At 29.6% G+C, this 226,348-nt stretch overlaps 12 protein-coding genes and 1 long non-coding RNA gene across 18 annotated transcripts; 7 read left to right on the plus strand and 6 right to left on the minus strand.

The window, feature by feature from the left end:
• Positions 1–2,442: 2,442 nt before the first annotated feature.
• On the minus strand, positions 2,443–6,462 carry LOC123262890 (putative DENN domain-containing protein 10 B). Of its 2 annotated transcripts, XM_044725375.1 has the most exons (6): positions 6,229–6,462; positions 6,058–6,167; positions 5,506–5,587; positions 5,391–5,421; positions 4,552–4,983; positions 2,443–2,879 (listed from the first exon to the last, which is right to left on the minus strand). In XM_044725375.1, exons 2-6 carry the CDS (start codon positions 6,095–6,097, stop codon positions 2,490–2,492), a joined length of 975 nt encoding a protein of 324 aa, XP_044581310.1. In that variant the 5' UTR covers positions 6,098–6,167; positions 6,229–6,462; the 3' UTR covers positions 2,443–2,489. The 2 variants fall into 2 exon arrangements, with proteins under 2 accessions (XP_044581310.1, XP_044581308.1); XM_044725373.1 differs by having other exon boundaries at positions 5,391–5,587.
• A 2,989-nt stretch (positions 6,463–9,451) lies between these two features.
• Positions 9,452–17,053, plus strand: LOC123262879 (eukaryotic translation initiation factor 3 subunit A). Its single transcript, XM_044725357.1, has 4 exons — positions 9,452–9,604; positions 9,681–9,765; positions 12,152–15,203; positions 16,671–17,053. The coding sequence occupies exons 2-4, from the start codon at positions 9,717–9,719 to the stop codon at positions 16,768–16,770; spliced, it is 3,201 nt and encodes a 1,066-aa protein (XP_044581292.1). The 5' UTR covers positions 9,452–9,604; positions 9,681–9,716; the 3' UTR covers positions 16,771–17,053.
• Positions 17,054–28,116: 11,063 nt separating this feature from the next.
• Positions 28,117–31,303, plus strand: LOC123263910. The gene is made up of 4 exons (XM_044726955.1): positions 28,117–28,312; positions 28,421–28,585; positions 28,742–29,936; positions 31,148–31,303. The coding sequence occupies exons 1-4, from the start codon at positions 28,176–28,178 to the stop codon at positions 31,301–31,303; spliced, it is 1,653 nt and encodes a 550-aa protein (XP_044582890.1). The 5' UTR covers positions 28,117–28,175.
• A 39-nt stretch (positions 31,304–31,342) lies between these two features.
• LOC123263911 lies at positions 31,343–31,833 on the minus strand. The gene is made up of 2 exons (XM_044726956.1): positions 31,623–31,833; positions 31,343–31,534 (listed from the first exon to the last, which is right to left on the minus strand). The coding sequence occupies exons 1-2, from the start codon at positions 31,830–31,832 to the stop codon at positions 31,343–31,345; spliced, it is 402 nt and encodes a 133-aa protein (XP_044582891.1). The 5' UTR covers position 31,833.
• Positions 31,834–33,787: 1,954 nt separating this feature from the next.
• On the plus strand, positions 33,788–36,139 carry LOC123262894 (apolipoprotein D-like). Its single transcript, XM_044725379.1, has 4 exons — positions 33,788–33,948; positions 34,023–34,150; positions 35,676–35,852; positions 35,920–36,139. The coding sequence occupies exons 1-4, from the start codon at positions 33,841–33,843 to the stop codon at positions 36,050–36,052; spliced, it is 546 nt and encodes a 181-aa protein (XP_044581314.1). The 5' UTR covers positions 33,788–33,840; the 3' UTR covers positions 36,053–36,139.
• A 12,575-nt stretch (positions 36,140–48,714) lies between these two features.
• On the plus strand, positions 48,715–50,468 carry LOC123262893. The gene is made up of 4 exons (XM_044725378.1): positions 48,715–48,901; positions 49,804–49,937; positions 50,037–50,213; positions 50,286–50,468. Exons 1-4 carry the CDS (start codon positions 48,788–48,790, stop codon positions 50,416–50,418), a joined length of 558 nt encoding a protein of 185 aa, XP_044581313.1. The 5' UTR covers positions 48,715–48,787; the 3' UTR covers positions 50,419–50,468.
• Positions 50,469–52,824: 2,356 nt separating this feature from the next.
• LOC123262896 lies at positions 52,825–59,706 on the minus strand. Of its 2 annotated transcripts, none has more exons than XM_044725381.1 (5): positions 59,491–59,706; positions 56,280–56,456; positions 56,100–56,214; positions 55,898–56,025; positions 52,825–52,842 (listed from the first exon to the last, which is right to left on the minus strand). In XM_044725381.1, coding segments are annotated over exons 1-5 (483 nt in total). In that variant the 5' UTR covers positions 59,552–59,706; the 3' UTR covers positions 52,825–52,840. The 2 variants fall into 2 exon arrangements, with proteins under 2 accessions (XP_044581316.1, XP_044581318.1); XM_044725383.1 differs by lacking the exon at positions 52,825–52,842 and adding an exon at positions 53,202–53,221.
• A 5,006-nt stretch (positions 59,707–64,712) lies between these two features.
• Positions 64,713–123,183, plus strand: LOC123262884 (protein neuralized). 3 transcript variants are annotated; one of them, XM_044725366.1, is made up of 4 exons: positions 64,713–64,836; positions 118,652–118,818; positions 119,208–119,785; positions 121,841–123,183. In XM_044725366.1, the coding sequence occupies exons 1-4, from the start codon at positions 64,803–64,805 to the stop codon at positions 123,009–123,011; spliced, it is 1,950 nt and encodes a 649-aa protein (XP_044581301.1). In that variant the 5' UTR covers positions 64,713–64,802; the 3' UTR covers positions 123,012–123,183. The 3 variants fall into 3 exon arrangements, with proteins under 3 accessions (XP_044581301.1, XP_044581299.1, XP_044581300.1); XM_044725364.1 differs by lacking the exon at positions 64,713–64,836 and adding an exon at positions 105,412–106,086; XM_044725365.1 differs by lacking the exon at positions 64,713–64,836 and adding an exon at positions 114,011–114,186.
• Positions 123,184–131,301: 8,118 nt separating this feature from the next.
• LOC123262885 lies at positions 131,302–138,342 on the plus strand. The gene is made up of 11 exons (XM_044725367.1): positions 131,302–131,440; positions 131,571–131,788; positions 133,781–133,876; positions 133,957–134,053; positions 134,124–134,232; positions 134,308–134,428; positions 134,506–134,675; positions 137,392–137,432; positions 137,511–137,646; positions 137,988–138,122; positions 138,220–138,342. Exons 1-11 carry the CDS (start codon positions 131,320–131,322, stop codon positions 138,284–138,286), a joined length of 1,311 nt encoding a protein of 436 aa, XP_044581302.1. The 5' UTR covers positions 131,302–131,319; the 3' UTR covers positions 138,287–138,342.
• Positions 138,343–140,293: 1,951 nt separating this feature from the next.
• LOC123262882 (probable 2-oxoglutarate dehydrogenase E1 component DHKTD1 homolog, mitochondrial) lies at positions 140,294–153,501 on the minus strand. The gene is made up of 9 exons (XM_044725360.1): positions 153,224–153,501; positions 152,863–153,152; positions 149,523–150,092; positions 148,436–148,815; positions 146,649–146,916; positions 146,236–146,443; positions 145,746–146,158; positions 140,546–140,941; positions 140,294–140,469 (listed from the first exon to the last, which is right to left on the minus strand). Exons 1-9 carry the CDS (start codon positions 153,351–153,353, stop codon positions 140,362–140,364), a joined length of 2,763 nt encoding a protein of 920 aa, XP_044581295.1. The 5' UTR covers positions 153,354–153,501; the 3' UTR covers positions 140,294–140,361.
• Positions 153,502–153,788: 287 nt separating this feature from the next.
• Positions 153,789–179,207, minus strand: LOC123262883 (nose resistant to fluoxetine protein 6-like). 2 transcript variants are annotated; one of them, XM_044725363.1, is made up of 12 exons: positions 178,708–179,207; positions 175,317–175,573; positions 171,384–171,598; positions 169,994–170,279; positions 169,773–169,933; positions 164,041–164,209; positions 163,759–163,955; positions 162,455–162,593; positions 160,594–160,786; positions 160,369–160,511; positions 157,466–157,648; positions 153,789–154,135 (listed from the first exon to the last, which is right to left on the minus strand). In XM_044725363.1, the coding sequence occupies exons 1-11, from the start codon at positions 179,078–179,080 to the stop codon at positions 157,502–157,504; spliced, it is 2,280 nt and encodes a 759-aa protein (XP_044581298.1). In that variant the 5' UTR covers positions 179,081–179,207; the 3' UTR covers positions 153,789–154,135; positions 157,466–157,501. The 2 variants fall into 2 exon arrangements, with proteins under 2 accessions (XP_044581298.1, XP_044581297.1); XM_044725362.1 differs by having other exon boundaries at positions 153,789–154,131; positions 157,462–157,648.
• A 12,175-nt stretch (positions 179,208–191,382) lies between these two features.
• Positions 191,383–194,280, minus strand: LOC123262895 (transmembrane protein 208). The gene is made up of 5 exons (XM_044725380.1): positions 194,052–194,280; positions 193,822–193,980; positions 191,896–192,029; positions 191,706–191,790; positions 191,383–191,617 (listed from the first exon to the last, which is right to left on the minus strand). Exons 1-5 carry the CDS (start codon positions 194,055–194,057, stop codon positions 191,486–191,488), a joined length of 516 nt encoding a protein of 171 aa, XP_044581315.1. The 5' UTR covers positions 194,058–194,280; the 3' UTR covers positions 191,383–191,485.
• Positions 194,281–211,817: 17,537 nt separating this feature from the next.
• Positions 211,818–212,343, plus strand: LOC123262897. The gene is made up of 2 exons (XR_006509055.1): positions 211,818–212,053; positions 212,094–212,343. It is a non-coding gene; the product is annotated as an uncharacterized LOC123262897 (long non-coding RNA).
• The last annotated feature ends 14,005 nt before the right edge of the window (positions 212,344–226,348 follow it).

Raw genomic sequence — 226,348 nt, forward strand, 5'->3', positions numbered from 1 at the left:
TTCCTCTTTCGTTGGTAAAGGTTCCGTCTTTCCTTAGCTAGGACTCTGAGCGGCAAAGTTCCGGAAATGACACACACTGCTTCCTCTGATATTGTTCGAAAGGCGCTTGCAACTCGTAGGGCACTCATACGATATATTGGTCCAGCTTTTCTCCATGAATCTTTCACCTCTAGTGCGTCAGCCCAAATGGATATGTGTGTGTGTGTGTGTATGAAAGTATGTGAACCACTTATAACTTTTGAACGGCTTGACCGATTTCATCGCGGTTGGTGCCATTCGAAAGGGCTTGACCAAACTAAGATTTTGAAAACTATTTGGACCGATTCAGATCAATAGATTTTGAGAAATCTTCAAAAAACTGAAAAAAAAATTTTTTTCTAATGTGGTTTTTTTGGAATAACTTTTAAACGGATTGATGGTTTAATTCCAAAAACTAATTAGCTCTTAACCTCAAAAAACCACGTCGATCGCCACCGGTCAAAATCGGTTGATTCGTTCGAGAGATATCGTGAACGAAAGAAAACCGAAAAAAGTGTTTTTTCGGAATAACTCCGAAATTTTCAGCGCGATCAATTCAAAATTTCAGATTCTTTGTGAGGCTTGAAAAACTTCGTCGAATGCTGCCAACCGCGTGAAAATCGGTTTATTCATTCAAAAGTTATTGTGGTTTAAAAATTTTAAAAAATAGTGTCATCAAATCCCTATCAGACTTTTGAGCTCGAAGAGCTTTAAAGCATAGGAAAGCAATCTCTTTGAGCTTGGAGAGCTCAAAATAACCCATAAATTGTATTTTTGAGCTCGAAGAGCTCAAAAACGTCATTGGTGCAATTTTAAGCGCCTAAGTATGGAATTAGCGAGAAGTTGCAGAGATGGCCTTCAGTGTCAACCGTTTTCCGAATTTTTAACTTCCCGCTAAGAAAATCGAAGATTTTCAAAAATCGGGAAGTTATTGTTTTCACCCCGTTTTGCAAAAATCGAGTTTTCATCAGATCTCGACGTTTGAAGGTCACAGGAAGCTTCCCTGACTATCCCCGTGAGGTTGTCACGGTGTCTGTATGTATGTGTGTCTGTGTGTGTGTGTGTGTGTGTGTGTGTGTGTGTGTGTGTGTGTGTGTGAAAGTATGTGAACCGCTTATAACTTTTGAACGGCTTGACCGATTTCATTGTGGTTGGTGCCATTCAAAAGAGCTTGACCAAACTTAGATTTTGAAAACTATTTGGACCGATTCAGATCGATAGATTTTGAGAAATCTTCAAAAAACTGAAAAAAAAATTTTTTCAAATGTGGTTTTTTTGGAATAACTTTTAAACGGCTTTATGGTTCAATTCTAAAAACTAATCAGCTCTTACCCTCGAAAAACCACGTCGATCGCCACCAGTCCGGTCAAAATCGGTTGATTCGTTCGAGAGATATCGTGAACGAAAGAAAACCGAAAAAAGTGTTTATTCGGAATAACTCCGAAATTCCTAGCGCGATCAATTCAAAATTTTAGATTCTTTGTGAGGCTTGAAAAACTGCGTCGAATGCTGCCAACCGCGTGAAAATCGGTTTATTCATTCAAAAGTTATTGCGGTTTAAAAATTCAAAAAATAGTGTCTTATCAAATCTCTATCAGACTTTTGAGCTCGAAGAGCTCAAAAGCATAGGAAAGCAATCTCTTTGAGCTCGGACAGCTCAAAATAACCCATAAATTGTATTTTTAAGCTCGAAGAGCTCAAAAACATCATTGGTGCAATTTTAAGCGCCTAAGTATGGAATTAGCGGGAAGTTGCAGGGATGGCCTTCAGGGTCAACCGTTTTCCTAATTTTTTTTAAAACAAATTATTTATTTACAATACATACGTTGAATATTTATTGAATCCACCTTTTGGGTATGTAAATTTTATTATTTATATGAACAATATTACTTATTTTACATATTTCAAATGATGTTATTGGGAAGCAAGTAAAATTATCGAAATTACTAATAATTTCAAATGCTTCAAAGTGGTCATCGAAGTCACAAATAACTTGATTTTTAATGATAAATATCTCAATATCATTAGGCATCATCACTATAATATTATGGAAATGGTTCCTATAATATTATAGAAACTATTCCTATATATTATGGGAACCATTCCTATATATTATGGGAATCATGCTGATATTACAGTTATAATTGTAGGTATCGTTCCTATAATTATAGGAACCGTTCCCATAATTATAGTAACATTTCCCAAAAGTTATGGGTACATTTCCCATAATTTAAGTAATCGCTCCCAAAGTGGTATAGGAAAACATTTCATTAAAATTATAGGAATGATTTCCATATTTTTCTCTCCGTGTACGCATTATTTTTTTATAGACATTCTTTACACTAGGAGGGTACTTGGATCTCCTTAAGAAATAAAAAATTTTTAATTCTTTGTACTTAAACATTTATTAAAAATCATATATCAAATATGTGCAACAATAAATAAAATTTACAATCTTTTTTATTAATTTACTACAGCGAATTGTTGAAAAATTGTTCAGCAGTCGCCAAGTTGACAAGAAAATTCTCAACAGCAATTGGAAAACTGCGGTTGCGAATAGTTTGCACGGTTAATATTTTCTTGCCACTGTCATCGACAGTGGCGATATTCTTTAATTGGTTCAACAAATCCTGAGTTTTGTCCGCTATTTCATTTGTTATCTGCAATTCACTGGTAGTTTTTTCGCAGAGCTGAATCATAAACAACGCTATTTCTTTATGAGTTTTTGTCATAATAAAGCTTTCTTTAGCATGTGGCGCTATCGTTATTTCACGGGCTGGTATATTTACCAGTAAATCATAAAGTTCTGGTTTCAGCGCTACTGCACTGTCGCGACAGCCGGCAATGTAGTATGCGTTGCTCTGAAAAAGCGTTATTTTTATTAGCACACTCTGGAAATATAGTATTTTTCCTGTGAAAATTAAGTGAACCAACATCTAAAAATTTTTAGAATTTTTTTTTTTGTAAAAAACTTCAAAAACTATAAGTGCAATTTTTAAAAATTGTTTTTTAACTCTAATTTAGTAAATGAAAAAAAATTAAAAAATTAAAATTGATTTAGCAAATATTTAATAATTTTTTTAATAAATAAATTTTGGCTAAAAAAATTGACATGTAGAAATTTTAAAAAATTTTAAATTTAATTTTTAGACAATATTTTCTTGGAATAAATTTGTTAGTTAGAAAAATTAAAAAAATGGTCAATTTTAAGGAGGTTTGAGTGAATCCAATGTAAAAAATAATTTCCAACTTTGAGCTTTGAAATTAAGAATACGTATAAATAAATACGTCATTTACCTAATCCAAAAATTTTAAAAAGATTCACCGTTTAGTTACTTAGATATTAAATTTCAAAAATCACATTTTTTATCTCCTTAAACACGGGCTCTTATCGCGGACAAACTTTAGTCGAGACTTTAATTATTTTTTTCAATATTAACCTCCCAACTTTAACGAATAAAAAACTATACACAAGAAACTTGGATTATTGTAAAATATAAAAAAAATTTAATAATAATACATTACCGATGTAATTTTTGAAATATTTAAAGTTTAATTTAATGTTTTTGACTCGTTTATCGTCAGCTATTTATTCGAATAAAGATATGGCAACGTCGCGTCAACAGCTGAGAAAAAAGAAAAGGATAGAAATATAGTTACAGAGAGAGAAATATTTAACTCACACACTCATCCACGTCTCTGTAATGGGTATAATCAAACGCGCTGTTGCCAAATCTGTTTATTTAATCCGGCAATTAATAAATACGAAAGTCATTTTATTACTTTATTTTATTAAACAAGTAAAAATCATCAATTATTAAATTGTTCAAATTATTTTAAATTAAATCAGAGAATTTTGACGAATACTGGGAAGACTGAAAGTAAAAAAAAATTTAAACATTATTATGACTTAAAAATTGTGCTCAAACTTCCTTGAGGGGATTCGAGCAAATCTAATGTGAAAAATAATTTCCAACTGAGCTTCGAAATTAAGTATACGTATAAATAAATACGTCATTTATCTAATCCAAAAATTTAAAAAGGATTCACCGTTTAGTTACTTAGATATTAAATTTCAAAAATCACATTTTTTATCTCCTTATACACGGGCTTTTGTGGCGGACAAACTTTAGTCGAGACTTTAATTATTTTTTTCAATACCCTCACGGTTTTGGAAATACCGTAAAGATTCGGTATTTATACGATATAAATGCTGTATTTTTACCGTAATACTTCAGTTATTTTAGCCAGTTTTTTTGTCGAATTATTACGAAAAAACTACAAAATAAATTTAGAATATTTACGGCAATACAATAGAAAAATTACGGTATATTAACAGCATTTAAACCGTAAATGTACCGCATATTTACTGTATATCTGCGGTACTATTGCAGCAAAATTATTTTGACTCATAAGTTACGCTCGAACCTCCTTAATGATTTAACAGTATTATTTTTTCCAAGTAAATTTTTAGCTGAAGTAAAATCCCTACAGCAATACGGACTTGTATTTTTACTAACTAAAGTTAAATACCTTCAAATCCTGAATTTCATCTGCATTTAAATCGATCCACGGTATCAAATTGTCCGTAACATCCCGATGCTTCATAAGCGCGGGAAATGTCCTGATCCACTTGAACAATTGTTCCAAGCTGTGATGGTAGACAACAATGCGCTTTTTTAACAACAACGCGTTGTAAATTAATATTGTTTCTAGTTCAAATGTTTTTATCAAATCACGGATATTTGTATCTGAATTAAGATGCGAAAGATTGTAATCATCGGAATTGTAGATACCATTTTCTTCGGTTGTGCATGATCCGTTGGTGAATACAGACAAATATAGTTTAAGTATTTCTACGGGATTCCCAGTTTTGCAGTACATTTTACTTAATACGCGACAAAGTACTTCATATTTTTGCGGGTTATAATCTTTTGTGAAAAGTATTAATGCAAATTGTTTTACCTGTTTATAACAAAAAATTATAAAAAAAAATTTAATATTTTTTTTAATTAAAAATATGTATATTGTTAATTATTATCTGTTTAATAATTAATTAATTTGTATTTCAAAAAATTAAGAATTAATTTTATTTTATTACAGAAAGTGAAATTAAATAAAATAAATTACCGCAAAATAAAAATAAACTCTGCATAAAAATTAATCAAGTTGGATAAAAATTAAATAATTTATACCCTATCATATTTAAGTTTGATCAATTAATAAATTTAATTTTTTTTATTTAAAGATGTATACAAATTATATTTAAAATTATCTTTAAAAATAGTTAATAAATTTTTTTAAAATAATTAATTAATAACTTAAAATTTTATAATTCTAATCAAGGATTCATTAATAATTGTTGTACTTACTCGTGGTAATTTGTCAGTATCGAAAACTTCGCTGGAATTTATATAAAACCATTCATTATTGTAATGCGAAAACACAAATGACTGAGTACTACAGTGCTCTGACTGAAAATTGTACTTGCGGGTTATAATTGTCTTCTGATCATCTGTTACCGAAGGATATGCCCATGTCCATAAAGTGTCGCCGTTTAGATCTTTTTCTGGTAAATAATTAATTTTATAATTATTATTAATGATAAATTAAAAAAATATCTTATAATTTTTGTAGTTTTTTTTTTAAACAAAAATTTATAACATAATTTTAAAAGAAAAAAATTTTACTCATAGGAATTAAAAAAAAATTTTTAATACAATTTTTAAAAATTCAGCAAAAAAATTCCACATGTAAAAATTTCAAATAAAAAATTTCAAATGTAAATTTTTGTAAGTATATTTTTTATCATAATTAATTATAAAAATATTCAAACTAGTAAATATCTGACAGTTTTTTCCATTTTCCCAATAATTCCATAAAAAAAAAAACATTTTTAAAAAATTAGCGCGTAATTTTTTTTTTTTTTTTTATTTTTTTTGATAATAATTTCATGATTAATTATTTATTGTTAATACAAAATACAATTATGAATTGCTATAATTTCAAATTAAAAAAAAAAATTCATATTATTCTTACCAATAATACTGCAAGATATAAGATGAGTCGGTGGTGCCATTTAAAAAAAAAAAAATAAAATTTAAAAATTTTTTAAAACAGCGAATCAGCTGCACTTTATCTCAGTTCCTCTGAAAAATTATAAAAATTAGATTTTTACAACAATAATTTAAAATTAATTAATTTTGGTACCTGGAAAATTTTATATTTAAATACTTAACGATATTTTTTTATTGAAAATTAACTAAAGAGATTAATTTTAAAAAGTTAAAATATTTTTGATATATCTGTTGTTTACGTTTGGTAAGTAGTGTCGGTAAAATTTATCCGTAGACTGTGCAAAAAGTTGTTGAGGTTTTACACAAGAAGCATCGCTACTTCAGGTCAAGTCGATCAATAGTGTCATCTAGAAGAAATAAATTTAACTGAAAATGATTCCTAGAATTTGTTAGTAGCAAATTGATCTGAGTGCCAAGTTGACGTCAATCCAAATTACACGGCAAAAAAATAAGGGTAAAAAAATTTTTTTTTCAATTGCGCATTTCATAAGTCATATTAATGCTAAATAATAATACTGAAAAATTAGGAGTAAAAACACCGGAGATAAAAAGCTATATTAATCTTTTAATAAACTTTTATTTACTTGCGACAAAATGTATCGGTAGTTTTTCCACGATTTTAAAAATAATTCTTTATTTCAATTTGAAATAATTCTTTATTTTAATTTAAAACAATTTAAACAATTTAATAATTGATGATTTTTAATTATTTAATAAAATGACTTTCGTATTTATTAATTGCTGGATTAAATAAACAGATTTGGCAACAGCGCGATTGATTTTACCCATTACATAGACGTAGATGAATGTGTGAGTTAAATATTTCTTTCTCTGTAACTATATTTCTATCCTTTTCTTTTTTCTTAGCTGTTGACGCGACGTTGCCAAATCTTTATTCGAATAAATAGCTGACGATAAACGAGTCAAAAACATTAAATTAAACTTTAAATATTTCAAAAATTAAATCGGTAATGTATTATTATTAAATTTTTTTTATGTTTTACAATAATCCAAGTTTCTTGTGTATAGTTTTTTATTCGTTAAAGTTGGGAGGTTACTACCCTCGCGGTTTTTGAAATACCGTAAATTTTCGGTATTAATGCGTTTACCATAAATTTACCGTTATAATTGTGAAATAATACGGTATTTTTGTGGTTATTTCGGCCAGTTTTTTTACTATAGTTATACAGCATTTTTACCGTACTTTTGCTGCAAATTTTAGAAATAATACGATAAAATTACCGTAAAACTCTAGAACTTTTACCGTAAAAAATTTATGTATTAACTATAATATTACTATAATTTTACAATAATAAAATGGTATTTCTACAGTAAAAATACCAAAGATATACTGCAATTTAACCGCGTTTATACTGATATAATTAAAGATATAATGCGTTCTACGGTAAGATGGACGGTTGTGTTCATTACTCGGTGAGTCTTTATTAGGTGACTGAGTAAATAGATACGGATAGTGTCTCTGATAGCTCAATTGCTAGAGCCTTCGGCGCGTAACTAGATGACCCGGGTTCGGATCCCGGTCTGGACTAAAAAAAATGATAATAATAATAAAATCAGAGAAATTAATTTATCAACCTCTTAAAAATTATTCATGATAATTTATAATGTTATAAAAAAAATTTTAAGCTATCGAAAAATAGTAGTAAAGCAGCATATTTTTGGTATTTTGCTGGTAATAGAAAGTAGGGATCTTCTCTTCCGGTTTTTTGCTGCAATAGTACCGCAGATATACAGTAAATATGCGGTACATTTACGGTTTAAATGCTGTTAATATACCGTAATTTTTCTATTGTATTGCCGTAAATTTTCTGAATTTATTTCGTAGTTTTTTCGTAATAATTCGACAAAAAAACTGGCTAAAATAACTGAAGTATTACGGTAAAAATACAGCATTTATATCGTATAAATACCGAATCTTTACGGTATTTCCAAAACCGTGAGGGTATTGAAAAAAATAATTAAAGTCTCGACTAAAGTTTGTCCGCCACAAAAGCCCGTGTATAAGGAGATAAAAAATGTGATTTTTGAAATTTAATATCTAAGTAACTAAACGGTGAATCCTTTTTAAATTTTTGGATTAGATAAATGACGTATTTATTTATACGTATACTTAATTTCAAAGCTCAGTTGGAAATTATTTTTCATATTAGATTTGCTCGAATCCCCTCAAGGAAGTTTGAGCACAATTTTTAAGTCATAATAATGTTAAAACTTTTTTTTACTTTCAGTCTTCCCAATATTCGTCAAAATTCTCTGATTTAATTTAAAATAATTTGAACAATTTAATAATTGATGATTTTTACTTGTTTAATAAAATAAAGTAATAAAATGACTTTCGTATTTATTAATTGCCGGATTAAATAAACAGATTTGGCAACAGCGCGTTTGATTATACCAATTATAGAGACGTGGATGAGTGTGTGAGTTAAATATTTCTCTCTCTGTAACTATATTTCTATCCTTTTCTTTTTTCTCAGCTTTTGACGCGACGTTGCCAAATTTTTATTCGAATAAATAGCTGACGATAAACGAGTCAAAAACTTTAAATTAAACTTTAAATATTTCTAAAATTATATCGGTAATGTATTATTATTAAATTTTTTTTATATTTTACAATAATCCAAGTTTCTTGTGTATAGTTTTTCATTCGTTAAAGTTGGGAGGTTAATATTGAAAAAAATAATTAAAGTCTCGACTAAAGTTTGTCCGCCATAAAAGCCCGTGTATAAGGAGACTAGAATTTAATTTGCGCGCGCAAGCGCGCGCCTCATATTTATTTTCATAATATATTTATGTGTCGTTTATGTATATTATATTCCTTTTTAACCAATCAGAATGAGAATAAATATTTTCAACCAATCACATTACGAATAAATTGGTTTCACATACATTTCATCTCAATTTTATTATGGGATAAAAAATGTGATTTTTAAAATTTAATATCTAAGTAACTAAACGGTGAACCTTTTTTATATTTCGGGATTAGATAAGTAATGTATTTATTTATACGTATACTTAATTTCAAAGCTCAAAGTTGTAAATTATTTTTCACATTAGATTCGCTCGAACCTCTTAGAAACATTTTTAAATTTAACAGCGGGCGGCTAACTTCAATATTAACCTAGCGTCATCTATCAGTGAGAAATCGAACCCTGACGTCAATGTCACTCCTGACTCGTCTTTTCCGTGAAACTAGACACATTTCTGTCTCACTTCCTCCACTGTAAATTTTACTAACTAAATGCGAGACAGGTAATAACTTATTTAGAAAATTTTTCAAATAAAATTTCTAAATTTAAAAAAATAAATGATAAAAAAAATTGAAAATTAATAAAAAACAATAATTATATTAAAAAAAATTACAGTATACTTATAAGTATGTATCGAAAATAAAGGATAGTCTATCTGAACTCGGTGGTGCCTTCTATCAATGGCTGCCACTTATCCGGTAACACGCGGTTAGCTGTCTCTTGAATTTTTCCACAGTGGTAGGAAAAGTTTAACCACATCAATAAATATACATTAAATAATTAAAAATAACAATTGTTATTATTGTTCTTCCAGTTGCTGATTAATGGTGATTAAAGTGAATTAACAACAATGGCTAGATACGGACAACGTCCTGAAAATGCACTTAAACGTGCCAATGGTGAGTTTTTTTTTTATCAATATGCGGCTTTTTTAACACACTTGTTCATGTGTTACAACATGGCAGTAATTTCTTTTTCACTCGAAATTTTTGGAGCTCATATTTTCTATTTTCCACTCATATATTTTTTTTTATTGTCTAATAATTATTTTACTCGGTGATTATTTTTTTTTTTTTTTAATTAGACAATAATTTTTTGGCAGTAATTGTTGAAAAAATTATATAATCTTTTTCTAATAATTTTATTATTATTATTATTAATTTTTTTTTTCACACTATTAAAAAGCTTTTTTTTTACTCCAATTTTTCTATCAATTTTATTTTTTTTTTTATTACTGTCAAACTTTTGTAAAATTTTAAAATGTCAAAAATTTTAAGGAGATAATTTTTATAAATTAATTAGTTTTTATAATTAATTAAAAAAATATTTTATTAGAATGTTTCTTAATTTTATTCCTTTTAATTTTGATTAAATAATTATTTATTTATTTTCTTTCACTAAAACTTGAAAAAAAAATTTTTTAGGTTATCTTTTTGTCAATTAATAATCATGAAATAATAAATTATTTTTAATGAAAAAAATTAATAAATTTGTGATTAAGAAAAAAAATATTCAATATAAATTTTTTAATAATTAATTAAAATTTTTTTTAATTTAAAAAAAAAATATTTTCTAAAATTTGTAAAATTCTTAGATTGTAAATATTTTTATTTTGTCATTGATTTTAAAAAATCAATAAATTATCCGGTTCGATATCATAAACTTGTGCGTAAAAAAATTGTTAATCATAATTAAAATATTTAAAAAATTTCTATACGATTTATTAAAAAATATTACAAATTCTTAAATATTTTTCAATAATTTTTTTGCTTTTTTAATTTAATGTCACAAAAAAAATTAATAATTCTTATCAACTTAACATTAAAAATTTTTATCAAACTTCGTGTCAATATCTAAATTATTTCTTTTAATAATATCCAAAAAAACAATTATTTTTCTTAATTATTATTCAATAATTTTTTTCTAAATAATTAACAATTTAAGAAATTTAATTTTATTAGAGTTTAAAAAATTTTTTATTAATTAATTTCATATAATATTCAATATCAGTATGAAAATTTATTCACATTAACTTACTATTATAAAAATCAATTTATTCAAATCTGAATTTGCTTTTTAGATTCTTAGAAAACCTCAAAAAAATTTTTATTTCACAGTCCAAATTTAGAATTGATATAATTAATTTTAAATCCCGACAGAGTTAAATTATCATCACCGAAACATTTACAATTAAAAAAATTTTTTATTCACAAATTTGATTTTAATTTTATCATCATTAACTCTCAATATAAAACTAACTATTATATTTTTGACAATAATTTCCAAGTTTAATTAAAAGTACTAATTATTGACGCTATATTTTATTACAATATATTATTTAGAAAATTACTACCTCAATCTTTTACAATTGATTAAAAAAAAAAGGCTAAATGGGCTAAAAGAGCTTATAACTAAGGATTAATAGGGATTTGTGTTGAAAGGACGTATAAAAAAAATTTTTTTTTGCCCTTTCAGCTTTAAAAAAAGTACTACTTAAAGGTAAAAGGGTGTAAAAAAAAATTGTAGTTTTGATACCAAATGTTTAATAATAGTTTCACAAGACAAGTTATACTAAAATAACAGCCTCATATACAAAGTTTGATATAAACAAATAGAAAATAAATCAATCAAAAAAAAATTACGTCAAAATTAAGTAATACAAAAAATCACAATGACAGATAACATTGAAATATTTTGAAATTTCCCGCTTTAATCGCCCCATTGAATATAACTTCTGGTGCCGTTCACACAACAGCTGTTTCATCATGATCAAGAATCCAGATCCAAATTTTATAATAACTATTTCTTAAAATAAAAAGCGAGAAAATAATCACGCGTAATTTATTGTTTTCTGGATATATTTTCTTTTTTAACTTTAAAAAATTGTATAGTTGAAGTTTTACGCCGCTACTATCACAGAAAATTTTTTTTCACATTTTTAGACTACGAATATCTTCTTTTGTAAACTGGCCGAAAAAAAAATTATACACCCTTTCACCTTTAAATCACCAAAATTTCGAATTCTTAAAAGTAAAATGGCGTATAATTAAAGACATACGCCCTTTTACCTTTGTAATTTTTTTTTCAATTTTAAGCGTAGAATGTGTCTACTACTCGTTTGGCAATAAAAAAAAAACATGCGCCCTTTTACCTTTGCAAAGGTAAAAGGGCGCATAAATTGTTATAAGCCCTTTTATCTTTAGATACGCGATATATTTTTAAGTCAACAATTGGTACTTAATAAATAAAACAAAATCAATCCACTCAATCCTGAATTTTTTCCAGAATTCATTGAAGTGGGCAAACCAGCTCGTGCTTTAGATACCCTCCAAGAAGTATTCCGCAATAAAAAATGGACCTACAGTTGGTCGGAATCGGTCTTGGAACCGATAATGTTCAAGTACCTCGACCTCTGTGTCGAGTTAAAAAAGTCTCATATCGCGAAAGAAGGTCTCTTCCAGTACCGTAATATGTTCCAATCAGTGAACGTAGGTAGCTTAGAAAACGTGATCCGGGGATACTTACGAATGGCGGAAGAAAAGACCGAAGCCGCCCGTAAACAAAGTCAGCAAGCCGTAATAGACATAGATGACTTAGACAACTTAGCAACCCCCGAGAGTATATTGCTCTCCGCAGTAAGCGGCGAAGACGCCCAAGACCGTAGTGACCGTACAATTTTAACACCTTGGGTAAAATTCCTCTGGGAGTCTTACTGTCAATGTCTCGAATTATTACGAACAAATGCCCATGTGGAGACACTTTACCACGACATTGCCCGAATGGCTTTCCAGTTTTGCCTGGAGTACAACCGCAAAACCGAGTTCCGAAAGCTTTGCGAAAAGTTGCGCAAGCATCTCGAAGAAATCTGCAAGCTTCCCCAATTGGTTTCTAACGTTTCAATGAACAAAGCTGAGACTCAGCAATTGAATTTAGAAACACGTTTAATCCAACTTGACTCTGCCATTCAAATGGAACTTTGGCAAGAAGCTTACAAAGCTACCGAGGACATTCACGGTCTGATGAACCTGTCCAAAAAGCTTCCCGTTCCCAAAACAATGGCGAACTACTATCAAAAACTGGCCATGGTCTTCTGGAAGGCCGGAAATTACTTATTCCACGCAGCTGCGTTGTTCAAACTGTTACAACTTTCCCGCGAAATGAAGAAAAACATGTCTGCAGAAGAGCAGCAAAGAATGGCAAACCGAGTATTGTTAGCGACCTTATCAATCCCCTTACCCTCAGCCCACCCCGAATTCGATAGATTCATAGAAACTGACAAAAGTCCCCTAGAAAAAGCCCAAAAACTAGCAATTCTTCTAGGACTTTCCCAACCCCCAACTCGCGCTTCCCTCCTGCGCGATATCGTTCGTATGAACGTCGTAAATCTAGCGTCCCCTAAGCTTCAAGACCTGTACTCTTGGTTAGAAGTAGATTTCCACCCTCTAGAATTGTGCTCCCGTGTCCATTCCGTAATCCAAACACTCCAAGTTGATGAATCTAGCCCATTAGCACAGTACGTCCCAGCGTTGCAAGATGTCACTTTAGTGCGTCTAATCCACCAGGTATCCCAAGTTTACCAAACAATCCAATTCGCGCGTTTGATTGAACTTGCCAAGTTCACAACTGACTTTCACCTAGAAAGACTGTTGGTAGATTGCGTGCGTTATAATGACATGCAAATAAGAATTGACCATGGCAAGCGTTGCATTCATTTTGGCGTAGACTTGAGCGAAGCTCAGCGTGAAGACCATCCAGATGGTCCTGTTTTGCAAGCTATGCCTTCCGAGCAAATTCGTTGCCAATTGGTTAACATAGCTACCGTTTTACATCGTGCTATTAACATTATTTTCCCGACTAAGCGCAAGCAAGAAAGAGAAAAAATACGCGCTTCTATGGTTGCGCTTTATCATGAGACTAAAAATAAAGAACATCAACGTGTTCTAGATCGTCAGCATATTATAGAACAGCGCAAAGAGTATATTGAGCGGGTTAATACTATGCGTGAAGAGGAAGAAATGCGTAGGCAGGAGGAATTGCACAGACAGCAACAAGTTGCTGAGCACAAACGTTTAGAGCAAGAACGCGAAGAACGCGAGCGTAAGCGCCAACAAAGTGAGATTCAGCAGATCAAAGATCGCCATTTGAAGGAAAAAATGCAACAGATCTCACAGACTAGTCATGGTCAGAAAGTTCTTAAGAAATTGGACGAAGATGAGATCAAGAAGTTGGATGCTGAGCAAATTGCTGCTCGCGAAGCTGAAGAGCTTCAGAAGGAAAGACGCGAGTTGCAGCAAAAGTTGAAGTCGCAGGAGAAAAAGGTTGATTACCTTGAGCGTGCTAAGAGAATTGAGGAAATTCCGTTGTTGAAAAAAGCTGTTGAGGATAAGCAGGAACTTGCTAAGCAGCAGTGGGAACAGCAGGAACAGGAACGGATTCTTGCTGCTATTGAGGAACGCAACCAAGCTGTTGCGACTCGTGAGCGCATGTCTAGGATGAAAGAGGACGCTGATACGTTCTTGGATAAGATTTTGGCGGAGCGCAAGAGCGCTTATTTGGAAAGATTGCAGGAGTTTGAGGTTAAGTTCAATGAGGAGCGTGCTAAGCGGTTGCTAGAGCGGAAAATTGCTAGGAAAGCTGAACGCAAGGCCAAGTGGGAGCAGGAGCGCGCTGAAGCTGCTGAAAGGAAGCTTCAGGAGGAGCTGAGGATCAAGCAGGAGGAAGAGCGCAAGCGGATTGAAGAGGAACGTGCTGTTAGGGAGGAAGAGGAGAGAATTAAGCGCGCTGCTGAAGCTGCTAAAGAAGCTGAGCGGCTGGCTAAATTGGCAAAGCAAGCGGAGATTATGCGCGCTAGGGAAGAAGAGGTTGAACGGAAGCTTGCTGAAGAGCGGAGTAAGGTTACTGAGTCTGACACTTGGCGTCGTGGCGCTGGGGGGTATAAAGAGCGCAGGGAAGAGTCACGGCCTTCGGGAGTTGAGCGCAATGATCGCGAAGCTAAGTCTGAGGTTTCTTCTTGGAGAAATGAACCTAGGGACGAGGTGAAGTTTTCTAAGGATAAGGATAGGGATTCTAAGGAGGTTAGGGACGGAAGAGACAATAGAGACACTCGCGGAAGTAAGTTTGATAAACCTAGGGAAGGTATGGGTGCTTCCAGTTGGAGACGTGGAGGAGCTGATGATAAGAGGGATGACAAATTTGAACGCGGACCAAGGCGCATGGATGTTACTAGACCTCCGAGGGATCGCGATGATGATAGGCCGAGATACCAGAAGTCTTCTGGGTCTAATGACTGGCGCACTAAAAACACTGATGATTCTAGAGACATGCCGAAGCGTGATGAGTAAGTTTGACTTTTTTTTTTTAAAGACTTGTTATTGTTTTATTACAGCTTATATTGTTAAAAATATCATCAGAGGATAAAATACAATGTCTTTTCTTAATTATTGATATTTTTAAAGATATAAGCTCATCTTGATGGTATGCTCATCAAGACCTTTTATTTGAGTACCCACATGATTTTTTCATATATTTTATATTATATTTGTGATATATATAGAATATATGAAAAATTCATGTGGGTATTTAAATAAAAGGTCTCCATGAGTGTAACAAGAGAATAAGCTTATACACGCAAAATAAAAATTGGGGCTGCCACATGATACATTCCTGTGGCAGCCCCAATTTTTTTTTTGCGTGTATTGTTAAAAATATCATCAGTGGACAAAATATAATGTCTTTAATTGAATTATTGATATTTTTAATGATATAAGCTCATCCTGATGTTACGTTCATCGAGACCTTTCATTTAAGTACGCACATGATAATTTCATATATTTTATACATATGATATTTATGATATATATGAAATATATAAAATATATAAAAAATTCATGTGGGTATTCAAATGAAAGAGCTCTATAAGTATATTATCAGAATGAGCTTATATTGTTAAAAATGTCATCAGTAAACAAACTACAATGTAATTTCTTATTTATTGATATTTTTAAAGATATAAGCTCATCCTGATATAACGCTCATCAAGACCTTTCATTTGAATGCGCACATGATTTTTTCATATATTTTATATATATTATATTTATCATATATATGAAATATATAAAAAATTCATTTGGGTATTCAAATTAAAGGTCTCGATGAATATAACGTCAGGATGAGCTTATATCGTTAAAAATATAATCAGTGGACAAAATACAATGTCTTTTCTTAATTATTGACATTTTTAAAGTCATAAGCTCATCCTGATGTTAAGCTCATCGAGAGCTTTCATTTGAGTATGCACATGATTTTTTTCATATATTTTATATATATCATATTTCTCATATTTGTGAAATATATAAAATATATAAAAAATTCATGTGGGTATTCAAATGAAAGGTCTCGATGAGTATGACAATAGAATGAGCTTACATCGTTAAAAATATCATCAGTGGATAAAATAAAATTTTTTTTCTGAATTATTGACATTTTTTTAAATATAAGCTCATCTTGATGTGACGCTCATTAATTGAGACCTTTCATTTGAGTATGTACACGATTTTTTTCATATATTTAATATATATGATATTTCTCATATTTGTGAAATATATAAAAAATTGATGTGAGTACTCAAATGAAAGGTCTTGATGAATATAACGTCAGGATGAGCTTATACCGTCAAAAATATCATCAGTTGACGAAAAACAATGTAATTTTTCAATCATTGACATTTTTAAAGATACTTAAAGATTTTTAAACTTTTTTTATTAATAAAGTTGATATACTAATGTAATTTTTTTTTTTATTACAGAAAAGATGAACGCGAGCGCAAAGAAGATAAATACAAGCGTGAAGAAAAGAGCGACAACCAAGAAGATGAAGGATGGTCGAAAGTAAGCAGCAAACGTTAAAAATGGATCGATTAAAAAATTATAATCTTTCGGATTGTCACTTTTGCAAAATGGTTTCTTGCAAGCCTCATTTTTATTAGCAAAAAATTGAAAATTCAAAAAAATAACAAATGAATTACGAGATGTAACTCTGATTTATTGATAATTAAAATTAAGATTTTTCACATAAATATTTTTTTTAAAGTGCTAATTAAACATATTTAAGTGGCTTCAATTTTCTCAGGTTTTTTAAAATTTGTACTATGAATATTTTCAATTTTGTCCTTTCTAGTTTGATTTTATGGTTAACAGAGGGAACAATAGAAGTTATTTTTTAATCATTGATTAAGAATTTTTTTGCTTACTTGGATTGTTTTATTTTTATTTTTTTTTATTCTAATTTTTCAATTAAAAAATGAGGATTTTTGATGAAAAAATAAGAGAAAATTGGAGCTCTTTATAAGATTGTAATATTTTTTTTTTTATTTGTTAGTACATATTGATTATGATGATTAAATAAAAAGCTATTACGGAGAAATGTGTTTAATTTATTTAAAAAAAAAATTTCAATATAAATTTTTTAATAATTAATTAAAAATTTTTTTTAATTGTTTAAGAAGAATATTTTCTAAAATTTGTAAAATTCTTAGATTGTAAATTTTTTTATTTTGTCATTAATTTTAAAAAATCAATAAATTATCCGGTTCGATATCATAAACTTGTGCGTAAAAAAATTGTTAATCATAATTAAAATATTTAAAAAATTTCTATACGATTTATTAAAAAATATTACAAATTCTTAAATATTTTTCAATAATTTTTTTGCTTTTTTAATTTAATGTCACAAAAAAAATTAATAATTCTTATCAACTTAACATTAAAAATTTTTATCAAACTTCGTGTCAATATCTAAATTATTTCTTTTAATAATATCCAAAAAAACAATTATTTTTCTTAATTATTATTCAATATTTTTTTCTAAATAATTAACAATTTAAAAAATTTAATTTTATTAGAGTTTAAAAAATTTTTTATTATTTAATTTCATATAATATTCAATATCAGTATAAAAATTTATTCACATTAACTTACTATTAAAAATAAATAACTTTTTTTAAAAAAACAATCCATTAAAATAAACTAATAATTATTTCAATCAATTTAAAGTATTAATTCCTAATAAATTTCTCAGGTAAATTAATTAACAATTTATTTTTCAAAGCTCGATTATAAAAATCAATTTATTCAAATCTGAATTTGCTTTTTAGATTCTTAAAAAACCTCAAAAAAATTTTTATTTCACAGTCCAAATTTAGAATTGATATAATTAATTTTAAATCCCGACAGAGTTAAATTATCATCACCGAAACATTTACAATTAAAAAAATTTTTTATTCACAAATTTGATTTTAATTTTATCATCATTAACTCTCAATATAAAACTAACTATTATATTTTTGACAATAATTTCCAAGTTTAATTAAAAGTACTAATTATTGACGCTATATTTTATTACAATGTATTACTTAAAAAATTACTATCTCAATCTTTCACAATTTTATGAGAATATCAACATGATTTTATAAGAATCAAAGTATTTGAGACTAGAAAAAATTGTTAAAAAATATTGAAGCATTCCATGCGAAATGGGAAAATGACTAAAATTTTAAAATTTCTCTAATTTATTTCAATTTAGCCCTAATTTATTATTAAAAGTTTATATTTTACTAATTTGTAAAAAAATTTTTTTTCATCAATAAGAAAATCGATTTTTCTCTCCTAGTAACTTTTCAGCCGTACTAACTTGTATCCGGGTCAAATGTTGTTTTAATAGTTTTAAAAACAAATTCATTTTATGTTTGTTATTAACTGACATATTTATTATTATAGTTTCAAGAACAAATTTTGTTTATGTTTGTTATTAATTAACACCTAAGTTTATCAAGATCGTGTTGTCAGCATGCTAAATCCTTTATTTGTGTTTTTTAATTAGTTTTTTTTTAATTTTCCTAAATAATTTATAGTTAAATATATAAACAATAATGTTTCTAAGGTTGAAATAATATAAAAGTCTTTTTAATAAACAACTTGATGTACAAATTTTGTGCTTGTCCCACCAGTCATAAATGCCTGTTCCACCAGTTACAATAAAAAAAAAAGGCCATTCGGCAGCCGAAATGGAAGTAGATTTTTCAAATAAAGAAAATTGATTTTTAATAAAATAATATAATAACATCAATAATGTATAACTTATTTATGAATTAAAAACAAAATTCAATAATAAATTTAAAACTATTTAGAACAAATTTTGGAAAAAAAATTAACTTTTGAAGAAAAAGTTTCTCAAAGAATTGCAAAGATTATAAAATTTGAATTATAAATGACTAAATTTTAAATAACTGCTTAGGAACAACAATTTGTAAATCAATCAGATGTTTGAAACCGGATAAAATTTTAATTGAAGAAAACAATATATAGAACTAATTTGTGACATATTTACTGACGAATTACTTGAAAACTTTACACGAAAGACTAATCATTACCGTAATTATTAAATTTACATCATGATTAAGCTATGATGCAGACAATAATTCTAAAACGGCTGCAACAGTAAAACTGTTTCATTAAACGAATTCTAAAAGGAGTAATATTGAGACTATTACCACTTTTGAGTAGTGGAAATTGAAGCTTATTAAAAGAGCTTTACGATGCATTTTACCGAATTTTGATATCTTCTCTCGATCAGTAATTATATCAAGTTGAAGTAGTAAAAACATAAATTTTTACGATTTTTAAAATTTCAAAATCCTGTCATTTCCAAATTACTCGCCCGATTAAGCTCATCTTCGAACTTAACCTTGGTCTTGATCGATAGATAAAGCATGTTGAGTTTGAGAAGAATCAGTTATAAATTAAAAACGCTATCGTGCTGACAAGCCGCGTTATATCGTATAAATATATATATATATATATATATATATATATATATATATATATATATATATATATATATATATATATATATATATATATATAAATTCATACATATATAAACTTTTGAACTATATACATTTTCTGACTCAGCTCGACAAACTGAGTCAGAAAACGACTAAATTTTTTCAAAGTTGCGCCATGAGGACGGCTGCAATAGTTAGATTTTTATAAAATCTACTAAAAATTAGGAAAACGGTTGACCCTAAAGGCCATCCCTGCAACTTCCCGCTAATTCCGTTAATACCTGGCCGCTTTTTTGAGCTCTTCGAGCTCAAAAGTACAATCTGTGTGTTGTTTTAAGCTCTCCGAGCTCAAAAAGATACCTTTTCTATGCTTTTGAGCTCTTTGAGCTCAAAAGTCTGATAGAAGTTTCATATAACACTATTTTTTGAATGTTCATACCGCAATAACTTTTGAATGAATGAACCGATTTTTACGCGGTTGGCGGCATTCTACGTAGTTTTTTAAGCCTTATAAATAATTTCTAAGTTTCAATTGGTCAAACTAGAAATTTCGGAGTAACTCTGAAAAAACACTTTTTTCGGTTTTCTTTCGTTCACGATATCTCTCGAACGAATTAACCGATTTTGACCGGATTGGCGGCGGTCGACGTGGTTTTTCAAGGTTGAGAGCTGATTAGTTAGCTGAAAAAAATTTTGAAACGTACTTGGTGTGCGTCGTTGTGTATTTCAATTTTTTTAAAGTCCTAGTAAATAGATTTTACGAATTTCATTAAAAGTAAAATATTTTGCAACCGCGCACACTAAATACGTTCCAAATTTTTTTTTTTAATTTTTAAATTTATAACACAATTTTTTTTATTTTCCGAAAATCATAAACAATCACATCGGTTACTTGGATTTTTTAATTTTTTTATTTTATATATTTTTGTAAAGAAAAAAACAAATTTTTTTTTCTTAATAGTCTTATGAACGTGGACTTGGCGCGATTTTTTACAGTGAAACTGTTTTTGTTCGAATTCTGGAATTCCCTACCACATAGTTTTTGAGAAATCATTGATAAACTAGTAAAGTAAACAAATAAAGTCATGCGTGGAAGTAAGTGAGCAATAGCCCGTAAGAGAGGCAACACTAGCGCGTGACCAAGACAGCAGTAGCATAAACCATAGGTTGGGAAAGAACTACCTTAAAGTTTTAATTTTGAGAATGGGACAGCCCAGGAGACTGTTATTTCGGTGGTTTACGAATTTATAGAAAAAAAACCAAAATTTATTTCATTTTAGTTTTCAATGCTCCAAATAGAAATGTTTTTTTACTTTCGTAATAAATTTTTTTTAGTAACAAAATAACAATTTTTCTAATAAAAAAATTGAGAATCACCCATATAAGTAAAAATAATGATTAAGGTGTCCTAAAAAAAAAAAAATTTGACAATATTGATTTGAAACACGATAAAAAAATTCAAATATTCATGATCACTCTTATAGTGTCAGTAATGAGGGCTTTTACCTTTTATTTCTTAATACTCCGACTACACTGATAGAAGGATTTGTTTATAGTTAAAAATATTTGTTAATATTTAACAAATCATTTATTAGAGACCACTTTTTAGTCCTTAACAAATATTTCTTAGTATTTAAAAAGATTTATTAATATTTAATAAATGAATAACTGATTTATTAAATACAAACAAATCATTTTAAATACTAAGAAATATTTGTTTGATACTAAAAAATGGTCTCTAATAAATGATTTGTTAACTATTAAAAAATATTTTTTTAATACAAATAAATCCTTCTATCAGTGTATCATTACTTATTGACGTCAGATGCCATAATTTAACATTCTATTCCCCACAATAATACTTTCATATCGTCTTGCTTACGTCAATCCCCACTATTCGATGCGGGAATTCCCATGCATTGCGTAGTAGCGACTGCTCAAATATCTGAGGTGCTCTTTAATATTTTCAGTCTTCTTGAAATTGTTACACGTGTTGTATCTTATAAAATAAAATTTTTATTTTATAAGGACTTTTTTATATAAAGAAACTTGTGCTAAGTCTTATAAAGAAGACTAATAAGTTATCGTAGCTGTTAATTAGAGAATGAAAATAAGTTTTACCGCTGCATTGATAGTGTTTTTATTAATTTCAAGTAAGTTTACAATTAATCCCGGAAAAAATTTTAAAGTTATAAAAAATTCATATTATTTCATTAAAATTATAAAATAAAAATAATAATAATATTTTTTTTTTTGTAACAAAAAATGAAGCGAACATTCTGGGGGTGCTTATTGTTTTTCAGGAAAATTGTGGGTGTGATACAATTATTATTATTATAATTTTTATTTTATAAAAATTTTAATGAAATAATATGAATTTTTCAGAACTTTGAAATTTTTTCCGATTACCGTTTACAATTTTTTAATTTTTTTTAAACTAATTTTCACCTTAAAAAAAATGTTTTTTAATAAAAATTTTTTTTCAGACCTCGATTGGGTGGCTGGTAAAGGAAGAGGTAGAGGTAGATCAGGTAAAGGCGGTTTGAGCAGTCTTGGAACATTTTTCCGCTGGATTGGTAAGTATTAAAAAAAATTTTTTTAATTAAATTTTATTTTTTTCAAATTTAAGAATTACATTGAATTTTTTAGGAGGAGGATTTTCAAGCGCGGCGCACACTTCTAGATCTTACTCACGTTTCTCGGGAAGATATGGGAGGGGAAGAAATTCTTCAGCTGTTTCTACAATAATTTCAAAACAATCGAACTATACAATCGCAGGATTATTAGTGTGCATTTTTTGGATACTTTAGTTTTTAATTTAAAATTAAAAAAATTTATAAATTATATTTATTTATAGATAAATAGTTAATAAAGTTACTTAGGAAAATTTAATTTTGTGTTTTATTACTTATGAGTCATTACAAAAAAATAGGATTCTATTAATAAGTTATTTGCTTTGAGATTGATGGTCTTATCTAAATAATCCAATAATGATAAAATGATAAGTTGGTTCATTTGTTAGTTTTAATCAGTAACAAAAATTAATTAAATACATATTTTTTTTTTTTTTTCAAATATTTTATAAAAATTTGAAAAAGCCCATTTGAAAGATCGATGAAAAATTTTTTTTTGGGGTCTACACGATTTTTTAAAACAGTGTTTCGTGTTAAAGCGAATAGAAAAAATTGAGGGTCGAGCTCAAAATACCGACCAAGCCCGAATTACTTACCATGTGTAATCCCGACTAGAAATTTCAGTGAGGCAGTGATTTGGCGCAAGTAAGGCATGCCGAATCCCAAACTTGCAGTAAGTGAGGCATCCAAACCAGGCCGAAGTTTGGGATGTAACGCAGTTGCGAGGCTCAGCCTAACTTGGCTTCCTGATTAGGTTGCAGTTTGGAAACCAAATTCGCAACGAAGAATCCAAATCTAATTCTTTCTTGATTTTTAGTTTTTTTATTATCAAGCGAAAATTAATAATAACAAATGCTTATTTTTTTATCTTCTTTTACTATTTTAAGTATAAATATTAAATTTAGGACTGAATTTTTTTAATATTTCATAAATAAAAAAAAAAATTCTTTGTTGCTTTAATTTAATAATATTTTTATTATTTAATTTTATTTTTTCTGTAATTTTTTTTTGTTTTTGGAGCGTTTTTTAATGTGAAGAGGTTTTTTTGATTAGTAGATTTGATAAGTCAAGGGGGAAGGAGATGATGGAGGAGTTAGATACACTAATCACACATAACACTTAACTTTACTTCACACTCGCCTTAATAGTAATTATAGACTCGAACACGGTACCCGACGCACGAGGGCCCTATACCATACCGCGACGCTACGCCGATGATGAGCGACCTCTTACTTCAAGATACTTATAAGGACAACCAATGTCCGGCTTGCCTAATTTAAAACAAATAAGATTCGAATTGGGCTAGCCTAAGTTCGGAAAGCCAAGTTCGCTCCAAACTAGCAAAACTCAGGTTATCGTTACTTGAAACCAGTTCGGCGTTCCCATGATATATCAGACTTCAGGAATCCATGAAACTTTCCTAGTTACGTTCAAATATGGCAAAATAATTTTTTATTCTTTCAGTTGAATAATGAAATATTTAAAAAAATGACTCAAATAAATTGATTTATCTGAGACAAATAATTCTTTTTTTCTGTGCACCACCGTCCATCTTACGGTAGAAAGCATTATATCTTTAATTATATCAGTATAAGCGCGGAAAAATTGCAGTATATCTTCGGTATTTTTACTGTAGAAATACCATTTTATTATTGTAAAATTATTGCACGCCTCATAGCGCGAAGCGCGTGAGGTTGTGCTTTATACTCGACTCGTCAAGGTCAAGCAATTTTGTGATCTTTATATGTCTCTATCACAACCATATTACACTTATACAATAATATAAGTAGATGTACACCGAGAAAACACTTAAATTAAACCATCTTTTACTTTCTAAAATCATTTCATATAGCTATTTTGAAAAAAAAAAAACGTTTTGAAAAAAATTTTACGTGGACGTCCGGATATCACCCCATTTTGGATGTACCAACGATTACTCTCAAACAAATTGATATTCAAGACCGGACTTTTTTTATTAGTTTTAGAATGCGATGAACTGGGTCCGTATTTCATATCAGTAGCCTAGTTTACGTATTTTTTTTTTTAAATTGAATTTTTATTAAAATTCATTACGATACAATCGTACAAAGACAAACAAATTTTTCTTATTTGTCACGTGAAAACTATGGCGCCACTTGATCAAGCTAGATTTTTTTAGATTGCGTGCGCCTATGACAAAAAAAAGGGCGCTGATATTTAAAAAAAAAAAAAAATACTCTGTAAGAAATTACTTAATTATAATTTTTTTTTTTTTTAATTAATTACACAATTTTTTTTTCTTAAAAAATGGATGAGCGTTATGAGGCGTGCACTTTTGGATTTTCCAAACTTTAGTAATATTATAGTTAATACATAGATTTTTTACGGTAAAAGTTCTAGAGTTTTACGGTAATTTTATCGTATTATTTCTGAACTTTGCAGCAAAAGTACGGTAAAAATGCTGTATAACTAGAGTAAAAAAATTGGCCAAAATAAACACAGAAATACCGTATTATTTCAGAATTATAACAGTAAATTTATGGTAAACGCATTAATACCGAAAATTTACGGTATTTCAAAAACCGCGAGGGATAAGGGCGTACTACGTATCCCGAAAAAAATACCCTTGAAAAGGCATAAGGGCGTATAAAAAATTTTTTTTCCGGCAGTCGAGGTAGTTATGCTTGAAATGTTTTAGATGTTTTAAGCACAACTACGTCGATTCCCGAAAAAAATTTTTTGGTACGCCCTTATGGCACCCGGGTGCCATAAGGGCGTATAATAGGCTGATACGCCCTTATGGCATTTGTAACGCGATATATTTTTGTTCTTTCTTATTTTTCATAATAAAGTACTGGAACCATGATGGCAGTTGAGAGCGAAATAATTTCAAACCAACCAAGGAACGGGATGAATTCTATTACCCATGTTCCACTCATTGGAGAACTGAATTCTCATCAGTAAGGTAAAAGCCCCAATAGATGATCACGTACCAGTATATGATCACTCCATGTATTTATATATCTATATTCACAAATATAGGTATACAAATACATGGAGTGATCATATACTGGTACATGATCATCTATTGGGGCTTTTACCTTACCAGGATATAGAAGTTGTGCCTGACAGTTACGAAATATCTTGAAATTACAAGAGTCAAGGATCGAACAAGTAAGTTATTATAAAAAGTATATTATTAGTCTTAGTCGTTAAAATTGACTAATATTTTGTATTTGTTCTTTTAGCGTACAGACTTTTGGTATCTATACTCGCAGTCCAAATCCATCAGTAAATGTTATTAGAAGAGCACGACAATTAGCCCTAGAAAAGGGTCTCGCAATATCAAATTTTGTAAAATTTGATAATAATTGTTATTTAGATAGATGTGTATGCTTATAAGTGTTGTAAATTTACGGAGGACTTAAAAATTTTTGTTCCCAAAAGAAATTATAATAAATACATTGAATCTCTAGCTGGTATTTTAAATACTATTTTACTATCATCTTTTTTTTCCCTAAATAATAATTAAAAAAAGTTTAGAAAATCCAAAAGTGCACGACTCATAATGCTCATTTAATTAGGAAATATTAAAAAAAAAAAAAAAAAAAAAAAAAAAGATAAGTCGTTCAAAATTAGTTGCCGAAAAAACAGCTGTACTAGGAAGATAGTGCACAGGCACCCCTGGTGGAATAAATGAACATAATATGCATAGATATATCACCATCCATGTAAATTTTACATGGGTATATATAGATATACAGTAGGGTGAGCCAAAAAAACTAACCTATCGAATTTAAATTTAAAATTTTCTTTTTTTAAATTCTTTAGGAGAATTGTAGGTCACCGAATGCGAATGGTTAGGTAATTCAGTATCATTAATGTACAATTAACGAAATAAAAAAGCCAGAAGACTGTATATTAGGGTAAGCCAAAAAAACTAACCTATCGAATTTATGGGTTAAATGAACCTATATATCGAAAAAAAAACTTCCCTGCAAGGCAGGATTTTTAGCTCAATTTTGAAAGGTGTCGGTGAGCATTCAAAGTTTCCCATTTAAATAACACGTAAAAAAATCTTTTTTCATTAAAAATAATATAACTTTTGAACCGCTTGAGATAAAAATTTTTTGACGGCGGATTCTTGAAGGGCATTAAATTTCCTACAAAATCGTGCCTGGTTTCATTTTTTAAAGTCAAAAATTCATATATTTACTGGTCATGAAAATTGAGCAAAAAATCAAAATAAGCAATTTTAGGCATTTATTGTTAGAAATTTTTATATTTAAGGAAGTAAATTACTTTGAAACGAGATAAGTAGGAGGGGGGGGGGGATATACAAGTATTATTTGTGTAAAAGCGTGGTTTAAAGCTCCGTGTCCGATAAGCGCTCCAGCTCAAGACTTAGATTTCTTGAAAAAGTTCATTAACTATAAAAATATTAATAAAAAAATTTCGAATGCTACTGTATCAACATTTTTGCGACATTTATGGTATCTGACAGAAAAAATTGCTGCTATGTCATTTTTCGAGTTTAGTATTAGTTTATAAGTTGAAAAAAAATTGTGAACGCGATTAAAAAGGAAGAGAACACAATTTATGAAGAAAGAATAATATTATCTAAAAATTACCTCGACACGATTTCTTCCAAGGACATCAGTGATTTTATCACAAATTTTGTTCTCTTCCTTTTTAATCGCGTTTACAATTTTTTTTTTCAACTTATAAACTAATACTAAACTCGAAAAATTACATAGCAGCAAGTTTTTCTGTCAGATACCATAAATGTCGCGAAAATTTTGATACAGTAGAAATTTTTTTATTAATATTTTTATAATTAACTTTTTCAAGAAATCTAAGTCTTGAGCTGGAGCGCTTATCGGACAAGGAGCTTTAAACCAAGCTTTTACACAAATAATACTTGTATACCCTCCCCCCCCCCCAACTTATCTCGTTTCAAAGTAATTTATTTCCTTAAATATAAAAATTTCTAACAATAAATGCCTAAAATTGCTTATTTTGATTTTTTGCTCAATTTTCATGACCAGTAAATATATGAATATTTGACTTTAAAAAGTGAAACCAGGCACGATTTTGTAGGAAATTTAATGCCCTTCAAGAATCCGCCATCAAAAAATTTTTATCTCAAGCGGTTCAAAAGTTATATTATTTTTAATGAAAAAAGATTTTTTTACGTGTTATTTAAATGGGAAACTTTGAATGCTCACCGACACTTTTCAAAATTGAGCTAAAAATCCTGCTTTGCAGGGAAGTTTTTTTTTCGATATATAAGTTCATTTTAACCCATAAATTCGATAGGTTAGTTTTTTTGGCTCACCCTAATATACAGTCTTCTGGCTTTTTTATTTTGTTAATTGTACATTAATGATACTGAATTACCTAACCATTCGCATTCGGTGACCTACAATTCTCCTAAAGAATTAAAAAAAAAAAAAATTTAACTTAATTGATGCATTTTTTTGCAAAATATAGTGTTTTCAGAGTTTCATACATGACGGACAGGAAAATTTTTTGACCAATTTTGATGTTTTTTTCCGTTTCTAGTGCACTGAATCAATTTTTGAAGTGTCAAATTAATCTCCATTAAATTATCTTGACAATAGTATGCAAAATATCTTGATTTCGTGAACTAACAAAACTATAATAATGAAAATAGTTGCCAAATTGAGGCGAAAAAAATTTTTCGATCGTATTCGCTGGGTGCGTAAGGCATAGTGGGGGACACAAAAGTGATGTCAGCGCTCGCTGCGGACAATACAGAACTACGGGTGGCTCTTTATTATCTATGACCATAACAATAACACGTGTGTCAGTTTAATTAAATAAATAAAATAAAATGGGTCATCAAAGTTGTTGTGTAGTCGATTGCAAAAATACTAGTAGGAATAGTAATTGTAAATTTTATAAGTTTCCGGTTGCCAAGTGGAAATTAAATCAGCGAAAAAAATGGATAACTGCTGTTAAAAGGCAAAAGTAAGTATTACTATAACCTACAACCGTATTCTATAGAATAATGTCATATACATGTGTATGTCGTGTAAGAAAACGGAGTAATAATTTAATTAATATTTTTTTGTAAAGTATTGATGGATCGTTATGGTCTCCAAAACCTATGGATGTTATATGCAGTGAACACTTCATTGGTGGTGAAAAATCAGATGTTGAATCAAGTCCTAATTACGCTCCAACTATTTTTCCATCAGTTTATAGAAGACGTAAAGTCAACGAATCCACAGTTTTGAGTAGGTACGTAAAAAAATTAAGTTTTGATTAAAATATTTAGATTAATAGAAATAATCGACTAAAAAATGTAGACATATTATTTGATATAGTTAATGATTTAGCAATACCTCTTTTATTTAATTTAATTTTTATTTATATTATCGTAATTTATTTATTTAGACACAAACGCTTCATGGACAGGAGAATAATAAAAAAGTCAACGGCTGAGATAGATCCGGTGATGAATATTACAGAACCGTCTGAAATAACTGATCAACCTAATACATCCATGAATCAAACGATGGATCAAGCCTGTGAAGCGAATATATATTTTACCTCCAATGTATCATCAAAAACATTTATTTGTAATCGTTATGTAAGCAGTAACAAATGTGATGCTGAGACACAAACAGATATTCTAGAATCGTCGACGTCAAATATCATTACAAATAAAAAATTAGTTAACAAGGAGTGTGGTACACCTCATAGAACGTTTGCTGACCAAGAAACTCAAATAACCAACACGTTTCAAGGATTTTCATCAGTTCAAAAAAAAGAGCAACTCATTGATCTTGCTGGTGTAACATTTGATAATTTTAATTTTTTATTAGACAGAACAAAGCCGCCTAAAAAATGTACCGTTGCTTACAAAGATAGACTGTTTATATTTTTAATGAAATTAAAAACAGGACTTACTTTTTCGGCTCTTGGCGTACTATTTAACGTTCATAAAACAACGGTTTCAAGAATTTTTTTCGATATATTGGAACAATTAGTTAGTACGACCGCTAATTTAGTATTTTGGCCGGATATTGATGTTGTTCAAGCAACGATGCCTGAGTGTTTTCATCCTAATTACAGTGATACTCGGGTTATCATTGATTGTACTGAATTTAATATTGAAATTCCTGCTAATGTTGATCATCGGGTTTATTGTTACTCACATTATAAAAAAAACTTTACTGCGAAGGTTCTCATAGGTATTACTCCGGGAGGATTTATTTGCTTGAAATCAAAAGTAGCTGGTGGTCGTAAATCTGACTCTCAAATGACAATTGAATCAGGTTTATTAGACCTTCTCGAAGATGGTGACATTGTTTTGGCAGATAAAGGTTTTCCGGAAATTAAAACAGTTATCGATGCAAGTGGAAAAAAATTAAAAATCGTTATGCCACCTTTTTTAGAGAAAAAATCTGAATTTACAATACAAGAGACTCAACAAACTTACAGCATAGCAAAAGTAAGAATTCATGTTGAACGGATAATGCAACGATTAAGACTTTATCAAGTATTAAATAAATTTCCTGAAAATATATTTCATTGTGTAGATGACATCATACATATATGCTGTGTTTTGGTAAATTTACAACCACCTGTAATTTCCAACAAAAAAAATGAAGAATATAATTAATTGTACAAAATAATTGATGTTTTTTAATGAATTGATTAATTTATTTATTTTTTTGTTCCATGTACTAACATTGCAATTGAATAAAATATTTAAATAAATATTCTTAAACGTACAATAAACATTAATGAATAATTTTAAACTTTAAGTAACACGTAATAAAGCTTTGCTTTTTATATAATATTAATATTTATATATATTGAATAATATTAAGTATAACATCTTATTAATTAAAATATAATCATTCCGATGGATTAATAATGTTTTTTCCGGTAAAAACCCGCACTGGAGAGATCTCATTACCATTATTGTTATCAACGGAAATTTCATTTTCAGCACAACTGTCAGTATTAGATGTATCAATGTTTTCATCATTTTCTGTGTTTGATTCTTTAGTCATTTCCATATAAAGAGCTGGTAAATAATGTTGAAAATAAAAAGTTTCACTTTTTGAAATTACTTTCTTCAAGAAATCCTCATCACGAAGCACTTGTATTAAACAGCAACCATCTGGTATTGGTGAATATATAAAAAGATCACAAACATTCATCCCACTCACATACAATTGTATTTGAACTTGAGTATAGTAACAATCAGACTTTTTTAGTTCCCAGGTGCCATTAATAAGTTCTAAATATTTGACATTGCACGAATTATCAGATATATTTATCACAAGTTTATCCTTACATAAAATGGGACATTTAAACTCAACTAGTTTAGAGATACATCCATCCTCTACAACTACTCCATCAAGGCTCGCGCAAAGCCAAGGCTGAAATTTGCAAACTATGATACCAACACGTTTTACAATATAGTTATTAACTCTTTCATATTCTTCTCTTGCAAGAGATTCATTATTTAATCCATACCTAGTAGAAACGCAATCAATTTTTTTTGGATGTAATATCTCTGACACTAGACTTTCAATAGTTTTAGTTGTTCTTACTTTAATACTGTGCACGTTTTTACTAGCAGACAATCTTAGTTGTCTAGCGGCGTACCATTCAGCACAAGTAGATTGTCCCAAAGTTTCACAGCATAATTTGATAATATCTTTTTCGGACATTTCAATTTTTTCTAGATAAAATTTTTTTAACTTAGGGTCTAAATTACAATTCGTTTTATATTGCGTATTTTCATCACAATAAATTAGAAAAGTAATTGCACATTGTTCACAGTCTTCTTTTTCTAAATTAATTTCAACTTGTTGTAATAATGAGTCCATGACTCTTTTGACCGTATGTATATTAGTATTTTCAGCTTTTGCTACCATCACTTGTTTTAAAGGAGATTCCTCTGACAGTTTAGAAATGTCTATTTCCGGAGCCTCATAACATTTTCCTCTTTTTCGGGGAAACATTTCTTCAAATTGTTTACCCTTTGCATATTTGTTTTTTTGCAAACTGTCGGGCACTAGGTTTGCCCCAAACTTGTTCATGACTCGTTTTTGATGCACTCTCTTCATTATTAATGTAATAAATCAATGCTGCGACATGTTTGCATTTCTTGCTCTGATTGTAAACACAATCACACTTGACATCTGTCACAAATCGTGTCTCATTAATCTGAAATATTAAAACAATTAAAATAAAGTTTATAACAATACAAACAATGATAATTGTTGTATGTAAGTAATATAAAAATTGTTATTACATTCAATGATGTTGTGTAAGGCGTTGAATTGACTGATGCTTGTCGAATGACGCGCGATTTAATTAAATAACTTTGGTTTAATTTTCGATGTTCTTCAACATCTCTCACGTGCTCAGCCAAAACTAAATTTTTACCCTTTATCAGAGTCTGTGGTTGAAAAATAATATTATGTGTGATAGATTGAAAACCCGTTCTTAACACTAATTCCATTTTTTATCTGCAAAATTAAATAAAAAAAATTAAAATTTAAGATACATTCGTAAAAATATAATTAGGTTAAATAGAGCTATTTGTTATTTTATATATTATTTTAGAGTTTTTTATAATATTAATAATGATTTTTTATTCTATATTAATTTACAATAAACATCTTGACAGATGTCTTAACCTAATTCACTTATTGAGACTTGTTTTAGTTGTTGTATTTATTTTACTTACTGTTTTTAGCTGACCCACGGAAAAATTTTTAATTTAATATTCACTCTGTGTAATATATCACATTTCACATTGAAAATAAATTTTTTTCAATTTGATTTTATTTTTTCAATAACTATTTGACATCCAATACATGTTTATTTTCTCAAAAGAGCCACCGTAAGTTGTATCGTTAGATGGCGCTGGAGTCACGCACCCAGCGAATAACACTCTCTGATGCTTCGCATCATAAGTCGTGCAATAATAATTAATAGTTCAAAAATTATAAATGGAAATGATAACTTAAATGTTAGTAGTTATTAAACGCATAGTCAATCTCCACTAACTGCGAAAAGGAGAAGGGGAACTAGACCGCTCTAGACTCGGGAGTGGGGAGCGCTTGTTTGTCATTCAAGCGTTGACTGACGTCCAGTCAACATCTATAAAATCTGTATTCTCGTTAATAATTCGGCCATTTTATTTAAAATTCCAGGTAAAGAAGGTTGTGGATATTTCTGAAGACTTCTCGCAATTATTTATCATAATGGTCGTTTTTTTAATTTCCCGCTAAGAAAATTGAAAATTTTCAAAAATCGGGAAATTATTGGTTTTACCCCGTTTTTTGAAAATCGAGTTTCCATCAGATCTCGACGTTTTGAGGTCCTAGGAAGCTTTCCTGACTATTCCCGCGAGGGTGTCACTATGTCTGTATGTATGTGTGTGTGTGTGTGTGTGTGTGTGTGTGTGTGTGTGTAAGTATGTAAACCTTTTATAACTTTTGAACGGTTGAACCGATTTCATCGCGGTTGGTGCCATTCGAAAGGGCTTCGCCAAACTTAGATTTTCTGTTAATTTGAACCGATTCAGACCGATAGATTTTGAGAAATTTGGAGAAATCTAAAAAAAAGTAGGAAAAAAAATTTTTTCTGAAGTGGTTTTTTTGGGATAACTTTTAAACGGCTCAACCGATCGATTCCAAAAACTAATCAGCTCTCAACCTTGAAAAACCACGTCGATCGCCGCCAATTCGGTCAAAATCGGTTGATTCGTTCGAGAGATATCGCGAACGAAAGAAAACCGAAAAAAGTGTTTTTTTAGAGTTACTCCGAAATTTCTAGTTTGACCAATTGAAACTTAGAAATTATCTATAAGGCTTAAAAAACTACGTAGAATGCCGCCAACGCGTAAAAATCGGTTCATTCATTCAAAAGTTATTGCGGTATAAACATTCAAAAAATAGTGTTTTATTAAACTTCTATCAGACTTTTGAGCTCAAAGAGCTCAAAAGCATAAAAAAGGTATCTTTTTGAGCTCGGAGAGCTTAAAACAATACACAGATTGTACTTTTGAGCTCGAAGAGCTCAAAAAAGCGGCCAGGTATTAACGGAATTAGCGGGAAGTTGCAGGGATGGCCTTTAGGGTCAACCGTTTTCCTAATTTTTTTTTTTTAATTTAATGAACATAAATTTTTGTGTGACCTTTACTGATATTAAAAATTCCATGTAAGTGGTCCAATGCCTGTAATTTTATTTGAAAATTTCGCGATAAAACAAATAATTACTGTGTTACTATTTTTTTCCTTATTTTGAGAAAAAATCAGACTCAAACATTGACTTAAAATTTCCCAGACTTTACTCACCTGTTGATGTAATCATTGATTAAAATTTTTAATGTTTGCACGAAAGTATTACAATATACCAAAAATATCAGAGACTCGTTATCGGGAAATCGTATAAAAAGCACGCAGAAACAACAAATTTTATCAGAGAAGAATATATTACCGAAGAATAATTATTTTTTTACAATGTTGTTCATCACTGTAATATCTCTGCTAGTAGCTGGAACTTCCGCTGGAACTTTGCAACCAGGTCCGTGTCCTAATATCACTGGAGTTAATTTTGATATGAATCGAGTAAGCATTTAAGTTGTCTTTTATTACTTTAAAATTGTCTCTATCGATAAGTATTAATTTAAGTTTTTGTATAGTTCGTAGGAAAATGGCGCGAGTACGCATCTACAGATGATGTATACCATAATACTCTGCGGTGCGTAACGCATTTTTGGGATCCTCCAGTTAACGGTGTGTCAAATGTATTTTCTACTGGAATTACAAGGTAGTTAATCAAATGTTCTACTTGTCTATTTCCTTTTACACAGAAAAAAAGGTTCATTTGAGCCAAGAAAATATTTTTCTTCCTAATTATTTTCTTGAGCGAAACAAAAATTTTTTTTTGACAAGAAATTCAACTTATTCCAACAAAATTAATTCTCTTGCTTTAAGAAATACGTATCTTGATCCAAGAAAATTTATTTAAGTCAAGAAAATCTTGTTGTTTTGAGAAAATTCAGTCTCTTGCTCCAAAAAATTTAGTTCTGTAATGTATAATTGCACGGTAAAATAATATAAAATGGGTATCAAATATTCAAGAGAAAAATTTCCTCAAGGTGAGAAAATTTTTTTCTCAGCTGAAGTAGGTGGCGCTGCTTCCCTAAAGTATCTAAAAATCTTGATCAAATATGAAAATTTATTGTATCAAGTATTTATGATAATTTGAATAAAGAAAAAATTACTTCCAGCAAGAATAGAATTTAAAGATATAGAAAAATTTTTACTTCGGCCAACACACCTCGGTCTTCCTTCAGGCACCCGAAAATTTTCTTGAGCCAAGAATTTTTTTTTCCAGGAAAGAAATTTGTCTTTCTGTACACAGAAAAAACGGTTCACTTGAGCCAAGAAAATATTTTTCTTCCTAATTAGTTTGTTGAGTGAAAAAAAATTTTTTTTGACACAAGAAATTTCACTCATTCCAACAAAATTAATTCTCTTTCTTTAAGAAATAAGTATCTTGATCCAAGAAAATTTATTTAAGTCAAGAGAATCTGGTTGTTTTGGGAAAATTCTGCCTCTTGCTCCAAAAAATTTAGTTCTTGATACACGGAAAAAAGAAAACTCGAAAAATTACAGTATACAATGCAACGTCGCGCTTCGTGATGAAAACTGGAAAAATTACAGTTTCTAATGTAATTATTACAGATTTTATAAAAATTACATTGTAGAATGTAATATTTACATTGAAAGCTCTGAATATTAAATTAAAAAATTGAATTTAGAAAAATGTTATTTCAAACTGTAATTTTTCTAGCGCTGCTTCCCTAAAGTATCTAAAAATCTTGATCAAGTATAGAAATTTATTGTATCAAGTATTTATGATAATTTGAATTGAGAAAAAATAACTTCCACCAAGAAAAGAATTTCAAGAAATAGTATATTTCTTACCTAGGGCAGGAAAATAAGAAATGTCTCAGATCACATGTAATTGTTGACTGAGGCGAAGCCGAGGTCGACAAACATGTGATCTGAGGCTTTCTTATTTCCTGCCCGTGGTGAGAATACTATTTTTCTCCTCGACGGAGGCGGAAAGCGGCATTTTCATTTAGCGCAGCGGGCAGAAAATTGACGCTTTCCGCCCGGAGGGGAGAAAAAATTTTTTCATCGGCCAACACAACTTCGATCTTCCTTCAAGCATTCGAAAATTTACTTGAGCCAAGAATTTTGTTCTCCAGTCAAGAAATTTTTCTTTCTGTCCAATCATAAAAGTAAAATTGTTCCTTTTTTTTTTTCAAATTTTAATAATGAAGTACCGGTCTGCTAGATGAAGTTGAGAGTCAAGCTTACCTGAGCAAGCCAGACAATGGTATACATATGACCACCGTAATACCGATGATTGGAACTCAGAGCATTGAATTCTGGGACTTGGAAGATATCTATGATAATGATTCGATATGTTGGTCTTGTAAAGAAGTGGGATCTTACAAGTAAGTCTTTTACTTTAATGAAGATACTATTGGTAGTAATAATTATTGAACTTTACAATTTTTTTAGTCTGCAGACAATTACTATATGGACTCGCAGGAATATTCCAAGAGGAGATGTCATTGGAAGAGCGCGACAATTAGCCGGTCAAAGAGGTTTAGCAGCAGCCCATTTCGGGTTTTACTTTAACCCTTGTAATTAATTCATTTATGTGTTCAAATATTCGATAAAGGACTTATTGATAATTTTGTAACATGTTAAACGATAAATAATAATTACCTTGAATCTTTAACTTTGGTATTTTAATTAACCTTCTGCTTATTTAAATAAGCAGTATTGATAGTTTAGAAATTGTAAATTGTAGTAATAACACTGAAGTTAGCAGTCACGGAACGCTGAGTGAGATCCCCACTCGCTGGAAGGCGGAGAGGGGGGACTAGGCCGCTCTAGACTCGAGAGTGGGGAGCGCTCGACAGTCATTCAAGCGTCGACTGAAGTCCAGTCAACATCTATTATTTAATTAACCTTCCGCTTAAATTTTAAGAATTTTTCTGTACGTATTTGAACAGCATGTAAAAAAATTTCAAATTTTTATTTTAAAGTTACCGAAGAGCACTTTCATATTTTTACGATAAGATTATGATTAATTATAGGTAAGAACTTTCGAGCAGTGAAAAAGAAATAAGGGGCATTCCATAGTGACTGGTCGGACATTTGACTCTGGAATTCGATCAATTATAAGCTATAATTATGTGACTGAAACTTATACTATCGTAAAATTTATCTTATAATATAGAAGAATAACTAACTAACAACATTCCTTTGTTAAAAACCTTGATTACTTTTTAAGTTTCTCGTAATTATCATTCGACTGAGTGTGACTGGTGGGACTAAGAAAAATCCTTCTATCTTACCAAAGGTATACTTAAAGTCCAATTTCAGTTCGACCACTAAACTTTTTAAAAATACTTCCCTCTCAATACAAAATTTATCCTACAAACATTCAATATTATGAAGAATTAGACTGATTACCTACGTAGAAACAATTTAAAAAAATTTTTTTATTGTGACTGGTGGGACAGGCATTTGTGACTGGTGGGACAAGTACAAAATTTGTACATCAAGTTGTTTATTAAAAAAACTTGTATATTATTTCAACCTTAGAAAAATTGTTGTTTATATATTTAACTATAAATTATTTAGGATAATTAAAAAAAACTAATTAAAAAACACAAATAAAGGATTTAGCATGCTGACAACACGATCTTGATAAACTTAGGTGTTAATTAATAACGAACATAAAAAAATTTGCTCTTAAAACTATAATAATAAATATGTTAGTTAATAACAAACATAAAATGAATTTGTTCTTAAAACTATTAAAATAACATTCGACCCGAATACAAGTTAGTACGGCTGAAAAGTTACTAGGAGAGAAAAATCGATTTTCTTATTGATTAAAAAAAATTTTTTTACAAATTAGTAAAATATAAACTTTTAATAATAAATTAGGGCAAAATTAGAATGAATTAGAGAAATTTTAAAATTTTAATCATTTTCCCATTACGCATGGAATGCCCCATGATCTTTATTTCAGAACATAATTATGTTATAAGGAAAAGATCTAAAGGTCATGCGCCCTTTGTCGGAGGTTTTCAATATTATTTTGATCAAAAAAATACATATGGCCACGCCAGATCGTATATGAAAATATTTTAAGAGAAAATGAATAAATGGCTTATCAGTAAACAGACTATAGAGATTTCCTAATATTTTAAATACATCGCGTGCCTAGAGGTAAAAGGGCGTATAGCTAAGGGTTAATAGGGATTTGTGCAGAAAGGGCGTATAAAAAATTTTTTTTTGACATAAGGCTTGAAATTGTCTGAAACGTAAAAATCTATGAAAAAAAAAGTTCGTATCCTAAAGCTGAAAGGGCGTCTCTCAAGACATTCGCCCTTTCAGATTTAAGAAAAGTACTACTTAAAGGTAAAAGGGCGCATAAAAAAAAATTGTAGTTTTGATACCAAATGTTAAATAATAGTTTCACAAGACAAGTTATAATAAAATAACAGCCCCATATACAAAGTTTGATATAAACAAATAGAAAATAAATCAATCAAAAACAAATTACGTAAAAATTAAGTAATAAAAAAAATCACAATGACAGATAACATTCAAATATTTTGAAATTTCCCGCTTTAATCGCCCTATTGAATATAAATATTGGTGCCGTTCACAGAATAGCTGTTTCATCATGATCAAGAATCCAGATCCAAATTTGATAATAACTATTTCTTAAAATAAAAAGCGAGAAAATAATCACACGTACTTTATTGTTTTTTGGATATATTTTCTTTTTTAACTTCAAAAAATTGTACAGTTGAGGTTTTACGCCGCTACTACCACAGAAAGTTTTTTTTTCACATTTTTAAAATACGAATATGTTCTTTTGTAAACTGGCCGAAAAAAAAATTATACACCTTTCCACCTTTAGATCACCAAAATTTCGAATTCTTAAATATAAAAGGGCGTATAATTAAAGACATACCCCCTTTTAGCTTTGTAATTTTTTTGTTCAATTTTAAGCGTAAAATGTGTCTACTAACTCGATTGGCAAAAAAAATAAAATAATTACTCTTTTGTTTTTCTGAATTGTTTTCGAATTCCAAAAAATTGAAATATTTTAATCGTTAAAATTTATAAAATAATTTTTTTATTCCAAACAAATAAGTATATCTTGAAAAAGTAAGACTCTGATAAGTCTAAAATTAACTCAAAAATAGATATGTAAATTAAGGCTATTGGTTACCGAAGTGAAAATTTTGAAGGTTACTCTGAAAGATTATCAATTTAAAAATTTTCCTTATTTTCTCAAAAAATAACTGACCAAGTCAAATAACTTTCCAGACTTTACATAACAGCAATATTTGGTTACCGAGCTTATCAATTGAAAATCTGATATTTGCACAAAATTTTTTCAACAAATCTGAAAATCAGTATCGTGTTATCGCTGAAAACAAACATTGCGAAAAATGAATAAAAGCGCGCGCAAATATTCTATTGCACCAGTAAAAATTATATTTTACTGACGCGTTATTTCTTCGAAAATGTTGATCGCCGCTGTGGTATCTTTGTTGATCGTCGGATCTTATGCTCAATACGATTCAAGAGGAGCGTGTGTCAACTACCGTCCGGTCGATTACGATTCTTATAAAGTGAGTATTATTCAGTTGTACCAAAACTTTCTCACTGATCTTTGCATCATGAGTAGTAGAACTTTACTTTGATCAATTTACATACACAGTAAAAAAGTTTCACTTGAGCCAAGAAAATATTTTTCTTCCTAATTATTTTCTTGAGCGAAAAAAAAATTTTTTTTGACACAAGAAATTTCACTTATTCCAACAAAATTAATTCTCTTGTTTTAAGAAATATGTATCTTGATCCAAGAAAATTCATTTAAGTCAAGAAAATCTTGTTTTGAGAAAATTCAGCCTCTTGCTCCAAAAAATTTAGTTCTTGATAGAAGTAAATTTTCTTGTCTTGAGAAAATTTCTCTCTTGTTCCAAAAAATTAAATATAAAGATAGAAGTAAATTTGCATTAATATTTTTATTGATTAACATGCACTGAGAGAAAAATATGGTCAACTGAACTAGGAAAATCTAGTTAAATAGCATCACCACTATTTAATTGCAGTTCTTGTACCTAACATTATTTATTATATTGAACCTCAGTAGATAGTTACTTAAACTATTTTCAGTTAAATATCAGCTTAATAGCCATCTTGATTAAGTTTAACTCAGAAAACAGAAAAAATAATTCATATAGCTTGGACCGGGAATCGAACTCGGATCTTTTGGTTACGCGCTAAGGGCTCTTCCAGTTTAGCTATCTGAGACGTCGTCCGTAAAAACCTTTCAGTCACCTAATAACTTTTTGTTTAACGCGATAGCAAAAACATATTTATTAAAATATAATCGATATAACTATTTATCAATAGTTACTTGAACTAATGCATAGTTTGAGCAATTACAAAAAAAAAGTTCAGAAAACTATATTTTCATAATTGTGATGTTATAATTCAGTTAACTATGCACTTTTCTCTCAGTGTGTCAAATGGGAAAATCAAATAATATTTCATCATTTTTTTCATTCAATATGTATAATTGCACGGTAAAATAATATAAAATGGATATCAAATATTCAAGAGAAAAATTTTCTCAAGGTGAGAAAATTTTTTTCTCAGCTGAAGTAGATGGCACTGCTTCCCTAAAGTATCTAAAAATCTTGATCAAATATAAAAATTTATTGTATCAAGTATTTATGATAATTTGAATAAAGAAAAAATTACTTCCAGCAAGAATAGAGTTTAAAGATATAGAAAAATTTTTACTTCAGCCAACACACCTCGGTCTTCCTTCAGGCACCCGAAAATTTTCTTGAGCCAAGAATTTTGTTTTCCAGGAAAGAAATTTGTCTTTCTGTACACAGAAAAAACGGTTCACTTGAGCCAAGAAAATATTTTTCTTCCTAATTAGTTTGTAGAGTGAAAAAAAATTTTTTTTGACACAAGAAATTTCACTCATTCCAACAAAGTTAATTCTCTTTATTTAAGAAATAAGTATCTTGATCCAAGAAAATTTATTTAAGTTAAGAGAATCTGGTTGTTTTGAGAAAATTCTGCCTCTTGCTCCAAAAAATTTAGTTCTTGATACACGGAAAAAATAAAACACGAAAAATTACAGTATATAATGCAACGTCGCGCTTCGTGATGAAAACTGGAAAAATTACAGTTTCTAATGTAATTATTACATATTTTATAAAAATTACATTGTAGAATGTAATATTTACATTGAAAGCTCTGAATATTAAATTAAAAAATTGAATTTAGAAAAATGATATTTCAAACTGTAATTTTTCTAGTTTTGATTACGACGGGACCGATTTTACATTTTATACTGTAATTTTTCGAGTTTTCTTTTTTCTGTGTAGAAGTAAATTTTCTTGTTTTGAGAAAATTTCTCTCTTGCTCCAAAAAATTAAATATAAAGATAGAAGTAAATTTGCATTAATATTTTTATTGATTAACATGTCAAATGGAAGATCAAATAATATTTCATCATTTTTTTCATTCAATATGTATAATTACACGGTAAAATAATATAAAATGGGTATCAAATATTCAAGAGAAAAATTTTCTCAAGGTGAGAAAATTTTTTTCTCAGCTGAAGTAGGTGGCGCTGCTTCCCTAAAGTATCTAAAAATCTTGATCAAATATAAAAATTTATTGTATCAAGTATTTATGATAATTTGAATAAAGAAAAAATTACTTCCAGCAAGAATAGAATTTAAAGAAAATTTTTCACTTCGGCCAACACAACTTCGGTCTTCCTTCAGGCACCCGAAAATTTTCTTGAGCCAAGAATTTTGTTCTCCAGTCAAGAAATTTTTCTTTAAGGAACTACCTTAAAGCACATTCGAATTTACCAACTTTTTTTTACAGGGTGCTGGAATATGGTGGGAGTACGCAGCTACCTACGATCATTATGGCGGTAATGTGAGGTGCATACGTGAAGATTGGTATGCACCGGAAGGTAATACGACTAGAGTGGTGACTTACGGAATTGGTGTAAAGTAACTATTGTAATATTTTATTCTATCTAAGCAATTTTCGAAGACAAATCATACAATATAAATTTGTTTTTATTTTCTACAATAAAGAACCGGCAACGAAATGGTAATTGAAGGCAATTACAGTAAAGACAGAAACACTAGAAAGTTTCACGTTGTTAGCGCCGTGCCACTCGTTGGAATACAAACTATTGACTTCTTTGATATGGAAGATATCTACAACGATTATATAATAACTACATACTGTAGAACCGAAGGTTCGAGAAGGTAAGTTGCTTCTCAAACTGCAAACAAAATATTTATTTAGTAGCAATAATTCACGATTATATTCTAACAATTAACTACTTTTTGTACGTTCAGTGTGCCAGTTGTCCTTATCCTGACTCGTTCACCGAATACAAGAATAAATGTGATTGAAAGAGCCCAACAAGTTGCCAGACAGAGGGGTCTATCAGTAGGCAAGTTTATTCGCTTTGATAACAATTGTAACTAAACTGTTTCTATGTACCGATATTCAGTTAAGAATTTATTGTGAATTCTTTTACATTCGTTGTAAAATCAATAAAAATAAATCCATTGAATCTCTAGATTTGGTATTTTAAATATGTTAGTTTCTTCTTTTCCTTATACAAGTAGTAATTATGGATAGTTTAGAAATTGTAAATTGTAGTATTAACACTGAAGTTACAGTCAACGCTCTCTGTATTGGACCTCTCTGTATTTGAACGCGCTCTGTATTTGACCACATTCTTCCTCTGTATTTGACGATTTTACACAGCTATTATGGACAAGGACGAGTCAAATACAGAGAATGGTCCTGTAAGGGCGAGTCAAATACAGAGAGCGTTGACTGTAGTAGTCACGGAACGCTGAGTGAGATCCCTACTCGCTGGAAGGCGGAGAGGGGGGACCAGGCTGCTCTAGACTCGAGAGTGGGGAGCGCTCGACGGTCATTCAAGCGTCGGCTGAAGTCCAGTCAACATCTATTATATTATAAACCTTCCGCTTAAATTTTGAGAATTTATTTGTACATATTTGAACTGCAGGTAAAAAAATATCAAATTTTTATTTTAAACTTACCAAAGAGCACTTTCATACCCTTCAAATTCTCTTTTTCATACTTTCAAATTTTTTACGAAAAAATAAATAAATGGCGCATCAGGAAACGCGCTTAAAATTTTTTCAGTATTTTAACTACATTTTTAAGCTACCCTAGTAGAAAATAAGTTTAACTAGACTTAAGCTAGGAACTGGCTAGTATAATATCCAGTATAGAGCAGGCCATAAAAGTTGCTCTTCCTGGAGTAAATTGCTGCCAGGAAGAGCGTACTTTTGGCTAGGAGAGCAAGAAAAACATTTATGTGGTAGCAATAGTTTACGATTATATTTTAACTATTAACTACTTTTTTTACGTTCAGTTTGCCAATTGTCTCCATCCTTACTCGCACATCGAATCCAAGAACAAATGTGATTGCAAGAACCCAACAATTAGCCAGACAGAGGGGTCTCTCAGTAGGCAAGTTTATTCGCTTTGATACCAATTTTTACTAAGCTGTTTCTACGTACCGATATTCAGTAAAGAATTTATAGTGAATTCTTTTACATTTGTTGTACAATTAATAAAAATAATTCCATTGAATCTCTTACTTTGGTATTTTAAATATGTTATTTTCTTCTTTTTCTTATCCAAGTAATAATTATTGATAGCTTAAAAATTGTAAATTGTAGTAATAACACTGAAGTTAGTAGTTACGGAACGCACAGTGAAATCCCCACTCGCTGGAAGGCGGAGAAGGGGGACTAGGCCGCTCTAGACTCGAGAGTGGGGAGCGCTTGAGTGTCATTTAAGTGTCAGCTGAAGTCCAGGCAACATTTATAAAATCTGTATTTTCGCAAATAATTAGGTGATTTTATTCAAAATTCCACGCAAAGAAAGGTGCCTGTATTTAACTGTAGATCTCTCGATCATTTTTTATAATACCTCGACATTTTTTCGAGTCTATTGAACCGAATTTATTGTGCTGGTGATCACATAGCCCGCAGACGTGCGTCTGAATGTTAGTATGGAATTATATATATTTTCATGCTTATCATTTTTTTAACCAATTACATTCTGAATGAATTGGATTCACATATATTTTATCTCAATTTTATTTTAGGATTATTTGTAACAGTAAAATTAATTGAAAAATTATACTGTGGTAATATCAATTACGCATACATTAAGCAAATATCAATTTTTCTTTTCAAAATTTTTTTATTTAGATAAAACTTTGCAACATACTTATTTTTAAACTTTGAATACTTTATTTGCCCTCGATATTAGATTACTGAAATTATCAGCCGGAATAATTTATATTTGCACAGAATTATTCCGAAGCAATCAAAGACTCGTTATCGATTAAATCAAGTATCGCAAAAATTGAATATAAAAGATGTGTATAAATACAAAATAGTATCAGAAATATAGAAATATTTTTTACTAAAGCGTTACTTTGTAACGTCCACGTTTTCAAAATAAAACTATCAAATTAATCCCTGGCTCGACATTTGCTCGCCGGAGTCCAGGGTCTTAAACGGGGATCACATTATAAATAACAAAATATAAACAAAACACTTCATTTTAAATAAATCAAAGAAAAATTAAACCTCTTTATTGGCCTGATCATGTTAATAAACGATATAAACAATATAAGCAAATTAAACAATCTAAACAATACATTAAAACACACTTTTTGCACATATTCGCGGTTCAAAATCAAGAAACAATATAAACAGTATAAGCAATATACACTAATACAATAGAAACTTTCTATCCAAACATACACGACGGTATTCACGGTTCAAACTCAAAAACGCGATCTACAAAACTCTAACTAGTTTTCCAATAACACCCCCCCCCCCTCAGGGCGACGAGCCTTCATCCCTGAGGGTCCCAAACTTTACCCTGAGAGGAAGTGGAGAGTATCCTCCTCGCTCTCACCTACACGGCTTATGATTACTTACCGTACCTCAGCTGAAGGCCTCGGCACGGGGAGTCGCACTCATCCGGTCGGTCCCTGAAACTTACCTGTGTCTTGGTTAGACTCCAGGTAGAGTATCATCCTCTCGAATTACTTGGTGAAGAGTATTCAACCGAGTAATTCTCCTGAGAAAGAATTGCTTGTCGAAATTATTTTCAAAACGGAACTTAACATATTTTTGAATCATCACTACAAACGAAACATCTTCGCCATCTATCGAGGCTCGCGCAAGCTCAACGATCGTCAAAATAATTCTAAGTTTTTATTCTACAAATAATTTTTCACAAAATTATTTTCTATTTTAATCGCCATTTCTTTCATTATCCATCCATTCGTTTCGTCAAATTCACAATTCTTTATTATTTTAATCGTAATTTCTTTCATTCTCTATCCATTCGTCGCTTTCCCATACTAAATCTTGCTTGGGACTTATAAAATTTTCGCTTACCTAAATTATTTCTCACAAAATAATAATCGTCATGTCTTTCATTATATATCCATTCGTCGCTTTCCCATACTAAATCTTGTTCGGAACTTAGAATAATTTTCCCAGTCTTTTAATTTCTTTTACAATTAATTTCTTTTGCTCACTTAATTCGTTCGGCTTCATAATAATTTCTTAATTTAATCATACCTTCGGTAACAATAATATAATATTATTAACTAAATAAATACAATAATTAAATAATAATTGCCGCAATAATCATAATAATTGTTTCTATTAATATTTAAATAATTAATAAAAATAAACCAAAATACTCAAATACAAAAAGTAAAATCTGGGTCATAACTTTTTTCTTTAATAAAATGATTTTTGTTAACATTGCTGTTGTATTTTTATTGGTTGTCGTATTTTCCGCGCAAACTAATCAACCGCGTTCATGTCTCAATATCACTGGAGCCGATTACGATTTTTATCAAGTAAGTAATATTCTACTTAAAGTAGTTTCTCCGTCCAACTACGCAGATAAAAAACTACATTTAAGAAAAATATTCTTGACCCAAGAAAATTATTTTGAAGAGAACTAGTTATCTTACTTCAAGAAATTCTTGTCTTGAATTCATGTTTCTTGGATTGAGAGATCTAATCAATCCAATCGATAACATTTTTACTGGGTTCAAGACTATATTATCTTCGATTGATACAAGTTAAAGTAGTTTCTCCGTCCAACTACGCAGATAAAAAACTACATTTAAGAAAAATATTCTTGACCCAAGAAAATTATTTTGAAGAGAACTAGTTATCTTACTTCAAGAAATTCTTGTCTTGAATTCATGTTTCTTGGATTGAGAGATCTAATCAATCCGATCGATAACATTTTTACTGGGTTCAAGACTATATTATCTTCGATTGATACAAGTGAATTCTTTATTCAAAAACGATTCTCTTCAATAAAGAATAATTTTATTTCATTTCAAGAATTATTGATTGTTGATTCAAGAACAAATTTTTTTATTTATAATGTTATAAGTTTAAGTCGGAAAAAAACTTTGAAGTAAAAAAATTTGTATTTCTTTTCATGCCGAAAAATATTTATTAATACAGAGGATAGCAAAAATACAAAAATTTATATGCTTAAAACAAGTAAAATAATATCTTAATTTTCGAGTCGCGCCATACTTGGAACAAGTCGGTAATATCTTAAACCAATGTTACCGTCTGTCTTAATCCAAGAGAAAGAAATTCTTGGGCGAGGTTGTATATATTTTATTTTAAAACAACCAAGTTTCTTGATTTAAGAATCAATTTCTTAAGTTAAGAGAATTAAACTACTTAAAACAAAAATGACACTTTGAAGGAAAAATTTTTCTTGAATCAAGTCATTTTTTCTATCAGTGTACCTTTCGACAGATTATCTTAATTTTTTTTCTGCGTTTTAACAACAACGTTTATTAATAAATTTTGAATTCCCGATTATGCTCAAACTCTTCTGCTTACTGAATAATTATATGAATACTGTGAACAAATTTTTTTAGGGTAGTGGGTTACGGTACGTATACGCGAGTACCAACGATCCGTTTGAAGATGCTCTTAGGTGTTTAACCCACTATTGATATTACCCTACTGCTAATAAGATCACAAGAGTGATGGTTTCTGGTATTTTTAAAAGGTATTATAATCACTTAAACATATCTTTTCTGTCTAAGTTATCTTCAATAAACTTTAACCTAAACTTATATACTTTTAACTTCCCGCTAAGAAAATTGAAAATTTTCAAAAATCGGGAAGTTATTGGTTTTACCCCGTTTTTCGAAAATCGAGTTTTCATCAAATCTCGACGTTTTGAGGTCCTAGGAAGCTTTCCTGACTATTCCCGCGAGGGTGTCACTATGTCTGTATGTATGTGTGTGTGTGTGTAAGTATGTAAACCTCTTATAACTTTTGAACGGTTTAACCGATTTCATCGCGGTTGGTGCCATTCGAAAGGGCTTCGCCAAACTTAGATTTCCTGTTAATTTGAACCGATTCAGACCGATAGATTTTGAGAAATTTGGAGAAATCTAAAAAAAAGTAGGAAAAAAAATTTTTTCTGAAGTGGTTTTTTTGAGATAACTTTTAAACGGCTCAACCGATCGATTCCAAAAACTAATCAAGGCGTTGTTTGCTCGGTGAAACCAAATCAGCTTTCAACCTTGAAAAACCACGTCGACCGTCGCCAATCCGGTCAAAATCGGTTGATTCGTTCGAGAGATATCGTGAACGAAAGAAAACCGAAAAAAGTGTTTTTTCAGAGTTACTCCGAAATTTCTAGTTTGACCAATTGAAACTTAAAAATTATTTATAAGGCTTAAAAAACTACGTAGAATGCCGCCAACCGTGTAAAAATCGGTTCATTCATTCAAAAGTTATTTCGGTATGAACATTCAAAAAATAGTGTTCTATGAAACTTCTATCAGACTTTTGAGCTCAAAGAGCTCAAAAGCATAGAAAAGGTATCTTTTTGAGCTCGGAGAGCTTAAAACAATCCACAGATTGTACTTTTGAGCTCGAAGAGCTCAAAAAAGCGGCCAGGTATTAACGGAATTAGCGGGAAGTTGCAGGGATGGCCTTTAAGGTCAACCGTTTTCCTAATTTTTTTTTTATTCTATAGTTGAGAACCGGCACTCTATCTCAAATTGAAACTGTATACACTCAGAACAAACCGGATAATCAGATACATGCTAAAGGTTGGGATCCACTTCGTGGAGTAACTAATGTAATGATCTAAGTAAGTAAGTGAGTAACTAAACTAATGATCCACTTAGTGGAGTAACTAATGATTGATGGGATTTGTAAGATGAGTTTGACAATTATATTATAACCTTGTGTGAGCCAGGGCTCGACCATGTAAGTTACTTAACAAAATCTATAAAAATGTTATTATTATTTTATTTTGATCAGTGTGCCAACTTTCACCATACTTACTCGCGAACCGTACCCAACAACAGATGTGATTGGAAGAGCTCGAGAAGTAATCTCTGGATTGGGTGTCGCAGAACCCAATTTTTTTATATATGATACGAATTGCGCGTAAAGTGTTGCTATGTATCGATATTGAGACAAGAATTTATTGTAATTCTTTTTCCACAATTAATTTTAATAAATACATTTAATCACTAGTTTTGGTATTTTGATCGACATTTGACTATCTATTTTATTTATCCAAGTAATAGGTATTAACAGGCTAATAAAATAGAAGTAATAACATTAAAGTAGTCACGGAACGCAGAGCTAGACCCCCCTCTACTAGTTAGGAGCTGTAGAAAGGGAACTAGACCGCTTTAGACTTGAGAGTGGGGAGCGCTTGTTTATCATTCAAGCGTCAACTGTAGTCCAGTTAACATCTAAAAAATCTGTTCTCTTGTTAATAATTCAGTGATTTCACCTAAATTGAATACTCAAAATATGCAAGTGATGACATGGCTCGTCATTTTAATTATAACATTTTAATTATAACCGTAGAATTAACTTAAAAATTATGCTGTGGTAATATAAATTATGTAAACATTAAACGAATATCAATATCAGCTTTCAAAATTTTTCGTTATTTTAATAAAACTGTGTAACATACTTATTTTTAGACTTTGCATACTTTATTTGCCCACGATATTAGGTGACTGAAGTTATCAACCGGAATAATTTATATTTGCACAAAATCATTTCAAAACAATCCAAGACTCGTTATCGATAAAAACAAGTTTCGTAAAAATTGAATATAAAAAGTGCGTATCAATTCAAAATAGTATTTGAAATATATAGATATCTTTTACTGAAGCGTTACTTTTTTCTTCATTAAAATGTTTTTTGTTAACATTGCCGTTGTATTTTTATTGTTTGGCGTATCTTCCGCGCAAGTTGATCAACCGATTAAGTGCCTTAATATCACTGGGGCCGATTACGATTTTTATCAAGTAAGTATTATTCTGTTCAAAGTAAATTTTCTCTGTCCAATTACTTTTCGACAAACTTTGTTAATTTTTTTTTCACGTTTTAAGAAAATAACGCTTACTCATAAATCTCGAAGTTTAAGAATTTTCTACACAGAAAAAAAGGTTTACTTGAGCCAAGAAAATATTTTTCTTCCTGATTATTTTTTTGAACGAAAAAAAAATTTTTTTTTGACAAGAAATTCAACTTATTCCAACAAAATTAATTATCTCACTTTAAGAAATACGTATCTTGATCCAAGAAAATTTATTTAAGTCAAGAAAATCTTGTTGTTTTGAAAAAATTCAACCTCTTGCGCCAAAAAATTTAGTTCTTGATAGAAGTAAATTTTCTTGTCTTGAGAAAATTTCTCTCTTGCTCCAAAAAATTAAATATAAAGATAGAAGTAAATTTTCATTAATATTTTTAATGATTAACATGTCAAATTGGAAGATCAAATAATATTTCATCATTTTTTTTCATTCAATATGTATAATTGCACGCTAAAATAATATAAAATGGGTATCAAATATTCAAGAGAAAAATTTCCTCAAGGTAAGAAAATTTTTTTCTTAGCTGAAGTAGGTGGCGCTGCTTCCCTAAAGTATCTAAAAATCTTGATCAAATATAAAAATTTATTGTATCAAGTATTTATAATAATTTGAATAAAGAAAAAATTACTTCCAGCAAGAATAGAATTTAAAAAAAATTTTTCACTTCGGCCAACACAACTTCGGTCTTCCTTCAGGCACCCGAAAATTTTCTTCAGCCAAGAATTTTGTTTTCCAATCAAGAAATTTTTCTTTCTGTGTACTGTTTAAATAGCAAGACTCAAACTCTTCTGCTTACCGAACAATTATACGATTAACATGAACAAACTTTTTAGGGTGTTGGGTTATGGTACATATACGCGAGTACCTACGATCCGTTCGAAGATGCTTTTAGGTGTTTAACTCACTATTGGTTTTACCCTGCTGCTGATAACGTAGCAAGAGTGGTCGTTTCCGGTATTTTTAAAAGGTATTATATTTGAACATATGTTCTCTGTCTAAGTTATCATTAACAAACTTTAAACTAAACTTATCAATTTTTTTGTTTATTGTGTATTCTATAATTGAGAACCGGCCTCTTATCTCAAATTGAAGTTGTGTATACTTTGTACAAACCCGATAATCGGTTACATAGTAAAAGCTTGGATCCACTTCGTGGAGTACTAAGTCATGATCTCTATGATTTGGAAGATGTGTACGAAGATTATATTATAACCAGTTCTTGTATGAGACAGGGCTCGAGCATGTAAGTTACTCAACAGAATATAGAAAAATTTTATTATTATTAATGTTGTTATTATTATTTTATTTTGATCAGTGTGCCAACTTTCACCATACTGACTCGCGAACCGTATCCAACAACAGATGTGATTAGAAGAGCTCGAGAAGTAATCACTGGATTGGGTCTCGCAGAACCCAATTTTTTTATATATGATACAAATTGCGAGTAAAGTGTTGCTATGTATCGATATTAAGACAAGAATTTATTGTAATTTTTTTTTTGCACAATTTTAATAAATACATTTAATCTATAGTTTTGGTACTTTGATTGACATTTGACTATTCATTTTATTTATCCAAGTATATAATAGGTACTAGCAACCTTGCAGTCACTATGTGACTGCCGTGACTTGTGAACTACAAATAAATAAAATTTTGCTTTATTAAATAATGATTCTTGTTAAAATGCACTGTACTTCCCGTGTAAAAATGATATGATATCATTATGACGCTCATAATGAATATCATAATGAATCTCATATTTTGACACTAATATGAGATTCATATAAAAGCCATATCAATACATTTGAAACCTGTAATTAGTAAAATACTTATGGAAACGAATTTTTTTTTAACTAGATTATTTTATTTTTATTTATCTTGTTGGAGAAAGAAAATTTCTAATAATTTGATTATGTTTTATTATAAAATTTGATCTACACGGATCGGTCACATGGGGATTCGTGACCAATCCATAGTGACAAACGCATAATTTCATACTGAAGTCATAATAGTATCTACGTAAACTCATGATGGAATCAGGCTGAACTTTCAAATTCATAATGATATTGTAATAATATTATTTCCTTTTATTCATAATTCAAGAAAAAAATTTTTTATTACTGTTGGAAATTCGTTAGGATAGTATCACCATGATGATATTAACATAATTTCATTATGAAATCATAATGATATTGAATTGAATTCAAAATTTAATGATGATCATATCTGCATAAAATCATAATGATATTGTTAGACTTTTTAAATCGTGATATAAAGTTATTGAGTCATAACTATATACAAGAAATAATGCAAAATAATTAAATTAAAGAAATTTTTAGGACGATATAAATTGTTTTCAAAATAAAAAATAATTATCTTAAGACGAAAAAATTTTTTCAGTTAAAAATTTTTTTTAAATCAAGATAGTCAATGTTTTTCTAAATATTCTTCCAAGTTAAGAAAGTCAAGGAGGAAAGTTAAGTAATTCAATAGTATAGTGCATGATAAAAATACTGTTTTTCTCAATTGTTATACATTTCCTCTGATTAACAGAAAAAATAAAAATTTTACTAATCTACTTAAAAAAGATTCGTTCTCACAGGTATTTTACTTATTACGGGTTTACAAAGTATTGATATGGCTCTTATATGAATCTCATATTAGTGCCAAAATATGAGATTCATTATGAGCTTCATAAGGATATCATATAATTTTTACACGGGATTTCTTTAATATTGACGATTTTAAAGATATAAGCTCATCCCGATGTTATACTCATCAAGAGCTTTCATTTGAGTACCCACATGCATTTTTGATATATTTTTCATATATACATATATAGAACATCTACTAGTTATTTGACCTAGACGGCATGAAAAAAACACTCATTATATATATATATACAATTCGGTCATGAAAACACCTTTAGTAAATTGTAATATTCACTCGGATTTCGGTTAATTTTTATAGTTTCAAACAGTAAAGCGGACATCGGGGTGGCAAAAATATAAATATTACAGAACTTAATGTAGATAGTATAAAAGCCACAATTTATAATTTAATATCCAAAATAAGTGATTAGTAGCTGTCACTGTAGTAAATAACGACTCTTCCATCTAAAAAAATTACAATTTCAAGCACTAAAAATTGCCATTTCAATATATATTTCATATTATGAGGAGAAGGAAAACTCAGATGAAAGAGAAGGGGGTCTCACTCTGGGAGAATTTAACATTTCAAACAGTAAAAATTATACTTTTAAAATATCCACAGATTCGGTAGAATCTGGCGCCAAGTTCCGTTCAAATCCGTTGTAAATAGAGCGCCAGACTACCGAGTGTGTTTACTGTAAGCAGAACGGTATTTCGAGGTTGCAAAATTTTATTTAATTCTACGGTACTTCTTGTTCCTAAATTTTATATTATAACAGTAATTCATACTTTATTTTTATTCAATTATAACAATTAATCTACTTGAAATTATTAAATTTTATCAGCACAAACTATAGCAAGCTCAAAAATTTCGATCCTGACTTTTTTTCGATGTAAAAAGTGACATGCCACAGACAAAGTAATTCGAGAATGCATGGTAATCCTCCAATAGATGGGAAACTACAGTTAAAAAAATAAATTTCACAGCTTGCATCTACACCCGCCAGGGTGCGCTGCAATTATTTTTACATAAACTGTAGCTTCAAGGGGATAGTTTGCTATAAAAAATGCAGCCAACTTGAGATTTAAGTTGGTACCAATTGCAAATTTTTATTATAATTACAAAAAATACTGAAATCCGAACAAAACAGTTTCACTGTAAAAAAATCGCGCCAAGTCCACGTTCATAAGACTATTAAGAAAAAAAAAATTTTTTTTTTTCTTTACAAAAAGATATAAAATAGAAAAATTAAAAAATCCAAGTAACCGATATGATTGTATATGATTTTCGGAAATTAAAAAAAATTTTGTTGTAAATTTAAAAATTAAGAAAAAAATTTTGAAACGTACTTAGTGTGCGTCATTGTGTATTTCAATTTTTTTAAAGTCCTAGTAAATAGATTTTACGAATTTCATGAAAAGTAAAATATTTTGGAACCACGCACACTAAATACGTTCCAAAATTTTTTTCTTAATTTTTAAATTTACAACAAAATTTTTTTTAATTTCCGAAAATCATATACAATCATATCGGTTACTTGGATTTTTTAATTTTTCTATTTTATATCTTTTTGTAAAGAAAAAAAAAAATTTTTTTTTTCTTAATAGTCTTATGAACGTGGGCTTGGCGCGATTTTTTTACAGTAAAACTGTTTTTGTTCGGATATATTTTACCAGTCCTAGCAAGTCAATAATTACAGTTTGATTTTTAGCGTTGCGTTTAAAATTTACCATTTTACTTTGTAAATATTGACGTTGCTTGTATTAGAAATTTACTAACTTTATTTTATACTTTTTACATATCATAAGATCATTTTTTAGGTACGAAATGATAAATATCAGTCTGAATTCTTAATTATTATACTTTAACATTTTAGACATTTACATAGTGATTATTACTGTTTGAAATAATATTTTCTTCCATGTAAAGAGTAAATTGTAACGTTTAAATGGTAAATATTATAAAGTGAATAGTAAAATCACGATTTTACTGTTTGAAATGGTAATTTTTAGCACTTGATCATTACTTATTATAAATCGACTGTTATTTATTACAGTTTACTTTTTTCCGTGTAGGAGTCTGGTATGAGTACGCGGCTTCTCTTGACAATAGATACAAGGGCGGTTTGAAGTGTATATCTCTTAATATGTTACCACCAAAGAATAACGCATCAACAATCATTACTACAGCTGCTTCTAATACGTAATTTTTTTTTTTTTTTTTTAATTACTGCAGTTAAATATTTTTCTCATTGAACACTAAAGAGCATAATTATATTTTCCAGAACTGAGAATGTTCTACAAATCGAGAGTCAATATACTTTAAACACTACAGACAACTCAATAAACGCCGTTAGTCACGTTCCGCTTTTTGGAGAAATTTTTGACTCTTTCAGGACTTTCGAAATTGTATATAACAGTCACTCAATAGCATGGGTTTGCCAAGAGATAGGAAATAATCAGTAAATATATGCACCTTTGATTTTAATTTGATAATATTTTGCACGCCTCATAAGCGAAGCGTTAAAAAACCACGTCGATCGCCACCATGCCGGTCAAAATCGGTTGATTCGTTCGTGAGTTATCGTTGACGAAAGAAAACCGGAAAAAGTGTTTTTTCGGAATTATTCCGAAATTCCTAGTTCGATCAAATTAAGCTTAAAGATTCTTCATGAAGCTTAAAAAACTGCGTCGAATGTCACCAACTGCGTAAAAATCGATTCATTCATTCAAAAGCTATTGCAGTTTGAAAATTTGAAAAATAGTGTTTTATCAAACGTCTATCTGACTTTTGAGCTCGAAAAGCTCAAAAGCATGAAAAAACTCTTTATTTAAGCTCGGAGAGCTCAAAATAACACACAAATTGTATTTTTTAGCTTGAAGAGCTCAAAAACATCATAAGTACAATTTTAAGCGCTTAGGTATGGAATTAGCGAAAAGTTGCAGGGATGGCCTTCAGGGTCAACTGTTTTTATAATTTTTTAACTTCCCGCTAAGAAAATTGAAAATTTTCAAAAATCGGGAAGTTATTGTTTTCACTCCGTTTTTCGAAAATCGAGTTTTCATCAGATCTCGATGTTTTCAGGTCTTAGGAAGCTTTCATGACTATTTCCGCGGTCACCGTGTCTGTATATATGTATGTTTGCATGTGTGTGTGTGTGTGTGTGTGTGTGTGTGTGTGTGTGTGTGTGTGTGTGTGTGTGTGTGTGTGTGTGTGTGTGTATGTAAATCTCTCATAACTTTTGAACGGATCATTCGATTCAATCGAAATAAGCGGCGTTCTGAAGAGTTCCGTTGTCCCTCGAATTCTGATACTAATATACAAAATTTGAGTCGATCAATTTTGAGAAATCTCAAAAATAAAATTTCCAAAAATTCGTTTTTTTGAAATATCTTTTAAACGGCTGAACCGATCAATTCCAAAAACTAGTTAGCTCTTAACCTCAAAAAACCACGTCTATTGCCACCAGCCCGGTCAAAATTGGTTGATTGGTTTGTGAGATATTGTTGTCGAAAAAAATGTTTTTTTCAGAATTTTTATGAAATTTTTAGTCTGACCAGTTTACGCTTAAAGATTTTTCAAAGAACTCAAAAAACTGCGCTGAATGATGTAAACCGCGAGAAAATCGATTTATTCATTCAAAAGTTATTGCGGTTTGAAAATTCAAAAAATAGTGTTCTATAAAACTTCCATTAGCCTTGTGAGCGCGAAGAGTTCAAAATCACAGAATAGCAATTTATTTGAGCTAAAAATTATATTCTTGAGCTCGAAGAGCTTAAAAAATAAGTGAATTGTTGAGCACTTAGGTATGGAGGTAGCGGGAAGTTGCAGGGATGGCCTTTAGGGTCAACCGTTTTCCTAATTTTTTTTGTTCGTTATATAAGCTGATAATTATCTTAATATTATATTCAGATAAGTCATAAAATAACTGAATGAAAACAGTATTATCAGCGGTAAGCCCCCGCTATAATTGCTACAATGCCTGAATTACCGATTAACGATTTTTCAAATCGTCTGTTGGTAAGACCAAGAGCTGTACGCACCATAAGTAGATAAAAAAAATTCAAAAATTTGCGATTGAAGGAAATAAAAATTTTATCTGTTTGACAAAATTAATCTAATAAAAAAAAAGTATTTAAAAATAAATGGCAATTTAAAAACAACTTTAATTGTGAATTTCAAAAAAGTTTATTCCAGGCAGTGCTTGATCATTTGTTATAACAATAATTATTATAATTCATAGCGTAAAATGAAGTAATTAAAGATAATGTGAACAATATAATAATGAAAAAACTTGTAATGTTATAACTGTTAGATAATAAGTAAGATATTTTCCTGTAATTGAGAAAGACGAATTACACGCATCTACATCGTTACAAGATTGCACGCACCCTCGAACGTACCTGAAATAAAAATTAAAAAAAATCAAACTATAGTTATAAATTCTCAAAAAATTCTCGAAAAAAATAAAACATACTTATCATCAAAGAAAAATCCTCCACAATGTGACATTCTGACCAATTCTGAATCGGTTGTCAGAGTCCCGCTGTCCAACGCACATGTTCTGACTGTCAACGACACCCCAGTGTCATCTGCGATTAAAAGAATATGGTTATTAATGTAATTTAGATTAATTTTAATAGATAAAAAAAAATACAGTAAAATCCAGCAAGTTTAACACAAGAAGTTGCCGGAAAAAGACCATCACGTCCTTTTCGCCCGCTCAAACAAGGAGATTCTAAGTATCCAATAGTTCCGTTGTTGTGAAAAGGATCGTCACATTCTTTATTGTTTCCACCGATTGATACGCATTTGAAGCAATCTATTGCAGAAGCTGTTGAGAAAATAATTCATTAAAAATTTTTTGCACCAGAAAGGAAAATTTCTTGATTGGAGAACAAAATTCTTGGCTCAAGAAAATTTGTCGGGCCTGAAGGAAAACTGAAGCTGTGTTGGCCGAAGTAAAAATTTTTCTTTAAATTCTATTCTTGGTGGAAGTCATTTTTTCTTAAATCAAATTATCATAAATACTTGATACAATAAATTTTTATACTTGATCAAGATTTTTAGATACTTTAGAGAAGCATCGCCACTTACTTCAGCTGAGAAAAAAATTTTCTCACCTTGAGAAAATTTTTCTCGAGAATATTTGATACCCATTTTATATTCCCATAGAGGAAAGTACCACGGGGCCTAGCTTGGCCCAGCCTTGGCTCAACTATGTAAAACTCTGGGCCAAGCTTGTAAGCCAGGCTTGGCCCAGTCCTGGTTGAAGTCTGGGATGATAACGATAGGCCAAGCCTGGTTACCAAGGCTGAGCCATAGTTAATTTTCAAGTCTGGCCCATGCCATTTGATAAAAAATGATAAAAAAGAATTATTGGAATGTTATTTTTTTATTTTATTTTGTAAGTAAAGTAAATTCAAACCTAACTGTTGCTAATTATAAAAAATAAAGTGTGAAAATCGTATCCGTTCTTCTAATCGAGATTCGAACCCGAGCCGCGCGCTTGCCAGACCGATAACTAACCCTTACACCGTACGACCGATAAGTTGATGCACATCTTATTATTCTGATAAGCTAAATCTATATAGTGACGAAGTGTGACGGTTTATTATTTATATAATTTATGTTATTTAATATTGTGTTTTGATAAAAATTAACTATTTTTTACAAATGTTTATTATAGTTAAAAAAAATGAAAGAGTCAAGTTGTTATATTACTTTAAACTTTGTACATCGTTCTGTATATTTTTAATATCTTATGATAAATTTTCATGTTTAAAATTATCAATATTAAAAATTCAACCGTAAATTATTATATTTTAATTTTTTTAAGACTACATCAATTTTGACGATATGCAATTGTCTTGGTTAAATAATAAATTTTAAATTTTAGAATTTGTTAGCAAATATTCGTTAAACAATAAATGTTTACTGTTTAAAATTCTATTACTTAATGATTTATTAAGTTTGAATTTCCCATTGAATGGCTAAGGCTAGGTTACCCAATTCTGGCTCAAGTCTTGGTTGCTATTCAACGCCCATGGCTACAAAGAAAAAAAAATTTACTTAAATCAAGTAAATAATTTTTAAGAATTTCATCTTCTTGATTTGAGTAGAAAAATTCTTAAACTAAGAAATTTTTCTCGATTTAAGTAAATTTTATTTAATTAAAGAATTTTTCGTTTTGATTGAAGACAATTAAACTCTACAAAGTTATTTTCTTGATTCAAGAATTTTTCTCTTGAATTAAGTTAATTTTTTTTTTCAGTGTAGGTTTCCCAATCTTGGCTAACCCTCGGGTAATCATTGTGGCCGTGACTGGGTGACCCAGTTCTGGCCCAGGCTCGGGTAATAATTGGGCCGACCAAGGCGTGGTTGCCCAGTCTTGGCCCAAGCTTGGGTCACCGATGAATCACCAAGGCTAGGTTAGCCAGTCTTGGCACAAGCTTGGATAATTATTGGCTTGGCCGAGGCTGGGTTAACCAGTTTTGGCCCACGCTTGGGTCGCCAATGAATGGCCAAGGCTGAGTTAGCCAGTCTTGGCCTAAGATTGGGTAATCATTGGCATGGCCGAGGCTGGGTTAAACAGCCTGGCCCACGCATGGGCCAATACAGGTACGCCGAAGCTAGGTTTCCTAGTACTGGCCCAAGCCTGGCCCCTTTGTCAACTCTGGGGGTTTCCTGCATGGGTTATTTTAGCGTGCAATTATACATATTGAATGAAAAAAAATGATGAAATATTATTTGATCTTGCCATTTGACATGTTAATCAATAAAAATATTAATAAAAATTTACTTCTATCTTTATATTTAATTTTTTGGAGGAAGAGAGAAATTTTCTCAAGACAAGAAAATTTACTTCTATCAAGAACTAAATTTTTTGGAGCAAGCGGCTGAATTTTTTTAAAACAACAAGATTTTCTTGACTTAAGGGGTTATACGCAGTTGCAAAGCAAAAAAAACAACATTTTTTTATGAATTTTTTCTAGACACAGTTTTTAATTATCAATTACAAGTGATGGTTATTTAAATAGAGCCTACTTTCAAGAATACAATAGCGCGTCAATCATGTAAAAATATAAATGTGCACCTCTCCTGTAGAAGATGTTCTGAACGACCTCTAAAAAAAAGGCGCTTGGCGGTGATCTCCATTTCGGTGATTTGGATTATCTGAAATCAAAAAATATGGTGAATTCTTTTACAGGATAGATTAATGCAGGTATTAGACGAAGGAATAAGATTTAAAAAAATTATTACTATTTTTTTTTTAACAATTTAGAAAATTGTTTTTCAACAAAAACGAAAAATTTTTTACAAATAGACGCCATTTTGTCAAAAATCAAAATTTTTCTTATTCCTTCGTCCAATACCTGCATTAATCTATCCTGTAAAAGAATTCACCATATTTTTTGATTTCAGATAATCCAAACCACCGAAATGGAGATCGACGCCAAGCGCCTTTTTTTTAGAGGTCGTTCAGAACATCTTCTACAGGAGCGGTGCACATTTATATTTTTACACGATTGACGGGCTATTGTATTCTTGAAAGTAGGCTCTATTTAAATAACCATCACTTGTAATTGATAATTAAAAACTGTGTCTAGAAAAAATTCATAAAAAAATGTTGTTTTTTTAGCTTTGCAACTGCGTATAACCCCTTAAATAAATTTTCTTGAATCAAGATACGTATCTTTTAAAGCAAGAGAATTAATTTTGTTGGAATAAGTGAAAATTCTTGTGTCAAAAAAAATATTTTTTTCGCTCAAGAAAATAATTAGGAAGAAAAATATCTTCTTGGCTCGAGTAAACCTTTTTTTCTGTGTAGAGCTAATTTAATTTTATTTGACATTTTAAATACTTACTTTGATGTAAACATACAAAAACGGTAAACGAAAAATAAATAAACTTCACAATGCAGGTCATTATTTCAATGTGATGAATTTTTGTGATTTCAGACAATCATTAGAGGTAATTTCAAACATTTTTATTAATTTTTGTGAGTGAATTATCAATTTGATACTTAAAACAGGCAGTGCAATAAACTTTCATGATATGCAAATTTTACTTTGTTGTGATTACTTGTTGCCGTGGTAACAGTTGCTGAAGAATGTTCGCAAATGTAGGTGAATTTTATAATAGTATATTCTATATTATGTATAGAAGGGGTATTGATAAAATTATAATAAATGACCCGGAAAAAAATTTTTTTATTAAATTATGAATATTTGTGTTTTATAAAATTTTGTGTAATTTCATGAAACGTCACAAAATTTTATAATAATTTATTTAATTTCATGAAATATTTATAGAAAAATTTTAATGCTTACATTTAATGAAATTTATAAAAAAAAATTTTTCCGGATTTGTTACGACTGAAAAAAAAATTTATATTAAGATAAAAACAACTAAGAACCTTGCAGTCACTATGTGACTGCCGTGACTTGTAAACTATAAAAAAATAAAATTTTGCTATATTACATAATGACTTTTGTTAAAATGCACTGCATTTTCTTAAATATTGACGTTTTTAAAGATATAAGCTCATCCCGATGTTACACTCATCAAGAGCTTTTATTTGAGTACCCACATGCATTTTCATATATTCATATTTATAAATATACAAAATATATGAAAAATTGATGTGGGTACTCAAATAAAAGGTCTCGATGAGTGTAATGTCGAGGTGAGCTTATATCTTTAAAAATTTCAATAGTCAGCAAGATACAAGGTCAAAAAATTAGGATTTTACTTCGTTAAATAATGACTTTTGTTAAATTGCCCTGTATTTTCTTAAATATTGACGTCCTTACAGATATAAGCTCATCCCAAAGTTATACTCATCAAGAGCTTTCATTTGAGTACTCACATGCATTTTGATATATTTTTCATAAATATATATATATATATATATATATATATATATATATATATATATATATATATATATATATATATATATAATATATATATAAATATATGAAAAATTGATGTGGGTACTCAAATGAAAGGTCTCGATTAGTGTAATGTCGGGATGAGCTTATATCTTTAAAAATGTCAATATTTCATGAAATACAAGTTTAAAAATTAAAATTTTGCTTCATTGAATAATGACTTTTGTTAAATTGCAATGTACATTTTTAAATATTGACGTTTTTACAGATATAAGCTCATCGCTATGTTACACACATCAAGAGCTTTTATTTGAGTACCTACATACATTTTGATATATTTTTCATATATTCATACATATAAATATATAAAATATATGAAAAATTGATGTGGGTACTCAAATGAAAGGTCTCGATTAATGTAATGGGATGAGCTTATATCTTTAAAAATGTCAATATTTCATGAGATACAAGTTCAAAAATTAAAATTTTGCTTTATTGAATAATGACTTTTGTTAAATTGCAATGTACATTTTTAAATATTGACGTTTTTACAGATATAAGCTCATCCCGATGTTACACTCATCAAGAGCTTTTATTTGAGTACCCACTTGCATTTTTGATATATTTTTCATATATACATACATATAAAATATATAAATATGTGAAAATCTGATGTGGGTACTCAAATGAAAGGTCTCGATGAGTATAATGTCAGGGTGAGCTTGTATCTTTAAAAATGTCAATATTTCACTAGATAAAAGGTAATTTCTTAATTATATATCTAGAGATAGCGTATTTCCGAACGCAGCTTAAATATTAATTATAATAAATTTTCTATCTGTGAGAATGATATGAAACCTTGAAAAGGTCCAAATTCAAGTCAAGACCTTTACAATGGCACTAAATTTTTCTTAAAAAATTTATTTTATTTTATCGACGTTCTAATTAGCAAATTGTCTAACTCTATTTTAGAGAATCTTCTATTTGTATGAAAAAAACAATTAGTTCAAAATTTATTATCACTTTAAAAAACCATTTAATATTGTTATTATCTATTAGAGATATAATATTTAGGTTTGAATTATTCAAATAATTTATAATTCGTTTATGGCTACATCAAAATGTTAAAAAATCACCCTCTAAAAAATAAGGAGTTAGATAAATTGCTAATTAGACCATCGATATGATTCTTCTGGACACAAAATTTTTTTTATTCTCTTAATAATACAGATTTATTTAAAAAAATTAACTACTAGGGCGATTCCGTACTCTCGGGTGCAACATTTAGACTCACTCAAGGCTTCTTACTAAGAAAATAAAAACTCTTTTTAAAGAAATGACTGGTCGCAGGATTACACTGTAATCTGTTTTACAAAAATTAATATAAAAAACATTTAATAAAATGTCTAAATAGACACAGGAGAGGTTCAAAGTGCTATCGCAAGTGCAACGAAATCGGCCCACCATTAAAGGTCATGAAGCTAGAATGAAAAAAGTCTGTTAATTATGGAATATTTATTAAATTATTTTTACATTCTTTAAAATAATACAAAACAAACTAATTATTAATTTATATAAAATTATTAAAAGAAATAAATATTATAAATTATTCACTTTTTATCCAGTGTGTGTGTGTATGTGTGTGTGTGTGTGTGTGTGTGTGTGTGTGTGTGTGTGTGTGTGTGTGTGTGTGTGTGTGTGTGTGTGTGTGTGTGTGTGTGTGTGTGTGTGTGTGTGTGTGTGTGTGTGTGTGTGTGTGTGTGTGTGTGTGTGTGTGTGTGTGTGTGTGTGTGTGTGTGTGTGTGTGTGTGTGTGTGTGTGTAAGTATGTAAACCTCTTATAACTTTTGAACGGTTGAACCGATTTCATCGCGGTTGGTGCCATTCGAAAGGGCTTCGCCAAACTTAGATTTTCTGTTAATTTGAACCGATTTAGACCGATAGATTTTGAGAAATTTGGAGAAATCTAAAAAAAAGTAGGAAAAAAATTTTTTTCTGAAGTGGTTTTTTTGGGATAACTTTTAAACGGCTCAACCGATCGATCCCAAAAACTATTCAGCTCTCAACCTTGAAAAACCACGTCGATCGCCGCCAATCCGGTCAAAATCGGTTGATTCGTTCGAGAGATATCGTGAACGAAAGAAAACAGAAAAAAGTGTTTTTTCAGAGTTACTCCGAAATTTCTAGTTTGACCAATTGAAACTTAGAAATTATTTATAAGGCTTAAAAAACTACGTAGAATGCCGCCAACCGCGTAAAAATCGGTTCATTCATTCAAAAGTTATTGCGGTATGAACATTCAAAAAATAGTGTTCTATGAAACTTCTATCAGACTTTTGAGCTCAAAGAGCTCAAAAGCATAGAAAAGGTATCTTTTTGAGCTCGGAGAGCTCAAAACAACACATAGATTGTACTTTTAAGCTCGAAGAGCTCGAAAAAGCGGCCAGGTATTAACGGAATTAGCGGGAAGTTGCAGGGATGGCCTTTAGGGTCAACCGTTTTCCTAATTTTTAACTTCCCGCTAAGAAAATCGAAGATTTTCCAAAAGTCGGGAAGTTATTGTTTTCACCCCGTTTTGCAAAAATCGAGTTTTCATCAGATCTCGACGTTTGAAGGTCACAGGAAGCTTCCCTGACTATCCCCGTGAGGTTGTCACGGTGTCTGTATGTATGTGTGTGTGTGTGTGTGAAAGTATGTGAACCGCTTATAACTTTTGAACGGCTTGACCGATTTCATCATGGTTGGTGCCATTCGAAAGGGCTTGACCAAACTTAGATTTCGAAAACTATTTGGACCGATTCAGATCAATAGATTTTGAGAAATCTTCAAAAAACTGAAAAAAAAATTTTTTTCAAATGTGGTTTTTTTGGAATAACTTTTAAACGGCTTTATGGTTCAATTCCAAAAACTAATCAGCTCTTAACCTCAAAAAACCACGTCGATCGCCACCAGTCCGGTCAAAATCGGTTGATTCGTTCGAGAGATATCGTGAACGAAAGAAAACCGAAAAAAGTGTTTTTTTGGAATAACTCCGAAATTCCAAGCGCGATCAATTCAAAATTTGAGATTCTTTGTGAGGCTTAAAAAACTGTGTCGAATGCTGCCAACCGCGTGAAAATCGGTTTATTCATTCAAAAGTTATTGCGGTTTAAAAATTCAAAAAATAGTGTCTTATCAAATCTCTATCAGACTTTTGAGCTCGAAGAGCTCAAAAGCATAGGAAAGCAATCTCTTTGAGCTTGGAGAGCTCAAAATAACCCATAAATTGTATTTTTAAGCTCGAAGAGCTCAAAAACATCATTGGTGCAATTTTAAGCGCCTAAGTATGGAATTAGCGGGAAGTTGCAGGGATGGCCTTCAGGGTCAACCGTTTTCCTAATTTTTTTTTCTTACAACGAGTGTTTCGAAGCTTTCTTATTATTTTTTCATCGTGAAATTTATTAAAACAAGAGTAGTTGTGAGATTTGGTATGTCATTACAATGTTAAATGACCTGTTTTAAATCTTGTTTTATAACTAAACTATGAACCCTAGGTCTCTGAAATTTTAACACAACACGTATTAGATATATTTCTATCGATCCTAAAAATTTTAAATTGATCTCATTATTTCGACTTAACTCCCATACCTCCTTAATATAGAAAAATTCAATAATTAATCCAATTTGCAAATTTCTCAGTTTTAAATTTCCGCGCCATAAATTTGCGCCTGCCAATTTGGACCGTAGGATACCCCATAAGGATGTATAGGTGTAAATTCATACTGTATAGTGAGCTCTAGGTATAGGTAGTGAGATAAATGAAAATATACATAAAGACCGTCCATGTTAATCCGTTGTCGCAAGACTCCGGTCAATTGACAATGTAATTTTGTTGTTTTTGTTTTTTTTTACATAACTGTTATTATATTATAAACTTGTTACTATATTTTTTATTAACTGACGCATATTAACTAATTTTTACATAAATTTAATGGTAATAGTTATAGAAATAGTTACAGTAAAAATAGTATTTTAAATAAAAAAATTAACCAATAAATAACGTGGAGTGACGATAATAACAGTCAATTTTTTATAAATTTATCAATTATCAATTAAAAGTGACTGCATTTTTTTTTATCAAATAATTGTTCACATATAATATAGAAATTAATTTATTAATAGTGTTGATAAATTTTAATAATTTATTAATAAGAAACAAATTACCTCGGGAAATTGTTTTAGAATAAGAATAACATTGTTTAAATTTTAATTAATAATAATAATAAGTTAACAATTGTTTGAGTCATGGGTCAATCATCGAGCAATCCTGGTCACAATGGTAAGTTTTTTTTTTTTTTATTTTTTTTTTAAATTATTGTTCAATATTTTTAATATTTTTCAGTGAAAAAATTTTCTTGTATTGATTTTCTTTTTTTTTTTTGTAAGAAAATAATTCTCGACCTTGAAATAAATTAACAATTTCTGTAATAATTGTAGAAAAATATAGAAAAAAAAATAAGTTGACACATCAGTGTTAATTAAAATAAAAAAATTATAATAGAAAAAATTGGAATTTTGTTTATAGAAACAATAATATAAACAAATTTTAATTGATAATTAAATAGATGTTGGCATAAGTGGGGATTGATTAGAATTTCGGGTTTGTAATATGAAAAAATAAAAATAAGGATAAGGAGGTTATTTATCGACTGAATTTTTGAAACAGCTGATGATGATAAGACAGTATTATTTTGACGCGTTGCGCGTGGTGACATCTAGGGAAAATTTTTAGGACTTCTAAGCTAGATGTCGTTGGAACGATTTGAAAGTTTACCCTGATATCCACCTTAACTGAAACTTACAAATTGTAGGAAAGCTGAAAGGAAATTTAACTACAAATTTGATTGTTAATTTTTATTTAAACTGCGGCTGTAGGGTTTTGTCAATTTGCTTCAACTCCCGGGTCAAAAAATTTAGTCTGTTTTATGATTAATAAAAATTTTTAATATTTTTCACTCAATTTAATTTTATTATGTGTATCTATTTTATATAAGAATTTAATCTGTTTTTGCCCGTACTATTTTCAATTCAGACCAATTTCAGATCATTTTTAATGTTATAACAAAATTGTTTTCTATTTTTTCAAGACCAAAATCAAACTTTTTGTCACACGGAGAAAAAAATTTTGCTATAGGAACTCTATAGTAGTTAGTTAGTTGTAAAAAGTTCCAGTACCCCGACTAGAAATTTCAGTGAGGCATATGCCGAAGAACCAATTCGGGGCAAGTTTGGCTTGCCTAACTTAGGCTTGCCTAGGTTGTACCTCATGAAAACCAAGGTAGGCAGAACAAAATGTTCGGCTTGCCATTTTTGAACGTAACTAGGAAAGTTTCATGGATTCCTTAAGTCTGATATATCATGGGAACGCCGAACTGGTTTCAAGTAACGATAACCTGAGTTTTGCTAGTTTGGAGCGAACTTGGCTTTCCGAACTTAGGCTAGCCCAATTCGAATCTTATTTGTTTTAAATTAGGCAAGCCGAACATTGGTTGTGCTTATAAGTATCTTGAAGTAAGAGGTCGCTCATCATCGGCGTAGCGTCGCGGTATGGTATAGGGCCCTCGTGCGTCGGGAACCGTGTTCGAGTCTCGCGTTCGACATGTACGATTTTTAATAATTAATAATTACTAATTATAATTACTATTAAGGCGAGTTTGAAGTAAAGTTAAGTGTTATGTGTGATTAGTGTATCTAACTCCTCCATCATCTCCTTCCCCCTTGACTTATCAAATCTACCAATCAAAAAAACCTCTTCACATTAAAAAACGCTCCAAAAAACAAAAAAAAATTACAGAAAAATAAAATTAAATAATAAAAATGATATTAAATAAAAGCAACAAAGAATTTGTTTTTTTTTTTTTTATTCATGAAATATTTAAAAAATTTAGTCCGAAATTTAATATTTATACTTAAAATAGTAAAAGAAGATAAAAAAATAAGCATTTGTTATTATTAATTTTCGCTTGATAATAAAAAAGCTAAAAATCAAGAAAGAATTAGATTTGGATTCTTCGTTGCGAATTTGGTTTCCAAACTGCAACCTAATCAGGAAGCCAAGTTAGGCTGAGCCTCGCAACTGCGTTACATCCCAAACTTCGGCCTGGTTTGGATGCCTCACTTACTGCAAGTTTGGAATTCGGCATGCCTTACTTGCGCCAAATCACTGCCTCACTGAAATTTCTAGTCGGGACGTTAACGTTTTCTTATGGTAACAATACCGTTTGGCTCCTGCAACTCTACATCGTTGAGCTCTGAGAGCTAAACGTTATTTACCTCTCACAACTCTACAGGATCGTTCTGAGACTATAACAAATTTTTGGCAGTCTGATTAATAATTTTTTTTACGATTTAGCTTTGATAATTTAATAAATAAATGCGACAGAACGAATTTATATTGCCAACAATAATTGTATACAACAAATAAGAATAGTATTATAATAGAAATAAAATAATAATAGAACTTATATTACAAATAAAAATTATTTGTAAAATAAAAATATGGTCGTCACAAAATTATCTTATTTTCTTGATTATATTAATAAATATTGGACATAAAATCACTACCGTATATGCACAAGAAAAGATAAATAAACGAAAACAAATTTTATTTTGTGTTAAATGGGGTCTTTTGAATGTATTCCGATAACTTATTACTTATCACAATATATTCAACTAATAAGTTTAATTAACAGTCACTGCAAATGAACCTTGAAAAACCACAAATACAAAACTGTTCTAACGAAATTCAATTTGACAAAAATAAAACCTATTTCCTTAAATAAATAAACTGGAAACTTAATTGTCCTCATATATTTTTAATTCCCATAATAAAATTGAGATGAAATATATGTGAAACCAATTTATTTGTGATGTGATTGGTTGAAAATATTTATTCTCATTCTGATTGGTTAAAAGTGAATATAATATACATAAACGACACATAAATATATCATGACAACAAATATGAGGCGCGCGCTTGCGCGCGCAAATTAAATTCTAGTATTTTTAATAATATGGATGAGTAACAAAATAATTCTGTTTGTCATTTTAGAAGGTTATGAAATATGTTAGCGCACTCCACTACTGCGCAACGTAGGGCGCTCCCAACTATACCGTTTGGCTCTGAGAACAATCCCGTAGAGCTCTAAGAGCTCAACAACATTGAGTTATCAGAACTAAATAACATTATGTTACTGTAACTCTACAGTTAGGTTACCAGAACGAAATTTTTTTTTTCCGTACACAATCATTTAACTGGTTTTGATCGCATCAAGGTCAAAAACAGACCAAAACGTTGCATAATTTTTAGTCGGTTTTTGATCGCCTATAGATCAAAAACAGACCTTTTACGAATTATATAGTAATAATAATATTAATCAAAATAATAATAATAATATATTTATTTATTTATTATTATTTTATTCATGTCCTCGAAGATCCTCTACAGGGCACAGCTTTTCATTCTCTGAAATTGAAATAGTGACTATTCCCTATTTCGTAGGGCAATGTATACCAAACAGTATTCTTCGCACTACCAAATAGTGAATACCGCTCATTAAATGATGCGTGAAAGTATAAAATTTAATATTAATCTTGTCATCTTGTCAACATTTTAATCTTGTCGATGTATTTACATTGTGTTTAATAACGATAATTAGAAAACTCTAGATTTAGATCCATAATCAAACGATGAGAACTATTTTATATACGTATGTTAATCCAAATTTATTAGTTATCACTGCAACTAATATTCGCAGTTACAAAACTTTTATAATCCATGAAATGTTAAGCTATGACAAATAAATATGACAGATGTAAGGTTATAATCGACGTTCAGTTTTTAAAACAAGAGAGCGCATGAATATACTATAAATTAATTTATTTTTTCAAATAAATGCGACTTATAATTTTTAATGAGATACTTTTGAGTCCAAAAAATTATAAGTCACCATCTTAGTCGACTTTTGGCCTTCGAAATTTTGAGTGAAAATTGTAGATCAAAAACAGTATAAGATTTCATATTGAATTTGAAAACAATACATAAAGTCCATCTACAAATTAACTAGACTAAAAACCGATCAAACTTTTAAAACTTTTTAGTTTTATTAGATTAGAAACAGCATAAAATATTCATAGCTGCTCAATTATTTTACTAAAAAGTTATTTAGACTTAAAACAGATCAAAAATAATTTGAATAGTAGATCAAATACAGATAAAAATGTTTTTAAAAGTTCAAATACAGATCAATAAGTTCAAATGCAGATAATTTAGCTTAAAATCAGTTTAAATTATTCGACCCGGGCTGTTATTCAATGAAGACTTACCGCAAACTTGATGTTAAGTTAACCGTAACTGCTGGAAGTCAACTACTTTCTAAGAAAGCGCTGGTTATCAGGGTAGCTCTGTGTTTATGCTGGGAATCAGAAAGATAATGAATTTTATAACAAATTTGTTACTTTCTCCATTTTGAATCTCTTTGACTAATCAGATTATTACCGAACCTTTGAAAACATTTTTCTGATTCTCTAATCTATATTATTAAAAGAATAAGCAAAATTTTGTGGCCAGTGTATTTATATGATAAAATTAGTTTTTATGGCTAAATTTGGTACCGTTGAAAAAGTCTTGATCCGGAGTTGTGCCTTTTCAAGGTTTCATATCGTTCTTACCAATAGTCAATTTATGATGATAAGTATTTAGGCTGCATTCGAAAATTCGCTATCTCAAAATACATAATTAAGAAATGAACTTTTATCTTGTGAACTATTGACGTTTTTAAAGATATAAGCTCATCCCGATGTTACACTCATCAAGACCTTTCATTTGAGTACCCACATCAATTTTTCATATATTTATATATGTTATGCATATATATATATGAAAAATATATCAAAAATGTATGTGGATACTCAAATGAAAGCTCTTGATGAGTATAACATCGAGATGAGCTTATATCTTTAAAATATATATACAGTAAAAAAATTTTCGTCAAATTTAATACAAATATTTATGTTACTGTTTGTTTTTACACAAACAAATGTTAATTCAACATTATAGTGTTAAATCAACACATGAAAATGTGAAATTCTACACATTAGAGTGTAATATTCTACACAAACATTTTTACACTTTACACAATGACGAAAAATTTTTTTACTGTGTATCATATATATTACATAGTTCAGAAATGACCTTGTATCTTGTGAAATATTAACATTTTTAAAGATATAAGCTCACCCCGACATTACACTCATCGAAACCTTTCATTTAAGTACCCACATCAATTTTTCTTATATTTATATTTATTATATATATGTATATATGAAAAATATATCAAAAATGCATGTGGGTACTCAACTGAAAGCTCTTGATAAGTGTACCATCAGGATGAGCTTATATCTTTAAAAAAATCAATATTTAAGAAAGTACAGTGCAATTTAACAAAAGTCATTATTTAATAAAGCAAAATTTTATTTATTTATAGTTTACGATTCACGGCAGTTACATAGTGACTGCAAAAATGCTAGTTTAATATGATTGAAGCAATGATGCTTTTTTATTTTTTTTTTAAACAATCTACATTTTTTAGTGAAGTTTTTCTATGCTGATTATTACACAACTATCGAAATAAAAAATAAAAAAACAAAAAAAATTTTATCCATAATGATTTTGCCGTAAACATCTGATTTTTAAAATTACTTTTCAATCCAAAAAATTTCATTTATAACCTTTTTTAATATTAAAATAGAGATGAAATGTATGTAAAGCCAATTTATTCGTGATGTGATTGGTCGAATATATCATATGCATGAAAATATATACAAATTCTATAGTCAAAGCGCGCAAATTTTAATTCTAGTTTTTATAAATTTCTATTGAAGTAATTTTTTTTTTTTTTTTTTTAAAATAACTTATTCGTTAAATAAAACTTAGTTTGTATTTTACGTTCACAATTTAAATCAATATCAAAGCATTTTTAGAAAAAAGCTTCATCTCATAAAACCTAATGAGGTTAATTACAGCAAATTGACACAACTCTTTTGACAAAAGTCTTAATTTACAATAATAATAAAAATTCTTTGTCATTGCGTATTCTCCATCTTCTTTAATAAAATCCGTCGTATTGTAATTAACCCATTAGATTAATTAGCTTCGCGCGTTAACCAACATTAAATTCGCGTCAAATGTAGTAAAATTCTTAAATCCAACAAAAAAAGCAAAAGTACTTATAAATCTTATAAATAATTAGTTAATTGTATAAATACAAAATAAGATAGTGTTACGAAACCCCAGTATTCTTAATTTGTACATAGAAAAAAAAAAAAAAAAAAAACAATCACAGGAGAAGAATTAGCCATTAGCCAACGCAATGACGTCAATTGGAAAAGGTTCTCGGCAGTAAGCCGACTGAAAACTATTTCGCGTACTATATTCTCTTTATATTACACTACATTTACTTCTGTCTCGACATTGTTGTCTATTGTCAGCAGTATATCTAATAATATATATATGTAATTCTATTCATACAATACAAACTGTCTCTTATTATTTCACTTATGTCTTCATATCAATTAAACCAGGACGGTTTTTTGCAAGACTGTTAACTTTTTATTTTCATTGTTATCAGTATGAATATTCAAATATTAATAATATAATGATTATAATGAATAATATAATACATAAAAGTTGCAAAAGGTGCAAAAAAGAAGTATAACTGATGACTTGCCACCTGCTTTTCAGCTACGCAGATGCCTCTTTTAATTCTTCTCATCTTAATACATACTTTTATTTTACGTTTTACACGTATTATATAATTATTATTATTTTCAATCGATATTTGAATTTTTTTTTTTTAGTATTATAATTAAGGAATTTAATATAAATTATGAACTGTATTATTGTGTAATTCACATATAACCATATATGATATATGAATTCTCATATCATATACACATGATAATTTATATTATTGAGAGAATATAAGCAAAATTTGGTGAGCAGTGTTTTATATGATAAAATGGGTTTTTATGGGTAAATTTAGTATCGTTGAAAGTCTTGACCTAGAGTTGTGCCTTTTTATGGTTTCATATTATTTTCACCAATATTAAATTTATGATAAGTATTTAGGCTGCATTCGAAAATTTATCTCTAGATACAGAATCAAGAAATGACCCTGTATCTTGAGAACTACTGACACTTTTAAAGATATAAGCTCATCCCGATGTCACATTCATCGAGACCTTTCATTTGAGTACCCACATCAATTTTTCACATATTTTATATATTTCACAAATACCATATATATATATATATATAAATTGTCATGTGGGTACGCTATTGAAAGCTCTTGAGGAATGTAGCATCGGGATGAGCTTATATCTTTAAAAATGTCAATAATTAAGAAATGACCTTGTTTCTCGTGAACTATTGACATTTTGAAAGATATAAGCTCATCTCAATGTTACACTCATCAAGAGCTTTCGTTTGAGTACCCACATCAATTTTTCATATATATATATATATGTATATATAAAAAATATATCAAAAATGCATGTGGGTACTCAAATGAAAGCTCTTGATGAGTGTAACATCGGGATGAGCTTATATCTCTAAAAATGTCAATATTTAAGAAAGTACAGTGCAATTTAACAAAAGTCATTATTTAATAGAACAAAATTTTTATTTTTTGTAATTTACAAGTCACGGCAGTCACATAGTGACTGCAAGGTTGCTAGTCTATATTATTCAGAAAATAAGAAAAATTTAGTGTCTAGGATAGTCATATGATGAAATCAGTTTGTTTAATGAAATTTAGTGTCATTACAAAAGTTTTGACTTGAATTCGTGTCTTTTCAAAGTTTCATATCATTCTTACCGTCAATTTATGATGATAAGTATTTACGCTGCATTCAAAAATGTTCTATCTCTAGATATATAATCAAAAAATGACCCTGTATCTCGTGAACTCTTGAAATTTTTAAAGATATAAGCTCATTCCGATATTAGACTCATCAAGACCTTTCATTTGAGTACCCACATCAATTTTTCATATATTTATATATATTATATATATGTATATATGAAAAATATATCAAAAATGCATGTGGGTACTCAAATGAAAGCTCTTGATGAGTGTAACATCGCGATGAGCTTATATCTTCAAAATATATATTATATATATGTATATATGACAAATATATCAAAAATGCATGTGGGTATTCAAATGAAAGCTTTTGATGAGAGTAACATCGGATTGAGCTTATATCTTTAAAAATGTCAATAGTTAAAAAAATACAGTTCAACTTAACAAAAGCCATTATTTAATGAATCAAAATTTTATTTATGCTAGTATATGATTAATATATGACCGTATAGAATTCATATATGACTTAAATTTATTAATTGATAATAAAAATTGATAAAAATATTAATTGATAATAAAAACAGAATTTTTCATTGCTTCTCCAAAATTTTAAAACTATTTCTATCTTTTTAAAATAAAATATCAAAAAACTTGACTTATTCTGCGAAAGTAAAATCTAAAAAATTCCGAAAAACATTAAATTCATTTGGCGACTCAATTAAAATGTAAAACGAGAAACAAGTACGCTGTTACTATGCAGCATTCGGTGATCTCTTTAAAGATCGCACGTGATGCCAATGTAGAATGTCGAGTGCAGTCTGTAGACAGTCTGTAGAGCAAAGTTTGTGTGTGTCAGAATATATAGAAGCTGAAATAAGCAGCGAGCAAAATAAAAGGGAATTGGAATAGTACATATAGTATGTATGGCCGTATAAAAGTATAAGTATGAGCATAAGTATAAGGGAACTCAATATCCCAAGCAAAGTCCCCAACAGATGTTTTGTTGGTCGACAACTCGGGTGGCTGCCACGCTGCAGGATGGAGCCAGTCTTTAGAGAAGAGTCTGAGAGAGACAGAAGTTATAACGAGAAAGAAATGAGAAACGAGTGAGAAGCTTCGTAAGAAAATAAGGACAGACGGTGGCGCGTGGCAGGCTGTTTGCCTACCCCTCGATCTTCTTTCGGATATTATAACCCAAGAGGGGGTAATTGTACAGCGTAAGCTGTATATAAAAGAGCCTCTTATAGTTTTTAGTCTTTTTTACTTCATTATTTCGTCCTTTTTTATCCATATACTTTTTCGTACCATTCACTCGCAAATTATGCCCGACTTTGACGAAAATTATTTATTACCCGAATTATAACGCCCTAGTTTTGTCGAATGGCCTTTTGATAACTTTGTTAGTATAGGGGAAAAAATGGTGTGTTTTTAACATTAAGCGTACACTATCTTCATTCAAGAAAAATATTCTTGATCCAAGAAAATTATGTTGAGAACTAGTTGTCTTAGTTCGATACAGAAAGAAAAATTTCTTGACTGGAGAACAAAATTCTTGGTTCAAGAAAATTTGTCGGGTGCCTTAAGGAAGACCGAAGTTGTGTTGGCCGAAGTAAAAATTTTCCTTGAAATTCTATTCTTGGTGGAAGTCATTTTTTCTTAATTCAAATTATCATAAATACTTGATACAATAAATTTTTATATTTGATCAAGATTTTTAGATACTTTAGGGAAGCAGCACCACCTACTTCAGCTGAGAAAAAAATTTTCTCACCTTGAAAAAATTTTTCTCGAGAATATTTGATACCCATTTTATATTATATTACCGTGCAATTATACATATTGAATGAAAAAAAATGATGAAATATTATTTGATCTTGCCATTTGACATGTTAATCAATAAAAATATTAATAAAAATTTACTTCTATCTTTATATTTAATTTTTTGGAGCAAGAGAGAAATTTTCTCAAGACAAGAAAATTTACTTCTATCAAGAATTAAATTTTTTTCAAACAAGAGACTGAATTTTCTCAAAACAACAAGATTTTCTTGACTTAAATAAATTTTCTTGGATCAAAATACGTATTTTTTAAAGCGAGAATAAATTTTGTTGGAATAAGTGAAATTTCTTATCAAAAAATAATTTTTTTTTCGCTCAAGAAAATAATTAGGAAGAAAAATATTTTCTTGGCTCAAATGAAACTTTTTTTCTGTGTAGCAATTATTAAGATTTATTCATCATTAAAAATTATACACTGATAAAAAAAATATCTTGACTCAAGAAATATTCTTGCTTCAAGAAAATTATTTTCAAGAGAACTAGTTGTCTTACGAGCGGTTTATAGTTGATTTTCAAACGTGTTTTTCTCATGTATGTGATAAAATTTCGAAACAAAACGCTTCGCTCTTCGATAGTTAATTAAATTATCTATCGAAGAGCGAACCCATAGAGGAAAGTACCACGGGGCCTAGCTTGGCCCAGCCTTGGCTCAACTATGTAAAACTCTGGGCCAAGCTTGTAAGCCAGGCTTGGCCCAGTCCTGGTTGAAGTCTGGGATGATAACGATGGGCCAAGCCTGGTTACCAGGACTGGCCCACGCCTGGTTACCAGGGCTGAGCCATAGTTAATTTTCAAGTCTGGCCCATGCCATTTGATAAAAAATGATAAAAAAGAATTATTGGAATGTTATTTTTTTATTCTATTTTGTAAGTAAAGTAAATTCAAACCTAACTGTTGCTAATTATAAGAAATAAAGTGTGAAAATCGTATCCGTTCTTCTAATCGAGATTCGAACCCGAGCCGCGCGCTTGCCAGACCGATAACTAACCCCTACACCGTACGACCGATAAGTTGATGCACATCTTATTATTCTGATAAGCTAAATCTATATAGTGACGAAGCGTGACGGTTTATTATTTATATAATTTATGTTATTTAGTATTGTGTTTCGATGAAAATTAACTATTTTTTACAAATGTTTATTATAGTTAAAAAAAATGAAAGAGTCAAGTTGTTATATTACTTTAAACTTTGTACATCGTTCTGTATATTTTTAATATCTTATGATAAATTTTCATGTTTAAAATTATCAATATTAAAAATTCAACTGTAAATTATTATATTTTAATTTTTTTAAGACTACATCAATTTTGACGATATGCAATTGTCTTGGTTAAATAATAAATTTTAAATTTTAGAATTTGTTAGCAAATATTCGTTAAACAATAAATGTTTACTGTTTAAAATTCTATTACTTAATGATTTATTAAGTTTGAATTTCCCATTGAATGGCTAAGGCTAGGTTACCCAATTCTGGCTCAAGTCTTGGTTGCCATTCAACGCCCATGGCTACAAAGAAAAAAAAATTTACTTAAATCAAGTAAATAATTTTTAAGAATTTCATCTTCTTGATTTGAGTAGAAAAATTCTTAAACTAAGAAATTTTTCTCGATTTAAGTAAATTTTATTTAATTAAAGAATTTTTCGTTTTGATTGAAGACAATTAAACTCTTCAAAGTTATTTTCTTGGTTCAAGAATTTTTCTCTTGAATTAAGTTAATTTTTTTTTTCAGTGTAGGTTTCCCAATCTTGGCTAACCCTTGGGTAATCATTGTGGCCGTGACTGGGTGACCCAGTTCTGGCCCAGGCTCGGGTAATAATTGGGCCGACCAAGGCGTGGTTGCCCAGTCTTGGCCCAAGCTTGGGTCACCGATGAATCGCCAAGGCTAGGTTAGCCAGTCTTGGCACAAGCTTGGATAATTATTGGCATGGCCGAGGCTGGGTTAACCAGTCTTGGCCCACGCTTGGGTCGCCAATGAATGGCCAAGGCTGAGTTAGCCAGTCTTGGCCCAAGGTTGGGTAATCATTGGCATGGCCGAGGCTGGGTTAAACAGCCTGGCCCACGCATGGGGGCCAATACAGGTACGCCGAAGCTAGGTTTCCCAGTACTAGCCCAAGCCTGGCCCCTTTGTCAACTCTGGGGGTTTCCTGCATGGGAAGCGCTTTTTTGGAAAATTTTTATTTATTTATGCATAAAATGCGTTTTAAGATTCCATTTGTTGTACAAGTATGACAGAGATACTTTCGTTTGTCCAATAGAGGGCGAGAGAGAGAAAAAATGTAAACCCTTGTTAATTCAATAAATTCTGGTCTTGATTTCATGTTTCTTGGATTGAGAGATCTAATCATTCCAATCGATAAAATTTTCACTTGGTTCAAGACTATATTATCTTCGATCGATACAAGTGATTTCTCAATTCAAAAACGATTCTTTTCATTAAAAAATAATTTTATTTCATTTTAAGAATTATTGATTGTTAATTCAAGAACAATTTTTTTTATTTATAATGTTATAAGTTTAAGTCAGAAAAAAACTTTGAAGTAAAAAAATTTGTATTTCTTTATATGCCGAAAAATATTTATTAATACAGAGAATAGCAAAAATACTAAAATTTATATGCTTAAAACATATAAAATAATATCTTAATTATAGAGTCGCGCCATATTTGGAACAAGTCGGTAATATCTTGAACCAATGTTACCGTCTATCTTAATCCAAGAGAAAAAAATTCTTGGGCGACGTTGTTTATATCTTATTTTAAAACAACCAAGTTTCTTGATTCGAGAATCAATTTCTTAAGTTAAGAGAATTGAATTACTTAAAACAAGAAAAAACTTTTCTTAAATCAAGTCATTTTTTCTATCGAAGAGCAGAAATTATTTTATGAATCTTCAAATTACATAATTTAAATTTCTTGAATTTAACGTCTCTAAAAATTTTATAAAAAAATGCACATATCAGACCATATAAAATTTTTTTTCACGGAGAAAAAAGTTTACAGCTGTAAACCGTGGAACTATTGGAAAAAACAACATTGGTATTCTAAAAGAAACACATGTGCAAAAAACGTTACACCATTTGGATTTTCTTGCTGGACGTTTTTAAATTTATGAATTGTAAACTACTTATACCTTGAAGCATGTGTAAAAAAAGGTAAAGAACACACAACAGTCCTCAAAATTTAGAAGTACCTAGGTATAAGTACCAGCATTAAAAATTTAAACAATCCTTACCATGTGTTACCCAGGTGAGAACAAACAATTGAAAAAAATATTGTTTTCTCTTTAAATGTTCTTGACACATGGTCATCTTATGGCAAATATGTTTAGGCATTTTAGACACAATGATAATATTCACTGTAGTAAAGTTCATTTGTAACCCTCAACATGGCTGACCCGCCTGCCATAAATATGACCGAGGTCTGCAGAAAATGTGGGTGTACTTGTACTTACTCTTACAATGTGACGTGGATGGTCTTATAGCAGTGTAAGTAGGAAGGACTAAGCTAGCTGCAAAACTGGGAAACAATGAGAATAAAAATGACAGGCAGAAAAACAAGAAGGAATAGAAAAAGTACAGCATATATGCTTATGCTTACCCTTAAAAGTCCGCAGAAGTTCCAGGTGCATAAAGTGGAAGAAAGGGAGAAGAACCCTAACTGAACCTTTTATATTAAATATATTTTGTATTTAAAGAAAAAAATTTTTCAGACATGGCTGCGAGGTTTTTGAACCAGATATACGCCTTCTACGCCCGATTTTTTTTTGATAGTCTATATAGTATAAAGTTGTGTACTATGGATGAAGCCGATCCAATATGTGAATATGTATAGGACGATGGCTTCAATGGATCCCCATTGATTTTAACAAACTCACAGCTGCACGACGTCGAATAACGTCAGTCGACTTACAAGTCATACTCGTTTATTTTTACATCCTGGAGGACTTTGATATTGTATTATTCAAGTTCTAATAGCTTTTATGGAAGCAGATACTTTTCGGAATAGATTATTCGCTGATGAAATTTACGAATTTATTTTCTATATTATTAAGAGAATAAGAAAAATTTTGTGTACAGGATAGTCATATTATAAAATCGGTTTTTTTAGTTAAATTTAGTGTAATTGCAAAGGTCTTGCAACTTTTATATATTTTTCATATATGTTATATATATTTTAAAGATATAAGCTCATCCCGATGTCACACTCATCAAGAGCTCTCATTTGAGTACCCACATGCATTTTTGATATATTTTTCATATATACATATATGTAATATATAAAATATATGAAAAATTCATGTGGGTATTCAAATAAAAGGTCTCAATGAGTATAACGTCAGGATGAGCTTATATCGTTAAAAATATCATCCGTGGACAAAATACAATGTAATTTTTTAATTATTGACATTTTTAATGATATAAGCTCACTCTGATATTATACTCATCGAGACCTTTCATTTGAGTACCTACATGAATTTTTTATATATTTTATATATTTCATGAATATCATGTATATAAAATATATAAAATATATAAAAAAAAAATCATGTGGGTACTCAAATGAAAGGTCTCCATGAGTGTAACATCAAGATGAGCTTATATCTTCAATAACATCATTAGGTGACAAGGTACAACATCATTTCTTAATTATTGACATATTTAAAGATATAAGTTCACTCCGAGATTACAATCATCGAGATCTTTCATTTGAGTACCCACATTAATTTTTCATATATTTTATATATTTCATGAATATCATATATATAAAATCTATGAAGTATATAAAAAAAAAATCATGTGGGTACTCAAATGAAAGGTTTCGATGAGTGTAACATCAAGATGAGCTTATATCTTTAAAAACATCATTAGGTGACAAGATACAACATAATTTCTTAATTATCAACATTTTTGAAGATATAAGCTTATTGCGATGTTACACTCATCGAGACTTTTCATTTGAGTACCCACATTAATTTTTCATATATTTTATATATTAATATATATTACATATATGTATATATGAAAAATGCATGTGGGTACTCAAATGAAAACTCTCGATGAGTGTAACATCGGGATGTGCTTATTAGAGATGGGCGATGTTAGCAAAAAAAATCGACATCGGACTATCGATTTTCGAAATTTTTCACCATCGAACCATCGATGTTTTGACAAAAACATCGAAACATCGATTGTAGACATCGATGTTGAAAATGCGCGCGAAAATTCGAAAAAATTATACTTATAACCAAATTTGGCGTAAAAAGAAATAATTTTTAATTATTTTAATTATTATTGCCCGTACACCTTCAAAATTTTGACTAAAATCCAAAAAACCCTAATAAGGCAAAAAATTGCGAAAAACTGCAGCCACAGCGATGAATAAAATTTTGTGGACCTAGATCAAGCATGATTTTTATATATTTCAATTCACTGAATTTGAATTTGAACGTTAATTAGCTCGTTGAGCCGTCAAATTTGAAAAAATAGCAAAAAACTAAAAAAAATGACAATAAATCATAAAAAATCGAAATTATCAGAATAAAAAATTTTTTTGGATTCAGATTGAGTATGATTAAAATTCAAAAAAATCTCAAAAACCAATAAAATCGGGAAAATTAAAGTTATAAATAAGAGAAAAAAATCTATTAAACACTGTGTAGGTCATTTAAAGCTTAAAAAAATTCGATACAATCGACCGACAGTCTGAAATTCGAAAATATGGTTATTTCGTTATTTTTGAATTCTAAGATCATATTCCAGCTATGAAAATGCACTTGCAAGTCATTAATAATTGTGTTTAATAGATTTTTTTCCCATATTTATAACTGTAATTTTTACGATTTTTTTTTGGTATTTTCAGATTTTTTTCTTAATTTTTAGCGCGCGCTAAAAAATTTCTAGTAGAAATTTATTTCGATGTCGATGGTTCATTATTCTACATCGACCATCGATGTTTCGATTCGGAAAAAAAATCGATGTTTCCCGGAAAAAACATCGATAGTCGAAACATCGATGTATATCACACATCCCTAGTGCTTATATCTTTAAAAATGTCAATAATTATGAAATAACCTTGTATCTTGTGAACTATTGACATTTTTAAAGAAATAAGCTCACCCTGACATTACACTCATTGAGACCTTTCATTTGAGTGCCCACATCAATTTTTCATATATTTATATATATTTTATATATGTATATATGAAAAATATATCAAAAATGCATGTGGTTACTCAAATGAAAGCTCTTGATAAGTGTAACATCAGGATGAGCTTATATCTTTAAAAACATCAATATTTAAGAAAGTACAGTGCAATTTAACAAAAGTCATTATTTAATAAAGCAAAATTTTATTTATTTATATTTCACAAGTCACGGCAGTCACATAGTGACTGCATCAAAGTTGTTAGTTTTTTTATTAATTAATTACTCGATCTACCGCTTTGCAAATTATTACAAACAATTTTATTATACTCATTTTAACTAAACTGATCAATATTTGGAGCCTTTGCCCTATCGAAGTATAGAGATATTTTAAAATAAGCTATTTTAGAATAATTGGTGCTTTAGGCTGAAAAATAGCGAAAAATTTGATTTAATACTGTGCAAGGTCAATTGTTCAAAAAATTTTTCCTTGGTCAATAAATTTCTTTTACTCACAACAAAATTCTTAATAGAATTGCGCAATATCTGGCTTGGCCTAAAAAAACAAGTAATATTACGTCGAAAAAAGTATGAAAGGCAGGTTGTTGATAATTAAATATTCTCAAGGGATAATTTTTAAGGACACGTGCCTGTTTCATTGATACCCACTCGATTCTTGTATCTGACAGCAGAGAGAGAGGAAGCCAGCGAAAAATAACAATAAAACAAAATTGGAAAGACAGTGTCATGAATAATAATATAGATTGCAGAAAGTATAGGATCGTTGAATATAATTTCAGATGTCGAGTGGCGTCTTATGTTGTGTCGGCTGTATCTCGCTGGCGATGGTCACTGATGGTCACTTGGCAACTTGGTTTAGTTGTTATACGTGTCGGCAGCTGTTATGTTTATGTTGCCGCTCGACGTTTCTTACATATTTTAAAATATGGTCATGACCAACGATCGAGGATCGATCAGTGAGTGAAAAAGAGAAAGGAAGAAAGTAACAAACAAGGACTTATAAGAATGAGATGAAAGAAAATAACAGATATGATTAATAATTATGTGGTCAAGATATCGTTTTTAAGAGTAAAAAAGCCAGTCATCGGTTTTAGTTCAACGGCCAAATGTCCTCCATTGTTCAATAGAACAATAATTTAACTCTTTGTTATGTTTTATGCTTTAACTTTTGATAGAATTTTACTATATATAGTTAATACTGCTGCTTGGAGTTTCTGTGATCTAGTTCAATGAATTGTTATTATTGTAATTATCGGTGAAATAGAAAAAAAAAAATTAGAAAGTTTGTAATCTATTTTGTGTCTAATGCATTGTTTTCTATATTGTTTTAGAAAACATTTAATAGTTTTGATTATGAAATATTGAGAGTTATTGAAAAAATAAATGAAAAATTTTGGAAAATCCAAAAATGCACTTATAATGCTTATTTAATTATGAAATAATAATAAAATAAATAAAATACAAAACAGCTGTAAAATGACAATAAAGCGAAGCCGCTCAAATTTTTTTTTTTATATTATAAGAGCCTATATAATAAATAACTGCGGAATTTTTATAATACTCGAAAAATAATATTAACGAAGAATTGTAAAATTTTTAGAAATATATAAATTTCACAAAAAAAATGATTTAACCAAAATAACATTGACTAGCAATCTTGTAGTCACTTTGTGACTTCCGTGACTTGTGAACTATAAATAAATAAAATTTTGATTTATTAAATAATGACTTTTATTAAATTGCACTGTACTTTTTTAATTATTGACAATTTTAAAGATATAAGCTCATCTTGATGTTACACTCATCAAGAGCTTCCATTTGAGTACCCACATGCATTTTTGATATATTTTATATTTATACATATTTATAATATATATAAATATATGAAAAATTGATGTGGGTACTCAAATGAAAGGTCTCGATGAGTGTAACATCGGGATGAGCTTATATCTTTAAAAAAGTCAATATTTCTCAACATACAAGGTCATTTCTCGATTATGTAATATATATAATATATATATTCAAAATGTAAGCTCATCTCGATGTTACACTCATCAAGAGCTTTCATTTGAGTACCCACATGCATTTTTGATATATTTTTCATATATACATACATATATATATATATATATATATATATATATATATATATATATATATATATATATATATATATATATATATAATATACATAAATATATGAAAAATTGATGTAGGTACTCAAATGAAAGGTCTTGATGAGTCTAATGTCGGAGTGAGCTTATATATTTAAAAATGTCAATATTTCTCAAGATACAAGGTCATTTCTCGATTATGCAATATATATTTTAAAGATATAAGCTCATCTTGATGTTACATTCATCAAGAGCTTTTATTTGAGTACCCACATGCATTTTTGATATATTGTTCATATGTACATATATATAATATACATATATATATGAAAAATTGATGTGGGTACTCAAATGAAAGGTCTCGATGAGTCTAACATCAGGATGAGCTTATATCTTAAAAAATGTCTATATTTCTCAAGATACAAGGTCATTCCTTAATTATGTATCTAGAGGCAGAACTTTCGAATGCAGTCTAAATACTTATCATAATAAATTGATTATCGGTGAGAATAATTTGAAACCTTGAGAAGGCACAAATTCAAATCAAGACCTTAGCAATGACCCTAAATTTAACTAAAAAAACCGATTTAACATATTGTTCTTATTCTCTTAATAATATAGATTTCTGTATAAAAAAAAAAATTTCCTATAATTTCATCAAAAAATATAAAATTCGATTTTTTTGCTACATAAAATTTCTTTAATTATCAAACAACCATCATTAAAAATTAATCATTATAAATATTTCTTCTTAATATAGCAACCCAAATTAAAAAACTCTGCCAAACAAATAACTTAAACTCGAAGCCTAAAAAACGTAATATCAAGTAAAATTCTTGGGTGCAAGCTGTAGAAATTCATCCAGATAAATGTCCTGTAAGCCACACACACATACACACATACATACATACACAGTATTCGACGAGTTTTATTCACAAGGAGACTGCTGACTGAATATAATGTCGGCTCAGCCACTATTGGCCCGTGGCACGCGTACGCCGGCACCTGCCTTATGTACATTTTTACAGACGCCGTCTTTCATATCCACACATTGAGCAACCTTTTTATATAGTATAACACATTTACCCACACAGGAGCATGTAAACGTACCCAAGATGCGAAATTAAAAATTCATATCTTCGATGTTCATCGATCGAAAATTTTTTTACATATTTAGTATATTCATATATCAAGTATAATATAACATCCCCTTTTAATTTAAAGCGTACTTCTACAAAGCATCAGATATTTTATTTTTGACTTTACACACAGAAAAAAGAAACAACAAAAATTCTACTCTTGAGGAGGTTCGAGTGAATCTAATGTGAAAAATAATTTCCAACTTTGAGCTTTGAAATTAAGTATACGTATAAATAAATACGTCATTTATCTAATCACAAAATTTAAAAAAGATTCATCGTTTAGTTACTTAGATATTAAATTTCAAAAACCACATTTTTTATCTCCTTATACCCGGGCTCTTATGGCAGACAAACTTTAGTCGAGATTTTAATTATTTTTTTCAATATTAACCTCCCAACTTTAACGAATAAAAAACTATACACAAGAAACTTGGATTATTGTAAAATATAAAAAAAATTTAATAATAATACATTACCGATATAATTTTTGAAATATTTAAAGTTTAATTTAATGTTTTTGACTCGTTTATCGTCAGCTATTTATTCGAATAAAGATTTGGCAACGTCGCGTCAACAGCTGAGAAAAAATAAAAGGAGAGAAATATAGTTACAGAGAGAGAAATATTTAACTCACACACTCATCAACGTCTCTATAATTGGTATAATCAAACGCGCTGTTGCCAAATCTGTTTATTTAATCCGGTAAATAATAAATACGAAAGTCATTTTATTACTTTATTTAATTAAATAAGTAAAAATCATCAATTATTAAATTGTTCGAATTATTTTAAATTAAAATAAACAATTTTGACGAATATTGGAAAGACTGAAAGTAAAAAAAAATTTAAACATTATTTTGACTCATAAGTTACGCTCGAACCTCCTTAAAATAATTATTTTACCAGTCCAAACAAATCAATAATAATAGTTTGATTTTTGGCATTGCGTTTAAAATTTGTCGTTTTACTTTGTAAATATTGTATAGAAATTTAGTAACTGTAGTTTATATTTTTTACATATCATGCGATCATTTTTTAGGTACGAAATGATAAATATCAAAGTCTGAATTCTTAATTATTATACTAAAACATTTTCGACTTTCACATAGCGAATATTACTGTTTGAAATAGTATTTTTTTCCATGTAAATAATAAATTGTAGCATAAATATTACAAAATGATTGTTTAAATTACGATTTTAGTGTTTAAAATTTTTTGACTGGAGAACAAAATTCTTGGCTCAAGAAAATTTGTCGGTTGCCTGAAGGAAGACCGAAGTTGCGTTGGCAGAAGTAAAAATTTTTCTTTAAATTCTATTCTTGGTGGAAGTAATTCTTTCTTAATTCAAATTATCATAAATACTTGATACAATAAATTTTTATATTTGATCAAGATTTTTAGATACTTTAGGGAAGCAGCGCCACCTACTTCAGCTGAGAAAAAAATTTTCTCACCTTGAGAAAATTTTTCTCTTGAATATTTGACACCCATTTTATATTATTTTAGCGTGCAATTATACATATTGAATGAAAAAAATGATGAAATATTATTTGATCTTGACATTTGACATGTTAATCAATAAAAATATTAATGAAAATTCACTTCTATCTTTATATTTAATTTTTTGGAGCAAGAGAGAAATTTTCTCAAGACAAGAAAATTTACTTCTATCAAGAACTAAATTTTTTGGAGCAAGAGGCTGAATTTTCTCAAAAAAACAAGATTTTATTGACTTAAATAAATTTTCTTGGATTAAGATACGTATTTCTTAAAGTAAGAGAATTAATTTTGTTGGATTAAGTGAAATTTCTTGTCAAAAAAAAATTTTTTTCGCTCATGAAAATAATTAAGATGAAAAATATTTTCTTGGCTCAAATAAACCTTTTTTTCTGTGTAATTTTTTCCAGTTGATCATGACTTATTATAAATCGACTATTATTTATTACAGTTTACTTTTTTCCGTACAACGGTGACGCAAAGAGATTTTCCGAATAAAATAAAAAGCAAAGACCTGACGATGTGACAAAGCCACCAGGCATCTTTTCATTTCTTCTGTGATTTTTTCCTTTTGTTCGATTATAATATATTATATCAGACTTTCATTTATATCCACGTGTAAACGCTCAGGTTATATTGTGCGTGTTGGTTTTGAGGCAACTATCGTCTCATACAATATTGTCTATTGTAAATTGTATAAGACGATTTGGGAGAGACGAAAAGTCTGGCGAACAGATGAACCCAAGACTTTTCTCTGGTTTTTTTTTCTTACCTGCAGGCAAGCCTAAGATTTAAAGTTCTTCACTATACTCACACAGCAGGTACAGCTTATATAGCCCGTAGCATGTGTTGCGTAGTAAATCGAAAGACGACCTAGGCTGGTGACTACCAAGGTTGAATAACAACGTATCATTGTAAAAAAAGGAGATTTAAACTGAACATCGTCAAAATTTATTCGCCGAGAATAAAAATGTAGGATTTTTTCCGAAATATTACCACATGATAAATATTAATTATATGGGTGATTCTTTGTAAGGATGTATTTTGTTGTCCTAGGCATTTTTTTATTAGAAAAATTGTTATTTTGTTACTAAAAAAAATTTATTACGAAAGTAAAAAAACATTTATATTTGGAGCATTGAAAACTAAAATGAAATAAATTTTGGTTTTTTTTTGCTATAAATTCGTAAACCACCGAAATAATAGTCCCCTGGGCTGTCCCATTCCCGAAATTAAAACTTTAAGATTAAATTTTAAGTTATTCGTCCATAATATATAATTTGGTCCATAATTTTTATAAACTTAATTAGTTAACTAACAATCTTCTTCAATAAAAAGTACCGAAAATTAATTTGTTTCATTAAATTCATTAAACCAAAGTTTGTCCCAGGCATTTTAAGAACAGTCCCCTGCCAGAAGTTCAAAGCCAAAAAAAAAATCCAGCGTGTTATTTTACCTTTTGTAAGGTTTATAAGGACCTAACTAGCCTTGAGTTAATAACCATAGGGCTGTTAGCGCTTTATCGCTATTTTTTTTAGTGTCAAAGCACCGTTTGTGCTGGAAATATGTGTCTGGGCCACTTCAAAACTCAGTCCCCTGGCAACTATTTTTATTTATAATTTATTTATAAAATTGGATCCATAAGTCTTAATATTATTCTAATTAATGTAAACATTCATTGAGAACTTGAAAAGTTGAATGCATTGAAATAGTTTGCTTGATTTTTCTCAATTTGATAAAAAAAAAGAACAGTCCCCTGGCAAACAGTCCCCTGTTATGTTATATGGCAAAAGACACACAAATATCGAAAGAACAAAAATTAATTTGGCTGTTTATTTATTATGATTAGGCTGATAGTTTTGTAGCCCTTGTTAATTTTTTTTCTAATAAAATCAAAAATAATTTGGTCGGACAATTTTGTACAGATTTAAGACGTCCTTACAGAGAATCACCCATATGAGGATTGATTATATTTTATGTAAATAAATTTGATTGCTGAGAAATAAATGAGAGTTTTGTTACGAATTAAAGTTTATTAGTATTTAATACTATTATGTGGTTATTAAAATCACCACAAGCGAGGCTTTAATACTAGCCATCTTTAATTAATGTGAGTGTGACTGCAGTTAACGAAAAAAGTTATTTTCACTGTAACCACTTATAGAGATTTTCAATAAAAAATAAAAAATTTCGACGATATAATTCGTATTTTGATTATTTTTTTTATGAATGTCGCTTATCTTAAAAAATTAAACACGCTTTTTCAATTACCCTGCAGTTAATCTGTTAACTTAAAAAAATTAAACTATTATTATTAAATTTCAATTATTTGATAATTTATGTGTTATTAAAAAAAATATTCATATCTCTAAAATCGCTCTAGGTCTAAAATTTCAAATTCTAACCTAGTTAATATTTTTTACTATAAATTAAAGGATAACTTTTAATATTCTAATATTATTTGCTTCTAATAAATTAATTTTTCTGTGACAAATTGTTTTAATTACAATTTATCTACGAAGTACAACAAATTTTTAGGTTTGGCATATCTATTTATCAATTATTTGCAATATTACTTTGTTTAGCATATAAATAAACACGTATTGAATATGAAGAAAATTTTATTGCTATTAAAAAAAATTGCCTACGAATTTTTTAAAAAATATCATTCTGATAAATATGATCAAAAAGGTAAATTCAGTATTCTGCTTGTTGAAATTGACATGAAAAATTTACAAATAAAAAGTATGCAAATTTAATATTAAGCCGCTTAAATCCTTTACGGTAAGCGTTTTTATGATTTAAAGTTTACATACTCGGTCTTCTGTACTCATACATTATTATTTTTTTACAGTCTCTTTACTATCTTATTGTGTACATAACTGCACTTACACTCTATCTCATAATTATGTCATTCGCCATACAGGTATGCTTTAGACAATTGCGGTATTATTATAAAGACTTACTATCTTTTTTCGTATTTATTATCGTAATAATCATTATTATTTTTATTTTTAGTGTATTTTTTATCTATTAAATAACAAAAGGTGTGTAAATCTTACTGTATTTATTTTTTCAATTTTTACTACGTTCTTAAGAGTAATATTAATCATAATAATGATAGAGATAATAATTTAAATGTAAACATTTTAAATTTAACGTTAAAACTTCAATAAAAAATTATTTTTTAAACGATTTTTAGAATTTTTAAATGGTATTAATGCTTAAATAATGCAAAAATTATTTTAAGCAGTTTTTATAATATTTGAATTAATATTTATTAGTAATATTGTGTAAAAAATTTTAAAAATTTGGAAAATCCAAAGTGCACGCCTCATAATCTTATTTTTCACAATAAAATTGATTAAAATAAAATACAAAAAACAAAATAATAAAAAACAGAAAACTCTGCTATGGTTTAGTGGCGCAATAATTCTAAGGTGAGGAAAAAAAATTCTATAATAAAATGTATGTATAGATATACAAATACACAGAAGTATCTTAGTTTTTTATAAATAATAATTAAACGACAGTGAATTGAACGGTCATATTAATTGAGAAAGTCCTTAGTGTGTTACTTTAGATGATAAAAAAAAAATTATTACTGTACGATTATTTTTTCGAGTAATTTCCCTGCCACATAAACGGATCCATAAACACAGACACACGGACGTCCAGGAAAGATTATTTGAAATGTTATTATTTACTATGTTAATTAAACAAAATAATTGTAATTTAAATATATTTTATGTGCCTGACAGATTATTTGACTTGATATACGGGCACTCATGTTACCTTATTGACATTTTTAAAGATATAAGCTCATCCCGACATTACACTCCTCGAGACTTTTCATTTGAGTACCCACACGGAGAAAAAAGTGTTGGTATTATCACGATACAGTATAGTGATGATCACGATCCACGTATGACTATACTTTAGATGCGCATATGTCCAATCTAGTGGATCGTGATTATCACGATCCACATGGATTCTGATGTCGAATGTCTATATTGCTATGGTTTATAGATGATTATTAGTTGTTTTTGATTAAATGTTAATTATATGTTATTGCAGATTATTTTTTTTTTTAGTTTTTTCGTATATTATTGTTATAAACATAAATACGAATTCCTTGTATAGCTTGATTAGTTTAAAATTTTTGTGTAGTTTATATGACAGTCAAGAATTAGGTTAGGTTTAAAAATGTTTAAATAATGACTGACAGCAGTTGGAATTTATGTTATATGACTTTTTTTTTAATTTTTAAAAATATTAGCCTAGAAATTTGTATTATTGATATATTCATTAAAAATACGCAATTATTTTTATCATAAGAAAAATATTTTTTAATGGAATTTTTACTTCTTTATTACTCCATGTACTTTATAAAAAAAATAACATATTTTTGCGTAAAGTAGTATGGGATAAAATTATTTATGCTAAAAAAACCTTTTATGAAAACACAAATGTTATTTATTTAATACAATATATAATGTTCATTGTTTTTCATTATCAACGCAGTAGAATTATATACAATAACCACGGACACAGCATTAACACAGTTAACATAGGAAGATTTATTTCTTTACTAGACCTTCAAAAAACGATACGAGTTTTTCAAGATTCCACTCGAGTAATTTATCAACAACCCAATTGTCTATATCGCTGTTAATATAAATTGGTGCAATTATCGCTATTTCATCACCAAAATTGTAAATAAATAAACTCGTAAGTTTGAGACTTGGTTATGTGTGGTGGCGCTGAACGCGTCGTGGATAGTGATAATCACGATCCGTTTCGCTAAGAAAACGTTTTGAAATATTCACTATACAGTTGAGCGTGGTATTCAGTATTCACTGTTTCGAGCATAACTGTATTCGTATGGTGAATATGACAATACTGTTTTGAGCTAATCACGATACTTCGTTCACGATCCACTGGATCGCTATAATAGCAATACTTTTTTCTCCGTGCACATCAATTTTTCATATATTTATACATATGTATATATGAAAAATATATCAAAATGCATGTGGGTACTCAGATGAAAGCTCTTGATGAGTGTAACATCGTAATGAGCTTATATCTTCAAAAACGTCAATAGTTTAAGGAAGTACAGTGCAATTTCACAAGTCATTACTTAATAAAGCAAAATTTTGATTTTTTGACCTTGTTTCTTGTCAACTATTGACATTTTTAAAGATATAAGCTCATCCCGACATTACACTCATCGATACCTTTCATTCCAGTACCCACATCAATTTTTCATATATTTATATATATTATATATACTTTATATATGTACATATGAAAATTATATCAAAAGTACATGTGGGTACTCAAAAGAAAGCTCTTGATGAGTGTAATGTCAGGGTGAGCTTATATCTTTAAAAATGTCAATAATTAAGAAATGACCCTGTATCTCGTGAACTATTGACATTTTTAAAGATATAAGCTCATCTCGATGTTACACTCATCGATACCTTTCATTTGAGTACCTACGTTATTTTTTTATATATTTATGTATATTATATATATGAATATATAAAAAATATATCAAAATGCATATGGGTACTCAAATGAAAGCTCTTGATGAGTGAAACATCGGGATGAGCTTATATCTTTAAAAACGTCAATATTTAAGAAAGTACAGTGCAATAATTTAACAAAAGTCATTATTTAATAAAGCAAAATTTTATTTATTGATATTTCACAAGTCACGGCAGTCACGTAGTGACTGCCAATTTGCTAGTTGTTATTGAAATATACACAGTAAAAAATTTTGCGTCATTGCGTCAAAAAATTTTGTGTTAAAAATTTAACACTTTTTTGTGTAAATTTAACATTTATTGTGTTAAATTAACACAGAAAAATGTTGAATTAACACAAAAAAGTGTTAAATATTTAATATAAAAATTTTTAACACAAAATTTTTTGACGCAATGACGCAAAATTTTTTACTGTGTATTTTATGTGCCTGACAGATTATTTGACTTGATATAAGTGCACTCATATTATCCTGTAAGTGCGATATAAGTTAAAAAAAAATCAATTTCAGTTTCGAGAAAACTGCTTTTTTTTGACATGTCGATAGTAGAGCACTACCTCAACGCTTCGCTTATGAGGCGTGCAATTAAATTAACTTAAAATATTAATTTAATTAATTTTAGTACTTCTTGTTAGCAATATTCTGCTTTTAAACTATTTCTGACGTTTATTAACTACATTGAAGCTAAAAATTTATTTTAAAATTGAATATTTCTTCAAGACTGATATTAAAATAACAATAAGAACAATGAAAATAATAAGAATAATAATGATAATCATGTCATCATTATATTTTTTATGAATAAGAAGCCAATAACACAATATCTAATATTACAATGTAATACATCCATTAAAATATTTCTTTCATTTATTTATGAAGCCGTACATCTATACATCCCCACATACATATATATGTATATATATATATAAATATAAATATATGAAGCACGCGCCAGTCTCTTCAACTTCCTGCCATCCGTCTTACTTCCGTTACTCCTTCAATATTTTCTACTTATATTTATTCTTTACACACATCGGAGAGGCGGAGGGTGAAACAGGATTCTAAAAAAAAAAAAAAAAAAAAAAAAAAATGTGTTTCATAATCGATAGAAAAAAAATCTCTTTTAATATTACAAACATTAAAAATTTTTTTAATTTAAAATCAGTACATTCTTTATTTAAAATCAAGTTAAGTGCTTTACCAAAAAAAAAAAAAAGAATCATTTTAACAGATCGGAAGATATGGGGTTGGAAAAATCGGGTAAGGGTTCGATGACATTTAAATTTAAAACTCTTAAAAAATATCAGGTGTTTCATTTATGAAGCAAAATTTTTTAAATTATAAAAAGAATTTAATATTTTTAAATATTATAAAATTTTCTTCATTATTAAGGCTGCATTAGAAAATTCTCTATCTCTAGATGCATAATTAAGAAATGAACTTGTATCTTGAGAACTATTGGCATTTTTAAAAATATAAACTCACTTCCACATTATACTCATCGAGACCTTTCATTTGAGTACCCACATCAATTTTTCATATATTTATATATATTATATATATGCATATATGAAAAATATATAAAAATGCATGTGGGTATTCAAATGAAAGTTCTTGATGAGTGTAACATCCAGATGAGCTTATATCTCTAAAAATATCAATAATTATGAAATGACATTGAATCTTGAGAACTATTGACATTTTTAAAGATATAAGCTCACCCCGATGTTACACTCATCGAGACCTTTCGTTTGAGTACCCACATCATTTTTTCAAATATTTATATATTTATATATATTAGATATATGTATGTATGAAAAATATATAAAAAATGCATGTGGGTACTCAAATGAAAGCTCTTGATAAGTGTAACATCGAGATGAGCTTATATCTTTAAAAATATCAATAGTTAAGAAATGACATTGAATCTTGAGAACTATTGACATTTTTAAAGATATAAGGTCATTCCGATGTTACACTCAGTGAGACCTTTCATTTGAGTACCCACATCAATTTTTCATATATATATATATTTATATATATGACATATATGTATGTATGAAAAATATATAAAAAATGCATGTGGGTACTCAAATGAAAGCTCTTGATAAGTGTATCATCGGAATGAGCTTATATCTGTAAAAACGTCAGTAATTAAGAAAGTACAGTGCAATTTAACAAAATTCATTATTTAATAAAGCAAAATTTTATTTATTTATAGTTTACAAGTTACGACAGTCACATAGTGACTGGAGGTTACTAGTTATTATTATTGTTATTAGTATTTATAATAATTATTAAAACTATAGAGCCCGGAAGTAAGTAAATAGTTTTATCAGAAACGCAATGCCTAATAAATCAAATTACGAAATTTTTTTATCGTATGTTTACATAAATTTATCATGTTTCATCGGTTTCTATATCGATTAAAAAAATAAGAAAAAGTCCATATGTTTAAAATGTAAACAACATTTAATTATACGGTCTATCATTATTATTATTATTATTATTATTATTATTATTATTATTATTATTATTATTATTATTATTATTATTATTATTATTATTATTATTATTATTATTATTATTCTCATAACTATCACAAATGATTAATTCTTTCAAGGTCAATAAAATCAAAACATACACAGAAAAATAAATTAACTTGAATCAAGTAAATAATTTTTAACTAAAAAATTTTCTTTAATTTAAGTAAATTTTACTTGATTTAATTTAATTTTTTTTCTGTGTACAAATTAAATTATAAAAAAAATTCCTACTTACATAATTTTGTATAAATTAAGAAATTTCTAAAAACTTTAATTTTGCACTTAAAAAATTTTCGATTAATCAAAAAATAAAATTCTGAATTATGTATGCATTTTAAAAATAAATAAATAAAATATTTTTACTTAAATCTCGGAAACACACACCCACACCTACCCACACACCACACACATACTTAATCCTCTAATAACATAACATGAATCCATATAAAGTCCATATCTTCATCAGTTTCGTTGCGCAGGAAAACAACCGAACCATGTCTCCGTTTCCTCAACAAACTTTAAGAATATGTGTGGTTAAATATTCAAAAAAGGCTTTAATATCCCGGATTCTTAGTAATTATTTATGTGCAAGGTCAATTTTTATGTACTACTCACTTTCCATTCATACTACGCATCAATGATGTTATTAACTATATTAAAGTAATAATAACATGTAATGTGTTAATGATCAACATTTATGTCGGAAATTAATTATCATTAGCATTTTCCGAGAAGATACTACAATTTATAATTTTATTTATATTATTACACACTCTAAGAAATCAGTAGTTAATTTTTACGCCCGTCACTCGGAGTACCAGAGTGAAGAAATAAAACACTACAGAGTAAATTTGCAGTTTTTTTTTTTTTTAATGAAATGAATATAAATTTTAATTAGCATGAACAATTTTTAAATGGCAAATTACTGACAAATGCTTCAAACAATTTATCTCAATTTTGATAAATATTAATTGTTGTTTAAAAAAATTAAATTTGTAAAATTGAACCAAATTTTTATAAAGATTAGTTTGTTTTTAAGTTAATAAGTTAAAAATAATAAACTAGCAATCTTGTAGTCGCTATGTGACTGCCGTGGCTTGTAAACTATAAAAAATTAAAATTTTGATTTATTAAATAATGAATTTTGTTAAATTGCACTGTACTTTCTTAAATATTGATTTTTTTAAAGATATAAGCTCATCCCGAAGTTACATTCATTAAGAGCTTTCATTTGAGTACTCACATGCATTTTTGATATATTTTGCATATATACATATATAAAATATATAAATATATGAAAAATTGATGTGGGTACTCGAATTAAAAGTCTCGATGAGTGTAATGTCGGGATGAGCTTATATTTTCAAAAATGTCAATACTTCTCGAGATAAAAAGTCATTTCTTAATTACTGACATTTTTAAAGATATAACCTCATCCCGATGTTACACTTATCAGAAGCTTTCATTTGAGTACCCACATGCTTTTTTTTATATATTTTTCATGTTTACATATATATAAAATATATGAATATATGAAAAATTGATGTGGGTACTCAAATCAAAGGTCTTAATGAGTGTAATGTCGGGATGAGCTTATATCTTTAAAAATGTCAATACTTCTCGAGATATAAAGCCATTTCTTAATTACTGACATTTTTAAAGATATAACCTCATCCCGATGTTACACTTATCAGAAGCTTTCATTTGAGTACCCACATGCTTTTTTTTATATATTTTTCATATTTACATATATATAAAATATATAAATATATGAAAAATTGATGTGGGTACTCAAATGAAAGGTCTTGATGAGTGTAATGTCGGGATGAGCTTATATCTTTAAAAATGTCAATATTTCACAAGATACAAGGTCATTTCTTAATTGCGTAATATATATTTTGAAGATATGAACTCATCCTGATGTTACACTCATCAAGAGCTTTCATTTGAGTACCCACATGCATTTTTAATATATTTTTCATATATACATATTTGTAATATACATAAATATATAAAATATATGAAAAATTGATGTGTATACTCAAATGAAAGGTTTCGATGAGTGTAACATCGGGATGAGCTTATATCTTTAAAAATCTCAATATTTCACAAGATACAAGGTAATTTCTTAATTATGTATCTAAAGATAGAGAATTTTCGAATGCAGCCTAAATAGTTATAATATTAAATTGATTATCGGTGAGAATGATAAGAAACCTTGAAAAGGCACAAATTCAAGTCAAAATTTTTGCAATGATACTAAATTCACTAAAAAAAAACCGATTTTATCATATGACTATCTTGGATACAAAATTTTATTCTCTTAATAATATAGATTATTAACATTACAGTATGTTCAATTAAATAAAATATATTATCTTTTTTTTTATATGGCAATTTTTCGACAAATAAATTATTATAGAGAAAATTGATGAAGTTTTTTCAAAATTTTTTATATCAAATAAAGAAAAAAAGTTATATTAATTTAAAAAAATCTTTAAATATCTAGTCTGTAATTAATAATCTTACCTAAAATGAAGAAGACTATTAACACCAAAAATGCTTACTATGTAGCAATTAAATATTATAATAAACTCCCAAATGAGTTGAAAACATTGAATATATCTAAAAAAGTACTAAGAACAAAAATTGGCCAATTTATTAGAAATTTGAATTGTTAGTAACTTATGGTTTTTCTATACCTTAGATATATTGAATAGTAATTTTTCCGTTTTTATGACACTTGAATTTTTGTGCTTTTCATTTCTGTAAATGTATCATGATTTGTAAAATTTACGAATAATTTTTTTTATGTATTTTGTATTTTTTCTGGTTTCTATACACAGTTGTAATGCACCTCTATAGAATTTATATCCAGAAGTAAAATAAATAAATAAAAAAATTTTTGACCTAGTTACATCTATTTTATTTTTATTCTTATTAAACATTCACTTTTAATAAAATAAATAAAATTGAATTCAACAAAATTTGACATTTCCAATTCTTACGCCTACACATTTCCGCTTAAAAAAAAAAAATAAAACAATTTTGTGAATTCTCAAGGCGGACATTCTATAATTTTGAATTACGAAATATTCCGTTCGCCGAAAGTAGGCGTAGAGTTAAGATTGAACTAAAAAACTCTAAATACATACTTATTAAATATATCACGAACTAAGTAATGTCATTAGACGGTATAAATGCATGAAGTGAGTGCATATAGAGGTAAACAAAGTTATGTACAACGGTATGGTTACGGCTGGTGGGAAATATGCTTGTGATAGCGTGCAATAATATGGAATAGCGAGTTGCGCGTTTGTTACCAACGACTAACTAGTAAGTAGTTAGTTATGTACATTATGGCGTACACGCACTTCCTTCCCTTTGTGTTTTCTGCTGTAGGTTATATGGCGGCGCATCTTCCTTGCGTAACAAGATTATCTTTGCTATTTTTTGTGGTGCTACTTCACTGTAAAGGTAGAGCTATATTATTTCAGGGAACAGCGGCCGCTATTTTGGAAAGGTGTTTTTTCCACGAATCTAAAAAATTTTTATTCCTTTTAATTTTTTCTTACAAAGTAGCAAAATGATACATCAACACTACAATTAAGTAATCTAGAATGAGTGTTTAAATAAAAATATAATTATTGTAATTGCCGTTTGACCAGAGCGTAACATATCATAACATATAAAACATCTTTATTTATTGTGGTATTTTCTTGGAAATTACTAATGAAAATTCACTTCAGACATTAATTTTGATTGTAATTGGATAAATTTACACACCTTAAAATTAAACTGTTAATATAGACTAGCAACCTATAGTCACTACACGGAAAGAAATACATTGCGGATATCACTATGTCACTATGGGTGTGAACACTATACTGCACTGATAGAAGGATTTCTTAACATTTAAGAAGATTTCTTTGTATTTAAGAAATCATTTCTTAAACATCATTTTTTAATATTTAAAAAATATTTCTTAAATACAAAGAAATATTTCTTAAATACTAAGAAATATTTTTTAAATGCTAAGAAATGATGTTTAAGAAATGATTTCTTAAATACAAAGAAATCTTCTTAAATGCTAAGAAATCCTTCTATCAGTGTGTATGGTTTAGAAGATTTTGATTCGATATAAAAATCGTCAGCATAGATGATTTGGCTATGGTGGGAATAGTAACATCAACAATAGTTATAGCTGATACGCCAATGTCACTATGGGCGTCAGACCCATAGTGACTGGCGACATTTACGATGCTCCTGGCAGAACAGTCTATCCGTTATTGTTATATCTCTTATGCTGATATTAGAGTAGTAACAAAATTAGTTTAATTAATTGAATGGGTTATGCACTGATAGAAGGAATTATTAACTGTTAATAATTTAATTTATTTGAAGACAATTATTCAATTTATTAAATTTTAATAAATATTTTTTAACATTAAATAAATATCTATTTGGGTGGAAAGTACATTTGTTAATAGTTAATAAGTATTTATTAATAGTTAAGAAATATTTATTAACAATTAGTAAATATTTTGTAGAGTGAATTTGTTTCGCTTGCAATTTGCAATGTCATATGATATAAAGAAAAGATGGCTTACAAATAAAAATCATCTTTATAAATTATTTTCATTAATTATATTACATTATAATAACATTTATTATAAAATATCAAATTTTATCATAGCTCATAATTATCTTTTATATTTTTAAATATTAAAAACGTTAATTTATTTAGTGAATTTAATTATTATCATGTATTCCAGCTATAGCGTTATAAAAAGTGTCAAAAGGAAATTGCTATTTTTACTTTTTATTTTAAATAAATATTCGTTAACAGTTAACAAATGTTCATTAACCATTAATAAATATTTTTAACAGTTAATAAATTGTATTAAACAAATTACTTATTAACTGTTAATAAATATTTATTACCTGTTAACAAATATTTATTAACATTTAATAAATAATTTATAAACTGTTAATAAATATTCATTAAATCCTATGATGTTAAAAAATCATTTATTAACAGTTAATAAAGCTTATTAAATATAAACAAATCCTTCTATCAGTGTGTTCGATGAAAAATATTTAAAAATTTTGTATTTAACTAGTTTAATGTTACAATTAATTTCAAAGTAGTTTTACTAATTTATGAATTTTTATGTCGGTACAGTAGTTGTACCCATGAAATATTGGCCGTAATTCGATAGAATTATTGATTGTCGCGCTAAGTAATATCGCGGGAAAAACTAGTAGCATTGCGACATCTGATATGTGACTGCCGAGATTTACGGATTATAAATTAGAAAATTTTAGCTTAATGATTTTTTTCATATTTATAAAACTATACATAATTTGGGTACTTTTTAAATAAATTAAAAAAATAATAGTGCTATCACAAGATCAATTACAAATAATTTAATAAACAAATGTGACCGAATAAATTTATAGAACCCAAAAACTATTAAAAACTCCTACAAAAACTTTACATAAAAAATTGACTACTAAAAAATAAATAAAACCAAAAGGCACTAATAATTCTTGTCTCGACCTTTCTGATGATACCAAATTAAACTATAAAAATATACCCGTTACTAAGTTTTTCTTAGTCTCTTAATTATATAAATTAATTTTTGACTTATAACCACATTCACGTGTGCAAAAAAAATAAATAAATAAATAAATTTTATTTATCGCTAAATTCTAATCTATTAATAATTACTTCGAAAACTTATCATAATAAATAAATCGTTTATTTGAGAAACCCCATAAGTCATATTTTTTTCGAAATCGGGTTTATTGCATTTTTCGGTTCTTTTAATTTCCCTTATACCAGCACTAAAAAATATTCAATCCATGTTCAAGACCTAAACAATCGGTCGATATAAATATCGTTTAGTTGAGAAACTCCATAAGTCAGTGACTTATGGGGTTTTTCGAATAAACGTTCAATTTCAAAATTCCAAAAATAAATGTCTTTGTTTTTTTTTTTTTTTCAAAAAAAAACTTCTGAGTAGAAAAATTCATTTCAATACAAAATACTTAAATTTTAATAATTTTCGCAGTATGGGTTTGAAAAAATTAATTTAAATTATTGTTTTATTGTTTGATGGGATTTCACTGACTTCAATTTTAAAATGATCGATTATTAGATAATTAGAAACTAAATTTACTGTTGAATACTTGAATTTTAATGAGTTTTACAATATTCGCTTGATGGATTAAAATTAAAAATATGTTGTTTTATTGCTGGCTCTGATTTAACTGATTTAAATTTTAAAATTAATAATAAACAAATAAAAATATATTATATTTACTGTTAAATACTTTGATTTCAATAATTTTTGCAATTTTAGTTTTATAAAGTTAGATTGTGATAAATTAAAATGTTGTTTTATTGTTGACTCTCAGTTCACTAATTTGAATTTAAAAATAGATGATTTATTATAATTTTCGTTAATTGTAGTTCCAATACATATTTTGTATTTTATTTTATAAATATAATAAATGATTCACGGAGAAAAATTGATATATTAATGATTTTATTTCTATTTTATTCGTTTTGGTGAGAAACCCCGTAAGTCAATCAACTTCCAATAGCGGTACTCTTTTGCGGTGTTAAACCGGTGTAATCGGTGTAATACCGGTGTAACAGTAGAATAAATTTACACCGTATCGGAGTATGAATATTACATGATCCATAAAACACAATTAATATTCAATATTTATCAAAATGAGACAAGTAACATTTGTTTAAGAATTTTCAATTTATAAAATTACTCAGAAATCGATTTAATGAATGTTATACAACAAGTTAAATAGTATTTACAATATTAAATGTTTAGGAACAATATAATAATTATTTTTATCGTAACCATGATGTTTCTCATAATATAATGGATGTTTTAAACATGACAAATCTACAGCTGCGCAAAAATAAATTATTTATATGGAAATCATTTAAAAAACGTTCAAAATTGCCGTAAAATTGTTCTAAAAATGTTTCAAATTTGTTGTAAAAACACTCTAAAACTGTCCAAAAAATGTTCCAAAATTGTCTCAAAAATATCCGAAAAATATCTCAAATGTATTCAAAATTTGTTCTCAAATAGTTAAAAAAATGTTTTAAGATTATTCAAAAAAGGTTTCACATAAGATTTAAGAACAAAATTTCAATTAAATTGCTTCAAATAAATTGCATTGATTCTAAAATTATCTTAGAAGTATTCCGAAAATCTTAAAAGTTATGAAATAATTATTAAAATCCACTATTTTAGAGTTTCCGATTATCTATATGATGTCCTAAAATTGTCCTTTAATAATGGTGTTGAAGTAACACGGATCGAAAATTTACACCGAGAGAATTTCACACTACACGGCCGTGTAAAATGCTCTGGGTCCATTTTTACATCGAAATTTTTGACAGTGTATCTATTTTAATCAAAAACTTTTATCTACTTTATATTTTATTATTTTAAACTTTCTAAATTAAATATTAACTTTTTTTGATTATTTATCTTTAATTATTAAACATAAAAAGTTTAATTATAAAAATTGTGTTATTTAAAATATTATCAGCATCGGAAAATTTATAACACCGATTTAACACCGAAAAAAAATATTTACACTGCGACTGGTGTTACTGCTACACCCATTTCGGTGTTGAATTTAACACCGGAATTTTTAACATCGTACACCGCATGGACTCACACCGGTTTTTTTTTACAGTGTATGAATAGTAGTAATTAACAATTAAATTTTTTCATGCTCGAATATTTTTTCGGCATACTAACATTATTCATCATTGGTTCATGATGTTAATGCAACCTTAACCAAGAAAAATGTTTTTTGCTTCCCCTAAAAAATTTAGTATTTTTGACGTATGGTGTTTCTCAAATAAACTATTTTAGAAAAGCATATGAAACATTGAAAAGGCACTACTTCAGGTCAAGATCTTTCCAACGATACCAAATTTAACCATAAAAACCCATTTTATCACATATTCATACTGGCCACAAAAATTCGCTTATTCCCTTAGTAATATAGATTAGATTTTTTATAATTTTTTAACTTCCCGCTAAGAAAATTGAAAATTTTCAAAAATCGGGAAGTTATTGGTTTTACCCCGTTTTTCGAAAATCAAGACGTTTTGAGGTCCTAGGAAGCTTTCCTGACTATTCCCGCGAGGGTGTCACTATGTCTATATGTATGTGTGTGTGTGTGTGTGTGTGTGTGTGTGTGTGTGTGTGTGTGTGTGTGTGTGTGTGTGTGTGTGTGTGTGTGTGTAAGTATGTAAACCTCTTATAACTTTTGAACGGTTGAACCGATTTCATCGCGGTTGGTGCCATTCGAAAGGGCTTCGCCAAACTTAAATTTCCTGTTAATTTGAACCGATTCGGACCGATAGATTTTGAGAAATTTGGAGAAATCTAAAAAAAAGTAGGAAAAAAAATTTTTTCTGAAGTGGTTTTTTTTGGGATAACTTTTAAACGGATTAACCGATCGATTCCAAAAACTAATCAGCTCTCAATCTTGAAAAACCACGTCGATCGCCGCCAATCCGGTCAAAATCGGTTGATTCGTTCGAGAAATATCGTGAACGAAAGAAAACCGAAAAAAGTGTTTTTTCAGAGTTACTCCGAAATTTCTAGTTTTACCAATTGAAACTTAGAAATTCTTTATAAGGCTTAAAAAACTACGTAGAATGCCGCCAACCGCGTAAAAATCGGTTCATTCATTCAAAAGTTATTGCGGTATGAACATTCAAAAAATAGTGTTCTATGAAACTTCTATCAGACTTGAGCTCAAAGAGCTCAAAAGCATAGAAAAGGTATCTTTTTGAGCTCGGAGAGCTTAAAACAACACACAGATTGTACTTTTGAGCTCGAAGAGCTCAAAAAAGCGGCCAGGTATTAACGGAATTAGCGGGAAGTTGCAGGGATGGCCTTTAGGGTCAACCGTTTTCCTAATTTTTTTATAATTGAATTTTATTTTAATTACAATGCAAAATTCGTGTACTGAAATATTAGACGAACTAAATAGATAAATAAGATTTGATTTTATATTTATATCACAATTCTATATTTGTATCAAAATATTAAAATTCATCATGATATTCATAATAACCACCCTAACAATTTAAATCAATTTTTATCTAAAGTGTTTTGTCGATTTGTGATGGCTTACGATTTTTTTAAGGGCTACAGTCCATTACAAAAATTTTTCCAGAAAACAATTTATTAAAAATTGAATTCATTTTCAATTTGAAATTTGCAAATTATGATGTCTATAATCAAATATATTTAACATATTTGATATTTTCTGTCTTTAAAAAAGTCACCATAATTATGATTTCTTGAAGGACGGCAACAACATAAGATACTTTAAAGTCTTCGAAAGTTTCTAGAATTAGTCATGCATCATTAATTGTCATTCAAAAGTGTCATTTAACTTTGGAAAGAAAAATATCATTAAGAAAATGCTTCTTTCGAATTTTACTTCCGTTTTTATATTTTTAGTTGATGATTTCCTGAAGGATGAGTCTTGCCTTTTCCGAGCTAGTGGTTTGTTGTTCACTTTTCAGGTGTAACATCATGAGTTTTTATTTCTGATATAATACGGCTACAAAAAATCTATTTTTAAAATTTCCCCTCGGAAATAATCCAAGTGTAAATTAGATTGTGTTATATATAGTCTGTAAATTCGAGTGTCAACAATCGTGGGGAATCGCTACAAGGCTTAAGCTGGATTTGATTTAATTAACAGATTCTAAAAAAACTATTTATAAAAAATATAAAATTAACGCTTAAATATTATCGATCGAAAAATTTTTTCGTCAAAAAAAAATATTAAATTTTTCAGCATTTAAACAAAAAGTTTCGTTTTAGTTTATAATGGCAAAAATTAAAAAAAAAATTTTTTAAATGTTTGTTGTATTTTATAGATGAATTGTAATTGTAAAAGACTATAAAAAAATAATAATGTATGAGTACAGAAGACCGAGTATGTAAACTTTAAATCATAAAAACGCTTATTAAAAGTTATTCTTTAATTTATAGTAAAAAATATTAACTAGTTTAGAATTTGAAATTTTAGACCTAGAGCGATTTTAGAGACATGAATATTTTTTATAATAACACATAAATTATCAAATAATTGAAATTTAATAATAATAGTTTAATTTTTTTAAGTTAACAGATTAACTGCAGTGTAATTGAAAAAGCGTGTTTAATTTTTTAAGATAAGCGACATTCATAAAAAAAATAATCAAAATACGAATTATACCGTCGAAATTTTTTATTTTTTATTGAAAATCTCAATAAGTGGTTACAGTGGAAATAACTTTTTTCGTTAACTGCAGTCACACTCACATTAATTAAAGATGGCGAGTATTAAAGCCCCACTTGTGATGATTTTAATAACCACATAAGTGTACCTAATATAATAGTATTAAATACTAATAAACTTTGATTCGTAACAAAACTCTCATTTATTTCTCAGCAATCAAATTTATTTACATAAAACATAATTAATCATCATATGAATCGTTTATTTAAGAAACCCCATAAGTAAAAATTACTAAATTTTTCGGGAGAAGCAAAAAACATTTTTTTCGATTAAGTTTGCATTAACATCATGAACCAATGATGAATAATATTAATGTTAGTAATATCATAATAATGATTTGAAGTTGATTGACTTATGGGGTTTCTCACCAAAACGAATAAAATAGAAATAAAATCATTAATATATCAATTTTTCTTCGTGAATCATTTATTATATTTATAAAATAAAATACAAAATATGTATTGGAACTACAATTAACGAAAATTATAATAAATCATCTATTTTTAAATTCAAATTAGTGAACTGAGAGTCAACAATAAAACAACATTTTAATTTATCACAATCTAACTTTATAAAACTAAAATTGCAAAAATGATTGAAATCAAAGTATTTAACAGTAAATATAATATATTTTTATTTGGTTATCATTAATTTCAGAATTTAAATCAGTTAAATCAGAGTCAACAATAAAACAACATATTTTTAATTTTAATCCATTAAGCGAATATTGTAAAACTCATTAAAATTCAAGTATTCAACAGTAAATTTAGTTTCTAATTATCTAATAATCGATCATTTTAAAATTGAAGTCAGTGAAATCCCATCAAACAATAAAACAATAATTTAATCTAATTTTTTCAAACCCATACTGCGAAAATTATTAAAATTTAAGTATTTTGTATTGAAATGAATTTTTCTACTCAGAAGTTTTTTTTTGAAAAAAAAAAAAAAAAAAAAACAAAGACATTTATTTTTGGAATTTTGAAATTGAATGTTTATTCGAAAAACCCCATAAGTCACTGACTTATGGAGTTTCTCAACTAAACGATATTTATATCGACCCATTGGTTAGGTCTTGAACACGGATTTAATATTTTTTAGTGCTGGTATAAGGGGAAATTAAAAGAACCGAAAAATGCAATAAACCCGATTTCGAAAAAAATATGACTTATAGGGTTTCTCAAATAAACTATTCATATATAATTAATATTTATCATATAGTAATATATCGGAAAAAATACCACATTTTTATTCCTGGCTAAATTTAACCTAAAATTTTTCTAAAAAAAATCCTAACCTACCAAGCAGAATCTCATCTCTCCAAACCAAACCTAATATCCTGTTAAAACCTCCAACTGTTAAACAGCCGTGGAATAGACCCGAATCCTAGTCGACAGTCATAAGAAGTAACAATCAAAGCTATCGTAAGTTTACTAGTATAGTCCCAAGGTATCTTCTGAAAGCTGGGGCAATGTGCAGCAGGCAAGCCCGGTGCACAATCAGTCTCCAGGTAAAGCCAGCTGTCCACCAGGTGCCAGTACTAAATTTATTCCCCTCTCAGTGCCTATTTAGTTCACTCAACCCCAATATCCACCTTTTCTCTTCCACCAAAGGTGTATTCTCATCCAGTGCACCTTCTTCATATTCATATTCAAACCCAGCGACAGAGCTCTTCAATATCGTCCCAGTCTCTCTCTTTTTCCTACCACGCGTGCGTTCTCAATGGAAGGGAGTCGTCTTGGATTGGTTGATGGCTCGCGCTGGTTAGCAAGATCTTTGGGCGCAACAACCCGAACCAGTCAGTTCCAGCTTCGACTTCAGAGCGTCAACATCGGCGCTCCAGTCGCCAATCGCTCTTAGTTTATCCATCGGTGCACGTGCGCAGTTTTAATTACACTTAAACTACACTTAAATTACAATCAGTTCAGTGCCACCTAGTCAATCCTTGCAGTTCTTGCAGTTCTTGCAGTCCTTACCAGGATCTATCAGTGTAAACCAATCCAACCAATTGATACCATATCATATCCTATCAATCAATCATCACATTGATCTTCATCAATAGTCAAGACCAAGTGTTTTGATTGTGTGTTTCGGCAGTTGTAACCAGCTTACCATAAATTCAAACGATTTCATGGGGGTGGTAGGCGGAGAGTGCGCGGTCAAAGGTACCGGCGTTAAAAGCCATCCCTGTCATTGTTGCGGCAGTACGCGAATATCAACCGCAGTTGGTCCAAGCGTTGTTATTCAAGTACACAAACATCGAAGAAGTTCGCGAAAATCACAATCTAACCTCAATAACAACAACATTAATCATCATCAGGAATTGGTATTCGTTCAGGAACCAGAAGTACTTCCACCAAACAGCCCTACCACTACTTCCACGGATAACATCTTAGCTCCTTTGAAGAGCAAGATGAAAGTGCTTAAAAAACTTAAACGGAAAATGGGACTTGGTAAGCATCAATGTTTGTTATTTTGTTATTTAAGATATCATGTTGCTACTTCAGCAATGTGAATTTGGAAAGGGTGATTTGATAGGACGCGTTAACGATATTGATCGTTTTCTATCTCTTTCGCATTCTCTATTACCATCTTCGTCATTTGTTCTCTTGTCCTCGTACCCAGCAACATCCCCTGTTGTTTCGTCTGGTGTGAGTTCGAGTACATCTCCAATATTTATTTCAACGGCTCCCGTATTCCCTGATGTAAAAAACTTCCCTGAGGATATACCAGTTGTTTGAGATTCCCTTTGGTGGTTTTCTTCAACTGGGCTATTGGGTAACAGTTGGAAAACCGACAGATGTAAGGTTTTATTGCTTTTTTGTTCAAGACGATCCTAAGGGGCCGGTATTTTTACGATTAAGAAGTTTGCTCGTGGGTGACTGGCGCTTTGAAACCTAGCTCTGAAAATCAACTTGACATTGGTCGTATAGATATTAACTTTGCGATTTTATTATTGATGATTTGCGGTTTTATTGTTTGATTTTGCTTACGTCCGGTTGTTTTGATCGTGCAAGCATTAATTAATCACGTAAAAATTAGTCATCAACAGTTAGATTATTCTAAGGAAAAATTCAATTATTGCATTTTTATTATTCTTAATGTTTTTGATTATTATATTATTTTGTTGTGTATAAAAAATAGCGGAAATGAAATAAAACTGAAAAATAAGGATTTTTTACCGTTTTTAGCCCTATAAAAATAGTAAAAATCAAAATTTTCATTTTTTTTTTTGTAGTTGATGCAATAGGTGCTATACGGAAAAAAGAAAACTTGAAAAATTACAATATATAATGTAATATTTACATTGAAAGCTCTGAAAATTAACATTCAATGTTTGAATTTAGAAAAATGTTATTTCGAACTGTAATTTTTATAGTTTTTAATACGACGGGACACTTATTACTATTTATAATCTAATTTTTCAAGTTTTCTTTTTTTCGTGTACTATGTAGAATATGTCGTTTAAATTTTATTAAGATCGGGTCAGCTGTTCCAGAGATATCATGTACTTAAACCAGAAAAACATAGTTCTGAGATAAACGCGTTTAAAGTTTTTTTTAATTAAAAAAAAAAATCTTACCTAAAGTCAATCATTTAAAAATTTTAACACACTTGTAGATGTATATACTTTCGAAAAATGTAAAAAAAAAAATTATTTTTCCAAAAGTTACAAACCAAAATGATTCTATAACCATCAAAAGTCATTAATAACACCCAATAATCTAAAATTTGTTAATTAGACTCTAAAAATGATCATTTCTACTTAAATAAAAAAATTTCTAATTGGTTATATTAAGATAGATATGATTAAATCGAGAAAACTTAACGCGAGAAGAGATTATTTCATAGCTTGTCTATTTTATAAAGAAATTAAACTAAATTATAATCAATTATTTAGAACAAAATTATAATTTTTGCTGATTATATTAAGGAGAAGCGATATCAGAAATGATTATTTGCATTTACCAAGAAGTAATTCTGATATCTATAAAAATTCTTTCCTAATTCATGACATAAAAATTTGGAATTCATTGCCGGCATATATTACAAAAATTGACACCTTTGAAAATTTTAAACAAGCTTGTTTTAATTTTTTTTTTACATCAATATACCCCCATGAAAAAAAAATATAAAAAAAATATATTTCGTGATATATATAAAAGATATTTTAAATATATTAAAAATCTATAAAAAATATGTATAGTAAATATACTTTTAATAACTAACTTTTGGTCGATTTTCATATATATTTTAAATATATTATAGATATATTCAAAATATATCTTAAAATACATAAAAAATACATAGCTAAAAATATAAAAAAAATACATTTTGATTATATCTAAAATATATTTGAAATATATAAAATATATATAAAAATCGGCCAAAAGTTAGTTAATAAAAATATATTTACTATACATATTTTTTATATATTTATATATATTTAAAATATATTTTTTTTATATTTTTTTTTCATGGGGGTAATTATCATTGATCTTATAATTGAACATGTTAGTTATTAATTAATGTCGGTCTTTAAAATTATATTGCAACTCCAGGATCAAATAAAAATTTATTATCTATCTAACTCATTAAAATCTTGAATACAATCAAAAAGTTGATCATTTAACGCTACAATTAATGATTTTTCCATAAATTTAAACTAATTAAACAACTTTCACTATATTTTTCGGAGTAAAGATCTTCTAATCATTTATTTTAGGCTCGTATAATTAAATAAAGTCATTAATAATGCCACCAATTTATAATTTGGTAATCAAACTAATTTTATTGCTCTTAGCCTGAATTTATATATAGGTTTTTTTCTAAATTTTAGAAGAAAAATTAGTAGAAATTAATCATTTGTTAATAACCCGATTAATAACAAGAAAGCTATAAATTTTTTATACAATTCGTTATTATTAACGATCTGCAGTATAAACAACGAAAAAATGAGATTCTTCCGAAGTTCTCTCAATAAAATGGTCATTAACTATCCCATTAAAAGGTTCTATGAATCAACCGGGCGTTAATCAATGAACATGTGACCTAAAAAATAGTCCAACAAGCTATTTTCTCACGAACAAGTATTTTTTATAACAAATTATTGAATTAGAAATAATTAATTTAAAGAATTAACAATCGTTAATGGATAAACCACGTAAGAAACGTTCGAATGGAGTCTTACATGTGACGTCACAAGCGCCCGCGAATAACCCGTCTTTGTTCCCACAGGCGCCGTTTCACAAACCGGTTTTATTCGCGGTTCTAACGTTTACTAACCCTATCAGCTGAGAGACACCGTTTACTCTCAGCACAATAATAAACAAAAACAATGACCAGAATATACATATAAAACTTGTAAAGGTAAACAAAAAAATTGATTAATATTTTTCTTCTTTTGTGTTAGATAACAGTCTGATAGCTTTTTTTTTTTTTTTTTTTTTTTTTTTTCGATCTATGTTAATTATAACTCTCGAGTAAACTCGAGCATTTTGTTGAAAAAGACAATATCCATCCTTTTGTAGTGGATGCAAAAAGTGAGCTTTTTCAAGCGCATACTCATCTGTTACCTATATAACAGAATTCTGTTATGTGGAGGACGGTATAGTACGGTATGAAAGCGACGCAACACCTTTATACTAGTGTGTAGTGTGTGTATACATAGCGTCGAGGGCGTTTTAAAATAGCTGAAGATGAAGAGAGACAAAAAAAACTTATGTTAAGCCTATAGAGGAAATAGGCCATTCTATACTGTACTTCCTCTTCTTCAATGTTTTTTTAAGAGCACTTTCCGGGTGAAATCTTAAGAAAATTCAGTGCATGTTATTTTTAGATTTTTTCGGCTTTAATAAAATGTATTATGGGAAAAAAGTTCGATCTGATCATATATGATATATCGGCTCTAATCTGATCTATTTGGTTACATTTGATAAATCTTAGATATTTAATCGTATCTGATCATTTGGGATATATCTGATATTTGATCTGATCATATATAATTTAGTGTATTTATTATATACTTGCAACCTTGCAGTCACTATGTGACTGCCGTGACTTGTGAACTAAACAAAATTAATTTTGCTTTATTAAATAATAACTTTTGTGAAATTGCACTGTACTTTCTTAAATATTGACGTTTTTAAAGATATAAGCTCATCCCGATGTTACACTCATCAAGAGCTTTCATTTGAGTACCCACTTGCATTTTTGATATATTTTTCATGTCTACATATATGTAATATATATAAATATATAAAACATATGAAAAATTGATGTGGGTACTCACCTGAAAGGTCTTGATAAGTGTAATGTCATGCTGAGCTTATATCTTTAAAAATGTCAATATTTCACAAGATAAAAGGTCATTTCTTATTTATTGACATTTTTTAAGATATAAACTCCTTTCGATGTTACACTCATCGAGACCTTTTATTTGAGTACCCACATAGTATTTTTTATATATTTTATATATATGGTATTTGTGAAATATATATAATATATATAAAAATATACTAAAAATTCAAGTGGGTACTCAAATGAAAGGTCTCGATGAGTGTAACATCGGGATGAGCTTATATTTTTAAAAATGTCAATATTTCACAAGATAAAAGGTCATTTCTTAATTATTGACATTTTTAAAGATATAAACTCATTTCGATGTTACACTCATCAAGAGCTTTCATTTGAGTACCCACATGCATTTTTGATATATTTTTCATATATGCATATATATAATATAAATAAATATATGAAAAATTGATGTGGGTACTCAAATGAAAGGTCTCAATGAGTTTAACATCGGGATGAGCTTATATCTTTAAAAATATCAATATTTCACAAGATAAAAGGTAATTTCTTAATTATTGACATTTTTTAAGATATAAACTCCTTTCGATGTTACACTCATCGAGACCTTTTATTTGAGTACCCACATAGTATTTTTTATATATTTTATATGTATGGTATTTGTGAAATATATATAATATATAAAATATACTAAAAATTCAAGTGGGTACTGAAATGAAAGGTCTCGATGAGTGTAACATCGGGATGAGCTTATATCTTTAAAAATGTCAATATTTCACAAGATAATAGGTCATTTCTTAATTATTGACATTTTTAAAGATATAAACTCATTTCGATGTTACACTCATCAAGAGCTTTCATTTGAGTACCCACATGCATTTTTATATATTTTTCATATATACAAATATATAATATATATAAATATATGAAAAATTGATGTGGGTACTCAAATGAAAGGTCTCGATGAGTGTAACATCAAAATGAGCTTATATCTTTAAAAATGTCAATAGTTCACAAGATACAAGGTAATATCCTAATTATATATATATATATATGGTAACTCTGAATATCTGATATATCTACAGATTTGGTCTTATTTAATGAATCATTAAAATAATCTGATATATCTGATCACATCTAAATTTTTCAAATATTTTCAATTTTTTACTTGCAAAATAGTAGTTCAAGTAACAAATAACTAACTAAAAAAATATCTATTCAAAATAAACACATCTCCTCTAAAACACATTAAATTTTTCCGAGCAGTGACCTACGGCCGGAAATACTTATATTACATGTAAAATTCAGTCAACAAGTCAAATAAGACGGTATTTAAATGCCCACGTACAATTGTTAAAGTAACCACCGTCTTATTGAACCAAATAGAATAATATAATATAATATAACAAGATGATTCAATTGCTCCGAGGTCAATGTGTTGAGAAATTAGTCTAACTCAAGATAAGTCCTAGCACTTTATTAGCACCCACGAATAATTTATTACCCTGGTGAGCTGGCATTATTCGCAATATAACTTTCTATTGTTAAAAAGTTTTATTTCAATTAGCGATAACAACTCGTTGATTAATATCAATTCTTTTATAATTTATTAATATTAATGTTGCTACTTTTTAATTACAAATCCATCGATCAGAGAATTATAAAGCGGATGGGATTAAATTAGGGAGCCTTTTGTCCAAGATATTTTTCAGAGAAGGGCCAGGTGGTGTGCGACCGTTTCTTCAAGAAGGGTCCTTCTCTAAAGTTATGTTTAAAGTCTGTGTGAATTTTTGAATGTACATACAGGCATACATGAGAGTATGAGTATGAGTATCCATCATCCCCTTTTTTTTCAATTCCGTTGTTAGCTCTCTAAAAGAGAAGGGAGCCTCGCACCCTAACCGCATGTAAGGACAGCTGTTCGTTTTCCCAGTTTAGCTTTTCTTTTATTTATAATCCATCTTGTTTTATATCTACTAACTCTGTAGTTTATTTTCACACTAAATTTTTTCCTTATAAAAAAATTACACAGAAAAAAAGGTTCGAGCTAAGAAAATATTTTTCTTTCTAATTATTTTCTTGAGCGAAAAAAAATTTTTTTTGACAAGAAATTTCACTTATTCCAATAAAATTAATTTTCTTGCTTTAAGAAATACGTATCTTGATCCAAGAAAATTTATTTAAGTCAAGAAAATCTTGTTCTTAAGAAAATTCAGCCTCTTGCTCCAAAAAATTTAGTAGAAGTAAATTTTCATAAATATTTTTATTGATTAACATGTCAAATGGGAAGATCAAATGATATTTAATCATTTTTTTTCATTCAATATGTATAATTGCACGCTAAAATAATATAAAATGGGTATCAAATATTCTCGAGAAAAATTTTCTCAAGGTGAGAAAATTTTTTTCTCAGCTGAAGTAGGTGGCGCTGCTTCCCTAAAGTATCTAAAAATCTTTATCAAATATCAAAATTTATTGTATCAAGTAGGGTGGCGCAAAAAAACTGACTATTTTTTATTTTTGAGTCTCGGGTGAAAAAATGTTAGTTTTTGATGTTTTAAGAGCCTTTTCCAAAGAACAGCTGAAAAAAAAATTTTTACGTCATAATTTTATAGACCAAAAAAAAATGTCTCTGAAAGTTTCAGTTCAAAATTAAAATTTTGAAAGGTCGCTCATAATTTTTTTTTAAATTTCAGAGTCAAAAAATGCTAATCTAATTAAATAGTCACTAATGTACCATAAATGTCGAGAAAAACTTTTTAGTGCTGCTGAACCTAACTTTTGATTTTGTTCTTTAAATTGAACCAGATGTTTTAGTAATTGTAAATTAATTCTCGGGGCTATAGTAGAAATTTGGCGAAGAAACGAGGCGTTCTGATAAATTTACGAAATGTTAAGAACTCAGAGAAAAAACAATTAAATATAATGATACATTATCTTTGTAAAATTATTAAATTAAAAAAAAATTATGTTTTCTATATTGTGCTTGATTTTTAGTACATCACGTGGTGTATTTTTATCGATTATTGTACTAAATAAAAAAAAAAAAAAGAAATGCATAGAATTTTAAATTGAATATTAAAAGCTCGCTCAAAAAAATCTTAAGTAATGCACTAATAATTAAAAAAAAATTATGAGCGACCTTTTAAAATTTCAATTTTGAACTGAAACTTTCAGAAAATTATTTGTTTCGGTCTATAAAATTATGAAGTAACGAGAAAAAAAATTTTAAAAAAAAAATTTGATTTTTGACGATTTCTGAAATTTAAAAAAATTTGGAGCGATCTCTTAAAATTTTTTTTTTAAGCTGTCCTTTGAAGAGAGCTCTTAAAATATTAAAAACTAACATTTTTTCACTCGAGAGTCAAAAAAAAATAGTCGGTTTTTTTGCGCCACCCTAGTATCAAGTATTTATGATAATTTGAATTAAGAAAAAATAACTTCCACCAAGAATAGAATTTCAAGAAAAATTTCAACTTCGAACATAACTTCAGTCTTTCTTCAGGCACCCGACGAATTTTGTTCTCCAGTAAAATTTTTCTGATAAACTAAATTACAAATCAACCATAAAAATTCTCCAGAAATTACCAAATACGTTCAGATCTATCCACGCAAAAGTAATCCATAAAAATTCCCATGGCCTTTTTCTATTGACAACAACAAAAAAACCAGAAATTTCAATACCAAAAAGATGCGGGCCGAGATATATGCTTCCTTACATTGACCATTTTACAATACCAGCTGCGTAACAAATACCAATACATCTCCATCTATAACTAACACTAAAACCCAACTACCATCTACAATCTCCAAGCAACACATAACGTAGTCCATAATAACACAAGGGGACTTGGTAGGGCGGTGGTAAGCATACGCTTCTGTTGCCAAGCCCCGTAGCCATAGGATAGCGTGCATGGTGAGCTGCAGCTGCCACCGGGATCAGCGTGAGGTTTCGTTTCCCATTTCGTTCTGCACTGTCAGTCGTTACGTTGGCGTCCAACGTGAACCACCTTTTTACATTCATTCAATCTTCTTCAACTAGCTCCACCAAGTAAATCCTTTGTTGACCATCCTGATCATCATTATCGCTATCACCGTCTTCGCGTTATCATCCTCAACCCACCAGGTGACCCAATCCTCAGTGAAGTGAATTAGAACCAAAATGTCGTTGTCATATTCAAGAACCCGCCGTCCTTTGACAGTCGGAAGGGCAAGACGGGTTGCTCAAATGCGGCTCAATGGTGAGTAGTAGCAAAAATTGGTTTATCAAGGGATTGTTTTGCAAGCGTGTTTACTCTGTTAGCAACCCCCTGCTGGGCAGATGTCTCCGGCTTAGACTTATCACCTTGTAAAGCCTCTTTGCTAAGAGGATCTTTCACCCACATGTTTTTAAATCCCATTTATTGACGATCTAAACAGATAACAGAAAGATAGAGAGTCGCTCTTTGTTCCAATTCGTCGGAAGTGTTCTAACTGAATTTCTTTGTTTGTTTTGGTGGTAATCACGGCGTAGTAGAGGGCTGCTTTGCCGACTGAAGCGCCACAGCTGGGTCATCGGGTGTTGCATAAGTGTCTGTGCGGGAGACTGCCAGTCGTTTGTTTCGAGAGAGAGGAAACTTGTTAGAAGGGAATAGAGGGGAGCTAAATAACTAGATACTAGAGATGCCTAAGGAGCGGCCTTACTTCTAGGTTATAATGTTGTAGCAAAGATCACTGCGGGCGTGGGAAAGTGCCACAACATGATTCACTCCTTTTAAATTTTATTTACTACGGATTTCTTTTTTGTGATTCAGAGCTAGGCTACGAAAATGATAAACTGCGACTGAATTAGACGGATTATCATTTTTGCGGTAGATTTCGATGAGCTTTCCCACGATTATGATAAGCTTCTGGACTATGATTACTTGTAGCGTGCTGGATGAGCTCGACAACAGGTATAAAGCAAAAAGCAACAACCGAGAATAACAAAAAGAGAATGTGTAGGTTGCTGGCCTAAGATGAGGTCGATTACATCTATGGACCAGTGAACTTCAAATTACAGATGCTTTTTTTTGTTCGAACAAAGAATTTGAGATTTTTATTAGTCATTGATAGTGAAAAATCATCCATGATTCTTCATTGGTGATGGTCCACTTAGAGACAATTTTATTTAATAGCAATGAAATTTTATTATTAAGGTAAAGTACCCAGTACTTGAACAGACTTTTCGAATTGTTATAATACAAAATCCATAAATTTATTATGAGTAATATGCGCATACTGATAGAAGGATTTGTTTATATTTAATAAGATCTATTAACTGTTAATAAATGATTTTTTGACATTATAGGATTTAATAAATATTTATTAACTGTTAATAAATATTTATTGATGGTTAATGAATATTTTTTAACTGTTAACAAATATTTATTTAAAATAAAAAGCAAAAATAACTATTTTCTTTTGACACTTTTTTAACCCTATAGCTGGAATATATAATAATAATTAAATTCACTAAATAAATTAACGTTTTTAATATTTAAAAATATAAAAGATAATTATGAGCTGTGATAGAATTTGGTATTTTACAATAAACGTTATTATATGTAATATAATTAATGCAAATAATTTATAAAGATGATTTTTGTTTATAAGCAATCTTCATATTATATGACATTGCAAGCGAAACAAATTCATTCAACAAAATATTTATTAACTGTTAATAAATATTTGTTGACTATTAATAAATACTTATTAACTATTAATAAATATACTTTCTTCCCAAATAAATATTTATTGAATGTTAAAAAATATTTATTAAAATTTAATAAATTAAATAATTGCTTTCAAATAAATTATTATTATTATTATTATTAAATGATATAGTAATTGATTTCTGTAAGTTTTTTCAATTATAAATCAAAACAATTATATTTTTATTAACTTAAAAGTTGACATTTCGAGAATCGCCGATAAATGCTATTTTTTTCATGAAAAAAGTACTAAATCGTAAACCGAACAATCAGTAAAAAAAACGGTATATCATCATTTTAAGTAAAAAAAAATTGTACCATCTAATGAAAAAGTTTTTTCTAAAGAACATATTTTTTGCAAAGAAATAAACTATAATTTTTATATTAAAATTTAGCGTTCAACTATACCTCCAAATTCTCAAAGCAGTACCCATAACTTGAACAGGCTGCGGCCGTATAATTTTAACAGCAATCTAATCTCTAATAGGCTTATAGACTAGTGATCAGCATTGTGATTTGTATTAATTACTTCAAATTAAATAAATTTTATAGCTCAAAATTAGTGTAGTTAAAAATTATTGAACGTTTTGAATGGATTTTTTTTTTATTTATAATTGAAAGTTTGCTTTGTCATTCATAAAAAATGTAATTAAAAAATTAAATACAAATATTTATCATTTTTAAATGAACATATTAAATATCCACAGTATTATTTTTAATATTATTCAATAATATGTTATAAATCTTTGGATATTTCGATAAAACGTTGAAAATTTTTGGTGTGCCTATTGCCATATATTTTATTAGTTCAACTACTGCTCCGTAGTGTTCAACTACTGCAGCTTGACAGAATTAATTGTTCAACTACTACTCCTTTCATAGTCTATCTTAAAAACGTTGTCAAAATATAAATATTCAATAATCTTTGTTATTTTGCGCTTCAATAAGTTCAAAATTGTTTATATTTTCATGAAAATCACTTATTTGAACTAATAATTACACCTTTATCTATTAAAAATAGGGTCAAATAAGTTTTACTTTGAAACCTGTTCAACTGGGTACTTTACCTTAGTCATTGGTAGTGAAAAATCATCCATGATTCCTTATTGGTGATGGTAATTCAATAAGTGAAGGGCATATCTGTAGATGATCAATCATCCGTGACGACAAAATATTGTAATTGCAGTTACAAATACATATTTTCCCGTGAATATTTAATTACATTACATACACTGTTCAAGTGTCTTAACATAGACATACTAAGCTATCTTTGTTCCTCGAGCATTGAATAAGTGAAAGACTTTTGAGTTACTATCACGAATCATGACCGTGGGAAAGTTTTGCACCGTTAGAGCTCATTGCAGAACTGACTGAGACTTTTTTTATTTATGAAAAGTTGATTCTGCAACATTGCCCAAAAAAAGGGCGATCTTTGTTTGATGAGAAAAGTTTGCCTTTTATTGTACCAACATTTCGAATTTCACAGTTCCTTTTTATCAGTCATTGTTTGTTGTCTTGGTGTAACATCCGTTTAAGCGTCATTACTCTAAGGAGAGCGTATCGTTGAGTAAATTTTACCTTAACATCACTCAACCCGTTACCGTTATATTATGTACTCTGTCTCTTCGTACTTCCGTCACGGAGAATGCGGTTTCCGGTTTGGGTTGTTGTACACCAAAAGGAACCGGAGGTGATTCTACGGCATCACTTTTTGCCTGAGAATCTTTCATGCTTGATTCCTGAATCGAAACAATAGGAAGCCTGATTTAGCGTTCCTTGACCATGATTTGCGGTTGTCAGGCAATTAACAAAATCTCTATAGTATTGTCATTAGCAATCTTGAAGTCACTATGTGACTGCCGTGATTTGTGGAATATAAATAAATAAAATATTGGTTTATTAAATAATGAATTTTGTTAAATTGCACTGTACTTTCTTAAATATTGATATTTTTAAAGATATAAACTCATCTTGATGTTACACTCATCAAGAGCTTTCATTTGAGTACCCACATGCATTTTTTATATATTTTTCATATATAAATATATACATATATATAATATATATAAATATATGAAAAATTGATGTGGGTACTCAAATGAAAGGTCTCGATAAGTGTAACATCAGAATGAGCTTATATCTTTAAAAATGTCAGTAGTTAAAATACAAGGTCGTTTCTCAATATTGATATTTTTAAAAATATAAGCTCATCCCGATGATACACTCATCAAGAGCTTTCATTTGAGTACCCACATGCATTTTTGATATATTTTTCATATATACATATATATAATATATATAAATATATGAAAAATTGATGTGGGTACTCAAATGAAAGGTCTCGATAAGTGTAACATCAGAATGAGCTTATATCTTTAAAAATGTCAGTAGTTAAAATACAAGGTCGTTTCTCAATATTGATATTTTTAAAGATATAAGCTCATTCCGATGTTACACTCATTAAGAGCTTTCATTTGAGTACCCACATGCATTTTTGATATATTTTTCATATATAAATATATATGATATATATAAATATATGAAAAATTGATGTGGGTACTCAAATGAAAGGTCTCGATAAGTGTAACATCAGGATAAGCTTATATCTTTAAAAATGTCAGTAGTTAAGATACAAGGTCGTTTCTCAATATTGATATTTTTAAAGATATAAGCTCATCCCGATGATACACTCATGAAGAGCTTTCATTTGAGTACCCACATGCATTTTTGATATATTTTTCATATATACCTATATGTAATATATGTAAATATATAAAATATATGAAAAATTCATGTGGGTACTCAAATGAAAGGTCTCGATGAGTGTAACATCAGGATGAGCTTATATCTCTTAAAAATGTCAATAGTTTACAAGATACAAGGTAATTTCTTAACTTTGTATCCAGAGATGGAAAATTATTTTTATTCTCTTAATAATATAAATTATAATCGAAAATTAATGTTTATGTTTCAGCTCCCAGGTCCTCAAACACAGGTACAAACAATTTACCTCCCCTGACGTTTCACCAAGTCCACGGTGAAAACATACGTCTATGCAATGGTGCTACGATTGCCCGCCGGCATGAGAGTTTTTGTAAAGGGATAACATTTAGCGCGCGACCAGTTCGCGTTGGTGAAAAGGTAAATAGCAAACTTAAAAAGCAAACTTCTTAAATCACTCACTTCTTTCTACATTCTTTCTTTTCAACAACGTGGGTTCCTCGATACCTGAAAAGGAGTCCCCTAAAATTAATCGACCAGTCTTCGTGACTTAATAAGGTAGCTAGCTAGAGTCCGGCAAAATCTCCATTACATCACATAAAAATTCGACCGGGTCAAAAGAATATAAATGTCTGATTATAGTTTTATGATAATTTAGCCTTAAGCATGGAAATTTTTCAACCGCTTAACTTCCGTTACACTTTTTAACATACATTGACATCCGGTTCATCAAACACTTTCTTATCTCCATTCTTCCCAACCGAATTAAAGAAACAGGCATAATTTACCAAACAATCTAATCCATAAAGGTCTGCGTAAAATTCCTGGAGATGTCAAACAACTGGAGTGGCGTAATACGATTCGGTTTCACCAGCAACGATCCAGTTCACTTAAGAAACGGATTACCACGTTACGCTTGCCCGGATTTAACGAACAAGCCAGGGTATTGGGCAAAAGCACTGGCTGAGCGGTTCGCTGGCCGCGACACAGTTCTCTTTTATTACGTAACAGCAGCCGGTGATGTTCACTTCGGAGTCAACGGCGAGGAAAAGGGAGTCTTCTTCAGCGGAGTTGAAACCCGCGGTCCTCTTTGGGCGGTGATAGACGTCTACGGAAACAGCACCGCGATAGAGTTCCTGGATCCTAACAGACAGCACTTCAACAACATTAGACGCGGGGTTGAGCACAGCAACGAGGACAACGCCCAACCTAGCAGACACACTGCCATGGATGACGCTAGTAACGCGGGTCGGGATATTGTTGAGAAAATCATCGTTCCTACCATGCAAAACATGGTCCTCCATCATGGTCCAGAGCCAGATGTTGATCTTCCAGGGCTGAGATTTCAGCCATCAGGTGTTCTCTTCGCTCCACTGCCCTTCCATCCGTAAGTATCTTGATTTCATACAGCTTCCTTTAGTACACTGATAAAAAAAATGACGATTCAAGAAAAATTCTTTCTTCAAAATGTCATTCTTGTTTTAAGTAATTCAATTCTCTTAACTTAAAAAATTGATTCTTGATTCAAGGAACTTGGTTGTTTTAAAAAAGTTTGGAAAATCCAAATGAGCATGCCTTAAGCGCTCATGTCATACATAAATTATTTAGATCATAACAAAAATTATTCGTTTTTAATTTGAATTTTCCCGCGAGTAGTATTACCCCCTCTGTAGGTCGAGCTAAAAAAAAATTTTAACAGATGATAAAACAGTTAGTAATTATACCATCATGTATGTATATAGTTTCTGCTTGTTTATAGTTATTTCAATCCTGTTTTATGAAAAATAATATATATGGCTGCCGAAATCGCAGAAAAAGTCACCGAACTGACAGTCGAAAAAAATTAACTGTATCGAAACGGAATTATTTTGACACGCAATTTTCAAAAGGGTTTTGACAAACTTCCTAAGGAATAAAACAAAAAAAAAATTAAATCGTGAAAGTGATTTTTGACAAAGTTTTGGTGTTATCAAGCCCAGTGCTTCTGTGAATACCACGCTCTTTATTCATTTAATTCATCAAAAAAACGAATTTTTTCTGAGAAATCTTATTTAATGATAAGAAAACTTTTTTAACGTGTTCTGTAGTTATTATTATTTATTTCAATATGTTTTTTATCCCTAATTTTTTTCGTTTAAATTATGAAAATTACGTTTTTATCGAACTTGCGATTTTTAGGCGAGAGTAGAGCATACCTGAGCGCTTGGCGCTTAAGGCGTGCAATGAGATATATGGGTGATTCTCTGTAAGGACGTCTTAAATCTGTACAAAATTATCCGACCAAATTATTTTTGATTTTATTAGAAAAAAAATTACCAAGGGCTACAAAACTATCTTAATGATAATAAATAAACAGGCAATTTAATTTTTGTTTTTTTTCGATATTTGGGTATCTTTTGCCATATAACATAACAGAGGACTGTTTTTTTTTTATCAAATTGAAAAAAATCAAGCAAACTATTTCAATGCATTCAACTTTTTAAGTTCTCAATGAATTTTTACATTAATTAGAATAATATTAAGACTTATGGATCGAATTTTATAAATAAATTATAAATAAAAATAGTTGCCAGGGGACTGAGTTTTGAAGTGGCTCAGACACATTTCCAGCACAAACGATGCTTTGACACTAAATAAAATGCCGATAAAGTGCTAACAGCCCTATGGTTATTAACTAAAGGCTAGTTAAATCCTTATAAACCTTACAAAAGGTAAAATAACACGCTGGATTTTTTTTTTTGGCTTTGAACTTCTGGCAGGGGACTGTTCTTAAAATGCCTGGGACAAACTTTGGTTTAATGAATTTAATGAAACAAATTAATTTTTGGTACTTTTTATTGAAGAAGATTGTTAGTTAACTAATTAAGTTTATAAAAATTATGGACCAAATTATATATTATGGACGAATAACTTAAAATTTAATCTTAAAGTTTTAATTTTCGGAAAGGGACAGCCCAGGGGACTGTTATTTCGGTGGTTTACGAATTTATAGCAAAAAAACTAAAATTTATTTCATTGTAATTTTCAATGCTCCAAATAGAAATGTTTTTTTACTTTCATAATAAACTTTTTTTTAGTAAAAAAATAACAATTTTTCTACTAAAAAAATGTCTGGGACAGCAAAAAACATCCTTACAGAGTACCCTTATAACATTATAAATAAAAAAATTTGTTCTTGAATCAACAATCAATAATTCTTGATATGAAATAAAATAATTTTTTATTGAAGAGAATCGTTTTTTAATAAACAATTCACTTGTATCGATCGAAGATCATAGTCTCGAACCAAGTAAAAATATCGATCAGTGATTAGACCTCTCAATCCAAGAAACATGAATTCAAGAATTTCTCGAAGTAAAACAACTAGTTCTCTTGAAAATAATTTTTATCAGCTAATCGTGCACATCCTGACTGTTAATTAACAAAACAATTTATCTTGCAGAGTCCGTGGCCGGAACATCCGGTTCAGTAATCAGCAATGCGTGGCAACACGCAATGATACCGAGTTTTGTCACGGTTACGCATTCACAAATCGTCCGTTGATACTAGGAGAGCGTCTAGTCGTCCAAATCCTCTCTACAGAACCAATGTACGTCGGAGCTTTGGCTCTCGGCTTAACCTCCTGCGACCCAGCCCGCCTAACAGCCGAAGATCTTCCAGATGACAGCGACCTTTTACTAGACCGTCCGGAATACTGGGTGGTGTCCAAAGACGTAGCTTCCTCTCCCCAACCTGGTGACGAGATAGCCTTCACAGTGACCCACTACGGCGAGGTCCAGATGTCCAAGAACGGCGGCCCACCCAACATAGTGATGCACGTCGACCAGAGTCTCCAACTTTGGGCGTTTGTCGACGTCTACGGCAGCACCCAGAGAGTTAGAATGCTAGCTAGCAGGCCATCTTCTCCACCACGTCAACGACAAGCCACTGCAGTTGCTCCTTCGAATCCCGTTAGTGTCCCAGTTGCTCCAACCACTCCAGCAGCAACTCATCCAGCTACTCCCCAACCACTTGTGACTCCTCACCAGAACCACCAAGGACACGTCACTGAATTAACCAGATACCCAGACATGGTCCAGGTTAAGTCAGGCATTGGCGGTCAAACTGTCCTAGTAGTGAACCTTCCACCTCAACAGAACTACCCTCCCGCTTCTCCACCAGTTTACGGTTCCACCAACCGATCTCCGGGATTCTACCCAAGTGGATCCAGCACAGGACCAACTGGTTCCACTGGTTCCACTGGAACGAATCCCGTAGCTGCTTCAACGCCCAGAGCTTCGCCTCCGGTGTTAACTGGAACGATGAGCAGCACTGGCTCGTCTACCTACGTTGACCCTGTTACTTACCAAGCTGTTGATTCTAGTACCTTGACCCTCCAAGGTACTGGGAGCAGTCATTTGCAGCAGTGGAGTGAAAAGCTTCAACCTACTCCTGGTCAGCCCAGCGAATGCTCAATCTGCTACGAAAGGAACATTGATAGTGTCCTTTACATGTGTGGTCACATGTGCATGTGTTATCCCTGCGCGATTCAACAATGGCGGGGTAAAGGTGGTGGACAGTGCCCTCTGTGCAGAGCGCAGATTAGGGACGTTATCAGGATTTACCGGTCTTGAATCAAATTCTAGATTGGTAAGCTTGTTTTGTGATTAGATCGGATGATTGGATGCTTGCTTGTGGTGAGTCGCGCGGGCGTGATATGTTATTTAAGGAGATTTTTTCTTTAAAAATGATGTGTAAAAGTTTTCTGCACGGAAAAAACAAGATGACACTGGATATCATCCCAGATTATAATCAGTGATATCTGTGGTGAAAAAAAATTTTAGATAGTAGCTAAAAAAATCCAGATTATACTGCGTTATATCTGGATTATACTCATTGTAATCTGGATTATACTCATTGTAATCTGGATTATACTAGCTACTATCTGAATTTTTGTTTACTCAGTATAATCTGGGATGATATCCAGTGTCATCTTGTTCTTTCCGTATGAATGAAGTTTTGTTTTGTTTAACACGCGTGCCTAAAGGTAAAAGGGCTTATAGCTAGGGTTTATAGGAATTTGTGTTGAAAAAGCGTATAAAACATTTTTTTTGCCATTCGGTTTGAAATTGTCTGAAACGTTAAAATCTGTGAAAAAAAAAGTTGGTATTCTAAAGCTAAAAGGGCCTATCTCAAGACATACGCCCTTTCAGCTTTAAGAAAAGTACTACTTAAAGGTAAAAGGGTGCATAAAAAAAAATTGTAGTTTTGATACCAAATGTTAAATAATAGTTTCATGAGACAAGTTATACGAAATAACAGCCTCATATACAAAGTTTGATATAAACAAATAAAAAATAAATCACTCAAAAACAAATAACGTAAAAATTAAGTAATAAAAAAAATCACAATGACAGATAACATTGAAATATTTTGAAATTTCCCGCTTTAATCGCCCTATTGAATATAACTACTGGCGCCGTTCACACAACAGCTGTTTCATCATGATCAAGAATCCAGAATCCAAATTTTAAAATAACTATTTCTTGAAATAAAAAGCGAGTAAATAATCACGCGTATTTTATTGTTTTTTGGATATATTTTCTTTTTTAACTTTAAAAAATTGTATATTTGAGGTTTTACGCCGCTACTACCACAGAAAGTTTTTTTTTCACATTTTTAAACTACGAATATGTTCTTTTGTAAACTGGCCGAAAAAAATTATACGCCCTTTCACCTTTAGATCACCAAAATTACAAATTCTTAAAATTAAAAGGGCGTATAATTAAAGATATACGCCCTTTTATCTTTGTAATTTTTTTTTCAATTTTAAGCGTAGAATATGTCTACTACTCGATTGGCAAGAAAAAAAAATATGCGCCCTTTTACCTTTGCAAAGGTAAAAGGGCGCATAAATTGTTATAAGCCCTTTTACCTTTAGGCACGCAAACAATTGTGTGCTTCCTCCAGCTCATATACTGTCATTGCGATTAAAATTTTCCCGCGGTTTGTTTGAATATGCGCAGTAGCTACTACGCATGCGCAATAGATCTCAGGCATGCGCAGTAGGGTTTTAAGCGCAGATAAAAAATAATACAAGTTTTGACGAATGTAATCTTTTAAATATAATCAAATGCCGTTAGTTAAATCAAAAATTTCGCATATCAACGCGATTTATATCGTATATTTTTTTGTTGTATAATCGCGAGAGAGAATGTGAGAGACTGAGTCTTGGGCTCTGAACTGGCGGGAAATAATAATAAACAAAATAATAACTTAAATATTTAAAATATTAACAAAGAATGAAAATAAACAATTTATATTAATAATTATTAACTAGATAGTAACAACGATTTATGCCAAAATATTTATCATTTTTTTTCTTTAGTTTTTTAATCGTATTTTTTTTTATTTTTCATTTTTTACTTCATAATTTCACGCGACAGCATTAATTTTTTTTTCAGTTTTTCAAAATAATAAACAAGAAATACCAAAGACATTTTTAACATAACCTGCAATAGATAAGATATTTTTCCTCACTGTGAGGAAAAATTAAAAAAAAAATTATTTTTTTTTTTGTTGCAAGGAGGTTCGAGCGAATCTAATGTGAAAAATAATTTCCAACTTTGAGCTTTGAAATTAAGTATACGTATAAATAAATACGTGATTTATCTAATCACAAAATTTAAAAAAGATTCACCGTTTAGTTACTTAGATATTAAATTTCAAAAATCACATTTTTTATCTCCTTATACACGGGCTCTTATGGCGGACAAACTTTAGTCGAGACTTTAATTATTTTTTTCAATATTAACCTCCCAACTTTAACGAATAAAAAACTATACACAAGAAACTTGGATTATTGTAAAATATAAAAAAAATTTAATAATAATACATTACCGATATAATTTTAGAAATATTTGAAGTTTAATTTAAAGTTTTTGACTCGTTTATCGTCAGCTATTAATTCGGATAAAGATTTGGCAACGTCGCGTCAACAGCTGAGAAAAAAGAAAAAGATAGAAATATAGTTACAGAGAGAGAAATATTTAACTCACACACTCATCCACGTCTCTGTAATGGGTATAATCAAACGCGCTGTTGCCAAATCTGTTTATTTAATCCGGCAATTAATAAATGCGAAAGTTATTTTATTACTTTATTTTATTAAATAAGTAAAAATCATCAATTATTAAATTGTTCAAATTATTTTAAATTAAAATAAAGAATTTTGACGAATATTGGGAAGACTGAAAGTAAAAAAAAATTTAAACATTATTTTGACTCATAAGTTACGCTCGAACCTCCTTAATAAATTGGTGCCTTGATTTTAGACAGACGCACGGATAAAATATTAAATTGACAAAAAAATGGAAACATAATAGGTTAAGTCGCGTTTATTTATAAATTCATATAAATATATATTTAAGCATATATATATATATATATTGATACATTAAATGTAAGCACGCAATAACAATAATGAGCATGTAGTGAAATCTCTAGTCCATAAAATAAATTTAAAAAAAATTAAAAAAATTTATTAATCAACGAATAAGCCGGAATAAAATTATTTTGAAATAAATATTTAAAAATTGTATTTGGCTTTTATTTATTTGGATTTTTTTTATATAAACACAAAATTTATATTTAAAATATTTATATTATAATAATTATGAATGACGGTAATTAATAATTAATATTTACGAATTTTTTAAAAATATAATTATGCTTATATCCCGTCCTGCTGGTTATTATACGACGAAAATAGTAATTATTAATTATTAATTATTGATTGCGAAATTAATTGTGCGCTTAGTGTGTAACTTTTGTAATATATTACCTTAGGCATTATTATCATTATCATTATTATTATTATTATTATTATTATTGATAATTTATAAGTGAAACTGTTTTACAGCCAAGCCAATAAACGATAATTATAAAACGAGTGACTTTGTTTATAATTACTATTATTATTATAATTATTATGATTATTATAAATAGCAGTAATTGGCTATTAATATTGATAATATTAATATTAATACTGACATAAAATTTATACATATGTAATATAAACTTGATATAAATGTGTGCTCACACAAACGAATTCTCGTAATAAAAACAATTTAAAAAATATTTACCTGCTTTTAATTATTTATTTAATAATTAACATTTTTTATTTAATATTTTTAAAAATTAATTTTAAGTAATTAAAAAATTAATGATATAAAAAATAATTTTTTTTAATCAAAAATTTCTTAGAAGTAAATTTTTCATTCTTGATTTTTACTTTTTTTTTTATTTATTTATTTATTTAATAAAGGTTCTTTAATTAAGATAATAATTTTTTACAAAAATAATTTATTACGCTAAAGTAATTTAGTAAACTTAAAACAATAAAAAACAGTAAATTAATTTTCTCAAAAAAAAAAAAAATAGTGAGAAAATTTTATTACTTAGTAGCCCGTGTAAAAAAAAATTGTCTTAAAATTGCCGTTCGTTTAAGATCTTAAACGTGACACAAACCAAGACTATTTTAAGACTCTTAAGACGCGAAAAAAATTAAATCCGAGAGCAGATTTTTAAAATTCTGGTTCTCGAATTTGCGGTGAAAATTAATTTTTATACATTTTTTAGACCATTTTATGACTTTCTAACCGCAATATTTTTGAGTAAGATGTTTTTAAATTGTTAAAAAATTATCATCCGGCAATTTTAAGACTTTTTTAAGACGTTCCGTTTTAATGTTCCGGGGCTCTGTCGCTGTTAGCTCATCTTAAAATAGTCTCTAAATTTATTTTTAAGACTAATTTAAGATCATTTTAAGACAATTTAAAAACGCTCCATAATAATTTTCCGGAGCTGTCATTGTGATATCATCTTAAAAAAGCCTGGAAATTTTTTATAATTTTTTTAAGACTATTTTAAGATTTTTTCAAGACGATTTTAAGATTTTTTTAAGACTATTTTAAGATTTTTTTGAGACTATTTTAAGATTTTTTAAAGACTATTCAAAGACGCAAAATTATTAAGAAGTCTTAAAAAAGTCTTAAAATTGTCGGTTGATAATTTTTTAACAATTTTAAATTCAATTTAAAAACATCTTACTCAAAAATATTGCGGTTAGAAAGTCATAAAATCGTCTAAAAATTAATTTTCACAAAAAATTCGAGAACCAAAATTTCAAAAATCTACTCTCGGAATTTTTTTTTTGGCGTCTTATAAGAGTCTTAAAATTGTCTTGGTTTGTGTCACGTTTAAGATCTTAAACGAACGACAATTTTAAGACAATTTTAAGACGATTTTTTTTTCACACGGGAGATAAATCATTTTTATTCACAATTTTGTTTTTTATTATTATTTTACTTTTATATTATATTTTTAACTTCCCGCTAAGAAAATTGAAAATTTTCAAAAATCGGGAAGTTATTGGTTTTACCCCGTTTTTCGAAAATCGAGTTTTCATCAGATCTCGACGTTTTGAGGTCCTAGGAAGCTTTCCTGACTATTCCCGCGAGGGTGTCACTATGTCTGTATGTATGTGTGTGTGTGTGTGTGTGTGTGTGTAAGTATGTAAACCTCTTATAACTTTTGAACGGTTAAACCGATTTCATCGCGGTTGGTGCCATTCGAAAGGGCTTGACCAAACTTAGATTTCCTGTTAATTTAAACCGATTCGGACCGATAGATTTTGAGAAATTTGGAGAAATCTAAAAAAAAGTAGGAAAAAAATTTTTTTTCTGAAGTGGTTTTTTTGGGATAACTTTTAAACGGCTCAACCGATCGATTCCGAAAACTAATCAGCTCTCAACCTTGAAAAACCACGTCGATCGCCGCCAATCCGGTCAAAATCGGTTGATTCGTTCGAGAGATATCGTGAACGAAAGAAAACAGAAAAAAGTGTTTTTTCAGAGTTACTCCGAAATTTCTAGTTTGACCAATTAAAACTTAGAAATTATTTATAAGGCTTAAAAAACTATGTAGAATGCCGCCAACCGCGTAAAAATCGGTTCATTCATTCAAAAGTTATTGCGGTATGAACATTAAAAAAATAGTGTTCTATGAAACTTCTATCAGACTTTTGAGCTCAAAGAGCTCAAAAGCATAGAAAAGGTATCTTTTTGAGCTCGGAAAGCTTAAAACAACACACAGATTGTACTTTTGAGCTCGAAGAGCTCAAAAAAGCGGCCAGGTATTAACAGAATTAGCGGGAAGTTGCAGGGATGGCCTTTAGGGTCAACCGTTTTCCTAATTTTTTTTTACTCTGCTAGCACTTAAAAAACTAAATAGTCAATTCTACTTTAAATCTTGTCTATATTCAATAATATTTATAAAAATGATATACAAAGCATTCTAATACGAAGAAAAATTATTAATCAACACATTAAAAATAGTTTCTAATAGATTAATTGAAATATTCGGTTGAAAAAATTATTGTAATTCATTAATTGGCATATGAAGACAAATATAGTTAAGAGTTCGTTTTCACTACCAATTAATTAATTAATTTTAAAATTTTAGATAATTTAATTATGTTCTCTTGAGTCACCATATCGACGTTCTAATTAGCAAATTGTCTAACTTCATTTTAGAAAATCTTATATTTGTACGAAAAAAACAATTAGTTCAAATTTATTATCACTTTAAAAAGCCATTTAATATCATTAATGTCTAATAAATATATATTTAGGTTTGAATCATTCAAATAATTTATAATTCAATTATTACTGCATCAAATTGTTAAAAAATCACCCGCTAAAAAATAAGGAGTTAGACAAATTGCTAATTAGACCGTCGATATATGACATTTTCATTCAAAATTAGGAGCTTATAGAAGACAGCAGATATACCTACTAATAATACAATATTACATTGTTAGGTTTAGCTTGCTATTCGCTGGTGATACAGTTCCCTAGTCTTCCTTCTTATAACTTATTTGAAACGGAAGAGGGCGTTGAATTCGTATAAAAGTAAGTAACGATTCTCGAAAAAATTTAAATGAACTTTTAAATTGAATAGTAAATAAAATAAATTTTCTTATAATTTTTTAAATTAATTAATTATTATACTAATCTTTGCAATTTCTTCTTATAGTGCCAATAAAGATAATTGATTTTTTTTATTGACGTTTGACCTATAAAATTATCGAAAAATTGAACGTAGCCCGAGTAAAAATGTTTTTACATAATCATATATAATTGTATATAATCATATATGATTATATATGGAATCACATATATAATTATATACATTTATATATAATCATACATGATTATATATGGAATTGTATATGAGGTTACATATAATCACATATAATTATATATGACTATATATGGAGCAATATACAACCATGCAGGATTATATATAGTTTCATATACAATTATATGTAAGTATATAGAATTATATATAATCATACATGATTATATATGGAATTGTATATGAGGTTATATATAATCATATATAATTATATATGACTATATATGGAGCAATATACAACCATGCAGGATTATATATAGTTTCATATACAATTATATATAAATATATACAATTATATATAAGTATATAGAATTATATATAATCATACATGATTATAGATGGAATTGTATATGAGGTTACATATAATCATATATAATTATATATGACTATATATGGAGCAATATACAACCATGCAGGATTATATAATTATTTATAGTTATATATAATCATACATGATTATATATGGAATTGTATATGAGGTCATATATAATCATATATAATTATATATGACTATATATGGAGCAATATACAGCCATGCAAGATTGTATATAGTCCCATATATAATTATATATAATTATACATGCTTATATATAATTAACATACATCAAAATTTTTTTTTTGAAAAAAAAATTTTTTTTTGGTTATCACAAAAACTTACAATTAAATACTCTATCCATAAAATTAACCCAATAATTAATTAGATGTAATAAATATACATAATTAAATATTGTTATATATAATTATATATAGTTATATATAATTATACATATATAATTAGATATGATTATATTTGGCCATTTTTCATATATAATCATGTCTAACCAATTTATATATAAATATATATAAATATTTTTTCTCGGGAGTATAAATCTTAATGATGAAAATTTTTTTTTGTTTAAAGTCACATAAATTACTAAAATCATGAGTTTGTGATTGAACTCGTTTTTTAATTTTTTGTGCTGAGCAGAATAATACACTTCAATATTAAAAATCTTTATTGTCGTACGCCGGATTCGAACCCGGTCCAATGCTTTGGTAAGCAAGAGTCAGATCCGACAGGCTACTACGTACCTGATGAAAATTTGTAGATTTGATATACTTTAAAAAATTTACAAATAAAATGACTGCTTAAGTTATGCACATTTGAATTTAGCAAACTTTAAAATATTCTTTTTATATATTTAATATATTTATAGCCTTAAAAAATAAAATTTTTTTTATCGAGATAAATACATCAATGAGTTTTCTTCCATTAAACTGTGTTTTCAGTGTAATGACCTATAAAACTCTCATTCTTTGTAATTTTATTATTAATTTATCAAGAGTGTGTCATCATTAACAACGCCGTGCGTTTAATGATAACAAACCACCGTCAGATTTCTCAATTTATTTGATCGGCTATTAAATCTATTATCTTAGCTCTAACAATTTCCACACATTGACCGTAATTTGGGCTCAGTGTTTGACCTAAAATGTTTTGAGAGATAAAAAACTTTGTAGACTCTTTCTAGTTATCAAATAGAAAAATATAACGCTCCACTTTCAGTTCTTGATTATCAGATTTGACGATTTATATCAGGTGTACAATGATATAAGAAATCAGAGAGTTAACTATTATTCTTACGAGAGAAACCAAGTCAATTATTTAGTTCTGGGTACTTTTTGTTGAATTGAAAAGTGAAGATGATCTTTTTATTTGTGTTGTTATTCACATCGATTAATATCAATGTATCGGGTGCAGAAAAACCTAAAATAGGTTGTAACGATTTTTATGAATACTATGGGACACAACACGATTTAATTGGTAATTAAAAAATATTTTTTTTAATTTTATTAATTAAAGACCAATAAAACTCTCTTTAGAAGTGAATTTTTTTCCTGTTTAATCCACAATTAATTTGCTTATAAATTTTTTTTTAACTGAACAATTAAAGTGGAGGAATGCAAGCTCGCCAAATTACGTTTCTTTTCAAAATACATGGAAAAATACAACCAATGGCCGCTAGCAATAGAAATACGCAATGAGCCGTCAATATATTTAAATCTTCACAAGGTTGACAATATCGCTACCAAAAATACTCCTATATATTTTGGTAATAACAATGGTACAGTTGATTGCACTACAACTTATGAGAAGTTCAGAATTGACACGGTAACTATACTTTAATTTTGTCACGACTTTTTAAATAAATTTTTTTTAATTTTAAATAAATAGTTCAAAATTTTGATATTAAGATAAGAATATTGGTCCGATTAAAATTTTTTTCAAATAAAAGTTGTTCAAAATTTAATTTTATGAAACGAAATATCTCAATGAGCGTAACATCAGGATGATTGTACACTGATAAAAAAATTAGCTTGATTCAATAGCCAAAATCTTGAACCAAGAATACCATTTTGAAGAAAATGATTTTCTTGAGTCAAGAGAATAAATTCTTGAGACAAGAAACATTTACTTAAATCAAAAATATTTTCTTGACTCAAAAAAATCAGTTTCTTCAAAATGGTATTCTTGGTTCAAGAATTTGGCTCTTGAGTCAAGTTAATTTTTTTATCAGTGTATGTTTAAAAATATCAATGATTGAGAAATTACGTTTTATTTTGTCCACTGATGATATTTTTAACGATATAAGCTCATTTTGACGTTATACTCATCGATACCTTTCATTTGAATACCCACATGATTTTTTCATATATTTTACATATTTCACAAATATGAGAAATATCATATATATAAAAAATATGAAAAAAAATCATGTGCGTACTCAAATAAAAGGTCTCGACAAGCGTAACATCAAGATGAGCTTATATCTTCAAAAATGTCAAAAATTAAGAAATTACATTGTATTTTGTCCACTGATGATATTTTTGACGATATAAGCTCATTTTGATGTTATACTCATCGAGACCTTTCATTTGAATACCCACAAGATTTTTTCATATATTGTACATATTTCACAAATATGAGAAATATCATATATACAAAATATATGAAAAAAATTGTGTGCGTACTCAAATGAAAGGTCTCGATAAGCGTAACATCAAGATGAACTTATATCTTCAAAAATGTCAAAAATTAAGAAATTACATTGTATTTTGTCCACTGATGATATTTTTGATGATATAAGCTCATTTTGATGTTATACTCATCGAGACCTTTCATTTGAATACCCACATGATTTTTTCATATATTGTACATATTTCACAAATATGAGAAATATCATATATACAAAAAATATGAAAAAAAATCATATGCGTACTCAAATAAAAGGTCTCGATAAGCGTAACATCAAGATGAGCTTATATCTTCAAAAATGTCAAAAATTAAGAAAATACATTGTATTCTGTCCACTGATGATATTTTTGACGATATAAGCTCATTTTGATGTTATACTCATCGAGACCTTTCATTTGAATACCCACATGATTTTTTCATATATTTTACATATTTCACAAATATGAGAAATATCATATATACAAAAAATATGAAAAAAAATCATGTGCGTACTCAAATAAAAGGTCTCAATAAGCGTAACATCAAGATGAGCTTATATCTTCAAAAATGTCAAAAATTAAGAAATTAAAATGTATTTTGTCCACTGATGGTATTTTTGACGATATAAGCTCATTTTGACGTTATACTCATCGATACCTTTCATTTGAATACCCACATGATTTTTTCATATATTTTACATATTTCACAAATATGAGAAATATCATATATATAAAATATATGAAAAAAAATCATGTGCGTACTCAAATAAAAGGTCTCGATAAGCGTAACATCAAGATGAGCTTATATCTTCAAAAATTAAGAAATTACATCGTATTTCGTCAACTGATTATATTTTTAAAGATATTAGCTCATTCTGATGTTACGCTCATCGAGACCTTTCATTTGAGTACGCACATGATTTTTTTACATATTTCATATATATAATGTTTATGAAATATATAAAATATATGAAAAAGTTATAAAAATCATAAGAAATATTTTTTTTATAAAATTAAATTTTGAACAATTTTTGATTGAAAAAAAATTTTATAGGACCAATATTTTCACCGTAATATTAAAAATTTGAACCTTTTATTTCAAAATTGCGGCAAAAATTTTGCCCCTACTAATAATATAAATCTGTTATAGATCTTCGATAACTTAAGAGAAGTTGTAATGTTCCAAGATTATGACAATAAAGCAGCGATTACAATATTTTGGCACGGTGAAAATAATGTAATATTGGTAAGACACTTAAAGTCAAATATTTTTTAATATAAATATAAATTTAATTAAAAAAAAAAAATAATAAATAATCTATTTAGGAGGGTTTTATCGGCAATTACATTTTACGCCAAACAGAAGACAAAAATTACTTCCTGTTAAAAGTGACATATCCTATAGATGAATTCGAGAACGACGGTAATTAACACTTTTTCAATAAGTACATCTATAAATCTATGTATTAATTTATGAGCTATTTTGATTTTAGAGTATAAGAAGTACAAAAAAAATGACAGATTTGCAAAGCATAATTTGAGTTCACCCGAAGAAGAAATAATAGTTAAAGTTTTAGTCGCTCTAGATTGGACTTCAGCTCAGTAAGAATATTTTATTTATTTACTTAAAAAAAAAAATGATCAATTTAATTTAACTACTTAAATTTTATACTACAGACAAGAAGTAGCTCAAGTAGTTAGCAGCTTATTAGTTTATTACAATGCGGTCAATATGCTGTTTCAGCCATTTACATCTCCAAAAATCAAAGTCGCTGTATCGGGTATAATTTATCCAAATGTAATTATTTTATCAATTAAAATCCCGATGATATAATTCGATTATCATCATAACATTGTGTGATATTTCAATTTCAGACCGAATTCTCAACACCTTATTTCTCAAACTCAAAAACGCAGTTTCCAGGCTATGATGAGACCTATATTAAATTGAATTCAGCAAATGAAAATTTCAGAAAGCACTTTTTAAATGAAGAAGCTAAAGTATTTCCGAACAGTTTGTTCGATGTTATCATTGGAATGACAGGGTAAATAAATTTTATCAAATTCATACAATTACTATTTACTTGATTTTAAACCGCAATTATAATTAGCGCCAAAATATTTGCCGCAAATTCAAAATAACAATTTTAAATAAACAGTTCAAATTTTTAATATTATGATGAAAATATTGGTCCTATAAAAATGTTTTTCTAACAAAATTTGTTCAAACTTTAATTTAAAAAAAAAAAAAGTTTCTTATGATTTTTATGACTTGTTCACGGAAAAAAGTAAACTGTAATAAATAATAATCAATTTATAATAAGTAATGATCAACTGCTAAAAATTACCATTTCAAACAGTAAAATCGTGATTTTACTATTCACTATATAATATTTATCATTTAAACGTTACAATTTACTCTTTACATGGAAGAAAATACTATTTCAAACAGTAATATTCGCTATGTAAATGTCTAAAATGTTAAAGTATAATAATTAAGAATTAAGACTTTGATATTTATCATTTCGTACCTAAAAAATGATCTTATGATATATAAAAAGCATAAAATAAAGTTAGTAAATTTCTAATACAAGCAACGTCAATATTTACAAAGTAAAATGGTAAATTTTAAACGCAACGCTAAAAATCAAACTGTAATTATTGACTTACTTGGACTGGTAAAATGTATATTTTAAAAGTATAATTTTTACTGTTTCAAATGTTAAATTCTCCCAGAGTGAGACCCCCTTGTCTTTCATCTGAGTTCCTCTTCTCCTCATAATATGGACTATATATTGAAATGGCAATTTTTACTGTTTGAAACTGTAATTTTTTAGGATGAAAGAGTCGTTATTTACTATAGTGACAGATACTAATCACTTATTTTGAATATTAAATTATAAATTGTGGCTTTTATACTTTCTACATTAAGTTCTGTAATATTTATATTTTTGCCACCCCGATGTCCGCTTTACTGTTTGAAATTATAAAAATTAACCGGAATCCGAGTGAATATTACAGTTTACTTTTTTCCGTGTTCATATAGATAAAAGCATATAATTCAAGATATACACGGAAAAAAGTAAACTGTAATATTCACTCGGATTCCGGTTAATTTTTATATTTCATTGATTCTCCAAGTTATCATATCATATAATTACACCTGTATTACTTTACTTTCCCATTACTTTTACTTTATATTAGTATATAATTTAAATATAATTTAAATTTGGTTATCTTGTCATACTTTAATCATTATTGTAAATTAATTATAAGTCTATATTCATGTAACCCTGTTAATGGTTTAAACTGTTGGGTTTATTATTCAATAAAATAAAATAAAATAAAATAAAATAGTTTCAAATAGTAAAGCGGACATCGGGGTGGAAAAAATATAAATATTACAGAACTTAATGTAGAAAGTATAAAAGCCACAATTTATAATTTAATATTCAAAATAAGTAATTAGTAACTGTCACTATAGTAAATAACGACTCTTTCATCATAAAAAATTGCAGTTTTAAACAGTAAAAATTGCCATTTCAATAAATAGTCCATACTATAAGGAGAAGGGGAACTCAGATGAAAGAGAAGGGGCTCTCACACTGGGAGAATTTAACATTTGAAACAGTAAAAATTGTACTTTTAAAATATACGTTTCACCAGTCCAAGCAAGTCAATAATTACAGTTTGATTTTTAGCGTTGCGCTTAAAATTTACCATTTTACTTTATAAATATTGACGCTGCTTGTATTAGAAATTTACTAACTTCATCTTATACTTTTTACATATCATAAAATCATTTTTTAGGTACGAAATGATAAATATCAAAGTCTGAATCCTTAATTATTATACTTTAACATTTTAGACATTTACATAGCGAATATTACTGTTTGAAATAGTATTTTCTTCCATATAAAGAGTAAATTGTAACGTTTAAATGGTAAATATTATAAAGTGAATAGTAAAATTACGATTTTACTGTTTGAAATGGTAATTTTTAGCAGTTGATCATTACTTATTATAAATCGACTGTTATTTATTACAGTTTACTTTTTTTCGTGTAAGCTCATCCTAATATTATACTCATCGAGACCTTTTATTTGAATACCAACACGAATTTTTCATATATTTTATATATTTCTCAAATACTATATATATGAAATATATAAAAAAATCATGTGCATACTCAAATAAACGGTCTCGATGAGCGTAACATCAGGATGAGCTTATATCTTTAAAAATGTCTACAAATAAGAAAAGACATGGTATTTTGTCCACTGATGATATTTTTAATGATTTAAACTCATCCTGACGTTATACTCATCGAGACCTTTCATTTAAATACCCACATGAATTTTTTATATATTTTCCAAATATGAGAAATATCATATATATAAAATATATGAAAAAAATCGTGTGCCTACTCAAATGAAAGGTCTCGATGAGCGTAACATCAAGATGAGCTTATATCTTTAAAAATGTCAATAATTTAGAAATTACATTGTATTTTGTCCACTGATGATATTTTTAAAAATATAAACTCATCTTGACGTTATACTCATCAAGACCTTTCATTTGATTACCCACACGAATTTTTTATATATTTTATATATTTCATAAATATTATTTTAAAAATTTTTAAAGGACCAATATTTTCGCTGTAATATCAAAAATTTGAACCTTTTACTTCAAAATTACGGCAAAAATTTTGACCCTAATTACAATGATTATAACTCTAACACTTTTTCAATTTTTCAGTCAACCAATCTGTGATGCAGATTACAATTGTCAATATTACGGTTAGTACAACTACTACTGCCATAACGAATTCCCAATTTTTGTTGAAACCCATAGTTGTAGCTTACTTTTTCCTGCAGGTGTCTCGGATCAAAGCGTGATTTACAACAGAGGGAAAAATGCCGAAAAAAATGACCCCATACCTATCGTCGGTGTAGTTCGACATCCCAGTTTTCAGGGCAATTATGCGGTAGTCGCTCGGGAAATCGCTCACATGTGAGTATTATCATTAGATAAAGCTACACAAAAAAAAGAAAACTCGAAAAATTACATTATAAATAGTAATGTGTCCCGTCGTAATTAAAACTAGAAAAGTTACAGTTCGAAATAAAATTTTTCTGAATTTAAACTTTAAATGTTAATTTTCAAAGTAATATTTACATTTTACAATGTAATTCTTAAAAAATCTGTAATAACTACAATCTGAAACTGTAATTTTTCCAGTTTTCATCGCGAAGCACCACGTTACATTATGTAATGTAATTTTTCTATTTTTCTTTTTTCCATGTATCATCAAGCAACACATTAATTTGATTTGCGTCACGTTTGATTATCAGATTAGGAAGCTCTTACAATACTCGTTGGTACGCTTTCAATAACTGCAACGGGATCATGAACAAATTTGTGCGACCTGATAACTGGCCGTTGGATTGGTCGGCATGTAACATTGATGACATGTCTCTGTACTTCAGGTATCTAATATCTCTGTAATAAAGAATGTCTAGATATCTATCAGCTAAGCTACTGAAATTAGTCAAACAAACTAAAATTTTTTCTAAAAATTTACAGCCTCAATCAATCATCAGGATTTTCAACAAGAAAAAATTTTAGAGCACTCAATTCGAAGCTTTGGTAATTAAACAAATCTTCATCGTCAAATCTCATTAATAGATGCCACAAATCTCACTAAAAATGCCACAAATTTATCATTTATTGTTTTTTTATAAGTACTTTGTAAAATATATTATGTGAAAATTAACACTATCTTTTATGATAGGTCTTGTTATTACTGTCATTTCCTTTAATGGTGCTCTCTCCAGTTATATCGTTAATAATATCATCAGTAGATAAAATACCATGTCATTTTTTAATTATTGACATTTTTTAAAATATAAGCTCATTCTGATGTTACACTTATCGAGACCTTTCATTTAAGTACCCACATGAATTTTTCATATATTTTATATATTTCATAAATATCATATATATAAAATATATGAAAAAATCATGTGGATATTCAAATGAAAGGTCTCGATGAGTATAATATCAGAATGAGCTTATATCGTAGAAAATATCATCAGTAGACAAATTAAAATGTAATTTCTTAATTATTGACATTTTTAAAGATATAAGCTCATTTTGATCTTACACTCATCGAGACCTTTCATTTGAGTACCCACATCAATTTTTTATAAATTTTATATATTTCACATATATCATATATATAAAATATATGAAAAATTCATGTGGGTACTCAAATGAAAGGTCTCGATGAGCGTAACATCAGGATGAGCTTATATCGTTAAAAATATCATCAGTGGACAAAATACAATGTAATTTCTTAATTATTGGCATTTTTAAAGATATAAGCTCATCTTGATCTTACGCTCATCAAGACCTTTCATTTGAGTACGCACACGATTTTTTTTCATATATTTTATTTATATGATATTTCTCATATTTCTGAAATATATAAAATATACAAAAAATTCATGTGGGTATTCAAATGAAAGGTCTCGATGAGTATAACGTCAGGATGAGCTTATTTCCTTAAAAATATTATCAGTGGACAGAAGTATTTAATCCGAACAAAAACAGTTTCACTGTAAAAAAATCACGCTAAGTCCACGTTCATAAGACTATTAAGAAAAAAAAATTTTATTTCTTTACAAAAAGATATGAAATAAAAAATTAAAAAATCCAAGTAACCGATATGGTTGTATATGATTTTCTGAAATTAAAAAAAATTTTGTTGTAAATTTAAAAATTAAAAGAAACAATTTTGGAACGTATTTAGTGTGCGTGGTTACGAAAAATTTCACTTTTTATGAAATTCCTAAAATCTATCTACTATAACTTTTAAAAAAAATTGAAGTACCAATGACGCACACTAAATACGTTCCAAAATTGTTTCTTTTAATTTTTAAATTTACAACAAAATTTTTTTTAACTTCCGAAAATCATATACAACCATATCGGTTATTTGGATTTTTTAATTTTTTATTTCATATCTTTTTGTAAAGAAATAAAATTTTTTTTTCTTCATAGTCTTATGAACGTGGACTTGGCGTGATTTTTTTACAGTGAAACTGTTTTTGTTCGGATTTCAGTATTTTGTGTAATTATAATAAAAATTGACAATTTTAATTTAATTCATTTCCGGTGGCAAACTATCCCCTTTAAGCTATAGTTCATGTAAAAGTTATTCTTGCGCCGCCTGGCGTGTGTAATTGCAAGCTGTCAAATATCTTTTTTTCACTGTAGTTTCCCATCTATTATAAGATTAGCATGCATCCTTATATTATTTAGTCTCTGGCCGTCCGCTTTTTACATAAGATAAAAGTTAAAATCTAAAAATCCGGGTCGCTATAGTTTGTGCTGATTATTTTTAATAATTTTAAATAGAAATTATAAAGATAATTGATAATAATCAAGTAATACGCGTAATAAAAAGCATGAACTACTATTATAAAATATCATATAAAAAAAAAATCAAAATAAATTTGAAAAAAAATTTGTAACCTCAAAAAACCGTTCTGCTTACGGTATATACACACTCGGTAGTCTGGCTTGAGAACGCAACTTGGCGCCAGACTCTATCGAGTCTGTTGATAATTCTTATTTAATAATTCTTAATATCAAATTTTCAATTAATAATAATAATTTATTTGTACAATAATACATCCAAAGTATTACAAAAGTAACAATTTATTATCTTATCATAAAAGGCTTAACAATGACTTCGGTAGCTTCACGCTGGTGTATCTGGCCAACTCCGACCGCCGGCGTTGCCAAAGCTTCGCGACCACAGTACTTAGGCTGGAAAAGAAGAAAATAATCATAATTAAATCAGTAATGTTCTCAAAATAACCTACAAAAACATGATTATTATTACCTTAATTCCACATAAATTTTCAAATCTTGGCTTAACAAAGCTCCAAGCTCCCATATTTTGCGGTTCTTCTTGGCTCCAAATGAAGTACTTAGCATTTCGATATTTCTTGAGTTCTTCATTGATCTCGACGATTGGAAAAGGACAGAGACTTTCTAATCTAATAATGGCTGCATTCTGAAGACCTATTGCTTCTCTTTGCTTCTCCAAGGCATAGTAATGCTTACCACTGACTAGAATAACCCTCTCTACCTTAGGCGGATCGACCAAGTTATCAGCAATCACATTCTTAAATTGGGTCCCAGGTCCCATTTCTTCCAACGCGGAGGTCGCTGATTTGAGTCGTAGTAAGCCTTTGGGCGCAACGACTACCAGCGGCTTTCTGAAATTCCTGATCATCTGCAAAATAAAAGTTGTTGAAATTTACCGCAATTCAGTGATTGCAATTACACTGATAGAAAAAACGACTTGATTCAAGAAAAATTTTTTCTTCAGAATGTCATTCTTGTTTTAAGAGCGGTTGATAGTTGATTTTCAAACGAGTTTTGCTCATGAATAAGATAAAATTTTGAGAAAAACGCTTCGCTCTTCGATAGATAATTTAATTATCTATCGAAGAGCGAAGCGCTTTTTTAGAAAATTTTCATTTATTTATGCATAAAATGCGTTTTAAGATTCCATAAGTTGTACAAGTATGACAGAGATACTTTCGTTTGTCCAATAGAGGGCGAGAGAGAGAAAAAATGTAAACCCTTCTTAAGTAATTCAATTCGCTTAACTTAAGAAATTGATTCTCGAATCAAGAAACTTTCCATATAGCAATCTTTTTCAAGGCTTGAGCAAATCTGGTCTTAATTTCGATAATTGTTAGTGTTTTTTTCTACCTATGGGTCTTGCTCCAGATACTTGCAGCAAATTCAATTGACAAGTCTTGAACAAGCCTTATACAAGAACTTTGGGCCAGATTATAGCTCAAAAATTGTGTAAGAAAATTGAGAAAATCTGAAGATGCTTATCGATAAACTAACTATATCAATTCTTGAGAAAGACTGACACCAGAAGCATGCTGAATATACTTGTGCAAGACTTGCTCAAGATCTGCTTAACAGGCGAGACTATCTTTTTCTCGCTTTGCTCTCACGGAGCTCAACGGAACTATCTCTGTCGCACTTCCAACAGCAGAGCAATTGCAGTTTCAATTGGTTTCACGAAACGAATGAAATTTTTGAAAAAAATGCTTTGTGGTGAAATAGTTTATTAAATTATCTATTATCTCTAAAAACGTTTTTTCAAAATTTCCATTCGTTTCGCTAAGCCGATTGAAACTGCAATCACTGGTCTCGGCTGTTGAGATCAAATGTTTTCGAATGACCGTTCGCATCATTCTACCTCTCCTATATTTACTATAGGATCAGTGGATCTCATTCAGCTTAACCTTTTAGAGTATAGACCTACTGTTTTATCGATCAAGACAAAATTATTTTAAAATGAGCACCACTGAATCAATACATCTTCAAGCAGTGGAGGGGAAAAAGTGCTATAAAATATCTAATGCATCATGAGAGGTTGGCAATGGCCTGGTCGGCTCGGTGCTCGCTTTTTGAAAGAGTGGGACCCGGGTTCGATCCCAGCACGCACTAATATTTTTCAGTGATTATAATTAAAAATATGTGCGTTACGTTACGTTGCCAGCCTCTGGAAGTGGCAGAGATAGCCGGGCGGCACACGTCTGACTTATGCGATCACACATTTTAAGCAACAACTTGAATGGGTGACCACTCTAGTCAGCGTTGGCTAGTGCGAGGGATCTCTGCACACTAGGAGAGGGGCCTAATGCTCCAGTGGTCGATAAAGAAGAGTTTCTTATCAATCACTGTAGACTTAACCCAGCTCCGACTGTACTAACATGGGCTTTCTCTGTGGTTTTCCCATGTTACTGTTCCAATAGCCGAGTGATGAGGATCAGGGCAAATGCGGTACAAAAGGCACAAGTCGGTCCACAGCCGCAATGATAAGGCACAGTTAACTAAGCAGAATGATAAGGCTTAGGGTGTAAAAGAGCATTACGCCTGTACACTAGAAATCCGTATATAAATATATAATGCATCATGCATCTCGAGCAAATCTTGAGCAAGTCACGTTTCAACGTTTGCTGTTATTTTTTGGTTCACAAATGCTTTAGAAATGAACAAATCACTGAGAATTACGGATCTTAAGCAAATCCTGAGCAAGTCATGGGTAAGTGTTTGTTGTGAGTTTCTGATTCAAAAATCCGTCAGAAAGTTTTTCGATGCACTTTGCATTAGACTTGTCCTATATTCTTGCACAAAATATCTTGAGCTAGTTATATATAAATCTTGAACCAGTTCTTACTACATGAACTTGAGCAAGACCCATATGTCGAAAAAGACACTATCAACTAGGGGTTTTGCTCAAGATACTGGCACCTAAATCTTTCTCAAGCACATGTTACCTGGGTTGGTTGTTTTAAAATAAGATATATACAACTTCGCCCAAGAATTTCTTTCTCTTGGATTAAGATAGACGGTAACATTGCCCGAGTAAAAATGATATGATATCATTATGACGCTCATAATGAATATCATAATGAATCTCATATTTTGACACTAATATGAGATTCATATAAAAGCCATATCAATACATTTGAAACCTGTAATTAGTAAAATACTTATGGAAACGAAATTTTTTTTAACTAGATTATTTTATTTTTATTTATCTTGTTGGAGAAAGAAAATTTCTAATAATTTGATTATGTTTTATTATAAAATTTGATCTACACGGATCGGTCACATGGGGATTCGTGACCAATCCATAGTGACAAACGCATAATTTCATACTGAAGTCATAATAGTATCTGCGTAAACTCATGATGGAATCAGGCTGAACTTTCAAATTCATAATGATATTGTAATAATATTATTTCCTTTTATTCATAATTCAAGAAAAAAATTTTTTATTACTGTTGGAAATTCGTTAGAATAGTATCTCCATGATGATATTAACATAATTTCATTATGAAATCATAATGATATTGAATTGAATTCAAAATTTAATGATGATCATATCTGCATAAAATCATAATGATATTGTTAGACTTTTTAAATCGTGATATAAAGTTATTGAGTCATAACTATATACAAGAAATAATGCAAAATAATTAAATTAAAGAAATTTTTAGGACGATATAAATTGTTTTCAAAATAAAAAATAATTATCTTAAGACGAAAAAATTTTTTCAGTTAAAAATTTTTTTTAAACCAAGATAGTCAATGTTTTTCTAAATATTCTTCCAAGTTAAGAAAGTCAAGGAGGAAAGTTAAGTAGTTCAATAGTATAGTGCATGATAAAAATACTGTTTTTCTCAATTGTTATACATTTCCTCTGATTAACAGAAAAAATGAAAATTTTACTAATCTACTTAAAAAAGATTCGTTCTTACAGGTATTTTACTTATTACGGATTTCCAAAGTATTGATATGGCTCTTATATGAATCTCATATTAGTGCCAAAATATGAGATTCATTATGATATTCATTATGAGCTTCATAATGATATCATATCATTTTTACACGGGTGGTTCAAGATATTACCGACTTGTTCCAAGTATGGCGCGACTCGAAAATTAAGATATTATTTTACTTGTTTTAAGAAGGGTTTACATTTTTTCTCTCTCTTACCCTCTATTGGACAAACGAAAGTATCTCTGTCATACTTGTACAACTTATGGAATCTTAAAACGCATTTTATGCATAAATAAATGAAAATTTTCTAAAAAGGCGCTTCGCTCTTCGATAGATAGTTTAATTATCTATCGAAGAGCGAAGCGTTTTTTTCAAAATTTTATCTTATTCATGAGCAAAACTCGTTTGAAAATCAACTATCAACCGCTCTTAAGCATATAAATTTTTGTATTTTTGCTATTCTCTGTATTAATGAATATTTTTCGGCATATAGAGAAATGCAAATTTTTTTACTTCAAAGTTTTTTTCTGACTTAAACTTATAACATTATAAATAAAAAAAATTTGTTCTTGAATCAACAATCAATAATTCTTGAAATGAAATAAAATTATTCTTTATTGAAGAGAATCGTTTTTGAATAAAGAATTCACTTGTATTGATCGAAGATAAGGGGGCGTCCATTAATTACGTGAGGTGTTCTAGGGGGGGAGTGGATCATGCTAAATCTTACCAAATCTCACTTAGGGGGAAGGGGGGGATCTTAACAAATATCACGTAATTTTTTCTCTAGCAGAAAACAGTGTAAAATTGCGTGAAAAAGTATTTCTATAATAAAATATGGACAAATTTGACACAATAGTGTTTGTCGTATTCGTCTGAACCCTGCAGAGCAGCAAAGTAGCGCTCGATTGTTTAATTTGATTATTGATCGATAGGATTCACTAATTTTTTAGGTATAGATTTCTTTAGAAATCTATCGGTGGTACCCGGTCTCATGTCGTAATTTTAATACAATTTTTTAATAATATGTTTAATTATCTTCAATTTAAACTATTGTTCGTCGACTGTTAATACTTTTTTCAATTTATTTTGTAGTTGAGAAAATTCAAAAAAAATCAATAATAAATTAAATTTTAGCTTTTATCATCAAATGACTTTTATATGTAAAAAATCCTATTTTTTAGGTAGATGTCTTTAAATATCTATTTGCTGTAGTCAGTCTCATATCGTTATTTGCAAAAATATAATAAAAAATAAATTTTAGGACATTACGGCCTTTTAATAACGTGTTTTTTTCAATATTCAAACAAGAAATCTACCTATCCATGTCGGGTGTAGCCGAATGGCACTTTTTTTCTCAATAATCCAACCCGTTTACAGCCAAAACATAAATTTTGGATAATTTCGCGTGAGATTAGGGGAGGGGGGAGGGAGTTGAGGAAAATCTTACGAAATCTCATCAAGGGCGGAGGGGGGGTTAAAAAATTCTCAAAAATGCCTCACGTAATTTATGGACGTCCCCTAACATAGTCTTGAATCAAGTAAAAATGTTATCGATCGGAGTGATTAGATCTCTCAATCCAAGAAACATGAAATCAAGATAAGAAATTCTTAAAATAAGAAAACTAGTTCTCTTCAAAATAATTTTCTTGGATCAAGAATATTTTTCTTGAACGACGATAGTTTTTTTAGCAGTTTACATTCGAAAGAAGTTAAGTTACCTGTCTTCGAAGAAGGTGGAAGTACTGTGCCGGGGTGGTTGGGTTAACAACCTGCATATTAACGTTGTCGCCATCAGGAAGGTGTTCCTTACTGTCTGTCAACTGCAAGAACCTTTCTATGCGGCAAGAACTGTGCTCCGGCCCAGCTCCATCGTACCCGTGAGGCAGCAGCATCGTCAATCCACTGCTAGTCATCCACTTGGTCTCACCACTGCTTATGTAGGTATCTATCACTATTTGAGCGCCGTTGAAGAAATCACCGAATTGAGCTTCCCATATGGCTAATGTTGAAGGTGAGGTTATGCTCAAGCCATACTCGTAGCCTAAGACTGCTTCCTCTGATAGGATGCTGTTTGCTAGTTCTATCTGACCAGTTTGACCTTCAGCCATATGATTCAGTGGAATGTGGATTTCTGAGTTCATAATCAAATGAGAATTATGAGTCGTGTACTTTTGGACTTTCCTTTCTTTATTATAAAAATAAACTTACCTCCTGTAGTTTGATCAAGAATCATAGCATGACGGTGCGAGAACGTACCGCGGCCTACATCCTGACCACTAATTCTAACATTGTACCCTTGGTACAACAAGCTTCCAAATGCTGCTGCCTCAGCTGTTGACCAGTCTAATGGTTCATTGTTGTCTAGTTTTGATAACCTCGCTTGTATGTGACTTTTTTGCAGACCTGCATTTACATCCTAGCAAACAAAGGTAAGGTTAATTTTTTATCTATCAGAGAGGTGAATGAATCGGAAAATGTTAGCGTTTTATGAAAAATTAAGACATAACTACGGTAACTTTTAACAGCTTTCACTGCATTTAGTTTAGCTTTACAAGAAACTTTGTCAAGTACTCCGATCAAGGACCTTATTACTAAGATAAGAAATCAAACAGAAAAATTACCACATCATCGTCTACAGTGACACTTTTGCGAATAATGAACTTCAAAAGATCCGAATTAACTCCAGTGTCCCAGCTAGTTAATGTCGACTTGGCTTGTTCGAATCCAGCCCATCTATGAGTGAAGTAAGTTACTGGAGGCACGAAGTTATCAGTCTGCTTGAACGCGTCATTCAGCCAAGAAGTGTGCTTCTCAATGATCTTGTCACATTCTTCATTTTCCACAACACCAAGTGTCTCTAGTGTCTCTCTATATTGCTCTGGAACCATCCTGGAACCGACCAAGAACCAATTTGGAAAATGTACCCTATTAAAAAAATTAGGAAAACGGTTGACCCTGAAGGCCATCCCTGCAACTTCCCGCCAATTCTATACCTAAACACTTGAAATTGCACTTATGACGTTTTTGAGGTCTTCGAGCTCATAAATAAAATTTGTGTATTATTTTGAGCTCTCTGAGCTCAAAATAGCTTTTGTATGCTTTTAAGCCCTTCGACCTCAAAAGTTTGATAGAAGTTTGATAAAACATTATTTTTTGAATTTTCAAATCGCAATAACTTTTGAATGAATGAACCGATTTTCACGCGGTTGGTTGCATTCGACGCAATTTTTTGAGCTTTATGAAGAATTTTCAAGTTTAAATTGATAGAGCGAAAAGTTTCGGAGTAATTGCGAAAAAACACTTTTTTCGGTTTTCTTTCGTCAGCGATAACTCACGAACAAATCAACCGATTTTGACCGAACTGGTGGCGATCGACGGGGTTTTTTGATGTTAGGAGCTGAATAGTTTTTGGAATTGATCGGCAAAGCCGTTTAAAAGTTATTCCAAAAAAACCATTTTTGAAAAAATTTTTTTTTTGTAGTTTTTTTTTGCGATTTCTCAAAATCTACCGGTCTGAATCATTCCAAAGTATATACAAAATCTAAGTTTGGTCAAGCCCTTTCGAATGGGACCAACCGCGATCAAATCAGTCAAGCCGTTCAAAAGTTATAAGAGGTTTACACACACACACACATACACACACACACACACACACACACACACACACACACACACTCGCATACACACGCTCACATACATACAGACATACAGACACCATCGCGAGAATAGTCAGGGAAGCTTTCTAGGACCTCGAAACGTCGATATTCGATGAATACTCGATTTTCGTAAAACGAAGTGAAAACAATAACTTCCTGATTTTTGAAAATCTTCGATTTTCTTAGCAGGAAGTTAAAAATCCATGTGGAAAACCAGCCTAGCTTCTCACATGGCATTTTCGGATAGATTCTCATATGGTTTCCTATATAGGAATCTACGGTAGTATCCTACATAAATTCCCACATTAATCAGACGGGAAAAAATTTATTTAAAAAATTAAAAATAATTATGAAGTAATTGCTATTGATTAATTATTATTTTAAATTAATTCTGAAAAACGGATTTTGTAATTTTATCTAATGAAAAAACTGCTCGCGTCTGATGGACTTGAACCCGATACCTTACGGTTGACAGTCTTCTACGCTACTCACTGGCCTAAGTCACGTTCTTACAAGGTCTACGTTTATTCCACTTATATAAATTCACTATAGGAATCCATATTTCCGATGTGGATTTCCCATACAGGAATCCATGAACCACAGGTTCCTGTGTGGATTCCTATAGGAATCCAAACTTCCTATGGGTTCCTCAATGAATCCATACTTTCCTTTATGGATTCCTATATAAACTCATGTGGATTTTTTTGATAGGGGAGATTTAATCCTAGATTATCAAAAAGCAGAATCCATACCTTCGGCTTCTGATCAGTTTGTAAATCAATGGATTGGTGAACATAGGCTCGTCTAATTCGTTGTGACCCCACCGCCTGAAGCAGTTGATGTCAACGAAGACATCTTTGCGGAACTTACGTTGATAGTTAAAAGCAATTCGCGTCGCACGGACAACGTCTTCAGGATGATCACCGTTGACATGTAACACTGGTGCAGAGATCATTTTCGCTAGATCGGTGCAGTACCGAGTGGATCTGCCCCAATATACAGGGGTAGTGAATCCGATTTGATTGTTCACGACCATGTGGATAGTCCCACCAATTTCGAAATGAGGAACTAAGGTCATAGCTAAGCTTTCTTGGTTGACTCCTTGACCAGCGTATGCTGCATCTCCGTGAACCTGTTGAAAAATAAGTTTGTGTAATTGTGTAATTGATTTTTATAAGATAAAAAAATTATTAATTTTTTACAGAGTATTTTATGATATTTTTAAAATTATTGCCTGATTTTCTTGTCATATGCGCGCGCCTAAAAAAATCTAGTAATATGATTGGTTGATCTCATTTTAACTTGATTAAGTAGCGCCGTAGTTTTTACGTGAGAGAAACAAGAAAAGTTATTTTTTGTACGTGTGTATCATTGTGAATTTTAATAAAAATTCATTTAAAAAAAAAACTACGTAAGCTAGGCTACTGATATTAAATACGGCAGCAGTTCATCGAATTCGGGAACTAATAAAAAAAGCCCGGTCTCGATACATCTATTTTTTCAGGAGTTATCGTGTTTACATACTAAATCAGCGTACAGACATCCGGACATCCACGTAAAATTTTTTTCGAAACGTTTTTTTTTCAAAGTAGCAACATAAAATTATTTTTATAAACTATAAGATGGATTAATTAAAGTGTTTTCTCGATGTACGTCTACTCATATTATTGTACAAGTACAATATGGTTGTGATAGAGGCATTTGAAGCTCACAAAATTGCTTGACCTTGACGTGTCAGGAGTAAAGCACTACCTCAACCGCTTCGCGTTATGAGGTGTGCAAATTTCCAAGAGTTTCGAGCCAATTTTAGATCAAACAGTTTGTTTCACTGACACTAACCTGAAGATTGAGAGTCTTGTCACTCCACTGCGAATTTGGATTACTGGAATATCCTCCTTCCTTAGTCTCTTGCATTACTGCGCGAGTCTTGCCCATAGAAACCGGGTTAACTATCTCCAAATGCGAAGGATTGTACAACATCGTGATGTGAAACTTCTTAGCGTCAACATCCAAATCTACAGAGGACACAAAATGGCTTGCAACATCACCGCTCGCAACGGCATCTTCCGGAAACTCCGAGAAGCCCCTTATCTTGCGGAAGAGCTGTTCTGGAGGAAACTTCAGCATCCCTGTCAAGACATTGAACCTTCCGCGATGAGGCATCCCTAGTATTATATTTTCCAAGTCATTTTGAGCAGTCAGTCTGAAGAATTCGTGGAAGAATGCCATCATAGATTCAGACCCTTCTCCGCTGAACCGCTTGAAGGTTACAAATTTGGTGCCCAAAAAATTATCAAATGCTTGGCTCTTTAGCATTTCTTCAAGAATTTTTTTACGAGTTTTATCATCTAGCGTTAAGTTCTCAGAGCTTTCCATCTGTTCGGCGAACCATTCTCGCTCTTCTTGAGTCTGCAATCGTAAATTAAAAAATATTAAAACAATTTTCAATTGTTAAGTAGAAAATTTTATACATGATTGCAATCATGATCATATCTCGGTGTTTTTTCCTGGTATTTTTTTTTTTTCAGCGGAGTTTCCTCAATTTTATAATGATTGATCAATAAATCATCAATTACCTGAAGTCAATAAGGAAAGTCGTGATTTTTCATATTAATTTTCAACTCAACTGATGAAACTTTACAGATTATCATCTATCATTAAACATAAATTGATAATTGATATCGATCTTATTTCCGACAGTTAATAACAGAAATGATAAATACAACAAAAGTATCGATTTTATATGATAAATGAAAGTTATTTGAGATTAATCAGATTTTCTTTTAAGACAAGTTAGAATTTCAAAGAAATTATTTCTATTTATATATATTAATCTTATTTTTTTACAAAAGTTCGGAGTAATAATTCTTGTAAGTCCTAAAATTAAAATGAAACATTCTTTTTAACTTCCCGCTAAGAAAATTAAAAATTTTCAAAAATCGGGAAGTTATTGTTTTCACCCCGTTTTTCGAAAACCGAGTTTTCATCAGATCTCGACGTTTTGAGGTCCTAGGAAGCTTTCCTGACTATTTTCGCGGTGATGTCACCGTGTCTGTATGTATGTGTGTGTGTGCTAACTTTTGAACGGATCATCCGATTCGATCGAAATAAGCGGCGTTTTGAAGAGTTCCTTTGCTCCCAAAATTCTAACACTAATTTACAAAATTTGAGTCGATCAATTTTGAGAAATTTCAAAAATAAAATTTCCAAAAATTCGTTTCTTTGAAATATCTTTCAAACGGCTGAATCGATCAATTCCAAAAACTTATCAGCTCTTAACCTCAAAATACCACGTCGATTGACACCAGCCCGGTCAAAATCTTTTGGTTTGTTCGTGAGATATCGTTGTCGAAAAAAATTGAAAAAAATGTTTTTTTTTTCAGAATTTCTATGAAATTTTTAGTCTGAGCAGTTTACGCTTAAATATTTTTCAAAAAACTTAAAAAACTGCGTTGAATGCCGTAAACCGCGATAAAATCGGTTAATTCATTCAAAAGTTATTGCGGTTTGAAAATTCAAAAAATAGTGTTTTATTAAACTCCCATCAGCCTTTTGAGCTCGAAGAGCTCAAAAACATACAAAAGCTATTTCTTTGAGCTCGGAGAGCTCAAAATAACACACAAATTGTATTTTTGAGCTCGAAGAGCTCAGAAACGTCATAAGTGCAATTTCAAGCGTTTAGGTATAGAATTGGCGGGAAGTTGCAGAGATGGCCTTTAGGATCAACCGTTTTCCAGATTTTTAACTTTCCGCTAAGAAAATCGAAGATTTTCAAAAATCGGGAAGTTATTGTTTTCACCCCGTTCTGCAAAAATCGAGTTTTCATCAGATCTCGAAGTTTGAAGGTCATAGGAAGCTTCCCTGACTACTCCCGCGAGGTTGTCACGGTGTCTGTTTGTATGTATGTATGTATGTGTGTGTGTGTGTGTGTGTGTGTGTGTGTGTGTGTATGTGTGTGTGTGTGTGTGTGTGTGTGTGTGTGTGTGTGTGTGTGTGTGTGTGTGTGTGTGTGTGTGAAAGTATGTGAACCGCTTATAACTTTTGAACGGCTCATCTGATTTTATCGCGGTTGGTGCCATTTGAAAGGGCTTAGCCAAACTTAGATTTTGAGTATAATTTGGACCGATTCGGATCAGTAGATTTTGAGAAATCTTAAAAAAACTAAGAAAAAAAATTTTTTCAAATGTGGTTTTTTTTGGATAACTTTTAAACGGCTCTACCGATCGATTCCAAAAACTAATCAGCTCTAGACAATAGAAACTACGTCGATAGCCACTAAGCTGGTCGAAATTGGTTCATTCGTTCGAGAGATATCGTGAACGAAAGAAAACTGAAAAAAGTGTTTTTTCGAAATTACTCTGAAATTTTTGGTTCGAACTGCGTGAAAATCGGTTGATCCATTCAAAAGTTATTGCGGTTTGAAAATTCCAAAAGTAGTGTTCTATGAAACTTCTATCAGACTTTTGAGCTCGAAGAGCTCAAATGCATAGAAATACTATCTCTTTGAGCTCAGCGAGCTCAAAATATTAAATAAATTATATTTTGAGCTCAAAAATCTCAAAAACGTAATAAGTACAATTTTAAGCGCCCAGGTATGGAATTAGCGGGAAGTTGCAGGGATGGCCTTTAGGGTGAACCGTTTTACTAATTTTTTTTTCAGCCTTGTCATTAAACTTCAATAAAGAACCCTATTTAATATTAAAGCTTGACATTGCTTTGTTTAGTTGTAATTAAAACATTTTGATTGGCATTGACACTAAATTTTCCCATTTTGGTCGGCCATATGTTTTATTTTTTTAGTAAACAGAGATCTCACAGCGACTCTGTGACCGAGCCAACATATGTATTCGTATCGACTTGTAAGTAGTTGATATAACGGAACACGTGAGGGCGTTTTATTCGCGTCATAAATAATGCGCGGGAAATTAAAAAAATTTTAAAAATATACATATGACATGAACGCTTAAGGCATACACATTTGGTTTTGCCTTACTTTTTTTGTTCTATATTAATTAATTTTTTTTTTAGATCATGATTATAATTATAAAAAATTCTATGTTAATTAAAAATCCAACTCAAGTTCTAAAATCTCAAAAGATAGTTCATTATATTTGAAGTAGCCTTGTTATCAACGAAAAAAAAAAAAAAACATATTATCTAAATCTTATAAGCAACTCACCTCGAGGTAATTGAACTCTGCACCAAGGAAATTACAATAAATATTATTAAGAAATTCAACAGCTTCTCTAACAGTTCCCTCAACTTTGTTAGTGTTTAATATTCCGGTGAAACCCACAGTATCATTTAAGTCAAGGCCGTATCTCTTGGGATCTAATTCCGTTGAACTCAACGGCCTTGTCAACGCTATCGGATTAATGTTCGCTTGCTGGTGTCCATATTTTCTATATGCATTAACTAATCTATAAAAGTTACTAAATTTAATCCGAGCGGCTAATGAATTTTCCGAAACTAAAAATTAAACAATAAACAAGTATTATATTATATTATTTAAGTAAGCTTCAGTATATATTAATACTCACTTTCGAAATGTTTTATTTTTTTTTGTTTGCAGCCGTAAACAATATTTTTATCGTGATAATCACACTTTAGCTTTAAAAACAATTTTTTCCGCGGAGTAATAAAAGTTTTTACTCTTACACTACAATACATTTTTTTTATAAAATAAAAAAAATACTCAGAGAAAAATAAAAAACAAGCACTGAGCAAGACGCTCGTGGAAGTGACTGATGAATTTTTTGCATTAAACTCTGTCTTAATTTATTATCGCCATCTTTATCACGGCCAGTACAGTTCGAACTTCTTGTTATCGAAAGATGCGATAGCACTTTTAAGGAAAAGTAATATGTGTTTCGGTGAATCTCCTCTTGGTAATTAAAATCATGATTAAAATTAGATCATTGCCCTTATTTTTATATTTAATCAAAATATTTTCGGCTTAAGAGTGAAGAAAAAAAAATTTTGAAAAATCAAAAATCATAATTCTCATTTAATTATAAAGTAATAAAATAAAAAATGGGGAAAAAATATACAACAGCTGTAATAGGACAATAATGATGAGGTGCTTTATTAATAAATATAATCACATAGTTTTTAAGAAGATAATTTTATTAAAAAGAATTATTCTATAACTTGATTTAAGTTTTCATAAACTAACAAGTTTTGTACAAATGTCAACAATGGCACGGAATACAATTTTTTTTTATTATCAAACAAAATTATGATAACAATTCATAAATCAAAAGACTTTTTGATTTCCAGGGAATTAATCAAAACTAATTGATTTTTTGTCTACTCAGTTCATTTATCAATCAAATTATGAATTATCCAGTCAAATCGTTTTAATAACTTTACAATGATAGTAAAATACAAATAAGTTTGGAAAATCTGAAAGTGCACGTCTCATAACGTTTATTCATTAAAAAAAAAAAAAAAAGGATTAAGTATTACTAACTTCTAAAATAATTAATTACCTGAGAAAGAATATTTATATATATTTATATATAAATTGGTTATATATGATTATATATGAAAAATAGCCAAATATAATCATATCTAATTATGTATAATTATATATAACTATATAATTATATATAACAATATTTAATTATATATTTATTACATATAATTAATTATTGGGTTAATTTTATAGATAGAGTATTTAATATGGTCCTACGCAATTCTCTGTAACCAATTAAAATGCAAAAAAAAATATCTAGATATAATTTTACGGCTATAACACCAGCGGTCACCCATCCAACTATTAACCCTGCTCAATGCTGCTTAACTTTGGTGATCTCCGTGCATCGTGAAGTTTCTGTCTGCTATACTGCTGTCTTAGATGATAATGATTCTACACGGAGAAAAAAGTATTGCTATTATAGCGATCCAGTGGATCGTGAACAAAGTGTCGTGATTAACTCAAAACAGTATTGTCATATTCACCATACGAATACAGTTATGCTCGAAACAGTGAATACTGAATACCACGCTCAACTGTATAGTAAATATCTCAAAACGTTTTCTTACTACAGCGAAACGGATCGTGATTATCACTATCCACGACGCGTTCAGCGCCACCACACATAACCAAGTCTGAAACTTACGAGTTTATTTATTTACAATTTTGGTGATGAAATAGCAATAATTGCACCAATTTATATTAACAGCGATATGGACAATTGAGTTGTTGATAAATTACTCGAGTGGAATCTTGAAAAACTCATGTCGTTTTTTGAAGGTCTAGTAAAGAAATAAATCTTCCTATGTTAACTGTGTTAATGCTGTGTCCGTGGTTATTGTATATAATTCTACTGCGTTGATAAAGAAAAACAATGAACATTATATATTGTATTAAATAAATAACATTTGTGTTTTCATAAAAGGTTTTTTTAGCATAAATAATTTGATCCCATACTACTTTACGCAAAAATATGTTATTTTTTTTTATAAAGTACATGGAGTAATAAAGAAGTAAAAATTCCATTAAAAAATATTTTTCTTATGATAAAAATAATTGCGTATTTTTAATGAATATATCAATAATACAAATTTCTAGGCTAATATTTTTAAAAATCAAAAAAAAAAGTCATATAAAATAAATTCCAACTGCTGTCAGTCATTATTTAAACATTTTTAAACCTAACCTAATTCTTGACTGTCATATAAACTACACAAAAATTTTAAACTAATCAAGCTATACAAGGAATTCGTATTTATGTTTATAACAATAATATACGAAAAAACTAAAAAAAAAAAATAATCTGCAATAATATATAATTAAAATTTAATCAAAAACAACTAATAATCATCTATAAACCATAGCAATACAGTCATTTGATATCCGAATCCATGTGGATCGTGATAATCACGATCCACTAGATTGGACATATGCGCATCTAAAGTATAGTCATACGTGGATCGTGATCATCACTATACTGTATCGTGATAATAGCAACACTTTTCTCCGTGTATGATCTACATAATGTATCATATGAGTTTATCATAAATATAATATACAAATTGATTTTATAATATATTTGGATAGTCATAGCTCATAATTTATTTATTTTACCGAATCTCATTATAATAGTATATTACACACCTAGGGAAGTAAAGTAAGAAATGTCTCAGATCATGTAATTGTCGGCCGAGGCGAAGCCGAGGTTGACAAACATGTGATCTGAGGCTTTCTTATTTACTTCCCGTGGAGTGTATACTATTTTTTTGCTCGACGAAGGCAGGAAGCGGCACTTTCGTTTAGCGCAGCGAGCCGAAAGTTGACGCTTTCTGCCCGTCGAGTAAAAATAGAACATTTATTTAAATAATAAAATAAATAATGATTTTACTATTAGGTAGTAGCAGAGCAGACCAAAACATCTCATAGGAAATGTAACAAATTTTGTATTTCAGAATTATTTAAACGTAATTATAAACATCATTTTACACTTTTTGTGATTACCAAAAAAAAATTTTTTTTCAAAGAAAAAATTTTTATATGTCTTAATTATGTATAAGCATATATAATTATATATACTTATATATAATTATATATGGGACTATATATAATCTTGCATGTCTGTATATTGCTCCATATATAGTCATATATATTTACATATGATTATATATGACCTCATGTACAATTACATGTATCATCATGTATGATTATATATAATTATATATAATTGTATATGGAACTATGTATAATTCTACATGGTTTTATATTGCTCCATATATAGTTATATATAATTATATATAATCTTATATACAATTCCATATATAATCATATATGATTATATACAATTATATATGATTATATAAAAAAATTTTTTCTTGGGTATGAAAATTATAGCTTAGTAGCTCTTTTAAAAGCTCATGTATTATATACATTTACCCATATTATCTTATATACTGAGAGAAAAGTGCATAGTTAGCTGAATTGTAACGTCACAAGTATAAAAATATTTCTAAACTTTTTTTTTTTACAGTTAATTAAACTATCCATTAGTTTAGGTAATTATTGATGAATAGTTACATCGACTATGTTTTAATAAATATTTTTGTGTTATCGTGTTAAACAAAAAATTATGAGCCTACTGAAAGGATGTTACGGACGATGTATCAAATAGCTTAACTTGAAGAGCTCTTGGTGTGCAACCAAAAGATCCGGGTTCGATTCCCGGTCCGGGCTGTCCGAATTATTTTTTCTGTTTTCTGATTTAAAGTTATTCAGGTGACTATTAAGCCGATATTTAACTAAAAATAGTTTAATTAAATCTATAATAAATAACTTTAGGTTTAAAAACTTCAATTAAATAGTGGTGATGTTGTTTAACTACACTGATAGAAGGATTTGTTTATAGTTAAAAATAGTTGTTAATATTTAACAAATCATTTATTAGAGCCCACTTTTTAGTCCTTAACAAATATTTCTCAGTATTTAAAAAGATTTATTAATATTTAATAAATGAATATCAGATTTATTAAATACAAACAAATCATTTTAAATACTAAGAAATATTTGTTTGATACTAAAAAGTGGTCTTCAATAAATGATTTATTAACTATTAACAAATATTATTTAATACAAATAAATCCTTCTATCAGTGTAAATTTGTCTAATTCAGAGAACCCTATTTTTCTCTCAGTGTATAAGTGCAATATGTTTGTAATCGAGGCATTTTAGCACCAAAAAATTGTTTGACCTTGAGATGATAAAATCAAAACACTAGCTCAAACGCATTCACGTTATGAGGCGTGCAAAAGAATCTACAACAAAATATCAATCGCTTGTTGTTAATTTAGTTACACTTTTCTTGATCTTTGGGTACCTTAACTTCTTTATGAAGTAACCGTTTTTCAATATTTCTGAAAGGACCTTCGATCACTAGTGCAATAACGAATGACAAGAAGAATGACAACACTATATCAGGTATCAAATCCCAAACCTGCAATTATTAAAAATGATCGTTTTTTTAATAAAATAAAAATTGACCTCAACGAGTCGAGTATAAAGTACACACAGTAAAAAAATTTTCGTCATTGTGTAGAATGTTAAAATTTGTGTGTAAAATATTAGTCCTACTCTGCCGTATTTCAAATGGTACGGTCTCTGGCCGTACCATTTGGGACCATCCCAAATTTGGGACCGATCTCCGTCCTATCAGACGGTCGGATAAGCAGAATTGCTATCCGATTACACTCCAGTGTGTAGAATTTAACATTCTCATGTGTTGATTTAATGATTTAACACACTAGAATGTTAAATTCTACACACTACACTGTTAAAAATTTTTGTAAAATTACAATCATATTACAAAACAAATGATATGTAAAATTACAAATCAGTGTATAGCAATGCGAAATAAAATACAATTCATGTAATTTTTCAACACCTGTCAAGAAATCTACTAAGATGTATTGTAATTTTACAATCTTCTTGTATAAACCTAACACGTATTGTAATATTACAGAACCGTTGGTCAATTTTTAAGAAAAAGCTTTTTAATTTTGCAAACATTATTTGTGATCTGATTCTGAATTGTATGTAAAATCACATTAAAATATTGTAATTTATATTACAATAATCTCATAAAAAATTTAAAAAGCTTTTTTTTATTTTTACAATTTTCATTGTAAAATGACACAGTGCAATGTAATGTTACCAGACAATTTTAATTATATTACACGAATTGTAATTCTACTTCACTGTTTTCCAATTTTAAAAACAATACTTTTCAGTTTTACAAAAATGAGACTGATGTATCAAAAAACAACAATGTCCTTGATATTTATATTTACTAATTTTTAGTCTATGGTTGTTTATTTGTAATAATAAATTCGAGGCATCATTTATCTTTTATAAATTTTAATATTACGCTCAAACGATCATTTCGAAATCAATATATTTTAATGAGTATATGTTAGACTTTTATTTTTATAATATTCAATGAATTATAAATAATGTAAAAGTTAGTTATTTTTCATCAATAAACAGCATCAAATAACACAAATAATGTAAATAATAAATAATAAGCCGTAATGCTCAATCACCACACAGGATTAGCTTATAAGAATAATAAGATGTTGAACTACCTATCGGTCGTACGGCGTAGGGCGTTAGGTATCGGTCTGTCACTTTATATCATCAGAGTTGTAAAAATTAGGTCTACGTGAGATGCAAAATCTAGTCAGCGCTTCATAAAAATAAAATGATAACAAATATTAAATCAAATTTTTCTTTTTTATTATTTCAATTGAAGTAAAATTCAAGGAAAATATTGTAATTTTATAAACTTAGCTAATCTAAAAATATTTTTAAAATTACAAAACCGTTTTGTAAAATTAATAACCTCACAGAGCTATATATGTTTTGTAATATTACTATACCCGATTGTAATTTTAAATAAATATTTTACCTATTAGCTTGTTTTGTCGAAACCTCGTCAAAGCGCCGAGATTTCGTGCTTCAGTTTTTCAGAATTTGATTTTGATTATTAGTGTAGATGGATAGGAAATTTAAATAAATTACACTCGATGTTTGGGACAACAGGAAGAAATTTATTGTCCCAGAGGAGGAAAAATCTGATGATCAGATAAAAAAAAACCTCCTCGATGATAATTACAAGAAATAAATGTGTGTGAATGTGTAATTGTTGTTTAGTCAGGATCTGGCCTGAGCTATTGTTATTTCGTCAGGATAGGACCTGAGCTATTGTTGTTTCGTCAGGAGCTGGCCTGAGCTAGTGTTATTTTGTTAGGAGCTGGCCTGAGCTAGTGTTATTTTGTCAGGAGCTGGCCTGAGCTATTGTAATAATAACTATCTCTTGGTGAGAATAGCTTAATGCGTATTGCCAAATGTAGGCGAATACTGATGACTCTTCTGGAGAGTGCTATTAGATTGTATGTGTGTGAGAGAGAAACGATCAAAGCCAAGGAGGCACGATCAAAACCACGGGCCGTCAATACCCAAAAGAATGAGAGAGAACTCGGATGTATGGCTTTAGTCCGAATTACCGTGTTATTTCTATAAAATTGCGTTTTACCGAAAATAATTGAATTCGTGAATATGATTCGAATGATAGCAAATAGAATGATGTTAAACGATGTGATTTTTGAGAATGTCTCAATTGTACTGTATGATGCGTAATATGCGAGAACGATTGCGTGAAAATTACTTCTGATTCAAGGGCCTCAGAGCAACTGGTGGTACTGGCCACCGCACGAGCAAATTTGGTTTTTCCTATACGGCCCCGATCGGCGCTATACCGTTCTGCGCATCCGCCGCAACTTGTCGTCTACGATGTCTCCCGAAATTGTTCGAGAAAATTCTCGTTGAAGCTAGAGCTAAAATATAGATATAGTCATCTGATTTCGTACGCCCACGCTCTCTCTCAACAGATATAGATGTAATTGTATAGTACAATACATGCATGATTTTACTCTGCACACACACACGTTCATGGTCTATCGTATAGGTACGACTCGACTCGACATAGCTTCCAATACATTTCTTTTAAAATTACAATCAAAATTTTTAACAGTGTAGAGTATAATATCCTACACACAAATTTTAACACTCTACACAATGACGAAAAATTTTTTACTGTGCAACCTCACGCGCTTCGCGCGATGAGGTGTGCAATTAATCGTAGCAATAGTGACTTACCATATTGTGAATCGAGAAGACCTGCGCATTTCTTCTGACGCCGATGTCATAAACTTGATTGATATTATGAACTAAAAATGCTCCGTAAGTCAGTTTGCTGATTGGCTGGGCCCAGCTTGGTTGATGGAATCCCTGGAGTCTCTCTAAAAGAATCAACAATTTCAGTTTGTAGGTCTAGATAGTACTGAAAGGTTTTGAACTTTGTTTACAATTATTTAAAATTACCTAAACCTTCACCGACAGTTAATACAACGGCTCCTGAAACAATTCCAAATGCGAATCCAGGCCGACTTAAACTTGCGTATAGAGCAGTCTCTAATTTTGATGAATGTGCATTTGGATTGTAGTATTTTAAACCTAAATATAGAGATGAAACTGCTACGATCCAGCAGCATAAGTATAGTATATGTGACATAACCTGCAAATATTAATAATCATGTAAAAGTTATTTTTTTAAGGAGGTTCGAGCGTAACTTATGAGTCAAAATAATGTTAAAATTTTTTTTTACTCTCAGTCTTCCCAATATTCGTCAAAATTCTTTATCTTCATTTAAAATAATTTGAACAATTTTATAATTGATGATTTAATAAAATGATTTTCGTATTTATTACTTGCCGGATTAAATAAACAGATTTGGCAACATCACGTTTGATTATACCCATTACAGAGACGTGGATGAGTGTGTGAATTAAATATTTCTCTCTCTGTAACTATTGCACGACTCATGATGCGAAGCATCAGAGAGTGCTTTACGATCGAAAAATTTTTTTCGCCTCATTTTAGCAACTATTTTTAGTATTATAGCCTTGTTAGTTCACGGAATCAAGATATTTTGCATACTATTGTCGAGATAATTTAATGGAGATTAATTCCATACTTTCTAAAAATTGATTTACTGCAATAGAAATGGAAAAAAACATCAAAATCGGTCAAAAAATTTTCCTGTCCGTCATATATGAAACCCCGGAAACACTGTAACTTGTGAAAAAATCAATTATTTGAGTTAAATTTTTTTTTTTAATTCTAATCGACGATTGTAGGTCACTGAATGCGAATGGTTAATTAATTCAGTGTTGTTTAATTACAATTAATAAAAAACGAAAACTACAAGACTGTATATCTATATATATATCCATGTAAAATTAACATGGATGGTGATACATCTATAGATATTATGTACATTTTATTCCACCAGGGGCGCTTGTGCAGTACCTTCCTACTACAGCTGTTTTTTCGGCAATTAATTTTGAACGATTTGTTTTTTTTTTTTTTTTTTTTTTTTTTATTTCATAATTAAATGAGCATTATGAGTCGTGCACTTTTGGATTTTCCAAACTTTATTTCTATGCTTTTCTTTTTTCTCAGCTGCTGACGCGACGTTGCCAAATCTTTATTCGAATAAATAGCTGACGATAAACGAGTCAAAAACATTAAATTAAACTTTAAATATTTCTAAAATTATATCGGTAATGTATTATTACTAAATTTTTGTTATATTTTACAATAATCCAAGTTTCTTGTGTATAGTTTTTTATTCGTTAAAATTGGGCGGTTAATATTGAAAAAAATAATTAAAGTCTCGACTAAAGTTTGTCCGTCATAAGAGCCCGTGTATAAGGAGATAAAAAATGTGATTTTTGAAATTTAATATCTAAGTAACTAAACGGTGAATCTTTTTAAAATTTTGGGATTAGATAAATTACGTATTTATTTATACGTATACTTAATTTCAAAGTTCAAAGTTGGAAATTATTTTTCACATTAGATTCGCTCGAACCTTCTTAACAATTCGTAATTCTGGGCAATTATATAACTGCAGGTTGCAAATAATTTGTAATTATTATTTCACCCAGTCTGGCATAATTTACACTGAATATACACAATTGTTTACTTGAACTATAAATTTATAAAAAAGTGTCACGAAAAATATCTGTGTTAACATTCCGGAGATCTAAATAAATATTTATTAACAGTTACTTAATCACATTTCTTAAATGACTTATTTAATGTCATCAAAAAACTAAATTAAGTCTGCATAAAAAATTCATTGGAATATTTAATATTTTGCGTAAAAAATTAACTTACTTTAGGAAGCTTCCATAATGACTTCCTGTGGTCGTAAATAATAGCACCACCAAGAACTCCAATGAAATAAGAAGTCAGACGTTCGTGAGTTTTTATGTAATGATTAATAAAGTAGTCATCTTCTCTCACTTCTTGCATACTTTAAAAAAGATAAATAAATATTTAGAAAACAAATGATAAAAAATCAATTAATTTAGTAATTAATTGTAGAGTCTTCAAGTCATTTGGGGCAAGTGTGCGCACTTGAGCATTCAAACTAGTGTTAAAATTAAACGATAAGCATGAAAGGAAAATAAAAATATGTCTCAGAGTATTTATTTAGGTAATAATTAAATTAATAAATAAAGTCTAAAACCTTAACACTTCGGAAAAAAAGCGGATTAATCCGAATGATTCTAAATGCGCACACTTACCCCGTACTAAGGGTAAGTGCGCGCACTCGTGTGGGGTAAATTTGCGCAGCTAAGGGAACTAAGTGGAATTTTAATGCCCTAAGCAGACTGATTTTAATAATACTTACATAACTTTATTGAGACACAACATAACTTCAAATGTTATGCTAAATAAAAAGCTCAGATACATTATTGACTGACAAAAAATTAATTTACTTTAGTTACTATCTTTAGTACAGTGTGACAATCTTTGCCATGACAGAAAAATTAACCTTTACGCCACCAGATTCTTAATATTTTATTTTTTAAGTAAACGAATGATACCACATGGGTTTTTCTTGCATAAGCTAATTTTCCACCAACAAACCTTTAATTTGCCTACACATATCACAAACTTTCCCCTCCTCATTCATAAATAAAGGGGTTGCGCACTCCTTTATTTTTCATGAGTGAGTTTTTAAAGTAAAGATCCAAATTTCTTAATCTAAAAATAAATAAAAATTTTATTTTTAATACTTATGAGCTGCTTTGATATTTCGGATTATTAATCACTTCCAAAGGCTTAAGAAAATTACTCTTGTTCAAAACAATATTATCAATTTTAAATTCGTTCTTGTTCAAAAACTCAATTACTCTATTTAAATATCTAACAGATTCATTGAACCGATTAACAAAATTGAATGATGTATTAAAGTGCTTCTTAAGAATAAATTTAACTTTGTCAATTTCTCGTTGAATTTTATCAATACATTTTTTATTAAATTTTTTACTGAAATGATCAAAGTTTACGCTAAATTTCCATCAACACACCTTTAATTTGCCTACATATCTCTTAAATTTTCCCTTCTTCTTCATAAATAAAGGGGATGCCCACAGTTACCCCCCATGACTCTGGTGTTAATTTATACTTACAAAGGTAAACCTCTGAAAATAGGTTGGATACCGTAGAAATACGTGAGCGAAAATGGAATAATACATCCGATGAAAATGATACCAACCAAAAATGAGTATCCAAGTCTTCGAGGCATTTTCCAAAATGCATAAATTGTGAACAATGATAAGATATACAAGTGGTAATCCGTAGACAAGTACCAGGATTGAAACATGCACTAAAAAAAAATTCAGGGGGCAATACAGTATGTTTTTCATTATTATTAGATGCTTATTGTTGCATCAATCATATCAATATATTACCAATTTGTCAGTATTAACATAATTGTTTATATACAAGAGGTTCGCCCACCAATTATTTGAACAGCTCTCGCTCTCTAATCCAACTTTCAAACTCCAGTAAGGTCCAGATCCAAGGTGGGGTAAAATCAATGCGATGAACATTATTAATACTGCATACGGTGGTGTTAATCTTGATAACAACGATTTAATTGGTTAAATTTTAAGGAAAGTTTGAATAATTCAAAAATGCACCATTTATAATGCTTATTAAGGAATCGTTCTAGTTCGTAAGTTTTAAAAAAATTATTTTCTTATATTTTTCGGAAGTACACATGTCTGCACACTGATAAAAAAACTATCTTCATTCAAGAAAAATATTCTTGATCCAAGAAAATTATTTTGAAGAGAACTAGTTGTTTTATTTCAAGAATTTCTTGTCTTGAATTCATGTTTTTTGGATTGAGAGGTCTTATCACTCTGATCGATAACATTTTTACTTGGTTCAAGACTATATTATCTTCGATCGATACAAGTCATTTCTTTATTCAAAAACGATTCTCTTCAATAAAGAATAATTTTATTCCACTTCAAGAATTATTGATTGTTGGTTCAAGAACAAATTTTTTTATTTATAATGTTATAAGTTTAAGTCAGCAAAAAACTTTGAAGTGAAAAAATTTGTATTTCTCTATATGCCGAAAAATATTTATTAATGCAGAGAATTGCAAAAATACAAAAATTTATATGCTTAGAACAAGTAAAATAATATCTTGTAACAGGTTAATTTACCCTGCGTCGATAATTTAATCGGAGATCGATAACTATTCGACGCAGCACTGGCGCGTCTCGGTAAAAACCCGTTACATTGGCGCCCAACCTTGAAAAACCCCAGAGAGGGAAGAAAGAGTGGACCCAGTTAGCACAGGTTGACCATCAACTAGGTTGATGTTCAATAGTTTACGTCAACTTTATGTTAACTTCGCGTCAACCGCTGCATTTGCAACAGTTTCCCAGAACTTGACTTTAACTTACACATCAAGTTAGCGTAAATCTATTGCCGGAATTTTCCGAAAGGTTCGCTCAAAGTTAACGCAAAGTTGCAGAAAGTTAACGTTAACTTCACGTCAACTGTTATAAGTATAACTGTTGCTCTACTGTTAGCGTAAACTTTACGTCAAATTCCGGCCGCAGGTTTACGTGAACTTCGTTTCGCTTGTGCTAATAGGTTGGAAATAATAAATTTTTAATTAATGAATAATTAAATTTTAATTAAAAATTCAGTCATTAGCAATCTAAAAATTTTTTTTATTACTTGGTAAATTTTAGTTGAGTGTCGAAAACATGTGAAATTAATTTTACTGAAATTTTAATTTAAAAAAAAAAATTTTTTTTTTTTATAATATAAAGTTTAAGAAACTAAAATAATATTATTAAACCGGAAGTGACAACAAAACCCAGTAGCTTGTGGTAGAATTTTTCTACGAGTCACAGCTACTCAGGGGATTAAAAATAATAATAATAACTACCAAATAAAACTCGGTAGAGGTAAACACCTTCGTAATAGATATTTTTCTACGCAGTAAATTCGATAATTTAAACTTAACCTCAAAAAACCACGTCGATTGCCACCAGCCCGGTCAAAATCGGTTGATTGGTTCGTGAGATATCGTTGTCGAAAAAAATTGAAAAAAATGTTTTTTTCAGAATTTCTATGAAATTTTCAGTCTGACCAGTTTACGTTTAAATATTTTTTAAAGAACTCAAAAAACTGCGTTGAATGCCGTAAACCGCGAGAAAATTGGTTAATTCATTCAAAAGTTATTGTGCACGGAGAAAAAAGAATTGCTATTATAGCGATCCAGTGGATCGTGAACGAAGTATCGTGATTATCTCAAAACAGTATTGTCATATTCACCATACGAATACAGTTATGCTCGAAACAGTGAATCCACAGATTCGGTAGAATCTGGCGCCAAGTTCCGTTCAAATCCGTTGTAAACGGAGCGCCAGACTACCGACTGTGTTTACTGTAAGCAGAACGGTATTTCGAGGTTGCAAAATTTTATTTAATTATATGGTTCTCCTTTTTCCAAAATAATATATTATAAAAGTAATTTATACTTTATTTTACTGATATTAATTAATTATAATCAATTATAACACTTAATTCACTTAAAATTATTAAATTTTATCAGCACAAACTATAGTAAGCCCAGAAATTTCGATCCTGACTTTTTTTCGATGGGGAATATCAGCGCCACAGACTAGATAAAATAAAAATGTGTAGTAATCCTTCCTATAGACACGCAACTACAGTAAAAAGTGATTCATAGCTTGCATCTATGGCCGCCAGGGTGCACTGGAATTACATCTACATAAACTGTAGCTTTAAGGGGATAGTTTGCAGTAAAAATGCAGTCAACACGAGATTTAAGTTGTTATCAATTGTAAATTTTCATTATAATTACAAAAATACTAAAATCCGAACAAAAACAGTTTCACTGTAAAGTCGCACCAAGTCCACGTTCATAAGACTATTAGGAAAAAAATTTTTTTCTTTACAAAAAGATACAAAATAAAAAATTAAAAATCCGAGTAACCGATATGATTGTTTATGATTTTCGGAAATTAAAAAATTTTTTGTAAATTTAAAAATTAAAAAATTTTTAGAACGTACTTGGTGTGCGTCATTGTGTATTTCAATTTTTTTAAAGTCCTAGTAAATAGATTTTACGAATTTCATTAAAAGTAAAATATTTTGCAACCGCGCACACTAAATACGTTCTAAAATTTTTTTTTAATTTTTAAATTTACAAAAAAATTTTTTTTAATTTCCGAAAATCATAAACAATCATATCGGTTACTCGGGTTTTTTTATTTTTTTATTTTGTATCTTTTTGTAAAGAAAAAAAAAATTTTTTTTCCTAATAGTCTTATGAACGTGGACTTGGTGCGACTTTTTTACAGTGAAACTGTTTTTGTTCGGATACTGAATACCACGCTCAACTGTATAGTGAATATCTCAAAACGTTTTCTTACTACAGCGAAACGGATCGTGATTATCACTATCCACGACGCGTTCAGCGCCACCACACATAACCAAGTCTCAAACTTACGAGTTTATTTATTTACAATTTTGGTGATGAAGTAGCGAGAATCGCTCCAATTTATATTAACAGCGATATGGACAATTGGGTTGTTGATAAATTACTCGAGTGGAATCTTGAAAAACTCGTGTCGTTTTTTGAAGGTCTAGTAAAGAAATAAATCTTCCTATGTTAACTGTGTTAATGCTGTGTCCGTAGTTATTGTATATAATTCTACTGCGTTGATAAAGAAAAACAATGAACATTATATATTGTATTAAATAAATAACATTTGTGTTTTCATAAAAGGTTTTTTTAGCATAAATAATTTGATCCCATACTACTTTACGCAAAAATATGTTATTTTTTTTATAAAGTACATGGAGTAATAAAGAAGTAAAAATTCCATTAAAAAATATTTTTCTTATGATAAAAATAATTGCGTATTTTTAATGAATATATCAATAATACAAATTTCTAGGCTAATATTTTTAAAAATCAAAAAAAAAGTCATATAAAATAAATTCCAACTGCTGTCAGTCATTATTTAAACATTTTTAAACCTAATCTAATTCTTGACTGTCATATAAACTACAATAACTACTAATCAAGCTATACAAGGAATTCGTATTTATGTTTATAACAATAATATACGAAAAAACTAAAAAAAAAATAATCTGCAATAACATATAATTAACATTTAATCAAAAACAACTAATAATCATCTATAAACCATAGCAATATAGACATTCGACATCCGAATCCATGTGGATCGTGATAATCACGATCCACTAGATTGGACATATGCGCATCTAAAGTATAGTCATACGTGGATCGTGATCATCACTATACTGTATCGTGATAATAGCAACACTTTTTTCTCCGTGTGGTTTGAAAATTCAAAAAATAGTGTTCTATAAAACTTCCATTAGACTTTTGAGCTCGAAGAGTTGTTAAATTGTTTCGTTAATAAATTTTTGGATCCATTGTTAAATAAAAATTTATTTATTTCAGAGCACCTTTCTCCACTCTCTCTCCCTGTAAGATAAGCTCAGCTCTGGTTCCGGTTCCAGGAACCGTGATTAAAAATCCTGGTGGCGCCCTTTTATTTATTAATTTAGATTCATTTGTTAAGTTTTATTATTTCAATTAGTTTAATTTAAGGGGCCAATTGAGCGGCATAAAAAATCGTTACAATCTTAATTTTTGAGTCGCGCCATACTTGGAATAAGTCGGTAATATCTTGAACCAATGTTACCGTCTATCTTAATCCAAGAGAAAGAAATTCTTGGGCGAAGTTGTATATATCTTATTTTAAAACAACCAAGTTTCTTGATTCGAGAATTAATTTCTTAAGTTAAGAGAATTGAACTACTTAAAACAAGAATGACATTTTTAAGAAAAATTTTTTCTTGAATCAAGTCATTTTTAACTTCCCGCTAAGAAAATTGAAAATTTTCAAAAATCGGGACGTTTTTGTTTTTACCCCGTTTTTCGAAAATCGAGTTTACATCAGATCTCGACGTTTTAAGGTCACAGGAAGCTTCCCTGACTATTCCCGCGATGGTGTCCGTTCGGCTGTATGTATGTATGTATGTGTGTGTGTGTGTGTGTGTGTGTGTGTGTGTGTGTGTGTGTGTGTGTGTGTGTGTGTGTATGTATATAAAGCTCTTATAACTTTTGAACGGCTTGACCGATCGGATCAAAATAGGTGGTGATCCAAAGAGTATCATTGCCATTAAATTTCGTGAAAATTTGAATCGATTCGGTTCGCTAGATTTTGAAAAATCTCAAAAATAAAATTTTCAAAAAATCGTTTTCTTGTAATAACTTTTGAACGGCTTTACCGATCAATTCCAAAAACTAATCAGCTCTTAAGCTTAAAAAACCACGTCGATTGCCACCAGTCCCATCAAAATCGGTTGATTCGTTCGAGAGTTATCGAAAACGAAAAATTTCGAAAAAAGTGTTTTTTTACATAACTTCGAGATTTATTTTTGGATCATTTTTGACGAAATGCAATAATTATTAGAGCCCTAAAAATTTCGTCGATTGCCACCAAGAACGTGAAAATTGGTTGATTGGTTCGTGAGTTATCGTTGTCGAAAAAATTCGGAAAAAGTGAATTTTACAAATTTCTCTAAGATTTTCGGTTCGATCAGTTTGTGTTCAAAAGTATATTATAGATTCTGAAAAAGTGCGTGGAATAAAATTATTGCAGTTTGAAAATTCAAAAAATACTGTTTTATTAAACTTCAATCAGCCTTTTGAGCTCGAAGAGCTCAAAAGCATACAAAAGCTATTTCTTTAAGCTCGGAGAGCTCAAAATAACACACAAATTGTATTTTTGAGCTCGAAGAGCTCAGAAACGTCATAAGTGGAATTTCAAGCGTTTAGGTATGGAATTGGCGGGAAGTTGCAGGGTTGGCCTTTAGGGTCAACCGTTTTCCAGATTTTTTTTATCAGTGTACCAACGTTTTGGCAGAGCTTTGTTCATCCGTTGTTTATTCATATAAAAAATTAAATTTAGATATTTTTAGTGTTATTAAAGAGTTTATCTATTGAGTTGATTAAATTTAATATTAATATCTATAATAGTTTCTGTGTAAAAAAATCAATCAGCACCGTTCGCATTATCAGTCGTGCAATTGTGATAACTTTACTCACCTTATATATCGAAACACAATCGCCTTCATAAAATCCATTTTACCTTTCTTATCCAATTCCATGAGCACGTAATAAGCAAGTAGCAATCCACCGAATCCAAAGAACGCCTCAACAATTATCGGTCCGTTGTACAAAAAAATCGAAATTGGTAAGGTATAAGACTAAAAGAAAAAAACAAAATTGATAATCTAATGCTTGTTAAATTAACTCGAGGTACTCACGAATTCCAAATCATGTGAATTCATTGTTGGATTGTTATAGTACTGCATTGACCTATGGCCATATATAACCATAATCATAAACATCACACGAAAAATATGAATACTATCAAGTCCTGGATGACGATACGTTGCTTTTGAGATATTTCTGTAATTACGGCGAGCAGAAAAGCAAAGGAACAAATCTAAAGCCATGGAATTAGAATTGTCTTTTTCCTTATCGCTTCTCATGGTACTGTCATACAATGTACTTGCAACAACTAGCAATACTAAACTCAGGATAGTGTAGCTGCAATACCAAAACCGATATAATTATGAAATCGGTCGCTTACCCAGTTAGCACGAGCTGACAATCAACTAGTTGATATTCGATGGTTTACGTCAAGTTTGATACGTAAACTTCGCGTGAACTTTTGCATTTGCAACAGTTTCACAGAACTTTAATTGAACTTACGCATCAAGTTAGAGTAAATTTACTGCCGGAATTGACCGAAAGGTTCGCTCAAAGTTAAAGCGAAGTTTGCGGAAAGTTGACGTAAACTAAACAGAAAGACCAATTTCTTGACTGGAGAGCAAAATTCTTGGCTCAAGAAAATTTTCGAGTGCTGGAAGGAAGACCGAAGTTGTGTTCGCCGAAGTAAAAATTTTTTTTAAAATTCTATTCTTGGTGGAAGTCATTTTTTCTTGATTCAAATTATCATAAATACTTGATACAATAAATTTTTATATTTGATAAAGATTTTTAGATACTTTAGGGAAGCAGCGCCACCTACTTCAGCTGAGAAAAAAATTTTCTCACCTTGAGAAAATTTTTCTCTTGAATATCTGATACCCATTTTATATTATTTTAGCGTGCAATTATACATATTGAATGAAAAAAAAATGATTCAATATTATTTGATATTCCCATTTGACATGTTAATCAATAAAAATATTCATGAAAATTTATTTCTATCTTTATATTTAATTTTTTGGAGCAAGAGAGAAATTTTCTCAAGACAAGAAAATTTACTTCTATCAAGAACTAAATTTATTGGAGCAAAAGGCTGAATTTTCTCAAAACAACAATATTTTCTTGTCTTAAATAAATTTTCTTGGATCAAGATACGTATTTCTTAAAGCAAGAGAATTAATTTTGTTGGAATAAGTAAAATTTCTTATGTCAAAAAAAATTTTTTTTTTCGCTCAAGAAAATAAATAGGAAGAAAAATATTTTCTTGGCTCAAGTGAACCTTTTTTTCTGTGTACTTTTCTATATGGATTCTCATAGAAACTCATGTGAATTTTTGTGATAGGGAAACTTTACGTCCAATTCCGGCCGCAGGCTTACGTCAACTTAATTTCATTTGTGCTAACTGAGTACTTTGTAAATAAATTTAAATATTTTTTTTACCAATAAATTTTGGCAACAGTTGACAATTTAGCTTTGTCATTCTGCGCTTGACAGTCTCCCTTCATGGTGATATCAATGAAGATGTCGTTTTCTAGGCCGATTTCTTTCAGTGGCTCGGCCAGCGCTTGCTTAATGTCCACTGTGCCACAGGAATCAGGCACACATAGAGCCAGCTCAAGGATGTATCTCTTCACACGACGGAAATCTCCTTTTTCCTGTATGGAAAATCTTACACTGTAAAAAATCGGGAGTGATTTTTACTCCCATCACTCGGAGTTCCGGAGTGAAGTAATTAATCACTCCGCGTAGGGAGTGAATCCGGAGTTTTTATTTGCGGAGTGATTTCGAATTTCACTCCGAAAAAACATCTGCGTTCGGAGTTTTTAAAATAAATAAAATAAGGATGAATTTTCGTTCTACAAAAAAAATCTCAAAATTAATCTTTATATATATATTTCTTTTGTGCGTGTGTTTGTCACTGAACTCCTCCTAAACGGCTGGACCGATTTTAATGAAATTTTTTGTGTGTCTTCCGGTGGATTCCAGAATGGTTTAGATTCACAATTCAGTCCACGAGAAAATGTTTATTTAATAGATTTTTTATTTATAAATTGTTGTTGATCTTGACTACCCACATGCACTTTTCATATATTTTATAAATATCATATATATGATATATGAAAAAATTCATGTGGGTACTCAAATAAAAGGTCTTAATGAGTATAAAATCATAATGGACTTATATTTATGAAAATGTTAATAATTAACGAATGATAATTTATTTTGTCAACTAATGATGTTTTTAACGATATAAGCTCATTCCGATGTTACACTCATCAAGAGCTTTCATTTGAGTACCCACATGCATTTTTGATATATTTTTCATATATACATATATGTAAATATATCAAACATATGAAAAATTGATGTGGGTACTCAAATGGAAGGTCCTGATGAGTGTAACATCGGGATGAGCTTATATCTTTAAAAATATCATTAGTTGACAAGATACAATGTCATTTCTTAATTATTGAAGTTTTGAAAGATATAAGCTCATCCCGATGTTACACTCATCGAGTTCTTTTATTTGAGTACCCACCTAATATTTTTTATATATTTTATATATGTTATTTGTGAAATATATAAATATATAAAATATATCAAAAATGTATGTGGATACTCAAATGAAAGCTCTTGATGAGTATAAAATCAGAATGGGCTTATATTTACGAAAATGTTAATTATTGAAGAATGCCCATTGCATATTGTTAACTAATGATGTTTTTAACTATACAAGCTCATTCCTAAAATTTCTAAATTTAAGACGTATGTACATGACAACGTCTGTCGGGTCCGCTAGTATATATATATCTACATATTTTTTTTTGACAATTTTTAATTATAATTAATTTATAAAAAAAAATAAATAAAAACATTTTAATAATAATTAAAATGAAATATTATTAAAAATAATAAATTAAATTTTTAATAATTAAATATAAAAAGGGTTTATAAAAATATTTTCTTTACAAAAATTTATTTATTTCTAAATTCATTTATTTTGGGAGTGAATACGGAGTGAATTTTATTATTAATAAAAATTAACTTCTTCTCGAAGTAAATATCACTCCCGCTGGGAGTGAATCAATTAAAAATCATTCACTCCGCGTCCCGACCAGAAATTTAAGTTCGGCGGTGGTTCGTTTCGAATTAGGCATGCCGAATTCCAAGTTCGCGCCGAACCAGGAAGCCAAAGTTGGCCCACGTCCCGAAAGTAACGCAGTCGCGAGTTTGGGCCTAACTTGGCTTCCGACTTAGGCGGTGGTTTGGAAACCACACTTGCTGGTGACTATCCAAGCCTCATTCGGTCCGAATTTGGCTACCTAACTAGGCAGCAATTCAGAAACTAAATTCGCACGGAAGAATCCAAATTGAATCCTTTTTTTGTTTTTAGCTATTTTTATTATAAAGCAAAAATTAATAATAATGAATGCTTCTTTTTTTTAATTTACTTCTTAAATTTTAAATATAAATATCGACTTTAGGACAAAATTTTTTAAATATTAAGTAAATAAAAAAAATTTTTTTATTTAGTATTATTTTTATATTTTCGGTCATTTTTTCGCTTTTTAGGGTTTTTCTTACTATGAAGAAGTTTTTTTTGATTGGTCGATTTTATGGGTCAAGGGGGGAGGAAATGATGGAGTTAGATACATTAGTCACACACAACACTTAAATTTACCTCACACTCGCCTTAAGAATAATTATAATTGATAATTATTAATTATTAAAAATTTTACATGTCGAACGCGAGACTCGAACACTGTACCCGACGCACGAGAGCCCTATACCATACCGCGACGCTACGCCGATGATGAGCGACCTCTTGCCTCAAGATACTTATAAGCCCGACACTTCGGCAAACATTCGGTTACCGTTGCAACGGTCGAGTTAGGAATTCCGATATTATACCTAAGTAAGGACTTGCCACAGACTTACCTAGTCAAGTTTCATTTTGATAGACCAAGCTTCAGAATACAGGTTGCCGTTATTTCATAACAGTTTGGCAATCCATGACATACCGAACTTAGGCATTTCCACTGTTTTGCCTAAAGAAGCTCGATCGTGGTATGCCAAGTTTCGGTAAACCTTTGGTTACCGTTATTTCATAACAGTTTGGCAACTCATGAAATGCCGAACTTAGGCATTGCCATAGATTTTCCGAAGTGAGTCCGAACTTGGTGAACCAAACTTCGGTAAGCCTTTGGTTACTGTTATTTCATAACAGTTTGGCAATCCATGATATACCGAACTTAGGCATTTCCACAGGTTTGCCTAAGTAAGCCCGAGCTTGGTGAACTAAACTTCGGTAAGCCTTTAGTTACCGTTATTTCGTACTAATTAGGCAATCCATTATATGCCGAACTTAGGCAGTGCCAAACTATTACGAGATTACATCGAATGTGGAATTCTTTTGGCATACCAATGTTCGGCTTGCCTAATTTAAAATAAATAAGATCCGAATTGGGCTAGCCTAAATTCGGAAAGCCAACTTCGCCCCGAACTGATTTTTCGGCATACCTCACTAAAATTCTAGTCAGGGTTCACTCCGCAAATTTTTTACAGTGTAAATCCGTATAAATAAACTAAATATTCCGTATTAATAAAAAAAAAAAAAAAGTATAAAGTTATTCAACGTAAATATCAATTTTGAATTGAATTACCTACAAATTATAGAACGTCTACTCATTTAAAATTCATGAAATCAAAAACAATCTTATGCAATGAAGATGTATAAATTTTCCACATAAAAACAAACTGTCCCAGTAATCCTCCGTAGTAAAGTCATCAATGAATCAATAAATTAACTGAATAATTATTGCATTTAATTCCGCATCAATGGCGTAAAAGTCATTAGATAATAATGTATCGTTGCATATTCATTTAATTTATATAAACTATATTGATTGCCACAAGTAGCGAAAAACAATCTAGAAAATACGATTTTACAATGATTGTATAGTGACAATTTTTATATTTGTCAATACTTATATTCAAAAACAATTTAATTGGATTTTTCCTATTTTTATTATTATTTTTTATTTTTTGATTTGAAAATTAAATTATGGGCGTATTTTCTGAAAATAATTTTTAAGCCTCGAAATACTTATAAAAATATATTTTAAATTAATAATTAAATAAATTTTAATTATTAAAAAAATTTATCGCATTTTTTATTTAAATGCACAATTTTTGAAAAAAGTTATGCTAAAAAATTCAAAAACTCTCTTCTGACCTTTTCTTAAGAGAAAAAAAAAAAAAAAAAAAAAACAACTAGGATTTATATCGAGGGACTTTCAACTTTGGTTAGAATATTAGGAAATTAAAGATATAATATCGATATTTATAGAATATAAAATTACATAATATTACCTTGATAGCCTCCCATACCGAGTCATTGGTATCAAATTCTAATGTATGTGGACCTTTGCGATCACTAAAATTATTCATCTTATGATACTCGACCTTCACCAGGCAGTATCTTCCATTTATTTCTTCATCTTCGGTTTCAATGTCAAACGTATATCTTGGAATACTTGTTTTTAAATCATAACATCCATCAAAATTACCGAAATGTCTTGTGTAACCAGTTATTATTCCATCAGGGTACTTTGTTGATGCATCAAACACTAAACAATTATTAAATCGAAGCACTATCATTAGATACTTATTACTTATTTTGAATAATATAATAATTATCTCTAGTATTTTATTATTTTAATTAAAAAATTTACAAATCCACATTTTGATTCAAAATTAACTAAATAAATTTTTGTAATTTATTAGATGATTTTTATTTTATTTTTTATTTTTAATAGAAGGATTTTTTAGTGAAAGGTTTTGCCTGAGATTAAAAATATTAAAAACGTTTGAAGAAATTCAACAATAACTCTTTGAAAAAATTACGCAAGATATTTATTTATAATGCTATCGATAAAACATAATCAAGGTCACTTAGATAATTATTATAATTTTATAATATTTACATTCGTATTACGAAATTAATTAATTTTGAAGATTACTTTTATTTTAAGTACTGAGATCATTAAATAAAAAAACATGAAATAAATTTTGCTACTTCTCAAAATTAAAATAAAATTTTCAGTTACCTTTGAACTAAATTTTGAAAATTTTATGGAGATATATATCGAGTTACTAATGCCAAAGAAGCGTAAAAAAAATTATTTTTTCTCTAAACTTAAGAATTCATAAAAGTAAAAATCTGCCCCAAGAAAATAAAAATAGTTTTCTGAACTAAAAAAATCGGTAATTATTTAGAACTAAGGTCAACCCCATTTTGGGCTATAACTAGATGAAAAATTAACATTTTCAAATTTTTTTTAACAAATTTGTGTGTTAAAAAAAATTAAAAAATAGTCAAGTCACTGTTAACTATAATGTCATAAATTATTTTTCGTTAAATATGAGCTTAACAGTTATCTTGATTAACATTAACTTAGGAAACAGAAAAAAATAATTCGGACAGCCCGGGCCGGGAATCGAACCCGGATCTTTTGGATATGCACTAAAGGCTCTTCCAGCTAAGCTATCTGAGTCATCATTCGTAATAAGATTTCAATCAGCTGATAATTTTTTGTTTAACGCGATAACAGGAAAATATTTATTAGAATATAGACGATGTAACTATTTATCAATAGTTACTTAAACTAATGCATAGTTCGAGTAACTGCAAAAAAAAGTTTAGAAACATTTTTACACTTGTAACGTTATAATTTAGCTAACTATGCACTTCTCTCTCAATGTACAAGGCCTGAAAAGTCATATAGGGTAAAAGACCTCATTAGTGGGGGGAATTCCATTACTGACAATTTCTTTGATTGTGGTACTTATTCAATTAATGAAATTATTAATTTCTATTATGCATATATTATTTATAATTTTTAAGGGGCACACCTAGTTTGAAATTTTTAAAAAATTGGTTTTTTTTTATCTCATATTTCGATAGGTATACCTTTAAAAATAGCATACTAAATGCGTTTTTCTCGAAACAGCATTTTTCGAATTTGCTGCAGTGATTACTCGGAGACAAATGATTCGATCACTATCAAATTTTTTCTGCATGTTCTGTATCAACAGACTCGATAGAGTCTGGCGCCAAGTTCCATTCTCAAACCAGACTACCGAGTGTGTATATACCGTAAGCAGAACGGTGTTTTGAGGTTACAAATTTTTTTTCAAATTTATTTTGATTTTTTAACTTCCCGCTAAGAAAATTGAAAATTTTCAAAAATCGGGAGGTTATTGGTTTTACCCCGTTTTTCGAAAATTGAGTTTTCATCAGATCTCGACGTTTTGAGGTCCTAGGAAGCTTTCCTGACTATTCCCGCGAGGGTGTCACTATGTCTGTATGTATGTGTGTGTGTGTGTGTGTGTGTGTGTGTGTGTGTGTGTGTGTGTGTGTGTGTAAATATGTAAACCTCTTATAACTTTTGAACGGTTGAACCGATTTCATCGCGGTTGGTGCTATTCGAAAGGGCTTCGCCAAACTTAGATTTCCTGTTAATTTGAACCGATTCGGACCGATAGATTTTGAGAAATTTGGAGAAATCTAAAAAAAAGTAGGAAAAAAAATTTTTTCTGAAGTGGTTTTTTTGGGATAACTTTTAAACGGCTCAACCGATCGATTTCAAAAACTAATCAGCTCTCAACCTTGAAAAACTACGTCGATCGCCGCGAATCCGGTCAAAATCGGTTGATTCGTTCGAGAGATATCGTGAACGAAAGAAAACCGAAAAAAGTGTTTTTTCAGAGTTACTCCGAAATTTCTAGTTTGACCAATTGAAACTTAGAAATTATTTATAAGGCTTAAAAAACTACGTAGAATGCCGCCAACCGCGTAAAAATCGGTTCTTTCATTCAAAAGTTATTGCGGTATGAACATTCAAAAAATAGTGTTCTATGAAACTTCTATCAGACTTTTGAGCTCAAAGAGCTCAAAAGCATAGAAAAGGTATCTTTTTGAGCTCGGAGAGCTTAAAACAACACACAGATTGTACTTTTGAGCTCGAAGAGCTCAAAAAAGCGGCCAGGTATTAACGGAATTAGCGGGAAGTTGCAGGGATGGCCTTTAGGGTCAACCGTTTTCCTAATTTTTTTTTATATGATATTTTATAATAGTAGTTCATGCTTTTTATTACGCGTATTACTTGATTATTATCAATTATCTTTATAATTTCTATTTAAAATTATTAAAAATAATCAGCACAAACTATAGCGACCCAGATTTTTAGATTTTAACTTTTTTCTTATGTAAAAAGCGGACGGCCAGAGACTAAATAATATAAGGATGCATGCTAATCTTATAATAGATGGGAAACTACAGCGAAAAAAAGATATTTGACAGCTTGCAATTACACACGCCAGACGGCGCAAGAATAACTTTTACATGAACTATAGCTTAAAGGAGATAGTTTGCCACCGGAAATGTATTAAATTAAAATTGTCAATTTTTATTATAATTATAAAAAATACTGAAATCCGTACAAAAACAGTTTCACTGTAAAAAAAAATCACGCCAAGTCCACGTTCATAAGACTATTAAGAAAAAAAAATTTTATTTCTTTACAAAAAGATATAAAATAAAAAATTAAAAAATCCAAGTAACCGATATGGTTGTATATGATTTTCGGAAATTAAAAAAAATTTTGTTGTAAATTTAAAAATTAAAAGAAACAATTTTGGAACGTACTTGGTTCAACAAGTATTTGAATACCAATTACAACTATAAAAAAATATAACTTACTTTGAACAGCCCAAAGGGTTCCATTTCGCAACTCTTCAAGATACCGCAGCGCGTGTCTTTTGCAATTTCCCTCGGGAATAGTCGGAGAAGATGCGAAAAAAACCGGCAGCAGAGGAATTTTGGAGTACCATGATATCCCAGAATTAGTTAAAGTCGAGTCACTGTTCACATTGACATGTCTTCTGGTTTCTATCACAACACTAGTGTAATTTTTTTCTTCCAACTGAAACTCAGCAGTTTCTCGAGTGTAATTTTTGGCACCCTGACATGTTTGATTTAAGGAAGATTTGTGGCAAAAGTCACTTAGAGAATGATAGCAAAATACTGACAAGAAGAAACAACTGAGAAGAATAAGTATTGATTTGCAATGCATATTGATTGAATTTGTTAATGGAAATGATTGTAGTTAAGTAAGTTAATCATAGATAACCGAGATTGTATAGAGCGGTTTATTTGTGTTTGTCTTTTTCCTTATTTATACTGACTTATAACTATTCGTTCCTTCAACTTAAATAGAAGCGGCAAGCGAAAGTAATTCATTCAACCTTTGGTCAAATATATTCAATCTTAAATCGTAATACAGTGAGACTAATACTAACACAACGTGTGCGTATGCTGACATTGACTATACTTTTTAAGTTAATTTTTAACAATATCAAGGACGATTTTTCTGATTTATTTCACACTGAAAAAACAGTTTGTTTTAATCAAATTTGTAGATTTATTTAAAATACGTAAAGTAAAAGCCCTAATTATTGACAGGAGTCTAAATATTGACACCTTAAATTATTTTTAAATATATTTAATTATCTGTTATAAGAATAACTATCATATAAATGTTTATTAAATTCTAATTAATTAAAAAATTGAAAAAAATTACGGTCAGTTCAAAATATTGAATATTAATTATTAAAAAAAAAATAAAGTTAGCACCAGTTCATTAAACCAGCTTATGAACGTTTATTTTCTTAATAACTTTGATTAGAAAAGCATTTTTTTAAATGCCGAGTTTAAATTAATTTCTTCATCTAATAATATAATTTTTTTTTTTATTTAATTAACAATATATGAAAAATTTATAAAATTGAATAATCGAAATTAATTGTATGCTTTATAATATTTAAATAATGAGTGTCAATAGCTAATTGATAATTTTTAAGTTGAATCAGATTTTTTAAAACTTAAGAGGGATAGCCACTGTGAAATTTCAAAAAAAAAATTTTTTTTTTTTATTAAATCAACGTTTATATATTCAAAAATATGTATCTACACAGAGAGAAAAATATGGAAATTATTCCTATAATTTTAATGAAATATTTTCCTATACCATTTTAGGAGCGATTACTTAAATTATGGGAATTTTATCCATAATTTTTGGGAAATGTTACTATAATTATGGGAATGGTTCCTATAATTATAGGAACGATACCTATAATTATAACTGTAATATCGGCATGATTCTCATAATATATAGGAATGGTTCCTATAGTATATAGGAATAGTTTCTATAATATTATAGGAACCATTCCTATAATATTATGGGAACCATTCCCATAATATTATACACGGAAAAAAGTAAACTGTAATATTCACTCGGATTCCGATTAATTTTTATAGTTTCAAACAGTAAAGCGGACATTGGGGTGGCAAAAATATAAATATTACAGAACTTACACTGATAGAAGGATTTCTTAATATTTAAGAAGGTTTCTTTATATTTAAGAAATCATTTCTTAAACATCATTTCTTAGTATTAAAAAAATATTTCTTTGTATTTAAGAAATATTTCTTAAATACAAAGAAATATATATATTTTTTAAATACTAAAAAATATTTCTTAAATACAAAGAAATATTTTTTAAATACTAAGAAATGATTTCTTAAATACAAAGAAATCTTCTTAAATATTAAGAAATCCTTCTATCAGTGTAATGTAGAAAGTATAAAAGCCACAATTTATAATTTAATATCCAAAATAAGTGATTAGTAGCTGTTACTATAGTAAATAACGACTCTTTCATCTTAAAAAATTACAGTTTTAAACAGTAAAAATTGCCATTTCAATAAATAGTCCATACTACACAGTAAAAAAATTTTCGTAAAATTTAACATAAAATTTTGTGTAGATGATTTTTTTACACAAAATTTATGTTAATTCTACACATACTGTTTGTATTGATAAAATCAACATAATTCTGTGTTAAAAGTAACACAAAAATATGACTTAAATGTTATCCATAACACAAACAAAGTGTTGATTTTAACATTTTCTTTGTGTTACTCAGATCAGCTGTCAAATTTGTGAGTTTTATTAATAATTTAAATATATTAATTTATTTATTATTTAATTTCAATGCCAAGGCAGTATAGCCAGATGGCAAAAGTATACAAAAAGAGTTACAATAAAAGTACACGTATGACTAATGAAAATATAAAATTTCAAAAATATTAGATATTAAGAATTGATCGTTTTTCTTTACTTTACTTTGGAATACAATTATGACAAATACAACAAAAAAAATAAATTTATTATATTTATTATAATAAATATATATTTAAATAGATTTTAATTTCTGAATAAAAAATAAATTGTTTCCCATAAATACAAAGTTAAAGAATTCAAAATTTTTAAATAGTGATTAATTAATTTTAATCAATAGTTGCTACTTTACTACAAGTCAGTGGCAATAGGTGATTATAGGATTAATGATGTATTAATTTCTAATTATTAATTATTAATAAACTCGTTAATTATATATTAATGGAAAATAATTTTTTTTTCACGCTGCATTTAAGTATTTCACGTAATGACACAAATCAAAATCTACCAAATTAAAATGACGTTGAGGCTATCACATTCATATGTATAAATATCTTGTGTGGCATACGTGACTATTATATGCTCGTACTCCCGAGATCCCGCGCAAAATAAAGCGGAGCGGCGTCATAATTTAACATATCTTTGTGTAAATTCAACATATTATTTGTGTTACGATAGAAAACATCAACACAGCCTTTATATTGAATTGACATTTAAAAAGTGTTATTTATACTACTAACCGAATGGGAGTATTCTTTAACATAAATTTTATGTTGGTTGGCCAGTAACATTAAAAAAGTATAGTTTTACTTTGAATTAACACTTGAGTGTGTTAAAAAATTGATGGATTGATCAATATAAACAGTTTGTGTAGAATTAACATAAATTTTATGTAAAAAAATCATCTACACAAAATTTTACGAAAATTTTTTTAATGTGTATAAGGAGAAGGGTAACTCAGATGAGGAGAAGGGGGTCTCACTCTAGGAGAATTTAACTTTTGACCCCTATGGAAATAATGTATATTTTTAATATATTAAAAATATATGTCATTTTATATTTTGAATATAAATAAAATATATTTATTTTATACGTGAAGTATATAAAAATATATTTCACGTATATTTCAAATATATTCTAATTACAGTACTTTTGGCCGTTTTGTGTATATAAAAAATATATTTCTGATATAAGAAAAATATACGCAAAATATATTTTTTTTGTATGATAAATATAAATGTCGAATATATAAAAAATATACTCAGAATGTATTTTAAGTATAAGCAGCTTTATATAATAAAAATATTTTTCAGACTATATTTTTTATATAATTAAAATATACGTAAAATATACTTGAAGTCTATAGGACAAAATTGACAATCCGAGATTTTGAACTGTACAAGAAACTGGCCTAGTATAAAGTTTTCCGGAACAAACATTGTAACCATGCACTTGCAAATGTTCTCAAGTTAACAAAATCCAAAATCTCGGACCGTCAATTTTGTTCTGTAGACTTCAAGTATATTTTACGTATATTTAAAATATATAAAAAATATAGTCTGGAAAATATTTTCATTATATAAAGCTGCTCATATTTAAAATACATTCTGAGTATATTTTTTATATATTCGACATTTATATTTGTCATACAAAAAAAATTAGGAAAACGGTTGACCCTAAAGGCCATCCCTGCAACTTCTCGCTAATTCCGTTAATACCTGGCCGCTTTTTTGAGCTCTTCGAGCTCAAAAGTACAATCTGTGTGTTGTTTTAAGCTCTCCGAGCTCAAAAAGATACCTTTTCTATGCTTTTGAGCTCTTTGAGCTCAAAAGTCTGATAGAAGTTTCACAGAACACTATTTTTTGAATGTTCATACCGCAATAACTTTTGAATGAATGAACCGATTTTTACGCAGTTGGCGGCATTCTACGTAGTTTTTTAAGCCTTATAAATAATTTTTAAGTTTCAATTGGTCAAACTAGAAATTTCGGAGTAACTCTGAAAAACACTTTTTCGGTTTTCTTTCGTTCACGATATCTCTCGAACGAATCAACCGATTTCGACCGGATTGGCGGCGATCGACGTGGTTTTTCAAGGTTGAGAGCTGATTAGTTTTGGAATCGATCGGTTGAGCCGTTTAAAAGTTATCCCAAAAACCACTTCAGAAAAAATTGTTTTTCCTACTTTTTTTTTAGATTTCTCCAAATTTCTCAAAATCTATCGGTCCGAATCGGTTCAATTTAACAGGAAATCTAAGTTTGGCGAAGCCCTTCCGAATGGCACCAACCGCGATGAAAACGGTTCAACCGTTCAAAAGTTATAAGAGGTTCATATACTTACACACACACACATACATACATACAGACATAGTGACACCCTCGCGGGAATAGTCAGGAAAGCTTCCTAGGACCTCAAAACGTCGAGATCTGATGAAAACTCGATTTTCGAAAAACGGGGTAAAACCAATAACTTCCCGATTTTTGAAAATTTTCAATTTTCTTAGCGGGAAGTTAAAAATATATTTTGCGTATATTTTTCTTATATCAGAAATATATTTTTTATATACAAAAAACGGCCAAAAGTACTGTAATTAGAATATATTTAAAATATACGTGAAATATATTTTTATATATTTCACGTATATAATAAATATATTTTATTTGTATTCTAAATATAAAATGACATATATTTTTAATGTATTCAAGATATATATTTTTTCCATGGGGGGAAACAGTAAAAATTGTACTTTTAAAATATACATTTTACCAGTTCAAGCAAGTCAATAATTACAGTTTGATTTTTAGCGTTGCGTTTAAAATTTACCATTCTACTTTGTAAATATTGACGTTGCTTGTATTAGAAATTTACTAACTTTATTTTATACTTTTTACATATCATAAAATCATTTTTTAGGTACGAAATTTAGACATTTATATAGCGAATATTACTGTTTGAAATAGTATTTTCTTCCATGTAAAGAGTAAATTGTAACGTTTAAATGGTAAATATTATAAAGTGAATAGTAAAATCACGATTTTACTGTTTAAAATGGTAATTTTTGGCAGTTAATCATTACTTATTATAAATCGACTGTTATTTATTACAGTTTACTTTTTTCCGTGTAGTGATGATGCCCTAGCGGATTCCTGGTGAGGGCCAAACTACGGTCAAACGACGGTGAATTCACCGTGAATTCACTTTACCGATGAAAGAAAGTCTATTTGCGGTCGAACAACCGTCGTTCAACGGTGAAAAATAAGTGAAGTTGTGAAATGTTCTGACGGTGATTGCATGGTTCATACAATGAACATTCACAAGATTTTCTCCATTTTTTTCCCACTCAATAACTATGATTTTCCGACTCCTTGATTGTCTTCAGACATAAATACAACGGTAAATGACTAGTAAAAATTCGGCGAATAAAGAGTATTTCGGCGGTGAATTCACGGTAGTCTGCGAGCGAATTTCAGGTCAAATGGCGGTAAAGAAGATAGTAACGGTAAAGAAGAAATTTTATACCAGCGATCTATTGATAAATTGCTGGGTGAAGTTTTATTTGTAAATGTACCCTGATAGCCACAGTTTCAGACCAACCAAGTTGGTGTCAGATAGTTGCCACCAACTTAGCGACAACTTGCGGTCAACTTCCGAATTTGTAACTGTTGGCGCCAAGTTGGCTACAAGTTTCTGAGAAAAAAGAGACCAATCTACTGCCGCAATATGTCGCCAAATTTCTTGAGAAACTTATCATCAACTTGGTGTGAAAAAGTTTCAGAGCAACTTTTGCCGACAACTTGGTGACAACTTGGTGAACAAGTTGACACCAACCGAGTTACTTTCCAAGAGTTGCCGCCAAGTTGGTGACAAGTTGCGGCAGTAGATTGACAGAAAGTTGCGGCCAACTTGGCTATCAGGGTAAAAAAATTTCATAAAATAATATATGAGGCTAATAAAATATAAATAAATAGTTAATAAAAATAATTTGAAAAAGGATTCAGTCACTATAATTTTTGATATTATAAAAAAAAAAAAACACCTTTTATAAATTTTTGTGAAATTTCAGGATTTTTTTTTTATGAAATTTTAAATTCAACATAGCCTCATGAAATTAAAAAAAATTTTTTTTTGATTAATAAAATTTAATGCATTTATTTTGGGTGATAAATTCACAGAATGATTTATTATTTAGAATTCATGGAATAGAAATAATTATCAAAACTAAATTAAGTATCCGTAAAATAGATGGTGATTAAAATGCATCTTTAATGTACGTCTGGGATAGCATTACAGCAAAATCCCTTGACTGTCAATCAGATGATCCGAGTTCGATCCCCGATCAGGGCGAAGTGATTTTACATTGAATTTTTTTTTTTTTTTTATATTATCGTATACGCGAACATTATACGAGCTTAATATCGATTATTCTGGGTGAATGCACCTATTTTCTTTCATCGGATTTCTACGATGACCCGGTGAATCGACCGTAATGAGCTAGTTGTTTGTCAGTTATATGCGGGTGAATTGATGGTCAAATGTCGGTCAAGTCACCGTAAGTTCACCCGCAGAAAAAGGTATTTCTCGGATCTACAGTCGGTAAATCAATCGTCAAAATTGTTCACAATGACACCTAATGTAAACCGTCAAATCACTTCATATAGACTAATGTTTGACCGTGAATTGACCATATTATAACCGTGGCGGTGAAACCGCTAGGGTGCCTAATAATATTGAGATATTTATAATTACAACTCAAGTTATTTGTGACTTCAATAATCACTTTGAAGCGTTTGAAATTATTAGTAATTTTGATAATTTTACTTGCTTTCCAATAACATCATTTGAAATATGTAAAATAAGTAATATTGTTCATATAAATAATAAAAGTTACATACCCAAAAGGTGGATTTAATAAATATTCAACGTATGTATTGTAAATAAATACTTTGTTTTAAAAATAAAATGAAGTTGTAAAAATAAACAATGAATTTCCATATCTACCTTACTCCTCTAATTGTAAAGTAAGAAAATATCCCTTTTATTAGAGAAACTTTAGAATTGCTACAATATTTTTCAATATTATCTAATACAATAATAACTGAGTTGGAATAAACAATTTAAGATTAAGTAAACACGTGAATAAAAATTATGAAAAAGAAATTTTTTCACTCTAGTGAAAGATCAATTTTTATTTACAAAATAAATTTATTAGCAAAAAATATATAATAATTACTTTATATTTTTGATGTGATTACTTCATTATTTTGAACATAAACATTTTTCTATTATTATGTGGGTCATCCTCATAATATTATAGGTACCATTCCTTTAATAATATAGGGACCATTTATTTATTTATTTATTTATTTATAACATACACTGAACCCAGAGCCATTAACAGGATTCCTTAAATTTCAAATGTAAATTATTGACATAGTAGAGTTCAATACAAATACAAAGAATCAAGAATACATCGATAATCATAACTTCAACAGTATTACATATTAGTCGCAGATAAAGTAGAACATAGTGTGCTTATATTATGAATTAGCCAGATATCCAAATTATTATTGGAATTATATAATTTATTAAATGCGTCCATCACACGATAAGTAGGCGCAGAAGTGGCAAAGTTAGTGTTGGCTATTGGAAGATGAAAAGGTAAATATTATGGGAAATATTATGGGAATGGTTCCTATAATATTATAGGAACCATTCCCATAATATATTGAAGCTATTCCTTTATTGTGTAGGAATGTTTCCTATAAACTATGAGTATGGTTCCCATAATGAGCATAGGATTAATATCTATAATGATCATTTTATTATAGGAACCATTCCCATAATTTTTGGAAAGGTTCCTACACGGAAAAAAGTAAACTGTAATATTCACTCGGATTCCGGTTAGTTTTTATAATTTCAAACAGTAAAGCGGACATCGGGGTGGCAAAAATGTAAATATTACAGAACTTAATGTAGAAAGTATAAAAGCCACAGTTTATAATTTAATATCCAAAATAAGTGATTAGTAGTTTTCACTATAGTAAATAACGACTCTTTCATCTTTAAAAATTACAGTTTCAAACAGTAAAAAATGCCATTTCAATAAATAGTCCATATTATGAAGAGAAGGGGAACTTAGATGAAAGAGAAAGGCGTCTCACTCTGGGAGAATTTAACATTTCAAACAGTAAAAATTATACTTTCAAAATATACATTTTACCAGTCTAAGCAAGTCAATAATTACAGTTTGACTTTTAGCGTTGCGTTTAAAATTTACCATTTTACTTTGTAAATATTGACGTTGCTTGTATTAAAAATTTACTAACTTTATTTTATACTTTTTACATATCATAACATCATTTTTTAGGTACGAAATGATAAATATTAAAGTCTGAATTCTTAATTATTATACTTTAACATTTTAGACATTTACCTAGCGAATATTACTGTTTGAAATAGTATTTTCTTCCATGTAAAGAGTAAATTGTAACGTTTAAATTGTAAATATTACAATGTGAATAGTAAAATTACGATTTTACTGTTTGAAATAGTAATTTTTAGCAGTTTCATTATCATTACTTATTATAAATCGACTGTTCTTTATTACAGTTTACTTTTTTCCGTGTATAAATTTCTCTCCGTGTATATTACAAAGCATGATTTCTTTACCACCATTAAAATATCGCATTTGTTTATAGTTAAAAAATCTGATTCGACTGAAATATATGATTTTAAAGTATTAAAGAAATATTTTTTAACTATAAACAATTAACTATTTAATTAAAATAAATACACTGAATAAACGATACCTTTGTCTCAAATAAATGAATTTATTTGTGTAAAATAAGTATAAGGTGGTATTTGAATAACAGATTTATTTACAACAAACCAATCTCATTTGATTTAAATAAAAAAAAATTTTTTTTTCATCTATTAATTCTTTTAACACAATAAAAACGAGATAAAACGATTGTGATTGTGAATAGTTCAAATGTTTGGAATTATTACACCAATGTCATTATATATTGCCTTATTTTTTTCTCGGATCACTAGAACTAGGGAATGAAAAACCTGTTGACATTGAACAGGTTTGATCTTAGACCTTATTGCTTATGAGCATCTCTGTTACCTTGTCACCACCCGTGGCATTGAATGTCATATGTACTACGATAGGCATCATCTATGAAAACTTTTGAAATATCATTTCATTACTTTGATATTAAAGTTTTCGTAACTTTAAAATTATATTTTTTAATTGCTTTTTAAATAAAGAAAAAACAATTATTAGATTAATAATAGAAAAATTTGCTTGATCATTGTTTTGTTAATCATCAATATATTCATTCATTATTAGTAATCAATTCCTTGAAGTCATTAGTTATAACGTTTAATTTTTTGTGCTCTAAGTGACAAAGCGCGCTCTTAAAAAAACTAAGATTCCTTTTTTTGCTAAGAAACTTTTCATATTATTATAATTTTTATAATTAAAAATTACGAGAAAATTCATTTATTTTTTGATAGAAGAAACTAGATAAAATTTAGAAAAAAAACTAATTAAAATTTTATACGGTAAATTTTTTTTTAACCCTGATAGCCAGCGCTTTCTCAGTAAGTGTTGACTTCCAGCAGTTACGGTTAATTTATACATCAAGTTGGCGGTAATTCTTCACTCAACAACAGTTGTAAGCAAATTGACGGAAATCTACGGCCGCAACTTGAATACAAGTTAACAATCAAACTTGTAGTTAAATTTCCTTTCAACTCTACTACAATTTGACGGAAATACTTGTACAGCAAGTTTTGACGTCTATTTGCAGAGTAAGTTATAGGTAACTAATAGGTAATCGCTCGCTTTGCCAACTCTTTCCGTCAAGTTTGCTTCAAATTGCGGATGTAGATTGACAGTAAGTTATAGGTAAGGTGGCTATCAGGGAAATTATCAATAAAATTAAAAATTATCTTGCTTACCGATAAATGATAATAGGCGGAGCTATTCTTTTTTATCAGTATACTCTATAGAGTCATGCGAGGCAAGTGTGCGCACTTGAGCATCCAAACTAGCGTCAAAATTAAACGATAAGCATAAAAGGAAAATAAAAATATGTCTCAGAGTATTTATTTAGGTAATACGGAGGACCTGGAAGTTGAGGCAAAACAATTAAAAATAAAAAAAGAGCGAAATTCACACGACAATGCCTAGCAATAAAACAATAGCGAGCAAATTCACACGCATAATTCATGTCATAGCCTAGAAATTAAATGTCAAAACAAAATAAGTTTGGCAGCAAAAACACGTGTGTTTATGTTGAAGAACTCTGAAATTAGCTGTAAAATGAAATATAAATAAATTTATTACTTGGTGCGTTTGCAGACAAAAAGTAAGACAAAAAATAATACAAAAAAAAAGACAACAAGTAAGACGAAGAATAAAACAGAAAATAAGACAAAAAATCTGGAAATCGGTTGACCGCGCAGGCCAACCCTAGAATTTCCCGCTAAGTTTGGATTTCAAGCGCCTTAGAATGAGTTTTTTGGTTAATATTTGAGCTTTTTAAGCTTAAAGCACCGTTTTTCATATATTGAGCTCTTTGAGCTCAAAATATATTTATTAAACTATAACTTTTGAATGCGTCGTTCGATTTTCATTTTTTAAAAAGTATTCGATGCAGTTTTTAAAGCACAAAAAGAAAATTTATAGGTTCATATTGATTGGCTGAGGAATCTCAGATATTTTTTAAAAATACCGAAAAATAAATTTTGTGAATTTTTAAACAACTAAAACTTTTGAATGCGTTGTTCTATTTTAATTTTCGAAAATGCATTCGAAGCAGTTTTTCAAGCACAAAAAATGTATGTATAACACAAAATATTTATAGTATAAATTTATATTATAATATTTATAGCTCAAAGAGCTCAATATATGAAAAACGGTGCTTTAAGCTTAAAAAGCTCAAATATTAACCAAAAAACTCATTCTAAGGCGCTTGAAATCCAAATTTAGCGGGAAATTTTAAGATTGGCCTGCGCGGTCAACCGATTTCCAGATTTTTTGTCTTATTTTCTGTTTTATTCTTTGTCTTACTTCTTGTCTTATTTCATGTCTTATTTTTTGTATTATTTTTTGTCTTACTTTTTATCTTATTTTTTGTCTGCAAACGTACTAAGTAATAAATTTATTTATATTTCATTTTACAGCTAATTTCAGAGTTCTTCAACATAAACACACGTGTTTTTGCTGCCAAACTTATTTTGTTTTGACATTTAATTTCTAGGCTATGACATGAATTATGCGTGTGAATTTGCTCGCTATTGTTATATTGCTAGGCATTGTCGTGTGAATTTCGCTCTTTTTTTATTTTTAATTGTTTTGCCCCAACTTCCAGGCCCTGTAATTACAGTAATACAGTAATACAGGCCCAGTATTACAGTAATACTATTACTAATAAGTAAATTAATAAATAAAGTCTAAAACCTTAACGCTTCGGAAAAAAAAACGGATTAATCCGAATGATTCTAAATGCGCACACTTACCCCGTACTAAGGGTAAGTGCGCGCACTTGTGTGGGGTAAATTTGCGCAGCTAAGGGAACTAAGTGGATTTTTAATGCCCTAAGCAGACTTATTTTAATAATACTTACATAACTTTATTGAGACACAACATAACTTCAAATGTTATGCTAAATAAAAAGCTCAGATACATTATTGACTGAAAAAAAATTAATTTACTTTAGATACTATTCTTAGTACAGTGTGACAATCTTTGCTTTGACAGAAAAATTAACCTTTACGCCACCAGATTCTTAATATTTTATTTTTTAAGTAAACGAATGATACCACATGTGTTTTTCTTGCGTAAGCTAATTTTCCACCAACAAACCTTTAATTTGCCTACACATATCACAAACTTTCCCCTCCTCATTCATAAATAAAGGGGTTGCGCACTCCTTTATTTTTCATGAGTGAGTTTTTAAAGTAAAGATCCAAATTTCTTAATCTAAAAATAAATAAAAATTTTATTTTTAATACTTATGAGCTGCTTTGATGTTTCGGATTATTAATCACTTCCAAAGGCTTAAGAAAATTACTCTTGTTCAAAACAATATTATCAATTTTAAATTCGTTCTTGTTCAAAAACTCAATTACTCTATTTAAATATCTAACAGATTCATTGAACCGATTAACAAAATTGAATGATGTTTTAAAGTGCTTCTTAAGAATAATTTTAACTTTGTCAATTTCTCGTTGAATTTTATCGATACAATTTTTATTAAATTTTCTACTGAAAAGATCAAAGTTTTGATAAAACTCCATTAATATTTTATTTTTTAAGTAACCAACGAAAATAAAAAATCATCAATTCACTAATTCAATTATATTAATCTCAGTACCATAACTCATTACAACATGAATTATATCTTCCATACAAAATTTGGGAAAAAGTACAATCATCCATTTAACTTAATGACGCCTGGCCATTTTTCTTTCCATTTTCCTCTGTTTTTTCTCATCAACTTCTTGCTCTTGAGGTGCTGCGAAGAACCAAGGCGCTAAGATAAGCGTCCAAGCTAGATAAAATGCTCGTATTGGCGCCTAGAAAATGGAAAAAATTAATAATTTTACAATGAAGAATTGTAAAGAAGATATAAATTTTGAGATAATTTGAATTTTTTATAATTACCAATAGCCAGAGTAACCAAAAGTAGTCGGAAATAAGTGACAGTATTTGACATCCGGCAGTTAAGATTATTAAGTCAATTACGTGTCTAAAAATAAAATAATATTCCGTTTAAAAAATTTGCTATTAAATATTATAATTTTTTATTGCTAAAACTTTTATTACTAAAAATTTATAAAGATTTAGAACTTACTCAGCTACTCCTCCTTTAAGGTTGAGATCCGATCCAGGATCGGTTAATTGATTTTGACTGTACTTTGGCTTCGCCATGAAAGACATGAATTGATAACTTGCTACATAAATCAGTCCAGAAAATATTGTTAAAGTCTGTAATAGAAAAAATTCATCATCAATAACTTTATAATCTTGATTTTATTTTAGGACTATTTTAAAAATTTTATTAAGTAGTGTGTTAAAAAAAAGTTATCATTAAAAGGAAGTTAATTGGATTAGTTTTTTTATTTTTATTTAATTGCTTATAAATTTTGAAATATTTAGATTGAATCTTTATAAAAGTTAAATTATATTTTTTTATACAAATATAATAGTTCTGGATATTTTATAAAAATTTTATGAACATTTGAAAACTTAAATAGAATTACTTCTTAATTTTACATTAATTTTTATGAAGTTTTATCAAATTTCATAAAAATTACATAAAATATTTAAAAATTTTCAAAACCTGAAATAAATTTTATATATTTTCATAAAATATATAATACTAGCAACCTTGCAGTCACTATTTGACTGCCGTGACTTGTGAAATACAAATAAATAAAATTTTACTTTATTAAATAATGACTTTTGTTAAATTGCACTGTACTTTCTTAAATATTGAAGTTGTTAAAGATATAAGCTCATCCCGATGTTACACTCATCAAAAGCTTTCATTTGAGTACACACATGCATTTTTATATATTTTTCATATATACATATATATAATATATATATATATATATATATATATATATATATATATATATATATATATATATATATATGAAAAATTGATGTGGGTACTCAAATGAAAGGTCTCGATGAGTACAACATCGGGATGAGCTTATATCTTTAAAGATGTCAATAGTTCTCAAGATATAAGGTAATTTCTTAATTATTGATATTTTTAAAGATATAAACTCAACCCGATGTTACGCTCATCAAGAGCTTTCATTTGAGTACCCACAGGCATTTTTATATATTTTTCATATATACATATATATAAATATATAAAATATATGAAAAATTGATGTGGGTACTCGAATGAAAGGTCTCGATGAGCGTAATCTCGGGATAAGCTTATATCTTTAAAAATGTCAATAGTTCTCAAGATACAAGGTCATTTCTTAATTATTGATATTTTTAAAAATGTAAGCTCATCCTGATGTTACGCTCATCAAGATTTTTCATTTGAGTACCCACATGCATTTTTGATATATTTTTCATATATATATTTATATAAATATATAAAATATATGAAAAATTGATGTGGGTACTCAAATGAAAGGTCTCGATGAGTGTAACATCAGGATGAGCTTATATCTTTAAAAATGTCAATAGTTCTCAAGATATAAGGTAATTTCTTAATTATTGATATTTTTAAAGATATAAACTCATCCTGATGTTACACTCATCAACAGCTTTCATTTGAGTACCCACATGCATTTTTGATATATTTGTCATATATACATATATATAATATATATAAATATATAAATATATAAAAAATTGATGTGGGTACTCAAATGAAAGGTCTCGATGAGTGTAACATTGGGATGAGCTTATATCTTTTATAGCTTCACAATATTTATGCCACTATAAAATTTTAAAAAATTGAAAAAAAATTATTTCACGGTTACATGTTGTCTGAACTAAAATAATAAAAAAATGTTATAACAATTAAGTTAGCCGAAATAAAAAAAATTTTTATAATTTTTTTTATTGAAAAAATTATTTTAAATAAATAAAAAAAATTTCATTTGCAAAAAAATTGAAAAACAAAGTGTAATTTTTAAAAAATATTTTTTTTTGTTCCGATTTAATAAATAGAAAAAAAAAATTTAAGTATAGTCTATCGATAAAGATAACATGATAAGGATAAGTATCAATAACATATACATACTATAGACATTGTTGTAAATTGAAAGAAGACCATCATGATTGTCAAATAAAATACCGTGGCCCCAAATGCCATATTTCTGTAAAAATTGAGAGTCGACACATTTTCTTCAGCTATTTGCTTCGCTCCTTTTGTTGCGGTTTTTGTACTTTTAACTGGTGGCTAAAAATAATTATTTTTCATTAATAATAAATCAATAATTAATTGTAATTTAATTAAAAAAGTCTACTTACAGCCATTTTAGGTTAATCGAGGATGAATTTAAATTCAAAAATGACGGAGCGTAAAAATTTACAAAATGATTTAGTTAATAATTTAAATAATATTTTATACACGTGGCGGATTATTGCAACTCATTATCTTCTTTTACCGCCAGTCATTGATTGTCACTATTTCGACGCTTTTTTTAAATTTATTTTGAGACACGTCAAAATTATTCACATCATATTACTTTCTTATGCACCGACGTTTTTTTTATGTAACAGTTTTATTATATTCTGTTAGGTGACGCGCAGTTCAATTCTAACGATCCTGATTGTAACATATTTACCGATTGCTGTTCTAGATGCAACCGATGCCTGATAGACAACCGGGTAAAATATGCATACATATATCTATACATTACGAAAAAAAATTTTATTTGAGCTGAAAAATTTATAAAAATTAATTTAGTAGATATTTGATAATCTTAATAATTTTTGGAAAAAATCTATTTGTTAAAATAAATTAAGTACTGAGGCAACTTTTGATAAAAGGCTTGATTTTTAACTTCCCGCTAAGAAAATCGAAGATTTTCAAAAATCGGGAAGTTATTGTTTTCACCCCGTTTTGCAAAAATCGAGTTTTCATCAGATCTCGACGTTTGAAGGTCACAGGAAGCTTCCCTGACTATCCCCGCGAGGTTGTCACGGTGTCTGTATGTATGTATGTGTGTGTGTGTGTGTGTGTGTGTGTGTGTGTGTGTGTGTGTGTGTGTGTGTGTGTGTGTGTGAAAGTATGTGAACCGCTTATAACTTTTGAACGGCTTGACTGATTTCATCGCGGTTGGTTCCATTCGAAAGGGCTTGACCAAAGTTAGATTTTGAAAACTATTTGGACCGATTCAGATCAATAGATTTTGAGAAATCTTAAAAAAACTTAAAAAAAAATTTTTTTCAAATGTGGTTTTTTTGGAATAACTTTTAAATGGTTTGATAGTTCAATTCCAAAAACTAATCAGCTCTTAACCTCAAAAAACCACGTCGATCGCCACCAGTCCGGTCAAAATCGGTTGATTCGTTCGAGAGATATCGTGCAGGAAAGAAAACCGAAAAAATTGTTTTTTCGGAATAACTCCAAAATTCCTAGCGCGATCAATTCAAAATTTATAATTCTTTGTGAGGCTTGAAAAACTGCGTCGAATGCTTCTAACCGCGTAAAAATCAGTTTATTCATTCAAAAGTTATTGCGGTTTAAAAATTCAAGAAATAGTGTCTTATCAAATCTCTATCAGACTTTTGAGCTCGAAGTGCTTTAAAACATAGAAAAGCAATCTCTTTGAGCTCGGAGAGCTCAAAATAACCCATAAATTGTATTTTTGAGCTCGAAGAGCTCAAAAACGTCATTGGTGCAATTTTAAGCGCCTAAGTATGGAATTAGCGGGAAGTTGCAGGGATGGCCTTCAGGGTCAACCGTTTTCCTAATTTTTTTTTAATATGAAGTTTAAATTTGTCTAATTAAATTCCGAAAATTTGAAGGAGATTGCCCGTTTATTTAAATAAATAATTGACTTTGAAGTTGAGCAATTTAAGATTGCACGGAAAAAAGTAAACTGTAATAAATAATAGCCGATTTATAATAAGTAATGATCAACTGCTAAATATTACCATTTCAAACAGTAAAATTGTGATTTTACTATTCACTTTATAATATTTATCATTTGAACGCTGCAATTTATTTTTTACATGGAAGAAAATACTATTTCAAACAGTAATATTCGCTATGTTAATGTCTAAAATGTTAAAGTATAATAATTAAGAATTTTGACTTTGATATTTACCATTTCGTACCTAAAAAATGATCTTATGATATGTAAAAAGTATAAAATAAAGTTAGTAAATTTCTAATATAAGCAACGTCAATATTTGCAAAGTAAAATGGTAAATTTTAAACGCAACGCTAAAAATCAAACTGTAATTATATTGACTTGCTTGGACTGGTAAAATGTATATTTTAAAAGTACAATTTTTACTGTTTCAAATGTTAAATTCTCCCAGAGTGAGACCCCCTTCTCCTTATCTGAGTTCCCCTTCTCCTTATAGTATGGACTATATATTGAAATGGCAATTTTTACTGTTTAAAACTGTAATTTTTTAAGATGAAAGAGTCGTTATTTACTATAGTGACAGCTACTAATCACTTATTTCGGATATTAAATTGTAAATTGTGGCTTTTATACTTTCTACATTAAGTTCTGTAATATTTACATTTTTGCCACCCCGATGTCCGCTTTACTGTTTGAAACTATAAAAATTAACCGGAATCCGAGTGAATATTACACAGAGAGAAAAATATGGAAATCATTTATATAATTTTAAGAGCGGTTGATAGTTGATTTTCAAACGAGTTTTGCTCATGAATAAGATAAAATTAAAAAAAAAACGCTTCGCTCTTCGATAGATAATTAAATTATCCATCGAAGAGCGAAGCGCTTTTTTGGAAAATTTTCATTTATTCATGCTTATGCATAATCCTATTAATCCGAACAAAAACAGTTTCACTGTAAAAAATCGCGCCAAGTCCACGTTCATAAACTATTCAGAAAAAAAAATTTGTTTTTTTCTTTACAAAAATATATAAAATAAAAAAATTAAAAAATCCAAGTAACCGATATGATTGTTTATGATTTTCGGAAATTAAAAAAAAATTGTGTTACAAATTTAAAAATTAAAAAAAAAATTTGGAACGTATTTAGTGTGCGCGGTTGCAAAATATTTTACTTTTAATGAAATTCGTAAAATCTATTTACTAGGACTTTAAAAAATTGAAATACACAACGACGCACACCAAGTACGTTCCAAAATTTTTTTCTTAATTTTTAAATTTATAACACAATTTTTAATTTCCGAAAATCATAAACAATCATATCGGTTACTTGGATTTTTAATTTTTTATTTTATATATTTTTGTAAAGAAAAACAAATTTTTTTTTCTTAATAATCTTATGAACGTGGACTTGGCGCGATTTTTTTACAGTGAAACTGTTTTGTTCGGATTTTAGTATTTTTTGTAATTATAATAAAAATTTACAATTGGTACCAACTTAAATCTCGCGTTGGTTGCATTTTTTACTGCAAACTATCCCCTTGAAGCTACAGTTTATGTAGATATAATTCCAGTGCACCCTGGCGGCCGTAAATGTAAGCTGTGAATTACTTTTTTAACTGTAGTTTCCCATCTAATGAAGGATTACTATGCATTCTCGAATTATTTAGTCTGTGGCAAATCACTTTGCCCATCAAAAAAAAGTCAGGATCGAAATTTTCGCGTTGCTAGTTTGTGCTGATTAAATTTAATAACTTCAATTAGATTAATTGTTATAAGTGAATATAATTAATTAATAACAGTCAAATAAAGTATGAATTACTGTTATAATATACAATTTAGGAAAAAAGTACCGTGGAATTAAATAAAATTGTGCAACCTCAAAATACCGTTCTGCTTACAGTAAACATAGTCGGTAGTCTGGCGCTCCGTTTACAGCAGATTTGAATGGCGGAACTTGGCGCCAGATTCTACCGAATCTGTGGATGTTAATGTTAATGTTAATTATATTAATGTTAATGAATATTTTCAATTATTAATTATAAATTAATATTCGAAATTATTGTATTTCTTTTTTTCTACGCTTTGTGCACTTGATAATGGCTTGACTCTGAGCTAATTATAATTAATTATTTACACTTATAAGTAATATCTATTTACAAAGAAAAAATGACTTCGCAACTGCACACTGACGTTCACTTCAGTCACCAAGTTTCATTAATAATTTCAATAATAATTTTATAATCCGTTTTAAGATTCCATAAGTTGTACAAGTATGACAGAGATACTCTCGTTTGTCCAATAGAGAGCGAGAGAGAGAAAAATATAAACCCTTCTTAATGAAATGTTTTGCTATGCCATTTTAGGAGCGATTACTTAAATTATGGGAATTGTACCCATAATTTTTGGGAAATGTTACTATAATTATGGGAATGGTTCCTATAATTATAGGAATGATACCTATAATTATAACTAGGCCGAGAATTTAGTTTTTAAAAGAGAGAGACAGAAGATAGGTGTAGCCAAGCGTTCTGATTGGTCATAATAAATTAATTGTTTTTGTTTTCGCAATCAAGTGAAGACAGCAGCTTGAAGAAAAATAAAAATTAGATTGCTAATCCAACATGAAAATATGAAAATATGTCAAAAAAACAGGTTGGTTTTCAGATGTAAAGGTGTTTGTAAACAAATACAAGTCTGTACTGCTCAGATAAATAAAGAAGAGAATTTGAAGCACAGTGTTGTGACTAAAATGTTTAATGAAATTAATTTAAAGAGAACAGTAAACAAGCTGGCGATTTCGCTCAAGATCGCGTAAAGGAATTGCTCCCGGTCTCACTGGTAATTTTCCTGGGGATCGCACTGACGGTCTTTTTGAAGATCTCACTGGAGGTCTCGCTAGAACTCTTGCCGATGGTCTTGCTGGAAATCACGCTGACGGTCTTTTAGAGGTCTCGCTGAAGGTATCGCTAAAGATCTTGCTGGAGATCGAGCTGATGGTATTGCTAGGAGTTTCGCTGGTAATTTTGATGGTGATCACGGTGATGGTATCGCTGGAGATCACGCTGACGGTCTCGCTGGAGATCACGCTGACGGTCTTTCTGGAGGTCTCGATGGAGATCACGCCAACGGTCTTTCTAAAGGTCTCGCTAAAACTCTTGCTGACGGTCTCGCTGATGGCCTCGCTGGAGATCACGCTGACGATCTTTCTGGAGGTCACGCTGATGATTACGCTGACGATCTTTCTGAAGATCACGCAGCCGGTCACGCTGATAATTTTGTTAGCGATCACGGCGATGGTATCGCTGGAGATCACGCTGACAATCTTTCTGGAGGTCTCGCTGGAGATCACGCTGACGGTTTTTCTAAAGGTCTCGCTGGTGACCACGCTGACGGTATTCTTCGGCCACCCGGAGGAACACACGCGCACGCTCTCGCTCCAGATCCCGCTCTCGATCTCGCTGGAGATCACGCTGACGATCTTTCTAGAGGTCTCGCTGGTGACCACGCTGACGGTTTTGGGAGTCTCGCTGGAGATCACGCTCACGATCTCGCTGGAGATCACGCTGACGATCTTATGGAGGTCTCGCTGGTGATTTCCAGCGAGACTACCAGAAAGATCGTCAGTGTGATCTCCAGCGAGATCGTCAGCGCGATCTCCAGCGAGATCGTCAGCGCGATCTCCAGTGAGATCGTCAGCGTGATCTCCAGAAAGACCGTCAGTGTGATCTTTAGAAAGACCGTCAGTGTAATCTCCAGCGAGACCGTCAGCGTGATCTCCAGCGTGACCGTCAGCGCGATCGCCAGCAAAATCACCAAGCGAGACCGGCAGCAATACCATTAGCACAACTTCCAGCAAAACGACCTCCAGTGAGACCGTCAGCGAGACCTCTAGAATAACCGTCAGCGTGATCTCCAGCGAGACTGTCAGCAAGAGTTCTAGCGAGACCTCTAAAAAGACCGTCAGTGCGATCCCCAGGAAAATTACCAGTGAGACCGGGAGCAATTCCTTTACGCGATCTTGAGCGAAATCGCCAGCTTGTTTACTGTTCTCTTTAAATTAATTTCATTAAACATTTTAGTCACAACACTGTGCTTCAAATTCTCTTCTTTATTTATCTGAGCAGTACAGACTTGTATTTGTTTACAAGCACCTTACATCTGAAAACCAACCTGTTTTTTGACATTTTTTTCATAGTTTCCTGTTGGATTAGCAATCTAATTTTTATTTTTTCTTCAAGCTGCTGTCTTCACTTGATTGCGAAAAACAAAAAACAATTAATTTATTATGACCAATCAGAACGCTTGGCTACACCTATCTTCTGTCTCTCTCTTTAAAAAACTAAATTTCGGCCCTAATTATAACTTTAATATCGTTACAATTTATCATTACAACTAAAGTTATTTGTGACTTCGATAACCACCCGGGAGAAAATGATCAGACCTGACCATGCCTGTTCATGTATGATCAGGCCTGAAGTTAGACCTGATCATGCCTGTTCATGTATGATCAGGCCTGAAATTATACATAATCATGTCTGTCCATGCCTGCTCATGTCTGAAGCGTCAAATACGCTCAGGCCTGAACAGGCCTGCTCATGCCTTTTCATGTCTGATCAGATCTGTTCATGTCTGGAGCGTCAAATACGCTCAGGTCTGATTATTCCTGAACAGGCCTGTTCATGCCTGTCTGAAGGGTTAAATACGCTCAGGTCTGATCATGCCTGTTCATGTCTGATCAGGCCTGTCCATGCCTGTTCATGCCTGAAGAGTTAGATACGCTCATGTCTGTTCATGTCTGATCAGGCCTGTCCATGCCTATAAAAGTTAATTAAATTTACCCTACGGTAGGTTTTTAATAATAATCAAAATACTTTTATTTATTGAATAATAAAATATACCGTTTATTGATAATTTACAAATTTATTAATCGAAATTAATGTACATACACTGAACATATTCAAAAATTTTTTCTTAGCATATTTGGTCCTTAGCATGAATAGGCATGGACAGGTATGATCGGACCTGAGCGTATTTAACGCTTGAGATATGAACAGACATGGACAGGCATGAACAGGTATGATCAGGCCTGAGCGTATTTAACGCTGCAGACATGAACAGGGATGAACAGACATGGACAGGCAGGAACGGGGATGGTCAGGTATGATTAGGCCTGAGCGTATTTAACACTGCAGACATGAACAGGCATGGACAGGGATAACCATGTCTAATTTCAGGCCTGATCATACATGAACAGACATGAGCAGGTCTAATTTCAGGCCTGATCATGCATGAACAGGCATGGTCAGGTCTGATCATTTTTTCCGGGTAGATCTGATCAGACTTGCATAGTCAGAGATGTGATAAAAATTTTTTCTTTGACGAAAAAAATTTTTTTGGTCATCACAAAAAGTGCAAAATTATTTTATCATTACGTTTAAATAATTTTGAAATAAAAAATTTTTACATTTCCTACGGGATGTTTTGCTCTGCTCTGCTTCTGCCAAATATTAAAATCATTACTAATTTTATTATTTAAATAAATGTGATGTTATAATGAGATTCGGTTAAATAAATAAATTAGGACTATCAAAATATATTATAAAATCAATTTTTATATTATAATTATGATAAACTTATTCGATACGTTATGTACTTCATAGAATTGTTGTCACATACGATAGCAGCACAGCAGGCGGAAACTTCAAGGCGCACGGATATCACCAAAGTTAAACAGCATTGAGCGTGGTCAGTTGTTGGATGGGTGACTGCTGGTGATACAGCCGTACAATTATATGTAATCATTTTTTTTTCATTTTTATTTATTATAGAGAATTGCGTATGGCTGTAGCGAATACTATATCCATAAAATTAAGCAAAATAATTAATTAAAAGTAACAATGGGCTTTCAGACCTGACCATGCCTGATCAGGTCAATTCATGTCTGATCAGGCATGGTCATTTTTCATGTCTGATCAGGCCTGAAGACTCATGCCTGTTCATGTCTGATCAGGCCTGATCATTTTTCCCGGGCACTTTGAAGCATTTGAAATTATTAATAATTTTAATAATTTTACTTTGCAATACTAACAATAAGTAATATTGTTCATATAAATAATAAAAGTTACATACCCAAAAGGTGGATTTAATAAATATTCAACGTATGTATTGTAAATAAATAATTTAATTTAAAAATAAAATGAAATTGTAAAATAAACAATGAATTTCCATATCTACCTTGCTCCTCTAATTGTATAGTAAGAAAATATCCCTTTTATTAGAAAACTTTAGAATTGCTACAATATTTTTCAATATTACCTAACATAATACTAACTGAGTTGGAATAAACAATTTAAGATTAAGTAAACACGTAAATAAAAATTATGAAAAAGAAATTTTTTCACTCTAGTGGGAGATCAATTTTATTTACAAAAACAAATTTATTAGCAAAAAAATATATAATAATTACTTTATATTTTTGAAGTGATTGCTTCATTATTATGAACATAAACATTTTTCTATTATTATGTGCGTCTTTCCCATCATATCGTAGGAACCATTTTTATAATATTACAGGAACCATTCCTTTAATAATATAGGGACCATTCCTATAATATTATAGGAAGCATTCTCATAATTTTTGGAAAGGTTCCTATAAATCTCTCCGTGTACAGTTTACTTTTTTCCGTGTGGCTATCAGAGAATTAACTATTGTAACTGATTATTTGGTCATAATTATTTTAATCTTGAGAATATCTGCTAAGGTTATCTTGACTAATTTTCAGTCATTAATATTTTCTAAGGAAAAATTTAGACTAAGTTAGGCACCAATCATTATTGCAAATTTCGAAGAATTTCTTAATACCCTTAGTAATAACTAAATTTAGTATACATAAATAAAAAATAATACATAATTGTATTTTTGAGCTCGAAGAGCTCAAAAACGTCATAAATGCAATTTTAGCCGCTACACGGAGAAAAAATATCGTTAGAATAAGGATACGTATCGTTATTTTCACTATACGATATTCACTTGATTTTTCTATCATGTCATATAAATGTGTGCTGCCTTTTTTTCAGCAAGCAATTACAGACCTCTTCAACGTGTCATTAACTACAGGAGTCTTTCCGGAAAATTGGAAGCCATCACATGTGATTCCTATTCCAAAAAGGCTTATCCAGTAAACTGTGAAGATTATAGGCCTATATCGCTGTTGCCAAACTTGTCAAAAGCCTTGGAACGGTGTGCTCATGACCAAATTGTTAAATATATCAATAACAATAATTACTTCGATGAATATCAGACAGCATTTCGTGGAGGTTTGGGTACGCAGACTGCCATTGTAAAGTTCTGTGACGATATAAGACAAGCGGTGAATGAGTCAAAGGTTTTAATTGCGATCTCGTTTGAACTTAGCAAGGCCTTTAATTCTGTTGATCACAAAAGATTATTATGTAAATTGTCATCTATGAACATGTCGAATTTAGTTGTTGATTGGATTGGATCTTATTTAGCAAACAGAAAGCAGTCCGTACGCTCTAGCGAAGGTAACTCGTCGTGGGAAGAAATTGTAAGTAGTGTACCTCAGGAAAGTGTGCTTGGTCCGTTATTATTCTTACTATACATCACAGATCTAGCTAAACGTTTAGATTGCCAATACTTATTCTATGCTGATGACTTACTCATATACCTTTCTTGCCATCTTTCTCAAATCAGTGTTTGTGTGAATAAGCTTAACGGTGAAATAATAAAAATCACAGATTGGTGCAGAACTAATCATCTAAAAATGAATCCTTCGAAGACGAAAGCAATTATTTGTGGAAGTAGAGCAAAAATTAGTAGGGATGAGTGCAGACTAGCTGACACAATCTTTGTGGAGGGGTGTGCTATTCTTTATAGTAGCACTGTAAAATACCTTGAGGTGACTATAGATAGTACTCTCTCATGGGAGAATCAAGTAGCAAATTTGTGCAATCGCGCTATGAGTATTCTAGCACAGCTAAAAATAAACAATGAAATATTTAGTGAAAGTTTACGTATTAAGCTAGTATCTACTTTAATAATTCCTCTCTTTGATTATTGTTGTGCGGCGTATACGAATATGTCAAACAAATTATTATTAAAGATGCAGCGTAAATTGAATTCATGTGTTAGATTTATCTATAAAGTACCAAAATATGAACATGTTACTCCATATTTCAAAAAGTTAGGTTGGCTAAAGCTTGCAGCGAGAAGAGATTATTTCATTGCTTGTCTGTTTTATAAGGAAATTCGACTAAATTATCGGCAGCTATTCGGCTCAAAACTAGACTTTTGCCTGTAGCACTGCGTAGAGGTGATGTCCGACAAGACTATCTTCGTATACCGCAGGCTAATTGTGTCATGTATGATAATTCATTCTTAATTCATGGCATACGTATCTGGAATGCACTGCCAGCTGAGACTGTGGCTGTAGATAATTTAGTTGAATTTAAAAAATGCTTGCTTCAATCACTTTTTGAACATGACAATTAACAATTGCAATCTTTATTTTGGATCTTATTTAAATATTTTTTTCTTGTAGAATTATTATGACTTTAAATTAAGTTATTTGTTTGTATTAAATAATCTATTTGGATTTTATAACATTTGAAATTAAATCTAATTGTTAACCTTTAATTAGTTAAGTAATCTTGTAACCTATGTAAACCAATGTAATTTAAATATTGATGGCTCTGAGGGAGCTTAGGTTCCAAAGCGAAATAAATTTTTTATCTATCTATCTATCTATCTATCTATACGCAGTAATAGTCCTGTTTTTTAGAGATATACGCTGTATAGCCAATTCAGCTATACAGCGGATCATCAAAATGACGATCCATAATATTATTTTAGCGTTACATTTAGTTAATTCAACTACACAGACTCACGTTAACAAAACAGTTGCCTATTTTGACGAAACTACATATATTTACAAAAGCTATTGTATGTGTGCTTAAGTCAAACAAATGAATCCTTAAATCAGAAATCCGGATCGCTATTTGAAGGAAACGTCAGTTGAGGATACGTTGGATATTCATTTTAACAATATTTTTTTTTCCGTGATAGGTACAGAATCAGCGGGAAGTTGTAGGGATGGCCTTCAGGGTCAACAGTTTTCCTAATTTTTTTATAGACATTTCTTACACTAGGAGGGTACTTGGATCTCCTTAAACGCTGTCAAAACAAAAAATATTTCTTCGAAAATTTAAAACTTAAGAATTTTCATGATTTTTAGAACTTGAAAGTGAAGGTTGTACAGTTTTGTTCTGTAAACTGCATTTTCATAGGTTAAGCCATTCAAAAGTTATAAAAGGTTTACACATATAAACACAAACGTACATCAGAAAATCCTCATTAACATAGTCAGAATAGATTACTAACATCTTCAAACATGAAGGTCTAATGAGAAATTGATTTTCTAAAATCGGTGTGAAACCACTGTTTTCCTCATCTTTAAAAGACTATGATTTTAAAAGCAAGAAGTTTAAAAATAATCACCGTAATAATAATATTTGTAAATACTTTAGTTGATCTTTTATTCAAAATAACATTGTATATTTACATGGCTGTTGTTAACAGATTATCTAATTGTGGTCAGTTTCTACGATGACCGAAAAGTATAGAAGGTGAAAATATAACGACCCCAGATTTTTCGCCAATCAGGTTCCTTCTTAGAGTAACTATTGGTTGAGACCATCTATAAATACCTGGCGACGAAATTTTTCGTCCCTTTCGATCGTTCGAGGTATCTGCTTTGGGTATCACAGTGCTAATAACTTCCGGAGTGAACGAGTGTGATTAATAAATTGAGTGTTTTGGTTGAAACAATTCAGAAAAAAATAATAAGAATGGAACGGCAGGAGGTAGAAATTACTGTGTACCATCGTCTTTTCTTAGAAGTAATGTATGAAATGGATCGGTATCCCTGTGCAATAATCAATAAGCAAATTGCTGAATCATTTGGTCTTACGAAGAAGCAAGTTAAAAAATGGTTCGACTATAATCGAAAGAAAGAAAGGATGATGAATTTACACCGGAACATCAAACAGAATCGAAACTGTCGAGTGGAAGAAAAGGAAGAGGATAAGTACCAGAACGTCAACCAGGATCAGAATCGTCAATTGAAAGAAAGGAGAGAGGATTGGTACCAGAATGTCAACCCAAACCTAGAAGACTGTGTTTATAGTCAAGCTGAGCTGAACGATATAATTGATAGGCTATTGTGTACCACCGATAACTCAGAGAATTGTAGCAGCTATCAAAATTTTTTGAGTGATTCTTATACGGCATTATACTTTAACACGATACTACATGTAGAGAACTCATGCTAATGAAGAATTTAAAATTATATTACGTTCTTGATTTTGTGTAATCAATAATAAACGTTATAAAAGAAAATATTTGGCATCAACATAAATTTTTGGTATGAGTAATTGATTTATTTAATTAATAAATTTCAATGTCGAGGAGTATGGGCTAAAAATAAATACATGTTATAATTATAAAATTGTATGCCGTAAAATTAAGAGATTGAAAAACTTGAAAAGTAATCGAGGTTATTCACAAAGGAATGTTGTTAATTAGTTATGCATCTATATTATAAGATAAATTTTACTATATTATACGTTTTAGTCATATAATTATAGCTCATAATTGATGAAATTCCAGAGTCAAATCTCCCACCAGTCACTATGGAATATCCTTTATACAACTTTTAAGTTCTGTAAACTGCATTATGATAGGTCAAGCCATTTAAAAGTTATGAAAAGTTTATATATATAAACACATACGTACATTAGAAAATCCTCATTAATATAGTCAGAATAGATTACTAACATCTTCAAACATGAAGGTCTGATGAGAAATTGATTTTCTAAAATCGGTTTGAAACCACTATTTTCCTAATCTTTGAAAGACAATGATTTTTAACGGAAGATGTTTAAAAATAATAACCGTAATAATAATATTTGTAAATACTTTAGTTGATCTTTTATTCAAAATGACATTGTATATTTACATGGCTGTTGTTAACAGATTATCTAATTATGGTCAGTTTCTACAATGACCGAAAAGTATAAAAGGTGAAAATATAATGACCCCAGATTCTTTGCCAATCAGGTTCCTTAGAGTAACTATTGTTTGAGGCCATCTATAAATACCTGGCAACAAAATTATTCGTCGCTTTCGATCGTCCGACGTATCTGCCTCGGCTATCACAGTGCTAATAACTTCCTGAGTGAACGAGTGTAATTAATAAATTGAGTGTTTTAGTTAAAACAATTCAGAAAAAAATAATAAGAATGAAACCACCAGGGAGACATTTCACTAAGGACCAACGTCTTTTCTTAAAAAGAGAATTTCGAATGAATCGGTATATTCGTGCATCAGCCAAAAAGCGAATTGCTGAATCAGTAGGTCTTACCGAGAAGCAAGTTCAACGTTGGTTCGCAAATCGTCGAATAAGAGAAAAGTGGTTTCCATACCAGAACATCAACCAGAATCAGAACTGTCAAGTGGAACAAAGGAAAAATAATTGGTACCAGAACGTCAACCCAAACCTTGGCGAATGTGTTTATCATCGAGCTCAGCCAAACGCTATAATTGATAGGTTTATCACCCATAACTCAGTGAATCGTAGTAGCTATCAAAATTATTGGAGTTACTTTTATGTGTCATTCTACTTGAACATGATGCTATATTACAGAACTCATGCTAATCAAGAGAATTGTAATTTTTATTTGAATGAATTTTATCGAAATAAACCGATTATGCCGCGATTGTAAATTTCTGTAAAAATTATATTACGTTTTTGATCTTGTGTAATTGATAATAAACGTTTTTAAAAAATATTTGACATCACATTTTTGTTATAAGTAATTGAGTTATTTAATTAATAAATTCCAATGTCAAGGAGTATAAGCTGGAATAAATGTATGTTATAATTATAAAATTGTGTGCCGTAAAATTGAGAAGTAAGAAACTTGAAAAAGTAATCGAGGTTATTCACAAAGGAATGTTGTTAATTAGTTATGCTTCTATATTATAAGATAAATTTTTACTATATTATAAGTTTTAGTCACATAATTATAGCTCATAATTGATGGAATTCCAGAGTCAAATCTCCCACCAGTCACTATGCAATATCCCTTATACAACTTCTAAGTTCTGTAAACTGCATTATGATGGATCAAGCCATTTAAAAGTTATAAAAGGTTTACATATATTAACACATATGTACATCAGAAAACCCTCATTAATATAGTCAGAATAGATTACTAACATCTTCAAACATAAAGGCCTGATGAGAAACTGATTTTCCAAAATCGGTTTGACACCACTATTTTCCTAAACTTTGAAAGACAATGATTTTTAACGGAAGATATTTAAAAATAATAACCGTAATAATATTTGTAAATACTTTAGTTTATCTTTTATTCAAAATGACCTTGTATATTTAAATGGCTGTTGTTAACAGATTATCTAATTATGGCCAGTGTCTACAATGACCGAAAAGTATAGAAGGTGAAACTATAACGACCCCCGATTCTTTGCCAATCAGGTTCCTTCTTAGAGTAACTATTGTTTGAGGCCATCTATAAATACGTGGTGACTACAAAATTGTTCGTCCCTTTCGATCGTCCGAGGTATCTGTCTCAGGTATCACAGTGCTAATAATTTCCTGAGTGAACGAGTGTAATTAATAAATTGAGTGTTTTAGTTAAAACAATTCAGAAAAAAATAATAAGAATGAAACGGCAGAGGGTAAAAATCACTACGGACCAACGTCTTTTCTTAGAAAGAGAATTTCAAATGAGTCGGTATATTTGTGCATTAGCCAGAAAGCGAATTGCTGAATCAGTAGGTCTTACGGAGAAGCAAATAACACGTTGGTTCGCAAATCGTCGAATAAAAGAAAAGTGGTTTGCACACCAGAACATCAACCAGAATCAGAACCGCCAAGTGGAAGAAAAGAAAGAGGATTCGTACCAGTACTTCAACCAGGATCAGTACCGTCAAGTGGAAGAAAGAATAGAGGATCGGTACCAGAACGTCATCCAGGATCATAACCGTCAAGTAAAAGAAAGTAAAGAGGATTCGTACCAGAATGTCAACCCAAACCTAGAAAGAAGATGCCATAGTCGAGCTGAGCTGAACGATATAATTGATAGTCTATTGTGTACCACCGATAACTCAGAGAATTGTAGCAGCTATCAAAATTTTTTGAGTGAGTCTTATGCGGCATTATACTTTAACACGACACTATATTAGAGAACTCATGCTAATCAAGAGAATTGAAATTGTTATTTGAATCGATTTTATCAAAATTAATTTATTATGCCTTAATTATAAATTTTTGTAAAAATTAAATTACGTTCTTGATCTCCTGTAATCGATAATAAACGTTATAAAGAAAATATTTGAACGGATATTTTTTGTTATAAGTAATTGATTTATTTAATTTATAAATTCCAATGTCGAGAAGGATAAGCTAAAATAAATATGTGTTATAATTATAAAATTGTATGTCGTAAAATTGTGAAATTTAGAAATTTGAAAAGTAATCGAGGTTATTGACAAAGGAATGTTGTTAATTAGTTATTCTTCTATATTATAATATGAATTTTACTATAGTATAAGTTATAGTCACATAATTATAGCTTGTAATTGATGGAATTCCAATATTTCCATTACTTTTTCATATATTTTATATATTTATATAAATGTATATATGAAAAATATATCAAAAATGCAAGTGGGTACTCAAATGAAAGCTCATGATGAGTATATCATCGGGATTAGCTTATATCTTCAAAATATGTATACTGGATGATTACAGTATAAAAAAGACCAAAACTACTATAGTTTAACCGCATTATTGCCGAATTATAATGGTAAATATACGGCATGAGCATAAATGCCGTTAAAGCATGGTATTTTTACGGTATTTTCAAAACCACGAGGGGTAAACTGCATTTTGATAGGTCAAGCCATTCAAAAGTTATAAAAGGTTTGTACATATAAACACATACGTTCATCAGAAAATCCTCATTAATATAGTCAGAATAGATTACTAAAATCTTCAAACATGAAGGTTTGATAAGAAATTGATTTTCTAAAATCGGGGTGAAACCACAATTTTCCAAATCTTCGAAAAACGATGATTTTCAAAAGAAAAAGTTTAAAAATAATCACCGTAATAATAATATTTGTAAATATTTTAGTTGATCTTTTATTCAAAATAACATTGTATGTTAAATGGCTGTTGTTAACGGATTATCTAATTATGGTCAAATTCTACAATGACCGAAAAGTATAGAAAGTGAAAATATAATGACCCCATATTTTGCGCCAATCAGGTTCCTTCTTAGAGTAACTATTGGTTGAGTCTATCTATAAATACCTAACGATTACAAAATTGTTCGACTCTTTCGATCGTTCGAGGTATTTGTCTCGGGTATCACAGTGCTAATAACTTCCTGAGTGAACGAGTGTAATTAATAAATTGAGTGTTTTAGTTAAAACAATTCAGGAAAAAATAATAAGAATGGAACATCAGAGGCTAAAATTGACTGAGGACCAACTTCTGAACTTAGAAGGAACGTTTAGAATGAATCAGTATCCCTCGGCATTTATCAGAGAGCAAATTGCTAAATCATTAGGTATTACGGAGATGCAAGTTACAAATTGGTTCGGAAATCGTCGATTCAAAGAAAGGAGAAAGTATTCACGCCAGAACATCAACCAGAATCAGAACTGTCAAGTGAAAGAACAGAAAGAGCATTGGCACCAGAACGTTAACCAAGATCAGTACCGTCATGTGAAAGAAAGAAAAGAGGATTGGTACCAGTACTTCAACCAGGATCAGTACCGTCAAGTGGAAGAAAGAATAGAGGATTGGTACCAGAACGTCAACCAGGATCATAACCGTCAAGTAAAAGAAAGTAAAGAGGATTCGTACCAGAATGTCAACCCAAACCTAGAAAGAAGATGCTATAGTCAAGCTGAGCTGAACGATATAATTGATAGGCTATTGTGTACCACCGATAACTCAGAGAATTGTAGCAGCTATCAAAATTTTTTGAGTGAGTCTTATGCGGCATTATACTTTAACACGACACTACATTAGAGAACTCATGCTAATCAAGAGAATTGAAATTGTTATTTGAATCGATTTTATCAAAATTAATTTATTATGCCTTAATTATAAATTTCTGTAAAAATTAAATTACGTTCTTGATCTCCTGTAATCGATAATAAACGTTATAAAGAAAATATTTGAACGTACATTTTTTGTTATAAGTAATTGATTCATTTAATTTATAAATTCCAATGTCGAGAAGGATAAGCTAAAATAAATATATGTTATAAGTATAAAATTGTATGTCGTAAAATTGTGAAATTTAGAAATTTGAAAAGTAATCGAGGTTATTGACAAAGGAATGTTGTTAATTAGTTATTATTCTATATTATAAGATGAATTTTACTATAGTATAAGTTTGAGTCACATAATTATAGCTTGTAATTGGTGGAATTCCAAAGTTAAATCTCTCACCAGTCACTATAGAATGTCCCTTGTACAACTTTTAAGTTCTGTAAACTGCATTATGATAGGTCAAGCCATTCAAAAATTATAAAAGGTTTACACATATTAACACATATGTACATCAGAAAATCCTCATTAATATAGTCAGAATAGATTTCTAACATCTTCAAACATGGAGGTCTGATGAGAAATTGATTTTCTAAAATCGGTGTGAAACCACTATTTTCCTAATCTTTGAAAAACAATGATTTTCAAAGGAACAAGTTTAAAAATAATGACCGTAATAATAATATTTGTAAATACTTTAGTTGATCTTTTATTCAAAATGACCTCGTATGTTTACATAGTTGTTGTTAACAAATTATCTAATTGTGGTCAGTTTCTACAATGACCGAAAAGTATAGAAAGTGAAAATATAATGACCCCAGATTCTTTGCCAATCAGGTTCCTTAGAGTAACTATTGTTTGAGGCCATCTATAAATACTTGCTGACTACAAAATTATTCGTCCCTTTCAATCATCCAAGGTATCTACTTCGGATATCACAGTGCTTATAACTTCCTGAGTGAACGAGTGTAATTAACAAATTAAGTGTTTTAGTTAAAACAATTTAGTAAAAAATTATAAGAATGAAACGTCGGAGAAAATATTACACTAAGTACCAACGTCTTTTCTTAGAAGAAACGTTTCAAATAAATCCGTTTATGTCTGCATTAGCCAGAAAGAAAATTGGTGAATCAGTAGGTCTTACGGAAAAGCAAGTTGGAGATTGGTTCAATAATCGTCGAAGGAATGAAAGGAAGAAGAATTCACGCCAGAACATCAACCAGGATCAGAATCGTCAAGTGGAAGAAAAGAAAGAGAACGTCAACCAGGATCAAAACCGTCAAGTGGAAGAAAGAAAAGAGGATTCGTACCAGAACGTCAACCCAAACCTAGAAGAATCTGTTTATCATCAAGCTGAGCCAAGCGATATAATTAATAGGTTCACCACCGATAACTCAGTGAATCGTAGTAGCTATCAAAATTATTGGAGTTACTTTTATGTGTCATTCTACTTGAACATGATGCTATATTACAGAACTCATGCTAATCAAGAGAATTGTAATTTTTATTTGAATGAATTTTATCGAAATAAATTGATTATGCCGCAATTGTAAATTTCTGTAAAAATTATATTCATGATCTCGTGTAATCGATAATAATCGTTTTAAAGAAAACATTTGACATCACATTTTTTGTTGTAAGTAATTGAGTTATTTCATTAAATTAATAAATTTCTATGTCGAGGAGTATAAGCTGAAATAAATATATGTTATAATTATAAAATTGTACGCCTTAAAATTGTGTCTTGTCAACTACTGACATTTTTAAAGATATAAGCTCATCCCTATGCTACACTCATCGAGACCTTTTATTTGAGTACCCACACCAATTCACAAATTTTTCATATATTTATATATATTATATATATGTATAGATGAAAAAAATATAAAAATGCATGTGGGTACTTAAATAAAAGCTCTTGATAAGTGTAACATCAGGATGAGCTTATATCTTTAAAAACGCCAATATTTAAGAAAGGACAGTGCAATTTAACAAAATTCATTTTTAATAAAGCAAAATTTTAATTATTTTAAAATTTACAAGTTGCGGCAGTCACATAGTGACTGCAAGGTTACTAGTTTAAAATAATTTGAACAATTTAATAATTGATAATTTTTACTTATTTAATAAAATAAAGAAATAAAATGACTTTCGCATTTATTAATTGCCGGATTAAATAAACAAATTTGACTACAGCACTTTTGATTATACCCATTACAGAAACGTGCGTGAGTGTGTGAGTTAAATGTTTCTATAATATATTTACTATAATATAATTTTTAGTTACATATTTTAAGCTTATAATGGATGAAATTCCAGAGTTAAATCTCCCACCAGTCACTATGAAATACCCCTTGTACAACTTTTAAGTTCTGTAAACTGCATTTTGATAGGTCAAGCCATTTAAAACTTATAAAAGGTTTACACATATAAACACATACGTATATTAGAAAATCTTCAATAATATAGTCAGAAAAGATTACTAACAACTTTAAACACAAAGGTCTGATGAGAAATTGATTTTCTAAAATCGGTGTGAAACTACTATTTTCCAAATCTTCGAAAAACAATGATTTTCAATTGAAGAAGATTAAAAATAATAACCCTATTTATAATATTTGTAAATACTTTAGTTGATCTTTTATTCAAAATGACCTTGTATATTTACATGAGTGTTGTTAACAGATTATTTAAATATGGTCAGTTTCTACAATGACCGAAAAGTATAGAAATTGAAAATATAACGACCCCAGATTCTTTGCCAATCAGGTTCCTTCTTAGAGTAACTATTATTTGAGGCCATCTTTAAATACTTGCTGCACGCAGAAAAAAATTTTGTTAAAATCACTTAAGATATGTTCTAGTAACAAATGCATTTGTTAACATAGGGATAACAAATTATATGTTAAAATAACAAAATTTAGGTTATAGCAAGTTATTAATATGTCATAACAACAAAACAATTTGGTTACTATAGCAAAATCTTTAAGTAGATTCGACCAAATAATTCAGTTAGTAAGGTAAAAGCCCCAATATATGATCATGTACCAGTATATGATCACTCCATGTATATAACTGTGAAATTTCTATTTTTGAAATGTCAGTTTAAAAATTGACATAAGTTCATACACTTTTTTTTCTGGGCTATTTTATCGATCATATGCAGAATTCGAAAGAAATTTTATTAATTTTGTTTTTTTTTTGAGTCACTGATGACAATTCAGAAACATACAACCGCGTATTATATCGTAATATATTTTTAAGAAATTAAAGAATTATTATTATTTAAAAAAATAAATTAATTTTATTATATTATGATTTCTATTTGTAAATCATAATAAATATAATGATAAAAATATGAGTTAATATTACAAATATTTACAAATGAAATAAGTTTCGTTATTTTACTACTATTACAATGTGATCCACAGGGACAGTTCTCATTTAGCACAGGAATGATTACTGTGCTGCACGAGAATGAGAAACGTTTGTCAGGTGACTCATTCGTACGCTTGCGCAGTACTCATACTTATTTTATACAGTAAGAGTTCTTCTGCTCACGGGAATCTCTATTGTCCTAAAAGCTAACAGCGACTGTGAACATGAGAATCACTCGTGTTTTCAGTGTAAAGTGCAACATAGGAATGGTTACTGTGTAGAAAGATACTCAGTCATATGTAAAGACGACTCATTCTTATTATCACATGATCTAGTAATGTGCTAAGAACTTTTTTTATATATTTTCGCTCATTCTTGTGTAGCATAGTAACCAGTTGTGTTTCATTTTTTCCGTGTACCTTTGGTAGGAGAGAAGGATTTTTCGAAGTCCCACCAGTCACACACAGTCAAATGATCATTACGAGAAACTTGAAAAGTAATCGAGGTTATTGACAAAGGGATGTGGTTAATTAGTATTCTTCTATATTAGAAGATAAATTTTACTATAGTATAAGATTTAGTCACATAATTATAGCTTATAATTGATGGAATTTCAGAGTCAAATCTCCTACCAGTCACGATGGAATACCCTTGTACAATTTTTGAGTTCTGTAAACTGCATATTGATATGTCAAGCCATTCAAAAGTTATGAAAGGTTTACACATATAAACACATACATATATCAGAAAATCCTCATTAATATAGTCAGAATAGATTACTAACATCTTCAAACATGAAGGTCTGATGAGAAATTGATTTTCTAAAATCGGTGTAAAACCACTATTTTCCTAATTTTTGAAAGCCAATGATTTTCAAAGGAAGAAGTTTAAAAATAATTACCGTAACAATAATATTTGTAAATACTTTAGTTGATCTTTTATTCAAAATGACCTTGTATATTTACATGGCTGTTGTTAACAGATTATCTAATTATGGTCAGTTTTTACAATGACCGAAAAGTATAGAAGGTGAAAATATAACGACCCCAGATTTTTCGCCAATCAGGTTCCTTCTTAGAGTAACTATTGGTTGAGGCCATCTATAAATACCTGGCGACAAAATTGTTTGTCCCTTTTGATCGTCCGAGGTATCTGTCTCGGCGATTACAGTGCTAATAATTTCCTGAGTGAACGAGTGTAATTAATAAATTGAGTGTTTTAGTTAAAATAATTCAAAGAAAAAATACTAAGAATGGAACGGCAGAGGATAAGATTCACTAAGGACCAACGTTTTTCCTTAGAAAGAACGTTTCAAATGATTCCGTTTCCCCATGCATTAATGAGAGAGCTAATTGCTAAATCACTAGGTCTTACGGAGAAGCAAGTGAAAGGTTGGTTCAAAAGACGTCAAAAGGAAGAAAGGACGAAGAATTCACGCCAGAAAGTCAACCAGGATCAAAACCGTCAAGTGGAAGAAAGAAAAGAGGATTCGTACCAGAACGTCAACCAGGATCAGAACCGTCAAGTGGAAGAAAATAAAGAGGATTCGTACCAGAAAGTCAATCCAAACCTAGAAGGAAGAGTTTATAGTCAAACTGAGCTGAACGATGTAATTGATAGGCTATTGTGTACCACCGATAACTCAGAGAATTGTAGCAGCTATCAAAATTTTTTGAGTGAGTCTTATGCGGCATTATACTTTAACACGACACTACATTAGAGAACTCATGCTAATCAAGAGAATTGTAATTTTTATTTGAATCAATTTAATCAAAATAAATGTATTATGCCTCAATTATTAATTTCTGTAAAAATTCAATTACGTTCTTGATCTCGTGTAATCGATAATAAACGTTTTTAAGAAAATATTTGACATCACATTTATTGTTATAAGTAATTGATTTATTTAATTAATTAATTTTAATGTCGAGAAGTATAAGCTTAAATAAATATATGTTATGATTATAAAATTGTATGCCGTAAAATTGTGAAATTTAGAAACTTGAATAGTAATCGAGGTTATTGACAAAGGGATGTTGTTAACTAGCTATTCTTCTACATTATAAGTTAAATTTTACAATAGTATAAATTTTAGTCACATAATTATAGCTTATAATTAATGGAATTCCAAAGTGAAATCTCCCACCAGTCAGTATGGAATGCCCCAAGTACAACTTTTAAGTTCTGTAAACTGCATTATGATAGGTCAAGCCATTTAAAAGTTATGAAAGGTTTACACATATAAACACATACGTACATCAGAAAATCCTCATTAATATAGTCATAATAGATTAATTACATCTTTAAACATGAAGGTCTAATGAGAAATTGATTTTCTAAAATCGGTGTGAAACCACTATTTTCCTAATCTTTGAAAGACTATGATTTTCAAAGGAAGAAGTTTAAAATAATAACCGTAATTATAATATTTGTAAATACTTTAGTTGATCTTTTATTCAAAATGACCTTGTATATTTAAATGGCTGTTGTTAACAGATTATCTAATTATGGTCAGTTTCTACAATCACCGAAAAGTATAGACAGTGAAACTATAACGACCCCAGATTCTTCGCCAATCAGGTTCCTTCTTTGAATAACTATTTGTTGAGGTCATCTATAATTACCTAGCGATTAAAATATTGTTCTATTCGTCTCTTTTGATCGTTCAAGGTATCTGCATTTGGAATCACAGTGCTAATAACTTCCTGAGTGAACGAGTGTAATTCATAAATTGAGTGTTTTAGTTAAAATAATTCAGAAAAAAATAATAAGAATGGATCGGCAGAATAAATATTTCACTGAGGACCAACGTCTTTCCTTAGAAAGAGCGTTTCAAACGAGTCAGAATGTTTGTGCATTAGCCAGAAAGCAAATTGCTGAATCATTAGGTCTTACGGAGGAGCAAGTTAAAAATTGGTTTGGAAATCGTCGATTCAAAGAAAGGAGGAAGTATTCACACCAGAACATCAACCAGGATCGGAACTGTCCAGTGGAAGAAAAGATAGATTGGTACCAGAACGTCAACCAAGATCAGAACCGTCACGTGGAAGAAAAGAAAGAGGATTCGTACCAGAACGTCAACCCATACCTAGAAAGAATAGTTTTTAGTCAAGCTGAGGTGAACGATATAATTAATAGGTTCTTGTGTACCACCGATAACCCAGAGAATTGTAGTAGCTATCAAAATTAATTGAGTGAGTCTTATGCGCCATTATACTTTAACATGATGCTACATTAGAGAACTCATGCTAATGAAGAGAATTGTAATTTTTATTCAAATAAATTTCATAAAAATGAATTTATTATGCCGCAATTGTAAATTTCTGTAAAAATTATATTACGGTCTTGATCTTGTGTAATCGATAATAAACGTTTTAAAGAAAATATTTGGCATCACATTTTTTGTTATAAGCAATTGATTTATTTAATTAATAAATTTCAATGACGAGGAGTATAAGCTAAAATAAATATATGTTATAATTATAAAATTGTATGCCGTAAAATTGTATTTTGTCAACTACTTACATTTTTAAAGATATAAGCTTATTCTGATGTTACACTCATCAAGACCTTTTATTTGAATACTTACATCAATTTTTCATTTATTTACATATTATATATATATATATATATATATATATATATATATATATATATATATTTATATATTAGAAAAATATATAAAAATGCAAGTGGATACTCAAATGAAAGCTCTTATGAGCGTAACATCGAAATGACCTTATATCTTCAATAATGTCGGTAATTACGATATTACACTCATCATGACCTTTTATTTAAGTACCCACATTGATTATTCATATTTATTTATATTATATATATATATATATATATATATATATATATATATATATATATATATATATATATATATATGCTATATATATATATATATATATATAATGGACACTGTCCATTAACCAGAGAGAAAATTGCTAGATCAATAGGTCTTACAGAGAAGCAAGTTAAAGGTTGGTACATAAATCGTCGAAGGCAAAAAAGGAAGAAAAATTCACGCCAGAACGTCAACCAGGATCAAAACCGTCAAGTGGAAGAAAGAAAAGAGGATTCGTACCAGAACGTCAACCCAAACCTAGAAGAATGTGTTTATCATCAAGCTGAGCCAAGCGATATAATTAATAGGTTCACCACCGATAACTCAGTGAATCGTAGTAGCTATCAAAATTATTGGAGTTACTTTAATGTGCTATTCTACTTTAAAATGATGCTATATTACAGAACTCATGCTAATCGAGAGAATTGTAATTTTAATTGGAATTAATTTTAGCAAAATAAATTGATTATACCGCAATTGTAAATTTTTGGAAAAATTACATTCTTGATCTCGTGTAATCGATAATAAACGTTTTAAAGATAATATTTGACATTACATTTTTTGTTATAAGTAATTGAGTTATTTAATCAATAAATTTCTTTGTCGAGGAGTATAAGCTGAAATAAATATATGTTATAATCATAAAATTGTACGCCTTAAAATTGTATCTTGTCAACTACTGACATTTTTTAAGATATAAGCTCATCCCTATGCTACACTCATCGAGACCTTTCATTCGAGTACCCACATCAATTTTTCATATATTTATATATATTATATATATGTATATATGAAAAAAATATAAAAATGCATGTGGGTACTCAAATCAAAGCTCTTGATAAGTGTAAAATCGGGATGAGCTTATATCTTTAAAAACGCCAATATTTAAGAAAGGACAGTGCAATTTAACAAAATTCATTTTTAATAAAGCAAAATTTTCATTTTTTATAGTTTACAAGTTGCGGCAGTCACATAGTGACTGCAATGTTACTAGTTTAAAATAATTTGAACAGTTTAATAATTGATAATTTTTACTTATTTAATAAAATAAAGAAATAAAATGACTTTCGTATTCATTAATTGACGGATTAAATAAACAAATTTGACAACAGCGCTTTTGATTATACCCATTACAGAGACGTACGTAAGTGTGTGAGTTAAATGTATCTATAATATATTTACTACAGTATAAGTTTTAGTTACATAATTTAAGCTTATAATTGATGGAATTCCAGAGTCAAATCTTCTACCAGTCACTATGGAATACCCCTTGTACAACTTTTAAGTTCTGTAAACTGCATTTTGATAGGTCAAGCCATTTAAAACTTATAAAAGGTTTACACATATAGACACATACGTACATCAGAAAATCCTCATCAATATAGTCAGAATAGATTACTAACATTTTCAAACATGAAGGTCTGATGAGAAATTGATTTTCTAAAATCGGTGTGAAACCACTATTTTCCTAATCTTTGAAAAACAATGATTTTAAAGTTTAAAAATAATAACCGTATTTATAATATTTGTAAATACTTTAGTTGATCTTTTATTCAAAATGACCTTATATATTTACATAGCTGTTGTTAACAGATTATCTAATTATGGTCAGTTTCTACAATGACCGAAAAGTATAGAAGGTGAAAATATAACGACCCCAGATTTTTCGCCAATCAGGTTCCTTCTTAAAGTAACTATTGGTTGAGATCATCTATAAATACCTGGCGACAAAATTTTTCGTTCCTTTCGATCATCCGAGGTATCTGCCTCAGCTATCACAGTGCTAATAACTTTCTGAGTGACCGAGTGTAATTAATAAATTGAGTGTTTTAGTTAAAACAATTCAGAATAAAATAATAAGAATGGAACGGCAGAGGGTAAATATTCCTGCGGACCATCGACTTTCCTTAGAAAGAATGTTTAAAATGAATCCGTATCCCTATTTATCAATCAGAATGCAAATTGCTGAATCATTTGGTCTTACGAGGAGGCAATTTAAAAATTGGTTCGGAAATCGTCGAATGAAAGAAAGGAAGAAGAATTCATGCCAGAACGTCAACCAGGATCAAAACCGTCAAGTGGAAGAAAGAAAAGAGGATTCGTACCAGAACGTCAACCAGGATCAGAACCGTCAAGTGGAAGAAAATAAAGAGGATTCGTACCAGAAAGTCAATCCAAACCTAGAAGGTCGAGTTTATAGTCAAACTGAGCTGAACGATGTAATTGATAGGTTATTGTGTACCAGCGGTAACTCAAAGAATTGTAGTAGCTATCAAAATTATTTGAGTGAGTCTTATGCGGTATTATACTTTAACACGTAGCTACTTTAGAGAACTCATGCTAATCAAGAGGATTGTAATTTTTACACTGATAGAAGGATTTATTTGTATTAAAAAAATATTTGTTAATAGTTAACAAATCATTTATTAGAGACCATTTTTTAGTATCAAACAAATATTTCTTAGTATTTAAAATGATTTGTTTGTATTTAATAAATCAGATATTCATTTATTAAATATTAATAAATCTTTTTAAATACTAAGAAATATTTGTTAAGGACTAAAAAGTGGTCTCTAATAAATGATTTGTTAAATATTAACAAATATTTTTAACTATAAACAAATCCTTCTATCAGTGTATTTGAATCAATTTAATCAAAATAAATGTATTATGCCTCAATTATCAATTTCTGTAAAAATTCAATTACGTTCTTGATCTCGTGTAATCGATAATAAACGTTTTTAAGAAAATATTTGACATCACATTTATTGTTATAAATAATTTATTTATTTAATTAATTAATTTTAATGTCGAGGAGTATAAGCTTAAATAAATATATGTTATAATTAGAAAATTGTATGCCGTAAAATTGTATCTTGTCAACTACAGACATTTTTAAAGATATAAGCTCATCCGGATGCTACACTCGGCGAGACCTTTCATTTGCGTATACCCACATCAATTTTTCATATCTATATATATATATATATATATATATATATATATATATATATAGGAGACTTTCTATAGATATAGATAGTCACTCATCACGATATCTCTGGAACTATAAGACCTAGAGACTTGAAATTTGGCAGGAATATTCCTTTTGCCAAGTAGAGGTCAGCTAAGAACGGATTTCACGAAATTCCACCCACAAGTGGGGTTGCGGGGGTGTTCACGAAAAAAATTCTTATTTTTCAAGTATAGCTTTTAATAGTTTAAAACTTGGTGAGAATGTTTCAAATTACATTTAGAAATTTTTAAAAACGAATTCTGTGACATTCCACCCCTGGCGTGCCCGTGCGTGGGCGTCAAATTAAGAAAAAATTCGTAAATTTCAATCTATAGCTATTAATACTTTGAAACATGGCCAGAATGCTTTTTGGCGTTTTTGAGCTGTTAAGAATAAATTTCATTAAATTCTACCCCCACATGTCCGTGCGTGGGCGTAAAATTAAAAGAAATTGTACCTTTTAATCTATAGCAGCTAAAGGATTGAAACTTGGCCAGATTGATTTTTTTGGAGTTTTTGAGCTGTAAAGAATGAATTTTATGAAATGCCACCCTCACAAATCCTTGCGTGGGCGTTAATTAAAAAATTATAAAATTCAAATCCTAAAGGATAATAAGAAGGCATTAAATATAAAAAAAATTAAAAATTTTTATATAAGGTAAAAGCCCTAATAGATGATCATGTACCATTATATGATCACTCTTGGTATTTGTATACCTATATTTGTGAATATAGATATACAAATACACGGAGTGATCATATACTGGTACGTGATCATCTATCGGAGCTTTTACCTTAATAGCTTAGAACATATTTTGTTGTTACATTTATAAAAAATAAATAAGTAAGTTCACCTGACAACTTAGTCATTCTTCAGCCAATTGGAAAAACCAAAAACGTCGTGTATAAAGAAATTTTAAGTATTTAATTTTATACTTTTGAGAATACTATTAATTAATAAATATTTCTGATAGTTTTAGATTTATAAATAACTAGCCGTTACCCGCCAAATTTATTCCAAAAAGTTATTTTTAAAAAACTGCATTTTTAATTTGTTAAAATTTATAGATGTTAATTTTTTTTAATAATTTTTTTTGCCATAATTTATTTGTTAAAAAGCTATTAAAATTATTAAACATCTGCTAAATTAATTTTCATAGACGTGAACATGATAGCCTGAGTTTGAATTTTTCATATTTAATCTATATTTTTATAAATTGAATATGAATAACATATTTCAAACCCTGACATTCATGCTCACATCTATCCATGGTGTAGGCCTACTGGGGATCCCGCCATGTAAAATAACGGGGACGCATCGCATGACACAGTACCTCCATGGTGATGTGGAAAGCTGTGTCAATCATTATTTTTAACTCATATAAATTTATAATGCCCTAATTTATTATCTGAGTGTGTAAATTTCATAAAATTCATTTATGATATAACTATTTACGTAGTAAGATAACAAAATTAATATTTTTCGCGCCTGGCGTATATTGTACGCCACGCGAAGCGGGCGGGTAACGGCTAGTATATATATATATATATATATATATATATATATATATATATATATATATATATAATATATATGTATATATGAAAAATATATAAAAATGCATGTGGGTACTTAAATGAAAGGCTATAACCTAGTATACGTTGCGCGCGCAAGCGCGCGTCTGACTGTTGTCCCAGGTAACATGTGCTTGAGCAAGATTTAGGTGCCAGCGTCTTGAGCTAAACCCCTAGTTGCTAGTGTCTTTTTCTACATATGAGTCTTGCTCAAGTTCATGTAGAAAAAACTGGTTCAAGATTTATATATAACTAGCTTAAGAAATCTTGTGCAAGAATATGAGACAAGAATATAATACAAGGTGCATTGAAAAATTTTCTGACGGATTTTTTGAATCAGAAACTCACAACAGACACTTACCCATGACTTGCTTAAGATTTGCTCAAGATCCGTAATTCTCAGTAATTTGTTCATTTCTAAAGCGTTTGTGAACCAAAAACTAACAGCAAATGTTGAAGCGTGACTTGCTCAAGATTTGCTCAAGATGCATGATGCATTATATATTTTATAGCACTTTTTCCCCTCCGCTACTTGAATATGTATTGATTCAGTGGTGTTCATTTTAAAATAATTTTGTCTTGATCGATATAACAGTAGGTCTATACTCTAAAAGGTTAAGCTGAATGAGATCCACTGATCCTACAGTAAATATAGGAAGGGTAGAATGATGCGAACGGTCATTCGAAAACATTTGATCTTGAGCAGATCTTGAGCAAGTCTTGTACAAGTATATTCAGCATGCTTCTAGTGTCAGTCTTTCTCAAGAATTGATATAGTTAGTTTATCGATAAGCATCTTTAGATTTTCTTAATTTTCTTACACAATTTGTGAGCTATAATCTGGCCTAAAGTTCTTGTACAAAGCTTGTTCAAGACTTGTCAATTGAATTTGCTACAAGTATCTGGAGCAAGACCCATTGGTAGAAAAAGACATTGACAACTATCGAAATTGAGACCAGACTTGCTAAAGCCTTGAAAAAGATTGCTATATAAGAAAAGCTCACTATAGATACTTACCCATGACTTGCTTAAGATTTGCTCAAGATCCGTAATTCTCAGTAATTTGTTCATTTCTAAAGCATTTTTGAACCAAAAACTAACAGCAAATATATATTTTATAGCACTTTTTCCCCTCCGCTACTTGAAGATGTATTGATTCAATGGTGCTCATTTAAAAATAATTTTGTCTTGATCGATATAACAATAGGTCTATACTCTAGAAGGTTAAGCTGAATGAGATCCACTGATCCTACAGTAAATATAGGAAGGGTAGAATGATGCGAACGGTCATTCGAAAACATTTGATCTTGAGCAGATCTTGAGCAAGTCTTGTACAAGTATATTCAGCATGCTTCTAGTGTCAGTCTTTTTCAAGAATTGATGTAGTTAGTTTATCGATAAGCATCTTCAGATTTTCTCAATATTCTTACACAATTCTTGAACTATAACCTTGCCCAGAGTTCTTGTACAAAGCTTGTTCAAGACTTGTCAATTGAATTTGCTACAAGTATCTGGAGTAAGACCTATAGGTAGAAAAAGACATTGACAACTATCGAAATTGAGACTAGACTTGCTCAAGCCTTGAAAAAGATTGATATATGGGTAGTATGGAATTATATATCTTGCACGCCTCATAAGCGAAGCGTTGAGGTAGGTACTACTGCCACTTCACGCAAAACAACTGATTTTTCAAACTTAAAATGTCTCTATTCATCGTATATTGCACTTGTAAAATAATATATACATAAATCACAATATGGGCGAACCAAGTCAATTGTGTGATGCTTTAGATTGCATCCAGTAACTGACACTACTTGTAGTGAAGCGCAAATTCAAACATTTGTTCCGGGTTAAGACTGAACCATAGTAAATCTACTTTTTATTTGAAATTCTAGTTTTACACGCCTTATAAAAATATATTACTATTTTGTTTTTTGTATTTTATTTTAATCAATTTGATTGAGGAAAATGAGATTATGAGGCGTGCACTTTTGGATTTTCCAAACTCTTTTTATGCTTATGATATATTTGACCGATCACCTTACGAGTATAATTTGTTTCCTTGTGTTGTAACAGGGAAAATCGAACTTCCCGGGGTCATTATCGACCACTTAATTAACGCACGGTAGGTCAGGGCTTTCCCTTACCTTTCCATTTTTGACAAGTAGTTTCGACTTGTCACCGGGCGTGCTAATCGAAAGTCCCCACTACAGTCCCCGTAAAATAAAGCGGGGCATAACAATAGGAAAGTTCGAGAGCCGGAGTTGGAGGGTTATAAAAGAACCGACAGGAGGGACATCGAGGCTTTTTCCCTTCTGGAAGCTAGTGGCCTTTTGCCCTTGTGAATCAGTGACCTTGTTGAGATCAGTTTAAGTCAATAGAGTGCAAATTTGGACGTCGAGAATAAAGAGCAACTGCAGAGGAAGTTATCGGGGCATTTTTTGGAATTGGACAACCCTGCCGCACTCTGGTTCAAGACGACAAGACGCCAAGCAGCTAAGCCCGCCAAGTTGGATCGGAGTATCAGTCGTCGTTGAATAAAACAATAATTGAGTCTCCAGGTATTTTTGATTATTGTAGACCAGATTTGATTATTGATTTAATTAAGAGGCTGAAATAATTAAATTTAATTTCTCAAGCGGTCATTTTTATATTAGCGAATTCGTACTTTAGTTTTTATTGTCAAGGTCAAGTAGTTAGTTTTGTCGCTGAACTTTTATATTGAAAATTAAATTTAATTGATTAATTGTTAATTTATTGGTAGAGAATTTATTAGTAATTTATTATAGGCCTGTTGGCTATAATAAATTAATTTTAGTTAAGAATTTTCAAGACAAAGTTTGAATAAGAAATGAAAATGCGTAATTAAGTTAGTGAAGGTCATTCTATAATGTTCTACGGTTGTAAATTTTGTTGAGACGTTTTAGAATTTCAGAGTTGGATTTCAGAAATTGTGTTAAATTAAATTTAGGCCGGTGGGCTAAATTTAATTAATTTAGTTAATTTAGCGAATGTATTTATTGAGAAATTTAGTGAATTTAGAAAATGATTACCGAACTTGTTAAGAAAATTATGTAGTGAACTTTGTTAAAGATTATTTAGTGGAGGTCAAGAAATGAAATAAATCAGTGGGTTTAGTAGAATAAATTGATTGATAACTTTAGCAGAAAATTTGGTTGAGTAAGTTGGAAATGAATTTAGTTAAGAAGATGTATTAATGAATTTAATGAATTAAAATCGAAGGTCGGAATTTTGTGTTAAGTAATTGTTAGGCGTAATTTTGGGTGATTTTGGAAAATGCGAAGTTTTGAGATTCAGTTTTATTGGTAATTAAGATGTATGAATAAAGTAGAGAACTCTATAGAATGAAGTTAGCGTCGGTGGACGATTTTATATGGAAGTTAGGTAATTATGGTATTATATGGTATTCCGTCAGGTAGACGAGGTTGTTTATGTGAAATTAGTTCAGATAATTGAATAATTAAGAAGTTTTTATTGGGTAAAATATGTTGTTTGTTATTCCGTCAGTTGGACGAGGGTTTAAGAAATTAAGAATCTAGATGCGTAATGGTCTATGATTAAATTAGGAAATTAAAGATAGATGCGTAATGGTCTAAAATTGAGTTAAGAAATTAAGAAGATAGATGCGTAATGGTCTAAAAGTGAGTTAAGAAATTAAGAAGATAGATGCGTAATGGTCTAAAATTGAGTTAAGAAATTAAGAAGATAAATGCG

The sequence above is a fragment of the Cotesia glomerata genome, linkage group LG4 (genome assembly GCF_020080835.1).
Source record: "Cotesia glomerata isolate CgM1 linkage group LG4, MPM_Cglom_v2.3, whole genome shotgun sequence".
NCBI classification, from domain to species: Eukaryota; Metazoa; Arthropoda; class Insecta; order Hymenoptera; family Braconidae; genus Cotesia; species Cotesia glomerata.

What these genes read in the sequence shown, in the direction of transcription:
- LOC123262895 (XM_044725380.1), bottom strand. An exon ending in AATTTACAACAATGTCTATA is followed by an intron (nt 192,030 to 193,821) that starts GTATGTATATGT and finishes TTTCTATTACAG; the next exon opens with ACTTTAACAATATTTTCTGG. An exon ending in CTTAAAGGAGGAGTAGCTGA is followed by an intron (nt 191,791 to 191,895) that starts GTAAGTTCTAAA and finishes TTTTATTTTTAG; the next exon opens with ACACGTAATTGACTTAATAA.
- LOC123262882 (XM_044725360.1), bottom strand. Translation starts at nt 153,353, where the DNA reads ATGTATTGTAGTGTAAGAGTAAAAACTTTTATTACTCCGCGGAAAAAA. An exon ending in AAAAATAAAACATTTCGAAA is followed by an intron (nt 153,153 to 153,223) that starts GTGAGTATTAAT and finishes TTTAATTTTTAG; the next exon opens with TTTCGGAAAATTCATTAGCC. An exon ending in ACAAGACTCTCAATCTTCAG is followed by an intron (nt 148,816 to 149,522) that starts GTTAGTGTCAGT and finishes ATTTTTCAACAG; the next exon opens with GTTCACGGAGATGCAGCATA.
- LOC123263911 (XM_044726956.1), bottom strand. Translation starts at nt 31,832, where the DNA reads ATGGAATTAGTGTTAAGAACGGGTTTTCAATCTATCACACATAATATT. An exon ending in CTTACACAACATCATTGAAT is followed by an intron (nt 31,535 to 31,622) that starts GTAATAACAATT and finishes TTAATATTTCAG; the next exon opens with ATTAATGAGACACGATTTGT.
- LOC123262879 (XM_044725357.1), top strand. Translation starts at nt 9,717, where the DNA reads ATGGCTAGATACGGACAACGTCCTGAAAATGCACTTAAACGTGCCAAT. An exon ending in TGCACTTAAACGTGCCAATG is followed by an intron (nt 9,766 to 12,151) that starts GTGAGTTTTTTT and finishes AATTTTTTCCAG; the next exon opens with AATTCATTGAAGTGGGCAAA. An exon ending in GACATGCCGAAGCGTGATGA is followed by an intron (nt 15,204 to 16,670) that starts GTAAGTTTGACT and finishes TTTTTATTACAG; the next exon opens with AAAAGATGAACGCGAGCGCA.
- LOC123262885 (XM_044725367.1), top strand. Translation starts at nt 131,320, where the DNA reads ATGATCTTTTTATTTGTGTTGTTATTCACATCGATTAATATCAATGTA. An exon ending in GTTATCATTGGAATGACAGG is followed by an intron (nt 134,676 to 137,391) that starts GTAAATAAATTT and finishes TCAATTTTTCAG; the next exon opens with TCAACCAATCTGTGATGCAG. An exon ending in TTACAATTGTCAATATTACG is followed by an intron (nt 137,433 to 137,510) that starts GTTAGTACAACT and finishes TTTTTCCTGCAG; the next exon opens with GTGTCTCGGATCAAAGCGTG.
- LOC123263910 (XM_044726955.1), top strand. Translation starts at nt 28,176, where the DNA reads ATGGGTCATCAAAGTTGTTGTGTAGTCGATTGCAAAAATACTAGTAGG. An exon ending in ACTGCTGTTAAAAGGCAAAA is followed by an intron (nt 28,313 to 28,420) that starts GTAAGTATTACT and finishes TTTTTTGTAAAG; the next exon opens with TATTGATGGATCGTTATGGT. An exon ending in TGGTAAATTTACAACCACCT is followed by an intron (nt 29,937 to 31,147) that starts GTAATTTCCAAC and finishes CATTGTTCACAG; the next exon opens with TCTTCTTTTTCTAAATTAAT.
- LOC123262890 (XM_044725373.1), bottom strand. Translation starts at nt 6,097, where the DNA reads ATGGCACCACCGACTCATCTTATATCTTGCAGTATTATTG. An exon ending in ATACTGACAAATTACCACGA is followed by an intron (nt 4,984 to 5,390) that starts GTAAGTACAACA and finishes TGTTATAAACAG; the next exon opens with GTAAAACAATTTGCATTAAT. An exon ending in ATGAAATTCAGGATTTGAAG is followed by an intron (nt 2,880 to 4,551) that starts GTATTTAACTTT and finishes ACGCTTTTTCAG; the next exon opens with AGCAACGCATACTACATTGC.
- LOC123262896 (XM_044725381.1), bottom strand. Translation starts at nt 59,551, where the DNA reads ATGACCTGCATTGTGAAGTTTATTTATTTTTCGTTTACCGTTTTTGTA. An exon ending in TTTTGTATGTTTACATCAAA is followed by an intron (nt 56,457 to 59,490) that starts GTAAGTATTTAA and finishes TTTTCTCAACAG; the next exon opens with CTTCTGCAATAGATTGCTTC. An exon ending in GGATTTTTCTTTGATGATAA is followed by an intron (nt 56,026 to 56,099) that starts GTATGTTTTATT and finishes TTTTTATTTCAG; the next exon opens with GTACGTTCGAGGGTGCGTGC.
- LOC123262884 (XM_044725364.1), top strand. Translation starts at nt 105,765, where the DNA reads ATGGGGGTGGTAGGCGGAGAGTGCGCGGTCAAAGGTACCGGCGTTAAA. An exon ending in TAAACGGAAAATGGGACTTG is followed by an intron (nt 106,087 to 118,651) that starts GTAAGCATCAAT and finishes TTTATGTTTCAG; the next exon opens with CTCCCAGGTCCTCAAACACA. An exon ending in CAGTTCGCGTTGGTGAAAAG is followed by an intron (nt 118,819 to 119,207) that starts GTAAATAGCAAA and finishes TAATCCATAAAG; the next exon opens with GTCTGCGTAAAATTCCTGGA.
- LOC123262894 (XM_044725379.1), top strand. Translation starts at nt 33,841, where the DNA reads ATGTTGTTCATCACTGTAATATCTCTGCTAGTAGCTGGAACTTCCGCT. An exon ending in TTAATTTTGATATGAATCGA is followed by an intron (nt 33,949 to 34,022) that starts GTAAGCATTTAA and finishes GTTTTTGTATAG; the next exon opens with TTCGTAGGAAAATGGCGCGA. An exon ending in TTTTCTACTGGAATTACAAG is followed by an intron (nt 34,151 to 35,675) that starts GTAGTTAATCAA and finishes TTAATAATGAAG; the next exon opens with TACCGGTCTGCTAGATGAAG.
- LOC123262883 (XM_044725363.1), bottom strand. Translation starts at nt 179,080, where the DNA reads ATGCATTGCAAATCAATACTTATTCTTCTCAGTTGTTTCTTCTTGTCA. An exon ending in AACCCTTTGGGCTGTTCAAA is followed by an intron (nt 175,574 to 178,707) that starts GTAAGTTATATT and finishes ATAATTGTTTAG; the next exon opens with TGTTTGATGCATCAACAAAG. An exon ending in ACTGTTGCCAAAATTTATTG is followed by an intron (nt 170,280 to 171,383) that starts GTAAAAAAAATA and finishes TTGGTATTGCAG; the next exon opens with CTACACTATCCTGAGTTTAG.
- LOC123262893 (XM_044725378.1), top strand. Translation starts at nt 48,788, where the DNA reads ATGTTTTTTGTTAACATTGCCGTTGTATTTTTATTGTTTGGCGTATCT. An exon ending in CCGATTACGATTTTTATCAA is followed by an intron (nt 48,902 to 49,803) that starts GTAAGTATTATT and finishes CAAACTTTTTAG; the next exon opens with GGTGTTGGGTTATGGTACAT. An exon ending in GTTTCCGGTATTTTTAAAAG is followed by an intron (nt 49,938 to 50,036) that starts GTATTATATTTG and finishes TCTATAATTGAG; the next exon opens with AACCGGCCTCTTATCTCAAA.